We start from the raw sequence: 214583 nt of genomic DNA on the forward strand, positions 1-214583 counted from the left end.
GGTTCTTTTAAGTATTCACTGACTCTGTTTTTGATTTTAGAATCTTCTGAAGTTTAATGTGGGTGCAGAGAAGTTGACAAATCCTATGTAGAAGTCAGTGACCTGGCAAGTGAGCACACATACCTAGCTCCCTCCAGGACCAGCAATAAAACGGGCCTCCTCAGCCTGGGGGATTTGGGCTCTACCCCCCGGGGAACATTGGCAATGTCTGCAGGCACTTCTGAGGGTCCCAGTTGGAGGCAGGGACGTTTGCTACTGGTGTCTATCACGTCGAGGACAGGAACGGAGCAGGCGCACCCCACAGCAAAGAGGGACCCAGCCCAAAATATCAAGAGCATCAAGGTTGACAACATCTGCTCTGGAACACACCCAGAACCTCAGAGGCACCCCTCTCCCCTAGCACCCCTCCCCCCGACTCCTAGTTATTTCCTCCCTCCCTCCCAGAAGGTAACTACTGTGCTCACGTGTACATTAACTTTGGCCACTTTTGAGTCTTACATAAATAGAGCTGTAGAGAGTATACCCTTTTGTGTGTGATCTCTTTTGCCCCAAAACTATGCGTGTGAAACATACCCACGCGATTGCTTGTAACTATACTTTGTTCGCTGCATTGCTGTGTATTTTTCAATCCGATAAATGAAACATAACCTATTTCTCCACTTCTCTGTTGGTGTATCATTTGGGTGGCTGTCGGGTGTTTTGCTGCAGTGGACATTCTTGTGTATATGCCTTTTAGTGCCTGATTTATGTTATTCATGCTGGGTACACATCTAGGATTGGGGTTTTTAGGTCATAGGATACGTGCGTACTTCATTAGCAACTACGAAGAGGTTTTACCAAATGGTGGTTCCAGTTTGCTCTCTTAGCAGTGGGTTAAGGGGCCGGTTCACCAACATTCTTCTACTGTCAGTCTTCTTAGTTGTAGCCAGTCTGGGGGTGTGGAGTGGTGTCCCGCTGTGGTTCTAATTTGCATTTCCCCAAATGGCAATGACATTGAGCCCCATGAGACAGGCTCTTGGCCATTTGAATAACCTCTTAGGGGAAGGGCCTACTTAAACCTTCTGCCTTTGAAAAATTGGATTCTTGGGCTCTTCTTATCAATTTGTGGAAACTCTGGAGATAGTAAGTCTTTTTTTGGATGTGCTTAATTGTAACGACTTCTTCCAGGCTGTGGTTTGCCTTTCTAATCTCTTAATGTCTTTGTGTGAAACAGAATCTCCTAATTTGAATGAAAAGTAATTTAGCATTTTTTTTAATAGTTAGAACTTTCTGCATCCTATTGAAGACATCATTGTTAACCCAACATTGATGAAGATATTCCCCTGTGTTTTTTTTTCTTGAAGTTTACTATTTTCCCTGTTTATATTTAGCTGTTTGATCCATTTGAATTCATTCTGTGTATGGTGTGAGGTAGGGGTAAATGTTCATTTATTTCCCTACACCTGTTTTCATTGAAGGACCATCCATTGTCCAGTGAATCACTGGATGTTTCTTGTAAATCAGGTGGCTGAATATATATTAATCTGTTTCTTACTCTCTTCCTTGGTTTGTTCATTTTTGTGTTTACACTATACTGGTTTTAATTACTATGGTGTTAACTCCTCTGATTTTGTTTTCTTCAAGATTGCCTTAATTCCTCTAGGCCCATTGTTGTTTCATATAAACTTAAAAATTAGATCACCATAGTGTGCCTTTGGAGACTGCAGAAAGACCCACGTATGTGGTCATTTAATTTTCAACAAAAGGACCAAAGTAATTCAATAAAGGAAAGGATAATATTCTGAACAAATGAGGCTGGACAGCTGCCTATTGATATGGGAAAAATATGAATGTCAATGCCTACTTCACATGATGCACACAACTTAGCTCAAAATGTATGATGGACCTAAATGTAGAAGCTAAAACTACAAAAATTCTAAAAGAACACTTAGGAGAGAACTCTTTGCTATGCTGAGGTTTGCGAAGCTTCATAAAAGAGTCGTAAAAGAAGAAAATCGGTAAGTTGGGTTTCATCAAAATTGAAGACTTCTGGGGTGCTTAGGTGGCTCAGTTGTTTGAGCGACTGACTCTTGGTTTGGCCTAGGTCATGATCTCATGATTTTGTGGGTTCCAGCCCCGCATCGGGCTCTGCACTGACGGAGTAGAGGCAGCTTGGAATTCTCTCTCCGTCTCTCCCTGCCCTCCCCTGCTCGTGCTCGCTCTCTCTCTCTCAAAATAAATAAGTGAACTTTAAAAAAATGGAAAATGTCTGCTCTTTGAAAGACACTATAAAGAAAATTAAAATGTAAGCTTGGGAGAAAATATCACCATATATATCTGAAAAGGGCTTGTATCCGGAATTTATAGAACGTAACATAATTGTGCATATGCATATTCTTTTAATTAAACAAAAGATCTAAATGGGACACTTAACAAAAGAAGGTACATAAATGGCTAATAAGGACGTGAAAAGATATTTAACTTGATTATTCATCAGGGAAATATAAATTAAAACCACATTGTGATACCACAACACATTCACCAGAAGAGCAAAAATTGACAAGATCGACAATGCTAAATTTTGACAATGCTGTGGGATAATTGGAACTTTTATTTATTGTTCAACCATTTTGAAAAATATTCTGACAGTTTCTTATATAGTTCAACATACATTTGCTATATGACAAATTTACTCTTAACTGTCTACTAAAGAGAAGTGAAAATCTGTGACCATACAAAGACTTGTATGTGAATGTCCTTGATGGCTGTATTCACAGTAGACTCAAAAGAGAAAGAACCCAAATGTCCATCATCTGGTGAATGCATACATAAATTATAGTATATTCAATCAATTATGGTATATTCAAATGATGGTATACTTCAAAATTATGATATATTAAAAAATTTCAATATTCGTAAACTTTATTTCCTCTCCTTGCTATATATATCGTTCTGACAAAGACCTCCAGTGCCATGTTGAATAAAAGGGGCTTTTAGGATAGGTACCCTATATCAGATTAAATGAATTTTTCACTCCTAGTTCACTGAGGTATTTTTAAAAATTTATTAACAGATATTGAATTTTATCAAAGGCTTTTTCTATTGAAATGATTATATTGTTTTCCTTCTTTATTCAGTGAATGAGGTAGCTTGCGACATTTGACTCCTGAATGTTAAGTCAACCTTGTGTTTCTAAGATATAACCTTGATCGTAATATGTTATCCTTTGTGTATATTGCTGGATTCCATTAGTTAATACTTTGTTCAGAATTTTTTTGCATCAGTGTTTGTGAATTAGCTTTGCCTGTTGTTTTCCTTTCTTATAATTTCCTTCTCCCATGTTGGTGTCAGTAGAGTGTTCAGCTCATTCTGATGCTCTTGAGACTTCCTGGTCACAATACTGAAGGACCCCCTCAGTCCCAGGCAGTCAAGGACACTTGGTCACTCAAGGTGTCAGTGTTATTCTGGCCTCATAAATGAGTTGGGAAATATTTCCTCTTTTCCAATTCTCTGAGTTTTTTTTTTTTTTTTAAAGATGGGGATAACTTCTTTCTTAAATGTTTGAAAAGATTTATTGGCCAAGTCATCTCGGCCTAGAATTTCCTTGGAAAGTTTTAAATTATGGATTTAATTTATTTAACGGATACAGGAGTATTCTTCTAGTATTGGTTTCATTAAGTTGTTTTTCAAGGAATTTGATAGATAAATTCCTTAGATAAAATGTTATCTAAGTGGTCAAATTTCCTGGCATAGCAGGCCAGGTTTTTAAAAATTTCTTTCAATTTTGTCGCATAATTTTCTGTGTAGAGGTCTTGCAGTATTAATTAGATTATTCTTATGTATTGGATCATTTTTGAAGCCACTGTAAATTATCTTTTTATTTATTTTTAAATGTTTTTTATTTATTTTTGAGAAAGACAGAGCATGAGTGGGGGAGGGGGAGAGAGGGAGACACAGAATCTGAAGCAGGCTCCAGGCTCCAAGCAGTCAGCACAGAGCCCGACACGGGGCTCGAACCCACGAGCTGTGAGATCATGACCTGGGCCAAAGTTGGATGCTCAACCGACTGAGCCACCCAGGTGCCCCTAAATTATCTTTTCAAAATTTCATGTTCATACTCTTTCTTGCTGGTAAATCAAAATATTATTGCTTTCACATTATTTTACATTGAACATATATGTAATTTTATGTCTGGCTTGACTTCCTTATTAATTCTCATAATCTTTCGAATTTTAAAAATATTATATGTACAAAAATAGTTGTCTATGAATAATGCTATTTTTATTTCTTTCTTACCAGTACATATTCTTTACTTTTAAATTTTCTTTACTTCTCTTTTTTCTTTTCTTCTTTTTTTCTCCTCATTTACCTCCTTTTCTCCTCCTCCTCCTCCTCGTTCTCTTTTTTCTTCTTCCTCTTTCTTTTCCTTTTCTTTTTCTTCTTTTATTGAACTGGAATGAATTCCAAATGTTGAATAGATACGGTATATATCAATATTGTGCATCTCCCTGCATTCCCCCATTTTGGAGGAAAAGTTTTCAATACTGCACTTGTAAATTTTTAATTATGTTTTAAAATATCTTTTTGCTTTGAGGAATCCAAAAGATAAAACAATTTCATAATTAAATGAATTTAATATCTTAAATTTAAAAGTCTCAAAGTAGACAAAACTTGGTATCCAGAAGAAAAAAAAAAGCAGATTTTGGGTCTGGAATATAGCCTCTACTCAAACATATTTTTCTTTTCTTAATAGTAAACCACTTTTTGAGCAACTGTGCTTACAACATATTAAAATATAAATTTCTCTGGAAAAAAATCTTATTTGTGTAAGCCAAGGAATGCCCTCTCAAGCCCAATCCCTTTTTCTTACCTTGAAAATTTACCTTCCAAGACCAACAGTGAAGCGACAAAAGCTTCTTGATTGACAATTTTTCCTGTGCCTTACCCTCAAAGCCACCCTTCTCTCACTAACAGCATCGGGGTGGAGACTGAGACCATGCCGGGACCTCAAGCTGGGTGCAGATGGTTACAAAAGCTTCACAGCTTGTAGAGGACCCTCAGGGTAGGGTGTCCCTTCTCATACCTCCACACCAAACCCAGCAAAACACGGCCTCAGTAAATATCAGATGTCAGCCCTGGAGATGCTGATTTCTATTTCCTCTAAATTTGATTTTGAATTTGATGGGATTGATTTACAGGTGAACTTTCTGAGAGGCTGCTATGTGGTCATAGAAGTTCAGCCACCATCATGGGTCATCTCCCTGTTATACCTCGGCAAACAGACTTCCTCTGAAACACATGCCAAGATGTCAACATGTTAATATATGAATGATTGCTCATGATTGCTTTTGGTTTTCCACGTGTCTACTCAGTATTATTCCACCACCTAGTTTGTGATCAGCTCATCTGTGTTTGTGGAGCCCCATCACACACTCATCGTTGTGCCGGGCATCACGAGAGTACATTCTAGACTCTGTCCTCCAAGAGCTTTGTTCCATGAGGGCACCATCTACAGCAACCCAGGCAAAAACAAAGAAAGAATTAAGTTCTAAGTCTTCCGTCCCTGTCTTTGAGGGCAAATGTTGGTTTAAGGGCTAGAGACAGTAGTTACAAAGATGTAAAGGACGTATGGGTGAGCTTGAAGGATTCCTGGTCTTAAATCAAAAAACATTGAGAGGTGTGGGCAGGAAAACGAGACTGAATGAAACCACAATTGGCTGAATATATTTCTTTGGCTTCATTGCCAGTGGCAAATCCTGCCACCGATACCTTTAAAACCAATCCCAAATCCAGCCTTTGCACCACCAGCATCCTGGTCCAAGTCACCGCCATGGTGACCCATGTTTTCAGTAGCATCTTCCTGGCTTTCTGTGAATCCACCTCTGACTCTATACCTCTTGCACATGCGTAGAACCCAACTTTGCCCTGCTCAGCTCTTTGGTGGTTTTCCATCTCAAAGAAACCAAACCCGAGTCCTTCCAGTGTCCCAGGCCTTCCACGATCTGCCAATCTCCGAGCACATAGTTTTCTTGGGGTTCTTCAAACATCCCCAGCTCATCTCTCCTGGCCTTTGGAGTTGACGGTCCCATGCTTGGAACCATCTTAGCTCACAAGACTGACTTTGTCCCACCACGGAGGTCTTGACTAAAATACCACTTCTTCCTAGAAGCCTTCCTCCACCACCTTGCTTGATCACTCCCTAAGCCTCTCCCAGCCTCATCTTGTTCTAGCATTTGTCGTCACCTGAGACCACAGGTGAGTGCTTTGTCCCCTCTGCCATCTGCTCTGAGTTTAGATGCCAGGATCATGGCAGATGGCCCGTAAATATTAGGTGAATAAATGAATGCTCGATTCACACCCAGCTCCACTCCACTAGACTTCCAATGGGGCTCAGTCCTCTGCCCACGGCGGCAGGGCTATGTTCTCTCCTGATAAAACATCTTAAAGCTGTATTGTGTTCAGAAACCCCTTGGGACTTAGAGGCTCCCACAGAAGAGAGTGCCAAGTGTCTCTATAGAGTGCTGACTGTGTGAGAACACCCCCAGGTTCCCTCTCTTTTGTCTGTGGAGCGGCTGTGAGTCTAAACTCAGACTCAGTCACAGGGAGGAATAGAAACCCCCACCAAAGCGTTTTGCCTGCCCCTCTTGGCGCACTAGCTTAGCACGGGGCAGGACCTATCTGTTATTTTATAAAAGGAGTGTCTGTGTTCCGAAGACTCTCTTATGTGAAGTTTCTGAAAAGGTTTGCTTACCTTACTTACTAATTAAAGGCAAGTCACATTTTTCCCCTCCCTGGTCTCTGCAGTCATAGCACCAATGGCTATTTGATAGCCACAGCCATATTGGGTTACACAGATGCCCGCGATAATGCCATTTGCTGTGACGATTGAGTCGACAAGGCTGGGTGACTTGGTGGAAGGAAGTATTTCCCGATTGGACTACCCTGTTGGCAGCCTGCTTACCATCACGCTTGCTTTTATAATGAAAAAGGAAAATATTTCTGCTTTGAATGATGGCGGCTCCAGAAATGGTGAGTAAAGTGGGTGGGGGGTCTGGGGAAGTGAGTCTCTTCTGAAAGGGGATTTCTCAACATTTTTCAGTGTTCTGAAACCGACCGCCGATGGCCTGTCTGGGAAGGGACTTCTGTGCCCAGGTTCAAGGTTTCAGAAACCATTTTACCATTTGTTCTTATTCTGGTCATAAAGTTAAGCTGTGTAATTTGCCACATGCTGATAGTATGAAGCAAGTAACAGCAAGAATCAAAGGCAAAAATGCTGGATGTGAATTTATTAGTTTTCTAAGGTACCCTTCAAAGCCACTCTTGAGATGGAAATGAAACCAATCCTTTTAGCACATAACTCCTGCTTAGACTTTCCTAAGACCACAAAGACAAAGTGTGCGTTCAATGGCTTCATAGCTTCTTTTCAAATCTCAAACGTTGCCACCAACCAAACAGAAAGATGTAAGTGTCTATGCTTATATGCCCGTAGGAACCTCTTTTGAGGAAGCAGGTTCCCAGAGAACTCATGCCTGACTGATGCCTGGGAGGGCGAGTTGGGATTTCCTTGGGAACATTCCGCCATTTTCTTGCTCACTCCGCCCCTCTTCGAGTTGCAGGAATGACTTCCAGAGGCTTTTGACCTCTCTGGCTTTGTGATAGGTGCAATTCTCTTGGAGGAAACAGAGCCCCAGTGTGGCTCTGGTGCAAGCCAGCGGTCCCCAGCCACTCCTCCCTTTGCTGTGTGGGAGACGGGGCATCCAGAAGGCATGGATATTTTCATCCTTAACTAGGTCATGTCCGCGTGAGCCCGGGAAGGGCTGTGTTTACAGGAAACTACAAATACGGTGGGTGAGCATCCCCTCCCTGGTGCCATCTACACTTTTGGGGCACGGACATTATGTGAGTATAAAAAACTTGTCATGTTTACGATAGGTGTCCCACAGGTGCTGGCAAAGGGATGAGTTTACATGGGACAAAGAATGCAGACAAGAGGAGGAAAGTGCTTTGAAAGTGATTTATCTTCTGAAAAATAATGGTGCAGTAATTTCTAAATCGTGAAAAGGCATATCTCTAAAGATGGCTAGTGAATTGGTTTTAAGATTGGTAGACTACACAGGGGAAAGTCATTATTTTAGCGGAAGTAAGTTCATAGTTTTTTACTAACTCTGGAAGTTTCTCTGTTACCTGCTGTGGCTTGGAAAAAAATGCGTTCTCACTGGACAAATGGTTTGATTAATCGGTATTGAATGTGCTTTATGTGGATTGTTAGATTTCAGAGATTTAACTTGTCAAAGATGCGTTGATGCTAAAACTATAAACAGGGAAACAAATGCTTTTTGTTCTTCCCGGTGAAGGAGGTGGAGGTCGATGTGGAGCCAAGTCTCAGAGGTCCTGAAATAGTCACCATGGGGGAAAATGACCCACCCGCGGCTGAGGCCCCCTTCTCCTTCAGATCGCTTTTTGGACTTGACGATTTGAAAATAAGTCCTGTAGCACCAGGTAGGTGGAACCAGGTGTGATTTCTGGGGAAGCGTCCCCAGAATGTCCCTCTGGGCGCACATCCCACCAGGATTTCTCACACCCACAACCTGGATGCTTGCATTTCCTTGGGTTTACCGAACCCTGGAGAGGGGGGCATTAGAGAGGGCATCACCTTGTCCAGCCCCTTACCAACTCCCAGAGAGAGAAGTTTGCATTCTCTGGATGGAGGTTTTCAGAAATTGAGACTCCAGTTGCCCCTGGGAGTTAGGAGTCAAGTCCTGCCGGGAAATCTCTGAGCCCCCCCTCCCCCCGAAAGTCCTAAGAACTAGGACTCACCAGCTCTTCCAGGAAATTTAAAATAAGCTGGGCATTGCTGAAGGTATTCGATGCCCAGATTAAAATCCAACTGTAGGAGACAGGAGCCGCTCTGAGCAACAAGGAAGGAAAGCTGGTTTTGTAAAGAGGTCACAAACACAGGACTTGTCACGGTGAGCCGTAGCTCTCTGGTCCTGGGTGCTCTCAGGAGTGCTGACCTCTGGCACCGGAAAGGGGGTCACCTGGGGGCTCTGGCTGAGGTTCCAGAAAACATGGGGTGGGGGCTGCCCTAATGATTCTTTTTAAACCCTCTGGACAATTGTGGTTGGGGGGGGGTGGTGGAGAAGACTTGAGGTAGGACAGGTTTTAAAATACAGCTCAAAAAGTTGGCAAAAATATAAGTTTAAAAAATACCCTATCACCTGACCCCCAGGATATATTATGTTTGTCTTCATTCTCTTCCTGTCCTTGCTGATAAGTACACATTCACGCACAGTGTGGGTCCAGATGGGTGTTTTTCCATGTGTGCCTTGGTTTTTATAAATGCTTTGCATTCATAATATCACAACATCCCATCAAGCAATGCGTAATTTACATGGTTTTTAAAAATCATAATTTGACATACAATTGTTTCTAATATTTTTATAGTACGAATAATATGAGCAGGAATAACACTATACACAGTCACCTCTGCTAACTTTTGATGACTTTTTCGTGATTAATTCCTAGTGGTAGGAATTTAGTAGTGCTTTTTTTAAAAAAAATGAGCAATATATTGTTCTTTATAGAAATTTAGAAAACACAGTTAATCAAAAATACTTTTTTACTTTTTATTAAAATTTTTTTAATGTTTATTTATTTTTGACAGAGAGAGAGAGAGAGAGAGAGAGAGAGAGAGAGAGAGACAGAGCATGAGTTGGGGAGGGGCAGAGAGAGAGGGAGACCCAGAATTTGAAGCAGGCTCCAGGCTCCGAGCTGTTAGCACAGAGCCTGACATGGGGCTTGAAACCACAAACCGTGAGATCATGACCTGAGCCGAAGTCGGACACTCAACGGACTGAGCCACACAGACACCCCCAAAAAGATTTTTTTTAATTGCCCACAATTTTACCATTATTCAGAGATAACCCTATTTGTGCTTTAGTATTGTATTTCTTGCCTTTTTCTGTCCAGCATATCAGCATTTTCCTTTGGAAGTGACATATACGATTTTGAAGGTCCCCCCCCCAAACCAAACAATATTATGTTATTCTTTCCATGGCATTAAATAATTAAAATTTTTTTTTAGGTGTCGGCAAGCTATGGCCCATGGACCAAATCTGGCCCACTACTTGTTTTTATAAATAAAGTTTTATCGGAACACAGACACATACATTTATTCACTATTGTCCATGGCTGCCTTCATACCATAGTAGAGTTGAGTAGTTGCAACAGACACTATATGGCACCCAAAGTTTAAAATATTTACTGTCTGGCCCTTTACAGAAGAGGTTTGCCAACCCCCTTTCCCTATCATGTAACTAACTCTACACATCTGTTCTGTCACCAGTTCTTTCTGATGGACATTCAGGCTGTTTCCTGTGCATCGGTATTACACATGCTACCTTTTTAAGTATCCGAGTCAGTAGAAATTTGTGTGCATCAATGATGACCTCTTAAGATAAGTCCCGGAAGTGGTTTTACTATGTCAAAACCTCCATCCATTTCTTAAGCCTTTGGTTCATATTTCCGATTCGAACTCTCAGAAGTTAGTTTCCACAGCGTGTACTCCTATCGATTGTAAGTGGGGGTCCATTTCTTTTCACTTTGGATGACAGTGGGGATGTAATCATGATGATGATGATAATAATAATAATAATGATAAATGTTGTGAGGTTGATATGTCGTTACATTTAATTTGCAGTTTCCCAGATTCCCAGAGAAGGTGGAAGGTTTTTTTCCTGCTTTTTGATCATCTGCATTTCTTCTTTGGAGAGGTGCTATGCATTTTTGTTTTTTATTCCAAGCATGCCCTCAAAGACAGAACGAGGAGAGGGAGCAGGGCCACAGTACCGCCCCCAGGGCACCATGGCCGAGGCACTATCAAGGGGCAAATGTGAATGGATACTAAACGTTCTAAGTGAACAGCGATCTTTGAATCTACCATTTGGACTGGTTTCCTAAATCCAACTCTTAGACACAGAGCGACTGGAATGATAAGAGGTCATTCTTGGGGTTCCTCCTGGTTTTTAAAGTGTAAATGGAGAGTGGGCTCTCAGTAAGGGGGACTCAGTGATGTGGTGCAGGCTTCCGGAGGCGCGAAGGGATTGGGGGGAAGAGTCTGCTCTACTAACTCAAGACCGCAGATTGGTCACCCTGAGAGGAATTGATCTCCTCTGCGGAGATAAGACAACCTCCATTATCATGATGTCATTCATCCATTCACCCATTCAGTTTCCTGACACAGTTGACCCTTGAACAGCACAGGGTCGGGTTAGGTTGCTGACTCCCCTTCACAGTCAAAAATCCACGTATTACTTTTGGCTCCCCCAAGACTTAACTACCGATAGCCTACGGTTGACCAGAAGCCTTGCCGATCACATCAACACTCACTTAACAAGTGTTTTGATTGCTGTGCGTATTATATACTGTTCTTACAATAAAGTAAGCTCGAGAAGAGAAGGCGTGATTAGGAAAATCATAAGGAAGAGAAAATACATTGACCGGACCATCCTATAAAAACTCCACGCGCAGTTCAAACCCACGTTGTTCAAGGGTCAGCTGTGTGGACAGCCATATTGACCAAGGACCGCTGCCCGCCAAGTGTTGGTCTAGGCTCTGAGAGTGCAGCTGCCTGCTCATTGCGGCCAAAACAAAGACCTTGCCCTCTGCCCCCACCCCCTTGCTCTGTATCCTTCGGGCCATGAAGTGTATGGCCTTTTTTCTTCCCGTTCCTTCTCTTACTCTCCTCTCTCTCTCCTCCTTTCTTTCCCACCTCTTCCTCCCCATTTTTGTCTGGTAACCTTCAGGGTTCCTTGACTTGTAGATTCACCACCCCAATCTCTGCCTGGATCTTCACATGGGGTCGTGCCTGTGCGTCTTCACACCATGCACCATGTCCCCCTTGTAAAGGACACCAGTCAGATTAGATTAGACCCACACAATGACTTTATTTTAATTTGTAAACACTTTTTTAAGTTTATTTATTTATTTTGAGAGAGACAGAGACAGGGTGAGCAGGGGAGGGGGAGAGAGAGAGAGAGAGAAAGAGAGAGAGAGAGAGAGAAAGAGAGAGAGAGAGAGAGAGAGAGAGAGAGAGAGAGAGAGAGAGAACCCCAGCAGGCTCCGCACTGTCAGCACAGAGCCCGATGCAGGGCTTGAACCCATCAAACCATGAGATCATGACCTGAGCCAAAACTGAGAGCTGGATGCTAAACTGACTGAGCCACCCAGGTGCCCCAAGTTCTTTTTAATTTGATGGTCTGTAAAAACTCCATCTCCAAATAAGATGATATTTGGGGTTCAACTTCAACATAATTGGGGATGGGGGGGGTTACACAATTCAGCCGTAACACCGCCCCCCCCAACCCAGGATGGACACAACGGGGCCAAGGGCAGAGAGTGTGGGGCTGAGCCCCGGGACAAAGTGTCCCCAGGTAGGTGGCCACTTGCTTTGGGCCAGAACATTCTCTGCTCCGGGGGAAGGGGGAATAGATAGCTAAATTTTAAGTTTTGTTTTATTGAAATCCGCCCCTCTGTGGCTTCCTGTTCTTGCCCCGCCTTTCGATTTTCAGATGCGGATGCGGTCGCGGCACAGATACTGTCCCTCCTCCCGTTGAAGTTCTTTCCAATCATCGTCATCGGGATCATTGCACTGATATTAGCACTGGCCATTGGTCTGGGCAGTGAGTACGATTCATTATTTAGTAGGCTCTCAAATGTCTATTCAGGCATTTAAACTTTCATGAGCCCCCCCATTCCCCCTGCCCCCAGCTCATGCCACTCAGCCTTAATTACTGGAGGCAAACATCTTTGGGGTTTGCTGACTTTGAGTTTTATTTGCCTGCACGAGTGTAAAGCCAGCCTGGGGCCCAGGAGGGGCTGCTGGCCACACTCGGGGCTTTGTCACCAAGGAACCTGCCCAGTTGGAAGTGTCCCAAAGCAGCTGATGAAATAGAATCCTGCAGGCAGGAGGGGGTGCGTGGCCGGGAGGAGAAGACAAGGAGGCCATTCATGCCGGGCCGGGCATACCTGCTATTTTTAAAAGAAGGTTCATGTGGCTTTTGAGAAAGTGAGTCATTTGGATGGGCTCTGATAGGGAACAGTATCTCATTTCCTCTTTCAAATGACCGGCCCACCTGCTCGGCTGTGTGGTCCATGGTCCCTTCTCTTCTTGCCCGGAGTCGGAGACAACAGGTGGCAGATTGGGGGCTGCGTGGCCCTCACTCGGAGCTCCTTGCTCAGCAGGCTCAGCCAGTCGGCCCACAGCCAGGCGCTTTCTCTCTTGACCTTGAACCCCCCCCCGCATTGTGGCTCCAGGCCACATAGTGAGACAGCGGCCCCACCCTCTGGAATTTGGCACAGAAACCGGGCTGAGGGAAACAGGCTGCAATTTCAGTGCAGGTTTCATTATTGATGGTTTCATTATTGATGGCTCAAGGCCACGTGGCCAGTGGATGGTTGTTAGTGTTGAGCACCGAAGAAGCCCTTCCTTGCCACACCTGTCTTCTCCTTTCCTCAGTCCACTTCGATTGTTCCGGAAAGTACAGGTGTCGCTCGTCTTTCAAGTGTATTGAACTGACAGCTCGATGTGACGGGGTCTCGGACTGCAGGGATGGGGAGGACGAGTACCGCTGCGGTAAGGCCGCGCTCTTCCCCGCGGAAGCACCACCCAGCCTTGACCTTCCCCATCCGTGAAGTGGGTCCAGGTCCACACCACTGTCAGGTCTCAGCCTTAGCTGGGATCCGGCTGGCACTCATCCCCAGGGGTGGCCGGGTTGGGACAAGGCAGGGGCTGTCATCCGGGGCCGAGATTCGCCTGGGGAGGCCACAGGAGCAGTCAGAAGAGAGCTGGGGGTCCGGGCCTGCCCGCCAGGGGGGACGTGCCCCTGGCGGGGAGGGGTGGGCCAGAGGCAGCGGAGGAGGGACCTGGGCGGGCGGCAGAGGGGCCTCCGCCCGTGGGCTCAGGCCTCCGGGCTGCTAAGGGACCGCTCTGCCCGCGCCGTCCAGTCCGCGTGAGCGGCCGGAACGCGGTGCTGCAGGTCTTCACGGCTGCCGCCTGGAGGACCGTGTGCTCTGACGACTGGAGGGGTCACCACGCTAACGTCGCCTGTGCCCAGCTGGGGTTTCCAAGGTAAGGTGAAGAGCATCGCCAGCTGCCGGGTAAAGCGTTGGATGGCGGGGACGGGGGAGGGAGGAAGCTCCCTTTGGGTGGGTGGCTCGACGGGCTGTGTCCCCACGGCAGCTGTCGGTGCTGGACGGCGTCCTCACGTCACAGGTGCGCGCACCGAGGCCCCGCACGCTCCGTGCCATGATCACCGCGCACCGCACACAGGCGCGCACATAAGTGCACATGCACGCACACCCACGTACATGCACACGCATGCGCTCGCACATACACACATTCACATGCACACACGCGCACACATGCACACAGGCACACGCACGCACACAATTCACATGCACACACATGCCACGCACACATACATACATGTGCACACACACGCATACATACACACACCTCACACAGGCACACACCCCTCCCCACACACATGCACACACATACACACATTCACATGCACACACATGCGCACACATGCGCACATACATACACTGCACACTCCACACACATGTGCACACACACCACACACATATACACATACATACACATGCACACAGGAACACACACGCACACAATTCACATGCACACACACATACATACATGCGCACACACACATATGCATACATACACATACCTCACACAGGCACACACCCCTCCCCACACACATGCACACACATACACACACTACACACCCATATGCACACACATACACACATACATACACTGCACACAGGCATGCACACTCCACACACATGTGCACACACACATGCACATACACACCACACATATGCACACACCACACACATATACACATACATACACATGCACACAAGCACACACATGCACACATACATGTGCACACACATATGCATACATACACACACCTCACACAGGCACACACCCCTCCCCACACACATGCACACACACCACACACAGCATACACATACACTCAGCACACACCCCACATACACATACATACACACATGCACGCTCACAGCACATGCACATACACCACACATTCCACACACCACACACCAACATGCACACGCACCATATCACACATACACCACATCAGGCACATCACACACACACGAAGTCACATACGCTCACATATACTCACACAGCACACTACATCACACACATGTATACACTCAGACAACACGCAGCCTCATGCACACACATACACTCACACACGCACACGCACACACACACACACCGCTGCCCCCACCATCAGTGCAAAGGGCTGAAAGCCTCCACCGGCATTTCTGTTCCCCTCCACCGGCATTTCTGTTCCCTACAGAGGCCCTTTCTTGGACTCACGGTGGGGGGGGGCATCCCTTCCCGGCTCCCCTGCTTCCCCCTCCTGGAGCGCCACCCCTTGCCCTGAACCGTACAGCCTCCCTCTGCTGTGCAGAAGGACCCAGAGACCCCTTCTCTTGAACCCCTGTCCGCCCGGCCAGGGCGAGAGAGTCCTGCCCACCCCAGCATGTGCCCCTCAGGGGACGTGCGGCCAAGGCCACGTTCCCCGGCTGCCCCTCAACGTGGCCCGTTCCCTTCACTACGAACCCGTCCTTCCCTCCCTATCTGGTGCTTCAATTCCAAGATGTACCTCTGTTCCCTTTCTGTTTTCTCTCCCTACTTCCCTCCGAAAGCCCTTCTTTGCCCTTCTCTGCTCGGCTGTGTCCCGTGTCAGCTGTCTGTGATGACAGAAGTGGGGGGGGCTGTTGAGCCGGATCACCTGGGTTCGAACCCCTGTGTCCTCTGCCCAGTTCCCTGACTCAGGCTTTGAAAATCTGGAGAACATTAGCGGCTGCTCTCAGCGGTCGTGTGAGACTCCAGCGGCCTTGGAGCGCGTACGAGCGAGCCTGGCTCCCAGCGTGGTCCTGGGGCAGTGGGGGGGGGGGGGCTGCGGCCCGCTGGGTCCCACCTCCTGCAGGCTGTGCAGTTTATGGGGTTCCCCCGGTGCCCGCTTGCGTCTCCCGCCCTGCCGTGGCCAGCCTGCCCGCATCAGGCTCTTGTCTCGTCTCGGAGTCCGGTGCCCAGCGCCTGCCCTGGTAGCGGTCGTGCGAACCCCAGGCAGGGCTGGCAGGGGCATTGCCCTCAACACCCACGCCCCACGGAACTCCGTATTGCACACATCCTGCCACCCCCCGCGGCACGTCCGCGACCAGACGCACCCCTGTCTGACACCCTGGCGTGTCAGGGAGTGAAGCGAGCCAGCGCCCAGCCACGAGAAAGGGGAGCCTGCGTTCGTTCGCTGCCCTCACCCCACAACTTGATTTTTTAAAACCATGCCTTCTTCACCGCTGCCCCCCAGAAGACCCGTTTCCCGACACGTGAAACATTTGCTTGCTCCTGGGGCCCCGTGAGCCTTTTCCTTTTGTGTTCGTCTCTCTCCGGGGGGGACCCACGCCGGCTCAGGCTTTCATCCCCACAACCTTTTGCTCCTGGGTGCTCGGCACCCCTGCTCCGGGGCCCACCTGCAAAGACCCTGCTGAGTTCTGCGTGCCGCTCTCTCTCGGGCTTGCTTCAGGCCATGCCAAGGGCAGGTCAGCGGCTGCATCTAGAGGGCCACCTGGCTACATGAGGACGTGGTCCTCCCTGCCATGTGCCTGGAGCCTGCGGGGGGCACGGGGGCCATGGGGTGGGGGCCAGAAGCGTGCACGGTCCCAGACTCTGCAAGGTCTCGAATGCCTTCCCAAGCCAACAAAGGAAGCTGTTGATGGTTTGCGATGGGGGGGGGGGCTGGGGGGGAAATGACACGGCCCAGCGTGAGACGTGTGGCATTCTGACCGGAGCGCTGGCTTTGAAGCCGAGAGAATTCACGCGTGGGGTCTGCGTTCTCGATGTGCTTGCAGCTACGTGAGTTCAGACGCCCTCAGGGTCGACTTAGTGGAAGAGCGGCTGCAGGGGGACTTCGCTTCCATCAATCACCTGCTGCCGGATGACAAAGTGACGGCTCTCCACCACTCGGTGTACGTGAGGTAGGCGGCCAGGCGGCGCCGCTGTCTGCACGGGGTCGAGTCGCCTGCTGGCTTCATCCAGCTGCGCGGCCCCACGAGGACCCAAGGGACGGGCGAGCGTTTCTCCGGATGCGAGGTGGGGGCTTGGCCACCGCGCCTAGACTGGGTGGATGCACCGGCTGGGGTGGAATACCCACCCGGAACCGGGCGAAGATGGCCCGGCAGGGGGAGGGGGTGGTGAGGGCTACGGGGCCCTCTCTTCATAGGCGCCGGGTGTGTGCGTGCGGGACAGGACGGAGGGACAAGGAAATTAGAAAGAAAGAGAGTAAGACCCAGACGCGTGTCATCTGTCTGTAAAGTACTTAACGCTCCCCGTTTCTCTTCTGTGTTTCCCCCAGCACTTCGTGGGGGAAGGTAAAATGAGATGCCCTTAAATGACAGGTACCCGTGGCCCAGCGCGTCCCCGCCTGGTCCCTTGCCCCCACGGTCAGGCATCTCTATACGCTCTTCTGGGCATGTTGGACCCAATCCCAGGAGCGTGTTCTGTGCTCTGGGAAACACCAGCTGGTCAGCCTGTCATTGCATAATTCACAGTCCCCTCCCCCCCGGGGCCCACGTGCGATTCGTGGGGACAGCGCATCCCTTGTGTCCTAAAACCTCAGTCTGGTGACTCTCCCTTTTTCTTGCATGGTTGCATGAGCGAACTGGGGCTCGAAAGGCAGGGAAGGTCACGAAGGGACGCGGCTGGAGGTGTCCCGGCTCCCAGCCATGCCAGGGCGAGCACGTGTCATTCCTGCAGCAATCGCGGCTGTGTTCTGGGGAGGAGGGGGATCCGGGCTGCAAGGACTCTGTGCCAGGAGAGGCTGCCACGCAGTCCAAAGGGCCCTTGGTGTCCTCCCGGGGCCGGCGAAGAACACTGGGGTCAAATCCACCTGCACGTGACCCCGGTGCGCGTTTGTATAATACGGGTCCTCGGTGTCTCCTGTCACCAGCTACACGAAGCTTAGAAATGCCCCGTGCCCTGTCGCATGCACAATCCTTCACGGTAGCCGAGTGTTTTGGGGTGAATGTGTGACCTCACACTCGTGTCGTAGACTAACATTGCAGTCTGTATTCCAGAGCAGGGGAATAGAATTCCTTTTTCTTTTACCCCAAGATTAAGTCGACACAAGCGCCTGTTTCACAGGCCTCTGGGTATTCACCGCAAACCTACTCTTTTCCTCCTCAGGGAGGAATGTGCCTCGGGTCACGTGGTTGCCTTGAAGTGCATGGGTAAGAGTCCTCCAACCACAGAGGTCGCTCACAGACTCCTGTCCCCCCTGCCCCGCTCCGGCTGCCCGGGGTCCCCTCTCCTGGGTGCCAGGTGGGAACACTTGGGCCCCACCTGACAGGAGGAGGAGGCCAGTGCTGGCCCCTGTCACCCGATGGGGGCGGGGTGGTAGACAGCCCAGAGCATCTTCTCAACAGCGGACGGACCATGGTCCACGAGGCCCTGTCTCTCCGTGGTGGCTCCAGGAGCCTGACTAACTGCTGCTTTCTCCTCCCCACCCCCTTCCCGCCTCAAGGAAAAGCCTGCACTGGCCGTTCAGTGCCCCAGGCTCTTTGCTTCTGGCCCCGGGGAGGGTTCGCCCCAGGGGGTGGGGTCTGGAGAAGTCAGGCCCGTGCACGCTGCCTGCATTACTGAGGGGAGCGCTGTAGAAGCCGGACTCCCGTGCCCCCCCCGGTGAGCCGTGGTCATACCGGGGTCACGGGCGCCACGGGGAGGGGTTCTTCCCACTGCACCCCCACATCTCCGGGATCTGCTCCCTCCTCTCCCCTCCCGGCTCTCTTTCTCAGCTGTGAGCTCTGGGAGGGCACAGGATGCCAGGGAGGGGGGGGGGGTTCTGTGGCTGTGACACAGTCTCCCCAGAAAGTTCTGTGGGATCCACCCTGAACCCCGTTCTGTCTCTGCAGCCTGCGGTCTGAGAATGGGCTACAGCTCGCGCATCGTGGGTGGAAACGTGTCCTCGCTCGCGCAGTGGCCGTGGCAGGCCAGCCTCCAGTTCCAGGGCCACCACTTGTGTGGGGGCTCTGTCATCACGCCCGTGTGGGTGGTCACCGCTGCCCACTGCGTCCACGAGTGAGTGTGCCCCTGGCCTCCCGGGCGTGGGCCTCATTGCCCGCAGATCTCCGTCCAGACTGGGTAGATTTCAGGGCTCAGCAGCAGGTCCGGAAAAAGCAGGCAAACAGACCAGATAGTCACAAAGTAACGTCCAGCCGAGGGACCCCCCCCCACCCCCCACCGTGGACCCACCACCACTGTCGCCGCTGGCTGTGACTGGGGACTCTGAGCTCATTCTGAGGATTTCAGGCCTGCAGCTCGTACAGAGAAGGTAGAAGGCGTCAGAAGGAAGCTCTGGTGCAGGGAGAAACCCGCCAGCCTCCCTGTGGCACTTACAGTGACGTGTGGCGGCCAAGAGGGCGGGAGGCAGGGCAGGCTGGCAGGGGGATTAGCTCGGGGGAAAAGCCACAGAGAGAGTCCCCAAATACTGGCTAATTCTCCAATGGCCTCTTTTGTTTTGTTTGCTTTCTGCCTCGCTCTGTTTCGGTTGCTCTCTGACGGAGAATGGGCCCTGACAGACCCCTCACAGCCTCAAAGGCCCAGAAGCCCCAGAGGCGCGGGCACCGAGGCCTGCCTGGGAAACTCCTGGGGCACACTTGCACTTGTGCAGGGCACGGGGGCGTGGTCAGAGGCCAAGCGCGAGCTCGGGAGGTGCAGGGGGGAGCCTCTGTCCCGGCCGCCCGCCTGGCACAGGGTCTCCGGACGTTTGAGGTCCGTGGGTTAGAGTATTTGGGGGTTTCTCGCTCCCCCTCTCTGACTTCTCATTGCAGCCTGTACACCCCCAAGTCGTGGACCATCCAGGTGGGCCTGGTTTCCCTGCTCGACAGTCCGGCCCCTTCCCACCTGGTGGAAAAGATCATCTACCATAGCAAGTACAAGCCCAAGAGGCTGGGCAATGACATTGCCCTCATGAAGCTAGCTGGGCCGCTCACCTTCAACGGTACGTCCGGGTCTCTCTGTTTTTCGGTTCCTCTTGTGCGTCCCAAGATTGTCTGTGATCGTCCGTTGAAGCATTTGTATGGCAGCCGCTTTGAAATCTTGCGGGATAATCCCGCTGGTTGGTTGATTCGTTTTGCTGCTGGCCTCAGTTTATGATCTTTTCTCACTGGAGTTGTGACTTTCCCGGTTCTTGGTACAATGAGTCGCCTTCAGTAGCATCCCGGACGCTGGGCTGTTGCGTTAGGAGACGCTGGGTCCCTAGCCATCTCCGGGTTTAGCAGGTGGTGACCCCGTTCAGGCTCACTGTGCGTGACGTTCCTATTTGTGGGCTGTGCTTCTGATGGTGTTGGATTTTAGAGACTATACGGCTCTACTTGGGTCAGCTCGGTTTGTCTGGTTCCACTGGGGCTCCCGCTGGTGCCACTTTTCTTCCTGCTGGTGGTACCTGGAGATGAAAGGGACTTCCCCAGGCCAGGCCACCAGGTGCCCCCAGGTGGCGGAAGGGGGTCTCTGGCCTGTGGGGACAAAGAGCTGTTCCCTGTCCTGGAGCTGCCTGTGGTGAGGTCCCCTGCCGGGGCCACTCCTCTGCCCGGTGCCTCAGTCGTGGACTTCCCAGGTCAGCCCGCGGTTGTAGCGTGATCGTCCCTGCCGCCATTTCTTAACTAGCCGGAAGATACTGGGACCTGCAGCTCCCAGAGGGACTCAGAAACATTCTCTCCCACCCAGAGGCTGAGCTCAGCAGGCCACGTTTCTCCGTGGGGGACAGCAAGTCCTGACCTCCGGAAGTTACCAGAATACCAGAAAAGCCACCCAGGATAGAACTCTCAAACACTTTGCAGAGGCGAAGGAAGGATTAGGAGCCCACTGCTAAGTCAATCAAAGCCCCCTTCTCCCTCCCCAGCAGCTTGGGGCGCGGGCGGAGGTACAGTCAACGGGGCCCCTTATGCAGCGGGATCCCGGCACAAGGTCAGTGGCAGGTTTGACCTGGAAGAACCAGCAGCGTGTTCACAAGCCCAACTCGGGGCTCGAACTCATGAACCGTGGGATCACGACCTGAGCCCAAATCAGGAGCCAGATGTCCAACTGACGGAGCCCCCCCCCCCGGCACCCCCGCACCTGTACCTTGATGAAAGTTAACGAGCGCCCTTATTATTTCTCTGCCTTCCCATCACCGTCCCGTGCAGAAAAACTCAGAGCGTGTCAGAATGTATTCACCTGACAGCCTCACGCAGCCATGACCCTGCCTCTGGCGGAGGGCTTATGTGACACGGCCGGCAGGGACAGGCAAGCTTCTGGCCTCCAGATGTGTCGGGAGGGACGGGAATACTAATGGAGGGATGTTTCCTAAGGCGACGTACCCATGGTCCAGACCAGGAGCGGGCAAGCCGGGGCCCCGGGACCGAATCTGACCCTTTGCCTGTTTTTGCAAACGGAGTTTCCGTGGAACACGACCAGGTGCATTTGTGGCTGCTTTCACACCCCTGTGGCAGATAGGAGCAGTTATGACAGAGACCACGGGGCCACAAAGCCTCAGGTATTTACTACGTGGCCCTTCACAGAAAGTATGCCAGCCCCTGGTCCAGACTCACTCACGGTGCCACGGTTTAGGGGTGTTTAAAGGTTTACGGCTCTGGCCGGGGGAGTCCCTGCTCTGAGCTGGTAGCTTTCAACACGACCCAGGGCTTGACCTTCCTTTGGGAGCCGGTTTGAGCCCCTCGGAGAGGCAGACGCCGGAGAGATGAATTGTTTCCTTGGACTCGTGTTTCAGTCAAGTTCAAGGCTGTTGTTTCTGCTTCAGTCGAGTTCAAGGTTGTTGTTTCCCCTTGGAACAGAGATGATCCAGCCAGTCTGTCTGCCCAACTCCGAGGAACAGTTCCCTGATGGAAAAATGTGCTGGACGTCAGGATGGGGGGCCACGGAGGATGGAGGTCAGTCATCTGAACTTGAGATTCTAAGTCCAGGGAGCCCAGAGCCGCGAGGCCGGGGTGGACGCCCACGGCCACACGCTCCTCCCGTGTCCCAGCGCAGTGTCACCCCCGCTGTGTCCCCCCCCCAGCGCAGCCCCCCGGAGGCTCACAAATCCCGGGGAGGGGGTGCAGGTCGACCACTGGACACACGATCTCCGCAGAGCGCTTGTGGGTCAGAGTCATGGTTCCGTTTGTCTCGGGATGTGAAATTGCAGACTTTGTCAGGAGAGGAACAAATCGGAAAGGGGAACCGTGGCCACCCCTTGTCAGGGAGACCTTTACCGAATGACCAGGGGGGTCTCCTTCCTCCTCCTCCCCACCCTGCTAACTGAGCACACAAGGACCCCCTAGAGAACCCCCCCCGAGGTCTGTTCAGAAGACAGACGTTCGTAACTGGTGAGGACTTTGGAAGATGTGTTATTTCACTCAAGCAGAGAAAGCAGACAAACGGAACCCTACCACTCTAATCCTAACAGAAGTAGTCATCTTAGTAAGAACCGTGCACGCGGTTGGTACCCGGCCCATCCGTCCTCAGGGGGCACACGTGTGCTCGCCACCTGTGGAGTTTTTCCGCCAATTGCTTTCTCTCTGGTAGGAAGAGCGTGGGTTTCTTGGGGCTGTTGCAGCAAAGGTCCATAAACAGGGGATCTTTAACAGCAGAGGCTCATTGTCTCTCAGCTCTGGAGCCAGAAGTCTGAGATCAAAGTGTCCCAGGGCCAGTTCCTTCTGGAGGCTCTGGGGGTGAAGAACCTGTCCCCAGCCCCTCCTCCGGCTTCTGATGACTCCAGCCATCCTTGGCTTCCCATGACTTGTAGACACATCCCTCCAGTCTCTGTCCCAGCCTCACGTGCCCCCTTACCCCATGTCGCAGATCTCTCCCCTTCCTCTGTAAGTCTTTGGCTTAAAGACCCCCCTAAATCCAGGGTGATCTCATTTTGAGATTCTTACCTTAACTACATCCGCAAAGACCCTACTCCAAATAAAGGCACCTTCTAGGGTTGCGGGTGAGCATGTTTTTTGGGGGGTGGGTGCAACTCACCCCAACACAGGAAGTTCAGGATTTCCCTCTCGAGGCTTTTTAGTTGAGTCCGCTCCCTCGCGAATGTCCAAGGCACCCCGGGGTGTACCCAGATCTTCCGCGTGCAGGGTCCCACCCATGTGGCTGGCTGCTTCCTCTCACCCATACTAGAAGCTTCTTCCGCACACACGCTGAGCTCCGTTTCACCACGTACCAGGTGCCGAGCCGGATGTCTCCGTGAGACACTGTCTGCTTCTCACAGCAGCCCCTCGGCGGGGAATTCTTTTTGTGGTCGTCTTGAGGGCCAGGAGACTGAGGCTGAGGGGGGGCCCAGCACCTTGCCTGGGCTCCCACGGCCAGGTGGCGGGAGGCCTGCCGCGTTCACCCTCCCCCCGCAGCCCTGTTCATGTCGTCCCTCATGACTTGACGTGGCAGATTATATTCTGACTTCGCTGGATCCTGTGGGGCGAGTAGGGAGAGGAACCGTTCTCAGTCCAACCTGCGGCCAGTGGTCCCCATACAAGTGGCCATGTGGGTGGATCGGGAAGCCCGTGCAGAAAACAGGGTATAATTCACACTCAGAGAAACTCAGCGTGTGGGTTGGAGGAGTACGCGCCCCACACCACCTGCTGATGCGTGCCAGAGACGTGGGAATAGAGGTGTGTCCCTTGTTTTAAGCCTATAAAGCGGAAGGATAACTGCTTTACAAACAGGTTAAGTTACAGGGTGTCGATCCCTTCGGGTCGGTGGTGGGGCTAGTCCAGATGCACCATTTCCCTTTGCCGCAGCAGCAAGCCCAAACTTAGTGGCTTTAGACACACGAAACGTGTTATCTGACAGTTCGAGAGGTCGGGAGCCCCAGATCCGTCTCCGTGGGCCGGAATCAGTGCGTCTGAAGGGCTGGTCCCCCCTGGAGGCTCTGAAGGAGAGTGCGTTTTCTGGCCTTTTATAGGATCCGGGACCGCCTGCACTTTCTGGCTCGTGGCCCCTCCTCCACCCTCCCAGCCTCTGGCAGAGCCCCATCCAGTGTCCCTCCTGTCTGACCTCTGCCCCACACCATCGTGTCTTCCTCTCTGACCCTTTTAAGGATGCTCATAGTGACATTTAGAGGTCCCCCCAGGCCACCCAGGATCACGCCCCCACCTCAAGGCCCTTTTGCCATGGAGGGTGACACGAACACAGGCCCCCGGGGTGGGGACGCTGGCGTCTTTGGGAGGACACTTTTCTGCTGACCGCACCCGGGTTCTGCCCACAAACTGTGTGTGTGACCTTCATGGGCCTCAGTTTCCCTTCTGCAGCCCAGACAGCTCTGAGGACTGAACGGGCTGGTGTGGGTCGAGTGCTCGGCCCGAGGGGGGCCCCGGGGAGGTCCATGCCGGCTACTGCCGTCCCCCCTCCTCCTGGTGCGCATCGACGGGGCCGCAGGGCCCACGCATCAGGGAGCTCGCCACAGCCTCGAGCCATCCGTCCACCTCCAGGAGCCGCCTCCTCTGCCCCCGAGTGTGGTGGCCTGCCCCTCACCCGTCCCGGTGCGTGCCCTCTGAATTCTTGCTCTGCCACAGGCGATGCGTCCCCGGTCCTCAACCACGCAGCCGTGCCTTTACTCTCCAACAAGATCTGCAACCACAGAGATGTGTATGGAGGCATCGTCTCCCCCTCCATGCTCTGCGCCGGCTACCTGAAGGGCGGTGTGGACAGCTGCCAGGTGGGGGCCCTTGGTCACCTCCGGGGGCCACAGCCGCGGGTGAGGCTCTGGAACGGTGACCCGGCCTGTGGGACAGGCCACTGCCAGCACTTCCCTGTGACTGAAAAGCAAATATACAGGGCGTGGGGAAGAAGTTTGCTCAAGATATCCCTCCCTTTCCTGGCTGCCGGCCCAGTGTACCCACCGCTCCCACTCTGGCTGGGTGCTGGCAGTGGGAGGGGTCTCCAGGGCGCTCCTCGCCCCAGCCCTGGCTCTCAGGGTTTGGGGGGGCGGGGGACAGGGGCGGCAGGTGGGAACCCTGGATCTGAGCCTCACCCGTGAGGTGAGACCCCATCACTGCCTGAGCCCAGCCCCCGCCAGGCAGACCCTCCCTCTGAGCTGCCTTGACCTTCACGGTTCGGCGCATCCAGAATCTGGCGGGGAGACAGAGGGGGGAGACCGTCCTCGGGGGCCCCAGGGCCCCAGTGCTGGGAGTGCCAACAACCCCTCTTGGAGGCTGGGGGAGTAATGTGGAGCCATCGTGGAACCGAGTTTGAGCTACAAAGGGGGGGATCGTGGTGCTGAGACAAGGGACACGCACGGCAGTGCCTCTCTCCTCGCCACGTAGGGAGACAGCGGGGGACCGCTGGTGTGTCAGGAGAGGAGGGTGTGGAAGTTGGTGGGAGCGACAAGCTTTGGCATCGGCTGTGCCGACGTGAACAAGCCCGGCGTCTACACGCGCATCACCTCCTTCCTGGACTGGATCCACGAGCAGTTGGAGGTGGGTGCAGCTCACGCTGGCCCCGTCACTGGCCTCCGGCATCCTCTTCTGCGGCCCCAGCGCTGCTGTGCGAGCCAGGGAGCGATCACTGGGTGGTCTGTTCAGCAAGCGGTGTTCCGTGGCCCCTGGCTGGTGGTCAGGAGCATGGCTAGTCCCATAGGCAAGGCTCCGTGAGGGGTGGGGACACACAGGGCGGCCGAGGCAGAAACGAGACAGACAACTTGCTCCACCAAGTGGGGAAAGGGGGACGGGTGGCCGAGGATGAGCCCCTGGGGATGGGGATGAATCCCGTGGGCACGTGTGCGTGGAGTGGAGTGTGGACCAGGTGCAGACAGGAGGCGAGGGTGTGAATCTGCAGCGTCCCAGGGCCCCACTGAAGAGTTTGGACCTTGAGGAGAGCCAGGGATGGGCTGGAGAGTCTCTGACCTCGGGGCGGAGGTGGGGGCGTCCCCGGACAGCTTTGCGCTTTGGGGCAGCCTCCCTGGAGGAGGAGGGGAACAGGTCGGTGAGGCCGGCTCGGCAGGACCAGGGCGCGCAGGAGAAGGGAGCACCGCAGGTGGACAGGAGGGAGGAGCAGGAGGGAGGCGTCGGGGCCCGGCCACACGGGGGCGTCCGCACAGCCTTCTGCCTTGTGAGCGCTCAGCACGTATTTGCAGACTTGACCTCCAACTCCGAGCCGCACCACTCACGCCTTAGAATAGCTTCAAAGAACTTGAGATCTTCCTTTTGCTTTTAAAACGAAGGCCAAATTTACATGACATAAAATTAACTGTTTTCAAGTGGACAATCCAGTGGTATCTGGGCTCTTCAGTGTGGTAAAGCCTGCACCTTGATTGCAGGGTCGGGAATGCCTTCACTCCCTGAACTGAACCTCACGCGTGGTCACCATCCCTCCCCTCCCCTCCCCTCCCCTCCCCCAGTCTCTAGCAAGCAGTAATCTGCTTCCTTCCCTAGATCAAAGAACTTTTAATTTTTTTTAAAAGTTTATTTATTTTTGACGGGGGGGGGGGGTTGGAATGTGAGCTAGGGAGAGGCAGAGAGAGAGGGAGACACAGAATCCCAAGCAGCTCCAGGCTCCGAGATGTCAGCACAGAGCCCCACGCCGGGCTCGATCCATCGTGAGATCATGACCTGAGCCGAAACCAAGAGTCGGATGCTCACCCGATGGAGCCCCCCAGGCGCCCCCCGGGGAAGTTTTGCTTTTCAAGGAGAAGCCGCATGAACTTGCCCCGTCCAGGCTGAGGCCTGCTGTGCATCCTCGGCAGGGACGGATGCTCCCTACCCTCGGTGCCGGCTCATCGCGAGGCGATGCTGGGAGACAGGCCTTTCCTGGAAACGTCCACTGGCACTCATCTTGTCAGTCGGCAGACCGGCCCGGTGCCCACTGCTGGGACATGTCACACTCTTAAGTGCAGAATGCAGCCCCCAACCATCAACCTCTTTGGAAGCAAGAGAAACGGATTTCTGTTTGCAAGAGCGGTCCTCTGGCCGCAGTGGCCTCGATGGCCGGTGACGGGACCCCAGGGTGCAGAGGGCCGTGTGGGTGTGGGGGGTGGAGGGCGGGGAAGGGGCAGTCGCCCACAGAGCCACGGAGGTGCTCCCTCCACGAAGCTGCACTCGGGGACAGACGGTCCGTGTGGCCGAGCTAGTAATCATGGAAGGTCAAGGTCAAAATGGGGGCAGGTCCAGGAAGTCCACTCCCTGTCTTCAAGCTGGGGAGGAGGGCTGGCTCCTGGGATAACAAGATTCCCGAGTCTGGGAGCCTTCTCACCAGGGTGCCGGGTGATGTCTTGCCCCGGTTCCCTCAGTGTCATCTTGGGTGGCAGGTCCTAGGACCATCCCCATATTACAGTGAGGGGACCTGGGTAAGGCCCCCGGAGCTAGTGACAGCAGAGTGGGACTCCAGTCCCCGTGCATGCTGCTGGGATCTCCACCGTGGGGGTACACGGGACTCCCCCTGGCTGTTTGTGCACGTTGACGATCCCCAGGCCCCTTCTTCAGAGGCTCTGATCTGGCGATTTTGATGCACGGGGTCTTAAGGGAAGACACTTTGGGAAACACTGGTGCGGGCCACGTGGCTCCCTGGGGGGCCATTAAAAGGAGCTCCCAGGGGCGCCTGGGTGGCTCAGTCGGTTAAGCATCCGACTTCGGCTCAGGTCACGATCTCGCGGTCCGTGAGTTCGAGCCCCGTGTCGGGCTCTGTGCTGACAGCTCAGAGCCTGGATCTGCTTCGGATTCTGTGTCTCCCTCTCTCTCTGCTCCTCCCCCGTTCATGCTCTGTCTCTCTCTGTTTAAAAAATAAATAAACGTTAAAAAATAATTTAAAAAAAAAAAAAAGGAGCTCCCACCCTCCCTGGCCCCAGATGAGCAGATGCATGGATGCTGGATGGATGGCTCCCTTGAGGCCAGAGGCGCCTCAGTCACCAGCTGCCTCGGGGCCACTGGGGGCCGGTATGGGACACGCCCTTTTGCAAGGGTCTTCAGGTGTCCTCGGGAGGGGGGATGGTCCAGAAGAGGCTTCCTTTCCCAAGGGAAGTTTTCCAGAGGGTCTGCATCTTTGGTTGTTTCTTTGAACATGGCGCCCGGACCTTCCGAGAGCCCACCCAGGACTGCCCACTGGTTCATCTTCTCTTTTATCCACTATGTTCTGTGCTTGGGGCATAAAACGTAACTGTTCTGGCTCAAAGCAGGACTGCCAGGGCCGGGGGAGTCACGGGAACCTAAGGAGAGGACTCAGTCAGGGACGGACGATGCGGGGGCGCGTGCGGGTAGGAGAGCTGCCCCATGCGCGCCTGGGACCGCCTAGCAGGGGCCAACCTTGTCCCCATTGATGCTGGGGACCCACCCACACTTCACTCGTGGCAAAATGCAGGCGCCTACTCCATCTCGGCGCTGGAGGCCGGCCTGACGGGCTAAAGAAGGTAACAGCTGTGTTTTCATTCCTAGAGGGACCTGAAAACCCGACGAGAGGGGGACGGGCCGCCACCTTGAGTTCCCGCCTTGATGGAGACACCCCGTCCTTCCGCGGGTCCCCGGGTGGAAACTCGCGGCCTGAGCCAGCGCCTCGGGTACTCTTCCTTCTGGAGCCACCGCGGAGCCCCAAGAAGGAGCATCTTTCTGCCCCGGCACCTCCAGAACAGCCCCCAGCCCCTCTTCGAGCCACTGGGGTGTCGGGCTAAAATGGCCCCGAAGCTCCTTTGTGACGTGCCCTTCACTGAGCTCAGAAGCAGGGACGCCTTCGTGGTGCTACCTTGCCCCCCTGGTCCATTTGGTTTTCTCTGCCCTGGGGCATTCACCATGACTGACGAGACAGGCAGATCTCACCACAGGCCGCACCGGTGCCCAGTGGGGACACGCCAGCCCGGAGCCACAAGGGGGTGTCGCGATAAATGTCCCTGTCTGCACGTTTTTTATCCCTAGGCGCCGGAACCAAATCAGGTCTTTCTACTTCCAGGATCCCTTTTTGCCTGTGAGAACTTAACCCACAAGTGATTCCTTGTTAGGTGTCTTTCTAGTCTCTCTTTGTAGTATTATTTGTCCTTTACTTCCAAGGGACGTGTGCTCTCTTAACGCGCCCGTCAATCAGAGCTCGTCTGAATGAATACCGACCACTCGTGTAAATCTGAATCATAATTTTAACTGGGGAGCCTTGATCACTTCGATCTCCTCTAGATACGTTGTGGGTTTTGCATTCTTCTGGCGGAACAGGTTTCCCGGCAGATGAGAAGTCTATCCAGAGACTCGGAAGCAGAGGGTGATGAGAGGTCACTGGAATAAGACAGGACCACCTAACCCCGCGTAGGGGGTGCCGAAGGCACAGCGGGCAGTCACGTGTCATCAAGAGGCCGAAGGCTTCCCTGCGTCTCTGCCTGGTTACCCAGGCACCTTCTGTCACCCCCCAGGCACACGCATCACAGGAAGGGGTACTTGTAGGCTATTCCTGTCTGGAGGTATTTCATCGCAGATGAAGGCGTCAGACGTGAATCTAGTGCTTTGCCTTGAGGCATCGGTAGGAAAGATGGTGAGTTTCAGAGAGCAGGCAGGTGCCTGGGGAGGCAGAGGCCGCGGGGAGCCTCCCGGCACGTCTGAGACCCCGGGGGTGGGGGGGGGCTGCACAGGGAGAGAGGGAGAGCCCCGGCAGACTGGCCGCTTAGCAGTCCCATCCGTGCCCCGCCAGCCCTGCCTCACGACACAGATCTCCACGTGTCAGAAAGGGACAAGAGCGTTTTTATTTTAAGGGGTTTTGCCCAGGCCTCTCTGAAGGTTGAGGTACAGTAGCTCCTGCGTGGGGCGTCCGAGTTGTGAAGGCAGGAGGGATGCTGGATGTGACCTCAGCTGGGAGCCCTTGACCGTGGGGCCCGCGCATTTGAATGGCTAGACATTGTGACTCCATCCTTCCTTAATTACTATTGAATTGTGTTGGGAAATATTTGCTGTCTCACAATCTTTCAGAAGGTCTTGAGTAATGCCAACGGCAGGCAATTAATCAGGGTGGACCATGTGCCTGGCACTGCTCTACCTACCGCATTTCCTGTGTGCTGTCTTTTATCGTTGCAACGACCCTACGAGACAGGAATTATCGTTAGTCCCGTTCCGTAGATAAGGAAACTGAGGTGTGAGAGGAGTGAGTTTCCCAAGCCCACGTGTGGGGCCAGTGGGGCCTTGGGGGTTTCCACTAGGCACGTGGTACCAGGACGAATTAAAGCAACGAATTCACCGCAAAGCCACACTCGGTGGCATCTGGGTCTAAAGGTCTAAAGAGACTTTGCTCCACCGGCTTCAACCCATCCAGGACGTATCAGCCATTCAACGTCATGGTCAACTGCTTCCTCCTCTGGAAACGTCTGGTCTCAGTGGAGGCCCCTGTTGGCTGCAGCCAGAGCTTCGTGGGTGGAGCTCTTTCCAGTTTCTTCCCTTTTATTCGGGGGATACGCCTTAGCATCTATGTCATGCCTGACAGCCAGGCCAGAGTGGGAGCCAGCAGAGAAAGTTCCGGCCGGAGCCCTGCTAACCCGCAGCCACAGAAACAGGCAGGAGAACGTGCCACGGCTGAGGCGGGCCGCTCCTCCTGGCGGCTTGGGCCCGAAGAAGCAAGTGCGGGGTGTGCGTGTCGGGGGCTAGTGAATGAGGGGGCCCGTGCCTGCGCCCACATGTCCCGGACAGCGCCACGGGGACAGCTCCTTCTCTTGTAGGTTCTTTTGTGTTTGATACGGCTGGATTTTAACATTTTAAAACGTCCCATAGAAGATCTACCAACATTACGGGACATTTGGAACAAGGAGTGTCATAAACCAGTTGATGACTTAAATGCCAAGTTGGCCACGAAAACCGTGAACGCTTGTGTCCCTCTTCTAACTGCGGGGGTGGGGGGGGGTTCCAGATGCTCGCAGAAGTCTGACTTCTCCACCTCGCACCTGGAGAATCTGCCCGCGGCGGCACAGGGAGTACGAGCCAGGGACGGGTGTGCGAACCTTCACCCCGTCACTGGCCCTGGAGGAAGTTCCAGGTACCGGCCTCCGCCTCCAAGGTGTGACTGGCTGCGAGATGCCCCGAAGGGCAACCGGGGGTTGGTGCCTGTGTGTGTGTGTGTGTGTGTGTGTGTGTGGACCACGCCCTCCAGGCGGGCAGATGCGGGTTCCTGGTCAGGTCCCCAGCAGCCGGGAGGCACAGGGTCTCACCAGTGGCACAGAGACAGAGCCATGGCCGACAAGCACAGGGCGTCTGCTGTGTAATCTGAGACATGGGCTTCAGATAGATTACTTTCGACAACCTACCCGTTGGATCCCCTTCTCCCCACCAGAAAGAAAGCTTGCCGCCATGGTGATGGTTTCTGGCACGACGTTCCCTGCATCCGCACGGGTGGCCGGCTGAGCTGAGGGCGGAGAGCCGCGGCCAGCTGGGCTGCTCCTGTGTCACTTCCAGAAGCGTCCCAGGTCACCTGTCCCTTCTGGGGTGCCTACGTGCTCTGAATTTCCCCCCAGATTTCTTACTTGCACCCTGGAAGCTCCCACCCTCCTGCTTTCCTTGGTCGGGTGGGGGCAGCGAGGGGGGCTGCAGATGAGCCGAACTCCCCGGTCTCCCCGTGGTGCCCACGGCAGCCGATAGTGGTTGCCAACACAGTCCTGGAGGCACCGGAGGAAAAGGCAAGGAAGGGGAAGGGACGGAAGCCATCGCTGCCCAAGGGTCCAGAGAGCTCACACCCAGAGGGCCTTCTTTTTTTTTTTCTTTTAATCTTTTTAAGATTTATTTATTTTTGAGAGAGAGAGAGAGAGAGAGCTTGAGTGGAGGAGGGACAGAGAGAGAGGGAGACCCAGAAGCTGAACCAGGCTCTGAGCCGTCAGCCCAGAGCCCGCCGCGGGGCTCGAACTCACGAACCGCGAGATCATGACCTGAGCCAAAGTCAGACGCTTCACCGACAGAGCCCCCCAGGCGCTCCCAGAGAGCCTTCTTCAAAGGAGACCTAGAAACTTCCCAGGCCTGGCCGCCAGGTGGGGCTCTGGGGAAGGCAGCCCACTCATGCCTCCTGGTCACTGGAAAATTCCAGAATCTTTTCCAGCCCCCGGCAGCTGCCTCCTGGCCTGACCCGAGTGACACACCTCACCTTCCCCCCGGCTTCGTCACCGGGCTGCTGGCTGCCAGACCAGCTTCAGAGCTGTGCACCACAGTCACACCTGCCAGCCCCCACCATGACTCAGAGCCCGTGGGCGAGATCCCAGCGCCCGAGTCCTTTCCATCCCCCAAGGGAGGCGGGCCTGCGGCTGCACTCAGTCCCGGGGCTCCCCGGCCTCAGGCAGAGTCCCTCCGTGGGCCCCTGTAGGGGGGGCTGGGAGGCCCCTTATCTTCCTGGCAGGGGGACTCGGTTGTCCCCTCCCACACCCTCTCACACCCCCAGGACGGGAGCCGTCGCCAATCACCCAGAGGGTGGTTGAGGAAATTAACCTTCAGAATGACTTTAAAACAAATTTGTTTGTATCCAAGTTAGTTCACATGCAGCATAGCCTTGGTTTCAGAGTAGAGCCCAGTGATTCATCTCTTACATAGGACACCCCCCACCCCCACCCAGTGCTCATCCCGACAAGCGCCTCCTTCATGCCTGTCACCCATCTAGCCCGTCCCCCACCCACCTCCCCTCCAGCCACCCACAGTTTGTTCTCTGTATTTCGTTCAAAGCCACTTTTTTCAAGTTCTCTTTGGTTTGGGCGCCTGGGTGGCTCAGTCGGTTAAGTGCCCGACGTTGGCCTCAGGTCAGGATCTCACATTTCGTGGGGTCGAGCCCTGCATGGGGCTCTGTGCTGACAGCTCGGAGCCTGGAGCCTGCTTCGGATTCTGGGTCCCCCTCTCTCTCTGCTTCTCCCCTGCTCACGCTCTGTCTCTCTCAAAGTAATAAATAAACATTAAAAGAAACACATAAATAAAGTTTTCTTTGGTTTATGTGGTCAGAAACGCTATGATTTCAGAATCATTCTTATTGGGCTACTTTAATTGAAGTTTTTGTTGAGATAATGATAGAATCACATGCCGTCATAGGAACAGTGCAGAGAGGGGTCTCCTATGAACTGCCCAGTTTTCCCCTAAGGATAACGTTGCAAGACTACAGTCCAACAGCACAAGCAGGTTATCGACAGTGTTAAGATCCCCTGACCTTATCCAGATTTCTTGCGTCTTTTCTTTTTTAAAAAATGTATTTAATTATTTTGAGAGACAGAGAGAGAGAGAGACAGTGGAGGGAGGAGGAGGAGGGGAGAGAGAGAGAGAGAGAGAGAGAATCCCGAGCAGGCTCTGTGCTGACAGTGCAGGGTCTCGAACCCACGAACCATGAGATCACGACCCGAGCCACAATCAAGAGTTGGACGCTCCACGGATTGAGCCGCCCAGGCACCCCCAGACTTCTCCAGTCTTATTGATACCCAGTATGTGTCTCCATGTGTCTCTGTGTATATGTGTCTACATGTGTGTGTGGTGTGTGTGGTTACTGTATGTATCTGCATGGTGTTGTTTGTAATTGTGCATATGTGTGCAGTGAGTGTGCATCTGCCTATGGGGTGTGTGTGTGTAAACGTGTACGTATTTGTGTACGCGGTGTGTGTGTGCACGTAGCTCTGGATACTGTGTAGGGCGCGTGGGGGTTTGTGTGTCCCCCCCTCGCAGGGACGATACCGAGCAGCTCCATGGCCACAAAGATCCCCCCATTTATTTATTTTTATTTTTTAAATTTTGTTTTAATGTTTATTTATTTCTGAGACAGAGAGAGACAGAGCACGAGTGGGGGAGGGGCAGAGAGAGAGGGAGACGCAGAATCCGAAGCAGGTTCCGGGCTCTGAGCTGTCAGCACGGAGCCCGACGCGGGGTTCGAACTCACGGACCGCGAGATCGTGACCTGAGCCGAAGTCGGCCGCTCAACGGACTGAGCCACCCGGGCGCCCCCAAAGCTCCCCCCATTTAAACCACACTGAACCCCCTCACGAATCCTCCACACTTGCCCTTGCTCTAAGCCCTGGCAAGCCCTGGTCCCCCTCCTGAAGAATGGCTCACGGCTCTCGCGTCGTGGAACCAAACGGCCTGCGTCTCTCAGGTTGCTGGGTGAGACCGTACGTGCACAGTGCGGGCTTTTAAGAAGCTGTGCGCTCTCTCCCAGCGTGGCCCCGACGTTTGACATCCCCACCGGGAATGTGGGAGGGCTCCAGTTTTCCCAGCCCTCGTCGGCATCTGGTGCTGCGACAGCTTCTCATTTTAGCCATTCTGGTGGGTGAGTGGTGATATCTCACTACGGCTTTAATCTGTACTCCCCCAGGGGCTGATGAAAACTCAGGCTTTGATCCGAGAACTGTCCTCATTTCCCGTGTAAGTCGCGGCGACAGAAGTCCCTCTCAGCGCTGCCTTAGCCAGAGTCCCGCACACTTTGATATGTCACGTATTCATTTTCATTCGGTTTGTGCACTTCTAAATGGCTTTTGAAACTTCCTTGTTGACCTAAGGATTACTGAGTAGTGTGTGATTTAACTTCCACATGTTTAGAGATTTCCCTGTCTGCTGTCGATTTCTCATCTGATCCCGTTATGGTCAGAGAACGTACCCTGTGCGATCTTTTTAAAAAAGTTCTTTTAGATTTGTTGGGATTTGTCTCACGACCCAGTATGTGGTCCTCCTTGGTGAACGTATGTGGACAAAAACAGTGTGCACCTTGCTATTGTGGGGCTGTGTGTCCTGTAAATACCAGCTGGTCCTGAGAGTGGGGTGTGGCTCCAATCCCCTTGTCTCTGCTGATTCCCTGACCAGTAGTTCCGTCAGTGGCTGGGAGGGCATCTTGGGGTCCCCTATGATAACTGTGGGTAATCTAGTTCCCTTTTTTCCTCTATCAGTGTTTGCCTCATCTGTTGGGGCTGTTTCATCGTAAGAACTAATACATTTGGAAGTCTTAAAATGCAAAATGATGGGGGTTTTTTTTCTTTTTTTTTTTTTTTTTTTTTTTTTTTTTTTTTTAATTTATTTTTGGGACAGAGAGAGACAGAGCATGAACGGGGGAGGGGCAGAGAGAGAGGGAGACACAGAATTGGAAACAGGCTCCAGGCTCTGAGCCATCAGCCCAGAGCCTGATGCGGGGCTCGAACTCCCGGACCGCGAGATCGTGACCTGGCTGAAGTCGGACGCTTAACCGACTGTGCCACCCAGGCGCCCCTTCTAATTTTTTTTTCAACGTTTATTTATTTTTTGGGGGACAGAGAGAGACAGAGCATGAACGGGGGAGGGGCAGAGAGAGAGGGAGACACAGAATCGGAAACAGGCTCCAGGCTCTGAGCCATCATCCCAGAGCCTGACGCGGGGCTCGAACTCACGGACGGCGAGATCGTGACCTGGCTGAAGTCGGACGCTTAACCGACTGCGCCACCCAGGTGCCCCTGATGGCGGGTTTTTAATGTTTATTTTTGAGGCAGAGAGAGACAGAGCATGAATGGGGGAGGGGCAGAGACAGAGAGGGAGACCCAGGATCCGAAGCAGGCTCCAGGCTCCGAGCTGGCAGCACAGAGCCGGACGCGGGGCTCGAACCCACGGACCGCGAGATCGTGACCTGAGCCGAAGTCGGACGCTCAACCAACGGAGCCGCCCCGGCGCCCCTAAAACGCAAAATGATGTTTTAAAGCAACAGAAGTGTCATAAAATTTTCAAGAATGCACATACCACATGTTTTTTTTTTTTTGAGCCACTGTCACCTTCCTCTTCTCGCCATCCTGGGTACCGATTCTGGTCGGGGAGGCCAGGACCGTGGGTCTCAGAAACTGACTTTCCCCTTTGACATGTTTTTGAAATTTGTTTTCATTACCTCCTCATGTGGAAAGACGAAAAACAGGAAGGGCAGACTTTCAAGGCAAGTCTAAACTTTCCACTGACACGCTTAGGAACCATGATGCCCCATGATGCCCCCTTTTAGAAGCAGGGATTTAAAAATAGAATGTCACTAGGGGTGCCTGGGTGGCTCGGTAGGCGGAGCATCCAACTCTTGATTTCATCTCAGGTCGTGATCCTGGGGTCTTTAGATCGAGCCCCCTTTTGCGCTCCGGGCTGAGGGTGGAGTCTGCTTAAGATTCTCTCTCCCTTTCTCTGTCCTTTGCCCCTCTCCCCCACTTGCACTGTCTGTCTCTCTCTAAAAAAAGAAACAAAAAAATAGAATGTCACAGAGGAGCTTGTGGATATGAAGCTATTCCCCGCCTCCTGTGTTCAGGGTGAGTTGCACACGAGACCTCTGGGCTGAGTTTGGCCCCAATCTCGATAACTCCCCGCCATCTTTCTTGCTATTGAAGAAAGTATCCAAGGATGTGGGGAGAGAGGAAAATATGGGGAGAATCTTGGATGGCTTCTCATTTATATTTTAAAAATAAAGTCACTCCTGTCAACGTTGCTGGTCATACCATAGAGAGGGCTGCTGACCAACCCGCGCTGGCTCACCCTTTACGCGGTTGCGTCTGGGAGTGTGACTGGCACCTGACGTCAGCCGGCTTCCGGGGGCGTCCCAGTGGCTGCCATCGGAGCAGTGAGGCCACCTTGTGCAGCACAAACATCGCCCGAGGGCGGGCTCCAGCCTTCACCACCTCGGCCTAACCACGGAGCTCAGGCGGTTTCTTCATCTCACCCCTACCCCCCAGAGCCCTCCCCGATCACCCACCTGGGCTAAATCTTAGGGTTGTCAGGAAGAGGAAACAGGATTCTGGCTGGGGGAGATTGTTTCTGCGGTTTGGTTTTGCATAAACTTCCAGTAACAACTGTAATGATAAAAGTCGTAAAACGTTTTTGGTTTTGTCTCCAGCAGGTGTGAGGTTTGCACAGAAGCTGGAACCCTGACAACTAGCTCAGAGGGATGCCAGGCTGTCATCAGGGCCGCTGTGCCCCGCAGGGACATGAGGACCAGGCGAGGACACAACCAACGAGCTAGGACTTGGTCTAAGAGTCACCATCCTTTATGCATCATAATCCAAGCATCACTGTGTGACCAGACCTGCCCGAGCTGTAGGACCCTAACCAAGGGAAGATGAATAAAAAGTATAAACAGGAAGTAAAGTTTTTTGGGGATCTTCAGACCAACCCCAGGGCCTTTGCCCAGTAAAAGAGTCTCCCTGTCCATCAGGTGAGACTAGAGGATGCTCTGGCCCCTCCTTTGTTCTGCCTTCATCTCTGGGACGTTTATTTATTTATTTTTTTAATTTTTTAAAAAAAATGTTTATTTGTTTTTGAGAGAGAGAGAGAGAGAGACAGAGCATGAGCAGGGAAGGGAGAATCCGAAGCAGGTTCTAGGCTCCGAGCTGTCAGCACAGAGCCCGACGTGGGGCTCGAACTCACGAACCTCGAGATCACGACCGAAGTTGGACGCTCAACCGGCTGAGCCCCCCGGGCGTCCCTATCTCTGGGACTTTTAAATAGCGTAGCACAATGGCCTCAGAACAGAACAGGGACCTGAACTGCCATCACCGGGAAGCTCCCAATAATAGTAATTCACGTGCGATGCCTCTTGTTCCTTGCTCAGCGGGAGAAGGGACTGTTCACCAACAGTGAAGGCCAGATGGAAAATCCCCATGTGTGAAATAGAAAACCGACCCGCATGCCTATGTCTGGGGTCGACACGGTTGAAGCTCACCAAAGGGCCGTATCACAGGGCTCCGTCGGGGGCTGGTCGGGGGAATATAGTGGATCCTGGGGACAGAAGTCTGTGACAGGGACCAGCCAGCACTCTGGTCAGAGAGGTGGAGCACTGAGCCCAAAGAGGCAGATTCCAGCCTGCAGGAAGGAGGAAGGGGTGCCGTCAGCACCACATGAGGGGCGGGCCGGGCTCCTCACCACAGGGACGGGGTTGCCGATGGATGGGGGGATGTTCAGAGGCCACACTTCCCCCATATTCCCCGGCACCGGGCAGAGGAACCAGTGCATGAATTCCAGACTCACCTGCTGGGAGGAGCCGGGCTTTGCTCAGCCCTGGCTGGTGCTGAGCCGCGTGGGGGAGGTTCAGCTTGGCACAGCCCGGATGCTGGAGGCGCTGGCTTGCTGGTGACAGACTTGGCATTGGCCCCCTCGTCGCTCGCTGCTAGTTTTAAATGCCTAGGAGGGCATGGTTGGGGCCCAATATTGGCTTTCGGAGACTTGATCCACGGAAGGGGGCGCTGAGCCCTGACGTTTCGTCTCGGAGCGCGCAGGGTGGTGACGGGGGAGCGGGGCCACGTCAGGGAGTGCCAGTTGTGCAAAAGTGTCAAATTTTGGTTCTTAAACCAGAAGACGGCGGTTGGGTGAATGGACGCCTCCGTCCAGGGCGAGCGGAAATGAACATCACCTGGGTGGAAGTCGGCGTGCGGTGCTGTGTCTCCGGAGCCTTAGGAAGAACACGCTCCCAGGCCCAGTAAATGTCCTTTGGGGGCTGCCCCAAGGAAACCGTCCTAAGCACAGAAAAAAATCATCTCGCATGAAGACGATCGTGAAAGAAATCCCAGTAATCGTGAAGAATCGTAAACAACCCAGAATTGACCCATGATGTAAAAATCATCAACGAAGTGTGGCTATGGCGGGTCTGAGGAAGCACCATGGAACCGTCAGCAGCTTACCGGATGGAATTCGCAGTAACGTGGAGAATGCTCTGGTCACACCAAAAAGAACACGGCAAAGAGGGTGAAGAACAACTCAGTAGGGAAAAGAAAGGAGAAACAGCAGGGGGCAAGATGACGAGTCACATCGGGACTCTGCTTTTTCCTCGTCATCGAACTGTTTCTGTAATGAGCGTAACCGACTTTATACTCGAAAATACTGTGTTCGTATGAGTCGCATGTAAAGATTTCACTCTCCTCCAAAAGGAAGGGGGGTGTTGCCCTGACCCCACAGTCGGTGAGCCAGTCAAGCGAGGGGTATTGGACCAAGCAGGCCTCCCCGTGGGCCACACCCCGATGTGTTTGCCCCAACACCTGCTTCCTGGCACCTTCCCTGAAGTCAAACACAGATCTGGGGCCGGCCTGCAGCCTCTGTTATCTTGGAGATTCAGCAACCTCACTGAGGGAAGCCACCCTTTCCTGTCCCTCAAGTCCTTGTCTCATCCAGAAACCCCAAGGCCATGCAGGGCAGGCCAGGGAGATGCAGACTTGGCCGTGAAGGGAACAGAAATGGTGAACACGGGGAGCCTCTACGCTCTCTCCTCCCTGACACGGCCCCGCCCCGGCCACCACCACCCTGCTCGCCGGGAGACGAAACGTCAGGGCTCAACACTCCCTTCCGTGGATCAAGGCTCCGAACACCAAGATTCAGCCCCAACGGTGGCCTCCTCGGAATTAAACTGTTACAGTCATTTTATTTTATTGTTTAATTGATTCATTTATTTCTAAAGTTTATTTACTTATTTGGAGAGAGAGAGCGCAAGAGTAAGCAGGGAAGGGCAGAGAGAGAGGGAGAGAGAATCCCAAGCAGCCTCCACACTCAGCATGGAGCCCGATGTGGGGCTCGATCCCATGAACCGTGAGATAGTGACCTGAGCCGAAACCAAGAGTTGACGCTCAACCGACTGAGCCGCCCGGAGCCCCTGTTACAGTCATCTTAAATTATTTCTTTGACTACTAATTATTGTTCTCACCTCTCCTGTAGTTTTTAGGCATTTACATATGGTCTTCTAAGGTTTTGTGTTCCTATTCTTTGCTTCTGTATCCAGGGGCACTCCAGGGTTTTAAATTCTGACGTGTGTAAGACGCTTATGTCTCACAGTTTCTAAACCTTTGTTCATCCAGTGTACTATAAACTTCATAGTTTTAACATATTTTTAAAAACATTTTTTTAATGTTTATTTTTTTGAGACAGAGAGAGACAGAGCATGAACGGGGGAGGGTCAGAGAGAGAGAGGGAGACACAGAATCCAAAACAGGCTCCAGGTTCCAAGCTGTCGGCACAGAGCAAGGGCACAGAACAAGCATCGTTCTCCCAGACCCCGATGTGCGGCAGAAGCACTATGCCCCTTGACGATTGGGACCGGTCCCTCCAGTCACACCTCCTCCTCTGTCTGCTGTTTTGAAGGCAGGAACAGCAGCCCTCACGGCCAATTCAGTGGACCCAGGAGTGTGTTTCTGATTGGAAGTCAGCCTGTCGTGGGCCACAACACTCCAGCCCATGAGGGCCGCGGTCATGGGCATCAGAAGCAACATTTCTTCCAGGAGTCCCGTCCTATAATCATCTGTTGCTTGGTGCCCAGACGTGGGCACTTGGGTTGAGAAGGAACCATATACTGCTCTGGTCTAAGGCATCGGCTGATGTATGGGCCACCAGCTGCCCGCTGAGCACATGAGTCCAAGTTCTGTCGAGGTAACTGCTCCCGCGTGCTGGGCCACGTGGAAAGACGGGCGAATTACTTGCCCATCGTTACATTTCCTTGCCCTGCGCTGCACTGTTCTGTATCCCACGCCATGGACTGTGCATTCTGTTAATTCACAAGTGTGGGCCGCCGGCAGCTGCAGGCTCAGAGGGAAGGCTCGTGCAGACCCGACCATACAGCGTCCGCCTCGGCCGTGCCTACTTCTCAAGACGTCCGGCCTCCCGGCCCCGAGGGTCGGGGCTCTCGCATCACAGCCCCGCCCGCTCCTGTGAGGCGTGTGCTGTTCTGACGTCCTCTCGAAACCGCAATCTTTACTGATAGCCTGGCCGACGAGACAGAACAGAACGTTCACATCTAGCATACGTCACCTCCGAAATCCAAACAGGCCCACGTGTATTTGTTGGGGTGAGTGGTGCAGGTGCAGAGGTTTATCTCCCCCTTTAGAGAGAAGGCTTCCACTGCCCCACACTCCCAAACACCCCACTAACAGGCCGGGGACCCTGAACTTCTGCGGTTGCGATCTCTGACGCACGTGGGCTTTCCGAAGGCGTCCTCGGTCCTATGTTCCAAATCCAGCTGACGTAACCTCACGACGCCAGTGTAATGGGCCAGCAGGGCGTTTAGCACCGTGTCCAAGGTCTCTCCAGAGTGTTCTGACAGAGCAGGAGAGCTGGCAGGAGCCTCAACCCGCCACACTGTGAGGGTGTATTGTGGCCCCGGGTCATACGATAGCAAAATCCTGTAGACTACCTTGTCTAAAGGGAAGGGGGGAAGGGCAGACATTGTCCGGGTCAGTCGCTGCAGATCAGGGGCCGGGTAGCCAGGGGGTGGGGGTGGGGGGGTGCTCCAGGAAAGCTACCCCCTCTGGAGCCTCAGCTGCAATTACATTTATGGTACTGTAAGCACAGGGCTTAACAGAGGACGGTCTGGGGGCCAAACGTTGCCTGTGAACCTGCAAACTAAAAACGGTTTCTGTACTTTTTAAGGGTTGCAAAAATAAAGCAAAGAAGATGCAAGACCGAGAGCAAAGTAGCCCAGAAAGCCTGGTGTATTTACTGCTGGGTCTTTTGCAAAGAGGGCTGCCGGTCTCGCTGGGCCTGGGGAGGTCCCCAAGGGACCCATAATGGGACAGACTCGGGCCAAGAGTCCATCTCGGGCCTGAAACCCACGGGATCCCTTTTTGGTGACTCACATGAGTTTGGGTCTCGGGGTTAGTGGTGTTCAGAGCTCATATTTAATGACCATCAGAAACTCCAAATATTTTCCTTTCTGTGGTGCTCACTCACCCTGCTTGGATTAGTCTTCCAGAACTGCTGTAATCAAGTACCACAAACAGAACTTACAACCGAAACTTATGGTCACACTGTCCGGAGGCTGGAGCTCCAAAATCAAGGTGGCCCCAGGGTTAGGTCCTTCTGAGAGTGAATCTATCTCAGGCCCCTCTCCCGGCTTCTGGAGCCTCAGGCATTCCTTGGCTTGTGTCTTTACATCATCTGCCCTCTGGGTATGTCTGTGTCCGAATGTCCCCTTTTGTAAGGACACCGGGCATATTGGATTAGGGTCCACGCCAATGACCTCATCTTACCCTGGTCATCTGCAAAGATCTTATTTCCAAATAAGGTCCCATTCACAGGTGCTGGAGGCTAGGACTTCCACATCTTTTGAGGGGACACAGTTGAACCCATAGCACTGGTGAGTGGCTCAGATCATTCTGGGGAAGGCTTGGGGAAGGCCTATCACGGCACTTGTGGCCTTGATGCAAGGCCCTTCCTCAAAGGGACGCGGCCTCCATCCCATGGTGAAGGATGCTGGTGGTCCCTCTCCAAGGCAGTTCTGAGCACCTGAGTGACAGAGGCACATTCTGGGCGTTCCCAGTGTGGCTAAGAAGGGTGCCCGTGATAGGTGCACTCCAGCGCCCAAGCCTCCTTGAGCCCGAGACCCCATCCTCCACTGCACCTACTGTGCACGTGAAGCACCTGGGAACCTTCTAGAATGTAGATCTGACTTCATGACGTCTGCGAGGGGACGGACCACCTTGAGCAGCGAGGCTGACGTGTGTCGGGACCCTCAGCGTGTCCACTGCATGAGCTGTTGGCCACCACCAAGCCCACGGCTCCGGCCCGCCCAGACGGTGGCCTCTCACCCTGAGCGGGTATGATGACGTCAGTGCTCTGAGCATGGCCCCTTCATTCCCCAGGCTCTCACGCCGCCTGACCCTGCTCTCAATACCCCCAGGCTCCTGTCCAGGAAGGTGTGCAGCTACCCCGGGGCCTTGGATCGTGAGGGGTCTAACCCTGACACACCTGGAGGCCATGTCAGGCGTGGAATGGTCCTGAGGACACTGGGGCCCTGTTCCTGGGCTGACACCCGGGTGAGCTGTGCTGTGGCCCATGCTCTGCGGAGGTTGCTGGGTAGGAGAGCGGTCCCCCTCACACAGGGGCCCGGGGGGTCACCTCTGCTGCTGGACGAGGCCCGGGGTGTCTGGGGCCCAAAGTTCCCAGCCTCACGCTTCTGCCCAGAACGTCCCAGCCCCGTGTCTCAGGGGTTCACTCTTTCGTCACTGCTGCCGGGGGCTGGCACGCTCAATCTGGGTAGCTTGGGGAGGGTTAAATGGAGGGACCGTTGGCCTCTCTTTGGGGGCTGTGCACCTCCCGGCCCGGGGGAGCGAGGAGAGGGGACCGCTTGGGCCCCGTGCAGAGGGCGGGACATGGGGACACGGCCGTCCAGGTTGACCCCTCAAGGGGGGACCCAGGAGTTAAGTCCACGAGCCCATCTGCTCCCGAGTGCCGCCCACAGCGGCCAGAAGCCAGAGGGCACGTGTGGCGGACAGGGCCCACGCGGCTGCCCTCGCGGGACACGGAGAGGGTGGCAAAGGCAGACGAGGAATCCAGCCCTGCACGGCACACTCACCCCTGCACCAAAGAGCACGGCTCTGGGGCAGGAGACCGGCCGGGCCGCTCCAAACACGGGGCGCGACACTGGGGAGAAGGGTCCCCCACAAGAGATCCCGCGTGTCTGTGGGGCCCGAGCGCGAGAGCACCGCGTTAGATCAAGGGGTCTTGGGGTCCAGGCACTTGCGCCAGGTGACCTGGCGCGTTAGCGGGGACAGCACTCCGTGCGTTTGCTGCCCCACTCGCCGGGCATTCAAACAAGACCAACAACAGCAACCCAAAAGACAAGGTGTAAGGCAATTGTGCGACCTTGTGTTACTCCCGCCAGGAGTCCTGGACTTACACCGGAAGTGTCACAGCACCCCGGGCCCCCAGCACTCCTCAGTCATAAAGCCCCGGTCCCCAGTGCCCCCTGGTCACGGCCCCCGGCCCCGCTCCCAGTCGCAGTGCCCCGACCCTCGGGACGCCCCCCAGTCACTGCACCCAGGCCCCCAGCGAGGCCCCCAGTCACAGCGCCCTGGCTCCCAGCCCCCCCTGCCCTGGTCTCAGCACTCCGGCCCCCAGCATGGCCCCCATGTGGCAGTACCCCAGCCCCCAGCACAGCCCCCAGATCACAGCACCCACCTGCCAGCCCACCACCCAGTCACAGTGCCCGGGCCCCCAGTGCACCCGCGAACCCCCCACCCAGCCGTTCCCAGGGAGCAGGGATCACCGCAGATCACCCGTGAATCTGCGTCTCCTTAAATTAATAGATGCCAACCTTTCCACCACAGCGCCCCCCCATTTCCTGCTGTGAAAGGAACATGATGCGCGTTCTGATGGCCCTCGGCACCCTGCTGACTCCCGTGTCCCCGTCCCCCTGTCCCCCTTCCCGGACACAGGTCAGCAACCTGCCCCCCACGCAGGGCTGCAACCTCCGCCTCCCTGGGGCGGCCCTCGCTCTGTGCTCCTTGCTGACCTCGGAAATCTGCATCAGCAATGGGTTCACACTGTAAAGGTCATTCTTACAGTTTCATTCAGCTTTGTTTCAATATTTATTCATTTCCATTTACTCATTCATTTTCATCGTCTGCAAGGTACTTGGTGCCCGTATATTTTACATCCTTTCTCCCTTTCCCTTGTCAATAAACGTGTATGAACATTTATATTGTTTCCTCTTTTATCTTCCCTCCCTCCTCCTGATTTCCTCCTCCCTGCCTCTTTCCCTCCCTTCCCTCCTTCCTTCCCTCCTTCCATTCTTTCTTCCTTTCTCTTTCTTCTTTCTTTCTTTCTTTCTTTCCCTTTCTCTTTCTTTCTTCCTTTCCCTTTTCTTTCTTTCTTTTGTTCTTTCTTTCTTCCTCTTTCTTTCTTTCTTTCTTTCTTTCTTTCTTTCTTTCTTTCTTTCCCTTTCTTTCTTCCTTTCTTTCTTCTCTTCCTTTTTTAAAAAGCTTCTCCCTTTCTTCCTCCTTTCTTTTTTGAAAGGTATTACAGGCAATGCTGCAAAGATGGTCCTTGTCTGTGTTTCCTTCTGCCCAAATGTGGGGGGTTTATCTGGGGGACACAGTAGACCCAGAACCAGTGGAACTGCTGGATTGTGAGCCTATGTAGCGTCAACACCACTGAACATCACACACTTCTGTCCCAAACTGTTGTGCAGTTTGCATTTCTGTGTCTGAGAGCTCCACATCACCCTGAGAAGTGAGTAGTGGTTTTCCTTCATCATGAGCAACATTGCAGATGCAGCCCCCGCTCCCCAGGCCCATCCCTGCCAAACTGAACCCCACAGAGGACTCTGCGCCCTGGTCCCCCCACCTCCCGGGTCCTGCACATGGGTCCTCTCCTGGAGACCCTGGTTGGCGGGCCTGAGAGGGGCCCGGGCTCAGGGTGGGAGCTCCCCTCCAGAGGGGCCGCAAGGACTTACTCACCAGGCAGAAGGAAAGTGAGCACCTCTCCAAGGCTAGCCGTTCTCAGAGCCCCATCTTTCAGTGAGGAAAAACTATTTCTCCTATGGCTCATTCATTCATTCATTCATTCTTCCACAGATATTTATGGAATAAGGACGGAGGTCAGCGTTGGGCCACCGGAATGCACGGAGCACACAGAGCCTCCTGCCCTTGCAGACCTTCTGTCTCCGGGGGGCAGACCCCAGAGCAGCTGGGGCCAGGGGAGCGCAGGCTGCAGGTGGCTCTTGAGCACAAAGTCAAGGGGGCCTCACTCGGGGACCTGAGATGGGGAGAGCGGTCCCCCAGAGGGAGGAACACCTGTCCTCAGTCGGTTTAGATGGTTGCTCCTATCTACACAACTTCTGGTTATGAACATGAAATTTTAAAAAGACAATTTGGGCGCGCCGGGGTGGCTCAGACGGTTGAGCATCCAACTTCGGCTCAGGTCATGATCTCACAGTATGAGTTCGAGCCCCGAGTCGGGCTCTGGGCTGACAGCTCGGAGCCTGGAGCCTGCTTCGGATTCTGTGTCTCCCTCTCTCTCTGCCCCTCCCCCGCTTGTGCTTTCTCTCTCTCTCTCTCTCTTTCTCTCTCTGTCTCTCAAAAACAAATAAAGATTAAAAAAAATTTTTTTTTAAGGAAAAAGAAAAAAAATTAGGTAAATAAGTAAAAATGCTCATGCACGTCCTCTGAGTGGGATGTTAAACATTTCTGAGTTTTCAATGTCGGTGCCCCGTGGATCGTGAGCCCCTCCGGGGGAGTCACGTTTCCTCCGGGAGGGACCTCATGGTGCTTTGGTCACATACGACTTTGCCACAGAAACGCCCAACAGAGACAGAACTCCTGGAGAGAAGATGACGTTCGAAGTCCCGAGTGCTCTGGTGGAGAGGGGAGGGGACGCGGGCCTGTCCCCTTCCTGCTCCTCTTGTCACGCCAGGGCTCTCCCCCTTACCCCCACCTGGATTCTCAGAATCTCAGATCGATGGAGAACGTGGTCTGGTGGCCGGGCCCTGTTTGCTCCTTCTCCTTCCCACCCCACCCCCTCACCCCGTCCCCGCATCAGCCGACCCCGTGAAGGGTGACCCCGTGAACCACTGTTGACACAACTGTGATTTTTCGGGCCACCTCTCCCGTGACTCACTCTTCGGTGAGTGTAATGTTGACATTCACAGGAGGGCCTCCACTGCGGTTAGGAGCTGGATGGGGTCGTGGCCCAGGAGACTCCCACGGCACAGGAGGGACCTTCTGAGGTCCCTCAGCCAGATGACAATTCGGCATTTGCTTGTATCAGCACACTGTGTTGATCAGAGGAGATTATGCGGAGTGGAGAATTGCGGGACCCTCCTTAGGCAAATGTTACCTAACACTCATTGGGCAAACAGACCTGCATAAAATCCAGAGCCTGGGTGGGTTCTCATCCCTGACTCGTGGTCTCCGGTAGAGCAGAGAGGAAGGTCACGGCCGTCATGGAGCCCAGGGTTATCTGCGTCCTGCTGTTGGTCTCCACACTGGCCCTCAGTTCCTTGGCCCAGGTCCAGCTGGGTAAGCAGCCTTCTCCCCGTGTCACGGTGGGCGCCAGGCCCGGGTCAGCCCCTGGAGGGGAGGGGGGACACCGTGCGTCACAGTCCATGTGTTTGAGCCGAGCACCGTTCTGGGCCCTGGGAGGATTTTGGAGGGTGAAGGCAGGTGGAAAGCAGCGAAAGAGCAGAGGCCACAGAAGCTCCGAGCGCTGCTGGGAAGACGCGGGTGGACGCCCCAGTGGAAATCGCTTCCGCGTAGTTCTGTCGTGCGACAGTCCATTGGGTGGACAGCAGCTTGGAAACCTTGACTTCCTGTTGAGCAGTGCCGGCCGGGAGGGGCCGCATCGCCCAGCGAGCCCCCCGCCCCCACCCCCAGCTGCTACTTCGCCCTCGGGCAGGGGGAGGGACACAGAGCTGCGTCTGAACGTGCACACGCACGTGCACACACTCACACGTGCACGTGCATGTGTCCTCCTGACTTCACAGCCTCCCTGTGTGTGTGTGCGGGGGGGGGGGGGGGCAATGCCACCTCCCCTCTCGGGTGCAGAGCCAGACCCGGGGAGGCTGCCATCCTGCAGGGGCCGCCCAGCCGGCAGGAGATGGTCCAGAACTTTCCCGCGAAGCCACGGAACCCTTTCTTCAGAGAAAGCTTGAGGCGATCCTCCCCTTCATGTGCTTTGCCGGGTCTAACAGAGGAACAGACGTGGGTTCGGCCCCTTCAGTTCTCGTGTGTAGACCACACGGGAGCCCCGCGTCCCCTGTGCGGTCTGGCCACGTGGTCTGGCTTCCATCACCAGCCCCCACTCCGGGTTAAAGCTGGCGCCCACCCACCCCAGCCCCTGCGTCTTTCTTGCAAACGGGGTGACGCCTCCGGAAATGCACCTTGCTCCCCCTCTCTCTTGACTGCCTTTGAGCACGCCGCTCCCCCTGCAGGATACCCCCACGGCCTCGTCCCCACCTAGAAGCCCTCCTTGCTTCGTTCAGTCTGGTCCCTGTCCGTCCCGTGCTTGCCCTCAGCACCCTGGGACGGACACACTGTGCCGTTTGGGGCATTTACTTGGCTTTCTCCTCCCTTAGGCTGCTAGCTTCTTAACAACGACTGTCCTATTTTTAGTTTCCGGGTCCCCAGCTCCCGGCACAGGGCCCGGCACGAGCTTGACCTTCACCGTCTGGTTTTGCTGTGCTAATTTCTGTTTCTAGCACAAACGATGCTCCATAGGTGCTAAGCAGAGTTATTGTTGGCTGGAATGAATGAATGCATCCGTAAGTTCTGTCGCTGGGCGTGACGTTTACAAATCCCGGGCACCTTGCGATGGCCCTGAGCTTCTGTGTCTTTGCATCTGGAGACGAGGGACAGGGTGTCCCTCTTGTCCCCTGAACCCCGAGTCCCCATCAGCGGCGCCAGCTGGCTGCTGATTCAACTGGAGGAGGAAGGCGGACGACAGCCCGAGACCTGACTTGGCCTCTTGTCCCCTATACGTTCAGAGACGTGTGTCGTGGATCCTCACAAGAGGACGAACTGTGGCTCCCCGGGAATCACGCCCTCCCAGTGCAAAGATAAGGGCTGCTGCTTCGACAACACTGTGCGTGGAGTCCCGTGGTGCTTCTTCCCCGTGGCCGTGGACAACCCTCCCGAAGGTAGGGCCAGGGCGGCTCTGGGGGGTCTGAAGGTGTAGGATGAGTGACGGGACGGCCTGGGAGCGCACAGCCCCGGTCCGCACCACCGGCTGTGTCTGCACACCCGACAGGGGCCGCGGGGTGGCCGTGGGGAGGTGGCGTCGGGCTGACGTCGGGCTGGGGGCACAAAGACCGGGCTGAAACGTCGCTCGGCGAGGAGTTCTGTCTGTTCGTGGCTTTTCTTCGCTTGGCTAACCAGAAGCCTCTGACGAATCTTGGTTGCTCCTTACCTGCCGCTTGGCTGCAGGGGAGGAAACGCCAACCACGATATGAGGCTGGAGCGAGTTTTCTAAGGAAATGTCCCCCTTGGGCTGCCGAGTCCAATTTCTGTGGTTATTTACCTCTCCCTGCCTCGCGCCTTCTCCCCCCGCCTCACCCTTCAGAGGAGTGCTCCTTCTAGACGCGCTTCGGCCGAGCCTCGCCAGGAGCGGCCATGGCCTCCCCGGTGGCCGGGAGCCCAGCCCTCGGGGCCTCCGCACCTGCACCAGCACTCACTGCGTGGACGGACTCACACACTCCCCTGCTCGAAATTGGCTTAAAGATTAAAAAACATGGATGTTACTCGTGTTTTCAGTTCTTGTGAAAAACTGCAAATGATTGGACTTTGCGAGGGCCCGAGGAGGGAATGACGCGCTCACCGTGCCACCAAGGCCCCTTAGGCATGTGTCAGCGGTGGGCGTCAACCCATGAGCCCGCTAGATTGTCTCGGGCAAAGCTCGCGTCCTGGGGAGGGCAGTTGGTCTGGTCCCCGGCACCAGAGGGGCGGGCTCACCCCCATGACATGGAGCCCCAGGCCTTTCCCCGGGTACCTGCCGCCCATTCCCCACCTTCTTTCTTACCTGACTCCCACTCTACCTAAAGCGGAGGCAAGTACTCACTCTCCCAGCCTCTCGCAGCTGCAGGAGGCTGCGTGGCTTCCTTCTGACTCTTGAGCCACGAGGGCATCTATTCGGAGGCTCTGGGGAGCGACTTTTCCTCCTTGGGAGAAGAGCTCCCTCTGGCGGTCCTGGCCAGGCTCTGCAGCCTTGCCTTCGGACGCTGTGTGCTCTGAGGGTGTGATGTGCTGCTCCAAGCAGCCGTTCTGTGCTAATGAGGAAAAGGCGTAGAACTAGAGGTTTGACACCCCTGGGCTCCTGATCTGACTCACTCACCTTGAGACTTCATGTTGAGTAAACCCAAATGTCCTGATGGGTTAAACCACTGCTCGTTTGGTCTTCTGTTCCTCGACCACACATAACCAAGGCCCAGCCACCGTGGGGGGAGAGGGGTGCAGCGAACTCTCACCCAACGTGAAAGTCCTTTGGCGGAGTCCTCCCTTGAGCTGTTAAAGGAGCAGGCAATCTATTGGTTTCCTCCTTCACACCCAGCACTCCCCCCCGGCTACTCCCTAAGCCCTTGGTGTGACGCAGGCTCTCAGCGGAAGCTCGGGGTCCATGTCAGGAGTGAATGGCAGGTGTTGCGGGGAGAGTTAAAAGGCATATCTTTCTGTTTTCGAAACCAACTCCCTTACAAATGATATCTCGTCCTTATCTTCCCAACTGACGAGGATGGGCGGGAGAACGTTTGCCAGTCTCCCGCGTGAGCAGGCACACCGCCCGACCAACCCAGCCACCCTCCTGGATCACCGGCTCTCCAGAGTCCGGGTCTGTGATAATTTCAAGGATGCAGCTGAGAAAAAAGGTGGGGGTGGAGGACGCCTTCGCTCCTTCCCGTGTCACACGGGACCTAGCGTGCTGGACACTAGACCACTTCTCTGCTGGAGCCAACACAGCAGAGCATGTGATTGTGAGATGCGCCCCCCTCCGACTCCCCCAGGGGGCTGTGTGGCTCAAGTGGCACTTTCCGTGACCCGCTGACCGGGGGCTCCTTGATCGCAGCGCTCCCGTGGCTGGGAGTGTCCAGCAGGGACGGGCCTTCCTCCTGGCCCATGCACCAGGAGGGGCCCCGGGCCGGGTGACTAGCTGTGTCCCCAGCTTCCTTGCATTTCCCTGGATTCCTGCCCGGTGAGGGGGGGGTGGGGGGGAGGGGTTGAAGGCTGGTAGTGTCTCCAGCTCCCCCTCCCACCATGTGACACGGGGAGAAATCCGGGTCTGGCATCCGCTGGGGACCATCCAGGATGCGTGGCTGTGTGATCTTGGCCCCACCATCTGGACTGCAGCCTAGAGAGAGCCTGGGGACTCTGCAGGGATGGCCCTGCCTCCAGAGGGGACACGCGGCCTTCTGTCCCTGCCTGGGAGGTGGAGAACAAGGGAGGTTCAGTTTGGTCTCTGCTACTCTGTCCTTGTGGAAAATCGCACCCTGTCCAAGAATCCCACCAGCAGACTACAGACGAGGGGAGGGCGAGAAAACACTCAGGCGGCAGCGGGGGTCCTGACATATCAGAGGGGTGGGGCGCCCCGAAGGCTCTAGGACTCGAACTGCCTTGGGGACACTCAGTGTAAGCTGCTCTTGTCTGTCTCTCTGTCCCTTGGTCCCTCCGTCCCTTGGTGACCCACAGCTCACTGAAGCTTTGCTGCGGGGGCTGGGGAGCCCGAGGGGTAACGTGGGCGCAGAGGCTGGAGCTGGGGTCAGGGGCACTGGGGGCATGTGGCTTTCTCCTCGGGTCCAAGGAGGGAGACTGCCTGGCAGAACAGAGAGGCTCTGCGGCGGTGACAGGGGCTGTGTCCTCAGCGCTGGGAACACAGAGGAGTCACTGCTCCATGGGTGGACCTATGGCCCCCTCCCGGCCCCCTCCCAGCCCCCTCCTGACCACCCTCCCGGGCCCACTCCAGCCCCCCACTGGACTCCTCCCGGCCCCCTCCCAGCCACCCTCCAGGCCCCCTCCAGCCCCTTCCTGACCCCCTCCAGCCCCCTCCAGACCCCTCCTAGCCCCCTCCTGGCCACCCTCCCAGCCACCCTCCAGACCCCTCTGGCCCCCTTTTCGTCCCCTCCAGATCCCTCCAGGCCCCCTCCAGGCCCCTCCAGTTCCCTCCAGACCCCTCTCCAGGCCCCGGGGCCGCCCCCAGCCCTCCCCTGCCTCCCAGCAATAGGAACCCCGGGTGGCCTGGTTGTGGCAGCCTGGGGCCCCTTGAGTCCTTGAAGGGCTGAAGGGGGTGGGAAGCAGGCAGCTGTGGCAACAAAGCACCTTCGTGGGAACCGTTGTGCTGATAAGGCTCCAGGAGGGACGTGTCTGTCACACGCGTGCACACACGCACGCACATTCTGCTCTTAAAGGGCCCTGGGGAAACCAGCAAAGGGGGCCATTTGGGGCAAGCCTTCCGTACCTTATACCGCTGGATTTCCGTCGGAGGAGAGGAGGCCACCTGATACCTGCTCTGTTTGAACACATCGCTTGGCAGTGGAAAGATTTGTATATTTTCTATGTCGTTTTCAGGAACAGGCAATGGGGTGATGTGTTTGCTTACAGTGATCTTGGTTTTACTAGACACGAAGCTAAAATGCCAGCTTGATCCATTTAAACCCTGGCAAAGCTGTCCTTCCCATCCCGCTTGCTGCCCTTTTCCCACCAGCCTGGAAACCAGCATCTCAGGGGACCTTCCAGAACTTTCCACGTCCTTGAAGGACTTCAGGAAGTCTCCCTTGGCAAGTGATTCACGTTTCAGGCGGAGTTGGGGGATCTCGTAGGTAGACAGCTGGCGTGGGAGAGAGTTGGTCTCCGTCAGCCCTGGAACGGACTTAGAATCTCGGAATGCCCGACGGAGGAACTCCCAGGAGAGGAGCGGGGAGGACGATGGAGGGGCCAGGCCAGGGCGGGGGCACGTCCTGACCCTGAGGCTGACGGGGCTGCGGCCCTGAGGTTCCAGTGACACCCTGAAGCCAGATAACCCTCTCCCCGCTTTCTCCTCCAGCTGGAGTTGGTGTGTTAGCTCAGGCCACCTCGGTGAAGGACCGCACACTGAGGGACAGCGCAGAACGTGCTGGGGATCGTCTCTCTCCCCCTCTCTGTGCCCCTTCCCGGCTCATGTGCTCTCTTCCTTTCTCTCAAAGTAAATAAATAAAATGAACTTTAAAAAAAAGGTAGACGGTAACCTGCAGGACATGTGACATGCTTAAAGGGAAAGAACCGAAATGTTGCCAGAAACAGGCCAGGCTGGAAAGGCCAGGCCATCAGAAGCAGACTGTGCACGTCCGGGCTGACAGTTTTCTGACACCCCTCGGTCAGGTACCCATCGTGACTCCCGTCAGGGCCCAAATGGGGGTCCGTGCGTCAACCCCAGAAACACAGACTAATGTCACGGCTGTTCTGCGGGTCACCGTGGGCTATGGCTGGGCGGGAAGGGTTCACCCCGGGTCTCTCCAATGAAGCCTGAGCTTGTGGTGGCCCCTGGTGCCATCCATGTCCTGGCCCCTTGCCCAAATGCCGATTCTGGTCCCGGTTACCAGGCGTTGGTGGAAAGTCCGAGAACAGGACAGGACCCGTGAGTATTTCCTGACCCGGGATCAGGTGTGTGGTCCTTCTAAACCCACCTGCACCTCAGGCGAAATGTGAACCTGCCTCTCGATTTTCACACGCGTTACAGATGGGTTACCACGATCTGTGGCTTTGCTCCATGAGCCTTTCTGTTCTGTGTACCTGTTGGCGACCCTTGCTTCCGGATGATTTCCCACACAGGAATGGGGTTCTGTTCAGAAAAATGTTGAACTAAGCACCAGACCAGGAACCAGTTCTCGAAGCCAAGTTGTGGTTTCAGATCATGTTTGTAGGGTCACTGACAAGGATATTGTTAGCTTAAGAAAACTCCCTCACCTTTCTCTGTGAGTTCGGGGAAAGGTGGTTGGTGGAAAGGTTCAGTGCCTGCGAGCCTGATAGGAAACATCAGCTCAAAGAGAGACACACACATGGCAAGCCCAGCACCGGAACTTACCGGAAGGTGTCAAGGGCTCCTAGGGAACAGTCACTCGTGTAGGGTCCGAGCAGATGGAAAGTTCCAGTTGGCAACAGGAAGAGCATTGGCATTGTTTTTAAAGGTATTTCTTAATTGTTCTCAGCTCGTCACATTGCTCTGAGCTGGCCGTTTGGGGGGTAGCAGATTGAATCGGGGAAAACCACACACAGCTACATACGTATGCGGTGCAACACGACTGAGTGACCTGAAAGTTGGGGACGTGTACTCTTAAGGCAAACGTTGAAAGGGCTTTCAGTCAGTGCGGAGAACTTGGAAGGGCTGAGAGTTTACCTTCCATGCAAGCTGACAGACTGCCAGGTGCTGGCAGAGGATACGAGATTCCTGGTTCAGAGGCAAAGGGCTTTATTACTCACGGCAGAGCCCGCAGCATGGGCCTCAGCATCTTTGTGCTGCCTCCCTCTGCCCCCAAGTCCTCCTGGGGTGGCATGGACGGGCCCGGAAGGATGCGGGCACACACAGTGGGTTGCAGTAGAGGCGGGGAGCTCTGACCACTTCAGGGACTCCAGTTTTTCAGGGGCAGGAAGCTTGCCTGCCTTTGTCCTGGAGGGAGGCATCGTATCTCCCTTCCGTGGTTGTTTGCTGCACAAACATTGGACAGCTGAGATCAAGAGCAGTTTATGAGTCACATACACTCACCCCGGGGGGGAAGACGTCACGCCGCACAGGGCCACATGGGTTGCAGCCCCGGGAACAGAAAGAGCCCCGAGGGCTGTGGCAGGAGGCTCTGGAGGAACGAGAGAGGGTGGAGTGCCTTCAGGAGGTTCCCACAGGAGAGGGTGGCTGGCTTGTTTGAGTAATTCTGCGGCTGGCCTGGGAGGGAGACCCACCGCTCAGGGGTGAGCAGAAACCGTGCCTGGCCCCTTGATAAGGAGGGTTGTTTGGCCAGGGGGTCATATCTGTGGGAGCAGAGCAGGGAGGGGAACTTGAGTTTCGCCACTCGAAGCCCTCCAGTTCCGCCAGATGCCAAGGCAGCGTGTACCCCTAAACCTTGATTGTAGGTCCCGTACCGTATGGATCGTTAATGCCTCGTTCACATGCACAGAAATGAGACACTTGTGGAGAACTGTCTCCCAACAATGTGTACCCAATGTATCGTTTTCGAGACCAGATTACGGAAGGAGAGAAAAAGCAAAAAACAAAACAAACATCGAGGCGTTTTTCAAGAGCAGATTACAGAAGGAGAACAAACATCGAAGCATGTTCCCGCAACATCTTCTTTATAAATGAAATAAAATACAAATATTTCTCTCCATCTTTATTTTGAAAATTCACTGTTAGAGAGTTTTAAGACTAGAATACGGGGTATGGAGATTTTTCTTTCATAAAGGGCCAGAGAGTAAACAGTTTAGGTCTTGTGGGGTTTACAGTCTCCATCACAACTCAAAAGGTCTTCCACTATAACGTGGAAGTAGTCATAAACAGGATTTAAATGGGCATGCTGGCTTCTCATAAAGTTTTATTTAGAAAACAGACAATGAGCCCACGGGCCATAGTTTGCCAACTTCTATTACAGTGTATTATTCTTCCTTGATATGTAGTAACCTGTATGGTTCAAATATTTTTAAGTTTTAAGATTGGCCAGATCATGGCTTGTCTCAGCGTGGTGCCGGTAAAACAAAACAAAGAACCCACTCAGATACCACAGAGACATCTTCAAGTAATTTAAATCATTTTTAAAAATTTTCTAAACAAAATTATTTATTTATTTGGAGAGAGACAGAGTCAGTGGGAGTCAGGGAGGGGCAGAGAGGGAATCCCAAGCAGGCCCCACACCGCCAGCACAGAGCCTGATGCAGGGCTCAAACCCACAAAGTGTGAGATCATGACCCGAGCCAAAACCAAGAGTCAGATGCTTAACTGACTGAGCCACCCAGGTGCCCCTAAATCTTTTTTTTTTTTTTTGGTAAGTTTATGTATTTATTTTGAGAGAGAGAGAGAGGAGGGGAGGGGCAGAGAGAGAGGGAGAGAGAGAGAATCCTAAGCAGACTCCACGCTGTCTGTGCCGCACCCTACTCTGGGCTCAAACCCACGAACTGTGAGATCATGACCCGAGCTGAGATCAAGAGTCGGACTGTTAACTGACTGAGCCACCCAAGTGCCCCTTCAAGTAATTTCAATCTTAACAGGAGTCTTTCAAAGAAGTTCAAGGAGGAATTTTATCACACAGCACATTGAAAATGGTGTTAAAATTCATGTCTGTCTAATTATATCTCTCAAATATAAGTTATCAAGAATCTCCAATGTCATTCCCTCCCAGACTCTATCAGAATTCCTATCAGCATTGGTTCATTTGCTTATTTCTTCTCCCAGTTTTAGCCACGTTTTTGATTATATGGATGATTTTAGTTTTGGGCTTTAAAGATTCTATTATTTAGCAAGTTTTAAAATATTTTATTTATTTTTGAGAGAGAGAAAGAGAGAGAGAGAGAGAGGACAACAGAGGAGAGGCAGAGAGAGGGAGACACAGAATCCAAAGCAGGCTCCAGGCTCTGAGCCGTCAGCACAGAGCCCGATGTGGGGCTTGAACCCACAGACCCCAAGATCAGACACTTAACCAGCTGACTCCCCCCCAGACGCCCTTTTTCAGCCAATTTATTGACCAGCACAACCAAACTGTAGATGCCTGCATGCTGAGGAGGGGGCTGGAGGATCCCTACTCTTCTGGATTTGAGGAGATTGGGTCTGTAAATGCTGGAAGTAACCATACATTTTCCCCTGATGATAGCGTAAAAATGATATATTATTGGGGTGCCTGGGTGGCTCAGTGAGTTAAGCGTCCCACTCTTGATCTCGGCTCCGGTCATGATCTCACACTTGGTGGGTTCAAGCCCCGCGTCGGGCTCTGTGCTGACAGCGCGGAGCCCTCTTGGGATTCTGTCTCTCTGTCCCTCGCTCACTCTCTCTCTCTCTCAAAATAAATAAGTAAACTTAAAAATGTGAGATTTTATCTTACTCAGGTTTTAGGGGGCTTGTGACACTTTGAAAAGCATTTAAACTTCTTCATTCCACCTCTCCTCTTACCTCTCCTTGGGACACCTGCTCACTCTCTGTCTCTCTCTGTCTCAAAAATAAATAAAACATTAAAAAAAGTTTTTAATGACACACAGGTGCCAAGCAGGTGCCACGCTGAGTGGATCCTGCCAGCTGAGGAGGGGGCACTCACACCCTGCGTTAGAGGTCACCGCAACCTCAGCCAGAAACACGACCTTGAAACGCCCCCGGACAACAGGTTTGCAGGTGGCCAATTCTCTTGGCTTCTGTTCCATGTCTAAAAAAAACCAAAACAAAATGGTTTGAAACCTCTGTGCCTTCTTCTGCTCAATTTTGCTGTGAACCCAGCACGGTTCTAAAAATAAAAGCCATTTTTTATTTTTTTGGTGTATTTATTTATTTCTGAGACAGAGCACGAGTGGGGGAAGGGCAGAGAGAGAGGGAGACAGAATTTGAAGTGGGGCTCCAGGCTCCAAGCTGTCAGCCCAGAGCCCGACGCGGGGCTCGAACCCACGCACCGTGAGATCATGACCTGAGCTGAGGTCGAACGCTCAACCGACTGAGCCACCCGGGCGCCCCCAAATCCATTTTTTTAAAGCGTATTTTGCCTTTCTCTTTGAGGGGTATTCTTACTGAGTATAGAATTCTGTCTTTACAAATCTTTCAGTGCTTAAAAATTGTCACTCGTTTCCTTCTGGTTTGCACTGGCCCAGAGAGAAGTCACCTGACTTGTCCTGTATGTGGAGAACTCCAGCAGCCGCAAGGATTATATTAAACACTCATTTTCAACAATCCGAGCTTTGCCTGGGTGCGGTTCTCTTCGTATTTCTCTTGCTTGGAGTTTGTTGAGCTTCTAAGATACGTGGGTTTAGAGTTTTCAACAAGCGTCCCCCCTAAATTGCTTGCCCATTATTTCTTCAAATGCTTTTTCTCTCCTCTCTTGCCGGCACCCCGATTACATGACTGTTAGAACCCTTGAAAATGCCTCTGGGGTCACTGAGGTTCTATTCACTGTTCTCAGCCCCCTTTCTCTCTCCGCTAGAGTCTGAAAAATTTACACTGCGCTGGCTTAAGATAAACTGCCATTTCTTTTCTTTTCCATTTTTAAATTTTTTTAATGTTTGTTTATTTTTGAGAGAGACGGAAAGGCACAGAGTGTGAGTAGGGGACAGGCAGAGAGAGAGAGAGGGAGACACAGAATCCAACGCAGGCTCCAGGCTCCGAGCTGTCAGCACAGAGCCCGACTCGGGGCTTGAACCCACGGACCACGAGATCATCACCCGAGCCGAAGTCGGACGCTCAACCGACTGAGCCCCCCAGGCACCCCTGGGTCGATTTTTATTCCCTGTGTTTTCCAATGACCATGGGTCATGTTTTCCACCTCCTTCACATGTCTGGTTTTGTGCTAAACATCGTGGATGTAATGTCACGTGTCTGGGTTTTGCTGTCTCCCTTAGTAAAATTACCTGCTTTTAGGACTTATTTTAAAGTTCCGCGAGGACGGGCGCGGAGCGCCTTTGCTCTAGAACTGGATCAACCCTGCTTTTATGGCATAATGTGGCCTGAATGTTTGTGTCCCCATAAGATTAAGGTCCTAACCCCCGATACGGTCGTTGTTTGGAGGTGGGGCCTTTGGGAGGTAATTAGGGCCAGCTGAGGTCATGAGGATGATGTCCTCATGGTCTGACACCAGAGCTCGCTCTCTCTCTCTCTCTCTCTCTCAGGCAAGGACACAGCGAGAAGGTGGCGTCTGCGGACCAGGAGGAGACCCCTCCCCAGAACCACACCCCCCTCATGCAGGGAGCCTGATCTCGGACATCCAGCCTCCAGAGCTGTGGGAAATAAAGGTCTGCTGTTCAAGGCACCCCGTCTGCGGCGTTTTGACGTGGCCACCTGAGCCGGCTAAGACACGGCAGGGCCTTCTGTGTCCCTGCTGAGTGCCCAACACGACCAATGGGCTTTCTCCCACTGTCAGAGCTCGGATGATTCCCGCCCTGTGGCCACCCCGCTCGCCCTCCTCGGGGCTCGCTCTTTCCCCAGCAGCTGCTCCCACCTGCCCTGTGTCTGCGTGGGCAGCTTGGTTCTTTCAGTAAAACCCCAGGGAGACCCCGCCCACTCCTATTTCCGGAGCGCCCTCCTCTCTGGGACCCCTCCCCTGAAATCCACTCCCTCGAGGCTTCTAATTCAGCCTCTGTCCCCGCAGCCCGGCGAGTCTGCCTGCTGCCTATGGCCCAGCCGGCACCTGCAGGCAGAGAATGAGGGTGATGGAGGGGCACCCGCACCGCTTCCTTCCCTCGGCCTGCCACTGCTCTGTACATGCTCAGCACCCGTGCCCGCTGTTTCCCATGTTTCGAGTTACCTGTGCCGGGAGGGATGGTCTGGGACCAGTTTCTCCGCGAGAGTCGGAGGCAGCGATCCCCACGAGGGACGTCTGTGGAGGTTCCCGCCTGTCGGTGTCTGTTTTCTGTGTGAACTGAAAGACGGTATCACTGCTGCAGTTTGGGGGACGGAAGCGACGGGGCTGGAGCAGAATAACCTCAAAGGAAAGGGTCCGTACCGGTGAGGGCCGGGATCCGTGCAGATCCCGCACCGACCGTGGCCGCAGTCGGAGGCGGCCGTCCGCTGGGTTCAGCGGGTGCAGTGGGCCTGGAGACAGTTCGCAGATGGGCGCACCGCTGGGCACCAGGGCGACAGAGCGGACGCAGTGGGGACCGTGGGGAGCAGGCTGGGAAGGAGGGGCGGAGGAAGGGACGGGCACGATGGCTCACAGAGGGAACGAGAGGGATCGAGGGGTCCCTGGGGATTTGGAGAACAGAGAAAACGTTAGAAGCTTAGGACACCTGAACGGAAAGGACATTGACGTGTCTTCTTTCTGAGTGGAGCGTGGGTCCCCAGTGTGCTCGTGGGAGACCCGTAGCAGACACGGAGTAGGGAGAGGTGTTCCTAGAGATGAAACCACAAGCGACTATGAGTTTGGATGAGCTGCCCACGGGGACGTGGGATGCGGAAGCCAGCAGGGATGTTGCTAAGTCTTGGCGTGAAAGGAACACAGTGAACTCAGTGCTGAAATCCTGGACAGAAGTGACCGGCTGAAGGTCGGCAGATGACGTAGGGTAGGGGCATCGGAAGTGGTGCAGGTCACAGCCTGCTTCCCCAAGGAACATGCTTTTCCCATGCACGTGGAGACATCTGGGCACACGGCCAGCACCCAGCCCCCCCGGCCCCCACGAGCTCAGGTGACGGGCACGCGGCCCCCAGGACTGTGTGGATGCTGAGTGTGCACATCCTGGGGCCAGACTGGGTGGGGCAGGAGGCCTGGAGCACAGAGGACGCCGGGTTTGGGATTCTGTGCCTCTCTGGGTCCCGGGAGGCTCAACCTGCGACTCGCAGATGGGTGACCCCCTACAGGACCTCAGGAGGGAGTGGGGAGGGGGTCACGACCTCCTCTCTGCCCTCCATCTCCCCTCTTTGTCCCTTGGAGTGTTTCTCCCTCCCTCCCCTCCCCTCTCCCTCCGTCCCAGGCACGGACTCTCTTCCCCGAAGCATTTCACTCCTGCGCGTGGGCAGACTTCTGTCTTGAGGAGACAAAGCGCTCCCATGGAAGAGAAACCGAGGCGTTTCGGGGGTTGCTGAAATGAACCTGTCATTTTACTCACCGGCCCCGTGTCCAGGGGGAGCAGCCCCTTCCCGGGACAGACACGAGGAGACACAGGAGACAAGGGGCTGGGGCTGGCAGAGGCGTCCCCGCTGCCTTGGAGGTAGGGTCTTCTCCATGTCTCCGGCTGGCTTGGTCATTTTCCCCAGTAACCTTGGGCCTAATATTTAAAAAGAAAAAAAAAATCCTGTAACCGCCTCCTTTATCAGGAGACATACATGGCTTATCCCTCCCTGGGTGTGATCCCGTGAGCGCCCAGTGCCAGATGTGCACGTGGCCAGTTTTCCACGTCGGCATCCTGGTGTGACCTGGCTCCCGGCCCAGGGCAGGGGGAGGCCTGGCCAGTGTGCCCGCAGCCCCTGGCGGAAACCTCGTATTGTCTCTGGAGCAGCGGGCTACCTCAGCCCCTTTTCCTAACAAAGGAGCCACAGGGCTGGTGCCCCAGGGGACACAGGAAGGTTATCTGCACTTGGTGAGCAAACAGAGAGCAGATTATAAAACAGCCCGTGGCAGCGGGCACTGTGCATTCTGCCCTGGGGTGCAACATGGACATGGGACCTCGAGGCGTCCGGCTCCTGGCGGTTCTCCTGGTCCTGGGGCTGTGGGCCCCGGCAGGGGCCCAGAAACCTTGTAAGTGAACGGCTGTAGGTTGTCCTGTGTCTCTCGGTGTCCTTGACCGGGCGACGGAGCACCGGGGCCAGCGAGCCCCGAGAACCTTCTCGCGCACCCCCAAAATGCAACGGAGGTGTGCAAACTGCGTGCTTTCTGCGGTGCCTCCCTTGGCCTCGCTGGGTCTCTGTGTTCTTGGTTGTTTCCCTCAAAGCGCCGGGGTGGGGTGTGATGGGCTCACTTGAGAGCAGAAGTAGCTAAAAAGGCACCCTGAGATTCGTGATGTGGGCTATGCGATTCGTGCACCCTTCCCGCCATCAGGAAGGACACCCTGATGACGGGGGGCTGTGTGACACCTCCAGGAAAGCCATCCTTCGCGGACAAGGTCAGGGTGAACACAGGAGCCGGTGGGCCAGCTACGGAGAAGGGCTGGGAAGGGGCCCCCAGGGTGTCTGGAGCCCACGTTGGTCACCTTTTACTCTGACTTTTCCTAGGTCCTCTGTCGGCCCTGTTTCCAGAAGGTTTCTCCTTTTTTTTTTTTTTTTAAACTAATAAAATAATTTCTGCAGAGCCCTGTGTCGGAAGGGGCATCGCATGGTTCAAATACAGGCAGGATGGGACTTTCCTGTTTCCCTGCGCGGCCGCAGGGCCCACGTGGCAGGCGGGGAGCACGTGTGGTTCAGGCTGACCGAGGCCTCTCTCCACAGCCCCCTGCCGGTGCTCACGGGTAGCCCCCCACAAGAGGGAGAACTGTGGATTCCCGGGCATCACCAGTGACCAGTGCTTCTCCTCTGGCTGCTGCTTCGACTCCAGCGTCGTGGGGGTCCCCTGGTGTTTCCACCCCCTCCCGAAGCAAGGTAACCCCCAGGGGGAGCTGGCCCTCTTCCGGCGCCCTGACCGGCTTCCCAGAGTGTATGTGTGGACCCCCGCCCGGGCCAGCCGGGAGGGAGGAGAAAGGGGGCCCTGGCTCGCTGTCCACACCCAGAGCCCTCAGGGTCAGCCACTTGCTCTTCTGCAGACTTCTGTGAGAACCTGTCAGTTTCACTGTGTTAGAAGGAAAAACAGCTCTCAGGGCCCTCCTAGCTATGCAAGTACGACTTCGGAAGGAGCTTCTAAGGGCAATGAAGGCATTTATAGGACGGTATCCACATGACCGCTCATAGACCTTAAGTGGTAAGAGGCTCAGTTAAAACTTCCAGGATTTTCCTTTGAGAAGGAGTCTGACGTCAGTGCACATCAGCAAGATACCAGGTCTCTAATTCCAAGGCGTGCACAAGAGAAAGTTGCGTGTGCATAGCACTCCGTGTGGGTGGAACTCGTGCCCGCGGTGCCCGTCCACACCGCCAGCAGCTGTGGGTGACGGGCTCCCTGGGTGTTGAAGGGGACAAGACAGGCGGGTGGTTGTTAGCCGGGGCCCTCCCGCTGGCGGAAGCGGGGCTGGCTTTCAGCACCTCGGCCAGATGCTCCACATGCTCAAGTTCACGGTACGGTGGGTCGGCCCGTCTTACAGATGGGAATATCGGGTCCAGATAGGCGAAATGGTTAACCCCGGGCCCCCAGAACTTGCGACGTGCGGCCTCTGCGTGGATCGAAGGCGGCCGGCCTGGGGGTTGTAGTCCGGTGGCCCCCGCGCACGCCAAGGCCGAGGTCCAGCGCTTCCCCTGGGGAGGATGGGAAGAGAAGTTGCCGTTAGCTAGCTGCCCTAACCGGGTCTCCGTGTCGCTCCTTTCCCGGTTCCGGGGGCCGCGTGAGCAGCGTCGGAGGAATGCGTCATGGAAGTCTCGGCCCGTAGGAACTGCGGGTACCCGGGCATCAGCCCCGAGGAGTGCGCCTCCCGCAAGTGCTGCTTTTCCGACAACATCTTCGAAGTGCCCTGGTGCTTCTTCCCGATGTCTGTGGAAGGTAATGTCTGTGCAGGTCGGGGCGGGAACCGGGGCCGTGGCAGGGGGCTGCCGGGCCCCGAGCCGACTCTGGCCTCACGGCCATCGACGCCAGGCCCCTGGGCCCCGTGGGGGCCAGGTCAGCACCAAGCGGCTCTGAGGGCGAGTCCGGAATGCCGTCCACGCTGACGGCTGCTTTTCCAGAAGCCGAAAGCCCCCAGGCTCCCACTGTGGCTCGTGTGACGGCCGCAGGGAGCAGGTCACTTCAGTCACGCCCCCGGGTCCCGATGCGGCTGGTGGCACAGCCCAACTCACTGTCCTCAGGCCACCGGTTTGCGGTGCTACTTACTAAGGGTTGTGTGTGGTGCTGGGGGCCGCGTGGGGGGACGTGGGCCTCCCCCAACCCCCGGGGCCTTACTGCTCCCTTCACGTGGGGGCCGCAGGGACACGTTCTGCCCACGGCCGCCTGCCCAGCGCCACCCCAGGAGGGTCTGGCTGCCCCCTCCCCATTAGCTACAGCGTGTCTCCTGACACTGCGTTTGGCCACACCAAGGAAAGCTCAGACGCTTTCCCAAAATGGGCACCGTGGCCTTGACCGTGCTGGATGGTCCTTCCCCGTTTTAGAACCTCAGGGTCCTCCGGAGAGTGCAGCCTTCGCTCAGACTCGTCCGAGCGATGCCTTCGCTAAGGGTCGTTCTGGACAACTGCCATTCCTGGGGTGGGAGTGGGGGGGAGAATGGACCCCCTAGAAGTGTCCCCCTCCGTCCCCCAGAACGGGGGTCCTTCAGCAGGAAGTCTATTGACAGGAGCCCCCGGGCTCCCCCGGCCCCCTAACGCTGCCCATTTCAAACCTCCGCCATTTCAAATTTCCAGACTGTCATTATTAAGAGGAGTCCCTTCCGAGGACCCAGCAGGCTCCCTGGATGTCTGGAAATGAGGACTACTCACCACCACATCTCAGGTTTCCTGAGTTCCTGGCTTTCTTGAACCGGCTTTCTGTCCTTTCCACTGGTTCCACATACAACTCCTTCAAATAAAGAAAGTCCTTAAAATCTGCTAAATTTCCTCTTGGCTTCATTGAGGCAAAAGTGGAGAGAGGGGGAGAGGGAGTGTGTGTGTGTGTGTGCAGGTGAGAGGGTGCACGGCTCGGATTCTCTCATTTGCTGCTGGAACAAGGGTCCGCCCGGCACACGCAGGCTGCGTCAGCCGCCATCAAGGATTGTGTGCACGGGAATTTCAGAAACCACAACCACTCCTGTTCCCGATCACTTGTGTAAAAACTCAAGTGCCTTTAGTCCTGAAAACCTCTGGGGGGGGGGGGAGCGCCTCGGTGGCTCAGTCGGTTAAGCCACCTGAAACTTTGGCTCAGGTCACGATCTCGCAATTCGTGGGTTCGAGCCCCGCGTCGGGCTCCGGGCTGACAGCTCAGAGCCTGGAGCCTGCTTCGGATTCTGTGTCTCCCTCAGCCCCCTGCCCCGTCTCAAAAATAAGCAAATATTTTTTAAAAACTTAAATTTAAAAAATAAATAAATAAAATTAAAAAAAAGTCTTGGAGTAACACATAATTTCCGATCGTAGTTACAAAATTGCTTCGCTTGTATCAAACGCATCCCAGACCGAGGCTTCTGCACGGAGGGTGGGAGCCATCTGTTCATCCCGCGTGTGGGGCGAGGTGGGCTGGCTCAGCGACCCCCCCCACCCAGCGACACTTTCCCCAAATGGGCTTCCATGTTTCCTGGCCTCCCCCTCTAAGTGCCGAGGTCTGAAGCCGTCCGGAGAGGAGGCTGACAGCTTCCACCATATCAAGCCAGCCCGGAGGAAGGTTTGGGCGCAAAACCTCGTTCTACGGGTCTCCACGAAAGTCGGGCAGGAGTGTGGGCGATGACACAGGCCAGTCTTTCTGTGGCCCCTCCCTCCTCCCCGATGCCGCCTCCAGCCTGAGCCCACCGGCTTAGCCAGGGTGTCACCCACTGGCCCGCCTGCCACCGTGGAAATCCAAGACCTCTCCTTCCAGGGCTGGGGGTTGCCCAGGGTACCCACTCTGCATCCAAAGGCAGGAATGCTCAGAAATGCCTCTTCAAGGAAGGACCTCGGCCCACATCACCTTTCGGGACGCCTATTTTGAGTCAGGCCAAGCCAGCGTCATATCTTGGTCTGGCTTACAACACACCCGTGAGCTCAAGGAGACAAGGGCTCCCGTGGGACCGGGGTCTCTGACACAGGACAGATGGGCTGCGGAGACGGACCCTGGCGCCTGTGACGTCACTCACCACAGAGCACCGTGTCCCTCACCGTGTACTTCACGCCGGAGGTACAGCCGCGTCAGGCCCCGAACTTCGGAAAGGGTCTTGCCCCTGGACTGGCACTGAGAGTTTGGGGGTCTGCTCCCGGAACTGGCACCGGGCCGTCTTGCCTTCAGGGCTCGGGAAGCTCCAGGTCTCATGCCCTCCGTGGGACTTTCCTGGCCCGCCGCTCCTGTCTCGGGCCCTCTGCACCCATCGGCGGGCACGGGAACATGGCATCCTTCGCAGAGCTTTCTCATGCCCCCCCGCCCCCAGCCTCGCTTCCTCCCGGAGGGTCTCCTGGTGCAGCACGCCCTACCTGGAGGAGCGGAGCCTACACCGCCCGTCTGATGACCAAGGGTGGATTCTTGAACAGTGGCCATGGCCTTCGCCCTGGGCTCAGGGGCTTGGCCGACTTACCCTGTGTCAGATACTCTGCCTCCTGCTCCACCCCTGCAGATTGGAGGCCACAGCGGGGCACCCCACCATGGTGGCTGGGGCTGTGCTCCCTCCTCCCCCTCCAGATGGGCCACCGGAGGGTCCTCGTTGTCCCAGGAGCAACAGCTGGTGACATTCAAACCCACCCCATGAGAAAAACCAACCTTCCTTTCTCCTCCTCTGATGAGGTAATTCTTCACCCCTTTGCCGTGTCTGCTTCTCTCTTCCTCCTTCCGTCTCCCTCCCGTGGGACCCCGCTGGCCGGGCAGGGGTGCAGAGGGTCCAGCGGTTGCCCCCAGAGCCCGAGCAGAGGAAGGGGAAGGCCATCTCCGGCCCTCGATCCCACCGTGGTCTCCGGCTTCTCAGCGTCCTGCAGGCTGCTTCCTGGCTGGTTCAGGTAACAGGTGCCGTGACAGGTGCTCACAGAAGAGGGGACTGGCCAGCCTTTTGGCAGCGGGAGCAGCAGGACGAGTCACAGGGCACAAGTGGGTTGATATCCCATGTGTGTGACCTTGGGGGGGTTCTCTTTTCTCTCAAGATCTTCCACTTTTCTGTTTGTAAAACATAGGTAGGAGTTAGATGCCTAGCCGTGTTGTGGTGGGAATTAAAACCGATCTTTGTGAACTGCCTGGTGCCTGGTGCCTGTGGGCTCTTTCGGGAGAGTCTGGGCAGAGGTGACCGTCTGCTCTCATCCCGACACCAAGTGGGGTCACGTAGGAAAACCCGTCCCCACGCACAGCAGCATGGCTGTGTCCAGAATGTGGGGGGAGCCTGACGAATATGTATCTACTCCTCGTATTCACGACATGGTCACCATGTCCCGAGTATATACGTGCAGCCGATTCTCTGTTCAAGGTTCCCGAGGGTCTCCTAACCAATTTCATCAATGACCAATAGGTGACCGTGCTTGATGTGTGTGTCCGCTTAAAGACAATTTATTTCAAATGTATTATTGACTCATTAGCATTGAACCCACAGCCAACAGCACTATAACTCATGCCCGGACGTACCTCACATGCACACCTGCTTTCCCTGCACGGCACGACACGACCTTCTCGCCCACAGGTCGCACTTCCCCACTGTGCACGGGAACCATTTAAACGGCGAAATCAACGAAAACCACAAAGATGCGAAAAATGCAGTACTAAATCGGCCATGAAAGGTCTCCTGTCTACAGTCTGAGAGCTGTAACGAGAAGGCACAGTGTCACCTTGCCGGACCTCGGCTGGCAGTGTTTGTGTCACAAATAAACGTTAGCCAGCAGGTGAATTTGCACATAGGGGATCTGAATTATGAGGATCGGTTATATATTCATCATAGGTATTGCATGCTCAATACGCGGATGTTGGAGGTGTGGTTTATACACACAAATACCCCTCGCTGTTGCCTTGGGGTCCAGGGGCCCCGGGCCCCCCCCCGGCCCCTTTTGCTTAAAGAAAGAGAAGGAAAGACCACAGCACAATCTGAGCCTCCGTGGGGAGCCCTGGAATCGGGCTGTGGCAGTGAGAGCATAGGTATTAGATCTCCAAAATACATATGCTGCACTTATGTTCTATATGATTTCTGCTTCAAGCTCAGTTCGCAGCTGTGTGACCTTGAGCAAGTTACGTAGATGTTCTGTGCCTAATTTTACTCGTGTGCAAAGTGGGGGTATTGACAGCATCTTTTCTAAATTTTATAAGAGAGAGAGAGAATATCGTAAGCAGACGCCAAGCCCAGCCCAGAGTCCCATGTGGAGCTCACCCTGGGATCATGACCTGGGCTGAAATCTCAATGGACTGAGCCCCCCAGGTGCCCCCAATAGCATCTTGTCGTGAAGAGTCAATGAGCCAATTCGTGCAACATGCCGACCACAGTGTCAGGCACATAGGAAGGGCTCAGTGAGAATGTAATGCCAGTTCCAGTCATTGTTGAAGCCACAGCCCAGCAGTCCAGGCCCCACCAGGAGACAAATGTGTCCCCACTGCCTCAGGACACAGCTCTCAGACCCTCCACGATCCTGCCTGCTGATGCGGGAGGCCAGTCCCTCCAAGTCCCCTCCCCAGGGCTTCTCCTGTGGCCCTGGCTGTGCTGTGGTCCTGGTGGGCAGTGGTCCCTGTCCCAGGCACTGGCCAGAGGTGTTCCGGTGAAGAGGACTTTTTCGGTCCCATCACCAGCTTCTCACAGCCTCTGTCCCCCGCCCAAGGCTTGTCTGCCTCTATGTGAACACCTGTGGGAGGTTTCCAGGACATTCCTGGGAGTTTGCCGCCTTTCCCCACGGCCCAGATGGGTTGGGAACAGAGGGGTAGCCTCTGTCCACAGCACCCGGAAGACTCTGACCCCTGCTCCAGCCCAGCCGGGCTCCCCTGGCAGCTCAGACAGGGACGTGTTGATACCATGGCTGGTTGACCAGGTTTCCACAAGGTCCCATGGCTGGCCGACTCCATGATCCCCTGTAGCCCAAACAGAGCACAGAACTTCGTAGGTGCTCAACCTTCGTCTGGCACAGGCAGAAACATGGCTTGGGGGAAAGAAGGACCCTTCTGTTCTGTTTGGCCTACTTGGGACACAGGGCTAGTGACTAGAAGGACCTTCCGGCCAAGGACGCTCATGCAGCTCCCACGCCAGTCCTCTGGTGCCCTCTGCTGGCCACCCTGGGAGCGGACGTCCCCAGCATTCACCCGTTGGGCACCTGCGGGTTTGCCCAGGCAGTTGCCAAGATTTGGTGTCTGACCACACAGCCTCCCAATGTCAAGAGAGCGATCTCAGTAACAAGCGTTAAGTTGCTGAACTCATAACGTAAGTCAGATTGGACCAGATTTAGTGATGTGGGCTCACAAAGCCGAGATTCTGTGTCCGACGATGCAGCTGGAGGGGGCGGTGGGGGGTTAGAAAAGGCTCTCTTGTGGCTGGAAGACAGTCATGTGTCTGCACATGGGAGGGGAAGCAAAGGGAGGTGGGAGGGGAGAGAGGAGGGTGGGAGAGAGAAGGGCAGGGAGAGGGGAGGCAGGGGGAGAGGGAGAGAGGGGAAGGGAAAGAGGGAAAGGGAGGACGGAGATCCAGTCTCTCTGATCTTTTTTTTTTTTTTTTAATTTTTTTTTTCAACGTTTATTTATTTTGGGGACAGAAAGAGACAGAGCATGAACGGGGGAGGGGCAGAGAGAGAGGGAGACACAGAATCGGAAACAGGCTCCAGGTTCCGAGCCATCAGCTCAGAGCCCGACGCGGGGCTCGAACTCACGGACCGCGAGATCGTGACCTGGCTGAAGTCGGACGCTTAACCGACTGCGCCACCCAGGCGCCCCCCAGTCTCTCTGATCTTAATCCTATCAGATCAGGGTCCTACCCTTATGGCTTCGTTTAAGCTGAATTACATCTGTCAAGGCCCCCGTGTCCAAATACCATCAACCCGAGGGGCAGGGCTTCGGCATATGGATTTGGGGACACCACTCAGTCATATCAGCTCACTGACTTGACATGAGTGATGCTGATAATTTAACGGTTGTACCTTAACAGTTTGTTCTTTTTTTCAAATCAGCTCTATTGAGGTATAATCCAATACAACAAAACGTGCCTAATTTAAGTGACTTGGTTCGGTGAGTTTTGAAAAACGTACGCGGTCACGGGCACACTACCGCACGAAGGTGCCGAATTCCCTCCGCCCTTTGGCGGTCGGTCCCCATCTCCCACCTCCGGCGCCGAGAGACCGACCGTCCACGTTCTTTCGGGACAGTTTTGACTCCTGTGGAGTTTCACAAGTTGACCGAAGAGTGTGTGCTCCTGGGCTTGTCTCCTTTCACCCGGCACTGTGCTCTCGAGACGTATGCCGGTCGCTGCGGGTAAAGGGACTCCCTTCCATCGTCCCCCCCACTGCGGGGACACCGCACGCTGCAAACAGCTTGCCAGCTGCTGGACACGTGGGCGGTTCCTGGTTCTTTACTGCGAACCAAGTGTTATGGATGGTTACGTACAGGTCTTCAGTGGGCTTTGGGAAGACACCTTTACTCATGGCAACTATCTGGTGGTCAGATTGCCGCGTAGTGTTCTGCTTAACTTCCTAAGAATGTAATAGACTGTTCTCTGGAGTCATCGGCCGGCTTGGCCTTCCCAGGAACAACGTATGAGGACCCCAGGTGTCCTCCTGTCCTCGCCAGCACCTGCCGTCATGTGTTAATCGTAGCCAGGCTAGTGGATGGGATACAGTATCTTATTTTCATTTCTGTCTCCCTGGCAGCCGGTGATACGGAACATCCATTCGTTGGCCCATCTTGGTGTTACATCCTCTCCTCCGCGAACGCGTCTGCTCAAACCTTCACGCCATTTTACTCAGGGGGCTTTGTGGTCTTTATACCAAGTCGGAGCGCTCTTCACCTGTTCTGCAAGCGAGTTCTTCATCGGGTGTGTGTTGTGCAAACGCTCTCCCCCAGTCTGCCAGGTACTTTTCCATTTCCTTACCAGGACCTTTCAAGGAACAAATGGTTTTCATTTTTCTGAAGTCCCGCCTTCTTTATGACTCACACTTGATGGGTCCCCGCTAAAACAAAATCTGTCTGATTCCAGGCCACAAGGACTTGCTGGTATACATTCTTCTAGAAGTTTCACAGCTTTTGCATTTTGGGTTTAGGACACTGTTCGAGTTAACTTTTCAGTAGGAATGTGGTTCCGATTTCGGCTCAGGTCACGATCTCACGGTTTGTGGGATTGAGCCCCGCATTGGGCTCTCTTAACTTGACTGAGCCACCCAGGCGCCCCTACGCTGTTGTGTTTTTCAAATGAAACACGTATCTGAAATAAGAGATTTTTTATATCAATTTACTTTATCCTATGCCATACAAACTTATTGGCAATTATTTTTTATAATTCCATCAGAAAGGGTTTGGGGCTTTTTTTCCCCCATGTAAAGCATTCACAGACAGAAGGGTTGGGAAGGGTTGCTCAGTCTGCTTCCACTCTCGACCCCCATCACTCTCGACCTCTCACCCCCATGCGTTACCCACTGACTCTAGAATCTGAACTTCTGTGCTTTGTGGCGACACTGTTCTGCAAAATGCACCTCGGCACACTGGGCGTATCGAAGTAGGCTCCAAATGATCCTCGTCGTGGCAAATAAACCACGCAGGGCTCCCGTGTGCCCGCTCTCAGTTTGTTTCACCAGGTCTGCAAGAGCGTGATGATAAGAAAGTGCTCAGCCTCTGCGGGTGGTTTTCCATTCGTATCGGAAGCCGCTGGGCGCGTGCTGCCTAGCTCACCTCTGGCCTCAGGGCGCAGCTCTGTGGTACAAGGTTCCTCCCCAAGCGCGTCCGGGTGACGCTCATTTCCCCATCCTCCGTCCGCAGACCCCGTACAGCAGGGGGGAGCTGAGCAGCCAGCGGCTGCCAGCTAAGCAGGGGCGGCTCGAGACAAGAGCGGGAAGGTCGGGTGAGGCCAGGCGTCCCCTCCAGGACTGTCCCCAGCTGCTCCGGGCATAAAACTCAGGGGCTTGGTTAGCGAGTTAGACCAAGTCCCGTGGAACTGAGTCACGAGGGACCAAGAATGCTTATCGCCTGCACCCCCCGATCATCACAGTCGTGGTAAAGCAGTCACCGTGCGGGTCTGTGTCGTGCCGGCGACAACCCCGGGCGCTGGCAGATGGATGGTGCTTCGCCCACTAGGTTGTGCCGAGCGCGGCTCCTCGAGTCACTCCACCTTGGAAGGAAGGCATCACGGTTATCCATCGGGAAACCGCGGCTCGGGTGTCCAGGGACACCCACGAAAGCTTGAACCCTAGTCTCTGTCTCCAGACCCATCGGGGTCGTCCTCTCTCAACCTTCCTACCCCACCGCGAAGATCACGGTGAAGAACCCGGCCCATGACCACTGTGCTCGGCTCTTGCCAAAAGGAGGCCGAGTACCGGAGATCCTTCTGTCCCCCGGGGCTGCCCAGGGTCCCTCCCCCCACGTTTGTTCCCAGTCTCCGGATGTCTCACCCTGCCCTGGTGCCCTGGAGAGCGGTGCCTTCCTGTTTCAGGCGACACTGACTGACTCACATCCCGCCTGCCTGGTGGACGTCGGTGCAGGGTCTCCTGTCCCTTTACTACCGCCTCTGTTGGAAAGAACAAGGTGCAAATGTTCATAGCCGACACCCACGCGTCTTTCCTCCCACGGGGGGGCATGCGTGTTTGTGAAACTATTTTTGCAATTAACACATTCACCGACTCGGTGTCCCGGGCCACTAGAGGGCGGTCGCTGCCGCCGCGAGAACGTGACATGGATCCCACAAAGTGGCCTTTGACTTTGAGTTTCTGACGCCCCCTCCAGACCGCAGTCTTCTTATCAGGGGTGATCACATCTTCTTCCTTTATAGGCTCCCACAGCACCTGGGCTGAAGCCTGTGCACACAAAGGATGTTTGGTAAATATTGACTGATTGTTCTTTGTCCAATAACTTATCCACCTATGGGAGTTCAACAAACATGCACGCTTTGGTAAAACCCCTCAAGACGTTCAAACACAACACCTCGGAGAGTGCTCTGTACGAATAATCTGCTAATGAACCGTGCTATCTAGCTTTTTGCCTTTTGAGGCACCAGTCTTGAGAGCAGGCGGGCACCTTCATGACTAAGAACCACAGGGACGCATGGGCTGTTGAGGCCACCTGTTTCCTATGGATGTTGCCCTTCTTTGTGATGTGACACACTTTGCTTTCAATTCCCTGGTGGATTCAGTGCTTCACGGGGTGAATGCATGACAGCAGGGAAAAAGCACTCCTCAAAGCATTGATGGTGAGTACTAGAAGGGTGAACATGAGAGACGTTCGCTTCAACAATGTCCGTGTGGCACCTTTGACACAAACCAGCCGGAGTCCCTGTGAGCAGCAGCCCCGGAGAGGTGGCTGGCTGTGGGGAGTTTCTCCTCCATGCAGAGGACTCCCCCTCCCCTGCACGGACACGTTCAAGGAAGCAAGTGGAGACTCTGGTCCAGGCCATCTTGTACATTCTCTTTGTAGTTTTGATGGTCCAATATGTGGGGTTTTTTTTTGCTTTTGGCAAACGATGCATGTCATTTTTATTTTTTATTAAAAAATTTTTTTTAATGTTTTATTTATTTTTTAAGACAGAGACAGACGGAGCATGAATGGGGATGGGGCAGAGAGAGAGGGAGACACAGAATCCGAAGCAGGCTCCAGGCTCCGAGCTGCCAGCACAGAACCTGACGCGGGGCTCGAACTCACGACCCGTGAGATCGTGACCTGAGCCGAAGTCGGACGCTCCACCAGCTGAGCCCCCCGGGCGCCCCGAAAACAATGCATTGCTTAAGGATGGCGTCTGCTTTCCATTTCTTTTGAAGTCCTTAAAAACTACTGCAGCTGAACTAAAAATTGTCTGAGGTGTGGTTGGAAAGAACGAGGCATGGCATACGGTTGTGTTTTATGAGATGTAAGATGCTTTCAATTCTATTGTTCTTACTGTGTCTTTTTTTTTTTTGGGGGGGGGACAGAGAGAGACAGAGCATGAACGGGGGAGGGGCAGAGAGAGAGGGAGACACAGAATCGGAAACAGGCTCCAGGCTCCAAGCCATCAGCCCAGAGCCTGACGCAGGGCTCGAACTCACGGACCACGAGATCGTGCCCTGGCTGAAGTCGGACGCTTAACCGACTGCACCACCCAGGCGCCCCCTTACTGTGTCTTTTAGTGAAACATCTAATAGGCCATTTAGTCTCGTCTGATGGATTAGTGTTCATTTCCAGAAAGTCAGAGTCATCATCTCTAGTTTATTCTCTGACGGACTTCGAGGGGGAAGGACGAGATGAGGTACAGCAGGGGGACAAACCGATAGCACATTCGATCCAGAGGTTAATAGTGCGAACCCTGATCACTTACTTGGCACTTGCCGCCGGGATGCCGAGCCACACACATACGGCCTCCTCGTCCCCACCCAGGACACAGCCAGGCCTCCATATCTGGAAGATTTGTCAAGCCTACTGATATAGAGGGAAAGCTGAGGTTGCTTTGCGGAGGCCCAGAGACCTGGGACTCAAAATCAGAAAACTTGAAATGACTGGACGCATTGTTTCCTATTAAGATGGAATTCTGGAAGAGGTCCCAGAGTTGTCCCCTCCCTCATCCCTGACCAGATGAACCTCTCTGATATTGACCCGGCATCCCGGATGGAACATTACAATTGCTTCTCCAAACCAGGACCCCGGTGTTCTGATCCCCAGCCTCAGAGCCGGCTTGTCCCAGGCTTGGTCACACTCAGCACATTCCCTCCTTCCTTCCCAAACCACCTTACGTTGTCTGGATTTTCTAAAGAAACATTTTCAGCAGCCAGGAGGGGAGTTAAGATGGAGGAGGAGTAGGGGAACCCAGGGCTCGTCTCATCCCTTGAACGCAGCTAGATTAACATCAAATCCTTCTGAACACCTAGGAGATCGATCTGAAGATTAAGAGAACAGTCTGTCCATCTAGAGGGAGAGAACATGGCAGGTACGTGGTGCGGAGATGTGAATTAGGGGAGAGGAAAGCCGAGGTGGTGTGTAACGGGCTGGGGGGAGCCTTTTTCTCGGAGAGAGGAGAGAGAAAGAAAAAGAGAGAGAAGCACGCTGGGTTCGCTCAAGAAACACACTCCCCAAAACCATTAACTGGGGAATTGAGGGGAACTATTGCAAGTGTTTACATGCAGCAGAGCTCAAGTTCTGAGGTTTTAAAAGTCTGAGCCATTGGACAGAGTCAAGCCAGGCCCGTGGCCGCGCTCCTGGGGAGGAGAACAGAGGCCCGGGAGTGGGCGGCAGACAGGGGGGTGTGAGGATCCCCCGGGTCCCTCTGGGAGAGAATGTTCCCCTTTCCTGAGTTCACTGGCGAGAGGGCAGATAGAGTGGTCGCAGCTTGTCACTGTGCCTCACCATAAACTCCAGGCACCTGTGCAGCCGTGCGACTGCTTTTCTGGGACCGAACAGTGCCGGGCACAGTGCTGCGAGGTCGCGAGGCTCTCCTCTGGAGGAGGCGAGTGGGTCTTCACCTTGTCAGGTCCTTTAAGATTTGGGGCTTTGAATTCCAGCCTCACCAGAGAAAGCACAAGAGAGCTGTGGTGCTGGCGGGTTGACGGCAGACAGGTTGAGGGCAGGGATCCGACGGAAGCCGGGGACACAGGAGGAGAGACTGCTTGTCTGTGAGGGCTACCTGAACCGCGGCGGGTGTCCGGTCCCCTCTCTGGGAATGAGAGAGCAGGGTGTCACCGTTCCCCTCCCCCCTCCCCCCACCGGCATGGTCAGACTTCAGCGAGCAGCACAGCTTCCCCAGTGGGGGGGGGAGCTGTTTACACCAAACCCTATCCCCCTGCTCCGTGCAGGTGCATTTTTACTAGGACAGGTCTGACTGTGCCCCAGCACAGTGGGATTACCTCCCAGAGGACCAGCACAGGCCCCCTGCATGCATCAAGTCTACCGATCATAATTTCTTCTTTTTTTTAAGGTTATTTATTTATTTTGAGAGAGAGAGAGAGAGAGAGAGAGAGAGAGAGAGAGCATGTGCAGGAGGGGCAGAGAGAGAGAGAAAGAGAGAGAGACAATCCCAAGCAGACTTCATACCGTCAGCCAGAGGAGCCCAATGCAGGGCTCAAACTCACAAACCCATGAAATCATGACCTGATCTGAGATCAAGAGTCGAATGCATAACCAGCTGAGCCACGCAGGCACCCCAAGTCTACTGACCATAGAGTGTCCACAGCATCAGCTGCAGTTCCGGTGGAAATAAGACTCAGCCTTCTTTTCTTCCTTTTCCCTTTGGAACCAGGCCTATAGTCTTTTGTTTGTTTGTTTCTTATTTCATTTTCTCTTTTTTGGATAGGCTTCTTCTTCTTTTTTTCCTTTCTTTTTCTTTGGAATTGGGTTTGTAGTTCTTTGTTTCTCTGGGGTTTTTTTGTTCCTTTTCCTTTTTTCCTTTTTTGGATCAGGCTTTTTTATTTTTATATCAGGTTGATTGTAGCAAAGCAGGGTTCACACAGCACACACCAGAAATACTTCCTGAAGTGCCAGTCCGTGCACAGTATGACCCCTTCTTAAATTTTTTTTTCCAACATTTATTTATTTTTTGGGACAGAGAGAGACAGAGCATGAACAGGGGAGGGGCAGAGAGAGGGAGACACAGAATCGGAAACAGGCTCCAAGCTCTGAGCCATCAGCCCAGAGCCCGACGTGGGGCTCGAACTCACGGACCGCGAGATCGTGACCTGAGCTGAAGTCGGACGCTTAACCGACTGAGCCACCCAGGCGCCCCTATGACCCCTTCTTAATACAGCATTACACTCAGGAGCAGGAAACATACAAGCTTTCATAATAGAAAACTATGTATCATAAATGTAGACTTACGGAACACAGTGACTCCAGAAAGCACAATAATATTGTATCATAGGAGTCTCAGAAGAAGAGCAGGGAAAAGGGGCAGAAGGTTTATTTGAACAAATTATAGCTGAGAACTTGCCTAATCTGGAGAAGGAAACAGGCATTCAAGTCCAACAGGCACAAAGAACTCCTCTCAAAATCAACCAAAACAGGTCAACACCAAGACATATCATAATGAAACTTGCAAAATACAAAGATAAAGAGAGAATTCTGAAAGAAGGTAGGGACAAAAGGTCCTTAACCTACAAGGCTAGACACATAAGGTTAGCAACAGACCTGTCCACTGAAATTCAGCAGGCTGGAAGGGAGTGGTAGGAAATATTCAAAGTGCTGAACGGGAAAAATATGCAGCCAAGAATTCATTATCCAGCAAGGCTGTTATTCAGATTAGAAGGAGAGATAAAGAGTTTCCAAGACAAGCAAAAACTAAAGGAGTTCATGACCACTAACCACGCCCTGCAAGAAATATTAAGGGACAGGAAAGAGAGACCAAAAGCAACAAAGACTAGAAAGGAACAGAGATGACCTGCAAGAATAGCGACTTTGCAGGTAATACAATGCCACTAAATTCATATCTATCAATAATTACTATAAATGTAAGGCGGCTAAATGCTCCAATAAAAGAACATAGGGTACCAGGATGGATTAAAAAAAAAAAACAAGGGGCACCTGGGTGGCTCAGTCGGTTAAGCGGCCGACTTCAGCTCAGGTCACGATCTCACGGTCCGTGAGTTCGAGCCCTGCGTCGGGCTCTGGGCTGATGGCTCGGAGCCTGGAGCCTGTTTCCGATTCTGTGTCTCCCTCTCTCTCTGCCCCTCGCCCGTTCATGCTCTGTCTCTCTCTGTCTCAAAAATAAAAAAAAAAATTTAAAAAAACGTTAAAAAAAAAACAAGACCCATCAATATGCTGCTTCCAAGAGACTCATTTTATACCCAAAGACACCTCCAGATTGAAAGTGAAGGGACGCAAAACTATCTATCATGCTAATGGATGTCAAAAGAAAACTGGAGTAGCCATACTAATGTCAGACAAACTAGATTTTAAACCAAAGACTGTAACAAGTGATGAAGAAGGGCATTATATCATGATTGAGGTGTCTATGCAAGAAAATCTAACAATTGTAAACATTTATGCCCCCATCTTGAAGAACCCAAATATATAAATCAATCACAAACATAAAGAAGCTCATTGATAATAATACCGTAATAGTAGGGTACTTTAACACCCCACTTACAACAATGGATTGGTCATCTAAGCAGAAAATCAGCAAGGATACAATGGCTTTGAATGACATACTGGACTGGATTGACTTAACAGACATATTCAGAGCTTTCCATCCTAAAGCAGCAGAACACATATCTACTCGAGTGCACATGGGACATTCTCCAGAATACATCATGTACGGGTCACAAACCAGGTCTCAACCAGTACCAAAAGATTAAGATCATAGCATGCATATTTTCAGACCATAATGCTATGAAACTTGAAGTCAACCACAAGAAAAAATTTGCAAAGACCACAAATATATGGAGGTTAAATAATATCCTACTAAAAGATAAATAGATTAACCAGGAAATTAAAGAAGAAATAAAAAAAACACATGGAAGCAAATGCAAATGAAAACAGTACAAAACTTTTGGGATGCAGCAGGCAAAAAGTGGTCCTCAGAGGGAAGAATATAGCAGTACAAGCCTACCTCAACAAGCAAGAAAATTCTCAAATACACAACCTTATACCTAAAGGAGCTGGAAAAAGAACAACAAATAAAGCCTAAAATCAGCAGAAGAAAGGAAATAATAAGGATTAGAACAGAAATAAATGACATAGAAATAAAAAAAACCCCACACAGTAGAACAGATCAATGAAACTAGGAGCTGGTTCTCTGAAAGAATTAACAAAATTGATAAACCCCTAGCCAGAATTATCAAAAAGAAACGAGAAAGGACCCAAGTAAATAAAATCCCAAATGAAAGAGGAGAGATCACCATCAACACTGTAGAAATACAATTATAAGAGAATATTATGAGCAGTTATACAGCAACAAATTGGGCAATCTGGAAGAAATGGATAAATTCTTAGAAATGTATAAACTACCAAAGCTGAAACAGGAAAATAGAAGATTTGAACAAACCCATAACCAGCAAAGAAATTTAATCAGTAATCAAAAATCTTCTAACAGACAAAAGTCCAGGGCCAGATGGCTTCCCAGGGGAATTCTACCAAACCTTTAAAGAAGAATTAAAACCTATTATTCTAAAACTGTTCCAAAAAAATGAAAAACTTCCAAATTCATTCTATGAGGCCAGCATTACCTTGATTCCAAAACCAGACAAAGACCTCACTAAAAAGGAGAATTAAAGGCCAATATCCCTGGTGAATATGGATGCAAAAACTCTCAACAAGATACTAGCAAATAGAATTCAACAGTACTTAAAAGAATTATTTACCACAATCAAGTGGGATTTGTTCCTGGGTTGCAGTGGAGGTTCAATATCTGCCAATCAACCAATTCGGTATACCAGATTAATAAAAGAAAGGATAAGAACCATATGATCCTCTCGATAGATGCAGAAAAAGCATTTGACAAAATACATCATCCTTTCTTGATAAGAAGCCTCAAGAAAGCAGGGATAGAGGGATAATACCTCAAGAACATAAAGGCCATTATACAAAAGACCCACAGCTAATATCATCCTCAATGGGAAAAAGTGAGAGATCTCTCCCTAAGGTCAGGAACAAGGCAGGCATGTCCACTATCACCACTGCTATTCAGCGTAGTTTTGGAAGTCCTAGCCTCAACATTTGGACAATAAAAAGAAATAAAAGGCATCCAAATTGGCAAGGAAGAAGTCAAACTTTCACTCTTTGCAGGTGACATAATACTCTATAGAAAACCCGAAAGACTCCACCAAAAAATTGCTAGAACTGATACATGAACTCAGCAAAGTCTTAGGATATGAAATCAATGTATAGAAATCAGTTGTATTTCTATACACTAATAACGAAGCAGCAGAAAGAGAATTAAGGAATGGATCCCATTTACAATTGCACCAAAGACAATAAGATACTTAGGAATAAATCTAACTAAAGAGGTGAAAGATCTGTACTCTGAAAACTATAGAAAGCTTATGAAAGAAATTTAAGAAGACACAAAGAAATGGAAAAACATTCCATGCTCATGGATAGGAAGAACAAATACTGTTAAAATGTCTATACTACCCAAAGCAATCTACACATTCAGTGCAATCTCTGTCAAAATAACACCAGCATTTTCCGCAGAGCTAGAACAAACAATTCTATTTTTTTAGTTTATTTCTTTACTTTGAGAGAGAGAGATTGTATGAGTGTGGAGGAGAAGCAGAGAGAGAGAGGGAGAGAGGGAGAGAGAGAATTCCAAGCAGGCTCCACACTATCAGTGCAGAGCCCAACTCAAGGCTTAACTCATGAACTATGAGATCATGACCTGAGCCAAAAGCAAGAGCTGGACGCTTAACCAACTGAGCCACCCAGGTGCCCCTTGAACAAACAATTCTAAAATTTGTATGCAACCATAAAAGACCCCAAATAGCCAAAGTGATGTTGAAAAAGAAAAGCAAGGCAGGAGGCATCACAATTCTGGACTTGAAGCTACATTACAAAGCTGAAGTCATCAAGACAGTATGGTACTGGCACAAAAACAGACACATCGATCAATGGAACAGAATAGAGAACTTGGAAATGGACCCACAACTATATGGTCGACTCATTTTCAACAAAGCAGAAAGGAATATCCAATGGAAAAAAGCCAGTCCTTTCAACAAATGGTGCTGAGGAAACTGGACAGCAACATGCAAAAGAATAAAACTGGATCACTTTTTTACACCACACACAAAAATAAATTCAAAATGGATAAAAGATCTAAATGTAAGACAGGAAACCATCAAAATGCTACAGAAGAACACGGGCAACAACCTCTGTGATCGTGGCCATAGCAACTTCTTACTAGACATGTCTCCTGAAGGAAGGAAAACAAAAGCTAAAATGAACTATTAGGGGCACCTGGGTGGCTAAGTTGGTTAAGTATCTGACTCTTGATTTCAGCTCAGGTTATGATCTCACAGTTCGTGAGTTCAAGCCCTGAGTTGGGCTCTGCGCTGACAGTGTGGAGCCTGCTTGGAATTCTCTCTCTCTGTCCCTCTTCCACTCTCTCTTTCTCTTTCAAAACAGATTAATAAACTTAAAAAAAAATGAACTACTGGGACTTCATCAAGATAAAAAGCTCCTGTACAGGGAAGGAAACTAAAAGGCATTAAAACTAAAAGGCAACCTACAGAATGGGAGAAGATCTTTGCAAATGACATATCTGATAAAGGTCTAATATCCAAAATCTATAAAGGACTTATCAAACTCAATACCCAAAAAATAAATAATCCAGTTTAGAAATGGGCAGAAGACATGGACAGACATTCCTCCAAAGAAGACATCCAGATGGCCAACAGACATGAAAAAATGCTCAACATCACTCATCATCAGGGAAATACAAATTGAAACCACAATGAGATACCACCTCATACCTGTCAGAATGGCTATCATTCACAGCTCAGGAAACAACAGATGTTGGCAAGGATGTGGAAAAGGGGGGGACCCTCTTATACCATTGGGGGGGATGCAAAGTGGTGCAGCCGCTCTGGAAAACAGTGTGGGGGTTCCTCAAAAAGTTAAAGATAGAACTACCCTATGACCCAGCAATTGCACTACTAGGTATTTATTCAAAGGATACAAAAATACTGATTTGAAGGGGTACATGCACCCCCAAAGTTTATAGTAGCATTATCAACAATAGCCAAATTATGGAAAGAGCTCAAATGTCCATTGACTGATGAATGGATAAAGAAGATGTGGCATGTATGTATGTACAAACACACACACACACACACACACACACACACACACACACTGAAATATTACTCAGCCATCAAAAAATAGGAAATCTTATATGGAAACCAATTTGACAATAAATTTCATATATTGAAAAAATTAAAAAAAAGAAAATTAAAAAAAGAAAAAAATAGGAAATCTTGCCATTTGCAATGACATGGATAGAACTAGAGTGCATCATGCTAAGCAAAAGAAGTCAGTCAGGGAAAGACAAATACCATATGATTTCAGTCATATGTGGGATTTAAGAAAGAAAACAGATGGACATAGGGGGAAGGGAAGGAAAAACAAAATAATATAAAAACAGAGAGGGAGGCAAACCACAAGAGACTCTTAACGATAGAGAACAAACTGAGGGTTGATGGAGAGAGGTGGGGGGGGAGAGGCTAGATGGGGGATGGGCATTAAGGAGGGCATGTGTTGTGATGAGCACTGGGTGTCATGTGTAAGTGATGAATCACTAACTTCTACTCATGAAACCAATACAACACTACACGTTAACTAACTTGAGTTTAAATAAAAACTTGGAAGAAAAAAAGTAGAATGTTGGTTGCAAGTTGAAATCTTAAATTTTGTATCCTTCAAAATCAGATATTAAAAAAAAATTTGCTTAGGGGTGCCTGGGTGGCTCAGTCAGTTGAGCGTCCGACTTTGGCTCAGGTCATGATCTCGCGGTTCAGGGGTTTGAGCCCCGCGTCGGCCTCTGTGCCGACAGCTCAGAGCCTGGAGCCTGCTTCAGATTCTGTGTCTCCCTCTCTCTCTGCCCCTCCATGCTCACGCTCTCTCTCTCTCAAAAATAAATAAACATTTAGAAAATTGCTTAAATTGTTTGGAAGCTCATGATGTTTTCATTAAAATTATTTTTTTTCTAAAATAAATTTTGATTTTCCTCAAACTGTATATAATGCAGTAGTCATCCAAATGCACACTACCCAGATTTATCCATGTTGGACTTTTTTCTATTCACCTTGATAGCTCTCGTTTTACAAAAAGAAATAAAACAATAAAAATGCCCCTTTTACCCATTCTTTTCTCTCCCTTCCTGGAGCTAACCACCATTCTGAAGTCACTGTATATTATTCACATGCATATCCGTGAACAGTGTGTAATGTTTGTTATTGTTGTTTAAATCATCAGAAATGGTATTATAATATGCAGGCTTTTCATCTTACAGTTTATACTTAACTTCTGAAATTTATCCCTATTGATAAAAATCGGTTTGACTCATCCATTTTAATGTGCGATGCATTCCCCTATTGATAAGCAATTAGGTATATTATTTTTTGAGAGAGAGAGAACACACAGGTACGTGTGTAAGAGTGGGGAAGGGGCAGAGGGAAAGAGAGAGAGAGAGAAAGGGAGGGAGGGAGGGAGGGAGGGAACATCTTAAGCAGACTCCACACCCATTGTAGAGCCAGATGTGGCACCTGATGTGGGGCTCAATCTCAAGTCCATGAGATCATGACCTGAGCCAAATTGGGTGCTCAACCGACTGAGTGATTAGATTATTATTATTCCCGATTTCTTCTTATCAAAACAATACACACTTGTTCCATTTACTAGGAGTTGTCAAAACGGTGGTCAAAGTAGATGTGCTAATTACACTCAGCGACTTTGAGGAAGAGTTCCTATTTCTCTATACTCTTGTCAGTATTTCATGATATGGGTACAAACCATGTGAGTGAAATGGTGTGTTAATTTGTAATTCCCAACTATGAGTGACACTGGGCCTGTCTCCATCCTTTACTTATGTGTCTATTTTCAAAACCATGTTTGTCTTGCTCTCGTTGGTTTGTAGAAGTTCTTTATGTACCCTTGATAGTGATCCTTTGTCAAGTACATTGGTTTCAAATATCTTTTCCTAGTTCGTGGCTTGGCTTTTTTATTCATCTGTCATGTCTTCCTGAATAGATAGCCTTCATTTTAATCCAATCAAACCTAACAACTGTACCTTCACAATGTGCACTATTTTAGAAAATCCCAAGAAATCTTTAAAGGATACAAAGTTAATATAAAAAATGGATTGTGTTTGGGGCGCCTGCGTGGTTCAGTCGGTTAAGTGTTTGATTCTTGATCTCTGCTCAGGTTGTGACCGCCCAGTTTGTGGGAAGGAGCCCTTTGTCCGTCTTCATGCTGACAGCATGGAGCCTGCTTGGGATTCTCTCCCTCCCTCTCTCTCTGCCCCTCCCCCACTCGTGCATGTGCACATGTGCACATGCGCTCTCTCTCTCTCTCTCTCTCTCTTTCAAAATAAATAAACTTAAAAAAATGAATGGTGGGGGCACCTGGGTGCCTCAGTCATTTAAGCGTCTGACTTCAGCTTAGGTCGTGATGTCAAGGTTCATGAATTCGAGCCCTGCATCGGGCTCTCTGCTGTCAGCAAGGAGCCTGCTTCGCGTCCTCTGTCCCCCTCTCTCTCTGCCCCTCCCCTACTTGCACCCTCTCTCTCAAAAATAAATAAACATTAAAAAAACAAGAATTGTGATTTTACATGTTAGCAACAAACAATTGGAAGTAAAACGATCACCCGTGAATAAAGGCAATTTTATTTCCTCTTTTGTGATCTTTATGCCTTTTTTCCTCTTGCCTTACTACATCTATCAGAACCACCATGACAATGTTAAATTGAAATGAAGGTAAGAATCCTTGCCTCGGTCCCAATCTTACGGGAGAATGTTCATTTTTCTCCACGAAGCATGACACTGTGATGTTTTTTGGTAGATGCTCTTTATCAGCTGTAAAATGTTCCTCTCTACTCCTCGTTGTCTAAAAGTCTTCATCATGTGTGAGTATGAACTTAATCAAATGCTTTTATTTTTTTATTATTTTTTTAATTTTTTTTTCAACGTTTATTTATTTTGGGGACAGAGAGAGACAGAGCATGAACGGGGGCGGGGCAGAGAGAGAGAGGGAGACACAGAATCGGAAGCAGGCTCCAGGCTCCGAGCCATCAGCCCAGAGCCTGACGCGGGGCTCGAACTCACGGACCTCGAGATCGTGACCTGGCTGAAGTCGGACGCTTAACCGACTGTACCACCCAGGCGCCCCTAATCAAATGCTTTTAAAGCACTCATTGAAATGATCACATTTTTAATTTCCACTTTCTTTAACTAATGTGGTGAATTGCATTGATTGATTATTTGATGTTAACCGTGCTTTGTTTTCATTAGATAAACCCTTCTCATCCGTGGTGTGTTACTGTTTTTGTATGTTTCTGGTTCAGCTTGCTAATATTTTGTTAATATTCCTGATCTATGTTCATGATGGTCTGTCAGGGTTTGGTATTAGGTATATGTTGTCCCATAAAATGAGTTGGGAAATGGCCCTTCCTCATCTTTTTTCTAAGTTTGTCTAAGAAGGGAGCTTGCTGATAGAATCAAACAGTGAAACTACCTGAACCTGAAATTTATTTTGCAGAAAGGTTTTTTGATAAGAACTTCAAAATTTTCCAGAGAAATAAGGCTATTTAGATTTTTTACTTATTCTTGTGTCCACTTGATAAATTGTGTTTTTCAAGGAATTTGTCCGTTTTATCTGAGTCATCAAATTTGTTGGTGTAGATATTAATTAATATGAATATTATTCTGAACATAACCTGATTTTCCTTTTAATGTCTGTAGGACTATAGTGATAGCCCATTTTCATTTCCGATATTAGTAATTTGTGTTCTCTGTCATTTTTTTCTTGATCGGTCTAATTAGAAACATATCGAGGGGCGCCTGGGTGGCTCAGTCGGTTAAGCGTCCGACTTCGGCTCAGGTCACGATCTTGCAGTTCGTGGGTTCGAGCCCCGTGTCAGGCTCCATGCTGTCAGCGTGGAACCTGCTTGGGTTTTGGGATTCTCTCTCTCTCTTTCTCTCTGTCTCTGGCTCTCTCAAAAATAAATAAATAAACTTAAAGAAATGTATTGTTTTTTTAACCTTTTGAGAAACCCAGCGCTGTTCATTTTTTTTCTCGTCTGTTTTTTTTTTCTTTTTTATTTCTGTTAGACCTTGTGATACTGTCCCAGAGGCTTTGTTTATTTCTAACCCCTTTTGCCCTCTGTTCTTCCACCGTGTGAGGCGGAAACATCTGTGAGCAAGAAAGCACCGTCTGTGAACCAAGAAGACCGCCCCAGCAGAAAGCGACTGTGCTGGTGCCATGACCCTGGACCTCCAGGCTCCAGAGCCATGAGAAATCAGTACTGTTAATAAGCTACCCCGTCCATGGGCTTCTGTTACGGCAGCCTGAGCACACTAAGGGCCAGACACGCACCCTCGTCTCCACATGCAAGTTGCCCATCGGCACACAGCACGTATGTCAGAACACGGCGGAGCCTGACACACTCATGTTTGATCACACGGCTCGTGTGGTTTCCGAGCTTTGCCGAGTGCCTGTTCCTGTGCTCCATCAAAGTCCACGGACTCGAAAATGGCCACCACCCAGGGCGGGGGCTGGTGGGTGGCCCTCTCGGCAGGTGGCCCTCACCCCATTGGCTTAGGACAATCGATCCCTGTTCACAAGTCTTCTCCCAGCATAATCATTACTAGCGCCCTGCATGCTCTGAGAAGCGTCCCAGTTTGGACAAGTCATGACACGGTCACCTCCCTAAAGGGTCTCCCCTGGCCTCGAGGCGGGTGGAGGCTGGCCTGGCTTTGACCAGGATGTGGGGCTCTTGCAGCCGCCCTCCCGCTGGTGTTGTCTTAGCCTCCCCTGAGACGAGGAAGTTAGAACAAAGCCTCCATGGGGATTATTTGGGTGAGGTGCGGAGCGCAGGAAAGGATTCTGCAAACACTGGTGATTGATTACGAAGGGCTGGTGATTCACAGAGACCAGCAATGGAATGTGCACAGGGAGGGCGGAGGCAGGCCCGGGACACTGTGGAGGCGCAGGCCTATGGTCGGACAGGGTCTCAGGTGCAGGGGCGCCAAGTGCCAGGCGGAGGTCCCCAGAAGCCCAGCCAGGGTGGGTAAGGGGAGGGACCCGGGCCCCGGGCCTTTTAACTGTGTTCTTCCCTCCCCCTTGTGAGAAGATTTCCAGTGAAGGTAGATCTCAGAGCCAGATGCGCCGAGCCCTGGGGCTGCCATAGCAGAGGCCATCACACTAGGTGGTTCTGGCCACAGCGGGAAGTCTGCAATCCAGGCGGTACAAGCCGTGCTCCCTCCCGAGGCACTGGGGGAGGGTCCTTCCTGCCTCCTCCAGCCCTGGTGGCTGCACGCTGCCCTTGGCATTCTTGTTCTTAGCTGCATCACCTCAGCGCCCGCCTCCGTGGTCACCTGCTGTCTCCCTGCGTGTCTGTGTTTCTCTTCTTACAGGGACACCAGTCATAGTGGATGAAGGGTCACCCTGCTCCCATCTGACCTCATCTCAACTTAAATCATTACACTCGCAATAACCCAATTCCAAATATGGCCACGCTCTGAGCTTCCAGGAAGGGTATGAATCTGGGGAGGATGCTATCCATCCTGGCACTCTTGGAAGTCACTTAGTGACAATGATTTGATTCACAGGCAAATCTGAAGCCCGAGAGCACAGGGGCTTGTCCGGCTCGGCTGGCAGGGGACCATCTTCCGCCCTTCCCCGGCTGTCCTCCTGGGACGCGGCTCAGAGCAGCGCTGAGGGCTGGCTTGCACCAGGTGCCAGCCGGGGGCACATCCGCGTCCCGGTGTCCGTGCGCTGCCAGAGCCTTGGCTTCCTGTTGGAGCCCATCCAGCGGCTCAAGAAAGGCCCATCCGGGTCTGAAAGGAGGGGCTGTCAAGGAGGGGCCTGGCGCCCCAGGCACATCTGCCTCCCGGCTCTTAGTTCTGTTTATTCCTGACTTATCTCTGTTCCTTTGGGTGTCCTGGTCATCGGCTAACTCATGGCTGGGAAGCTTCCTTGTCGTAACAGCACCTGGGGTTGATGCAATAGCTCAAACCCAGAGGCGCTCCGGGGTGAGGGGTGCTGCGGCCGAAACCGCCAGCTGTAGACTTTGGGCTAAACATTGGTTTCTCCAAAACACCCCGGGTTTGTCCCATGCGCCTGCATGTAGCAGGACAGACAGTGACCCAGTGTTGGGAGCAGGAGACCCTAGGTCTTTGAGGGGCATCCTAGGGCTCCTGGCTTCTGTTCTGACTCACCAGGACCCTCTGTCCTCTCCCCCTCCCCCTCCAGAGTTGTGGGGAGACTCATCTGCACAGCTCCACTCCCCCGATTTGTCCTCCGAGTAAACCACGCCAAAGACGGGAGCCTCCAGGAAGGGTCTGGAAGTCTCTCTCCAGGAAGCAGGAGGAGACTCTGTGCAGGACACAGAGGGAGGTGCCCACACCCCAGGCAGCTGTGGAACGGTATGACAGCCGGTGGATAGGACTCTCCCCAGGGAGGTGTGTGATCCCAGGGGCGAACCCAAGTGCCCCGATTAACAGGACTGCGGGTCCACCCCTCCATCTGGCTCTCCGCTGGCTGGAGGAACCAGGAGGGACGGTGCTAGTGAGCCGAGAGGTAGCCCGGAGCATGTAAGCCTGGGAGGCCACGTTGACTCTGTGTTTGTGTGGGTCAGCAGTGCCTGTCTGGAGCGCCCTGTGACCCTCACACATCTGGGGGCTCCTATTCACTCTCAAAACCCAGTTCAGATCGCTCTCCCAGGGAGAAGCTTCCGCAGTGTATCACAATGCACGTGTCAAGGCTTACTCTCCCCCGTGGACTGTGGGCTGTGGGCTCTGGGGCCAGGGGTGCTGCCCGGGGTCCGGAGGCTCCAACGTTAGCAGGCCACGCACCTTGCCCTTGATCCACGGTCAGTCCACGCCCGTGACGTATACATGCCAGTGGCCATGCACTCCGCAGGTGGGAAGGTTGCAGACCCAGCGCTCAGGGCCAGACGGCCTGCTTCTGGACCCGTCCAGGAGACCCTCACCTTCCCTGGGACACCAGCGCACAGGGCCCAGGGCAGGTAGGGGAGGGATCCCAGGACAGTGCAGGCAGAGATAAGGCTTCAGAGCAGGAGGAAGGAGAGAGATCCCAGCAGGTGCCAGGATGTGCTCACCCTGGGTTCAGGGACGCCCGCGGCAGCCACCTGTCAGGGTGTGGCTGGCGACCAGCTCTGGCCCTGGTTTTCGTTCACTCCTAGAAGTTGAACCACCCCCCTCCCCCCGCCCCGAACAGGGAGGCTGGGGTAAGGCAGCGAGCCCGTGAGCTCTGGAAGGCAGGGCGGGCATTTGAATCCCATCCTCTGCCCCTGGGTCGAGGGTTCCCTAGCACCGAGGAAAGGAACACACAGGAATTCCCTCCCCACAAACATTTACCCGACGCTCCAGTGCCCCTGTGCCAGTTCAAGCTCACTGTCCTCTTACCCAGCTGTGCTCCTGCTGCACGCCCCCCCCCACCCCGGCCAGACCACAGCTGCCCTTGTATCACATCTGGGGTCCACGAGCCCAGACCCCCGGCCTCTGCACCTGCCGTGCCACACCTGCTGATCGCCGTGTGTCCCCAGGTGCCTGGCTTAGCTCTGCATTACTTAAGTGTGCAGCCCTGTGGATGAGGTGCTACGGGACAGGCTGGGAAACCGAGGCACAAGTGGTAAAGTGACTCAGGACCAAATGTCTCACCCTCCCATCATAACTACCACATGGCCCGGTCTCCCCACGGAGGACTCTTCAAGGACAGGGATTTGTCACTCATCCCAAGCCCCAGGCTCTGTCCACGTGAACTGAGTTAGACTGAAAGCAAAACACCAGCTGTTTTTTGGCGGTGGTGGTGGTTCTGGGCACTGGCTGCAATCTGAGGGGTCTTCCTGAGCTGGGGGGAGGCAGGGGACCAGCTCCGACATGGCTCCAGCTCCCCCGGTGATTCTAAGTGCAGTCGGGTGGAGGCCAAGGCGCTCTGACAGTTCAAATAGGTGTTCCCTCTAAGCCCGTTTCTGGGGTGTTTGCATCTTCCTGGAACCTGGCTCAGCTCCAGGACGACGCCGGGCCTGGGGGTACTGTGGGGGCAGGAAGGCAGCGGTCTGGCCAGAAAAGGCTCCCAGGGATTTTCTCTATGATGACCATTATTGTAAATATTTATTTGTTATTTTGAGAGAGAGAAAGAGAGAGACAGAGTGCAAGCAGGGGAGGGGCAGAGAGAAAGGGAGACGGAATCCCAAGCAGGCTCCAGGCTCCGAGCGGTCAGCACAGAGCCCAACACTGGGTTTGAACCCATGAACTGTGAGATCATGGCCTGAGCCGAAGTCGGGTGCTTAACCGACTGAGCCACCCGTGTGGGTGCCCCATATGATGATATTTAATAACAAAGACCATGCCATCTGTTAGCTTGGGTGCACGCTCGCCTTCTGGAAACAAAGTAAGCTCTGAAAACAACACAGACTTTGCTCTGTCTTCAGCCTGCCCTTGTCTTGGAAGGAACGGGAAACCAGACGGTGAGCCTCGCCTCGGGTCCATTTCTCATGGGCTGGCTGCACAAGGTGGACCCCAGGCCTGTGCCAGCGTGTGCACGGTCAGGCCCCGTCAGTCGCCGGGTGGAGAACAGCTCTGTGCACAAACTCAGGGGTGGCCCAGGTCTCCCTCCGACCCCACCCCCCTACCTCGGGGGCTGAGGCGACCAGCCAGGTGCACCTGCTCCAGTCCAAGACAGCTCCCTGAATCCCAGGTCTACGAGAGTAACCCCTGACAGGCACCTTACATTGTGAGCCATAGTTCATTCCTCCGGAAAATGGGTATATTTTTTCCCCACCTTGTTTTGATAGGCTATTATAAAATAATCTCCTTTATTTAAAAAAAAAAAAGCAAGCTGAGCAAAGGTATCCAGTAAGTTCTCACTTGGCTTAAAAATGTGCTTAGATCTAGAGAGAGCATTTCTGGAAAAATACCTAAGAAAGTGTTAAACCGATACCTCTAGACAGGAGAGGGCTTTTTTGTATCGTGTGATTTTTATTTATTTATTTTTAGTTTATTTCTTTAGAGACAGAGGGAGAGCAGGGGAGGGGCACAGAGAAGGGGGGAGGGAGAGAATCCCGAGCAGGCTCTGTGCTATCAGCACAGAACCCGCCACCGGGCTCGACCTTACGAACCGTGAGATCGCGACCTGAGCCCAGATCAAAGAGTCTGACGCTTAATCGACTGAGCCACCAGGCGCCCCTGCACGGTCTGATTTTTCAAACTTACTGTGTGCATTCTGTTTTTATCAAAAGATTACAGTTGATTACATTAAATGTTATCACGATAGCGAAGTCGTTTATTTAACACACTTATTAAAGTGTAGTTAATGGTAGAAATAAGTCTTACCGGAAACAATACAAAAAAAAAGGGTGGGAATTTCAAGAGTTTCGAAGGAGAGACGACCCCCGTGCGCACAGTGCTGACTCGCTGACTTTTCAAGCACCTGAGGGTCTGGGATTAAGTGGCCTGGGCGCTGTGGCCACGGAGGTGCCGAGCCTTCATCCTGGCCTCCAGGCCGGGCTAATCCCGGCTCCCGGTAGAGGACTGTAACCCGGAGCCTGGACCCTGACCTCCCGGCTTGCTTGCTGCCACAGCGGTGGGGTGGACTTGCTCTCTCCCCCGCAGGAAGACGGGCCGCTGGGGGACTTCACAGTCCCGTGCAGGCAGAAGCAGGTGTAGCTAGAGCCAGAGGGAAGGGCCGTCCCCAAACAAACAGAAGGCAGAGCCCTTGTACAAACACAGGGGTATAAATGAGTCTGCTCGGCCGACGCGGCACGTCCTCTGAGCGGTCGGGTCCCCAGAGCCCGCCCGTGACCATGGAGGCCAGAGTGCTCTGGCTGCTGGCATTGGTCCTGGCCTTGGGGTCCTCCAGCTTGGCTGACCAGTATGTGGGCCTGTGTGAGTACCGTTCTGACTTCGCTCTGTAGGAAGGAGGGGCCAGGAGGCGGGGGGGGGGGGGGTGGGGAACATAGGAGGAGGAGAAGGGACGCTAGGTCCAGGCTCGGGGGGGGGGTGTGTGGGGGGGCTAGAGGAAAGGGATCAAGCCCCCACATTGATTTATAATTGCCATTTACCAGACACACATGTTCCTTCCCAATAGCCCTACAAACTGGGTCTTGCTGTTTACAGACGAGGTAGCTGAGGCTCAGAAAGTTAGTAACTGGCTGCAGGCACCCCCTCCCCGCCAGTGTTGAAACCGGGATTAGAACCCAGGTCTGCCTGGCCGGCCGGCCACCCCCACCGCCTTCTTGGCTGCAGGTTTCTGAGCGACGGTGTAGGTCTTCACGCACCGTTCTGGTGCACTTGCAAGGCAGAAAGGAAAGACCGAGGAACACGGATCCCTGAAGAGCATTTTCAGCACACGGTTTTCACTTGGCCGTGGCGTTGTCCCTGCAGGGGGGGGGGAGGGCGGCTGTCCCACCCACCCAGCTTTGAAGAAATTAGGGTGTGGCTATTATCAGGGGCCAAAGGCAGTGGTTCCCAAACGTGGTGCCTGTCAGAGTCACCAGGACAGCTTTGCGACCCTTACGGCCCAGGAGGTGCCCTTCATGCACAGTGCCTCTGGGATCCCAGTGTGAGCAAATCTGGCTGGGGAAACCAGCGGGGTGAGGCATTACCGCCTGGCACAATAGAGTGGGATTTTAGACACTTCACGTGGTTCTGTTTTCCTAAGGAAAATCCCATTAGGCAATGAGGCCGACTTGGCGGAACTTGAATTTTTTTTTAATGTTTATGTATTTTTGAAGGAGAGAGAGTGTACAAGTGGGGGGAGGGGCAGAGAGCGAGGGAGGCACAGAATCCGTAGCAGCTCCAGGCTCCGAGCTGTCGGCACAGAGCCCGACGCGGGGCTCGAACTCGTGAACCACGAGATCGTCACCTGAGCTGAAGTCGGACGCTTAACCAACCGAGCCACCCAGGCGTCCCAGATTTTGCAGAACTTTAGACACTATGGGCTTGCTTCAACAACAAGTATTGAGGACAGAAGGATGTCCCAGGAGGACGTGACCAGCCAAGTGCCTGGGGGACAGGGGGACACAGGAAAGAAATGGAAAACAGCATGCGCTGTGGTTTTCTGTACTGAACATGCATCTCCTCTTACACTATTCATTTTTTTTAAGGGGGCAGTTTGTGTTGATAACACAGTGAAGGGGAATTTGTTTCGGGGTTCAGGAGCCCCCAGATTCCCACGGGTTCCTGCCAGCCGGAGGGACCCGAGGCCCATGGACTTCCCGACAAGGCTCCAGGGGCACACGAGGGAGGGGGGCGCCCTGGCAGAGGCCAGAGTCCCCACAGAGCATACAGAAGTGTGCGTGGGAGGAGGGTGCTCCTCGAGCCGATGTTGGGGTGCGGGTGGGGTCACGTGCTTCGAACCCAGAGGCTGGGGGGGGGTTGCGAACTTGCCAAATGAAGGCAGCAGCCAACACCCCGGGCCGGCAAGGGCTCCGGCCGCTGACCGGGCTTTGTTTGGGACAGCGGAGAACCTGTGTGCCGTGCCGGCCAAGAACAGGGTGGACTGTGGCTACCCCGAGATCAGCCCCGAGCAGTGTGTCAACAGGGGCTGCTGCTTTGACTCCAGCATCCCCGAGGTGCCTTGGTGCTTCAAGCCTCTGCAGGACACAGGTGAGAGGCCCCGCGAGCCCTGTGTCCCTCCCTGCCCCCCCCCCGGGAAGCCTCCAGAGCCCCAGGAAGCCGCGCGCACCCCGGCGGGACGGCCAGCACCGTGACTGTCCATCGGGGAGGGGGCCTCAGCCAGAGGCGTCGTGCACAGGGAGGTCAGCTGCCAGGGGCCGTCCCCTGCCGTCCCTTTGCTCGGCGGTTTGTGCGAACTATGAAAGCAGTCGTTTCAAAAAGGTGCTCAAAGTCAAGGCACTGTGTCCAGGGAACTAGTTTAAAAACCATCCTGGAGAGAAGTGGAAAACACACGGGTTTGGGAAGTTGGGCCGACATTCGAGGCCTCGCTCGGCAAACAAAGCATCGTCATCTGTGACGCGCTCCCGGCAGACGGCAGATGGTGGCAGCACCGGGCACGGAGCCCTGGCGCCTGTCCACGCCCCGCGACCTTCCCCGCCCTGCCCCCACCGCGATGCACCCCTCCTTCCCTCGGTGTGCAGCGGGGTGAGGGACGGCCGCCCTGGGGAACCCCGCGTCGGCCACGAGCAGGTGTCTGTGCACATGGGTGGTTCGTAGTCCGGCTCCCCGGTCCCACCTCGAATCTTGGGCATGAGGTCTGCTGTGAACCCCCTGGAAGTCCAAGTGCCAGCTCATCTTCTGAGAAGGGCACGGGCTCCACCTTCCTGGAGCCAGCACTCGCCCTGTGTCCCCCCCATAAGCGGGGAGTGGGGCCGCAAGCCAGCGGAGGCCGGCCTCCTGAGCAATGATGGGGCCCTGCCCACGGCCCTGGGGCTTCCTGCCCCTTCCCGGCAAATCGTTGCAGAGGCCCAGATACAGCTCTGGGACCAGGAGAGAGCTGCCAGTTGCCTCTCTGCTGGCTGTTCCCCTACTTTGGGGCCCCTCAGTGGGGGCGGTGGGGGGGCTACACCCTTTCCTTTGGGCGCTGGTGGGGGCCTTGAGATGATGCCGTCTCATTCATCATCTGCCTGAACCCCTTGTTCTGGGGGGACACGTGCTATTCTCCACGAGGCCGGACCCTCAACACTTCTCCAGGGACTGGGGGAGAATGCAGCCCAAGGCACTGACCTTGGAGGCTGTCTTGACCTTGAGAAGCGGGGCACCTGGTGGGTGGAGCCAAGGTTGGTGGTGGTGATGCACGTCTGCGCTTTGTTTCCAGAATGCACATTTTGAAGCGACGCCCACCGGCCCCGGACACCCTGGAATGCGACCTTCCGTGCTCCGGGGGACCCTGCCTGCGTCCTCTGCGGGCCGCGGCGGGGACCCTGCCTGCGTCCTCTGCGGGCCAGCCGCGGCCGCTCCTCCCTGCTTTTCTCCCACCCTGCTCCTGGCAAGCCCTTCCGCTGAAAGCTGATGCCTGGGGCCTGATGGCTTAACCAATAAAGATCCTGTGCTCAGCATGAGGGCTGCGCCTCATTCCCGAGACTCCTCCCGTGCTGTTGAGTTTTATTTCTGCCAAGTGCATTTCCTTTCTCAGCCTCTCCCTGACGGTGGGGGGTGGGGGGTGGCAGGAGGGTGTGATGGCATCTCCGGCCCGGCCCCAGGCCCCGAAAGGCGGCCCCTAAGGAGACGCCCCTTGCGTGAGGATGTCACAGGCCCCAGGCCAAGCCCTGACACGACAGGGAGCCCGAGCGGCCTTCTCAGCATCCACCACCTTGTGTAAATTCAGAAAAGACATTGCAAATGTAAGTTTCAAAACAAACAAACAAACAAAGATCATTAGTGTCTTTCTTGGGGAAGAGAGCAAGCCAATAAAGCCATCTTCCAAACTGGCACTTTTCTGTACTTATTTGCAGGTCAAGTTTAACACCTGTGACACCTCGGGCGGCTTTCTTTTTCCGTTTTCTTCTGAAAATGGCTGCAGCTCTGTAAGGGAGCGAGTCTCACCATGACGATCCCGTCCCAAGTCCTCACGGGGTCCTAATGACGCCTAGACGCAGAGCACCCCACCTGCCCCCTCTCCTCCTGGGACAGGTGGCTCCCCGCGGACTGTCCCTCCCTAACCCCCCCGCGAGGCGGTTTCCAAGGTGGAAGCCAAGCGCGCAGCTCGGGGAGATGGGCCGCCTGGTCCGAGCCACCCTCCCACTGGAGAAGAGACCCCGGTTTCCATCAAAACAACAAGCTTTGTTTCTGGGCCGTTGGGGCCAGGCCCCAGAGCTGACTCTATCCCTGGAAGGGACATACGGTTGCCCTTGTCTTACAGATAAGGAAACATTAGGAGAGAGACTTAAAAAGACCCAGCCAGTGGCTTCTGCTGAGAGGGGACCACGTCAGGACGCCCAGGCCTCTGAAACCAAAGCTCTGTGTGTTCCTCGTAAAGCCCAGCAGCTACTCCTGCCAGGCCGAGGGAGGGAACCTTTCCAGAAGCATCTCTGACCAAGCAGCACGTGCAAAGTGCAGCTTCCTCTCCTGGGGACGCTGCTGCCCAGAGCTGTTCTCCCCCAGACACGCCCCTGGTTCTGCCTTTGTGTCCCTTTCTCTTCACAGACCGAGCCCGGCCTTTGAGGCCAGGCCGGATCTTAGCTGGAGGGGTTCAGGGGTCACCCCGGGCCCTGGGCCTTGGCGATGGCCGTCAGCCATGGTCCTGGTGACCGGGCTGTGCCACACAGCCTGCTGGGTGAGGGGAGGGCCACGTCCTGGCCAGTGACAAGAGACAGCCCCCCCCCACCACGGAGGCACGAGGACCCCAGAACTCGGCACCCCGCCCTTCCTGGATGCAGCTGCGGCCCAGTGGCCATCACCCTTCAGAGACAGTGCTGTCACCACCCACAGTGTCGTCACTCGCTGGCCAGATCAGAGCTACTGCTTCTCCTTCTGAGCCCTGGACACCCCGGTCCCGCCCACTACCCCCACCCCCCAGGCAGCGTCTTCTCTCCTGTTGTCTTGGAAGACCCCCAGTCTTGACAGGGTCTTCCCGGGGAACTCGGAGAGACCCCAGGCCAGACTCACACACGGAAACAACCTTCACACCCAGCACAGGGGCCTCCTTCCAGAGACCTCGCTGCTTAGGAGAACCATCTGGAGGAGGGGGACTTGAGTGTTTCATCCTGGGGCTCACAGGTCTTTTCTGAACCTTCCCTCTGTTGTTCCCACAGTGGGCGCAGGGGGGTCCTCACGCAAGTCAGGCTTTGGACTGTCTGCTCCATGCTCCCTGGGGGTCCCGGGCAGTGTGAATGCTACCCCCCCAAAGCCAACAGCTTCGTGAATAGTTCAAAGAATGGATGCAGATGATGGAGACATCTGAGAGGCTTCCGAAAACCTCAGAGGCCAGGCCATTAGATCAGGCTTGAGGGTGGGCTCGGCCCCGGCCCCGGCCCCGGCCAGCCAGGCAGAGAAGCTGGTCACCTCCATCAGTGCCGGGCGGACGCCCAACAGCGAGAGCAAAGTGGGTTGTTGGGTGGGCGGGGTCTCCAGGTCAGAGATTCGGACGCTGACCCAAGGTTCAAGATTCTTCCTCTCTCCAGCCTGTGTCAAAAACGAAGTGAACAAGCAAAACCTGTAGCTCACTTGTCCCCACAAAGCCTCTGGGCCAAAAAGGCCACAGACATCTGGGGACACTGCCAGGCCACTTTAAAAAAAAAAAAAAAGACTCCACTAAAAATATCATTTATCTTGATCGCTGAGTTTTAGGGCAACCTTCCAATTTTGTGCCTCTCCCTCGCCCCGTTCTGAGCCCATGGGGGCCATGATATTCTCATGAACAAGTTCACAGAGCACCTGCAACCGGCCAGACCGCCGACCGCCTTGGAGGGAGATACCCCCAGCCGCTGCTCCATCCATCCACCTGGTCCGAGCCCCCAGGGCCCACCGGCTCCCTCTTCAGGTCACCACGAGTACTATGGCTTCCTACCCATCGGGGCTGCCACCCTACCCTTCTCCCCTTCTAGAAAAGATGTATTAAGATCCCCGATCTCTCCACTACACCTACCTCCTGCCGGCACCTCTTGAGCAAAACTCCATTTCCTTGAACACCCTCAAAACTGCATAACGCACGCCTAAGTCCTACAGTTAATCCTTCCTAACACCTTCTTACCGAGATGCCCCATAATGTGCTGTGTTCCTGTGGTTTTTGGCAGGAGAACGTCGTCAAGACAGGCTGAAGGCTTGGTGGGGTGATGGGGGCGTAGGGACACATGGTTTCAACCCGTGGTCCTCAGTGGGGCCTTCACGGCCATAGGGGATGTTTGGAGATCTATGGGCATGTCTCTTAGTGCCATATGAATGGGAGGAGGGGCTGCTGGCATCGAGTGGGCACAAAGCCAGATATGGGGGGTCTGCAGTGTGCTGGGGGGTACTGTGGATGGCCAGTGTCCTGTTGGATGCTCAGGCAGCCACAGACCTGTTTGTAATGGTTGGAGACTAGAAGTAGGTTAAAATCCTAACACAGGGGCGTGTCGGGGGCTCAGCCGGTCAAGTGTCTGACTCTTGATCTCTGCTCAGATCATGACCTCACAGTTTAGAGGTTCAAGCCCCATATCGGGCTCCGCGCTGACAGTGTGGAGCCTGCTTGGGATTCTCTCGCTCCCTCTCTCTCTCTGCCCCTCCCCCACTCACTCTGTCTCTCTCAAAATGAAAATAATAATAATAATAAATGAAATGAATAGGGGTGCCTGGATGGCTCAGTCCGTTAAGCATCCAACTCTTAGTTTCAGCCCGGGTCATGATCTCACGGTCTATGAGTTCGAGCCCCACGTCAGGCTCTGCGCTGAGAGCACAGAGCCTGCCTGAGATTCTCTCTCTCCCTCTCCCCCTGCCCCTCCTCTGCTCTCTCTTTCTCTCAAAATAAAGTAACTTAAAAGTATTTTTTTAAGTCAATAAATGAAATAAAATAAAATCCTAAAAGCAAAGTTGTTGTCAAGTTTGGATATACCGGATTTCCCAGGAATGCAAGGGAAGCCTTCTGCGTAGTTCGGAGCTTTGGCCGAGTGGGTCATTCCCGACACGCCATCACCAGGGACAGTGCCTCACGTGCCTTGTGACTTGTCCACCCTGGGGCTGCCTACATCCCTGGTGCCTCGATGCCTTGCATCACTCGTAACAAGGGTGGGGGGGGGATTGGTGCAGGGGCGAGCCCCCGCCCTCACCTCTGTCTCCTTCTCCAGCTCCGGCACGCACAGCTACACAAACATGTAGCATTATCGCCCCATCAGTACTTTCCCTTTACTTCTCATTTTTTCTAGGGCAGGCTGCATGTTTATTTCTTTTAAACTCTGTGTGTAGGCAGGTTATTAAGTTATTAAGTATAAAATTATTAGGTATAACTTCAGTTCAGGAGATCAAAAGGGGTCTTATGAAATCCTTGCTGTAAAGAAGGGGGCTGTGCTGGGATGAGACTCCCCACCTCCCAGGGAGGCCTCTTGCCGCTTCTTGCCGGGGTCCCCAGCAAGACAGCCCCAGGAGACCCCTGCCTCCCCCGCCTCTCTTCGTTCCCGTATTTTCAATCTGAAACCTGGGTCATGGCTTTTGAACTTAAAAAACCCCAAAGGCTGACAAATGTGTTCTCTGGTTCCCCAGGACAACCTCCCTAAAGCCCCCTCCCCCTCGTCCCCAGTTCAGATGAGGGAGGGTCACCAGGCCCACAGAAGCGTGGATAACATGACCTTGGCTCCCACCTGCCCGGTACCCTGTACCTTTACTTCCCATTCAGGGGCCGTGCTCCCTCTTTCCAAAACAATCCATTTCTCCCCAGTATCCCCGCAGCTATGGAGGCCGAGTGGGTAAAACCTGGGGTCGTGAACCCCCAGCCCATACTGCTGAGCCCAGCCCCGCCCAAAGCGCATTGCTGGGGCCCAGAAGCAGGCATCTGGGAAGGGGTGGGGGGTCTGTGCCCCTCCAGGGCTGTGATGGAGCCTGGTGAAAACCATAAACCCCATGGTCTGTCTCTCGCTCACCCCCTGGTCCCTCCCTCTGTCCCCACTAAAGGATCAAGGGGCTCAGTTCCAACTCCAGGAGATCTTGGCTGACCTGACCTGCATGTCAAAGTGTGTGCCCTCGAGGCCCAGGACTCCTGCAGGAATGACTGACACCCCCTCACGGCCCCGTGTACAAACCCACCTCCAGTCTCCACCAATTAAGGGGAAGCTTTATCTTTGCCAAAATTTCAAAGTTCCTCCTTCTCCTCCTGTGCTTGAGCCTAACCTAGGTGTGGCCCATGGCTCCACCTCCCACCCCTGGAGATCTCCTCTGTGCTGGGGGAGGGAACAGATTGGAGGGGAGGACGGTCTCAGGGAAGCACTTGGCGCCCTGCCCCCCTCACGGACGATGAAACAGCGGCCCAGCCTTCTTTAAGGCTCATTGCTGCCCCCACTACGGTTCACATATTCCACTTCATTTAGCCCCACGGCAGCCCTGCGAGGTACAGATTATAAGTGAGCAAGTGGACGCACAGAGACGTTAGGCCGAGAGCCCAAGGTCACACAGCAGAGAGAGGGACCGGAGCCCAGAGTCTGGTTCCAGGGTCCGCAGACACTCCCCCAGCATCTCCAAGCTCTTTGGGTAGAGGAGAGGGGCTCCTTCTCAGTTCACGGCCAAGGCACTGGGTGGGGTAGTCCGTGGAGGAAAGGGGGGAAGAGGCAGATGGCTCCAGCAGTAGCAATGGCCGGATGGCTACTTTGCGTCCTGCCAGAGAGAGCTGGAGGCAGCCCCCCCACCTGCAGGCTGCCGAAGGGTCTTTGAGGGCATCCCAATGTCCTGGGACCCCACCCAGGTGCACGCTAGCCCAGGGCAAGCTGGAGGGACAAGAGGAGCAGACATCTGGGGGACGTTTGCCGAAGCCACCCGCCCCAGCCACCTGGGACTCACTGAGCAGCGCCCCCAGGACAGATCGACAAGGACCCCGCCCCCTGGTGGAAGCCAAGACCCTGCAAGCCCCCCAGCTCACTGGGCTGGAGAACTCGGACCCAGTTTACCCGCAAGTTCCCGGGTGGGGGCAACAGAGAAAAATCAGGTCGCTGTTTTGCACAAGGAGTTTTGGGGTGAAGGTGAGTTATGTGTTCGCTACACATCTTCTGTTGCTGCCCCAAGTCTGCAGCTGCCTCCCGCGTTCCCAGGAGCCGTGGGGAGGCCAGCCCGGGCAGGAGGAGGCGTCCGGACAGGGGCCTGGCTCCCCGAAGTGCTCCGTGTGTGCACAGGGCAGGGTGGCCTCTGTCGGCTGGGGTGTCTTTCCCCTTTGCCCCGGGTCTGATCGTCTCCAGGCGCCGCCCCACCGCGGCCGATGCCCAGAGAGGTTGTGGACGTGGAAACTAGGCCGGACCGAGCACCTGGCGTGTGTCAGATGGCGACTGAGCACACGAGACCTGCAAACCCACTGAATGCTCCGGAACCATCCGCGAGGCGGGGGGCGTCTCCACCTCCTTGGCAGAGGAGGAAACAGACATGGAGCCAGTTAGTAATTTGGTCGGGAGTTTGCAGCCAGCAAGGCCGGGCTGTGAGGACATCCCTACGGCAGGAGGCCGCCCAGGGCTCGCAGCCCTTCTAGAAGAGAGTGGTTGGATTACAGCACCTGCCGTGCATAGGCCGTTCTGGTCCGTTTCCAGCCACAGCAGTGTCTGTCTCCTGACAGTGGCTGAAGAAATTAAATAGTTCTGTTTCAACCTTGTGTAGAGGCCCCGCGGTAATCTGCTAGGTTTAAAAATGAAACACCCAAATCCAGACAAACCAAATGGGAGCGATTTCCTCTAATTACTTGCTTGCCAGGAGCCAAAGGCCCCCTCCCCCCAAGCCCAGTTCTGCCCCTGAGTCCTATGGGGTCCATGGAGGTCTCCAAGGGGTGCAGAATCTTCCCGGGGACTTTTAAACAACAACATTCTTGGCTGGGGACAGCCGGTGTTGATAGAGCGCCCAGAGAGCTTTAACCAGTTTTAAAATTGGGGGCTAGAAAGTGCTACAGTGTGGGCCGGAAACTCTTTTTCCCTTTTCCCCAAACTGCAGTGAGAAATCATATATTTATTCTTACTTTACTGATGCGGAAGTTGAGAGAAATTTACCGGAGGACCCAGCCTTGCTGAGGTTCAAAGCTAGGACGTGCTGACTGCTCTTGTGGGGGCTACACGGACCCGATGACCCTCACAGCCTCATCAGGCTGCCTGGGCACTCAGCTGACACCGGGACCCCCACATGGTGCCCCATAAGCCTGGCCAGAGCTCCCCTGAAATTCACACCCACCGTGGTCATTAAACCTGATTATTATCTCCGGTGATGTGTACCTGCCTTCCCCACCTCTTGAGTTTAAGTACAGCTGGGCACTAAAAGTGTGGCTTTAAGGGACGCCCGGGTGGCTCAGTCGGGTAAGCATCTGACTCTTATTGCGATCTCACAGTTTGTGGGTTCGAGCCCAGCGTGGAGCCTGCTTGGGATTCTCTCTCCCTCTCTCTGCCCCTCCCCCGCTTGCCCTCTCTGTCTCTGTCTCTGTCTCAAAAATAAATGAATAAACTTAAACAAAAATTTTTTGGAACCAGTGCGGCTTCAACATTTATTTGGTAACGGTTCCTTCTGCGTAGGCTGCATGGTTCTGGATCGTCCCGGGATATGTTGGCTTTTCACTGGAATTCACACTCTCTTCTACGGATCCTCAAGCGTTCAATGGCACACAGAGGAAGGTTTTTGTTTCACACTTAGACACGAGGGTCAGACTGGCGACAGACTCCGCGGGGAAACCCCGAGAGGGAGGGGGTCAGGCATCGCCGGGAGTCTCAGAACTGCTGCGGGTCTGGCACCTCTGAACGCAGACAGGGAAGGCACAAAAGGGGGTGGGCAGGGCCTCAGACCATGGCCAAGTTCGGGCGAGGTGTCCTAGCGAGCCAAAGTGCCCCTTACAAGAATCCTTTCTGGGGGCAAGAAGGGCCCGGCACCGGCGCCGTGTTGCATCGTAAGGGGCATCGGCTGGGGGAGTTCGTCCACCTCTGCCGGATTTTCTCGGACGGGCTTCTGGACGGCGTGTGGCCCAGGAATTGTCACGGTGGCTCCTTTCTCGCTGTGCGTTTTCTCTGAGGCCCTTCCGGAACCTGGGCTGGAAATCCTCCCCTCGGACCGCTGGCCTTTAGGGCTGAAGAGGTGCGGTCGTGCCCTGGAAAGAGACATCCTTTGAGCTTCAAAGACCCCGTCGGCCAGCTGGGGACAGCGGCCATGGCGACATCAGAGCGTGTTTGACAGCTGTGGCCGCAAGACGCAGGCTGGGAAAAACCTGGAAAACCGGCACACCGTGGCCGGCCTTAGCGCCGTGGGGGGAGGCGGGGGTCTCCAACCTTCCTGAGCCGCTGGCAGTCCTTCTCGTGCGTGAGAGGCTACTTTCGACAACGAAACGAGCTTTATGCTAATTGAAAGAAGCCAGACGCCGAGACAGCAAGAGCGTGACTGCATGTCTGTGACGTGCACAGAACAGGTGCATCCAGAGACAGGAGGCACGTTCGCGGCTGCCGGGGACGGGCTGGTGGTGGGTTTCTTCCGCAGGCGACGAAGGAGTTCGGAAACTGGCGACTGGCCACGGCTGCACGAGTCTGTGAGATCCTGGAAAGCAGTGAACCGTACACGTTAACAGGGCAAATTTCACATGGGATGAGCTCGCTCTCTCTCTCTCTCTCTCTCTTTCCATATACGTTATATATAATAAACACAATTGTGCTTCTAATCTCTCTCTGTGGATTTACTGCCTTTGGACAGCGTCAGACTTTCTGCTCCAAGAACTGAGTTTACTTCCAAGAGTTTACCAAGGGCCACGGTGGGGGCCGGTGCATCCTGTCCTCCGCACCACTGGCCTTACCAGATGGCCTCTGAGGGGGCCTCGTCCCCTTCCAGGTGACCCCGGGCCGAGGGCTCTCTCCACCTTCTGCAGCTCAGGGTGCGAGAATTATTAGCTGCTTCTCACCAGACAGCTGCCCTTGCCCCTGTTGGCCTGGACGCTGCAGCCTTTCTCTGTTTGGTTTTGTGGGGTACAGATGGTCCCCTCTGCTCCGACCTACAAACCTTGCCGGGAGGGCTGGGCTGCTCCATGGCCCACGGCGCACAGCCCCGGCGTCCACTAGAGGGAGTCCTTGGCGCCCACGTCTGTTCCGTCATTGCTCTGGGCCAGCCACCCCTCCCCCACTTCTCACCAACCCAGCGGAATTTTCTGTCCTGGGATGTGCAGAGATCCCTTCTCCTCCTGCCACCTGCTCTCAACTGTGACACCCGGATGAGGAAATTGGGGGAAACGAATCAAGTTCCAAGGTCACTCCTGGGTGTGGCCGGATTAGCATCTCCTAAGAGCGGGAGCACAGAGCACAGACCCACAGGGCCGGCCGGCTGCTCGCGCGTAGCAGGACAGAGGAAAGAAGGCAGCTGGGGGAAGAGGGTTTGTCCATCAGGAAGAGCACCTGTCACAGGGCTTTATCTCTACTGCTTACATCATTGTCTTTCTACAGAACGGGGTTGCTTTCACCGCCAAGGCCATGGCGATGTTGTCAGCAAGGATTAGCACTCTTGGGTGGGGTAGGACCCTCTTTCCCAACAACATCCCCGGGCTGGCGGCTTTGTTGGGGGTCTCCCGTCCCCCGCACGCCTGCAGCTCCCAAGCGTCACCACGTTCGCATGTAAGGGAAGGCCAGAGGGCTGGAGACGAGATGTCAGCCACGGGGGACTGCCCCAAAGCCACCATGAGAGTGAGGGGGGCACACGTGGGGTCCGCGGGTCCCCGTCTTCTCTGTGCACCTGTCCTTCCTTCCACTTGCGTTTCCAGAAAGCCTTCTGTGATTTAAATTGTGGGTTACAAGGATATCAGTAGAAGAATGCTGTCCAGATTTTCAGATTTATTAAAGCCTGTTTGTTATTGTGGAGACAACCACAGCGTCTCTCCGAAGGGAAATGGCTGCAGGGATTCTGGAACGTTCCCGCAATGATGCGCCACGCAGCTGCTGAAGTGAGAATAGGGAGGGCTGTGCCCTTCGGTCTGGAGCGCCGTCTGCGACCAGGTGGGAGGGGAGGCGAGCGGGGGCGTGGGGTGGGGGTGCTGTGTCCGCCTCTCTGGGGGAACAGACTGCTGTCTGCTTGTCCACTCCGGGTACCTCGAGGGGGGTGCCTGGGACGGGTTCGGGGCAAGATCATTCACTTTTGCATTATTTGTTAAAACAAGTATGTAGAATTTTTGTAATTTAAAGATGCAAATGAAGATAATTTTGGAAAAAGTGTGGAAGGAATGGGGATTTTGATGGGGGAAGGAGCAGAGGGGTTTGGGAGCATCTCACAAGATTTGGGGGCAGAGAAACCCGGGCAGGAAGAAGGGGTGATGAATGCTGGGTCATCGGGTGGTGGCTTCTCTCTCTGTGTGTCCCTGCGTCCACACCTTCCTCCACACCTGCAGAAGTAATCTGGTCCTCCCCATCACGGCCACACCCAGGTGATGATCCCAGAGTGACACCTGTGCCCAGGCCCAGCCTGAACCCCAGTGTTGACCTATACAGGGGCCCTTAGAACATAAAGTCACCAGAGCTGACTCCTGGGGACACTCACCCATCATCGTGCCCCTCGGCAAAGTACCTGGGAGAAGTTTCCTCTGGTCATGGGGGATGGGTTCCCGCAGCCACTTCCTGTGACAAAACAGATTCTCCTCCTTAGCCTTCAACCCCACAGTGTCTTCTTCCCACGTGGGGAGACGACGCGGGGGTCAAAAGCCCTGGCTCCCTGCGAGACCGTCACCATCTGAATTCGCCCTCCATCACTCGTCTTGGGTCGGCTGTGAAATCTCTAAGAACCTCGCTTCCTCATCTGTGGCCCTCCGGCCCCGCCCGAGGAGGGCGTTGAAATGAGATAGTGCACGAAAGGGCACTTGGCCCGTCCTCCCGCAGAACCAGTGGGGGCTGCCCACCACGCCACTACCACTCGTGTTCCTCTTCCCATCCGTGACAACAGCAGCTGAGCCGATGGCTCCATCAAGAGCGAGTTTCTGCCAGACCCCGGGCCCCATTCGCCCGGCAGGTGTGAGCGCTGGCATTGTGGAAAGCAAGGAGGAGAGAGAAGGAGAAATCTGAAAATAACAATGCTTTATTTGACTTATGTCACATTTTCCTAAGTGGCATCTAGTTTCAGAAAACAAAGTTCAGGTCTGCAAAAAACGCACGTACAAATCTTCTAAGGAGGTAACTCTACAGAAATGTACACAACAGGACCGAAGCCTGTAGGGTACAGTTAGAAAGCTCGCATCCTAGGGTCTGCTCGGGTCTCTGTTCCAACGGAGTGGACAGCCCCTGAAACAGGTACCCGAGAGAGCCGGCGTTATTTTTAAATATATATATTTGTATATACGTATGTACATACACGTGTGGTGTTTATCTACAACGGTGCAAACCTCTCGCAGAGCGCGCAGGCGACGGTATTCCCTAAATAACAATGGCAAGATCGTTGCAAAGTCATCCATACGGTGTTTTAAAAACCAGGGATTATACAATCACAGATTAGGCATACAGATATATGCACGCGTTTGCACGCTGATTGAAAACGTTGCTTGCATTGACTCTTGCTTTGGGACAACAAAGGGGTAACACTCAGCAGCGACTCATCAGATGAAAGGCAACGACTGGCCACCTGCCCACACACCCACTATGTCTGCAAAGGAAAATGCAAACAAGGCTCAAAGGGCTGGTTACAGACAGTAACTTTGTTTTAAACATACGTCTTCTACTGAGAAACTACTCTTTTAGCCCCTTCTACAGTGACCTTAAGATTATAGAAACGGAAACCCCGCTGTGCGGCTTCGGTGGCCCATTTTATCAGCAACTCGGATGAGAGGACTCTTTCTACCGTTTTCGAGTGGCCGAGAACTTAAAAACGAGATGTTGATGGCGACGCTCGGGCGTCATGGAAATGTCATGGGAAAGAGACCCCTGGGGTACACGAGGACAGAATTGTCAAAAACAAGTACACAAGGTAAAACAAACAAGAACAAAGAACAAAAAATAAGAACAAAATAGCTACCACGACCATTGAAATACTTCCAGGAAAACCAAGACCCGTGGGACTGTTCGGACCGGGCTGCACCCTGAGATCTCCAGGAACCCCAGACCCTGGGGCTCCCAACCTTCACCCTGTGTTCCCCATGACTTTTACCTCCCCCTTGGCCTAATCATTCCGTCCAGCGGGAGAGGGCACATTCGGGGCGGCCCAGGAGGGGAGGCCGTTTTGGTGACCTGTGCGGCAGAAATGGGCCAGCGGTTTCCCCCAGCTCCCTGTGCGCCCCCAGGCTGTGCTGGGATCTGTTGCTGGGCCAGCCCTCAGGGCAGGTGGGGCAGAGGAACACCGTCCACCTGTGAGCTGCTGGCAAGGGCTTTCCTTCCCCGGGGGGACTGGTCTGGGGAGGGGGGCGGGCCTTGAGAACTGGGCCCAGCGGGCCTGCAGTGGAACGTCACCGGGGCGCTCTGTCGCCCACCGGCCTGGCCCCAGCATCCCCCACCCCGGCCCGCCCGGCCCTGCTGCGCGTGGCGAACGCCTCCCGCGTGCAGAGGTGAAATGCCGTTTAACTGTACACAACACCAGGGTCACATTTAAGTTCATGTGCAAAGTGTAGGCCAAAGGCACCCAAAGGCGACGAACGGGATTCTCTCTTCCGTTCACGCAGATGCTCCAGGACAGGGAGGAGCTGCCCCACGGAGGAAAACCTCAGCTCCGTGTAGCAACGTCGAGTTTTGCTGCTGCTTCTTTATGTGGCTTGGGGCTCGTGCCGCTCCCAAGATTTGGTGCTCCTGCTTAGGGGCTGAGGGAGGACCCTCTGGAAACCGGGAATTGCAAGCTCGGCGAGAAAGGCACGCGCGCCCGGGGTCATGTCCTCGGTCGAGACCGTGGGGGGTCTCCCCGGAAGGAGGAGCGGATCGGGCCAGCCCAGCCCTCCAGCCGTGAAGGACCCCCAGGGCTCTGCCTCCTCCGTCCTGCAGCCTCAGAAAGCCGGCCGGACACAGCAGCAGTCTCCCCCCACCCCGCCCCTGCGATCAAACAAGGACACTTCACGCTCTCGCTTCCTCCTCTTCCTCTTCACGATGGTCTTTGTGCTGCGGGAAAGCCCCCAAGCTGTGCCCCCACCAGGGACAGTCCCTTGCCCGGGCCGCAACACGGTACCTAATGTGCCTGGTCGTTTTCTCCTTCGCGACGCCAGGGGGCTATTTCTGAGAACGGGGAGGCGTCAGGGGCTGAGCCCGACCTAAGCTCATTTATACAAACCGGGTTGACATAAACGCACGGCGGGTTCCCTCGGCCGGCCTCCGTGCGCCCTCGACTCGGCCACACAAGCGTCTGTTGGAGGAACGACTGCAAGTTGGCATGTTCAGAGGTAACGTACGAAATCGGGCTCGGGCTAAACCCTTCTGTCTGCGCCAAGATGAGAGAAAGAAACGGGAAGAACGTGCGGTGGTTCTCAGAAAACCCAGCTACACCGCCTGGAAGGGCGGGCCTGGGCGTCACCTTCGCTCTGCCTTCCTGCCCTGGACGCTTGGATTTCACAAACGGGCTGAGCTGAGCCCACCGTGAGGCGTCTTCCCTGCCCTGCTGGCCTCTGGCCCCAGGGAGGCCCCCGGTCTTTGCAGAGGGCGATGATCCCAGGGGAGTCCGAGGACAGTGACCCAGAAGGGCCGAGGCGGGACTGGAGGGTCTGCGGAGGCAGGCGGGTGCGGAAGGGGAAGCAGAGGGAGCAGGTGAGCACACGGAGCCACTTTGAGCCGGTCCCACACGTGGGGTGCCCTCCGATCTTGCAGGCCACCTTCTGTCCCTGTCACTTAGGATTTGCAGGGGCCAATCGTTCTGCCACTTTGCTCAGCCCGGCTCTCTGCTTGTTTACCAGAGGTGGGAGCGAAGACCCGTTTGAAGGCCAGGCCTTAAGCACCACTGCCCTTAAGTCCTTGCTCCGGGGGAGCTAAAGCAGTGCACAGCACCGGCTTCCTTCTGGGTCCCGCTCACGTCCGCCTGGGGAGCCAAACCTAGGGAGAACATGCTTTCCCCATCACAGCCGCCTCCACAGAGGCCAGGCCAGAGAAGTGGGTGTCCGGGAACATGAGAGCAAGGAGAGGGGGATATTCGTCTGAAGAATGGCCACCAGTGCCTGTGCCCCCAGAGCTCACTCCAAGACGGAGGGGATTGGAGAGGAAGGGGCACACGGGCCACAGCGCACTGGGGGGCTCGGCCCTGTTTGAGGTTGTGGCCGACATTGACAGGGCAGGAGGAAGTGGGTGGGGGTCTGGGAGAACAGAGCAAAAGCACAAAGTTTTAAGACACAACATGGTGTCCGGAGAGGAAGGTGAATTTACAAGCGGGGGTGTTAGACCAGAACGCCAAGTAACAAAGCGAGAATCTTACTAGACGCACAACAAATGTATTCAAAATGCAACCTAAAAACCCATTTTACCTAGTAAGATTTAAGCAAATCATTCTGAACTGGAAGCATTTAACACTGAACACAAGTGAAACGTTTTATGTAAAATATTTTATTAGCAGTCTTGATTTCTTAAAAGTTATCTAACTTTATATTCACACACTCTGCACTTCCCCATCTTGGGTGTTGTGTTTGACCCTTGGTCACATTTACACGGCATTGGATGTGGGAGCCTCAGCGGATTTTGACTACGCTCTTAGCCGTCTGCACGGCAGGCATGAAGTGGAATTTTCTCCCACCTTCTGGGAATAAAGGATGACGGAGAATTTGGAGACGGAGCACGTGTGCGTGCGTGCACACACACACACACACCAGCCCTCTCTAGCCCCAGCTAATATTCAGGTACGCCGCTTTAGGAAGCTAAGACCAGGCCGGAGCAGAGGAAGGCACCTCTCCACGAGACAGGAGTCAGCTCAGACTCCAAGGCCGGAGGGACAACCCCATGCCGGGCGATGGTGTGGGGGGAGGGTGGGGCATGGGCCACCCTCCTGTCTCGGCTTTCTGTTTGGTAGCAGCCAAGTCCACAATGAACAGCCACTAAGCTAGTATTCTAGTATTGCACTTTATGCTTTAGGAAGTATTTTCATGTGTATTTGTACATCACAAATAGGAGGCAACAGGGCAAAGTGAAAGAAAAAAAAAAAAAGACCTGGGGTCAGACCCCCGCTCAAATTTCCAGTGCGCTCTTCCCTGGTGTCGGACTGAGACCTCGCCCGTCCTCCCCTGCCCGGCCTTCTGCATCTGCAGAATGAATACAACCCCCGCCCCATCACCTGCCGCCCTGGAGGCCAAGCCATCTCTGGGTTCCCTCCCCCTGGGCCCCCAGGGCCTGAGACACTAGCACCAAGCACGTGGGGAGCACCAGTGACCGTGTTTGCTGAGTGAGGGGATGAACAGAGGGCCCCCGCGGCTCCTGGCTCGGTGTCCGGGACAACCAGCAGGGAAAACACGCTCAGTACACGGCGGCCTGGGGTTTCCGTCCTCTCAGCCAAACCACAGAAGGTGATTCCACCTGTCCCTGACCTCCTGGTCATGCTCCCTGGGAACGTTGCCTTTTTGTGGGTCTCTGGGATGAGCTTTCTCCTGGTCCCGAAGGCCCCTTGCCCAAGGTGACATCACCAGACTCCAGCATCTTCCATGTACAGGGTTTCTTCCCTCCCTGGGGAGAGCTCCCCATGGCACCCACACGGGACCCTTGGAAGAACTGCCCCCTCCGGCTGGTCCTCAGCGAGACCAGGAGCAAAAAGGGGCACAATCCTACGGTGGCACCCGTGGAAGGCTCCCAAGGTGCGGCTGGCACCAGACCCCAGGTCCCGCAGCTGTCGGACCCCGCTGCTCCCCCTTCTCGCCTGACAAGCCGAACTTAGAAGCGAGACCCTTTGGACTCGCGCTTTTGCCTCTCCTAACACTGGAGGGGCTGCACATCTCTCACGCAAGATTTCACTCTTTCCTCTAAATGAAGAATCACAGACATGAGAGGAGGCATTGCATTCAGAACTCACGACGAGAATTAAATCTGGGCAGCTGGCCTCGATTCAGTCCCAGCAGGTGGACACCCCCCTCTTAACCGCAACGAGTTCAAAAACAAGTCAACAGGTTGTCTGGACGTTAGCTTAGGTCATCCGAGTGAGACGTTGTACCCAGCCACCTGGGGACGCAAGGAACACGGTTTGCATCACTGTCGCCCAGGGTCTGTGTGAAGGCGCCAGCGGGGGGCACCTGCCGCCGACGGGGGAGGGACGGCGTCCCGGGACTGACCGCCTCTCTCAAGGCGCCCCAAGGTCTTTCTGAGCAAATCCCCTACCTGGCCACGACAGTATTCGTGACACACACCAGTCAGCGCCCTGTTGCTTTGCACATGCATTTTCCTCGACGGCGGACAGCCTCACATCCGCCACATCTGCCCCCTACCCGTCTACATCTATTAAGGGACAAATGTAATTTCTCAAGAGTGGAAAATGGAGAATGCAGGGAGGATGCACTCCTAGGGAAATATTTCCTTCTGAGGACGCAGGGACACTTGGAAACTAGATTTTCGGTCTCAAGGAATCGGTTTCCTTCTGAAATGGCTGAGACACCGCACGGTGGGCTCGGGTCACAAATGGTGCCTGGTAGGGGGAGGGCTGGGTCCTGCATTGCAGCTCCCGGCCAGCCCGTCCTTAGCAGGGTCACAGACCTGCCTCCAGAGGGCTCACCTGATGTCACTGTGGCGTGACCAAAGCCATCCCCCCGGCCCCACCCCCTCTCTATTTCACCAGGCTGTTCCCATGGGGGACTTCCTACCTGTGACATCTTGCAGGCAAATCTGTCTTGAAATTAAACGAAGACTTTTTATGGCGCCTAAAAAGCGATCCTGGTTAAATCGCTTCATCTGGCCGGTGATGCCCCATTTGCACAGAACCATGAAACTCAAAGCTACGTTGTAACATGTCTCCACTGTGTTTACTAAAACGGATCAAAGCGGGAGCAAAGGGATCATCACGTGGAGCAAAGAAGGGATCACCAAGTATCTGCGAGTCAAATCCATGCGCCGGCAAAATCTCAACGCTCTCCATTCTCTTCAAGTAGGAAATAGAAGCTTTGGGAACACGGCTGAGGAGGCGCAGAACCTCTCAGGGCTGAAAGCGGCCTTGAAGACCGCCCAGCGCTACCGTTCACAGACCAGGAGATCCAGGCTCAGGGCGGGAAGGAGCCAGAGTCACTAGGAGACCCCGGCCCCAGGGCAAGGAGATTCCAAGGGGGCAACACTCCATCCCCTTCTCTGGCCTCTTCCGACCTCCACCCTGTGGTCACACTGCCTCTGACGGCTGGTAAGCGCCCAGGCACCTGGTAGCAAGCCAGAGGCCGTTTACCCCTCCCCTAGATGCACCCTCGACCTCCTTCACGGGGAAGAAGGAGCTTCTGATCCACGACATCGCCACCAGCCCAGCCAGGGCTGAGGAGGAGGAGGTGCCACTGAAACGGGGCTTGGCAGGTGGCATTGCCCACAACCCTGTCCACCGCTTGGCCAAACCACAAGCGTCTCGGCCACACGGTGTTCGCCGCTTTCTTGCAAGGGCCTTGGATGCTCTGGGGTCTGGGCACCCTCCCCACCGCCCCCCCCCAGCCACAGTGGGGTCCCCTCACGGCCCTCCGTGTGCCCCCCTGGACTTTCCGCAAGCCCAGCACTCCCAGCTCCGTGGAGGTAGGTGATGTGATACGTGGGGAGAGAGACACATGGGTAAAACATCAACAAAGCCAATTTTCTGGACATGTTGTAGGCAAAATTAAGGTGTTCAGAGAGTTAGAAAGAAATAAACAATATGTTTTGCTTAAGATAAGAAGCACGGGGGGAAACAGAAGGCTTGGGGGGCGTCGGCCAACCTCACCCTCCATCTTTCCTCACGACTTCTTGAAATTCCGGCGCGGCTGAGCACGTGCAGCTCCAGAACCTTCTCTCCGCCGGGGACCGTGTCTCCATCTTTTACAGCTTCAGCCCAAAAAACGAGACCAGTCCCGCGGTGAAGTTCAACCCCTCGCCTCTCGAAGCAAAGTGTGTTATTTACCCTGAATCGTGTTCTTCGACGAGTACTAAAAAGATACAGTTTCTTCAAATGGATGAGAGTTATCGGCTTTTGGCTTGGAAGGTGACTTCTCCGTGGAGAAGGAGGCAGACCGTGGGGGGGTGACAGCGACAGTCATGAGCGGGGCCGCGGGCGCTGGCCTTCCTCCCCGGCCGCCCCGCCGCCGCGTTGTGAAATGCTGCTCGCGGACACACCTCTACACCCGCTTCCCCGGCGGATCCAGAAAGGGGGACGGAGCGAAGGCCCGGCCGGGCTGCGCGGACGGGGCGGCCTGACGCCCGCAGCCCGAGGGCGCTGCCAGGGCTGGGTGGCGGGGGTCCCTGTGTCCGCGGGCACGGCCCTGCCGCCGCGATCCTACAAGCCACCCTGGGCCGCACTGTCTACTCCGCCCTCTGCCGGCATTCCGGTGTTTTACCTCTCGGCCCGGATCTTGTATCTCAGGACGAAGTAGGCAATGAGGCGCAGGGAGATGAAGAAAACCCCCAGGACGATGAAGTCCAGGTAGAGCTTGGCGTCCTCCACGTCCAGCTCCCGCAGGATGGCCTCTGACTTCTGGAAGTGGCACGTCTCGTCGATGCCACAGTGCAGGTCCTCCCGGTCCAGGCCGTAGATGGACAGGATGACCCCTTCGAACCCGTACCTGCGGAGGAAGGCACAGAACGTGAACACTCTGCCCGCGGCCAGGGGACCCCGCAGCCCCGCGCGGGGGGGGGATCCGGGTGGGCCCCCAGCCAGCCCTGACCCACAGCGTGGCCGCCCTCCCTTCCCCAGACCTGTCGTCACGGAGATAGCTCCCCGCCCTGCAACATCGTCCCAAGACAAACGCATCCAGCGGCTTGGCTGAGGTCTGTCCACTTTTTGTCTCCTCCAGAGCCTCCTCCCGAAAAACCAAACCGGACGCACAGTAGGGATTCGTTCAGTGGGGAAATGAATGGAAAACACTTTGATCAGGGCGCCTGGGGGGCTCAGTCGGTTAAGCGTCTGACTCTTGGTTATGGCTCAGGTCACATGATCTCACGGTTCGTGAGATCGAGCCCCGCGTCGGGCTCTGCACTGACAGTGCAGAGCCTGGTTGGGATTCTCTCTCTCCACCCCTGCCCTGCTCATGCTCTCTCTCTCTCTCTCTCTCTCTCAAAATAAAGAAATAAAAAATTTTTAAAAAGCCTTCTGATCACCTCTGATATTACATACTTTTTTTTTAAATAGTTAGGACCTGATCACCTTCAAAGGAACGTAGAACATCTTTTTTTACTAGTTTTCCTTATTTTTGAGAGGCAGAGAGAGACAGAGCATGAGTGGGGGAGGGACAGAGAGAGAGGGAGACGCAGAATCCAAAGCAGGCTCCAGGCTCCGAGCCGTCAGCACAGAGCCCGATGTGGGGCTCGAACTCATAGACCGTGAGATCATGACCTGATCGGAAGTCAGACGCTCAACCGACTGAGCCACCCAGGTGCTCCAAAGGACCGTAGAACATTTAAATAAAACCCTTCTGTGCCAGCTCTCGTTCTGTCCCAGCTCTAGAGCACCAGAACAAAAACACCAATTTTTAGGAAGAAAGACCTGGGTTTCTGATTTCTTGGTGTTGGAACGCACACCGATCGCTGAAACTCTGTACGAGTGCTTTGTTTTGATTTTGTTTTCCTGAGCAATACATCTGGGTCTGAACTGACATTCTAGAAAAGGAAAGCTTCTTCCCAGCTTCGGATCTCAGGCGTCACCCGGAGTCGCTACAGCTGGGGGAGGCGAGCTCTGAAGGCGGGCGCTGTCCAGTGAGGCCAACGTGCCAGGAAGCCCCCGGCAGAGAGGACGAGGTCCGGGCGCCACAGTGCCGAGGGGCCAGGACGCTCTTGGTCGAAAACAGTAGGATGTTTAAAACATGACTTGAGGGGCGCCTGGGTGGCGCAGTCGGTTAAACGTCCGACTTCAGCCAGGTCACGATCTCGCGGTCCGTGAGTTCGAGCCCCGCGTCGGGCTCTGGGCTGATGGCTCGGAGCCTGGAGCCTGTCTCCGATTCTGTGTCTCCCTCTCTCTCTGCCCCTCCCCCGTTCATGCTCTGTCTCTCTCTGTCCCAGAAGTGGATAAACGTTGAAAAAAAAAAATTAAAAAAAAAACAAAACATGACTTGGTTTCTCCTGGATTTACACACGGTCAGAGTGATGGGTGCTGTTCGTTCCCGAGAGGAACGAGGTTCCTAAGATGAACACACTCTCCCCACGGCAGCTCTCCAAAACAGGCAGAATTTGGGGGTCCACAGTGGCTCCTCCAAGGCACAAACTGCTAGTATTTATTTCATCCTTATGTGTGTGTGCATGTGAATGTGTGTGTGTGTGTGTGTGTGTGCGCGCGCGCATGTGTGTTGGTGACGATGGGGACACATAAGACTCAGGGAAAAAAATGAAAGGCACCAACGGCCTTGGATCCGTGATGCAAGCATCACGCTGGCCTGTAGCTGACGGCTGAGAAGTGGCTTTTGTCCCCTCCCTCTGTGCGCACAGCGCTCCGAGTGATGAGAGACGTCACACACGCTACCTGACGTAGGAGATGTACGACATCCACTGCAGGTAAGCTGGGATCGTGTCGAAGCTGACGAAGAACCCCGAGAAGAGGAGGACGGGGATGGCCGTCACAGGGCCCACAAAGGTTGCCACCTGGCGGGACGCAGAGAGCACGTGCTCAGAGGCGGCAGGGGGGAGGTCCCGCCCGATTTCCTCAAGTGTCCCCAGGAGGCCATCCCCCACGTGTCTGCAGGGTCAGCAGCAGCCGGGGCCGGGCCAGGGTGTCAGGCTGGGGCCCACGAGGCCAAGATGGCAGGAAGGAGCCCCCGTCCTCCAGCAGCAGGGAGCGGCTGGGATGTCGGGCTTGGAGATCAGCGGGCCCCAGCAGGGGGGACGGGAGGCAAAGAGACAGAGCCTTCTGCAGGGCTGCAGCGGGGACCGCAGTGACTGGCGGTGAGGCAGCAGGAACAGCATCTGGAGGATCGGACAGCCAGGTGCCGCCACCGCGTCCGAGGGAGGAAGGGCCGTGAGCGCTATCCCCTGGGCACCCACTGCGGCCGGTGGGCCCAAGCACTTTCCACGGCCATCCCGGGGGTACCATTGTTATTTCTGTCCGTGGAGCGGGGGGCCACCCTAGGGGCTAAGCGGTCCCGGGCACTGGGCTCTGCAGATGGCAACAGGGGGTCCTTCACACCCAGTGGGGCTGGCGGGTTGGGGGGCAGGGCGGTGCCGGACACGTGAAGGGCACGTGAAGCCCCAGAGAGCACGTGGAGGGGCTCGGGGCAGGGTGGGGGCACAGACTGCAGCTGGGGGGGGGTCCACGGGGTAGTGGAGTGGATTCCCCAGAGGCTGCAAACCATAGGACTCAGAGCCAGCTGCGTGAGCCTGACCAGACCGTGTTGCCTCTTGGGCCTCAGTCTCCACATCTGTGAAATGGGGACAGCATCCCAGCTAGCGGGAGGGCATGGGGGGGCTCCATGAGCTATCATGTGCCACCCGAGGGCACCTGCTGGTGGCAGCGTACCAACCCTGACCCTGGCCACAGCAGTGTGAGTCCTTCCCCAGGGAGCGACCAGGTGAAGCCGATCCAGGCGGTCAGGGCAGAAGCGAGAGAGGGGTTTGGGGAGGAGGGGTGGTACTGAGCCCCGCCAGGGCAACAGCCCCGGCCGCACCGGCCCAGGTTGGGGAAGGGAGGCGCCTCAGGTGGTGTTTCCTCCGCCGGTACCTGCAGGGACGTCGAGGCAGCTCCAATCAGCAGACCCAGGGACTGCGCCACCAGAGAGGTCATGGTGCCCAGCGCGGCAAACAGGACGAACCTCACGGCGTCGGACGGCTGTGACGTCATCCAGTACACGATGCTGCAGTAGGCCACCGGGAACATGATCTGGAAGCACAGGGTCCGTCACGCCCCCTGCAAACGGCTGCCTCCCCCCACCCCCTGCCGGCAGTGACGGAGAATTCCCGCCCCTCTTCCAACCACGCCCCTTCATTCACACACCTGGAAGGGGACATCGGCCATGGTCTTGGCCAGGTAGTAGGCTTTCAGGCTGTACCAGTAGTTCAGGTGTTCCCGAAGGAACACTCCCATCTCCAGGGGGACTAGGAGACAGAAGGATGGAAAAGGGGTCGGGTGGACGTCCCCGGCCAGCTGGAGACGCGCCCAGGCGACCCCGTGCTGAGCTGGAGGCCGCGGCCTGGGCCTGGGTGCGTGCAGCGCTCAGAGACGGAGCGAAAACATATGAAGTGAATCACCAGCCTGGAAAAACTGCCAACTGGTTTTATAACCCGAAGAGGCACCGAGCGGAAAATCAAAGAGCGGAGGACGTCTCCTCAGAGACTGAGCGTTATTTCAGTGATGCGCTCAAGTAGTTACGGCTAACCTCACCACTGACCAATGTGAGCCCTTCCGTGGGCAAGAGCCCCCAAGCTGGTCCTGAGGATTCAGGGCCATTTAGGGCGGCAGCACTCGGGCCGGGGGGCGGTTTTTACGCCAGAGTTCACGGTCAGCCCGAAGTGAGCAAGGGCAGTGCACTCACAAACAATCCGGAACTACACAGAAATCCATCCAGAATAGCTTTACCCGCTCGCAAACTTGGCCACAGCAGGCTCCCTTAATAAGTGAACGAGGTCATGCTACCCCAATAAAATTTGAGGGATTCCTGATCAGAACACCTTTCAGAATCCCCCCATCAGCCTTCCTCCATGCTTACAGATATGTCATTAGTGATTAATTCCTTTGGCTTAAACATGGTATGTATTTTCTCGTCTAAGGGAAAATATGATAGTACCTGTCAACCAAGAAAATGGCACTTCGAAGAACCAAGATAGAACGCGTCAGAAAAGTCATCTATGGGCCATGCCCCGGTCTCAGCGCCCCATTGGTGGGTGGGTCTAGGGTCAGGCACTCACATGTGAGAACGGTGGGCATGAGGGCCGCGAACATGAGGAACAGCATGGAGAAGAAGAGGAAGCCGGAGTTACTCAGGACCTTCTTGGCTTCGTTCCCGATCCCCAGGTAGAGCAGGCCGATGAGGAGGCCGATGCCGATGTGAGACGTGATCCGCAGGTGCGTCAGGACCTGGGGGCAGACACGGCTCTCACTGGTGTTCGCAGGGGTCAGGCAACGACAACAAGGCCAAGGCCTCTGGAGGCATCGGCTGCTGATTTCTCCTCCAGAAAAACAAGCCTGAACCCTAAACCAACTCTCTCTCTCTCTCTCTCTCTCTCTCTCTCTCTCTCACACACACACACACACACACACACACACACACACAGCATTTAACTGCTGTGAAAACAGAAGCAATTGCTAGAATGGATACATCCGAGGCCCCTCCTCGGAGCACACTGGCCCGGGCGGCCCCCAGCCCTCCAACTTTCCAAGTAGGTCCCGGAGCCCCACTGGGCACTCGGCCGTCCTCGGCAGGTAGCCGGTCAGGTTGTCCACTGGGACAGGTGGACATGATCACAGTTCCCGGTCACTCACCACCTCCCGCCTGACGGGCTCTGTACATCTGCCAGCACCTGGGCCCCCAGGGACTCCTCGAGGGAGGAGCACTCTCACTTGGGCCTGGCCGGTGGGACGTGCGCACGGGAGACGGTCTGCCGCCCCCAGCGGGAAGTTTTACAGGCCACCTGGATTTCTCTCTCATGCTTGCCCTTTGCCACGTCCCAGAAAAGGAGCCGTGTGTCCGCTCCGGGTCCCAGGATGAGACACGTGAGGCAGGGCCACAAGCCACAGCCACCAACGCACGACACCAGTGAGACATACATGTTTCCTATTGTAGCCACTGGCATCTGGGGGCTGTTTGTCACAGCAGCATCGTGGAGGGAAAGCAGACTGATGCAGATGCAGGGAAAGCAATCCAAGAGCCCCATCGGGATGAATAAAGCAGAAAATGACCCGACACGCACGAGACACGGGAGAATATCTACAAACACCCTTACCGAATCTCTCATGATACTGAGGAAGGTCCTTTTGAAGAGAATGCAGAACTGGGTGAGGCAGCTGGCCGAGAAGCTGTGACAGCCTTCCATGGAGGTGGAGTCCTGGGGACACACGCGGGAAGGGGGAGGGGTGAGCCGCCCGCCCGGGACGCGCCTCCCCCCGGCTCGGAGCCCCCATGCAGCAGCGTGCAAGGTGCAGCATGCAGCCGTCCCATGGGGGGGCCGGGGGTTTGCATTACCTTTCTCAACCCCTTTAATCGTTTTGCCTGCTTTACCTCTTCAGAGGGCCGGTGCCAAAGAAAAGGGTTCACCTCGGCATCCCCCCCAGGCTCTCTCCTGTGGTCAGAATCACACATGCCCTCCCGGACGGCTCTCACCAGGCGGCTGTTCTGGTCACCGTATTCACCGGACGCTACCTCCATGACTGCAGGAGACACAGGCGGGTCAGCCCCGGGCCCCGGAGAGGTGCCCCCAGGTCCCTCCCATGGAGCCAGGCGGTGCTCGTTTTGCGACAACACAGCCATTAGCCTTGCGGGGATATTTTCAACTCATTATACGGACGCTGTGTGACACAATGAAATCATTTCACAGCCAGTGTGTTTTCAGCCCTAAACTCCCCTCCCCCCCCACCCAGAAAGGCCATTCATCATGTCGGATCCTAGAAATGCAAATTCAGGTGGTGATGCCAGGGAGCCTGGGAGGTCATTAGTTCACCATCTATTGACTTATCCACCCACTGATGTTAATTGAATGCCTGTTTCAGGCATTCAGGCCGCAGGGTTGGAGCCAGAAGGTGAGCAGAAGGGGGCTTGTGTGTCCCTATGGGCCGAGGCAGGAGTGATTCTTCAGCACCATGGAGAAGGGCCCCGGAGGCACCAGGCTGCGTGGGACCATCAACCCCACCTCTCCATCCCCAGGGATGTCAGACCCTGTCTCTGGCTCCCACTGGCCTCTCCTTGGCCCCTGGTTCCACACCCCACACTACTGCTGCCCCTTCTCGCTCCCGACCTGAGGTCTTGATGCCTCCTTCCCACGGCCCCACCTCTCCCTAACATCCTTGCTGAGGCCCAAAGTCCCCGGCCTTGATTTTTTGGTTCTGTCCTCTGCAAAACCAGCTGTCTGCTTTCCCCGAGCCTGAACCCCTAAACCAGGGTGGTCAAGCCCTCCTAGGTCCTGTCATAAACCAGGACATGTTGCCTGGAGACTGGAGGGACACAGCCACAAGCCCAGGAACGCTGGAGCCACCAGGAGCTGGAAGAGGCGGGAAGGAGCCTCCCCCGGGACTTTCAGAGGCAGCACGGCCCTGCCCACACCTTGACTTCTTTCTGGCCCCCAGAACCATGAGGTTTTAGACTACTCAGTGTGTGGCTCAGCAGGCACGGAAGGCAGGAGGTGCTGGCAAAGATTGGACCCTGGCACCGGGGTTGAGGTGGGGGAACAGCACGGAGTCGGGGATCTCCAGCACTTGGGGGTCTAGTAAACATGAAGCTGGAGAGAAAGGGAAGGCAAGAGGGATGCCAGGGACTCCAGCTTGCAAAGCAAGGTGGAGGACATTTGGTTTTGGAGACACGGCCTGGAGAGGCTGTTGGGTTTGCTGAGAGCTATGCGGGGAAGCATGATGTGGAGGACGGTGCTGGGCACGGAGACCCGGTGGGGGGAAAGTGATGGCTGGCAATGGTCAGTGCCCTGGAGGGCGTGGGCAGACAAGAGAATGCCTGGGAGCACTGCCAGCACGGAGGTGTGGGCCCCTGCGTCTCAAGGCCCGTGAAATGGTTCAACTGGCCTCCAAGCACCAAGGCCACCAATCCCAGGACCACCAGCTCAGAAGGAGGAGCTCGGACCATCAACATAGTCTCTGGACACCGAGCATCGCCTTTTTTGCTACGTTTGGTCAAAATTTAAATCAGCATTTTAACAATTCGGTTAACCGGCGCAAAAGGGTCACTTTTTATTTTTAAAGGTTATTTCTTTCCAGAAATAACTTCTTTAAAAGCAGAAGCCTAACACAGCATAGCATTAGGAACTTCTGCTCCTAACAGCTCCCTTGTTCTAGTTCCCAGGTATCTTATCTGGAGGGAAGACAACCTCTTATCTGTTCTTAAAAGCTCCACCGCAGGATGGCACTTGACCCATGTTTGGAATAGTGAAGGAATTCCAGATTTTGGGGCTTCAGGTAAAAACAGAAACCCGCTGAGAGCGGAGAAGAGCCCTTTTCTTTCCCCTCCAGCTGGCCAAGCCTCTACTTACCAAAGTCAGCAGGGTTGTGATAGGTTGGGCAATTCAGACCTAATTCCCTCAAGTATGGCACAAGATTGGAGACTTTTCCCCGGTACACACATTGTCCTTGACTAAGGACATAAAGCTGGAAAAAAGTAAGGAAAGGGAGAACACCGACCTCGTCTTCCTTTGTACAAGAGCTGTCAATCCGTCCACCCCTCCACCCACCACCCATGCAACCTTCCACCCACCCACTCACCAATCCTCATACCCACTCACCCACCCACCCCTCCACCCCTCCATGTAACCACCCACCCATCCGTCCACCCACCCGTTTACCCACCCACCCATCCATCCATCCATCCATCCTTCCATCCACCTTTCTACCCACCCACCCATCCATCACCACCCATTCAACCTTTCATCCATCCATCCATTCTTCCATCCGCCTTTCCACTCATCCACCCACCCACCCACCCATCCACCACCCATTCAACCATTCATCTATTCATCCTACATCCATCCACCCATCCATCGATCAATTTTTCTCACTTGCAGGACAGCTATACATTACCTCCCCCAAACTGTTAAAGTTCAAAGGGAACTTTAAGTCAGGGAAGGTATTATATGGACAGGCATTACTTTACCATATCGCTTCCTGCCCCTTCGCACTAACTGCCTGCTAGGAAAGATTTTTGAAGGCATACACATTTCATCCCGAGACCTTTTTTTTTTTTTTTTTTTTGCTTATTATAATACTGAAACTTAAGATTTATAAAAGAGATGATGTCGTGCACACGTGATAACCTGCCATTTAATTCTGTAAAGCAGGTGTTCCCCATTGTTACAGGGGTGGGGGTGGAGGATGAAGCTTCCACAATGTCAGTGACTTGCCCAAGATCCCTTGGCCAGATACCAGCCCCAGAGAGAGAACGCTGGCCAGCTCTCTCGACCCCCTCCTGCCCTGCCACCTTAGCTGCCGATGACTCCAAAGTCTTATGAAAAATAACACTTAAGTCCATTCAGAAATGAAGACGCCTCAGGGAACCGACAGGAAGCAGAGTCCCTGGGACTTGGCTTCACTCGGGCTATCATCAAGTGGTCTGCGCACCTGGTCAAAGAGCTCGAAGAGCTTGGCGCTGGGCTGATGCACAGTGCAGATGATGGACCTCCCTCCTTGGGCCAGTCCTTTCATCAGGGAGACCACCTGGAAGCAGGAGGCACTGTCCAGGCCGCTGCAAGGCAAGGGGCACCGTCAGATGCCTGTGGGACCCCCCAACCATACCCTGTATTCAGCTCACTGGGGAGGCCTGTGCTGCACGCCTGAGCCTGTCATGTCTTCTAGAAGCAGATGGAGAGAGCTAGGGAAGTCAGGCCTCCCCTCGGGGACCCCGGGATAGGAGAAAAAGATGGGCAGGCAGAGCACATGCCTCCCCCCTTCTGAGGCTACTCTGGGGCCCCCCGGGGACCCTGCTGATGGGGGGGACGGGGCTCCTCCCTCATTGCTCCTGATTACCTGGTGGGCTCATCGAAGAACATGACGGGAGGGTTGTTCACCAGCTCCAGTGCGATGGCCAGGCGCTTCCGTTGGCCGCCCGAGAGGCTTCCGGTTCTCGTGTTAGCGCAAGAGAGCAAGCCCAGAGCCGTCAGGATCTCCTTGACCTGAGGGAGCAACAGGGCCAGAGTGTCCGTCAGGGACTGCCCACCACACTTCACCACCTACAGGGCCCATGTGGAAACACCTGCTGCCTCCTGCATCCCACTCGTGGATACACACGGATGGGACTGCAGAGCGGGGCCCGTTGCCGAGTGGACAGGCGAGTTTCCAAGTCCGAGGTCCTGATTTGGGCCCAGGAGGCTGGAGCCAGGCCCGCCTGGGGCGGAGTCTCCGCTATGCCTCCTGCAGAGGTGACCTTGTGGGCCTCCTTAAGCCTCGCTCAGGGCCCAGGTCAGGGAAGGTGCCCAATCACCGTTTGTGAACAGGTAGACCAGCAGACGCACAGAGGATGATCAGGTTTCTGACCAGCACAGAGGGGAGGGCCATCGTGGCAGTTAAATGGGATAAGGAATCAAAACACCCAGCTCAGGGCTTGGCACACAGGAAGCATTTAATCAACAGCAGCGACCAATGCCACCATTTTTAGCGCATGCGGTTTCTGCAGACGCGCCCCACGCAGGCCGGGTCTCTCCGGAAGAAGGAAAGCTGCCCCCTGGCACTTGTCAATAGAAGAACCAGGTGTCCGACGTGCCAGCAAGGCCAGGAAACCGCTTGAAGCCGTCACCACCCTCCACGGTGGCCCTGCCGAGGCCGGCCCCCGGGAAGCAGGGTGGGCACCAGGATACAGTCCACTGGGACGACGCCTTCCTGTCCGCTCCAGATGACTGACCCAGCATGGGCTCAGGGAACAGAAAGTCAGCAGGCTTCAGTGCAGTGTCTTCCCGGAGGCAGCCCCTGGGAAGGCGGGGGTCCACCGCCGCTGTCCCGTGTCCACACCAGGCTCGCCGCCCAGGGCCAGCCCCCCTGGAGGTCCCACCACGGCCACCATCCTGGCCCCTCGTGGCAGAAGCAGGCAGACCCCAGTCCAGTGGCTTCTCTGGGGAGATGAGGTCATCCCAAAGGAGAAAGAACTCCCAGGGAAGAAAAATTTCACTCCAGCTCTTGAATTCCTGGTGCACGGTCAGTACAGAATGCAAGCCTGGGCGATGATAAGAGCTGGGGCACCACTGCCCCCCAGCCCGGGAGGCAGTCAGGTCAGACGGACTTGGGTCTGAATCCCACCAGGCTCTTCCCTTGCTGACCCATAAACCCAACCCACGGCCCTTCTAGGACACACTGCATTTGAGGGATCCCAACCTAGAAAGAAGGTCAGCGAGGTTTCCCGGGAAGGGCCATCGAAGGGGGGCCGTGGGGGGTGTGTGTGCCCTGGCCCACTTCCTTCCCCTGCAGACAGCATCTGTTGGCTTTCCCAGAGCCACCAAGCTCATTCGGTCTTCTGGGACACAGACTGAACTTGCAGAATGAAGGGTCATTCTGGTTGTTCCAGGTTCGTCTTTGGGGTCCCCCCACAGCACGGAGCATACCCTGTCCTGTCCACGATCTGTCCTCTTGGGGATCACTCCTTGTGGTTGGGCGTGGTCCCGTTCCACGTACCCTCGGCCCCCACAGACAGGACGCAGGAGGTGGAGGCAAATATCGGTGCCTCTCCTTCTCCTGCCTGTCCAGCCCATTTCTCCGGCGTTCTCTCAAGAGTGACACTCTGCTGGTTGGTTTTGTTCTAAAACTAGTCAGAAAGAACAATGTCCCAGCCCTGGGAGACCTTGCTCCTGAGAAAGCCCCTTGCTGGGGACCCTCGAGGGCTGAGGCTGCTTTTCCGGGAACCAAGGAAGGCTGTGGACAACACATTCCATTACCTAGTAGAACATTCTATCCTAAGGGCACCTGGGTAGCTCAGTCGATTAAGCATCTGACTTCGGCTCAGGCCATGATCTCACGGTTCGTGAGTTTGAGCCCCGTGTCAGGCTCTGTGCTGACAGCTTGGAGCCCAGAGCCTGCTTCGGATTCTGTGTCTCCCTCTCTCTGCCCCTCCCCTGCTTGTGCTCTCTCTCTTTCTCTCTCTCAAAAATAAAGGCTAAAATTTTTTTTTTTTTTAAATAGAACATTCCATTCTATTGTGTTTCCACAAGATACAAACAACTGTAACTCAGGCTGGGGGGAAGTGAGTCACAGCAGACACTCGCCACTGTTTCATCCTGGAAATAACCACCCAATCCGGCAGATGCGTTCTCGGGGGAGGCGGGACCCACACCTGGCTGAAAACCCGAACGGGGGCTTCTGGTAAGAAATGTGTGCGGGACCCAAGACCACCGCTAGGCGTGCGTGCTCACGGCCTTGCTCGATCCAGCAGCAGACGAATCTGAAGACGGGACGATGAGCCACGCAGCTGGCAGACGAGACCCTCACTGACTTGCTGTCTTTGCTCCTGTAACCCAGCTGAGAACAGCATGAGGCTCTGGTCTGCTCGTGTCTTAGGACAGGCGTATGGAGGACATGTGCACAGGCGTGGCCCGCCCGGGAGACACCTGCTCGCCCCACCAAGAAGGCCTTCTCGCCCCGTCCCTTCTGTTAGAGCAGGAAGAGTGGGTTCCACAGCCCTCCCTGAAGACCCCGACCAGCTCCCCGATGGGGGCTGGAAGCCGGTTTCTGAAGACCTGGCTCAGGAGGCAAGAGGGCCTGTGTGATACAGAATGTCAGCCGAGAAGCACGCATTGCCCTCCCAGCCCTCCAGCGAAAGCTACGTTCCTGTTCCCTTTCCCCACGGAGAGGACTGTCCAGGAGAGTCGTGCTGCAGGAAGATCACCCCGAGTCTGCTCTGTGGATCCACGAGCTAAGTCAGCTTCACACTGCCCGGAGGGCAGGGGCGGCCATGGTCTCTAGCCCTCATTACAGACAACGGTCCAGAGCGCTGGAGGCAGTGACTCAAGGTTATCCAGCGGGTCCTAGGAGGCCAGAGCTGAAGGGGCCCCCCTGTGGACCTAGCTCCGCCTCACGGCAGGGCCCTCTCCGTGTCAGCAAGACCCTCCACCTCCCCTGTCCACTCACCACCATACTGTGTAGTCCTGAGCAGAACTATAACCTGGCCCTCCCTCGCTCCGAGGGGCCTTCCCTCCACGGCTTTCCCCGGCGGGCCCGAGGTGGTTGTTCACTCCTGGGGGCCTTCCACGTTCGGCACCAACGACCCAGCCCACCCCTCCCACCTTCCTAAGGGGGTCCCCACATTTGCCCCGTCTCTGTCCCGGGTTCCAGCAATCTATTTCATTCCTTTGGGCTTCAGAATAAAAGAACGCTACAGGGGGCATCCTGACAGCAGCAGGGGTCTTGGCTCCGCTCCCACCTGCATCCACCGCGTGGCTGACCTCGGACTCCCGGGGCTCACCCTGAAGGGCGCCGGCCAGGCCAGGGTCGGGGTGGGGGGCACAGGGGAGAGAAGGAGCCCCAGCGATGCCCAGCATTGTGTTCATGGCACACTCGTGGAACATGAACTAGTATGTGCCACGGGAGAGGGAACAGACGTGGGAAATAGACTTGCTATTAATGTTCCTTAACCGGGCCCTGCCTCTCATCACTGCAGATTACGGCAAACGTAAGGCGCTGACCAGCACCGCTGGTGCTGAACCTGCAGCCTACTCTTTCTGCCTCCGGACTGTCGTCTTCTGATGGTGTCAGAAGACAAGAGAGTACTGCGAGAGTGGGATTTCGCCCAATTTTACTCTTCCATTGAAATCCCACTAGCACCAGGCTAGCCGGGGAGCGGAGGAGGCAAGTTGAGTCTCCCCCAGACGATGTGTAAACATAAATCCGTCACACCCGCCGCTGAGTGTGGCTTGCCCACTCCCGATGGGGTGCTGACCCGGCACCTTCCCTGTGCCCTGGGCTTTAGGGAAGCGGCGAGGAGGGGGATGAAAAGGTTTAGAAGGCCTCCAGCATCCTGGAAACTTACTTATTTGATTTTTTTTAAGGCTGCTTAATAACACGTTAAGAACCAAATATCTTCTTGTGAGTGCGTGTGGGTGGAGGCTGGTTATTTTTAAGCGAGTGACTAACCATCTTCATTGTTAGTGTTTTATAAAAAACAACAACAATGGAGTACAAAGCACGTTAAACACTAAAAAGGGGCAGAACGCTTGGTCTAGTGTTGAGGCTGGTGTCCTCTGACCACCTAAGCTTTCCTGCCGCGCCCCTGCCATTTGCTGGCTACGCTAAGAGCTGTAAGTCTTGTGGCAAGGCAGCCACTCCTGGGTCCCGGCTGCCGAGCCTGGGGCGCACACTGAGGTGTCACTGTCCCCCCATGCAGAAGGCTAGGTGACGAGCCAGCAAACGAAAGCAGGGCCACGAAGTCCCTCCCCACGCCTCCGCCAAAGGGATTTCACGCACTTTCTGGACCACCCGTGGCCCAATCCCACACTTACCATCTCCCTCCTGCCTTCGTCCTTCTCCTGGAGCTTCAGGTGTGCAGACACCTGCAGGGTGGGGAATCAGAACAGACCGCGGTCAGCAGGGCAAGCTAACTCACTGGTCTGCTGTGGGCTGGAGCCTGAGCGGCCACGCTGCCAGATAATAGAGGAAAGCCCCTGGAGCTCGTGGCTGCCTACCCCCCCGTTGGCTTAACAAAGGCGGGGTCCCAGAGAGCAGCACGTGTCTGGATTGCTTCCTGTCATCTCAGATGGCTTCTCTGATGTGCCCACAAGAGAAGGTGGGTAGGGGCAGCTGACAGTCAAGGAAACCCCAGGCATCAGGGGCTTAAAGACCAGGCCACCCGTTAAACCACTGGACAGCTTAACGCTATCCACAGTGGGAGTGCTTACACCGCAGAAATTGGAAAGTGCTAAATATGAGGACCCCCCCCCCCCCGCCGGCATTGTTTTGTTTTGTTTGAGATCCGGTTGGCTGTGCACAATGCTGCTGGGTAAAACCTTGGGTAGCAATCGGCATCCAGTGTCAGCCCTGGTTCTGCCCTGCCGGGTTCCGTGGGCCACCCTGGGAGACAGGCGCACACCTCCCATCCAGGCCTGGGTGGCTCACAGGGCCGGCTGCCTGCTGGGTAACACCGAGTGTCACCTGGTGGTCTGCCTGGTGGTGGTAAGGATCAGAAGCAGCACGTGGAAAGGCACAGCTGTCGCGACACATGCCTGGGACTGGGTGTGGGTGGCCGGTGTCACCCCCACCCCTGTGACAGGACCTTCTGAAGTCAAAGGCATGATTTCCCCAAGAGAGAGGTGGTTTTCAAGGTATCATACAACTCTCAAAATCAAAATCTTATTTAATTTCATGCTGAAAATGGATTTCACAGCACAGACTGGTGACAGCTTGGTGAGAGTCACCAATCTTGTCTGCAAAAGAAAGCAGTGACCGAGCTGGAAATCGAAATGAAGCTTCTCAGTCAAGTAACCAAGTGTTTAGCTCAGTAAGTAACTCGCCAAGAAGCTAAACTCTGGTCTCCCAGGAGAAAGGCGAAAAACTAAGTTTGAATTTTCTAAATCGACTGTTCTTTTCGTAACCCCTCCTAAGTTCCCTGTGCCCCGTGAGAATGGCCATTTGGAGGCAGAATAAGCCATTAGAGGCACTGAGCATGTGTGCCTGCCGGCAAGGCCCAGCCTGGTGGAGATGTCTCTCCTTCCAGAACATTCAGCACCAGGCATGTGAATGAAGACAACCCACAGAGCAGGTCGGGGACAGGTGGCGTATCCGACATCTTACCTGCTCCCCTTTGCTGATCTGAGAAGCCCTTGGAGTTGCCCTTCAGATAAGTTGGCAGGCAGCCCTCTCCAAGCCCACAGAGAGGAAGCTTTGCCCTGTCCGGGTCAGGAGCACAGGGCAAGACCTCTCTGGGCAGGAGAGTGAAGGTAAACACCTGTTTACTGACCAGGCCCCAGGCAGAGCACCCCAGAACATTCCCCACGGTGCCAGGAGGGACCTGGGGGCCGCACACTATCTTTTGCAGCAGGTGAGGCCAAGGCAGAAAAGCTAGCAGCCCCATGAACAACCAGTGGGGGGCCGAGGACGAGACCCTCAAGGTCCTAACCCAGGCACCAGATTGGGGAACTTGGGCCCAAAGCCACAAACAACTAAGGGCAGCTGATGGCCCTTAAGGGTGATAGGGGTGTGTCTGATGGTGTATCAGTAACCTCATAAACTTGGCCATGAATTTACCATCCAGAGTCTATGAGAAGTCAGGGTCTTGGGAGTTTGTTTTCGATGAAGCTGTCCAAACAGCATGCCTGGTGTGAGAGCTGCGCTGGAGGGAGGTGGCCCGCAGAGCCCCCAGCCCCACGCCGGGGACTGCTCTAATGGGGGGAGGCGGAAGGGGGGCGGCCTGTGCAGGCTCAGGCCGGTGGGCGGCTCACCATCATGGCTTCCTGCACAGTGAGGTGTGGCAACAGCATGTCGTCCTGCATGATGTAACAGGACACCTTCCGGAAGCAGCGCAGATCCCGGGGCAGGCCGTTGATGAGGACGACCCCCTTCATGCCAGTCTCCCTGCAGAGCCGAGAGTGGACACCGTCAGCTCCTCCTCCAGGGCCCTGGGGAGGGAGGAGGCCCCTCCCAGCATCTTCCCGACGGACCGTTTACCGCAGGGACACCAAGGGGCAGGCAGGAGGGGATGGGGACCCAGAACAGTACCAGGACTCGCAGGAAGGAGCTGCACGGAGACCATGCTCGGGATGGACGGGGAGGTGAACCGAATCCGTAAGTAACCAGCGCTTACGAACAAAGATGCGCGTGGGTGCTCCCACGCATGGCCACCAGGTGGGACGTGCCCCCCCCCCCAACTGTGCTGGGGTTTGTGAGATTGGCTTCTGAGCGATGTCGTGAGTGGCCAAGGCTACCCCGAAGGCCAAGACTCTGCAGCTGGGGGTGTGGCTGCTTTATAGGAACCAGCTCCTGAGGGCAGAGACCGAGCAGGCTCCCTGTGTGCAGGTGGCTCGGAGGAGGGGGTCTGGGCCCTGCATCCATTCGGCCAAGCGGATGCTCCTTCTCCACAGGGGAAGTTGTCCCCTGGCCCAGCGACAGGTCAGGACATGGCGTGTGCACCCCGGAGACCTGAAGGGCACAGCCTCCCCCTCCCAGACCCACGGTGCATCTGCACTGGCCCAGGGAGGTGGGGGAGGCTGGGACAGGCCCCTAAGGAAGTGCCTCCTGGATGTCTCGGGGCACAGAAACACCGAGGGATAGTGGAGACCAGTGAAATTATGGAGTCTGGTTTCCAGCCTCATCCTGGCCGTTACTATGACCTTGGGCTCTTTCCTCCAGGCAATGGGCTGGGATCCCCACCCCCCCCCCACCAGGGACTAGCCACCTCCAGGCAGTGGTCCACAGCCCCAGCTGCCTGAGCACCCCTAGGCCAGGCAGCAACTGTGGGTGTGGGATGTGCTGACAGTGGCTGCCCCCCCCCCCACCCATGCACCCCCTGATGCTGGACGCTGACTTCAACCTCTGTCAGGTTTTTAAAAATCCTAATTTCTGGCATTAAGGAGTAATGCAGAGGTCCCAAGGAAAGAGGTGATAGTGTCTTTTTGTTTCCAGGAGATGAAATTCTCCTGAGTATCAACAGTGTTTTTTGCTACAGTTAGCAAAGCCAAGCCCGAGAGCTGAAGACAGGCGACTTGAGGAGCACAGTTTTAACACCCATGGGGATCGGGCTTTCCGGTGACGCCCCCAGGAATGACACGGGGCAGGACGTCTGGGGCTAACACAGGCACTGGCAGGAGTGCGTGAGCTCGGGGACCCAGCCTGACGGTCCTCCTGCTCATCTTACATTAGACCCTGACTCACACTAGTCTTAGAGTTCTCCTGCCGTCCCCTCCCCAGCCTTGACCTTCCTCCTTCTTCCTATCCTGCGCCTGGCCACGGCTGAGCCCACGAGGGAGCCCACCCGGCTGCTCCGTCCCGTGGCCTCCTTCCCCTGCACGTGGGCCGTCCACCCTCCACCGTCACGTGACATTGAGCAGGTGCTGCCCTCTGACACTTTCAAAGTCACTGTCGTCCCTGCAGGGCTTCCTTCCCGGATCCCAAGGCCTCTCGCTGCTAAACCCCACAGGTCACAGTCTGTACAGAACCTTAAGAAGTGACAGGTAGAACAGAAGGGGCTTCTCTCTCCCGACTGCCACCCACAGGCCAACCACGGGGTGAGGACCTGTTTGTCCGCAGAGGCGTGCTCACCTGTATCCAGCCAGAATGTTCATGAGTGTGGACTTCCCGGCCCCAGAGGGACCCATGATGGCCACCAGCTCCCCGCTGTTGAACTTCCCAGAGATGCCTTTCAGAAGGGTCTTGTATCCTGCAGAAAGCACATCACACCCGTTTCCCGGCTGCCGATCGCAGGGATCGTGGGCTTTTATGCCAGGCAATACAGGCAAACCCACGAGGACACCCGACGATGTAACCACGGCCAGAAAGCAAGATCTTACACGCGTGGCCTAAATGCCGAGTTCTGAGGGCGAAAGCCCACCGCCCGTGTGCCCCCATCTTCCTCAGTTGCACACCCCCGGCATTATGTTAGCAGCGACCCGCACACGTGCGCTGCTCTAGTGTTTATAAAGCACTTGCATGTGCATTAATTATCTGGCCTACAGGGAATCCACCACCTCGTTTTGGAATAAGACCAGGGGGTCTGGTGTCTCCTTCAGGACCCCCACAGCCAGTGTGAACAGATCTCAACCCAGGGCCACACCGCCAGCCATGTCACTTCCGCCCCCACGATGGGGAGCAAGTATGTTTATTTACTTATTTTTTTTTTAATTTTTTTTAACGTTTATTTATTTTTGAGACAGAGAAAGACGGAGCGTGAATGGGGGAGGGTCAGAGACAGGGAGACACAGAATCCGAAGCAGGCTCCAGGCTCCGAGCCGTCAGCACAGAGCCCGACGCGGGGCTCGAACTCATGGACCGCGAGATCATGACCTGAGCCGAAGTCGGACGCTCAACCGACGGAGCCACCCAGGCGCCCCGCAAGTGTGTTTATTAACGAAACGGTTATTTCATTTATTTACAGTTTGTACACACACGAGCTATTCACGCAAGACTTCTTCATAAACCATCGCCTTCTAATTAGTTAAAATAGTATTAATTAATTAATAATTAAGGGCTTGTCGTTTTGCAGCCACATCAAATTGCTTTGGAAGCTCTGCCAAGTCTCCCTCCGAGAGCCTCGTAAAAGGAGAAGGACCACGCGTCACAGAGACAGCCACGTTCGTCCGCCTTCGAGTAGACGGTTCAACGTGTGGCAATAAAACAGGCAGCTGGACCCACGGGTAAAGACTCCTGATTCAGACCCATTTCCTCAGTTCCTGAGAAACGTGCTCAGAAGGGACCCCTCCAGGACCACAGCCACGCAAACGAAGCGTTTCACCCCCCACGGCCAACACTTCCAGGGGCCGGTGAAGCCCTCCAGGCAGGGAGCCCCTCCTTTCGACTTTCTCCCCAGTCGCTGGCTGTATGCTCCCCGTACCCCCAAACCTGCACGGGCCTGGGAGGGTTCTCGCCCAGCTGTCTGCTCGTCTTCCACAGATGGGGCCCCTCCACCCCGCACCTGTCACCATGTGCCACCTCGATTTGGACAGGGAGTCCCCGAGGACTCGTTTAATCAGGCAGAGAGAAGCAGAAGCAAAAGGCAGGAAGCCTGTGGCCCCGCGATCTGCCTCATTACGGAGAGTGGCAGAGTCCCCTGGGGAGACCGCGCCGGGTAGGAAGGGGCAGAGCAGCTCACATTCCTACCGCTGGGATGTGGGGGACTTAGCGGAAGGAGCAGAGGGAGACCAGCTGCAGGCAGGGGCTGGGACCCCAGGGACAGCGTCTGCATCTGCCCCGTGGCGGACGGACACATGGAAAAGCTGGGGGTCAGCAGAGGCTTCTCCTCTGCAAGGTCAAGCCCCCCGTGCGGTGGGACCTCATCAGGCGCCCCGGGGCCTGGGCCACAGGGACCCGAATGACATCACTGAGGGCGCACTGATTCCAGAAAGGCGTCTGCTCCTTCCTGGCCTCCCGGTGGGCAGTTCAGGTGGGGATCGGGGTTACTCCCGAGCAAACCCTCCCTTGAGTCTGTGCTGTGAACCAGTAACCTCCCGAGGATGTAGGTGACTCACTGAGATGGCCACCCGGCCATGTGCGGGCCAAGGGCCGTCTGACGGCCTGGGGGCGGCCTTGTGCCCCGGGGTTCCGAGAGGCCCTTTCCCTCTGGGCAGAGCCCATGGGGGTTCCTCTGACAGCACCTGGGGCTGCCCCTTGGTGTTGGGGTGCACACTGGGCACCAGATAACAGCACAACTCACACAGGCGGTGATGCCCACGGCCGGCACACCGGGACGTGCACCAAACCCGTGGGAGCGGTGGACTCATCTGGCCCTTTCAAGAGAAGGTGGGCCCGTAAGGGTGTGGCCTGTGGTCTTGTCATTTAGAGCCACCGACTGGGACCGTACATGTGCCCACGAACCCCGTACTGGCTTCGTGGGCCAGGGCCAGGTGGAGCGAGGCTGGTGAGGCTGACGACTCATGCCTCGGGGAGGGGCGCTGGCTCCCAGGGCAGCCAGTGAGGCCAGGTGCATGCGGCGGGCTGGCCGAGGGGGTCCTCCCGAGCGGGGCCTGCACGGGTCCGGTGGCGGAGAAGGTACCAGACCCGGCATGGGGCTGTGCTTCTTTAAGATCAGAAACCTGCTTTTCTTTAGAAACAGAGAACACACATTCGGGAGTGAAGAGTCGTAAAAGTGACAGGGCACCAAGAAATCACCAGTCTGTCTGGACCCGCAAGGGTCCGAGTTCACACTCGGACGTGGGGCCCCCAGCGTGGTGCCCAAGGACCGGGCGCACCCATTAGAATCGTGTTTGTGAGTGTCCCACACGTGCTCACTCTATCTGTGCAGCAAACTCGTCCTTGGCTGCAGAGCCTTGCACTTGACCCCTTGCGGAAATACGGAATGCGAGAATACGTGAGGCGTCCCAAACCCCCCGCCCTACATCCCGAGCTTGAGCTCGGCCCAGCCCAGCTCTTGGCACCATGGGGGAGCCACCTCCTTCGTGTGCTGTGGACACTCGATACGCGTGCTCTCCCTGCTGCTTCTGGGGAGGCGGTGATTTTCCGGGGATCGCCAAGTGCGGAAACCACAGAGGGGCAGGGCCCCCCTGCCGCGTGCGGACAGCCCATCCCTAAAACAGCCGGGCAAGAAGCCAGATCAAAACCCACACAACAGAGGAGCGGAGAGAAAGACACAAAGACAGAGAGGACAGCGCCCCAGGTCCCTCCAGCCCAGGGACGAGAACTCTGCTCAGACACCGGTCCTTCCACCTCAGAGGAGGTTAGCGCCACTCTGTCGCGGGGACCCATGTTGGCGAACAGTGCTTCAGGGGGCAGCGGTGTCTGTCGACCCCCACAAGGTGCTGGGGACACACAGCGGCAAAGCTTCAGCCTGGGGGGGGGCACACAGATGTCTCATTTTGTAGAAACGTGCCCTTGGAGGGGAAGGACGGGGGACAGCCCGGCCCTCGGGCGAGTGCCAGCTCTGGGCGTGCTCACTCGGGGTGAGCGCGGCACCCGCTTCGCTCACAGCTTCCCCTCAGTGCCCCACAGCAAGCTGAGTACTGGGTTCCTCCCCATAAGCTGCAGACCAGAAGCCAGGGCCCAGAGAGGGCGTGTGACCTGCCCAAGGTCCCACAGCGGGTCAGCAGAGAAGGCCAGCATTGCAAGCGCTGTGCGAATCTCCAGCAGGGGCTCTTGCAGCCGGGGGCCTGATGTGCCGCCAGTGCCAACAATGCCGTCACGGGGTTTGGGCGTCGCTCCCGCCCCCCAGCGTGGCCTGACCCCCCCCCCCCCCGGAATCAGTGTCAGCTCAACCCAGGCACGTGCGTTCCGTCTGCTACTGTGTGAAGCACTTCACAGAGAAAGGGAAGAAATGACGCGCCTTTCGCCCCCCAAAGACAGGATCCCCTCCCTCCCCGGAGGCCCAGGTTGCCACCCGGGGGCAGGCGGAGCTGAGAGGTCCTGGGGGCTCGGGGCCGAAAACGCCCTGTGTGCACCCAAAGAGCTCGGAGCGGGTCGAGTCCTCCCCTCCCCTTCCAGATCTTCATTCCCTAAAACGCCCTCAAGATAAAAACAAACACTTCCTGCCGGGGTGAGGGAGGGTCTTCTGTGGTTTAGGGAGGACTCACTCAAGCCCTGTGTATGTTAGGGACCCCTCGGTGCACGTGGGAAGACAGGCGTCCTCTGACCGAACAGACGCTCCCTGATACTGAAGAGCCTCCAGCCACCCAGCCCGGCGGCGCAGGGACAAAGGGGTTCGGCAGACGTGTTTCAGAGCAGCGCCCGCAAATCGGGGCCCGCTGTCGGAGCCCTCGGGGTCCCGTTGGGCCCCGATCCTGGTGACCTGCAGAAAATAACAAGCAGCGTGTCCCGCAGGCTCCAGCCGGTGACTCGCTGGCTCGGGCCTCATTGACCGAGTTGTGGCTTTAGAACAGGCGGCTGTTTCTAGAGAGGTTTCCAGGGTCAGTGCGTCGCTAGGTTTTGTTTCCGAGCCGCGGCAAACAAGGGCGCGCTGTCTCACCGCGCCGGGCAGCGGACGGAGAAGCGGGCGCCCCCAGAGAGGGGGCTCTTTCCGTGCTCGTCCGAGGGCCGAATGCCATCCTGACGGTCCAGGGCGCTGACCCCGCCGGGGGTGGGGCACCCACGCCATAAAAATAACGGTGCAGGAACAGTCCCCACGCGGGCAGCTGTGCAGAGGCCACAGAGCGGCCGCCCTCCTGGGTCTGCTCGCTCACTCAAGACCCGGCCCAGGTGGCTGTGCCCACAGAATAAACCACGGACTCCCCTGCTTTGCTGCAGAAGCAAATGGGTGTGGCCACGTTCCACTAAACCTGACTTACAAACCGAGGAGGCGGGCGGATTTGGTGGTTTGTGACCCTGTTCTAGAACTCTGGAGCAGGGACTGGCCCGGCATCAGAGGCGGCTGGGCTCCCGCCAGGTCGCGTCTCTCAGGCGGGTGCGCTTGCTAGCTGTGGGAAGGCCAGGTAGGGCTGGCGTGCGCCTGCTCTAAGGGAGAATGGGGAAACTGAGGCAGCTCTGAGAGGAAACGAACCTCACCCTACACCCCGGAGCGAGGGGGACGCTAGCCCAGACCCAACTCAGCAGCATGAATGAGACGGCCTGTCAGGGTGCCCGCTGCTCCCCCATCACACCCAGACTCCCCATGGTGCCATCTTAACCCAGGAAGCCACACTGCCCCTGGGCGGGGTGGGGGGGAGCCCCCTAGGACCGCGGTCTCCAGAGCCACCCACAGGGGCCACCTCCTCACGGGCCCTCAGGGCAGCTGCTATCAGCACCCCACTTCCACGGGAGCCCGAGAAAAGGTGACCTCAGGGCCCATTCTCTGATAGAATGTTCTAGTCCCCGTCTCCAAAGCTTACCTAGGTATACTACAAACACGTTGGTTCGAAGCAATCCCCAGCTGCAACTCCCAGGGTGGTTTTCAGGCCTTGAGTGTTGGGGGTTCGGGGTGGAGTTGTGGGGGGGGGGGACAGGGAAGGGAGGGAGGGAAGGAGGGAAAGAGGCAGGGATGGGGGGATATGTGCTCTACCCCTGGAGTGGACCGAATACTAGCCTCCAAACAAGTCCACGTCCTAATCCTGAGAATCTGTGTTACCCTGCAGATGGGATTAAATGAAGGATCTTGAGATGGAGATATTACCCTGGATTATCCGGGCAGGCTCAAAATAATCACAAGCGTCTTTCTAAGGGAAAGCAGGAGACAGGCGGGTCGGAGGCAGGACTGGAGACACGACCAAGGACGCAGAGGCTGAGGAAAGAGACAGATTGGGTGATGCCCCCTTGTTGGCTCTGAAGATGGGGGAGGGGCCACAAGACCAGGAGTACAGCCGCTGGATGCTGGGAAAGGCAAGGAAAAGATTCTTCCTGGAAGTCTCCAGAAGGAACACAGCCCTGATTTTGGACCCCTAACGTCCCAAACTTGAAGACAATCCATGTGTGTTATCCGAAGCCGCCAGGTCTGTAGCGATTTGTTACCTCAGCACCAGGACGCCCGTAAACCCCTCCCCGCCCCGCTCAGCCGATGCCCAGGTGCTGCCTGCGGGGCCATGTCCCCCCAAGGACCACGTCCCCCTTCCTCTGTGGACATGGCGGACAGGCCAGCAAGCCTCACGAGGAGCAGCTCGACGGACGGTCTTCCCTCCGGGAAGGAAGCCCCGGGCTGTTCTAGAAGAGATGAGTGGTACCATCTGGCAAAATCTTCCAGAACGAGTGTTTCTTCTATCCGGTGTCATTCTGACTTTCTCGGGTCATCCACATGGCACAGAGCCTGGTTAGACCAGGTCCCCAGTGTAGACTTTTCATAATGAGGTTAAAGGAAGCAGATTAAACTTTGCAATTAAATGTGAACAGAAAAACAAGGAGAGGGAAGAGTAAGGTGGTGGGAGGCAGCCGAGGGCCCCTCCAGCTATGCTCACGACTAGGGAGTGGCCATGGACAGACCGCCTACCCGTCCTGGCCTCGGTTTCCCCAGGATAAAACCCGTTCTGGCACTAGAATCCTCTAGATTCCTCCGGGAGTCGCATGTGGCTTTCTTTCCCTAGATAACCAAATGGTAGCTGGGGGGTTACGTGCGGATCCCACTGACAGGGCCAAGGGGTCCTGAGACTGGGAGTCCCCTCTGCACGTGCCAAGCTCACGGCGAGCGTCTGCGACTGAGGCCGGGTCCAGGTTCGTCATCGTGCAGGGCCTGACACAGAACCTTCCCTCAGTCCGAGCACGTGCTTGATTTTCGCACGTTCGTCAGCTCTGAGGAAGGACGACAAAAAAGAAAGGAGCCCCAAGGGCTTAGAAGAGCCAGGTAATAGACACAGACCGTCGACTATTTTTAAATGTATGGGGTTTAACTACAGATCTTTTCAGCGGTAAAATTTCCCACAGCTAACGCCCAGAATCCTAGAGCGAGTCATTTTCCAGCTCTGCCAGGGAAGACTCATGCCAGCCAGTCCCTCAGACCACACACAGCGTGACACCCCCACCCCATTACCCAGAACTGTATTTCACTGATGCTTCATCTTCTCCGCCATGAGGGAGAGACACAGCCAGACGTTCCTACGCAACTGACGAAGATCAACGCCGTCGCGACAGCGATTCGAAGATTGCGTGATCCGGTCAGTACCGAGACACCCCGGATCGTTCTCGAAAGCGCAAATCAGTGGAAAGATGGGAGAGGGGAGCAGGTGGGGTACAGAGAAGGCTTCTGCGTTCTGGGGCGGGGGGCTGGCTTCGGGGGCTCCAGCGTGGGCCCGGGGCTCTGATCGCTCAAGGCACACCAAAGTGTACAATCTCTGTGCACGCCAAAGCTGCCCATCTGTATCCAGACAGCATTCAGCCCATGGAGCCCATATGCACGTGCTCCCTCCTTACACAGCTTTATTCTCAAGAAGCACAGTGCCTCCCGCCGTGCAGGGAGGCATCTCTGGACCAGGGGCATGTCAAGGCCAGTTCGATCGAATCCTAAATTACGGGACATTCTCCCTTGCCCCTAACTTAAACGCATTCCCGTGAGGGCTTGGATCTTGGCATCAGCATCAGAGTGGCTCTGAGCCCCCAACATCGTGGGTGCTGGCCCCAGGTGACCTGTGTGACCTGGGTGATGGGAAATGGCGTCCCGATTAATATCCCATCGGGGTTCTCTGAGATGCTGACCCGCTGAGACAGCCGTGGGGCACGAAGGCGTGAGCGAGCCTGGGTACAGTCGAGCCGGGAGGATGGCAGGACCCGGTACATGAACCTCTCTATCCCAGCCACGGCTCCTGGAGCCCAGCCGACAGTGCCCACCGTCCCCCGTGGCCTTGGGCGCAGCAGCTGAAAACCCCACTGGTCCCGGTGGCAAGACAGACAGGGTCCTGCCAGTGACACCGGCAGCATCTTTCCTGCATTGCCATCAATTGCACACGGGCCGGAGGACAAAGCCGAGGGCTTGCCAAATAGCAAAAGGTCTCAAAAACCCCATCAGAATTCCTTCTCTCGGATCCACCGTAGAATCAGTCAGGGCATAAAGCCATCACGTCAGAAGGACGACTGAGAAGTGTTGTTTCTGGGACACCAAAGAGCGGGAATCGGGGAACATGAAGAACTTTGGGCGAAAGCAGGCCCCCCCCTCCTGAAACCAGAGGGAGCCCGAGCCGCGATTAAAGGGGAAGAGCAACACAAACCAACAAGAACGACAAGCAGAGTCTCCGAGGGTGGCTCTGATTTCCATAAAGTCCCCGCCCCGAGCGGTGGGCAGGAAACTCACAAATGAAATTCTGACTGCGTGTCCACTTCAGGTGCCCTCTCTGTGATCCTTACCTGCACGAGGCCGCCGTGCACCCACGAACGTGCCCACACACCAGGTACACACAGGCACACTCACACCCCACCGCATGCCCACACCCTGGTACACACACGCACACATGTACATGCACACCCCACCACACACACATGCACGCCCGCACCCCACCACACACACATGCACACCCGCACCCCACCATGTACACACACAGGCACACCGACACCCCACTCCACACACACCACACCGCCAGCCAGTTCGTGAGAACACTGGCAGTGGAACAGCCCTGCCCCAGCACAGCCACTAAAAATTGGATGCAAGTCATTTACATCTGCCTGTCAGGCATGAAGCAGGTTTTTATCACCACGTTATTTTTATACTTCTAAAAGCAGAGCTGGTCTCTTTCACACACTTCTAAACCTGGCTAGAACAATGAAGAAAAAAATCCTGATTCTTCAAATGATGCCAGCAGGGCCGCGAGGGTGCCAAACCATCCGCCCGGCATCCCATCATCCTCACCTGAACAGAACACGCAGTACCTGGTCTCCACGCCCACGGCAGAATTCTCTATGGAGACTGACGTTTGTAACATAAGCCCAGCTGCACACCTCCCTCCCCCCCATGCCCCTCCCCCTCCTCCCTTCCCTCCCTCTCCTTCCCTGGTCTCCCTCCCTCTCGATCCCTCCTCCCCCTCCCTCCCTGTCCCCTCCTCCCCCTTCTTCCCTCTCCCTCCCCTCTCCCTCTCCCTCTCCTCTTCTTCCCACTACTCTTGGCCCCAGAGCTAAAAGGATCTCTTGTTCAAAGTGTCTCTCTCCAGCCCCTTCCCCCTCCTCCTCCAAGAGTAACCTCAAGGCACGAAGGACAGAACTCCGTGTTCCTATAAACCCAGACATTTCGTTCTTAGCCCACCTGCTTCTTCCCTGCAACACCCAAGGGCCTTCACATTCACTCCTCGGTTTTCCTTATTAAGTGGCAAAGCCACGCCTACAAACCAACCCTCTTTCTCCTTTTTTATGCACCTTCCGAAACAGTGAAGGGGGCTTCTGACGTGACAGCAACAGCAGGGAAGACGGGCTCGTAATGTGAACATGGGCCCGAACACGGGGTAGGTGAGGGCTTCCGAGACGTTACCATGTGTCCCCAAACCGTGCAAACAGCACGTCCCCGCTCTCTGCCGGCCCAGCGAGTGTTGGGGCAGCAAGTCCAGTCGGCTTCACCACGGCTAACTTAACCGGTCCGACCGTGACCATCTACTACTGGTCTTACAGCCCCCTCTCCCCCCACCAGCAGCTGGATAACAGACAAAGCGCTGAACTTTCCAAGGGCTTTCCTTTGGGCGTGACTTTAATGGACCCAAAATGGTCACCCGGCCACGGTTCAGGATGCCTTTCCACCCTTCCTTCCCTAGAGCCTCTCTGCTTTATTGTCCCTGGTTGATGGTCTCCCTCACCGCCCATTTCCCCTGTCCGTCTGTCCGTCTGCCGCCCCACCTCGGCCCGGCTCTAGGCCCAAGCAGCTCCCTCATTCTTTCCGCTGGCTTCGGCCTCAGGATTTTAAACCGCACTGGGGAACGATCACATCAATGAACATCACGGGAGACGGTGCTCAGTGTCCAGAAAGCACCCCAGGGAGGTGCACACGCCCCCTCTCACCTCCTGCCCCAGCAGGTGCATCTGGGGTCACTGGGCAGAGCTGCATAAATGTGGTTTCCGTTTCCCCGGGAAGCCAGTCGCGGCACCAAGGGTTTCCATCCAGCTCTTCTCTGCGCAGGGCTTTTGGCCTAGGGGTCGGTGGGCTACTGACACCCTGGAGGGTCACATGAGGGCCTTTCTCCCTCTAAGGAAGGGCTTTGGGCAAGGAAACCATGCAACGGGCATCATCCGGTGCCTTGCTGAACTGCGCCTGGTGTGGCCGGGATTTAGTCCCCCACCTTCCGCGGTGGCTGGGGCTGTCCTCCCCCCGCGAGCACCAGCTCATCCCCAGTCTGGTCCTGTGACCTGCTCCGGGCACCTGCCCTTGGAGATGCCGTGCTTGACCGGGTCTCCACATGTCTGCGCCACCCACGTTCTCTGCCGACGTGCTCCACTCAGACCCCGGTGTCTGTCTCCCACCGGGGTGGTGACCAGCCCTCGATTCCGGACAGGGCGGATGCACTCCCTAGGGCCAGCGGCCCCAAGGCTGGGATCCGGATCCCAGCGCCCTAAAGCTCCTGCCGTGTCCCTCCCCGAGTGCCGACGCTGCACGTGCATGCAGGCCTGCGGGGACGTTGGGAGACCGGAGCACTCGGGTGGCAGCCCCTGGTGCAAAGATTCTTGCTGTTACTGCCTGCCCCAAGGAGCACCAGCGTCAGCCGCGCTCACCGAGCTGGAAAAGGGACCGTCCCCTCCACCCTGCAGTCGCTGCACCAGGAGGTTGCCCCCGGCCTCACAAGCAGCTCTTCTGTGAATGACAGTTTATCGCGGGACACGTTTCAGAACTGGAGGACATTCACCGGCGTCTTCCGTTGAAGAAACATCACAGTATGACTCGGACCAGAGGCCACACGCTCTCCAAAAAGGCACGGTGGAGGCTCTCAAATGGGACAACCTAGAAGTGTCGCCGCATTTCCCCATCAGCCAGGCTGGCTGCCATAACACGTCACAGTCGCCCGAGCTCCGTGCTCGTCGGGCTCTGAGGCGTCCCGGACCTACTGGACCCGTTTGTGCTCAGCGGGGCTATTTAAGGAAAGTCGTGGTTACCGCTGTGATCTGTCCAATGACTGCTTCCCCATCCCAAGTTCAAAGTCTGAAGGGGAAAAGGAGAAACTAAGCCCAAATCAGCACATGTGCAATTGTACATACAGAGGGCTCTGGGCGGCTTCCAGAAGCACGCCATGGCTGGCGACCGCTGGGCTCTACTCCCCTCCCTCATTGGGAAACGTTGATGGCATTTCCCCAACAGGAAATGGCAGCCACAGCTCAGTCTCCTGCAAGCACCCGGGCAGAGCTGGAGATAGCTCAGCCACGCGTCACCGTGCGTGGCCACATCCGAGAAACGTTCTGGGGACAGCTTCAGAAGACGCAGATTGGAGGACACTGTATTTCCACATTTGGCATTTCCAAGGACCCTGTGGCATGACCGAGGTGGCTAAGCCAGGGATGCCACTGACCCCACCAGCTTCATGAACTTTCCCTGTTGTTCTGGGTTACACAGCCGTGGAGAGGACCCCACACACAGACGCAGGCCTGACACCCATCCTAGAGGGTCACTCTGGCTCCCTGAGTAAAAGCTTGGTACCCTCTGGACCAGTGGGGATTCCCCGTAGCATCCTGAGCCTCTTGGGTGTCCCTCTGGATGGGGCCCCACTATCTCCCCCTCCAGGACCACCTCTGTGTGGCCAGGCCCAGGGTTCCGGGCCTTCTGTCACAACTGGGCCCTGCCAGGCCCATCTCCCACCACCCAGTGATGAAACTCAACTTTCCCCGCACACCAGGCCAGTCTGCTGGTGTCTCCCAAACATGCCTTGGCTGGTGTTTTTCACCCCACAGAACGCACCCCCTGTGCTGGCTCCATCATGGTCTGGCCAGGGACGTGGCCCCTGGGAGAGAGTGATCTTTACGGGGTGACTGGTGATGGCTCAAATCCCAAATCTACCCCTCTGTTTTCTCATCTCTAAAGTGGGGATAACCACATCTACCTGCTTGGAGGGTGAAAGGAGGTGAGCACTGGGGGGGGCCTCTGGTGCTGGGCTGGGCCTCAGTGAACACAACCCCCTCCAAACTAGACAGGCTTCTTCCTCCAAGCAATTGGGCCATTTTCATCTATTCATTCCATTTGCCAACTCATTCGCCACCTTGAGAGTCAAGGCAGCAGGTGCGGAGGCAGGCCGGTCAGAAGCCACTCCTGCCTTCCTCCAGGCTCGCCACCTGCCGGGGGAGGGCCACCCAGTCCCTCAAGGGGCCGGGGGCCGGCGTCCGTGGGGCACGGTGCCTGGGGCAGTGTGGGACGTCAGAGCACAAGTTCGATCATTGTCACCGCGCTGTGGTCGCTCTGTTGTCAGCTCTGCCCTCACGTCCCTTGCAGGGGGAAGACGGGTCCCTCCTGGGAGCCTGGTCCTCCTGGGTACCGGGGAAGGCCTCACACCCAGCGCCCGTCCAATCCTCAGCCTGGCTCCTGACCAAGTCTCCAACCAACAAGGCGTGATGAGAAGCCATAATCGCAAGAGACGCAGGCTTAAGTGTTACCTGCCGTTCGGGGAGCACGGGACCCAGAGACGGCCGGGTTCACGGCACCACGCGGGAGAGGCTGACACAGCCATGCGCTAAGGGCACGTGCAACCCACGAACGAAACTCCGGGGACCACGCGCGGCCACAGGGAGGACTGGCGAGCCGGCCGGAGAGGAGGCCCTGCCCCTGGATGGACTGACTCGTTCTCTGGACGGCCCGGTGCGTGTCCTCAGCGCCCACTTCCGAGGAGCAAGCCGAGTGTGGCTCCTGAATGTCTGAGCGCCACTGCACGCAGCCTCCTGTCTCTGGAGTCCTCGCCTGTGAGCAGGACACCCCACAGGCACCCACAGAGCAGAGACCAATGAGGTGCCCAGGGGGGCCGGGGGAGCCAGCTGAGCTTGAATCTGGTGTCTACCCGTTTAAAGGCCTTCAAAATGTGACCAGACGTGCCACAGTCCCCCAGGTCCCTGGTCAGCAGGGTGGCAGGATTCACCCAGGGGGAAGGCCGCTCGGCCAAGGAGGCCTCGTCACCTCCTTCTAGAGTGCTCTCCTCCTGTGTCTTCCCTTCCCGTCGTCCCCCGGGAGCCCCAATCCCCGGGCTTGCAGGTCAGAACCCCACGTCACGGACGGGCACACGCCGGCCCTCCCTCAGCGGGAGCCCTCCATCCACCCATCCCTTCTGCTTTTTCCTTTCTTGATCGCAGACCGCTTCAGTCACAGGGCGCTGGCGACTGCAGCCACCCCGGCTTCCGGGCTCCCTGGGCCCGGACACCGTTCCACGCTCCCACGCGGACTAACTCAGCGGATTCCCACACGACCCTGCGTGGGACGTACTTTTAATACACCCACTTTACGGGTGAGAACGTTGAGGGATGGAGAGCTAAAATAACCTTCCCGGGGTCCCGGGGCCAGCGGGCTGAGAAGTCAGCACTTAAACCACCTGGCCTGGTCCCGAGTGTATCTGTGATGCTAACTCCCTCTCCGACACGGACGGAAGGAAAAGAAATGAATACTCACGTGCCCACCACCCGGGTGAGGAAACACAGTGCCTGCTGTACCCCGTGCCCTCCTGGGGTCCCCACGCTCTCTGTGGGCCGCAGCCTGTCTCCCTCATGTCACACAGACTGGTCAGGTGGTGGCCCTGGAGACCCTGGTGCCCGCACACCACTGATCCTTCTACTCCCCCCTCCCCCCCACACCCCCCCAGATCTGGACACCACGTCGGGCCCTCGGCCGGGCTCTGGCCCCCTTCCTTCCTGGGCAGTGGGCCTCCCATTACACATTCTGTCCCCCGCCCCTGCTTCCTCCCAAGGGGATGGTGCCCACCCCTCTCGGCTCCTGGTTTCTAGAACCCTGCCCTGTATCACTCCCGCTTCCAGTGACCCCCTCCCCTGTGTAAATTCCCCTCCCCTCAAGGGCCATACTTTATCCACTTTCTTCCTCCCCGAGACTTAGCCAAAGCACTTTGCTTATAACAGATAATTAATAACAAATTTGTTGAATGATGAACAGATGCTTTATGAACTTGTTAAGAACATGGGGAAAAAACTCAAATATTTTCTAACCTGAAAATCACTCAAATGGAGAAAGAAGCAAACCCCCCAAGAAGGGCTGACTAGAAATTGTTTCTCAAGAGTATGTAACACCTCACATTTTTTTTTTTTTAATGTTTATTTATTTTTAAGAGAGGAAGAGACAGAGTGTGAGCAGAGGAGGAGCAAAGAGAGAGGGACACACAGAATCGGAAGCAGGCTCCAGGCTCCGAGCTGTCAGCACAGAGCCCGACGCGGGGCTCGAACCCACGGACCGTGAGATCATGACGTGAGCCTAAGTCGGACGCTTAACCGACTGAGCCACCGGGCGCCCCTACACCTCCCGTTTCTTACGTTAGATGTTCCTGTCTAATTTGAAGCAGAAAAGGGCTTCCCTGGTGTAGCTGAAAAATCATGGTCAAGTTTACAATCTCGTGATCCTAGGTTTTTCCTTCCCCCTCCCCCCCCCCCGCCCCACTTATCCTAAGCTGGTTACATGCGGCTTTGGTGCTGATAGTAGAGGCAATAATATATCACCTTCTCACTCAGAAGGAAATAAAGATATGCACATGAGATACAAATTTCGATGTGGCAGGGACAGTGTTTGATCTCAAAAGCTGATTTATCTTAAACCCAACTCTGTCAACCCAGGCCTTATTTTTCTAGAAAACCGGATTCTGTGAATCTTTAAGTTCTTTTCCTTACTTAAAAATAAATACTCACATAGGGGCGCCTGGGTGGCTCAGTCGGTTAAGCGTCCGACCTCGGCTCAGGTCACGATCTCGCGGTCCGTGGGTTCGAGCCCCGCATCGGGCTCTGTGCTGACAGCTCGGAGGCTGGAGCCTGCTTCTGATTCTGCGTCTCCCTCCCTCTCTCTCCCCCTCCCCTGCTTGTGCTCTGTCTCTATCTCTCGAGAATAAATAAACTTAAAAAAAATTTAAAACACAACACTCACATATAAAAGTAATCATACGTGAATACATCACATACACAAGCGCTGATACCTGCTTATGCGGCTGCATCTTGAAATCACCTCTCTGACTCCGTGTAAGGCAACATTATGAAAAAAAAACAGAAGAAAGCTCATGAGATCGCTCATTCCTGCACATCAGGGGCTTTCGGCTGTGGCTGACCACCTTCCCTCAGCCACGGCAGCTCTGTTTACACTTCTTACACTGAACTGAGGCTACTTTATGAAAACGTTCATCGCCAGGTATTTTACTGGAACAGTTTTAATGTTTTGCCAGCATCACGAGCGAAGAAGGCCTCAAGAGCAATAAATCCTTTTTCAAGCCTCTTTATATCCACTGAGGACTCTTTTTCCATACCCAGCCTCCGTCAAAAACCCCCACATTGACTCCTTTGACGTGCACGGATGGCCAAGGTCGTACAGCTCGAGGCTGACACCTGTAGATGCAGGGAGCCGCCCCGGGGGTCGGGATCACTGTCTGTGTCCAGTCACTGGACTGGACGCTGGACATGTGTCTGTGTCATCGTCCCCCCCCTCACCAGCCTGCTCCTCCCCGATCCGCCCTGGGTTCTCTGGGGTCTCCTGCCCGGGCCACTGTTCCTGACCCAGTTCCAGGATGTTCCCCAGGGAGAAGAGAGGCAGGCATGGCCCCCCACTGGTGCTTGGCCATCAGGGTCCCCCCGAGACACTCGCTTGGCTGTGGAGGTGTGCCATCACGGGCAGAGGCCAGGAACAGACGGGGAAGTGCCTGGATTGCCTGGCTTCCCCTGCAGGTTTGCCCACCTGGCCTGGCCGCATCCCAGCCCTGAGTTGTTCTTTTTTCTGCCAGCCTCGTGGGCCTCTCCACGCCTCCCCCACAGCCTTTGTTTCTGCTCTGCCGTCTGCCCTGACCTCTCCTTGTGCCCTGCTTGGCCCCTCGTCTGTGTGGGGGTGCAGGACGCGAGGCAAGCCCCAGCTTGCAGGCAAACGGACCCCACTCTCCATGACAGCGCTTGCTGTATGCTGAAGCAAATTGGGGTGAAGTCCTGCTTCCCCCCCCCCCCTTAATAATCCCCTTATCTGCACCGAAGGCCTCAAGTCAGCTGGAGAAGAATGTAATTTTCCAGGTCCCTTCTAATTTTTATGACGCCAAAACCCCAATCCAACAGCTTCTTTATAGATCAAGCTTATCCACAAGCCAATGGAAAGGCTCGAGTTTTCACGTAAATCCTATTTTCTTTGGTTCCTCCATCTACGAAGTCCCAGAAGTCTTCAAATGCCGACGTCTGCTTCCCCCTACGCACTCTGGCACAAAGCACGGGGCATCCAGAATTTACTAGAGGAGGCTCCAGAGGTCCAGAGGCAGCCCAGGGGATACAGGCTCAGCGCGCAGAGCTCGTAGGGTGGGTCTGAAGTACAGCAGGCATCTGGGAGGTAGAGCCGGGCCGGTGACTGGGGGACCCAGGACCCTGCCAGGCACAGGGTCTTCCTGCTTGGAAGTCACCCTCAGCCGGCAAGTTGAAAACGAGAGAGTTCACGCTCCTGGTTTCTACATGTCCCCCCCCGCATGGCTCCTGCCAAGTCAACAACCCTCTGTGAACCTCCAGTTCTGCCAGCAAGCTTGGGGATTTCTCTGCCTCGGTCATTCCGCATGTGAAGGTGCTTCCCCCGTGGTAAAGGTCACTGCCAGTCCTCAGCAAGTTTTTTCCAACGGAGACACTTCAGTGGCAGAGTCAACTATTAGGTGGTGGGGCAAGGGGTGTCACGTCAACAGCCCCTGCCCTTCAGCACAGAGGCGAGAAGCCTTGGAGTCGCCCCACTCACACTCCCACCATTAGGACCGCCTCTGTGTTCCCAGGATAATTTTTTAAAATTCGTCAATTACCGTCCTGCGATTCAGAATAATCTACCCTCTGCGAGACGAGGAAGATGCTCAGGTTCTTTGCCAAGAAGGGAGTGGGGATTGCAAAGCAAGATGGCAGACGGCAGGGAACGTGGTGCATCAGAGAACAAGATTTGGGGGGCTTTTACATGTGCCCACCTACGGGCAAAGCGGTGGCCGTGCCGACCGCGGTGTTTCCTCTCGAGTCCCTGGAGCTGGTGCAGAGGACTTTGGAAACGTGACCTTATTCTGCTGTGAGCGAGTATTATGAAACACCGACAGACGGCTCAGGTAGGCTCGTGTTGGAACCCTGCTCCGGGAGGGGAACAGAGAAGCCCGGGGTCCGAAGGGCCCATTCTGAACACCCGTGGGCCCCCCTATCTACTCTGGCCGTGCCCTCCAACCCGGGCCGACCTCAGGCTCCAGCCTCTGCAAATGATTTTGCGGCTTACAGTGACGTTTTAGCCAGAAGGGAGGAATTTTTCCGTTAGTCAAAGACGAGGCAGGTTTACAGACAAAGAAAGAGGGCGACCAGGTTGGAAGGTTGGAAGTGGGTTCCCCTATGCTCCCCCCACCTCCTCTGTCTGGCCAGTGCCTGGGGTTCCCACAACGGACCCCCGTCCCTTCACACGGCCCTCTTCCCAGATTTCACGGAGGAACTGGCCAGTGGACAAGAGTCCAGCCGTGTCAGAGATCAGAACAGCTTTCTTTGAGGGCTTGAACAAGCTTTACAAACAAGCAGGAGGAAGCCTTATCTACTTTATCCCGCACGGGTGAGTCTCAAACCAGACAGCGCGCACACACATACGCGTGCACATACGCACACAGGGTATCTAAAATACCGTGCTCTGGGTGAGACAGAGACAAAAATGCAATGTGTGTTCTCTTGAATACGAACACTAAAAATCGCTGAATCCAGACATTCCCGCCCTGTTACCCAGCATCCAGAAGCCTGCTATTCCCCAGAGACGCCCCGGGGAGGACAGTGAGATTTTAGTCCTCAGGGGAGGGGAGGGGACGGACAAGCTCCCCAAGTCCACGGTGGGGCTCAGAAGCCTGGGCCCGGCCCTGTGCTGCATGCGGAGCGGCACCTGCACCCCGGTCCCACCTTCCCAGGCCCCCCGGGGAAGCTGACCGTGAGCTCCGGGGCCGCTGAGACCCTGACGCCCCCTGGGTCCCGCCTCCAGTGCAGGTGTGGGCGGGGCCCTTTCCTGGGCCAGCTCCCACAGGGTCAGTGTGGCTGTCCAACGGCCACCAGCTCCTCTTTGTTTGAACTCAGCGGTTCTCAGAGTGAGGTCCCTGGGCCAGCAGAGGCAGCACCACCCACACCTAAGGGACGTGCCGATTCTCGCCTGCCCCCCCGATGCTGAATCCCACCCTCTGGATGGCACCGGCCACCCGCGAAATTTCGCAGGCTTCGCTGCCACTCTGGCACTCACTCGGGCGCGGGGCCCCTGCTCCTCTGACTGCCTCTCGTCACTTCAGCTTCTGGAGACGCCAAGGAGCAAACAGGACAACACAGAGGCCGGTGCCCCTGCATCCGCTCTGAGGGGGGCCGTGTGGGAGGCGTGAATGACACAAGAGCTAGAGAAACCCCAGCTGGGCGTATTCTTGGTTAAAACAAAATACAGTAAGAATAAAGTTTTTTAATAGCAAAAAAGAAGAAAAGAAGAAGAAGAAGAAGAAGAAGAAAGAGGAAATGAAGAGGCCCCGAAACGCCAGTGTTCTCCCTGCAGCCAATACACCCCATTACCCGCATCGTTACACCCCTGCCTGGGTCCGATAGCAGAACCCAGGCTCTTGCCCACCACAGTACCCTCCCTCTTGCTGCACAGCTTTAAAAAAGCCAGCGTCCCCTGACGGAAGCTCAGAAAGTCAAAAGAAAGTAGAAAGAACAGCACACGCTTCGGTCATTTTGCTTAGAAGAAAATGCGCTAAGGATGGGGCGCCCCCGTGGCTCCGTCGGCTGTGCCACCGACTCCGGCTCAGGTCACGATCGCGCGGTCTGTGAGTTCGAGCCCCGCGTCGGGCTCTGTGCTGACGGCTCAGAGCCTGCAGCCTGCCTCAGATTCTGTGTCTCCCTCTCTTTCTGCCCCTTCTCCGCTCACGCTCTGTCTCAATCTGTCTCTCAAAAATGAATAAACGTTGAAACAAAAATTTTTGTTAAAGAAAACGCACTAAGGAGTCTACCGTAGCACTGGCCCCTCGGGTCTTAGAAATGCATCTCGCCACGGGGCATTCCTAATACCACGGGATTTCTTAAGAAAACACTGCACGGCTACCGTGGATTCTCAAACCCCCAACAGAAGAAACACGGGCCCCACGCGTCCCCCCCTTCTTGGGTGACGGCGGGCTCCCCGACGCGTCAAGAACGAGGCACGTCCACTTCGCACTGCTATGCACGAAAGCTGGTGGCCCGGCGTCCTGAGCCTCTCTAGAAGGCGGGCAGAGCTGTCGCAGCGTGTGTGCGGACACCAGACGGCCGGAGAGGCCCTCCCTGGTCCTCCCAGGCCCCCCTTCTCCTCTGGCGAGTCTGCCCTGAGCGGACAAGGTGACAGAGTGTCTGGATTCACCCCTCCCTGCCCAGGCCCGCCCCGGGTCAGGCGGGGCAGCGAGTGCAGTGTGTGCCCATCACAGTGCCACACTGTCCCCGGGGACGGGCAGGGGGCCGTCTGGGCCCGGTCAGGACCCCCGGCTGTAGCCTCCACCACTCGGCTGTGCTCCGAGCTCCTCAGACTTACTCCCTGAGGACACTGCCTCGTTCTCCCCGAAAACAGGGCTGCAGGGCACAAGCGTGAAGGAGGTGAACATTTTCGTGTAGGGAGATGACTCAACAGGGCCATGGGCGAGTGTGGGCACTGGACCTGCTTCACACGATCGAGGGCAAAGAGGCGGAGAGTGGGGTCAGCCGGGCTGGCCGTGATCGGGCATCTGAGTGGCCCCTGCAGGAACTCTGAACCTGTGGCTTATACTTCTCCAGCCACAGTCTCCTCATGGGTGACGTGAACAGGCTGCCGGACACGGTGCTGGGGACACAGCAAGACAGGTCACCCTACCTCTCTCCTATTCCACCCACGGGCGGAGCCTCCAAGGTGGACGCCCAGGGCTCGAGCCTCCAAGACTACAGCCTGTGACCCCGGCTGTCTCACGAGGGTCCCTCCCCTCCGTGGGGCCAAGGTGAGGGTCATGTGAGCTCACAGGTGGTGACGCGTCATTTACCGTCACCGTGAACCAACTCCACTGCTCTTATTTGTAAAGCCTAAGATTTTGCCCCCAACTCACTCTCAGAATGATAACCGAAGGGCTTTGATCCACCCTCGATTCAAGGCTATTATGACCATTTTATTATGTCGCATACAGAACCATTCATGGGGATTGTAGCTACTGTCTATTCCGCACTACGTGTTGGGCACGGTGCTTCATATATATGAGGTTACTGGATCCAGTAAGAGGGAAATGATGACGGTGAGGATGATGATGGCCTTTCACAGAGAGGCGAGGGGACTCGCCCAGTTGCCCAGGCGGTAGGTGGCAGAACCAGGCTTCGAACCAACGCAGACTCCCTTATTCTGGAGCCCACGTTCCCAAGCCAAACCCTCCGCCACAAAGCATACGTTGCCAGGAGGTGCTGGACCCGCAGTCCTTTTATGAAAAGAGAGAAGGAGAAAGAGGTTCTGGCTAAGCCCCGTGTATATAGTTCAGTTCGCCTTACCCTCCTCCGCCTTGTTACACGTTAACTTACGACTCGAAGGAAGGAATATGCGTTTTTTTTTTTAATTTTTTTTTTTAACGTTTATTTATTTTTGAGACAGAGAGAGACAGAGCATGAACGGGGAAGGGTCAGAGAGAGAGCGAGACACAGAATCCCAAACAGGCTCCAGGCTCTGAGCTGTCAGCACAGAGCCCGACGCGGGGCTTGAACTCACGGACCACGAGATCGTGACCTGAGCCGAAGTCGGACGCTTAACCGACTGAGCCACCCAGGCGCCCCGGAATATGCGTTTTTTACAAAACTACAACCTGGCAGGACTTCACACTTTGTATCTGCAAATCCAAGAAGATTCACACGCCGGCGATCTGCCACCATGCTGAGACCGCGGCCCGTCACCGCGCGTGCCCGAGAGGCGGCCGACCCCGCCACGTTCCAGCACTGGGCACGACGTCCTTCATTTCCAGCCATGAAACTCTAGCCAACAAGAGGAACACGCACAGCGCCCTGTAACATCTCACACCCGCCTAAGATAACCCAATGAACCTCGCTCCCGAGCCAACTGCTGAAGGGTAATGTTGCTGGGCGCCTTGTTCCTGCGGTGGAAATTTCCATCCAGTCACTCCAAGTGTAGACACTTCCGTGTCAGTAGACTCATCAGCCGGCAAGCTGAACGTGCCTGCGGGACCTCCCAGAAATAATGGAACCTCTGTCTAGTTCATCCACGGACGTGCACAAACCTTAAATACGGTATTTATTCACATCCCTGACATAGTGGGGGTCAGTCCTGACAGCCACCAGGAGCAGGAAGCCACTTTAGAGAAGTGCAGAAATTCCCCCAGAGCACAACTCTGGGATGCTTGTCAACGGTCTTCCTCGGACAGGGCAGAGAGCCCAGGGCATCGGGACACGAGGTCGAGGGTCCCAGGTGAGGAAGGGCACTCTGTGCAGCTCGGGCAGATGACCTCACTGCTCCGAGCCACAAGAGAAGGGGGTAAGGAGACCTTCCCCTGCGGATGCTGGGAAGACAAACACACTTGTATCGTCGTTCTTATTCACGAGTAAAATCCCCAGGGAAGCCAAGACCACAAAAACCAGGACTTCAGCAAAGTCTGACCTACCGTACCGACACGCACTGTGCCCTGCTGTGTGTGGGTGGACCTCCGCCCCTCCCTGCTCGCACCCACTGAGGGTGGGACCCTCCTCACCCCATTCTGCAGATGCAGGAACTGAGACCCAGAGCCACATGGCTCGGGGGGGGTGGGGGTGGGAGGGGGGTGGAGCCAGGATCCAAGAGCAGGGTGTCTGCCCCAGACGCCAGACTTAGCCACCGCCCATCTCCCACCCGCCTGCCTGCCCATCCAGGTTGCTGGAGGTGAGGCCTGGGGCTGCAATGACCCAAGGAGACAGCAGGCAGCCTCTTCCTGGGTGATCAGTCAGAGGGGGCTCATGGGCTCCATACAGCATGGGAAGATCAAAGCGTCCCATGTCCCCGACACCTCTTCCAGGCTGAGGCCGCGCTTGTCTGCTGTGACTTAGGCTTCTGTGACTCCATTCATCGGACTGGCGTTGCGGGCCGGGCTGAGTCAGGCCCTGGGCTGGACTGCAGCCATAAGGGGTCACTGACATAGTTCCTGTTCGGAAGCGGGGAAAAAAAGACACAAAATTGTGTACTGAGCGCCACGACCACGGGGCACAAGGGTATGGAGGCACAAGCCACAGAGGGGAGGACGGGAGGAGGAACACCTCCCCGGCCGGGGTTCCTGGACGAGGGCACGGCGCGGGAGGAGAACACACACATACTGCCAGCAGACGTCTTTCTCACCAGGCAGTTCTGCCGGCCCACCCTGCCTGCAGAGCAGCTTCAGGGAAGACAGGCTAGAGGCACACAGGAAGGGGCCGAGGAGAGCCCTTGAGAGACACGGCCAGTTCCAAAGTCAAGAGGTACAGAACGCTCCTACGAAGACAGAAAGGGACGAGATGACCGTGATCCCTCTCCTCCCTGAGCCTTACCAAAACGAGAGGCAGGGGACGTCTGAGCTTTGGCTCAGAGCACGTGACACATTCATGAACGACCAAAAGGAAGGAGGACGAGGCGCACGTGGTTAGAAGGCTCACCCCATTTAAGACGTAACCACTTTCTGGACAAGCTGATATGCAGGCCTCAGAAACAGGAAACCCGCAAGCTTCCTTTCCTATGTTGGGGGCCTCTGAAAACCGCTGTAAGGGCTCCCCACTCGTCAACTAGAATTTTGGACGTAGTATATCCTTATGCTGCCAATATGCATTGTTATTGTTTATAACGATGGAGCGTCGCAGTTGTCTTAAACATGCTCTTCCTTCTTTTTGCAAAGGTTTGGGACCCTCCTCACCAGCAAAACCTCAAGAAAACGGAAGAGGGAATTTCTGGCAATGAAATTTGCCCCCCGCCGTCTCCGACTTCCTAGATGCTACCTTCAGCTCAGCGAGTCTCAGAGGACTAAGAGGGTCTCTACGCAGGTTTACAAAAATGTCAAGGCTACAATCACAGAACCCGATAAGCAGCCCAGTAAAACCCAAGAGTACGAGAAAAATCATTAGACATCGGGTCAGGAAACCGAAAGGTTGAGGAGAGCACAGGAATGACAGTGTTTAAAGGTTTCCTGACACATGGAAATTAAGCCCAAAGGAACCAGACCAGCGTGTGTCTGGACAGGGAGGGCCCCGGTCCCCAGGAACGGTGACACAGGGCACCCAATCCCATCACGGCATTCCCAGGCCCTCGCAGTGTTGGAACGGAGCCCAACCGCAGAAACTATGTGTATCGCCTCGTTTGTGGGTTTGCAAAAAACGTGCACTAGGTGCTCCAGAAAACACGCTGGTCAAGTTCAAGCCATTATTTCTCCTGGCCTCGGGGACACGCCCAGGGTGGAAGTGACTCAGCAGACAGGGAAGCAGCAGCCTGGCTCTCTGGATGCCAGCCACCTTACTGGATCCCCCGCTTCAGATTCCTAAGGGGAATTCCAGGATTCCAAAACCCGCCCGGGGTCATGTGTGAAGGCTGACCTGACCTCCGGGAGGGGGCCACAGCTGGGGCTGGGTGCTTTCCTCCCAACCTGCTCGGCCCCACCCCCAGAGGCCGGCCTCATAGCACCTCACCCACAGGTGAGCCTAAAACAAAACAAAAAACAAAACAAAGCAAAACAAGAACCTTTCAGGAGGACTGAGAAGTCGGTGGCCTCAAAGGGAACGTGCGCCACCCGACCTAATGGCGCCACCTTCCACTTCAAATAGAAGTCTGGAAAAGTCGTGGAGCCTGCCCAGGATGAAAGCTACAAGGACACAGATGTTGCACAGGACACCTGCCGTGTTCCTGCGGCTGCCTTTGTAAATGTCTGTGCGCTGTTCCCACTCCGGTGAAGCGCCCAGTTATGCTTAAACGGACATCAAAATAATAAGCAGGGAGTAAAGAGTCTCTCCGTGCATCAGGTCCGTTTAAGGGGCGTCTCCGGAGGAAAATTAGGCTCCCCGACACGAGAAAGAGAGAGAGAGAGAGAGAGGTCTGGGCGCCGGGGTCTGTCGGTGCGGGTGCGGGCGGAACACGGGGTCTGCCGGGCCGGGGGGTCCGAGGATCAGAGGGCGCCGGGCCGGGCCGGGGAGGTGGGGACACCCGGCCGCCCCAGGGCCCCAGCATCCCGCCCGCGCTCAGCGCCTCCGCTCCCGCTTGGCAACAGCGCCCCGCGCGCAGCCAATCGCGCCGCGCCGCCGAGGTTACCAGCGAGCGTTGACCGAGAGTAACCCCGGCGCGGGCGGCGGCGGCGGCGGCGGCGGACGGCGGCCACTGCGCACGCGCGGGGGCGCGCACCTGCCCCGCCCGCACCTGCGCGCGCTGGGGAGCCGGCCCCGTTCTTCTCTCGCAGCCATTCAGAATTTAGGGTCCCTGAGAACACGAAAGTCTTCCAGGCAGCCTCCGCCAGACCCGCGGCTAGATCTGCACGTGGGAGCAGGTGCATCGGGCCGCCTGGCGGGGACAGCGCACCCGTCACCCCCACCCCCCACCCCACCCTGGGCAGCAGGCCCGCAGAGTCAGCGCCGCCCCCCACCGGGAAAGAGATGGGGTTTTACTCCGTATTGAAAGCCTGCTGGAGAGCCTCCGCTGGGCCGATGGCCAGAACCTCGTTTTTCCCCCCCGAGAACGTGCAGGTGAAAATTGGCCAAGATGAATTCGTTCTTTGGGAACAGGCCAGTCTCGCGGCCCTCGGAAGGGCCGTACGGGAGGAGGGCGGGTGGCCCGATACCCCCATCCTGGAGGGTGAGGGCAGGCAGGTGGACAGCGATCCTACACAGGACAGAGGGAAGTGCCCCTCCTGAGCCAGGAAGGAAATCTGGGAACCCCCTCCCCAGGGAAGTGGGGAGGCCTTTTGTGGCACCTCAGCTGCCCCCACGGCCCGGGGTTGTGTATGTCACAGGCAAAGATAACGCGGTTCATTTTACATGGGCCCAGGAAATGACAAAAGGAGGGGAGTTCTCCGTGGAGCTTGCTGACAGACTGTAGTCAAGACTTGAGGTTTAAGCCTGAAACTAAGATGTACCTTCCTGGAAACCTCCACTGCTCCTGGGTAGGATGTCCAGACAGATAGGCCCCCACGACTCTTCCCCAAGTGCCTAAGGATGCAGTGTGCTAAAAAGCCAACCGGTTTTGCTTAGTGGACAGTTATTTTGTAATAAAAAATAAACCCTTCCAGAAAAAAAGCGGGAGGGCAGACATAACAATGAGAAAGCCCATAAAACTCCTGCTGAAAAGATTCGGTTTCAAGATAGGCCATGGAGATATATGAAGGTGAGGGACTTTTTGGACGAGCACACTGCTTGCCTTATGACAGTAAAAGAAACAGAAAGGGGGCCTCACATGCTCCTCTTCTGTTAAGCTCCACTCGTCACTTTGCAAACCGAGAGAGCAAGAATATTCTGGGCAGAGGCTCCTGCTCACTGCCCTGCCCCCCCCCCCCCCAGGGATGTCACTGGGATGCCCACACCCAAAGCAAGACTCTGGGGCTACGTGCTTCTGTCTCTTCCTCCTCAGGTCGTCCTTGGCCTTGATGCACTTGGTTGCTGTTTGGTACTTGGTTAGGTTTTTCTGTTCCTCATTGGGGAGCTCGTTTCAAGACCAAGGTTATATGTGTTCTGCAGAGCTCCAAAAAGCAGAACTTGGATCAACAGATGAACTCGAATGCAGATTTCAGCTCAACAGACAGAGGCCTTTTCTAAGAATTAGATTGTGCCAGCAAGGACCTGGCTGCCCGGGGAGGTGCCAGTGCCTGGTTGCTGGAAGTTTCCAGAGAAAGGGTGGCCGCCCGTTGGTGGGGATGCAGCAAGGAAGGTTCCTCCACCGGTAAGAGGTCGGCCTGAGGGAGCTCGGATGTCCCCCTGGGGCTCCAAGATTGGGACTCTAAATACAGGCCTGAGCTGGAAATAATAAGAGTCTCGAAGTGGCTCTGGCATGTGTTAATCTTTTTAAAAAAATTTTTTTTTCAACGTTTATTTATTTTTTTGGGACAGAGAGAGACAGAGCATGAAACGGGGAAGGGACAGAGAGAGAGAGGGAGACACAGAATCGGAAACAGGCTCCAGGCTCTGAGCCATCAGCCCAGAGCACGACGCGGGGCTCGAACTCCCGGACCGCGAGATCGTGACCTGGCTGAAGTCGGACGCTTAACCGACTGCGCCACCCAGGCGCCCTGCGGCATGTGTTAATCTTGACATCAGATGCCATTTACCCCCACAGAGCACTAGGTGGCCGACAGAACAGCCCAAGAGTGAGGAACGAAGTGATGGCTGGGGTCAGACTGGCTCCCAGCAGGCACGTCGGCCTCCACCCTTGACTCCGAAAACCCCTCTTGGTGCCTTTTCCCATGAGCAAGACAGTCAGTATTAGATATAGTTCACTTGAAGGTAAGCTTTCCTACAAAGGTTTTGGAAGCTGGGCAGCACGGGGCTGACAGAGAGAATGCACGACCTTTCTACAAACCCCTGGATGGAACAGGTCAGATGTAATCTGACCACGTGGTTACCTTTGTTCCTTAAATGAGCAGATCTGTTGATTCCAGAACTGAACTCAAAAAGAGAAGGTGTATGGTTACTAAACATTTTTTTTTTCTGCCAGTTCAGAAACAACAGAAATGGTTTCAGGTTCAGCAAAATATCACCTTGGGTTATAGCTTTGCCCTGGAAGATTAGGTTCTGGTTCCTAACAGAGGACTTTAGTTCAAGAATGTGATGTTCTCAAGATACAAACATATTTGGGGTGTTAAAGGAGGGCAGCAGGTGAAAACAAGTGTGGCCGGAACGTCCTCAGAAGGTGAAACAGTGACACCAACGCTCCACCAAGCAGAGCACAGCCCTGCAAGGTCTCATCGAAGAGACCAGATGATTCAAGAACGAAGCAGACTCTCTGGGAAAGTGACAAAAGGGTAGCATGCCCGGGTAAAGAGCCTGCAGATGGGAAGGTGACAGGGTGGCCAGACATCGAGGCGGAGGAGAAAAGGAAGTTAAGGCCCATGATGGCCAGGCCACCTGAGTCGTGTCTGCAGAGGCCATCGAGCTGGACGGTGCCACCTTCTCCATCCCGGCACCTGATTCCAGGCCCCGGCTTCCACGCAGGGTGCTCGAGGGCACAGGACATGCCGGCTGGAGAAAGGGGAGCACCCTGACCCCTGGGTGTTAAAAGTTCTTGTAAACTAGCAGGCCTTTCCGGTTTTGAACACGGTCACTGTATCTATCGTGATTCTGTGTGAGAGCCGGCCCCATTCTCAACACGTCTTTCAAAGCCTCTTTCAAAGCCTAGAGAACAGAAGATCAAAACTATTCCAGAAGACCTCACCGCTACGGGGCCTGAGTGGGTGGCCTGCCTGCCTGCCCCGGGGAGCCACCCAGTACTGAGGACCGAAGAACTGGCCCCGGGAGGGGAAGGGAGGAGCTCTCCAGTGTCTGGACTCACCACGGCAACTACGTAGGGCCACTGGGCTTCCTTTGTAAACACCCCAGCCTCAAGGAAACAGCCCTTGTGAGCAAGGTGTAGGTTCACCACACTGCCCTACAGACTAGCTACAGCCTCAGACAGAGACAAAGGCAGAGTATTAAAGACAATTTTCTTTTGTACCCCAAAGAAAATCCACCTTAGTGCGATGGTTCCCAAGAAGCTCGAAAGCCATTCATTCATGCTGGGGAGTACAAACCCCCTTGAACGTGAGCTGCTCACCCCTGGGAAGACCCATGGCTGCTGTGGGATCCCCACGGTGCTCCTCCCCACCCCTGCTTCCGTGGGCCGCATCAAGCCGGCCAGCGCGTGGTTGGAATCCAGTCTTCCCTTAACGGAATTCCTTAAAGGGGTTTATTAGTGGCACATTCCACTCATACTCGCCGGCCTGTCGTTGCAGGCCCCGCAAAATAGCTTTGGAAAGTAAGAGAAAACAAACTTTCATTTGAGAAACGCATGTTTAAAGCTTAGAAGCAAAGCAGGACCGATAATCTGAGGTGGGCCCGCCCAGAATGTTGAACTCCATCCCGCTATCGGGCAAGGAGGGAAGGTTCCAGAGGAGGCAATTCTCTGCCCTTCCGTCTGAGACTCACCACGCTGAGACGACTGCCAGGCTCTCTAAAGCCCCAGATACGATTACTTTCATTCTCCGCCTGAACTTCATCACAAGGTAATCATGGGAGGTGTACTTAATTTCTAAGAATCATGTCACTTGTTTGGGTGACAGCATGCCATGCACATCAGCCTCCCCTGGTGACGGGACAGGTCAGCTGGAGCCTCTCCAAAGGCCCAGGAGGTCTTTTATGGGTCCTCACGGATGGCAAAGGGGACGGACAACGCAGCAGGCCAACTAAAAGGGAAATACGTCGGCGTTAACGGTCAAGGCGATGCGTAACGGTTTCATAAAGTGGGGTGAGGCACATCCCCGCCAGAGTGGCCCTGTGGTGTGCCACCTCAGGGCCAGGAGCTTGCCAGGTTCCTTGTTGTATCTTGGCCTCAGATTGTACAGACCCGCTTTCAAGGGCTGTCTTCTGTGCTCCTGTGACCTGGGCCCTGTCTCTGAGCCTCAGGGATCCCACGGGGAGAAAGGGCAGAATTGGCCGCACAGCCAAGGGGCCTCACAAAAGACATGAATTCTACAAATGGAGATGGCACTGGTCCCCCAGGCGAGCAGCACCCCTCTGGTACCCTGAGAATCCATTCCTTACGATCGGTCACATCCCAGTAAGTGCTCCCCAAGCCAGGAGGTGCTATTTCGGTGTAAAACGTCCTCGTCACCACCTGTGGCAGTAGCGCGTGCACCTAAGAATTTCATGATGTGGATTCTGTTCTTAATCAGGGCTCCTAAATATTCCCAACGCAGCGCCTCCTTTACAGGAACCAAAGCTGCTTTCAAAGTAAGTCACGCTGACGGTGAATGAGAACCACCGGACCGGGTTGTTCCGACGCATCCCCGACCCGGTGGCTTGTGTGACGGGGCCGACGTCCACACCGTTCCAGATCATTTGTCCCATCGACTTGTGCTACGGGAGCGAACTCCTTGGGGAAGAGTAATTACTGTATCAGAAGCCGGTGCGATTATCCTTGGGGTGAGCTGGGTTCTCCTGAGAACACTTCCTTTCACAATTGTGTTCTCTACTAGGAATCTATTACATGATCTCGTTTTTCCTCCAAAGACATCATTAATCATATGGTGAAAACGTTACTACAATTGAAAATGCGAGATGTTTTGTTAAATGCCGTATTCAGGGGTTGGCCATCGTCACGCTCAAGGATCTTAAAGAACCAGTGCCTGACATCTTACAAATAGTGTCACTGATTCACCGGACACCTTCCTGCTAAGGATTACGAAGCCTCTCTTTCTTGGAAACGATCACGTAGGAGTGTATAATATTATTCTCATCGCGACACCAAGCTTTGCTACAGCTTCTGTGTCGAGCTGTGTCCCAGCGCCTGGTTCTGGGAGAAACCGTGGAATCTACAGAGCGGTCCAGTGTCTCTGTGATGGAAAGAAATCTGGAGCAGGAGTCGGACCGCGGGTCCATCCTTGGCTGTGACCTGGTGCAGTCGCTGGGCCCTCCGGGAACTCAACGTCCGGAGACGCCAGGACATCCAGGCCCTGTGTGATCGCTATAGGGAGTGCAACACGTAAAGCCGAATTTCAAAAAACTGAAAACTGATATGGTGAGAGAAGCAAGGGAAAGAGCCCCTGCCCCGAAGGTCGGCCGCACAGCCAAGGGGCCTCACAAACGACACGAATTCTACAAGAGTGTCGCCAAATCTAGAATGCCCACGATGAGAAAAGGGGGGTGCAGGGTGGCTGGCTTTGACTTCTCAGCTTAGCCTGATCATTGCTGGGGGCTGAGGCAATCAGCAGAAATCAGAGGAACAAAATCGGGAAAGGCAGGGTCCCACGTTGAGGGCGAAGGAGACGGACCCCGAGCAGGAGCAGGCTCCCCGAAGAGGACGCGGTGAACCGGGCAGGGAAAGAACGAGCAGACACACACGTACCAGCTTAAGGACGCCCCCCCTCCCCGCTGCCAACGTCGGGGGACAGCCCCGATGCCTGCCTCCAGACTCAACGCCTACTGTTACTCTTCATCCTGGGCGGGGGCTCTTAGCTGGGGCGCTACGGTCCCCAAGTTCTGACCCCACTGGAACTTGGACCCCACTCAAGAGCCGGCTGGCGATGAGGCAGTGAGCTCGAGCCACGTGGGCGGCTAACTTCCCTCATTCGGGAAGCTCTAGGTTTCCCTGGCCGCGGCTTGCAGCCGAACGGGGCAGCCAAGCCGCCAAGCAGCCAGCAGCGAGGCCCTGTGGGCACCAAGCCTCCAGGAGGAACACTGCTTCCCTGTGGCTGCGGGGACCCTGGCACCCCCGAGGCCCTGCAGCCCGGCTACAGAGTTAGAAACCACCCCGGCTGACTAGCTCAGGTGCACGGACAAGCCCCCTGACCACTCAGCTTCCTTTCTGTTCTGTGAGAAGTACTTCCCCCGCTGAATTTACGGGGAGCGGAAAGCCATCGAAATTCCGAATCGCAGGGCACCGAGAACAAAGGAAACCATGGGGCACCGAGTGGGGGAAGGGCAGGGGGAGCAAAGCGGAAACAGGTGCCGCTGAGGGGAGCAGGGAAGGAAGCCAGGCAGCGAGATCAGGCCCCGCCGGTTCAGAAACCAGCAACTGGGACACGCCAGACCGATCGTGCCCATCTATCCCTCCGGCCCTCGCCATCTCTGACTCACCGGCAGGTCCCGTGGGGCTCACTTCCTACTCCTCCCCTCCCGAGCCCACACAGGTTACTGTAGGGCAAGTGTCTGTCTGGAGGCCGCCTGGGTGGAGTTTCCAAGGAGGCCACCGGGAATGGACGGCGGCGGCCCCTCCCTCACTCGTTAAGATGCCCGTCACCTTTGGCTAGCTTTGACAATTATGGGGACCGGTCCTAACACTGAGAGAATACAGGGTTAACAAGCCCCTTACCTAAATCGGAAACGATACTTGCAAATGCAGAGCACTTCCTGGGTTCTGCCAGGGTTCTGCAAGTGTTCCCATGTCTGCACCGCAAGCCCACCTTCTGCTTACAGGGTACCCGTCCACGCACCGGGACGTCCGGCCACACCTAGCGGGTGTACAGAATCCCATCTCTGCCTCTCACGGGTTTGCCGCACTGTGTCTGTATAGACAAATCAAGCCAACAGAACAAGGCGAGTTTTTCCCTAAGGTCTTTTGTTCACCGTGAGAGTTGGGAGAAGGCTGTAACCCTGTACTGACATTCCAGTCGGCTCACACGAATGGACCCACCCGGGAGCCTTCACAGAATTTCTTCCTCTATGACCCTGGCTGGCACACTCGGATAATGGACGTATCAGCAATGTACATTCGGCCATCGATAAGGCTCGGGGTCTGTTCCTAGTTGTACAAACAGACAGAAGTCATCCAGCAACCAACGCGGCTTGCCGGTCCCAGCGGCCAGTCAGCCGAGGGTCCAACACCGCGGTCACAAGGAAGCCCAGAGTGCCCAGGCCAACAATCTCAGCGACTCGGCCTCAAGGGAGGAGGAGAACAAAACAGAGGTGACGGTGGGAAAAGACAGGAAAACGAAAACTAAAAAAGTCCTGGTGGGTCTTCCTCAAAAAGGAAGAAGGGTTGACTCTGGATTTGAGCGGAGAATCCTAGCGTACGATATTCCAGCGGTACCTGAGTCACCGTCATTGTTCCACACACCGTTCCGAGTGACTCAGTAGATGTTCCCTGGTGAGGTCTGACGTGCCCTCTCCCAACCAGCCCCCCACCCGCCTGAAAGAGGGGTGCAGGACGGGGGCACGGACATGCGGAGTAAGTTCCGTGGGAAGAAATAGGTCAGGTTGGAAAAGGAAACGCCAGCCCAGGGAGGCATTAACTCTACACACTTTGAAAATCTAGAGCTAGCACAGGGACATCCAGGTTGCTAAGGAAGCTGGAAATACCGTGGGTCGTCAATTCTCGTTAACGTGCGACAAGCCGCGGCAAATACCTGAGCCTCCCGTCCTTTCTCTCCCTTCTATTTTTATTTCTGTGGCTCATTTGATAACAGTTTATTTATAGCCCACCAGCACCACTCTTAATGTAGATGACTGGTTTCCCGGGGGGCCACTCTAGGTCACGGCTACTTCGTAGCCCCTCAAACTTGGGACGGAGCGCCTGCCTTCCTCTCTGCTCTGAAACGTTATGAAACAGTCCCTTCTCGGGGGGCTAACGGGAACAGCAGCCTGTGATGAGGAACCAGCACACATGGACATGAAAGCCTTTGTAATCATATCAGGCTGTAAGAGCCACCCTAAGTCCGGAGGTCTCTAATCCGAGCTGTTTGTAGTAGAGGTCAGAAAAAGCTGGGCATGAAGAAATTGGCCGTGGCAGTGACCCGGGGGGGAAGACTCCCCGCCCCCTGGCTTCCAGACCCACATGGCCCCAGACACCTGTCACCTCCTCCACAGGCTCCTCCCGGCCCGAGGCACACAACAGCCCTCCCTACCTTTCTTTCTCCACCAGGGTCCTTCGGGGACGGAGTAGGAGAGGTCCTTGAACTCGATGTTCACGGCCGCCCTGCGGGGCAGGGACGAAAAGCGCTGAGCCTCCGTGAGGTTGTTGTCCACCTTCTTCAGATGTCCGTTCAGCAGGTCCGTCTCGGTGGCCTCCATGTTGCCCAAGACCACCTCGTCCACCGAGACGCACACGGACTTGGGCTCCGTCATCGCTGCAGAGTAGCTGCTGGCGTTCTAGAAAACCGGGGAAGAAGCACCAAGAGACGTCACGATCTCCATAGAGGGAAGAGCGTAGGGGACTGGCCTTGAGGCTCGGGGTCACTGAGTATTCATGGCAACGCTTCTGAAACTACGTCAAGGTGCTTACCTGGAGGGATCTGTCGTCTCCAGCCATGACTACCTCTTCCGTTTAAAAAAAAAAAAAAAAAAAACGCTAAGAGACCACGAAACTAACCTGCCAAAGTCTTACTTTGGAGTCAAAGTCTCCCAAAACTGTAACAGAAACGAATTGCTTGTCTCAAAGAATCAAACACGGGCCACCATAAAAAAAATGATCTGTTTACATTAAGTACACCGGTTAAAAAACCAATAAAAACGCTTGGGGTTCCTAAGAAATGTGTAATTGAAAGCATTTTATTTAAAATGAGCTCTTTTAGTGCCTTCCTGTGTAGGCTCATAAACATTTCTCAAGAGCAGTGGCTTTACATCAAGTGCTGGGGTTTGTGGGAGTCAGCATTTGTGTCTTCCTTGTAAATTTTGCAAATCACTTCCAACTCTCCCTCTCACTGCATCTTCCTAGTAGCACTGGGAAGTTGGAAAGGTCGATTTCTTTTTTTTCTCTGTCTCTATTATACAGACGAGGCAACGGAGACACAGCCACTCTGAGGAGCTTGCCCTGAGCCCTAGGATCGGGGCAGGGGCACGATGGCTCCTAGGGTCGAATCACCAAAACAACAGGGGTTCCTTGCACTGCAACGCCAGGGGACCTGATCTTTTGTGGCTCCCTTGGCTTTTAAAGCTTCCACGGGGAGCCAATTGCACTGGTACAGATGTGCCAAGATTCAAAGTGTTTGTGTGAAGGAAGGAATATCCTCATCTGATGGCTTGGCAACCCCGAACAGATAAATATGCTGCAGCCACCCCCCAAAACGCAGAGAACCCTGGGGTGGACAGACATTATGCTCTGCCTTTCCTGGCCGTCTCTCGACCCCAAGGAGAACGTTCCACAGCACCGAAAGCATGGGCCTTTGGCAACTCTCCTCCATACCGTTGAAGACAGTCGGCCTGATTGGGAGAGCCCATCGAGAACCATCCTTGATAATTCAGGCCACAGGACTGTGGACACACTGCCACGTTGTCATTTGTTCTAAAGCAGAACAGCACCACACTGTTCTGTTTCTGTTAGGTTTGCTAGGTGTTCCTCTAGAGGTGATAGCTTCTTGATCATTATTGTTTCCAATCAAAACCCCAAAACAAAACCGGAAAGTGGATCGTCGATAAACATGCCTACAAACCCTAGCAATTCTAGCGGCCAGACCAGCTCTCCCCCCACCTACAGGGCCGGCTTTAGGGTACGTGACTGCATCATTGAAGAGCTGGCATAATTTCCATCATGGGATTTAAAGGCTCAGAAGTCTTGGAAGGCTTGAAGGTTTTGAATATCTGAAGTACACGTGGGGCGAGGGGAGAGGTGCGCACGAGATTTCTGGTTCCTGTGATGTTTGCAAGTGTTGTTTTGCCATTTGAGTGAAAGACACGCATGCACACCCCCCTCCCAGGCATCTCCTACCTCTGAAGAGCTTAACTCACTGAGATCAAAACTTAGCTCACTGACTATAACATTCTGTGGATAAAAATTAAAGTGCAAAGTAAAACTGAGAAAATTAAGCTTGGTTGGCTGCTGGCACCCAGCATGTGAAATGCTTCAAATGCAAACATAAGCCGGTTCATACGTTCCCGACGCAGAGTCCGGGAAGGCTTGACGACGGACTCCTGAGAGCCTTGGCGTGGGGATGTGGCCGTCCCGCTCCCAAGAGGAAGCTGCCGGACCACCTCCGGGCCTGGGTTTGCCCAGTGCCTTCTGTGCCGGGGCCTCTTGAAGGAATAACAGGAGCCCACCCTTGCTCAGCTCGCTCTTGGCTTTGGCCCCTGGGAAAGCATGTGCGAGGCCACTCCGGCACCTACCACGGGCACCACATGCTATCCCCTTGCCCATCCATCCTGCCCTTTGGGGCGCACGTGCTCCAGCTTGACGGCCGGCTTTGACTCTGCAAATTCTGGCTCTGGAGGATAGAGGAGAGAGCCATGGGGATGGCCGTGAGCTCCAGGGCCGGTCCCCAAAGCCCATTCTCCACCCCCCACCTGCCGCCTCAGTGGAAAGGCTAAATGTCTGCTACCAAACCCACACCCTGGGGGGGTCCCCGCTCACTGGGTTCAGCTGGCAGCAGGGGGCATCCAGCAGCCCCTCTCCAGCGGCGGCCCCCAGGACCAGCACCCCGGCATTCCGGCTGTCACGGCCCATCCATACCGCCCTCCTCTCCCCGGCACCCACCACAGGCGTCACCCTCGAGGAAGTTCCAGGGATGGGTGGTGTCTTTCGTTTTTTGATAAAACCCACGGGAATGCAGGGGTGACGGCCATCACTCCACTCACCCGCCGGCTGCCGCGGATACCGAACCCATGTTATGATGAGGGTCTGACTTCCCCTCTAGACTCCAAGGCTACCTATTCTCTCGCTCACTCTCTCACTGGCCCCTTCAGGAATGAGAGCACCAAGCAGAGCTGCGGGGGTCAGCAGTCAGCCAGGCAGACAAGGCCTGTGGCCTCAGCACAGGCTCCCTTCAAGGTTGGGCCCCAGGCAAGAATGCAGGCAATCACAATGCCAAGAGGCAAGAGCTATAATGAGCCCGGTGCAGAGACCCAGAGGGACCTCCAAAGCAGCAGCAGACCCCGGGGTGTGGTGGGGGGCACTCAGCACCAATTTCTTCTGAGGGAATCAAATCTAAACTGAGATCCTCCGGGTGAGGTGGGGGGAGGGTGCTTGATGTTCCCCACAGCAGGTGCAGAGGCTCAGTGGCAGGAGGGAGTGGAACAAGGTGGGGGGGGGGGAGGATCTGAGAGAAATTCAGAGGCTGGGCCCCCTTCCAGGTGGTGGGGAGGAGGGAGGGAGGGTAAAATGAAACTAGAGACACAGGGTCTGCAAACCCTGTTAAGGGTTTCGTACTTTATCTACAAGTCCTTGGGGGGGGGGCACCAAGGGATTTAAAAGGGGGGTAACAGACCAGAACTGTAATTAAAAACCATCTCCTGCCTCAACGTGCAGATGGGAGGGTGACAGTGGCCTTAACCAGCAAGTGGCCGTGGGGATGGAGACAAGGGGACAAGCCCGGTAAGACAAAGCTGGGTAACTAAACTGATCTGGGAGAGAGGGAGAGAGAGAGAGAGCACGTCAAGTACTCCTTATTTAAAGTATTAAATAATAATGCCTCCCGCCTACTAGGTAAGTGATTACAAACAATGGTGACTATTGATTCAGCAATTACAAGTGCCTGTAAACTCCAGACTGCCAGGAGTAGGCCTCTTCCTGTCTCCACCCGAAGGGGGTATTACCATCTCCCACTCGCCTGGAGTTGGGATCTAAGGCACAGAGACCTCCTTCTGCCCCTGACACCCCACAGTGCATGAGTGGCCAAGTCAGGGTCCAGCCCCCTGTGTTTCCTCTCTGTGCCCCGTTCCCCTGGCCAGTGTCCTTAACGGGGCTAGAAGGTTGCTCAGCTGTCTCGAGGCAAGTTGTAGGTGACCTGGGGTCATCCCAGCCCCTGCCCGTTGTAGGAAAATCCACAAGGAACTGAGGAAACCATACCATCCCGCCCCCACCAAAAACCGACCGTTACCCACCTTTCTTCCGCGGGTGTCCAACGACCTCGCCCAATTACTAAAATCATGGAATCTTGTATGATGAGAGGCAGTGGCTGTCACTCGGAAATAGACCAGCTCTCTGGAAACACATCCTCAGATGAGAGCGGCCGGCAATGTAGGTTACAGCTAACTTGTCCTCAGCCTCCTGAGCTCATTAAAAATGAAACAAATACATCTTCCCTGCACATTTGTTCCCTTTCATTGTATGTTTCCCTGTCTTCTCCACACATTGCCTCTGACCTCCCCATCTACACACGGTGTGTGCTACATAATACATGATAAATAATAACACGTCCATTCGTGGTGTTGAATGCCGAGGAGACCCCGTTTGGATTGTTACTGCCTGCCGTTCATGAGAGTATTTTCTTGGGCGCTCATACCAATTGGCAGGCAAGCATACAGAGATGCGTGTTTAGCTGGGGAGGGTCTCTGACAGTCAGCCACCGCCCCCAGTCCACTGTGAGGCTGGTTCACTCTGTTTACCCGGAAACACACAGTGAGAGCTAGAAACTTCTTCCCGCAGCTCACGGGGAAGGGAGGAAAAGGAGAGGAAGGCCCAAGCGCCAGGCATTGGCACGCGTTTCTCTCTCGGTTCTCTCTTCCTCGGATAGCTGCTGGGCTTGGTCCCCACCTGGAACCGGTGGGCCCTTCACTGGAGGGCAGATCCCTCCCAGGGACGCCGGCCACATCAGAGGACAACGCTGGCCAAGAATCCTCAAGGCCATTGCCCTGGGGAGACTGATCCAAATGTCACACCCTTAACCAAGCAAAAGGCAAGTGCCACTTGCGTGGTCACTCAGGCCGCTGACCTCACCATCACCAAAAGCCACTTCATACGGCTCCAAATACCACCATCCCGTTGGGACCTCGTGCCCGCCCCTCCCAGCCCAGCTCAGGGCTGGGTGCTCTGCTCATCCTCTAAACCAGCTTCTCCAGGTTCACCGCCGGCGCACTCAGTCCCAGGTGGGACCCCAGAGCAGGGGGCAATGAAAGAGCTCAGGATCCTGGGGCTCCCTCAAGCGCTCTTTGTTTATGATTTGGGTAGAATTTTTGTAATTAAAAAAAATTACACGATTTTGGGGGGGGAGGAAATGCTTTTCAAACCAAACAATGTTTCCTGAAAAATAAGCCCAGCCGCTAGTGTGTCCATCTGAGTTCAGAACACTGTGGAATTCTGGGTCTGCATCAAACTATAACATAACATTAGGAAATCCTGACATAAAAACATCAATACCTTAAAACCTTTGGATTCATGGTTTTTCCACACGTATAAACCACTTTTGCAGCTTTGAAAGGACTTCAGGAGTTACCCGGCATCTCAAAGATCTGAAACATTCTTTACCTACGACTAACAATAAGGATCGCCTTAATTTTCCATTATCCACATAATCTAGGCAACCCAAAGAGATGGGCAAATGTGAAAGGAAGAATTGCCAAGTGTTCCCCCAACATTCAATCGCATGAAAGCAAATGTGAGAGGGGCTGCCTTTTTTGTGGTTCCATATCCCCTTCCGGGTGAGAAGCCAAGTAATGAAGGCAGGGCACGCCCAGACAGGGGACCTGGTCAGTGCGTCCCCCTCCTGCCAGCCTCTGCTCCACCAACCTCCTAAACATGTCTGCGGCCCCATTCTATCGGTTTACACAAAATCATTATATAATGAGCTGGCGCCGCTCGGTATGTGTTCCACAGTAACCTGTTTGGAGCATAGGATGCGGTTGTGAGAGCAGAGAGCATGCGCAGACCGTCAGCTACGTTTTTTTTTTTTTTTTTTTTTTTTTTTTTTCCTCGGGCTCAAGGCAAGAGGTAACTGTCGGTCAGATCCTGCTGAGCCCTGCTGACTTCAAACACAGGATGCTAAAAATGAAATAAGGCGAGGGGTGGGGGTGCGTGCTGTGCACCGTGGGCTTACAGCCTATGGGGAGTAATTAGCAGGATAGTAAATCCACAGACAGAGGATAGAGAGAGGGATGGAGAGGGAGGGCGAGGTGGGTTGGAAAACGGAATACTTTCTATTTGTACTTTAAGTGACCTGAAATCTAGTCTGTGAGTACCTAACTGCAAGGTCGGTGCGCTAGGCATAAAGATGAAAGGCCCTAGGATGGACGGGTCGATGGCTACTTTGTTGTTTTTTTTTCCTAATGTGAGTTTCTGGAGCTCGCATAAAGGAGCAAAAGCAGACTTTGGGCCACCAATGGGAACAGCACTTGCTGTCACTGGGTCCAGCGCTGAATCTGCCGGCACCCGGTGGTCCCCCTACGGAGCTGGCACCCTCGGGAACGGGAGATCCGCGTCCCTGTCCCCACCCTGGGCTCTCTCCAGGGTGCAGAGAAGGTGGCCTGCAGGTATCCGGCTCGCCCCTGGGCTGCCTCCCCGGAATCCGCCACCCCCTCCCGAGCACGTCCGGGAGAGGCTGTCCCTGCGGAGCGCGGGGGGCAGCGCAGGCTTTGGCTCTCAGGGAGCAGCCTCCTCTTTAACAAAAGAGACCCCAGACCGTGCCAGGCACTCCGGAGGGTGGCGCGGGAAGTGCGGGCTCCCCGCGTCCGGGCCGCGCGCGCGCCGGCAGGGAGGGAGGGACCCCCCCCCCCTTCCCTCGGGCCCAGGCTGCCACCCAGCTCAGTGCGCTCAGGAACCCAGGCCCCACGCCCCTAGCCAGAGGGGACCCAGACGAGGCCATCTGTGCACTGGTGGGGCTGCCCGGCCGCCTCCCGCACACTCCTGGCCCCTCCGCCTGCCCCGCGTCCCCTGCCGGTGCGGGGAGCATCCCGAGGCGTCAGGTGGCCGGGGTTGGGGGCAATGGGAACCGGGCTTCTCCCCGGGGACTCAGGGGCGGGTGTCAGGGTGAGGGTGCGGGGCTTTGTGCGTTTCTCGCTCTCCTGGAAAACAGAAGCAAGCCCCGGAGGCGAAGGATGCCCTCACTCACCATGGCGGTGCCGACCGAGAAAGCGGCCATCAGACAGGCCATGCCCCGGGGGCGGCGGGCACGGGCGGCGGCGGCGGCGGCAGCGGCGGCGGGCACGGGCGGCGGGCACGAGGCTGCGCTCGCTCCAGGCTGGGCCGCTGCGCCCCGCGCCGGCTCGGGCTTCTGCTGCCGCTGGGGCTCCGGCCCCGCCCGCCGCGCCGGCCCCGCCCACGCCCCGCCCACGCCCCGCGATTGGCCGGCGCGCGGGGCGGGGCGGGGCCGGCAGGTGCGCGTGCTCTTGTTTTGCTCCCGCGGAGGGCGGCGGGCCCGCCGGCTGAAGTCCCCCGCTCTCCCCCGCGCCCCGCGCCCCCGCCTGGCCGGCATCGCGGTCCCTCCCCAGCCCCGGAGCCCCCGGGGTCCGGAAACTCGCGGGGGCTGGGCCGGCGGCCCCGGGCGTCCAACTGACAGCCGGGGTCTCCCTCCAGGACCGCCGCCTCCGAGCCTGCGCGGCCATGTGGATGGGGCCCGAGGGGGCGTCAGGAAGGAGGGTAGAGGGACAGGGCGTCTTTTCTTTTCTGTTTTCACTGTTGAGCACCTTTCTGCCAGGTAGGAGCGTGAGGACTAGAGAAGAAGAGATGGCCGGTCCACTGCCCTCCGCACTACAGCTCCGTATCTGGGGTGACACCCCCCTCCTCCTCCACACACTGAGACGATGCAAATTCTCATTCCTGGTGCACTGTTGTGGCCAGATGAAGAACTACTCTTTGGTTAACAAGGGGACGCCGGTGAAGGTGCCCAGGCCTCTGTCCTCGCCCCCGCCCATCGGCCGCACCCCAATAAAAAAAAGACACGGCTTGTTGCCGGCGCCTGGCTCAGTACGGCCCACAGCTGTGTTCAGGTAACTGCGTACGGAATGGAACTCCAGGCACCCTCTCATTTGGCCCCAGACTGGAATATCAGATGGCCTGGCGTCTGCTAAAGCCCTTATTATATATAAGTGGGTCCATTTCCTGGTAACCATGGTGACAAGACATTCTTACTCCCAGTCTCGAGGCTAATGCTTTAGTTCAGCGGTTTGCATGTTGGGTCCGCAGGTAGGAACGCATTTTTTCTCACCCCAGCACACCTGGCTCACCTGTCCCCCCACGCCTCAAAGGAGCCAAGTCCCCATCTTTCTCCTCACCTAGAAAGAAGTCAGGGCTTCTCCTGCCAGGCAGGTGGACTTCACACCCAGGGGTCTGACGACCATGGCCAAATTCTCCTCTCAGATCAAAGGAGGAAAGGGCGCTACAATATACGAGTTCAAGGGCAGTGCGGCCCTGCTTTTGTCCGAATAGTTTCGCTTGAAGGTGGACGCATTACCTCGATTCTACCTTTGGCCAAGACGAAGGAATCCTGACCACGGTATTTTCAGGGGCCACTGTGCACGGCGGGCCCAGCAGGCTGTGTGGTGCCTTACGCGTAGTGAACGGGGAAGCCAAAAGACTCCAAGTGTTCTGGAAAGAGGATTCAAATCCACAAACCTCCTGGGGAGAGATGAGGCCAAAAGGCAGAGACCAAGGGGCCTGGCTTCTGGGGCTCAGGGTGGCTGACCAGCCCTGCAGCCCAGCACCTGCTCTGGGGCAGATGGGATTTCTCCGTGAGAACATGCCTGGACACTGCCCCGCTCTGTGGTCACGGCAAGTAATGTGACATTGTAGTCCCGTTGTGCCGGCCTCCATTCTCTGTCCAGTATCCATTTTCCTCACTCCCAGGGACATGTCCGGAATTTCCTTCTGGAAACCTCCCCCCCCCCCACCTCCCCCCCAGTTCTGTGTTATGCAATTTATAGCACTGGTTGGTCAGAAACTAGAGGTGTAAGGCGATGCCTGCTGGGCTTCAGGGGATGGCCGAGGGGACAGCATGTAGGAGCTGAGTATGAAGCCAGGGAGGGAGGACAGCGGGAAAGCGGGGCCTTGTTGGCATGACTTGAGCTGCCGGCTTTCCCATTGCAGGTGCTGAAAGGGTCCTCACTTCTACATCTGCACACTGGGTAATTAGACTCTCAGCCACACGGGAACTAGTGCATGTCAAGCACTTCCCACCACGCATGGCCCCTGGCAAGCAATCCGATCCCAATCCTCTGGTGCCAAAGCAGGGAATATGCAAACAGCAGACTAAGTCAGATCTGTGCTGTTTGTCTCAGCACTCTAGGTTGTAAGTAACAGAAACTCAACCCCAACTGGGCTATGTTAAAGGTAATGCGTTGTCCTAGGTTCTTGATCTCTAGCTCTTTCCATGCCTCCACTGTCCCTCTGCTGACCTCCCCTCCCCCCCGCCGCCCACCCCCAGCAACGCTGTCTCTGCCCAGCCCACCCAGCAGCTTCAGGCTTGCACGCGCCAAACATCGATTAGCCCGGTCAAACAGGCCACAGAGGAGAGCAGGGGAACCGTGCAGAAAGGTTAGGACACGGGTGCTTCACCGAGGCCATTTTGGAGCACTCTGAGCGGACGTGTGTGCGCCACGCAGGCAAACACAAGAGAAGCTCGTCACAAGACTGGCCAGTCCAGAGCCCAAACCCAGTAGGAATTTCTGCTAAGACACTACTGACAGGTGGGCCGGGCCGAGCTTGAGAACCTCCCGTGGAGAGGCACTCACCCAGCATGCGGCCCTTGCGACACTAAGTAGCTGTCATTGCCAGCAATGTCATTGCCAACATGTGCCCAACTGGACTCCCAGTCACCCTGGGTGATCCGTGATCCACGGTCACAGAGCCAGCCCTCCTCCCCACGGTAGACCCTAAGTTGTTCGATCAAGGCCCTGTATTTCTCTCCAGGCCTTTGCCTAGAGACAGAAAGTCCCTGAGCCCCCCATCGTTGCTTCTTGGACCATGCCCCTTCTTCCCGCTTACCTTCCCCTGTGTGGGTTCCATTTACCCAGTGTCCCTCATGAAGCTTGGGGTAAACCACTGACTGCCTATTCAAGGTACTCCCTCCTCTCACTGGGAAGCCAGTGTTCCCAGGCTCCACTCAGACCACCAATAAGGACAAGCTTCCCTGGGGCAGAACCAGCTCCCTGATATCCTGGGGACACGCAGGCCAGTGGACTCAATCACCAGGGACTGAATTCACTTTCTTTATAATTACGTACTCACAGTTGCCTAGTTGGCCTGTTATCCCCCAAATTCCATTTTAAAGGCTGTCCGATTTATCTCTGCAAGATGGCCAGCCACTAAGGCTGGGAGATGGGGGGTGGGGGCACCCTGAGGACTTGGCCTTGGGTGCAAGTGTTCTGCCCTTGGTGTCCAGTGAAAGGAGGGATGGGTAGGTCAGACATCCAGACGGGCTCGTAACGGGCCTCCGGACTGACACAGGTGAACGTCTGCAGGGAGCCGGCCGCAAGGGGTGAGGCTGGCTTAGCCTCATGGACTGCCCCACCCCTGCAGGTCCCCAACACAAGATCCCTCCAGAGCAATCTTTGGGGACATCCCATGGCTTCCCAGCCTCCCCACTCCCAGCTGGCGAGGAAGACATCTAATGAACATATTCTCTATTAATACGGTCTTCTTCATATTTTGGCGATTTGGTTTCCAGCAATTTTGACCTTGAACCTTCTTGGCTTACAGGGTGGCTGGCTCTGAACTGATCTAAGCGGACTCTATCGGCTGCTTGTCTTCTGCTCAACAACAGAGCTACACCAACCTCAACTTCGTTTTCCAGAACCTACGACTTTAGCCCCACGCCCTGCCCCGCCTTAGCAGACACGCAGAGATTGCCTGCTCTCCGCATTGGAACACGGGGTACAAAACAGAGAACACCCTGCCCTATAGTGTAGTCAGGCGGTAGTCACGGTGGAAAGCTGAAATTCTTATCCAGATTGGGTATGTTTGTAACTTCTCCCCTGAACTGACCATACTTCAGGGACCCTTCTTTACCTAAGCTGCGCAGCACTTGCTGTGTGGTTTAGGGGAGAGGCAGAGTGGGGTGCACAGGCCTCCCGGCATCCCCTCCGGGGTGGAAAAGTGCCTGTCCTGCCCATCTTCCAGCATAAGAACATCTCCCTCATTTCACACACCACCATTTCATGGAGGAAAACACAAAACCACGCGGGTCTCCCTGCCCAGTCTCCAGCGCCCCTTCCACTACACCTGTCTCTGCACAGTGACAACGTGCCGGCTAATGGGACTTCTTTCCCCGAAGCCTCAAGGAAACTGGGTTTAGGAGGGGACGGTGGAGAGAGGTGTTTGCTAGCTTTTCTTTCTACAACCCAGAGCTCTGACTCTGAAGGTGAACGTTTTCAGACAAGTAAAAGCAAATATAGCCAGCAGGAAAGGGGCTTGTCACTCCTCCTGGACTCCTGGCTCATGGTGGGGGGGGGAACGTGGTGGGGACCCCTGGGCTGGGCCAGGGGGGTGAATCCCACCCCTGCTGTATCCCAGACCTACGACCTCGCAGCAGGTGCTAGAGACCTACCTGGGGTCGTGGCCCATGCCTTGTTGGCTTTTCTGATCCTTTCTCTGTCATGTTAGCAGAGAATTAGGGCCATTGGGCCTTTTCTGTCTCTGTTTACATGACAGCCAATGCCTCCACTTTAACATAGGAAGAGAGAGAAAGAGGGAAAAGTACAAAGCTGAGGGAGTGAGATAGAATGAGAAAGAGAGAGAAGGCGGGAGGGGTGGGGAGGGGAGTTAGAAAGAATATTAAGAGGTTGGAGCAGGTGCAGAGGAAAACCATGTGCCAGCCCTTGTGGGCAGAGATGGGAAATAGCAGAAGACATATACGGTGTGTCAGGGAGGGCAGCCTAGGCTGGACCTGCATAGCAAACTCTATAAGCTGCTTCATTCTAAAGAAACATTGTTTTCATCTCCATGGTTTGCTGGGTTCCTGTTTTGCTGGCCCTCCCGCCTCTTGCCACGTTCTGTCTCCAGTCCCGCATTGCACCCTCTGGCCCAGTCCCCGAGGGGGCCTCTCTCTCCTCACCCTGCTGGGAGGCGGGGGCAGAAGAGGGGCTGCAGGTGCACGCAAGGTGGAGGGAGGGAGAGGGGGCCCGCCAGAAGATGGAAAGATGAGGTCAATGAGGGATGCTTGCAGGAAAAGAAAAATGCAAGTAAATATTCACAACCTAAATTAGGAAGTAGTAAGTGTTGCAGATTATTCCTGTTTTCCTCAATTAGCACAGAATAGAGAGTGGCAGGAAAGTTCTAGGAAAACAATCTCCACAAATGAAGAAAGAGAAAATAACATCTGGCGATGAGATGACCTCCAAAGCTGAAGATCAGGGCAGAAGTCTCAGAGACAGACACAGGAAAACTCCTGGAGGCCTCCTCCCACACATAAATAAAAGCCTTCCCCTGAGCCCTTTCGAGCTTTCCAGTTGGGAAATAACCAGTAACCCGTGGAGCCCACCCCACTCTTCCTCTGTGGACCTGCCCTCCCTCGATCAATCCTAGAACGCCACCCCCCCCCCCCCCCGGGAACCAGTCAGAACGTTCCATCCCTCGGGCCACTGCATTTTTTCTGGAGAGGATTTGTGAGCCCCATGGAGCCATCAGAGTTGTCCCGGGGACTCGCCAGGGCCCTGAGAAGAGAGTCGACCTCCCCACATGGCGGCCATATTCCCTGCCTGCACGGCAGGACCCGCTGGGCATCTTGAACAGGTCTGTGCCTCTCGGCACCTCCCTGACCGCAGCTGTGAAGAGAGTGACAGCTGTGTCCACCTCACAGGATCATTTGGGAGGATTAAATGAGTCAAATTTTTGATAATCACGTCTGACTCATAGTGTGTGTCTTATAAATAAATGTTGGTCATCCTCATTAAGAGACCCAGCAGTTTCCCTCTGACCTTGAACTAGTACGAATTAGGTTTCAGTCATTTGAAGCCTGAAAATCCTGATTAGGACACACAGTCTGTTAAAAGTCAGGGCCCCTAAGCCAGTCTATGGAGGAGATCTCACAACGAGTTTATAGGTCAACCTCATAACCCTTTATTGCCTTAGCCTCTGTTCACCCAGGCACGTGCCTTATCTCCCCCAGGAGGTCATAAATCCCAATGCTTCTGGAATGTTTCTTTGCCTCCAAAATCATGCTGGCATCTAGCCAGAGTAGGTGCTTGATAAAAATCATGAGTTATGTTGAACAACCTCTAATGTTTTGGAAGGTGCTCTAACAGGCATTGTCCCATGTGACACTCAGGACGTCCCCTCAAGGTAAGAAGGCAGATGCCGTCACTGGAACACACTAGGATCTGACACTCCAGCCCCAAGTACAGGGCAGACCACATTTTGTTTTTCTCAGCAGTCAAATAATCTGCCCCTGGTCCCTGGAAGGCAAGGCCTCCATACTGTGTCAGCTCCGGTACAGACCTACTCTCCTTGTTCCAAAGACCACAGGTGGAGTCCAGTGTGCTCTTTGCCCTGAAGTCCTCTTGCCTCCCCGAGACACCTGAGCTCTCCTGTGATCCGCAAACCCCACCTGTCCCCTCCCCAGCCAGGGGATGTTTTTCCTGAGCCGCCTCCCTCTCTCCTCCACTCACCCGCCCCCCCCCCCAACTCCCCAGGAAGACCTGGGCAATCACCTACTTGAACCTGGGCTTTTGGAAGCAAAAATTTGGTTGGGGAGATTATTTTCTGCATGGCTGGAAACTTCTGGGCAGGCCCCTGCAACTCACAAGTCCCCAAGGCAAGAGAGAAACAATTTAATTAAAAAGATTTGGCTACTTTTTAAGGGAAGGGAGGGGAAAATAGCTAAAGCAAGGAAATTAGCTTCCGAAATTATCTCAGTAAATGATCCTGCCTTGGAAACACGGTGATGCAGGTTCCGTGAGGTTTGGAAACCCCGGGTCTCCGGACTCTTGCTGAGTACTCTTCGCACTTGAGCACCACACCTCTTTCAAACAGGGAGAGAGATCTGAAGAAGTGCGCGTTCAATGTGTTAAAAATCACAGGCACGCTAGTGGGGGTGGGGATGGGGCAGATGTGCTTTTCTCTATTCCCCCCACCGAAGCACGGCTAAAATCTCTGGACATTATACAAAACAAATGTGAGGAGACCATGGCCCAAGGACTTTGGGGGACCCAAGGAAGGCAGCTATGCTCACCACTATACCACCAATGCACACCTTAGGGGACCCAAGGAACCACACTGGCTAAGGTCCCCGGGTTTTCTTTGTGACTCATATATCCCAAACACTCATTTGAAGAAACCAACAACCTGGAAATGCTAATGGGCACAAACAAGCAAAAAAAAAAAAAAAAAAAAAAAAAAGCCCCCCACCCCAAACAGCCAAAAGAACAGAAAAGGGGCACCCTAGAAATATAGACATTTTTTCGGCAATTACTGCTCTACTCCAGTCAAACACCACATGATAAAATGTGGCCCCATCCCACCTACACCAATAAAGATGAGTGGCGAGCCTAATTTCTGCCCTCCTCAGGCCATAATGGAGCACCAGAACCTGTCCCCATCCCTGGTCAACATGGTGGCAGAGAAGACCATAAACGGAGGCTGGAATCTGTCCGCACCAGGCAGTAATGAGGAGCCTCCCCTTTCCTCACTGGGACGGTGGCAGAGGAGATCCAGTAGAGTCAGGACCTTCACCACCACCCAGTGTCAACAAGAACTCTACACTCTCCCCAAACCATGGTGCCGGTGGAGATCAGGTGGGGAGCATAATGAGGTCCCCTGTCTCTCCCAGCCGGGGAGGTATGGGTGGAAGCCAAGAGGGGATCCAAACTCCAATCCTTCCCAGCAGTAATGAGGAGCTCCTCCCTTGGAGGTCAACAAAGACTGAGCAGGAAACCTGGACTTCTACCCTCATCTGGCGGTAACGAGGCAGTGCCCTCCCACTTCTCCTACCTTCGTGATATCAGAGGAAGCCAACTTAAACAGAAAGCTTAAATAAGATCTAAAGTTTCATTACATAATATCAAAAATATTTAGGTTTCCATCAAAAATCTCATTATCCAAGAACCAAGAAAATCACAATTCAAATGAAAAAAAGCAGTCACTGGATGCTAACATCAAGATGACAAAAAATACCATGATTACCTAACAAAATTTAAAAGCAACCTTCATCAAAATGCTTCAGTGAACAATTGTGACAACACTTGAAACAAAGGAAGACAGAACGTCTCAGCAAAGAAATAGAAGATATAAAGAAAATGAAATGGAAATTTTAGAACTGAAAAATACGATACCTAAAATGGAAAACTCAGCAGATGGGCCCAACAGCAGAATGGAGAGAGAAAGGAAAGAATCAACGAACTGGACAATAGAATGACAGGAATTATCCAGTCTGGACAACAGGGAGAAAATGGCCTATACATGAGCAGAGGCTGAGGGCTCTATGGGACCCTAACAGAAGATCTAACAGAATACCTATAGTCTCAGAAGGGTGTTTGGAGGTTGGAAATACTCAAAGAAATAATGGCTAAAACCTTCCAGATTTGGCAAAAGACAGAAACCTCCAGATTCAGAAGATTCAAGAAGTTAAGCAATTCCAAATAGGATAAATCCAAATAAATCTACAATAAGACATGCCATAGTCAAACTTCTGATACTGAAGACAGTGAGGGAGACATGACATCTTACCTGGAAAGAAAAAGCAATTCAAATTACAGCAGATTTCTTATTGAAAACAACAGTGGTTGGAAAGAATTGGCACAACATTTTTCACTCGCGGAAAGAAAAGAACTATCAACCCAGACTCTTATATCCAGAAAAAAAAAAATCCAGGAATGAAAGGGAAATCAAGACAAATTTAAGAAAATGTGTTACAAGTACACACACCCTAAAAAAACGGCTGAAGGAAATTCTCCAAAACATAAAGAAAATGGTAAAAGAAGGAAGTTTTGTACATCCAAAAAGAGAAAGAACACTTTAAGTAAAAATATGAGTAAACAAAATAAACTTTTCCTTCCACTCTTGAGTTTTTCAAATTGTATCTGATGGTTAAAGCAAAAGTTGTAGTATTGTTTGATGTGCTTCTACATGTGTGTAAAGTAAATATTTAAGACAATTACATTATAAACAAAGGAGGGTGAGGAGGTATAAGGGGAGGCAAGATCTCTACATGATAACTCCAACTTATAAAACCATGACACTAAAAGACTGATGTCATGTAATGTAATACCTAGAGAAACCACTAAAAAAGTAATACAAAGAGATGCTTTCAAAACACAGAGAAGTCAGAAAGCAATTCTAAAAAAAAAAAGAAAAAAATGTTCAAGTGACTCCTAGGAAGGCAGAAAAAAGAAAACAGGAAAATGAAAAACATAGAACATGGAAAATAAAAAAATAAAATACATACTTAAGCCCAACATGTCAATACTTACATTACATGTCAACACAGGGGCACCTGGGTGGCTCAGTCAGTTAAGCCTCCGACTTTAGCTCAAGTCATGATCTCACGGTTTGTGAGTTCGAGCCTGCTTCAGATTCTGTGTCTCTCTCTCTCTGCCCCTTCCCTGCTGGCTCTCTGTCTCTGTCTCTCTCAAAATAAACATTAAAAAAAAAATTTAAGTGTAAATTACCCAAGCAACAGAACTACAAGCTATGTGAAGCAAAATCTGATAGAACTGAAAGAAGAAATAGATAAATTCACAATTACAGCCAGAGACTTAATCGCCTCTCTCAACAACCACTAGAACAACTAGACAAAAATCAGCAAGGATACAGAACTCAATAGCACCACTGAGCAACAGGATCCAATCAGTATTTATAGAACGCTCCAGCCAACAATGGGAGAATGCACATTCTTCTCAAATGTTCATGGAACATGTACCAACATAGACCTTATCCTTATAAAATAAACCTCAACACATTCAAAAGAACTGAAATTATGCAGAGTGTGTTCTCTGACCCAAATGGAATCAAACTAGAAATCAATAATAGAAAGATAAAGGAAAATCTCCAACACTTGGAATTGAAACAGTTCACTTCTAAATAATCCATGAGTCTAAGAGGGCATCCTAAGGGCAAATGAAATACAGTTAACTGAATTAAAATGAAAGTACCTGTATCAAAGTACACATGTGAGGACTACATCAGTGTGGAGTGGAAATGTATAGTGCTAAAAGCATATTTTAGAGTTAAAATTTCCTCATTAAAAATGAAGAAAAATCTCAAATCCATAATGTAAACTCTTACCTCAAGAATGTAGAAAAAGAAGAGAAAAATAAACCAAAGTATAGGGAATCATAAAGATATGAGCAGAAATCAATGAAATTAAAAATGGAAGAATAAAGAAAATCAATGAAACACGATCATTTAGAAATGATCAGTAAAACTGAAAACCCTCCAGCAAGACTGACAAAGAAGAAACACAGAAGACACAAATTACCAATATTAAAGACAAGGCAGGGGACATCAATACAGATCCTACAGACATCTGGAAGACCGTAAGGCAACAATACAGACAACTCTGCACAATAAATTTGACAATTTAGATGAAATGAATGAATTCCTCAAAAAAGACATAGGTTATTTGAATAGCCCTATAACTATTTAGGAAATTGAACTCATCATTTTAAAACTCAAAAAGAGGAAAGAAGGAGGTAAGGAAGGAAGGAAGGAAGAGAGAAAGAGAGAAGGAACTCTCCAGGCCCAGACAGCTTCCCTGGAGAGTTCTACCAAATGTTTGAAGAATTCACACCAATTCTATACAATCTCCTCCAGAAATAGAAAAGGAGGGAACTCTTCCCAATTCATTTTATTTAACTAGTATTACCCTCGTATCAGACAAAGTATTAAAAAAAGAAAAACTACAGACCAAAATCCCTCATAAATATAGATGCAAAAACCGTTAACAAAATATTAGCGAACAATTCAACGATATACATTTAAAATGATACACTATGTCCAAGTGGGGTTTATCCCAAGCATGCAACTCTGGTTCAATATATGAACACCATATTGTAGTACACCATATGAACAGACTAAAGAAGAAAAATCATACAATCGTGCCAGTTGATGTGGAAAAAGCCCTTGACAAAGTTGAACACCTATTCATGGTTTAAAAAAAAAAAACACTCAGAGAAATAGAAATAGAAGGCCATCGCCTCAACTTCTAGCAATTGCACTCCTGGACATTTGTCCCAGAGAATGAAAACTTACATTCCCACAAAAATTAGCAAGAAATGTTTACACAGTTCTATCTGTAATAGCCAAAACCTACAAACAACCCAGATGTCTGTCAATAGGTAAATAGTTAAACTGTCGCCCGTCTATAATATGGATCGCTACTCAGCGATAAAAACCAAAGAACTCTTCAGTACCCAACAACCTGGATGGATCTCTAGAGAATTCTCCTGGAAAAAGCCAGTCCTAAGAGGTTATACATTGTATAATTCCATTTATGTGCCATTCTTGAAATGGCAAAATTACACAAATGGGGAACAGGTTTGTGGTTGTCAAGAGTTAGGGAGGGGATTGAGTGGAAAGAAAGAGAATGGAGCTATAGAAGGGGGGGGATGAGGGACCCTTGTGTGGATGGCATTCTGTATCTGGACTCTATCAGTGTCAGTATCCGGGATGTGATGTACTGCAATTTTGCAAGATGTTACCATGGAGGGAGCTAGGTAAAGGGCACACAGGGTCTCTCTTTGTTCTTTCTTACAACTCCATGGGAGCCTACAATTAACTCAAAATTCAAAGACTAATTTTTTTTTTTTAAGTCACAGGACAGTCCTGAGTGAGGCCACTCCAGATGAGGTGGCCTTAGACCACCCTGTGGCAGAAAATAGACGTCGCATGGAGCATGGGGAGTGAGGAAGTAGGTGGTAGAGTTTTAGGGATGAATAGGGAGAGGACACGGAACCAGAGAGCACTGGGTCACTCAGGACCACACGGTGGGCTGCCGGGCAACGAAGCATTTATGACCATTCTTTGTCAACTGTGAAGGTGAGAAGGTGAGGAGGGATGGGACAATGTTCTTCCTCCTTACTAGAAATTGTGTGTGTGCGTGCACAGGCACCCAGGCACCTGCAGGGACCGTGATGGGTAGGATGCCAGCCCCATCATTAGCCATCTGTGGTGCTGAGCCGTTCCTAACGTCTCGAAGCCTCAGTCTTCATCAGCAAAATGGGAATATCAAGAGCACCACCGTGGCAGTTGGATAAGATGGGGTAGTTACAGTGCCTGGGAGCTGAGAAGAGGGAAGAGTGGGTAGCTCGTGTGCCTCTAATATTGTCTTCCAGGTCCTCAGACCATGACCTTCTCCCACCCTCCCCCACTGTTGTCATTACTCACCATCCTCCCAAATGGCTTACTCTTCTCTTCTTCCTGTGATGAACAGTTCTGTGTGGGAAAAATGGGTGCATAAATGTACAAAGCAACTCCTAGCTCAGAGTGACATTTCAATATCAAATGTTAAGGCGTCAGTATGGTAGTCAAAGGTTAAAACTTCTAGTTATAAGATAAGTAAGTCCTGGAGGACGTAACGTACGTAGGGCACGGTGAACATTACCGTATTGTGTCTTTGAGAACCGCTAAGAGAATAAATCTGAAATTTTTTTTAATGATTATTCATTTTTGAAAGACAGAGAAACACAGCACAAGCAGGGGCGGTGCAGAGAGAGAGGGAGACACAGACTCCCAAGCAGGCTCCAGGCTCCGAGCTGTCGGCACAGAGCCCGACACGGGGCTCGAACCCACGAACCGGGAGATCATGACCCGAGCCAAAGTCGGACGCTTGACGGACGGAACCACCCAGGCGCCCCACTAAGAGAATAAATCTTAAAAGTTCTCCTCACAGGAAAAAACTCGTAACTATGCGAGGTGATGGGTGTCAGCTACGCTTATCGTGGTGATTCTTTTGAGATACAAACATTATCAAATGGTTATATGGCACACTTCGGACTAGTACCATATTACCTGTCGATTCATTCTCAATAAAACTGGAAAAAAATTAAGGCATCTTACTTTTCCTTGACAGGCAACTCATCCACATTTACAGACTGGTTGTGTTTCCCTCACTGGTCTGTGGGCTCGGAGGACAGAGAGGCGCTGGCCCATTCTCACTGAGCCCCAACATCCAGCAGATGCCTGCCTCCTACATGGCTCTCCAGTATTTGCCGGCTGACTGATCTCAGTCACAGACACTTCACGTCACAGCTTATATTATAAATTTTTGTCGGTGCCCGTACTAACACACACGACATCTTTTCTTTGATCTACAACTGGCTACATTTACTGTATACATTTATATTAAAAAAATTTTTTTTTTTTTACTAAAAAGCACCTTGTCAGCGACTTACCCACAAGCTTAGATGTAAACACTTCCCAGGGAGCCCTTCTGCTGCAAAACAGACCCCTCTGCACGCAATGTATTTATTTTGCCATTAAGAAAGGGAAGTAACATCTGCCTTATGCAGGCCAGGATTTCAATTTTCATCACTGCAGACATGTGAAAACCCCTAAACCAGAAGCCATGATTTCAGTTTCTGTTCTGTGTCCATACAAAACGAATTGTTTTAAAATGGGCATAATGCAATCACATGCGTAATAATATTACCAGTGCAATGGTTCCTGCAGCAAACAGGAAGCATGAGAGGTTACTAAGGGTCGGTCTGCTCCCTCTGGGGTTACTGTCACAAAATAGCACCTGTCTGCCCACAGACTGGCTGAGTGCCCGTCTACGGGTAGCTTCCCGCTTTTGGTCAGATGATAGATTTCACATTTCGGCGCGCTGTGAAATTTATTTTTTTAATGACGCACGTTTGAAACAATTAACAGCAAAGACTACAGTTCATCAGGGCCTTGAGGGTAATAGTCAAGGATAAAGGGAGCATCTCCTAGTGGAAGGTCTAGAATAACTTACATAACGTCATATCATGATAACTCTGGTCAATGATCGTCGCTGCAAAGTGGGGACAAAGTGAGCTAGTGAAGCATCTGAGAGCTCAGGGCTTTCGGGGAGAGCAGCCATCACCTAATAGCAAAAACTGATAGCCTTAGAGGCCATGGTGGGTTCGAGAATAGTGCTTTGAACTTTACAGCTGCTAATTCACTTAATCCTCATCACAACTGCATGGGCCAGACACTATTACTATCCACAGCGGGGAAGTAAGGCACAGAGAGGTTATGCAACTCGCCTGAGGTCCCACTCTCCCAGTACCTGATCTCAGAGCCTAAACAGTCAAGGCTGGCTCCAGAGATCACAACATTTTTCCCCCTAAGAAGGATTTCTTTTCACTTTTTAAAGTAGAGCACAAAAATGTCAATGTCAGGATGGGTGAATTTTACACGTCTCTACACTTGGATACTCACCGCCCAGATCGCGATACAGAACATTTCCATCTAGAACATTTTCACCGTGTGACCTGTATCGTGTGCCCGATCCCAATCAAGCCCCGCCTCTGAACACAAGTACTACTCTAGCTTTGATCAGCATCGATGAGTTTTGTTTGTTCTGCCCCTTCATATAATTGGCTTATCGAACGTACTTCTTCGTGTCTGGATTCTTCCACTCGACAGGGGGTGTTTGAAACCCATTCACACGTGGATGTGTGCGCACCCCCCGCTCCTTCCTTTATAGTTTGCTTTCCTTTCTGCCACAGGCGGGCAGGTGGCCTGTGTCCGGTTTTCAGCCATTAGAGTGAAGCTGCTGTCGTATCGGCCTTCCTGCACGTCCTCTTGGGGGACACGGACATTCATTTCCCTTGAGGAAAAGTCTGGCGGCGAAATCCCTGGGCTATGAAGTAAGAAGGTTTTACTTTAGTAAATCCTACTGATCAGCTTTCTACGTTTCTACCGATTCATACTCCCTGCTGCTTTGCACCCGTACCGTCACTGGGCATTTTTGGTTTTTTAGAAAACGTGGCCACCCTGACAGGTGTGTGGTGATTGTATCACCAATGTTTTAATTTCCTTCCTGTACTGACTAGTGATCGTCAGTTCCATTTCCCCTCATTTAAAAATGGCATTGTTTTGTCTTTAGTCTTGGTCTATAGGATTTCTTTTTTTTTTTATCAAGAGTTTTAAATTTTTAAGTAATCTCTACACCCAACGTGGGGCTCGAACTCACAACCCCGAGATCCAGAGTCGAACGCTCCACCAATGGAGCCCGCCAGACGCCCTTGATGGGTAGGATTTCTTGATGTATTCTGGATACGTGTTCTCCGTCCCATCGGTAGGTTGGAAGTGTGTTCTCCCAGTCTGAGGCTCGCCATTCAGTTTCTTGTGTTCCTCGTTTTCATAAAATCCAAGTTCTCACTATTTTCCTTGATGGTTATGGGTGGGGGTTCTATCTGGAGGCGTGCCTTCTTTATGAAATCTCTGCCTACGACAAGAATGTGAAAATATTTTCCTGTGCTTTCTTCCAGAAGCACCATTGTTTTGTTTTCACAGCTAAGTTTAGGATCCATCTCAAAAAATTTTTTAACGTTTTATATATTTCTTAGAGAGAGAGAGAGAGAGAGAGAGAGAGACAGAATCCGAAGCAGGTTCCAGGCTCTGAGCTGTCAGCACAGAGCCCAACGTGGGGCTCGGACCCGTGAGCCAAGAGCTCATGACCCGAGCAGAAATCAGACGCTCAACGAGGCGCCCCTAAGTTTTAATAATTTTTTAAAATTATTCATCCTGGTTGGATTGAGTTTCTTGAACCTATGGGTTACTACCTTCCATAAGATTTGGAATATATTTGGCTATTTTTTCTCCAAATACTGCTTTTCTCTCTCCATCCCTCTCCCTCTCTGTCTCCTCTACACCTGTTTGCTATCGGTCATGTCCTTCTTACAATTTGTTCTGGGTTTATGATTTTTTTCCTCTCTGTGATTCATTTTGGATATTTTCTACCGATCTCTCTTCAAATTTATTTTCTTGTGTTCCGCCGTATTCAGTCTGCTGTGAAAGCCACCTGAAATACCCTTGTTTAAAATATTTATTTGTTCATCTAGCATGTCCACTTGGTGATTTTCGTAGGTTCCAATTCTCCTGCGAAATGCCCCCTCTTTGCATTGATTTTCTCTACCTTTTACTCTATGCTTCACATATTTATCATAGCTATTTTGATGTCAGGGGCTGCTAATGCTTTTTCTGAGTCATTCTCTGAAGTGTGACCTTTAAACATGTGAGCCATTTCCACAGAGGAGGTGAAATGAAGCCTGTCTCCTGACTCATACGGCTCCTGGTGCTGTGTTACTTCTCACCTACAGCGTGTGGCTGTTTTGGGGGGGGTGCTTGTCTTAGGGTGCTGGTATACATTTCCAGGAACCGGTCAGGAGACGGGCGTTGCTATCCACCCTCAGTAATAACACCGATGCAATAACCCAAACTGTGTGGACACTGGACATCAGGAGGCGTCTGTCCCTCCCACAAACCACACTCAATTGTCTCGGGCAACACCAAGTCTCTAGATAAAAATTAATTTTCGGGCACCTGGATGGCTCAGTCAGTTAAGCGACTGACTTTTGATTTCGGCTCAGGTCATGGTCTTGCTGTTTGTGAGATCAAGCCCCACGTCGGGCTCCATAGCTGGCAGCACAGAGCCTGCTTGGGATTCTCTCTGTCTGTCTCTGTCTCTCTCTGCCCTTCCCCCAATCAAGCTATCTGTGTCTCTCAAAATAAATTAAAAAAAAATCATTTTCACCATTCTCTCTCCTTGAATTTGCCCATCTGTATTGAGGATCGCCGATTCACCCACTTACAAACCACAGTTTGAGTAAGATGGCCCAAAATGAGGTTTCTCTGTAGAATCTTCTGGGAGAGGGGCTCTTTCAAAATTTCACTACCTCCCTTCACCCCAGACCGTGAATCAGCCGCAGTGGGGGAGCCGGGAAAGAGGTCCAGGACCATGCCTTGGAGCCACTGCTGGGCCACTGGAGGCAGACCAGGACCCAGGTGTCCCCACCTCTTTTACAACCCTTGGCCGCCACTTTACCCACATCGCTGGGAGCGTTGCACCCCAGCAGGAAATGGCTGAACCTGTTTCCTAACTTGACCTGCTGGCCTGAGTCTGTCCAGCTGCCCGGGCCCTCTGTGCCTGTCACACAGGGTCCTGCGGTCTGAGGTCACTGTGGGGCAAGACTGTGGCATACAGACTGAGGCTCTCGAGGACACAGAGCTGAGGGTGGGGTTTCCCTGATGAACTGCAGGGTAAGAGATGAGAAGTAAAAGGTGCGCTCAAGTCAACTGCTTTATTTATTCTCCAAAAAAATGTCCTGGAATGTTTTCTTGATATGCCCAAGGTTAAATGGGTTTGATAAGAACAGGCCTCAAAACAAAACAAACAAACAAAAAGGTAGGAAGTTGGGGGCGGACCCTTTTGTCCCCAACAAAGGAAGAGGGATCCTAGGATGCTCCCAATTAACGGCAGCAGATTCTTTAAACAAATTTTTAATGTCTATTTATTTTTGACAGACAGAGTGCAAGCAGGGGAGGGGTGGAAAGAGAGGGAGACACGGAATCGGAAGCAGGCTCCAGGCTCCGAGCCATCAGCACAGAGCCCGACGCGCTTGAGCCCACAAGTGCAGGATCATGACCTGGGCCAAAGTTGGCCACCCAACCCACCGAGCCCCCCAGGCGCCCCGACAGCAGCAGATTCTCACAGCCACCTCTCTCTGTTGAATTTTTTCAGAACAAGGACACTGGAAAAGCACGTAAGAATAGCTCACGCGGTTGGGATTGAAAAACATACATATCCAATTTGATATAAGTCACAAGGATGCTGGCAAAAAAACCTCAAACCTGCTCTCACAGTGGGGACAGTCCCAGTGGCCATGGGAAAGGCTGTTCGTGTGACCCTGGAGCCAAGAGGAGAGACAAAAGCAAACCCAGCAGGTGCCTCCCCAGGGTCAGAGGACTTTGAAGACAGGGTGAATGGCTGTGGTCTGATGTACTGCAGGTCTCCCCATGGTCAGTGTTCACGGGGACGGGTGTTTGTCATGGTCAGGTCTCCGGGCAATGACAGTGGGGTCCGGGCTAAGCCGGGGGGGTGGGTGGTACAAGCTGGTGTGGATTGTGGAACAGCTTGTGGACAGGGCCCCCAAACCGTCCTGTGATGTCTAGAACCCGTGAGAACCAACCTTGAAGGCTGAGCATCTAAGAAACTTCCATCAGGGCAGTGGCAGTGATGTGGGGACAGAGCGAGGCTCCGTTCTGGCCTCCCCGTCTCGAGAGCCTACCCTTGAGGCCATGCCCACCCAACACCGAACATGCGCCCCTGTTGTCAGGACGTTAGCTTCCGAAGGCTTTGCTTTCTGAATCCTAGAAATCCCAACTTAAATTTTTGACTCTTCAGTTGGGTGTCCGACTTCCCTTCAGGTCATGATCTCACAGTTTGTGAGTTCAAGCTCTGCATCGGGCTCTGGGCTGACAGCTCAGAGCCTGGAACCTGCTTTGGATTCTGTGTCCCCCCTCTCTCTCTGCCCTCCCCTGCTTCTGTTCTGTCTCTTTGTCTCTCTTTCTTTCTCTGTCTCTCAAAAATGAATTAAAAACCACTAAAAATTAAAAAAAAAAAAAAAAGGCTTTGACTCTAGAATGCCTTCACAAAATGTCGGCGGAACATTGTACGGAAAGGACTTTTCCCACTTCGCTCGGCCCCTCACCGGCCCCGCACCCCAAGGACTAGCAGCCTTGCCCCTCCACCTCGCCTGGCCCCATTCTACTGGGGGACACGCAGGATCCGGAGCGCTGGCAGTCCCCGCGCTGGGCCGGCCAGCGGTCTCCCTGGCTTATTGTTTAGAATTTAGAAAGCACTTTCCCATAGACACAGGGGTTAGGTTCCCAGGCCAGGCATGAAAGCTCATTCTTGTTTCACTTGTAGATAAACTGCATTACTGCAATTCTCCACCCGACCACATTGTGGAACTCGGTATAGAAAGTTCTACCACCCTACGTTTGTTGGAAAATATCCCCAATTCAGTCTTCGACCTCCCGGACATAGGGTATGGGCTCCATCTCCCCTCCTGCGAGAGAGCAATCTTCAGTGACGTGGGCCCTGGGGCTCCCACCTGCGTCCAGATGGGGGCTGGCGCGTGGACCACCATGGCCCAGAGGTGGCAATGCCAGGGCCACAGAAGCAAAGCCAGGAATTGAGGGAAAGAGCGGAGTCCCAGGCTGAGGCAGCGTTTCATACATATAATTATCAGTAGTTTCTGGAAGTGGAGCCTTGAGTCCCATGCTGGTTTGTGATCTCTGTCACAAGCTAGGGCAGATGAGATGCACACAACCAGAGGTCCCGGTCAGGACAAAGGATCTAACCCAGAGGAGGGCAGGGAGGGTTCATCTCGAAGGCTAAGTTGGGTTCATCACTATGGCTGTCATTGCCTCGATCCCCGTCAAGCTGAGTCTGGGCTCAGCAGAACCCGGAGCCCTGATCGATTAGTGATGTCTGCCGAGGGAAGGGGCAGGGACAGTCCCTGCGTGTTTGCCAATCCTGGCTATGCCCTCACGGGGAAAGTCAGTACCCACCATATTTTTAGAATTCCCCAGGGAAAGGTGTGCTTTTATACACAAGACACTCGGATAATTTTCGGAGGTCGATCATAGAAGCGTTACTTATCAAGGCTTCTACAGTTGGGCACATGAATCTGCAAATGTTGTATGCCAGATGATGTCTGTACAGTGTGGGGAAAAAGAACGTGATCACGTGCTGGGGGAAAGGCTTTGCTATCCCTAAAATTGAATGTTGCCTGGACAGCTGAAATCACTACTACTGAAAGGTTCACATTTCTTACCATAGCGTCCAGAAAAGCACAGCTACGTAATATACGTGTGCCCACTGCGTCCTGAACCTGAATTTTTACTGTAATTTTATCTTACCATACTTTATGAGTCATCATAATTATACATGCATGTATTGGGGGCAGTAAAATGGTATTTTGTTGATCGATTTACAACCTAATTTGAAGACGCTTTCTCTCCAAAATGTTAACATTCTATTATCGTCATGTAAAAATGTTTTTCCCCTGCAACGACCCCCTCAAACTGTGTGTTTCAGTGGGTACTTTTCCCGAGCAGCTCCTGAGGTACAACCAGACGCTCCAGGTCTCATGGGAAGCACACCGTGAATCCTGAGTGAGGGAGGGTGTTTCTTCATAGCAGAAACCTCAACACTGCTGACACCCCACTGGAGGCGTTCGCTTCGCACAGCCCAGCTCAGAACCAAGACGGGGGACTGTGGACCCAAAGGCATTCGTGGGACCTGCAGTCCAGCTGTCCAGCAGAGCTCATGCCGGCCCTGCAGCTTCAGGTAGAACGATCTGGCTTGTTCCCCCACCCCTGAAGAGGTCAGGTCTCCCCTGAACTCCACTGCAAACCTTTCCTGCTTTTTAAATAAAAAAGGTGTCTTGTGATTAACATAGTGAGCTCAACTCACATGAAGCAACCACATTTAGGATGTTCTTTTGAGTGATCGCATGAAAGATGGACGGACGGGTGGTGGATGGATGAATAGATGGATGGATGGATGGACAGAAGGATGGATGGATGGATGGACAGAAGGATAGATGGGTGGATGATGGATAGATGATGATAGATTTTAAATGAATAAATTCCCAGCCTAGGCCCCTCTTGATGGTCTGTATTTGGCTTCCCTTCTTTGGTGGAGGCAAAAGCCCCTGGCTGCAGATTTGCTTACGTTCCAGAACCATCTCTGTAACAGCTGGCCGCCCTGCTCCTCCACGGCTTCCTGGCTGTCACAGCCTCAGCTGTGACATTTCATCATGGGAAATGCCCAGGTGGCTCTTTTTGGCCTTATCATTGCTAACGCTCCCACGGGCCTTCTCTGCCCAGAGAGGACAAGGCGACACCGGTCAGGCCCCTGCACCCTCTATAGTCTGCCGCCTCAGACTGCAGATGGCTGGGCAGGTGGCCCTCCTGGACTCACCAGGACATTTATTCCCGTTGCTTCCCCAGTGAGCGGCCGCTGGCATGGGACAGACCTTGGGGTGCTGGCCCTGCCTGGACAGGAGGGCGTGCCCTGGCACCCTGCCATCCCTTCGGCCATCACTGGGCTGCAGAATTAAGTATAAATATGGACTTCTGATCAGCCACTTAAACTGGCTTGTTTATAATCCCGAATCTGTTTTGCACACCAAATTTTAATATGTCACACTTTCTCCCAAGTAGACGTCTGTAACTGTTTCCATCATTATGAAAATAGTAAGTACCTTTTATCAAGCACCTTCCACATGCCTGGCACCTCGCTCTGCTGTTTACATACTTTGTATCCTTTACTCCTTAGGACACCCTAGAGGGGGAGGTGTTATTTCCGGGGACCACGGGTCCTGGTTTTCCCAGCACTGGGGATGGCAGTAAGAGGGGTCCCTGGGACGTGGGACTTTCGGTGCTAAAAGCAGGATGAGTTGGTCGCCCTATATTATCCCCACTTTATGAGAATGTGCTCTGGATAATGGCAGTTTTGAAAATTTGTTGAAACTTAAAAAAAAAAGCGCTCTTCCCTATGATTAATTAACATACTGCCACGTGCCCTTGAAAGAATGCATTTTCTGCTTGTTGCTGGCCACTGTTGTGAGCAACTGGGGCTTGACCCAGCTGGGACCTGTTGGGAAGGGTGTAGAACGTTCTAGACTTCTCTGTCCAGGGAATGAAGGTTTGGGGTTCCTGCCTCCTGCTGGTGCATCACCTCCAGGGCTAAGCAGCGAGTAGGGTCCGGCTGACAACCTCCTTCCAAGGGGGCAGGGCCTGGGAGACGTGGGGCTGGGCCCGGGGAAGCTTGAGGTGAGAGCCATCCGCAGGAGGGGAGCAGAACCTGCAGGCACCTGTTTGCCGAGGCCACGGCCATCACCAGGCAGAAGCCCATGGACCTGAGCTGCCTACGAGACCTCCGGTGCAATTTGTTCTCTAATTTATTAAGGTCTGTTTGGCATGTATTACCTCCTTCCGTTTTCTTTGGGCTTTATTTGCTCATTCTTTTTCGGACTTCTTACATTTGGGAATCTAGTTCATTATTATTTTAGCCTCTCCTCTTTTCGAGTAGAAGCTTTTAGGGTTTTGAACATCTCTTTGGGGAACATTGTTTCTATACCCCTAAGAATTAAGATGTAGGTTTAATATGGCTGTTTAAAATATTTTCTACCAGTGCATGGGCGGCTCAGTCGGTTGAGTGTCTGACTTCGGCTCAGGTCATGATCTCACGGTTCGTGAGTTCAGGTCCCGTGTCGGGCTCCGTGCTGACAGCTCAGAGCCCACAACCTGCTTCGGATTCTGCGTCTCCCTCTCTGTCTGCCCCTCCCCTGCTCATGCTCCGTCTCTCGTCTCTCTCAAAAATAGATAAACACTTAAAAAAAAAGAATAAAATATTTTCTAACTTCAACATAGTTTCTTTTTTTGGCCCAGGAGTTAGGGGTGGATATATTAATTCCCCTTCACATGTCTCCTCCCCCCAAATTACCTTCGTGGTTAATTACTCACCCAAGTGTGGACGAAGAATGTGATGTTAACGAATCCAAACGTGAAGTTTTTTTGAGACCGGGCTTGCGCCCCATTCTGTAGATGTCCTGCGTGTGCCTGAGAAGTCCCTGTGTTCTCTCGTAGGGTGAGATATCTGCATCTCAGTGTATGAAGGTGTTTCTGGAACTCTGGAAGACAGGGCAGGGTGGAGAGGCCTGGGACGGACACCCCCAGGGGAAGCCGGCAGGAGTGAGGATGGGCGGGGGGTGGGGCGCCTGGGTGGCTCCGCTGGTTGAGCCTCCGACTTCAGCTCAGGCCATGATCTCACTGATTGCGAGTTCAAGCCCCGTGTCAGGCTCCTGTCCTGTCATCCTATCAACATGGAGCCCGCTTGGGATCCTCTGTCCCCACCTCTCTCTCTGCCCTTCTCCTGCTCACATGCGCGCGCGCGCTCTCTCTCTCTCTCTCCCAAAAATAAAATAAACATTAAAAAAAAAAGTGAAGATGGGCTCTTCGGACGGGGGCCCTTGAGCTGCAGCCCATCAGGGTTGCCGTGTCCTGTGAGTGGAGCTTTAGCGTGGACGCTGGCACTCTTGATTTCCTGCTCACGCTTTGCTTTAAATGTTATTTTGTCTGATACCGATATGTATTCTTTTGCTAATATTTTCCTGTTATTTCCCCTTCTCTCTCCCTCTACTTTTCAATAGAAAAACTCCTGAGCATAACAGCGGAGAGAACGGTGCAACAAACCACTTTTTACCCTCGACCCTGCTTTAAAAACCTGTTTTTAATCTTCAGAGGGAGGAGTTGGGTTTGAGCAGAATGAGGGTCGCCCACATGGGGTGGAGAGGAGGAACCAGAGTGAGGTGTGCAAGTGTCGCCACCCAGGCTGTGGTGCCCCAGAGGGGGGCGAGGGGCGTGTCCTCGTAGGGGCTGCTTGTGTCCCGACAAGTCTGTCCTACTCTCTGTTCCTTATGTCTTCAGGATTAATTTGAGGCGTGGAAAGACCTTCTCCGCACATTCTCAGTGTGCCGAGACCATTAAGAAAGATGTTTCGATAGTTTCGTGGAAATAAGAACATTCTGGAGGTGGGGAAGTCCTGGTGGAGAGGCCTGGAGCACAGGCCCTGGACTCAAACCAGCAGGCCTGGGACCTGGACGCCTCTCTCCTGTGCGCCCTGGACAAACTGTGGAGTCCTCTGGGCCTCAGTTGCCCTATCTGCATTGCAATTAAATTACAAATCAACAACACAAACACTTCAAAAGCACGCTTAGAAAATGCAAACACTTTGCTAAGTGACTCTGGAGTCAGGAAATTATGGTAGAAATTAGGAGGCCTCGGCTCCCCCAGAATGGAGGGCTGGCGAGAACACGTCATTTGGTCACAGCTAAATGTCATCCCCAGAAGCAACAACAAAAATCAACAAACTTAAAAGTGAGTTCTCTGTAAAAACTCAGGAAACAGGCAAACCCCCTAGCCTGAAAGCTCTAGAAGAGAGGGGGCGGGAGGGGGGAGGGAGAGAGGGAGAGAGAAATTATGACTAATAAGAATGAAAAGTGGGATTTAATTACAGCAAAAAACTAGAGGGATACATTTAAGAGATACTATGAATAACTTTATCCAAGGAATCTGAAAACAGCAATGAAATGCATCATCTTTAGAAAGGTAAAAATCACCAAGATTGAATCAAGAAGAGAAAAGCTGAAATAGACCCTTAACCCTTGCGTCAAAGAACTCGGTAGCCAGATTCTCCCACCTCCCCTAGGCATCCCAGACTGATTTTCAGGTGCACTTTATCAAATCTTCATGAAATAGCTCACTTTCATCTTACCTCTTACACAAATTGTTTCAAAGAGAGAAAGAGAGAGAGGGCTATACAATTTGTTGTCAGATGCCGGTATAAATTTGATAAGGAAATTGGCCAGAGAAGATGTGTATGTGCAACTCACCCCAAGGACTTACTATCTAGACTATATAAAGAAATCCTACAAATTAACAGAAAAAAAACAAACAAACTCTATCATTTAAAATGGGCAGAGTAGGGGGCGCCTGGGTGGCTCAGTCAGTTAAGCATCCGACTTGGGCTCAGGTCATGATCTTGCAGTTTGTGGGTTTGAGCCCCGCGTCAGGCTCTGTGCTGGCAGTTCGGAGCCTGGAACCTGCTTTGGATCCTGTGTCTCTCTCTCTCTCTCTCTCTCTGCTCCTTCCCTGCTCACACTCTGTCTCCGTCTCTCTCAAAAATAAAGAAACATTAAAAAAAATTTTACAGAACATGACATGGGCAGAGTAGGTGAACAGGAAATTCATGGAAGAAACCCAAGCATCCAATAAGATGCTCACATTGGTTGGTGAGCGTGGAGCTGGAATGAAACTACGACACCCCACCTCATGCTCCTTGGACTGGCGGATACCTAAAGTCTGTCAATGACGAGTGTCCCCAAGCACGTGGAGAGGCAAGACTTCTCAGACCTTCCGTGGGGCGCAAAAATTGGTCCAACTACCTTGGAGGGCAACGGGGCGGCATTTGGCGAATTCGAAATTTCGTGTTCTTTACAACCTGATTCTTTTCAAAGCTGAAGGAAAGGAGGCACGCAGTCCTGGCTACGTGGCCGGTGCGTGGTGGCACCCGGCTCTGTCCACCGGGCATTCGCCTCTCAAATGAGGAGAACCATCATGTACGGTGGTGATTCATCTCTTCAGGGCGTTTGAACATTTTAATAAATCAAGATTTTTTTCTCACTCAAATGATTGTCTCATGATTACAAAAAAAAAAAAAAAGAAAGAAAAACTTCCAAAGTATTTAATCCCAATAGAAGATCTAACCGTCAAATGTCAGCTCTTTGAAGGTGTCGATATAAAGGATGTCAAAATTCAAGTAGAGGGGGAAAAAAAAAACAGTGGGTGTATTTTTAGCTTTAATGCTAACACCAAAGCATCCAGTGCAATCATGTGAAAATGTTTCCAGGAACATTTTAACCGCTGAAAAATGGCCTGTTTTGTACAAGGAAACCAAGGGTATTTTGCCGGAGGACTTCCATGTTTCTAAGAAGTTGAATTGGACTTGGGGTGAGTGGCAGCGTGGAAAGGACCACTTTTAGGACTCGTTCCTCCCCAGCCCTGCACACTTCTACTGTGCTCCCAAGTCAGGCTTTTCAGCTGCAAGGGACACGTGGGTCGTCACGCTGAGCTTCTGATTTTACAGACGAAGGACATCATCTGGCCTTTCTCCTGTTTCACTGTGAATTCTTAGGGAGACCCGGGCGTGCCTTCCCAGCTACCTGGTGATCTTTCTCACCTCTGGGGGAGCAGAGCACCCGGGGATGGGGAGGGGGAGACGCCAGTAAACTGAGAACTTCCAGGAACCTTAAAGGAGGGGCCACTTTGGGGTTCCAGAAAGATGTGCGAAAGCAGTTCCACCACCCCCCACCCCTACCCACCGCAACTGTGTGGCTCTGGGGGCCGAGGGTGTGTAAGGGGCAGCCTGATGGGTGGGGGATGAGGAGCAATGATCTGTTAGGGCAGGTGTGAAAAGCTGGGGAGGACACAGAAGAAGACGCTTTGTAGACGTTGAAATAGTTCATTTACTGAACATCTGCTATGATGCGAATCATCACACAAGGTAGACCCTGGGAGGAGTCCGGAGCTGTGGGACACTCGGTCCCCAACTCAAGCTCACAAATTAAATTCTGTGAGTGCCTGAATGCACATATGAACACACCCACCCACCCACACACACACCCACACACACACGCCCACATGCATCCAAAACATAACAAATCTTTAACCAGCATTTGATTAAGCATCAGTGATTTGTAGAAGCCCAAAGAGGAATGTATTTCCTGTGAAATGGGGCAGCTGGATGGCTTCTAGAAAGAGGTAGAGATGTGTCGGGCGTGTATTGGAATTAAATTTACCAGGATTAGTTACAGGCCCATCATGTGCAGGGAAGAAGTCCTTGAGGCCTATTGCCAATTGGCCAAGGACAGGGGCCCTCGCCTTGAGGATCGACAGCATTTCTTCACTGCTTTATAAAGCCAACTTCAAGCCTGCAATTCGAGGTCATTTCTCACGATAATCCAACAGATCAAAATATCTACATGGCAGTTAAGAGAAGGCACGCGGAGCCCGGAAGCTGTGAGGGGACGTGAGCTGATCACAAGGTCCACGCAGCATGCGGACAGCCCAGGATGAAGGTGTGCAAGCAAACGCTAGAAAGGCCATCAAGGCCATCAGGAAAACATACCGACATTTTTAAGAACATTGCCAGAGAGAGCAGGAATATCCTCCTTCCCCAGGGGAGGCCTTCCTGGCAGGTTGAAGGTCTGTGCACCTGGGAATTCAAGCGGCCAAGGACAGCAGGTGGAAAAGCACAAATTGCAAAGACGTTCCTGCGCTAAAAGCTCTCAGCTTAGGGATGTTGCTAAATCTCGAGTTCTTGAAGTCGAGGTGGAAATGCGTTGCCAGAACCAACGGGCTCTATGTGAGAAAACGAACCCAGGAAGCCAGCTACAATTAAAGCCCTAGCAACAGGCACAGCAGGCAGCAAGGTTTTAAAATGAACCACGATGTGTGGTTGCACACGTATGTACTGACACCCAGCCTCGCTCCAGGAACACTCGGGGGGTAGAACAGGTGTTGTCTGTGGGCCTATCAAGATGAAAGCTAATTTACAGGACAAACTGGGGTCTGAAAAACAGGGTCCAACTCTGGTGGGGTTTGTGTGGCCAAGACCCTTCCTGTCTTTCTACAGCGGACCAACCCCTGCGTTTCCACTTGACCCAGAAAGGACGGACATCTTGTCGACCATGTGATCTCGCTCTGACCAATCAGAGCCCCCTACTTCCCAGCCTCAGGGATTGGTTTGGACGTGCTCATGTGACTTGGGCTGGACCAATCAGAGTCCTTCCTGGCCTCTGCTCCTGGAGCTGGTGGGAACGCGGTCCGGGTGCCCTGATACTGAGCCAAGGCTCCGCCAGCCGGGGCTGCAGAGCCTCCCGGAGAGGTGTCTTATCCGAGTGCCGCCAGGGGCCCTTGTTGTGCACCTGGACTCCCCCCCTCACCCGTGTGAACCAGTAAGCGCCCTGCCCTGATCAGGCTGGTTTGGGGTGGTTGCAGCTCGGAAAGACTCCTGGCTAATCCAGCCTTTGATGATAATGGTTTTTAAAGTGGCATTTTAAGGAAATTACAGCTAATAATTGCCCAGAATAGAAATAGAACTGCCTGTTAGTTGAGGCCACTGAGAAATGATCTACATTTTAGCGGTACTGATAAATCTTTGTGTTTATACAGTATTTCCCCCAAACTCCCTCTCCCTCCCCTTCCCTCCCCTTCCCTCTCTCTCACTCCTTCCCTCCCGCTCCCTCCCTCCTCCTTCACCTCCTTCCCTCCCTTCCTCTCCCTCCCCTCCCTCTCCCCTCCTTCTCTCTCTCTCTCTCTCTCTCTCTCACACACACACACACACACACACACACACACCCCTTTCACAGAGTGTTATGAGATGAAATCAATTTTCCCAGTTGCTAGGATGTCTTTATGTACTAGAGAGTAGTAATTTACCGAAGGGCACCTTATCATTTTAGAAAGTTAGTGGAACTTCTGAAACATCTGGCTCACTTTCTTGGAGCAATTTTTGAATAGTTGAACCAGGCTGGCTAGTTCCAGAAAATTCTGAGCTCCAGCCGTAGACGGCCATTTTAAATACAAAGCAGGTATGGGCACAGTCTTTTGTGGTGCCACTGGGAGTGTGTGTGGAGCCCTTGGGGCCTTAGATGACATTCTGGAAAGTTCTTCTGGAGCTTCCCCATGGGCCACACAGAATGCTTCCTGAGGAAAAAGCCCTACCTCGATTCCCCTTGGGGATTCACTGACCTCTCCATCCACTGTCTAGGTTAGAGGTCCCCGTAACCCTGCCAATCACACATAAGCAGCTCTCTACACAGGCCAGGGCCCAAATCGACCCAAAATGGGCTTTTCGTGAGATCCTGGACTAGCCTTCGGGCTCAGAGAGGCCCCTGCTTCCAAGGCCGCCTGGATGCCAGAGGTCCAGCCACTGACTCAGCCAGGCACCCCTGCTGCAGCCATCGGGCGCCCGGAGGTGCCAGCCACCTCCCAGAGCAGCCCCTCGTCTCCTCACCCACTCCCCTGGCCACCACAGAGGGACAAAGCTCTGAGAACCTGGCGACACCCGCCCAGGAGTCACTAGACCCCATAATCCAGGACGGTTCTGACACAGGGGTTGTGGGGCCTTGGACAAGTCACCGAGCCTCCCTGGATGGCAACTTCCCTGTGTATAAGTGGACAGACTGAACTAGGACGGTGGTTTCCAACTGTCCGCGGCCCAAGCCTCAGGTGGGGTGGGAGGGCTGGTGGGGAGGGGGCAGAGCAGCCAGTCTGCCACCCCCCACCCCTCCCGCAGCCAGGCAGTCAGTCCCAGCTCTATCTGAATCACTGGGCAGTGGGGCTCCTTGGCCAAAAAAGGGGGAGGCGTCTGGGTGGCTCAGTCGGTTAAGCGACTGATTTAGGCTCAGGTCATGATCTCACGGTTTGTGAGTTCGAGCCCCGCGTCAGACTCCGTGTTGACAGCTCAGAGCCTGGAGCCTGCTTCAGATTCTGTGTCTCCCTGTCTCTCTGCCCCTCCCTTGCTCATGCTCTGTCTCTCTCTGTCTCAAAAATAAATTAACAAAAAAAAAAAAAAACATTAAAAAAAAATTAAAAAAAAAAAGGTGTGAAATCCACTTCAGTCCATTATCTTTAAAGGCCTTTCCAGTTCTGAGATGCAGCGAACAGGGAGCCCAATGGCTAATCCACAAATGCATCAGAGAGACAAAGATACATCTGGAGAGAATCGGAGGTCATTTGTGGGGAACAGCTCCTCTGAGGAGTGGGCACACGGTACCTTCCTCACCCCATCAATAAATGCTCAGTACGTACTGCTAAGTAAATAAAATATGAAACAAGAAGATTGTTGAATTTTAAAGCTGAATTTTACATTTGAAAGAAAATTCTTTAGTTTTTCTTTTTTAAAAAAATTATGTATATATTAAAGATCCCTCTTTGAAATGAGTTCTCCCCTACAACAGCAGGTTAAATCTAGCTGGAAGGGGGAAATAGTATTTTTGGTTTGCTATTTATTAACGTAGAATTTTCTTTAAAGCACATTGTGAGCATTTTTATAATCCTCTCAACATTTCAAGGATTAGAAAATGAGAGAAAGATCAGCAAAGCGGAGTAAAATCCATAATGCTCTGATTGTTCCGAATTCAAAATGCTGGAAGAGAAATATTTCCACATCCACATTTTCAGGACTCACTGTTGCCCATTGTGAGTTGGCTTTAACTCTTCCTGAGCCACTCAACCATTCTAACAAGGAGTCAGTATATAACTTCGAAGCCGTAGGCACGAAATGGCCACACCTCAGGTGATTAATACCATCTGCATTGTTAAGCGGTCAATGCCCTCGTGCAGCTGCAGAGAACCCTTTGCATTGGATGCCTGGGCCCCTTTCCAGGCCAGCCAGAGCACGATCCGGTGGCCCACTCCATTCCCAGACCCCACCCAGGGTCACATTTGTTCACAACATAAGCACATCTGAGGCCTCCAGACACAATGACGTACCCAACGGGGCCACGCCTGGCAGCTCCTGGAAGGTGGCCAACGTCGGATTCCACCCTGAGTCCTGATCGGTGACCTTTTCAGCTCTTATCTCTTTGAGGTCCCTGTGTTCCTCTTCCCGCCTGCCAGGTTGTGGCCGGGAGGCTGACGGTGACAGCGGGGACAAAGGTGGCCAAAATATATATAAAAGTGATTAGGAGCTGGTGTATATGTCTTCTGCCTGCTGGAGGGATTCCACCTGTGTCTAGTATTTCTATTGCAGCCGTCTGGGCATCCTTCGCTGAGTAAGCCAGTGAGGAAATCAGTGAGTTGTCCAACGTTTGTTGGAAGCCCCAGGCACTAGGCTAAGCCTGTAAGATGAATAGACTCTGTTTTGGCTCTCAAGGACTTTATTGTCTAATGTGGGGGAAAGACAAATAAATAACAACAGCTCGAAAATGCTGCAACCGCAGTACAGACAGTCCGCTCTGCACGCAAGAGGAAGAAGCAATCGCTTGCTGTGTCTTTTCGGCATCTCATGCTAATGATGTGGTTATTTGAAATTTCACCCCCCCCCCCATCACACTGTGGTTTAAAAGACCCGCTTTAAAAAGCGATCAGCACGTATTATGGGATTCCTACGGTGTGCAAAAGTGGAATGTGTGAAAACAATCCCCCAGAGGAAGGAATGGGCAAACGGAAGTCTCCACTTTCAGTCGCGAGGTCTCAAGCTCTTCAGGTGAAGTGGCCCAGTGCTGGGTGTTACTGATGGTGGACAGTGGCACCTTAGAGATGCAACAGAGCATCACACGAAAAACAAAGGAGCGGCTGAGGGACAAAGCAATGCACAACAGCTAGTACGTGTTCAAAGTGACGATGTCCACTGCGGAGATGACACCAAGTGCTAAAAAGTACTCAGTTTCAGATGCGTGTTCTGTATGTTATAATCACCACGACAATAAAAATATGCATGCCCAGCTGATTAAAACGTGGGATGAAAAAATGGAAAAAGAAACAATGTAACAGTATAAACCCGACTATACCCCAAATCATCTCAAACACAGATGGGCTAAACACTCCAATTAAAGGGCAGAGATGATCAAGGGGGACCGAAGAGCAGAACATCAATGTATGTTTTCTGCAAGGAACCTGTTCTAAATATAGTGACACAGGTTGATGAAAGGGACAGTAATGGGAGAAGATATAGGACAGTCCTAAATGTGTACACGCCCGATTACAGAGCTTCAAAAGCGCCTGAAGGAAAAGCTAACAGACCTAAAAGGAGGAACAGACAAATCAACAACTTTGGTTGGAGATTTCCGTGTTCCTCTCTCAGTAATTGGCGGGACAAGCAGACAAAATTAGTAACAGTATCGCCTTTGCTCAGGAACACAGCATCAGCCAGAGGGCCTGATTTACAGCTGTGGACCCTCCACCAACAACTGCAGGACCCACTCTTGCCAACGGCACGGGGACATCGGCCAAGGGAGACCAGGTGCCAGGCCACAAACCAAGTCGTAATAAATGTCAACTGGCTCAAATTATGTAATGTCTGTTCTCGGAGCATAAAAGAATTAAACTAGAAATCAGTTGACAGCGAAGTAGGTGGGAAATCTCCCGGATATTTGGAAATTAAATAACACACTTTTAGATAACCCATAAGCCAAGGAAGAAATCACGAAAGAAATGAGAAAATATTGCGAACTGAATGAAAATGAAATCACAACATATGAAAATTGGTGAGGTGCCATACAATAGTGCTTAAAAGGGTATTTATAGCTTGCGATACTCAGGTAAGAAGAGAATAAAGGCCTCAAAGCAATGATCTCATTTCACAAGTTCAGAAACAAAAAAGACGGCAGTGAATCAAGTCCAAATTAAGAAGGAAGGAAATAATAGGTGGAAATCAGTGAAATGGAACATGGAAAAAGAACAGAAAATTCAGTGAAAGTGAAACTAAGTTCTTTGAAGAGATCGTCGTGCCTGATAAACCTCTAGCCAGAAAAATCAGAAATTAAAAAAAGTCAAGGCCTACATCAATACTAGAGATTACAAAGAGGACATGACTATGGATACTATAAAAATTTTTAAATAACCAAGGAATATTACAAGCAACTTACGCCAATACATTAGACAAGTTACTTGAAATCAACAAGTATCTTAAAACATGCAAATGATCCCAGAACTCACTCAAGAACAAATAACAACCTGACTATCCCTGTATCTACTAAAGCCATTGAATTTGTACTTAAGAACATTCCTCAAAGAAAACTCTAAACCCAGGTGGCTTCACTGGAGAATTCTACACATTTTAGGAAGAAGTAATTTTGACCCTGTATAAATTCGTCCCCCAAATCCCGGCAGCCTCTTTTTGTAGAAATTGACCAGCTGATTATAAAGCTTCGGCAGGCAATGAAGGGGACGGGGACACAGCCACACTGTTTTGGAAAATGAATGAATGACAGCTTTAGCTGACTGTCCCAGCGTCAGAAAATAGAATCTTTAGGGACACCTGGGTGGCTCAGTGGGTTTAGCGCCTGACTTCTGCTCAGGTCATGATCTCACATGAGCTCAAGCCCCACATCCGGCTCTGTGCTGGCAGGTCGGAGCCTGGAGCCTGCTTCAGAGTCTCTGTTTCCCTCTCTGCTCCTCCCCCACTCGCTCTCTCTCTCTCTCTCTCTCAAAAGATAAATAAACATAAAAAAAATAGAATCTTTAGTGTTATAATGTTCATCTGTGAGCAAATAAGTGTTGATACACAAATACCTGGTAGACATTCATCTATTATTTTACTTGACAAAGGAGGACAGATAAATGTCTAAACAGCACCCCCAAAAATGTTCAACATCATTAGTAATCAGGAAAACCTAAATAAGTCACAAGATATTATTCCACACCCACCAGAGTGGCTAAAATTAAAAAGAATGGCAGCACCAAATGTTGGGAAAGACATGGTCCAGCTCAAGTCTCATCCACTGGTTGGCGGGGGGCGGGGGGGGGCGGGGGCACGGGACGGCGATGCAAGCATTTTGGAGAAATGCCTGGCAGGGTCTTATAAAACTGAACATACACCCGCCTCCTGGGCCAGCCTTCCACTCGTCGGTGCTTACCCAAGGGAAGTAAAAAGCATCAGAAGGATTGTACCAGAAACAGCGGCTTAATCCACACCAACCAAACACTGGAATCAGCTTGGGAGACTGTCATCAGGAGACTAACAAACCGTGGCATTCACCTAACAGCGGAGTCCTATTCTTCGGTAGAAAGGCCAGCACCTGGGGCGCCTGGGTGGCTCAGCCGGTTAAGCGTCCAGCTTCAGCTCAGGTCACTATCTCGCTGTTTGCGGGTTCGAGTCCCGCATCGGTCTCTGTGCTGACAGCTCGGAGCCTGGAGCCTGCTTTGGATTCTGTGTCTCCCCCTCTCTCTTCCCCTCCCCAGCTCACACTCTGTCTCTCTCTCTCTCAAAACTAAATAAATAAACGTTTAAAAAACATATGTAAAAGCCTCCTGTTAGTACCGTGACCCTGTGTGCACATCACCCCCTCCCTCCTCTATAGTTTTTGCACCATCCGTGCTGGAGCATATTTGGTATGTAAGCATCCACAGCTGGGCTGAGTTGTTACGAACTGCATTCTTTATTCTAAGGAGCCCGTCTTGGTCCCGCTCCTCCGCGCATCTGCACCTAATCTCCGCCTCGGCCAACATCAACCACCTGTGCCTTCGCGCCTCCTTCGGATTTTCAGCCTTTCTCTGTCTCCGGGACGAGCAGTGCCTCCTAGATAGGGCAGAGAATGGGGCTTTTCGTTAAGTTCATCCCGTTGACGTACATGACCTGACGTGCCCTTGACCATAGTTCCCTCGGATTTCTGCAGATTCCACTTTCTCTTTTTGTGATAAGGTGCCGCGTCCACACAACGCTTCCGGGTAATTCCTCCTCCCGCCCCACGTGCTCTGCTTCCCAGAACCAACGCGGACTTGGGGAGCTCCCGGTGCCCGCGCACCAGCCTCACCTGTCCCGTCCATTCGAGAGACCCTCCCTTGGCCGGGATCCTCTCTCCATCCCTCCTACGCCACTGCTCTCCTATCCCTCCCGCCCGTCTTCTGGCGGAGGTCTCGTGGGTGGCCTCGCCTCATCACAGAGACTTGATGCTACTGTCCTCCTTCTTCTTCCCCGAGGGAGAGGGGAGTGCTGACTTAGACCACTGGCTTTTGTTTTTGTTTTTGAGAGAGAGAGAAAGTGCGGGCCCTAGAGGTGGTGGGGGGGAGGTGACAGAGAATCCTAAGCAGGCTCATTTGCTCATTTATTATGCTAAGCTACTTAAGGGCAAGGCTCACTGCGAGGATCTGAACTGTTAATTGAAGAAATATTTGAGGGACGACCGCTCTAAGATAAAAGCATGTACAACATGAAGGTCACTTCTGTCCTCCGAATCTGCCGCCTGCTGGAAAGAATCAGATAGGAATCAAATCGCACAAATAGTTTAGAAAATAGAACTGCTTGCAGTTAACATCTGTTCTCTTTGTAGGCTTGCTCGGCTCTACTGATCCAGTCGTTCTAGAACATGTACACGTGGCAAAAGTTTAATCGTCAGATGCTAGGTGTGTGAGCTATGCCTGCAGGGATCCAGAGAGTCTGAGGACATTTCTTGTGCCTTGATATATGGAGGACCCCACCCCAAACCTTTTCTTATGCTCGCCTTCAAAGCCTGTATGTATGGGGTGCCTGGTGGCTCAGATGGTTAAGGGTCCAACTCCTGATTTGGGCTCAGGTCATGATTTCATGGTTCATGAGTTCAGGCCCTGCATCAGGCTCTGCACCGACAGCGTGGAGCCTGCTTGGGATTCTCTCTCTCTCTGTCTCTCTCTCTCTCTGCCCATCTCCCTCTCGGTCTCTCTCTTTCAAAATAAATAAGTAAATAAACTTTTTAAAAATTTTGAAAAGAAAGAAACAACAACAACCCTGTATGTATGATCTCAAGACCATGAGATCACGACCTGAGCCGAAATCAAGAGTCAGATGCTCAGGGATGCCTGGGCGGCTCAGTCAGTTAAGCGTCCAACTCTTTATCTTGGCTCAGATCATGATCTCACCGTTTGTGGGATCGAGCCCCACGTCAGGCTCTGTGCGGACCTCATGGAGCCTGCTTGGGATTCTGTCTCTCCCCCTGTCTCTTGTCCCCCCCCCCCAAATAAATAAAATTTTTAAAAAAGGAGTCAAGACAGTCAACCAACTGAGCCAACAGGCACCCGTAGACCACTGTTGTTTTTTAGACGGGAAGACTTGCAGGGCATTTTGCTGGTGTATCCGCTCTAAGCGCCATTTACATTTTCACCGCATCATTTTCCACACGAGGGCGAAACCAGATGCTGTCCTTACTCAGAGAAAATCCAAGGCCATTCTTTTATTTCGCTGCCGGGGTTATTAAAACAAGGTAGTCCGTGGGTTAAATACAATGAGGTCGATGAGCAAATCCAGTTTCCCATAACGAACAAAATGTGACGATACAGAATTTCTCAGCACAGATAAGCACGACAGGCATCGCAGTCTCCAGGCCCAGAGTCATATAAAATAAACCATCATAATGTAAGTAGAATCTCACAGGGAAGCTGCTTTGCTGGTAATGACTCGGTTTTACGACAGTAAGACACAGACCAAATGTCAGTTTGACTTTAAGTACAATCCCAGGGAGCTGAAGTTCTTTCCGCTCTCAGAGTCACACGTTTTCAGCACCGTGAGCTTGTCTACACGACATCGGACGGGGCCCAGCGCGGGACATCCTCAAACACACCTGTGTCCACGGGCTCTTTACCCCGAGGTTGTCATTTGAATCTCGTTGCAACGTGTGGCCTCCGATTCCACCTAACAATTCTGTGCAACACTAAACCAAGGGCTGGGGAGTCAGATTAGTCACAGATCCCTGACTTCGGAGGCGGCCCTTGACCGCTGGCCACCATGGGCAGGCTTAGGGGACCGTCAGCCGTGGGGCTCCTCCCCCTTGGCCGAGGGTGGGGCTTGGACACAAGCCTGGTCAATGGAACTTTCTCACCTGGGCTCGCCCGCTCACTCCCGGCCCACCTGCATTTGCTGTCCGGGCTCAGGCCACTTGCCATCCTGCCGCAGCCCCAGCCCTCGCCCCCTCACCTCCCTCCCTCCTCACCCCACCCCTCCTCGCCCGGGTCCCCTGCAGAACGTGAACGGGGAAGAACGAAGCCTTCCTCGGGAGACTGTTGGAGGGAGGCTATGGTGGCAACAGGGATTAGAAATGTTGGAAGACGTTATGCTTGAAAGTGTGCAGACAGGAGCAACTCGGGGCAGCACATCTCTCCCGTGGCCACTGGGGGCGCTCTGTGCGCCCTCGCGCGTCCCGTGTGTGAGTGTGCGTGTGCCCCTGTGGGGGTGTGAGCAGCTGGCGTAAGACAAACGAGCAACCCAGGGGACCTTTGCCCGTGCCTCGTCAGCACCGTGAGGCCCACCCCCCACCACCTGCCTGATCGGGAGCAGTTCTCTCGCCACAAAGTCATTGAAGACTCTGGCCACGTTCCCAGCTGGAGCCGCCCCAGGAACACTTCCCGGCCCTCCTGTATCGTCCCGACATTCTGCGGCCTGGAGGAGAACGTAGCTCCTTGTGGGCCACAGTAACCTGGCCACACCCGGGAGACGTAGAAAGAGTCCAGGCAGACCCCGCAGCCGTGGGAGACGGCTGGTGCCGAGGCCACGAGCTCCGCCGCCCTGCCCCCGGCTGCCCCGTCCTTCTGTGGCCAGGCTGCGTCTCCTTGCCTCTCCTTCCTACCTGCCCAGGCCAAGTTTTCCCCGGGGGGTTCCCGGTGGCGTCCGCTCTCTCCAAACTCCAAGTCCAAGGAGAGGAGGCACCGGGAATAGGTGCCTCCAGCTGGGGTTGGGCCGGAGCAGGCGAGGAGCCCCTAGCGGGTGAGGCCAGAGGGCTGGACAGGTGCCCCTGGGGGGGTTCGGCAACCTCAGGCCAGGTGAGGAATTTGCAGACGGCACCGGGTACTTTTTTTAAAGAGTTTTTTAATGTTTATTTGTTTTAGAGAAAAGAGAGGGTGCGGGAGGAGCAGAGAGAGGGGGGCCGAGGATCCAAAGCGGGCTCTGTGCTGACAGCAGAGATCCTGCGGGGCGGGGGTGGGGGGGCTCAAACCCATGAACTTCAAGGTCATGACCTGAGCCCAGGTCGGATGTTTAACCGACTGAGCCGCCCAGGTGCCCTGGCACCAAGTATTTTAAGGTCACAGCTGGCAGGTGTTTTGTGGTGGTCTCGGGGCTCGGGTCTAAGAAGCTGTCCTGGCCCTGACGTTCACCAGGTGCAAACCTCCATCTCCCGTCCGCAAAACGGGGTGATGCCGCCTTGTTTGTAGCGGAAGGGCCTGGCCCGGCGTCTGGCAAGGCAGGGTCCCACCGTCGCGGCCACCGTTACAACCACCTGACCTGGCGTCCCTCCTGGGTCCCGTCTGGTCTTCCCTGCGCCCCCGCCCCATCGTCCTAGCCGTGGGAAGCAGTGAGCCGTCCGTGAGGCCCGCATCGCCTCCTGTGAGGGCCTCCCGCCATTCGCCACTGAGCCCGGACGCGGGTGGAGGAAGGGCGCCGTGTGGACGGCCCCCACATCTGGGCCGACTGTGCCAGGGGCTCCCCTGGGAGCTCCGTCCCTACTAACTGCCTCACTTTCCTTTGTTTATCTTCCTAGCGCACCTGGGGAGGATCTCGGTTCCCAGGATCCCCCTTGGGGAGGCGGCTAATCTGCCCGGAGTCCTGGGGTCCTGTCCCCGGAGTCCTGGGGTCCTGTCCCCGTGGATCCACATAATCCACAATTTGTCAGGGGTGGCAGGCATTCGAGGGGGTGGCTGGGGTCCTCCCTCCAGACACCCCCCCACCCCACCATGTGCCCAGAAGCCCCCTCCGCTGCCTTCAGAATTACGTCTGCATCAGTCCCGGTCCTCCCTCTCCTGTTTCCTTCTGTCCCGGGAGAGACCGGGAGGCCTCCCCGAGTCAGGAACAGTCCTGGGGTGGGTTTCGTTGAGCACCTGCCACGCAGGGCTTGTCAGACTCTGTGCACAGCCAGGCCCGGGGATAAAAACGGAGAAGTGAGTCTGATTCCGTGGGGTGTGGTGTGAGCTGAGATAGGGGACTTGCGGGTGATGAGAGTACAGAAGGGCCACTGAACCCCCCAGGGCCAAGGCAGTCTCCTGGGCCAGACGGCTCCCGGGCTGTGCCCATGGGAACAGCAGGGTCAGCCGGACGTTGGACGGGTGGGGTGGGGTGGGTTACGCCACACTGAGCAAACAGCATGTGTATGAGCAGAGAAGCGTCTGGAAAGACTGAGCGGTGAAGAGGGTGAGCCCACAGCCCACAGCCGCGTACGTCCGTTTCCTCTCCATTCCACTGGCGTAAAGGGAGCTCAGCGTGCCGTTTGCCAATAATAACAAAATAGCACTTTTTGTCGCAAATTCCACAGAGCCAAGGGCTTTACGCAGAGCGCTCTCGATGACGTCGCCTAACTCTGGTATTGGTTTCGGTTCGATTTCGACTGGACGACTTTTTGTGCTTTTCACGATGCAGCCGTTAACAGACGAGGCACACTGTTCAGTTCATCTGCATTAATACGTTCTCCATCACGTTTCTCAAGTCTAAATAATCAGCAAAAAATGTCAGTGCCGCCCGCACTGTCGTGCACAGTGTTTCTTCGTGTCCACGGTGCTCACTGCCCAGTTGTGGACAATCACAAGCCATCACCACGATAGCACGGAACGCAGGGCCGGGGCGAGATGTGCGGTCGGCAAAGTGCCAGCATTTCCACCATTCTGGGCCAGTAGACACAAATAACCACAGAACGCAGGCGACGGTAACACGTAATAAAATAATGGAAAGTGATGAATTTTGAGCATTCGTTATCTGTGTTTTAATACATAATTCATTTTTTTAAATGTTTATTTATGAGACAGAGCACGAGCGGGGGAGGGGCAGAGAGAAAGGGAGACACAGACTCCGAAGCGGGCTCCAGACCCCGAGCTGTCAGCACAGAGCCCGACGCGGGGCTCGAACCCACGAACCATGAGATCACGACCTGAGCCGAAGTCGGAGGTCATGCTCAACCGACTGAGCCCCTAGATGCCCCTAATACATAATTTATTTAACTGTGCATTTATGTGGCTTATTAATACCAGCTCATGCTGGGCTCCCAAAGCCAGTACAAGATGGCACCAGCACACCCTGTAGGGACAGACGCACCTCAGAGGTAGGAATGGACAGTCCGAGTGATGTGTAAAAGGCTGCATGGAGGACACAGATATGAATGTGCCGCTCCTGGGTCCCAACCCCAGACCCTGTGAAGCTACTTCTTACTGGGCAAAAGGGATTAAGGTAACAGACAGAAATGAAGATGTTAATCAGCCGGCCTTAAAATAGGGAGATTATTCCAGGGGCGCCTGGGTGGCTCAGATGCTTGAGCGTCTGACTTCCCTTCAGGTCAGGATCTCACGGTTCGTGAGTTCGAGCCCCGCGTCGGGCTCTGTGCTGACGGCTCAGAGCCTGGAGCCTGCTTCGGATTCTGTGTCTCCCTCTCTCTCTGCCCCTCCCCCATTAGTGCTCCCTCTGTCTCTGTCTCTCTCTCAAAAATAAATGAACATTTTAAAAAATTTGTTTAAAAAAATAGGGAGATTATTCTGGGTTACCCAAAGGTCCAAAGGAGTCCCCAGGATCCTTCAGTGTGGCAGAGGAGGCAAGGGGCAGCTCAGAGCGATGTGAGCCCAGAGCCTGGCCCCGACGACCTGCCGTGGAGGTAGAGGGCAGGCTCCGAGCCAGGAAACGGGGTGGCCTCTGGAAGCTGGCCACCTCCCCCACGAGCCTCCCAGAAGAGCCTGCCCTGCCCACACCCGGAATCAGCCCAGCGAGACTTGTGCCAGGCTTCTAGCCTCCAGAAGTGCACGGTAATAAATTCACGTGGGTTTAAGCCACCAAGCTTGTGGAAGCCTGTTACACCTGCCGTGTTTCTCTCCCCCGGCCCCCGACTCCTGGGAGCAACCGTGGGGGTCACCGAGCCTCACTAAAAGAGGCAGGAGGGCAGCGGGATTGATCACATCAGGACTTTATGAGGATTAATCAGGATTATGAATGTGACGCTCTGCGCGGGTCCCCTTGAACCGCTGCGAAAACGGGGCGCGGGGAGGGTTGAGTCCTTACGAAACCAGCTTCCCTGGGAAGACTGGGTGCTCTTTCCCCCAGAAACAGCGGTGGTTGGGAACTAGCCCACGTCCTGGGGACAACGACCGCTGTGCATTGTTTCCCAACAGTTGCAGCTGCAGAAAATGCCTAATTCCTGACCGCGGCGTGGCCCCGGGCCAGCAAGGCCACTGGTGTTTTTGTTTGCCTTTGTCCTTTAATGACTTGGGAGAAAGCCATCTTTGGGCGCTGTGTCCTTCAGACAGATCAGCAGAGCAGAAAATGCCTCTTTTCTCGGGCACAGCTGGGCCGGGGCGGGGGGGGGAGGGGGGCCCTCCCCCTCCCCCCACCGCCCCACCCCCACCTCCGGAGCCCAAGGCTCGGGTTTCCAGCTGCCCAGCTGCTCCAGCTGCGTCTCACCTGAGAGCAGGTGCAGGGAGGCGGGGCTGGGACCTGGACGCAGACCACAGGTTTACCCAAGCACCTGCTGAGAGAAGGAGGGGACACCTGCTGTAGAGGCTCCCCGACACCCCAGGTCCCCGCAGACTTTGTCTTTCACCGTCTCATCCCGCACCCGAGGGTCCCCGAGCCCTTCCAGCCTCAAGGGTTTTGGCCTCCAAGTCCAGTTGACTCATTGCCCGGGGAGCAGAGCGAGGGCACAAGGAGGGGGCGGGGTGCCTTTGGGGTGCCAGGCCCCCCGCCATCCTCCCACCGCGCTGGCCTGGTGGTGCCAGCTGCTGCCTCTCCCCGTCCCTCTATCAGCACCCCAGATGGGGCTCCTGGGGTGGGCAGAAAGGCTCAAGACCCCGGTGTGAGGGGCTGGGGACCGGGGCCGGGGGCAGGGGCAGGTCCACAGAGGGCAAAGCTCTAGTGCGTGCTTCCCGGGAAGTCAGACCCTGGCGGCCGAGGACCCGGCAGTGCCGCCCGCGCGCTGGGCTGTATGACCCTGAGGACGGGGTTTGAGGTGCGCTCACGGGGCCCCATGCAGTGTCCGCAGTGTCCAGAATCACAGGGCCGCTTGAGGCCACTCATTTCTTCAGTCCTGCCGACGATACAGACGGTCAGCCATGGAGCAGGTGGTCACAGGCAGCGGGGGGGACCCGAAACTGCCATTTCTCTGAGGGTCCTGCGTGCTCGTGGGCCGCCCAGGGAGAAAGTCCGGGGGCTCGAGGGTTCTGGGTCAGACGGGCAGGGAGCAGCGGGGCCGTCGGTTAAGCGGGGCGGGTAGGCTGAAGCTTGAAGAAACATGCGCGAAAGATGAGGCTACCCCTGGTTTATTGAATCAGAACCTCTGCAGGGGGGGCCTGGGAACCTGCGAGGCAGACCCCTCCCCCACCCCCCGGATGCTGGTGCTTCGGGAAGCCTGGGGAAAACGCTTCTCCCGTCACTCGTGCTCAGGGCGCTCCGATGGCGTCCCGGCACATCCCAGCCGTTTCCCAGGCCAGAAGGCTGGCCCCACGGGGCCCCGACTCAGGTGCAACCTGTGTGCCTCCCCTGGACTCCAGACCCAGACCCAGCAAAGTCTTCTGCCCGCTGCCCACCTGCCAGGGGCCTCCAGGAAAGCCAAGCTCCCTGCTGGGCACTGAGGTCCAAGGTCACAGTCCCCACGGAGCCTGTGACCACACTTCACAGTGGAAGGGTGCACCAGCATCTGGGACTTTTCTGCAGGCCCTTCTCCCGCACGCCTGCCCTGATCCCAGCCCCTGGTGACCCGCGAGGGTCACTGACCCCTAGGAGCACCCAACAGGCTGGCCCTGTCAAGCTCAGCCCCGGTGTGTCCAGCCTCCGGGCACCCAGCCTCGCCCTCCCTTATCCGTGCATTTGAGACCACAGAACCTTCTGGACTCTGCTGGACGAGGAGAGAAAAGCCACAGGAAGGGAGCCGTACGGTCTTTTGTGAATTTTTTAAATATTCTAACGTGGTTGTCACAAAACACTCCTAATGCTACCAACAGTGTGCCCGCACAGGGACCGGATCCCTCGGAGCAGCCACTGGCAGAACCCCTCCACTGTGGGGGGGGGGGGTGAGGGCTCTCTACCTGACCGGGCCGAGGGGGGTGGGAGGGATGGGGGGGGACGGGAGGTTCACTCCCAAGGCGTCTCCGCACTCCTCACCCATGTCCCGTTACAGGGCCAAGGACTCAACCTTGCATCTTAATACAGACATGGCTCCATGCTTGGAATTGCTCCTCGGAGGCCTTCCCCGAACCCACGACGATGCGACACGGGCGGGGTCTATTCCTCACTTTCACAGATGCTTGTAGACGCAGCTCCAAACTCGAGATGTGTGTGGTCGGTGACTTGGGGATAATTTTCCACTGAAAGTTCGGCAAGCTGACTACGTTTTATCTTACTTTTAGTTCCTTGGGGTTCTGTTCCTCTCTCTCTCTCTCTCTCTCTCTCTCTCCCGCTCCTCTCTCTTTCCTTTAGTCACAAAATCCACAGGGATAAGACCGGAGTTAGCCTGTGACCTTTGCAATACTTGGGCTTCTGGGCACCAGCTTCGTGAGAAAGAAACCCCACACCTGGCGGGGCCGGGCCCTGGGGCAGGGGGCCCAGAGCGCCTTGCGCAGGACATCAGCCACAGTGGAAGAGCCTGCAGGTCTGGGGCGCCGGGGGTGGCCTCGGGAGCCGGGCCGGGGCACCGGCAGCTACAGCTTGTTGGGGCTCCGGAGGCTGTGAAATGAGGGCAGACACATACAGGAAGGTGAGAAATGCTGGTCCCCGCAGTGCTATAAACTGCACCCCAAAGTCTATAGCAGTGCCTTCCTCAATAGCCAAATTATGGAAAGAGCCCAAACGTGCATTGACTGGTGAAAGGGTAAGGAAGATGTGGTTTATATACAAAGGTGAGCTATGCAGCGACGAAAAGAATGAAACTTGACATTTGCAACAATGTGGATGGAACTAGAGTGTATTATGCTAAGCGAAATGAGTCAGAGGAAGACAAACATATGATTTCACTCATAGGTGGGGTTTGAGAAACTTAACATATGACCATAGGGGAAGGGAAGGAAAAATAAGATAAAAACAGAGAGGGAGGCAAACTGTAAGACACTCTTAAATACAGAGAATAAACTGAGGGCTGCTGGAGGGCAGGTGGGTGGGGGATTGGGGGATGGGCATTAGGAGGGCACCTGTTGGGATGAGCACTGAGTGTTCTATGTATGTGATGGATCACTGGGTTCTACTCCTGAGGCCAAGACTACAGTGTATGATAGCTAACTGGAGAAGAACGAAAGAAAGAAAGAAAGAAAGAAAGAAAGAAGAAAGAAAAAGGAAGAAAGAAAGGAAGGAAGGAAGGAAGAAAGGAAGGAAGGAAGGAAGGAGGAAAGGAAGAAAGAAAAAGGGAAGAAAGAAAGAAAGAAAGAAAGAAAGAAAAAGGGAAGGAAGAAAGAAAGAAAGGACGAAAGAAAGAGGAAGAAAGAAAGAAAAAGGAAGAAAGGAAGGAAGAAAAAAAGAAAGAAAGAAAAAGGGAAGAAAGAAAGAAAGAAAAGGGGAAGAAAGAAAGAAAGAAAGAAAAAGAAAAAGAAAGAAAAAAGGAAGAAAGGAAGAAAGGAAGGAAGAAGAGAGAACGAGAAAAGAAACACTGGTCCCCCAAGGCTAAAGTTTTTCAGTCGCATCAATTCTGCCTTGAACCAAACTCTTGGATAAACGTATTAAACCGAGGTCGTTTCTGCCTAGTACGGAAATACCCCAAATCACCATGGTTACCAACATGTTTATTTTGCTGAGCTGATGGCAACTTCTTCTACTCTAAAGAGAGGATTTATAAACACTTGAGGGATGAGTAAAATACGAGGCGGCCAAAACGACCGAGGGAAGCTTCCCCGCTCCGGGGCAGGCGGCCCTGGGCCAAGCCCCCCACCCATCCCCGGAGGCCAGCTCTGGGTTTCGGGTGAGCCTCCTGCTCCGGTCTCTCTGGGCCTCCTCCCTGGAGGAGGAGTCCTTTGCCGACTGTCATCTGCACCCTTGTGTTACAACAAACGAAGCCCGGGTGTCCTGTGAGTCCTTGGAAAGGTCACCGAACATGAAGATGGCCTTGGGGGACCCCTGGCACATCCTCCTTCCCCCCAAAATGTCCCTGACCCGTGGCTCCATTGGAACAGGATTCAGATGACGCCTGCCCTTTATGGGAGAGAGGGATTTGCCTGTCAGCCTTCCCCCAGCAGGGCCGGGATGGGGAGGGGCACGCCAGACTGGGTCTCCGTCTCCCCGACCCCCCTTTCCCTGTTCAGAGTAGCCCCCTGATGGGCCCTGGTCAGCACCCAGTGGGCGCAGCCAGGAAGTCCTGGGAGCCGAGGGCCAGGAAGCCGCAGCGGGACGGTGGGCACTCCCGGGGACAGTACACTTGATCCCGAGGCACCTCCTCCCGCCGACCCCCACCTCGTTCCTGCCCCTCCCCCCGGGGAGCCCACCTGGCTGCAGGTAAGGGAGGCTTCCGGAGGAGAGGTCTCTGCAGCCCATGGCATCGTCTCCGCCTGGGGGTGAGGTGGGGGGTGGGGAGCTCTCTGTGGCCCCCGAGAGCTGGGTCGTCCCAGGACGTGGGAGGGGGGACACTTCCCAGAGGAGGGAATATAAGTGGCCAGCAGCCTCTGTGAACGGACAGGCTGGTAAGAAGGCTCCTGCTGGGTGCAGGGCCCGTCTGCCCCGAGAGGGTGAGGAATCACACCAGCTGGCCCGGGGGGGAGAAGGGGTGCGGGGGGTGTGCCTTCCTGTCCCGAGCAGCCAGGGCCCTGAAGGGGCCGGATTATGTTAGCTGAAGCTCGGGCTGCAGGTAGGGGACACACCAGAGGACATCGGCGTGGCCCTCCTTGGTCAAGTGGGGGAGGAGTGTGAGGGAGGACTGCCTCGAGCAAAGGGCTGACGGCTCTAAGACCCCCGTGCTCATGGGCATCGGGTGAGCCGATCTTCCCCAGACGGAGGGCGGGCCGGCCAGCCCACGGGGGTCGGAGGCCACACAGGCCACGACGGCGACACAGCTTCTGCACCGTGTGAGCGCTGAGGTGCCCCCTCCCCCCAGCCACCAGGGCTCCGTGGCCGCCCTCCTCTCCAGCCAGGTGACGAGGGGTCCTGGGAAGGCAAAGTCTCGGGGCCTCTGACACAGCCCGCGAAGGGAGACTGAGGGCATTGTTGTTTCAAGGTTCTGCCCCACGGTCCCAGCCCCTTTGGTCATGGCAGGTGGTGAGCCCAGGTCCACCTTAAGGAGGAAAGTTCTGGAGCAAGGGCGGGCATGGGGCTAGTGTTTACCCAAGCCCACCTCGGGGGCCAGGCATGGTGCTCCCCCACCCTGTGTCGTGTCTTTAATATTCTCCGCTGCTCCCCTGGGGGGTTCGAGAAGGAGTGTGAAGGTCAAAGGCACGGCGTGGCCAGGCCTGGGATGCCTGCGGGGCCAGCACGTACTTGAGCAAGCTAAGAGGCCCTGTCACAAACCACCGGAGTCGTAGCCAGGCGTTCTCACATGTGCTGGAACATAAGCCCCCCTCCCAACTTCGGAGCACCCGGTGACACCCGTGGGACTCATGCTCTGCAGTCCACACTCTGGGAAATCTGGCCCAGCTCCTGCACCGACTGCTCGAACGGGGGCAGGCCCCTAATGTCTCAGGGTCTCTGTTCTCTTCCTATGGTTTCAGGGTGCTGACACGGGCCTCCCAAGGTAGCGTGTGTCCATGTGTGTGTCACGCCACGTGTGTCCACCCTCAGCCATCAGGGTGACTGATGCCCTGGGGGCCAGGCCCTGGTGGTGACAATCACGACGTGGACCCCGCGTCTCTCCCGTGTGCACTGGGAGTCTGGCTGGCTGAAACTGACCAGCAGGAGGCCACCCCCTTGATGGAAGTGGCCTGTGCCCGGGTCTCAGCAGGCAGAATGGGACACCCTCCTAGCCAGAGTGACTGGCTCAGGGTGGGGACAGGACCCAGGATGTTTCAACCCGGACGTAATCCCAGCTCCTTTCATCAATAGGGGAGACACTGTCATCCTTTGGCCATACGTGAATGAAGGAGCGCCTGATCCTGATCACCCCTCACAGCTACCGGGGGACTAAGAGGGACCTGTTGGCTGAAGCTGAAACCACGGAAGGAACGCAAAAAAAGATGAACCAAACCTGGGTCCTTGAGAGCTGCGGGAGCAAGCCTCACCTGAAGCCCACCCTGCCTTGGACTTGCCATTTGCAAGAGGCCAGGAATCGTCTCTATCGTGGAAGCCTGTTGGAGTTGATGTTTCCCTACTCGGAGCCCAAAGCTCCCCGACCAACGCTAGATGGCATGCCCCATGCGGGAGAGGCAGCGCCGGTAACCTCAGCAGCACCCTGACTCCCACGATTACGCGCTACCTTGTGGGGTGCAAACTCTAGGTAGCCCTTGCATTGAAGAGCTCCCCGCTAAGTCCCTAATCTATTTCTTTCCATCAGAATCACTCTGGTGTCCGGGGTCTCACAGAGTAAGAATCTGCAGCCCCTGGAGTTGGGAATGACCC

The 214583-nt window shown here is 54.1% G+C and overlaps 6 protein-coding genes and 3 long non-coding RNA genes across 15 annotated transcripts; 6 read left to right on the plus strand and 3 right to left on the minus strand.

Annotated features, from left to right (window-relative positions):
* The first annotated feature begins 8369 nt into the window (after nt 1–8369).
* Nucleotides 8370–29156, plus strand: TMPRSS3 (transmembrane serine protease 3). Its single transcript, XM_023238701.2, has 12 exons — nt 8370–8478; nt 12549–12659; nt 13496–13612; nt 13984–14107; nt 16954–17079; nt 18287–18330; nt 19012–19177; nt 19930–20099; nt 21931–22026; nt 24646–24788; nt 25396–25548; nt 28495–29156. The coding sequence occupies exons 1-12, from the start codon at nt 8385–8387 to the stop codon at nt 28537–28539; spliced, it is 1389 nt and encodes a 462-aa protein (XP_023094469.2). The 5' UTR covers nt 8370–8384; the 3' UTR covers nt 28540–29156.
* An 8235-nt stretch (nt 29157–37391) lies between these two features.
* Nucleotides 37392–45563, minus strand: LOC109503283. Its single transcript, XR_002162171.3, has 3 exons — nt 45165–45563; nt 37978–38462; nt 37392–37812 (listed from the first exon to the last, which is right to left on the minus strand). It is a non-coding gene; the product is annotated as an uncharacterized LOC109503283 (long non-coding RNA).
* Nucleotides 45564–46647: 1084 nt separating this feature from the next.
* Nucleotides 46648–48868, plus strand: TFF1 (trefoil factor 1). The gene is given in 3 exon segments (NM_001130389.1): nt 46648–46724; nt 48188–48340; nt 48763–48868. Coding segments are annotated over 3 exon segments (246 nt in total). The 5' UTR covers nt 46648; the 3' UTR covers nt 48780–48868.
* A 6422-nt stretch (nt 48869–55290) lies between these two features.
* On the minus strand, nt 55291–60302 carry LOC109503282. Its single transcript, XM_019839346.2, has 4 exons — nt 59934–60302; nt 58835–59073; nt 58637–58750; nt 55291–56554 (listed from the first exon to the last, which is right to left on the minus strand). Exons 1-4 carry the CDS (start codon nt 60227–60229, stop codon nt 56367–56369), a joined length of 837 nt encoding a protein of 278 aa, XP_019694905.2. The 5' UTR covers nt 60230–60302; the 3' UTR covers nt 55291–56366.
* Nucleotides 60303–60482: 180 nt separating this feature from the next.
* Nucleotides 60483–63385, plus strand: TFF2 (trefoil factor 2). The gene is given in 4 exon segments (NM_001130388.1): nt 60483–60562; nt 61249–61398; nt 62297–62443; nt 63295–63385. Coding segments are annotated over 4 exon segments (390 nt in total). The 5' UTR covers nt 60483; the 3' UTR covers nt 63309–63385.
* Nucleotides 63386–90043: 26658 nt separating this feature from the next.
* On the plus strand, nt 90044–93357 carry TFF3 (trefoil factor 3). Of its 2 annotated transcripts, XM_045036315.1 has the most exons (4): nt 90044–90201; nt 91777–91923; nt 93092–93156; nt 93191–93357. In XM_045036315.1, the coding sequence occupies exons 1-3, from the start codon at nt 90054–90056 to the stop codon at nt 93103–93105; spliced, it is 309 nt and encodes a 102-aa protein (XP_044892250.1). In that variant the 5' UTR covers nt 90044–90053; the 3' UTR covers nt 93106–93156; nt 93191–93357. The 2 variants fall into 2 exon arrangements, with proteins under 2 accessions (XP_044892250.1, NP_001123862.1); NM_001130390.1 differs by lacking the exon at nt 93191–93357 and having other exon boundaries at nt 90096–90201; nt 93092–93135.
* Nucleotides 93358–100388: 7031 nt separating this feature from the next.
* On the minus strand, nt 100389–181335 carry ABCG1 (ATP binding cassette subfamily G member 1). Of its 6 annotated transcripts, XM_045036571.1 has the most exons (18): nt 181252–181335; nt 180245–180292; nt 161193–161436; nt 128752–128869; nt 126936–127068; nt 125001–125051; nt 120550–120695; nt 120145–120268; nt 119064–119178; nt 117056–117240; nt 116817–116918; nt 115782–115950; nt 114871–114971; nt 114598–114756; nt 113407–113525; nt 111293–111517; nt 103414–103490; nt 100389–101436 (listed from the first exon to the last, which is right to left on the minus strand). In XM_045036571.1, the coding sequence occupies exons 2-18, from the start codon at nt 180245–180247 to the stop codon at nt 101243–101245; spliced, it is 2265 nt and encodes a 754-aa protein (XP_044892506.1). In that variant the 5' UTR covers nt 180248–180292; nt 181252–181335; the 3' UTR covers nt 100389–101242. The 6 variants fall into 6 exon arrangements, with proteins under 6 accessions (XP_044892506.1, XP_044892504.1, XP_044892505.1 ...); XM_045036569.1 differs by lacking the exons at nt 180245–180292; nt 181252–181335 and adding an exon at nt 168042–168217; XM_045036570.1 differs by lacking the exons at nt 180245–180292; nt 181252–181335 and adding an exon at nt 168042–168216 and having other exon boundaries at nt 117092–117240.
* LOC109503286 lies at nt 137583–142606 on the plus strand. The gene is made up of 2 exons (XR_002735766.2): nt 137583–137996; nt 140954–142606. It is a non-coding gene; the product is annotated as an uncharacterized LOC109503286 (long non-coding RNA).
* Nucleotides 168349–173354, plus strand: LOC109503285. The gene is made up of 2 exons (XR_002735765.2): nt 168349–168918; nt 171626–173354. It is a non-coding gene; the product is annotated as an uncharacterized LOC109503285 (long non-coding RNA).
* Nucleotides 181336–214583: the final 33248 nt, after the last annotated feature.

This window comes from Felis catus, chromosome C2 (assembly GCF_018350175.1).
Source record: "Felis catus isolate Fca126 chromosome C2, F.catus_Fca126_mat1.0, whole genome shotgun sequence".
NCBI classification, from domain to species: Eukaryota; Metazoa; Chordata; class Mammalia; order Carnivora; family Felidae; genus Felis; species Felis catus.

What these genes read in the sequence shown, in the direction of transcription:
- TMPRSS3 (XM_023238701.2), top strand. Translation starts at nt 8,385, where the DNA reads ATGGGGGAAAATGACCCACCCGCGGCTGAGGCCCCCTTCTCCTTCAGA. An exon ending in AATAAGTCCTGTAGCACCAG is followed by an intron (nt 8,479 to 12,548) that starts GTAGGTGGAACC and finishes TTCGATTTTCAG; the next exon opens with ATGCGGATGCGGTCGCGGCA. An exon ending in GCGGTGTGGACAGCTGCCAG is followed by an intron (nt 24,789 to 25,395) that starts GTGGGGGCCCTT and finishes CTCGCCACGTAG; the next exon opens with GGAGACAGCGGGGGACCGCT.
- LOC109503282 (XM_019839346.2), bottom strand. Translation starts at nt 60,229, where the DNA reads ATGCCGACGTGGAAAACTGGCCACGTGCACATCTGGCACTGGGCGCTC. An exon ending in TCCCCCTGGACACGGGGCCG is followed by an intron (nt 59,074 to 59,933) that starts GTGAGTAAAATG and finishes CCAAATCCCCAG; the next exon opens with GGACCCCTCGATCCCTCTCG. An exon ending in GACCATCCCTCCCGGCACAG is followed by an intron (nt 56,555 to 58,636) that starts GTAACTCGAAAC and finishes GGTTTTTTTTAG; the next exon opens with ACATGGAACAGAAGCCAAGA.
- TFF3 (XM_045036315.1), top strand. Translation starts at nt 90,054, where the DNA reads ATGAGTCTGCTCGGCCGACGCGGCACGTCCTCTGAGCGGTCGGGTCCC. An exon ending in TGACCAGTATGTGGGCCTGT is followed by an intron (nt 90,202 to 91,776) that starts GTGAGTACCGTT and finishes TGTTTGGGACAG; the next exon opens with CGGAGAACCTGTGTGCCGTG.
- ABCG1 (XM_045036569.1), bottom strand. Translation starts at nt 168,083, where the DNA reads ATGGCCTGTCTGATGGCCGCTTTCTCGGTCGGCACCGCCATG. An exon ending in TCTTCGAGCTCTTTGACCAG is followed by an intron (nt 119,179 to 120,144) that starts GTGCGCAGACCA and finishes ACTTTTTTCCAG; the next exon opens with CTTTATGTCCTTAGTCAAGG. An exon ending in TCACAACCCTGCTGACTTTG is followed by an intron (nt 117,241 to 119,063) that starts GTAAGTAGAGGC and finishes TGTCTCCTGCAG; the next exon opens with TCATGGAGGTAGCGTCCGGT.